The sequence below is a fragment of the Panthera onca genome, chromosome D1 (genome assembly GCF_046562875.1).
Source record: "Panthera onca isolate mPanOnc1 chromosome D1, mPanOnc1 haplotype 2, whole genome shotgun sequence".
NCBI lineage: Eukaryota > Metazoa > Chordata > Mammalia > Carnivora > Felidae > Panthera > Panthera onca.
The window spans coordinates 68779355-69067712 of record NC_138348.1 but is presented as its reverse complement, the minus strand read 5'-3'; the positions used below and the strand labels follow the sequence as shown (position 1 = coordinate 69067712).

Genomic DNA, 288358 nt, shown 5'->3' with positions numbered 1-288358 from the left:
GGTGGCTCAATTGGTTACGTGTCTGATTTTAGCTCAGGTCATCTCACAGTTTGTGAGTTTGAGCCCCATGTCTGGCTGTGTGCTAACAGGTCATAGCCTGGAACGTGTTTCAGATTTTGTGTCTCCCTCTCTCTCTTCCCCTCCCCTGCTTGCACTCTCACTCTCTCTCTCTCAAAAATAAATAAACATTAAAAAATTAAAAAATATATATCCTCCTGTCCTCCTTACCCCCAGCCAGAACTAAAAGCAAGCAAGTTGCTGACATATGCCTTATCAATTCTGAATATTTTAGGATATGATACCTTATGAATAAGGATATTCTCCCATAAAACCACAATATAATCACCAAAATCAGAAAATTAATATTGATTCATTGTTACTATATAATTAAAAGACTCAATTCAGATTTTTCCAGTTGTCCCAATGATGTCCTTCTAAGCAAAAGGATCCAAATCTATAATAATGTGTTACATTTAGTTGCCATTATCCCTTTAATATTCTTCAACCTGGAACAGTCTTCAGCATTTACTTGACTTCCATGGCTGACACCCTTGATTTCAGCCCTTCCATTTGGATTTGTCAGATTTTTCCTCATCATAAAATTCCATTAACATATTTTTTGTCAGGAATATCACAGGTGGGATGCTATGTTCCTTGCAATCCTCCTATCAGGTGGTACACAATTCAATTTGTTCCATTACTAGTCATGTTAATTTTGTTCATTTGATTAAGGGATGCCTGCCAAGTTTAGCACTCTCTTTTTTAACAAATTGGTTTTTTTGTGGTAGGTAATTTGGAATGTAAATAAGTATCCCATTCCTTATCAACTTTCACCCACTAGTTCTAGCATCTATTGATATTTCTTTGCTAAATGAATAATTATGATAATGATTGCTAAATACAGGGCTTTTTAAATTCTACCATTCCTGTTACATTATTAGTTGGTATTCTACTGTAAGGCAAAGTGTTTGCTTCTATTTAGTGTATCAGCATAGACTTAAGGGTATCTATTTTATTCAGTGCATTGATAAAAAAATCATGACCAATGGGAGCCCTTAAAACTGGCTTCTATGCTTTTACAGATCTTAGAATGGTTCTATAGAGTTCCTTGCATATTCCTAACCTAGTTCCCCCATTGTTAACATCTTCTATTTCTATGATACTTTAGTCATAACTAAGGAACCAACATTGGTACTTTACCATTAACTAAACTTCATACTTTACTCACATTGCACTGGTTTAACCCTAACGTCCTTTTTCTCTTCCAAGATCCCATCCACATTACATTTAGTTGTGATCCCATCCACGTAACATTTAGGTCTCTTTAAACTCCCTTGGTTTGTTTTCTCTGTCCTTTTGGCATATTCCTATCATTCTTTGAAAACTTTCTTGCTGTCATAACAAGGTATGTTCCAGGCAACTCTTGTATTTTTCCTGCCTTAGCTCTGAAACCAGCCATTTCTTTAAGGAGACTTGGTTCCTTTTAATGGAGAATGGTATTAAGAAACCATGATATGAGTGCTAGTTGTTCTCATTGCTAGTGGGATGTCATTGTTTCAGGCTCTCTTTGCTCTCTGTGGATGAAGCTGGGGAATTCACACACACACACACACACACACACACACACACACACACACACATCTGTATCACCATAACTCTTTCCTCTGTGTTAAGAGTTCACACAGATACAACCAATTCCAATTCAAAATCCTAGAGTTATTTCTACTTTTCTCCCTTTCTGTATTTGTAACTCCTATCTGACAGTGAGAACTGATCCCCATTATCCCCAATGTATTATTATTGGATAAATACTTATGTATATGTCCTCTCCACTCTGCTTGGGCTTTGTATGAGGCTGCTACTACCACCCCTACTGTTGCTTGAAAGCCCTTCTCCCCCAACCCCATACTCTAGTATCCTCTGCACCCCTGTACAGACAACTGCCTTGCTCCACTCCATCTAGTGAACTGAGTTATTATAGAAGAAATTAAGAAAGGAAAAAGGAAGAAAAGAGAGAAGAGGGAAGGAAGAAGAAAGAGGGAAGAAATTGAGCTTTATTATTGTTGGCCATGCATAGGCCAGGAAACAAATCCTAGACATTTTATTTTTCTTGAAGTTTGGTTGACACACAATGCTATATTGGTTTCAGGTGTACGACATAGTGATTTGACAACTGTATGCTATATAGTTCACCAAAATTGTAGCTACCATCTGTCAGTATACAATGCTATTACAATACCATTCACTATATTCCTTCTGCCGAACATTTCATCCCCATGACGTACTCATTCGATAATTGGAATGAATGGGAGTCTATACCTCTCAATCCCCTTCACCCATTTTGCCCATGCCCCCACTCCCTTCCCCTCTGAAAACCACCAGTTTGTTCTCTGTATTTATGGGTCTGTTTCTGCTTTAAAAAATTTTGAGTTTAATTAACATATATTGTTATATTGTTGCATACATTGTTATATTAGCTTCAGATGTACAACATATTGATTCAACATTTCTATACATGACTCACAAAACAGTGTTGGCACTGTTACCATACAATGTTATTATGATATTATTGACTATATTCCCTATGCTGTACTTTGCATCTTCATGACTTAATTTATTCCATAACTGGAAGTTTGTACCTCTTAATCCCCTTTATTTGTTTTACCCATTCCTTTCCCATATCCTCTCTAGAAACCACTGGTTTGTTCTTTGTATTTAAGTCTTTCTTTGTTTGTTTTGTTTTTTAGTTTCCACACGTAAGTGAAATTACATGGTAGTTGCCTTTCTCCGTCTGACTTATTTCACTTAGTATAATACCCTCTAGGTCCATCCATGTTGTTACAAATGGCAAGATCTCATTCTTTTTTATGGCTGAGTAATATTCCATTGCATATATATACCACTTCTTCTTTATCCATTCATCTATCATTGAACACTTAGATTGGTTCCATATCTTGGCTCTTGTACATAATGCTGCAATAAGCATAGGACCACATATATGTTTTTGAATTAGTGTTTGCATTTTCTTTGGATAAATACCCAAAGGAAGAATTATTGGATCATATGATATTCTTATTTTTAATTTTTTGAGGAATATCCATAATGTTTTCCATAGTGGCTGCACCAGTTTACATCCCCACCAACAGTGTTCAAGGGTTTATTTTCCTCCACATTCTTGCCAGACTTGTTATTTTTTGTCTTTTTGATACTAGCCATTCTGACAGGTGTAAGGTGATATCTCATTGTGGGTTTTATTTGCATTTCCCTGATGATTAGTGATTTGAGCATGCTTTCAGGTGTCTGTTGGCCATCTGTATGTCTTTTTTGGAAAAACACCTGTTCAGGTCCTCTGCCCATTTTAAAATTGGATTATTTGGTGTGTGTGTGGTGTGTGTGTGTGTGTGTGTGTGTGTGTGTGTGTGTGTGTGTGTTGTAGAACTTTTTTTTAATATATATTTTGGATATTAACTCCTTATAGGATATATCATTTGCAAATATCTTCTCCCATTCAGTAGGTTGTCTTTTAATTCTGTTGATGGTTTTCTTCACTGTGCAAAAGATGTTTTAAAAAAAATGTTTATTTATTTTGAGAGAGAGAGAGAGAGAGTGAACATCCCAAGCAGGCCCCGTGCTATCAGAATAGAGCCTGATGTGGGGCTTGATCTCATGAACTGTGTGATCATTACTTGAACCGAAATCAAGAGTTGGATGCTTAACCAACTGAGCAACCCAGGCACCCAAAAGCATTTTATTTCTGTATTCTCCCAATAGTTTATTTCTGCTTTTGTTTCCCTTGCTTAAGAAGACATATCTAGAAACATGTTTCTAAGATTGATGTCAAAGAGACTACTTACCTATGTTTTCTTCTAGTACTTATAGGTTTCAGGCCTCACATTTAGGCATTTAATCTATTTTGAGTTAATATTTGTGTAAAGTATAAGAAAGTGGTCTACTTTCATTCTTTTGCATGTAGCGGTCCAGTTTTCCCAGCACCATTTATTGAAGAGACTATCTTTTCCCCATTGTGTGTTTTTGCCTCTTTTGTCATAAATTACATGACCATATATGTGTGGTGTTATTTCTGGACTCTGTTTTGTTCCATTGATCTAGGTGTCTATTTTGATTATAACGGGTCTGTAGTATACCTTGAAATGTGGGATTTTGAAATCTGTAGTTTTTTTGTTCTTTCTCAAGATTGCTTTGGCTATTTGTGGTCTTCTGTTGTTCCATACAAATTTTAGTATTTGTTCTGGTTTAGTGAAAAATGCTGTTGATATTGATAAGAATTACATTGAATGTAATTGCTTTCAGTAGTATGGATATTTTAACAATGTTTGTTCTTCCAACCCATGAGTATGGAATATCTTTCCATTTGTTTGTATCATCTTCAGTTTTCTTTTTCAGTGTCTTAGGGTTTTCAGAGTATAGATCTTTTGCCTCTTTGGTCAAATTTATTCCCAGTTATTTCCTTCTATTTGGTGCAATTTTAAATGGAATTGTTTTCTGAATTTCACTTTCTGCTATTCTTTTATTGGTATATAGAAATGCAACAGATTTCTGTGTTAATTTTGTATCCTACAACTTTACTAAGTTCACTTATTCTAACAGATTTTGGTGGAATCTTCAGGATTTTCCATGTATGATATTATGTCATTGGCAAAAAGTGACAGATTAACTTCTTCCTTACTAGTCTGGATGTCTTTTCTTTCTTTTTCTTGTCTTATTACTGTGGCTAAGACTTCCAGTACTATGTTGAATAAAAGTGGTGAGAGTGGACATTCTTGTCTTATTCCTGATCTTAAAGGAAAAGTTCTCCATTTTTCAGCATTAAGGATGATGTTACCTGTGGATTTGCCATAAATGGTCTTTATTATGTTGAGTATATTCCCTCTAAATCCACTTTAAGAGTTTTTATCATGAACAGATGTTGAATTTTGACAAGTGCTCTTTCTGCATATATTGAGATGATCATATGATTTTTATCCTTTATCTTTATTAATGTAGTGTATCGTGTTGATTGATTTGCAAGTATTGAACCATTCTTGCATCCCCTGAATAAATTCTACTTTATCATAGTGAACGAGCTTTTTAATGTATTATTGAAAGTGGTTTGCTAATTACTTTGTTGAAGATTTTTACATATATGTTCATCAGGGATATTGGCCTATAGTTTTCTTTTTTGTACTGTCTGTTTTTGGTATCATGTTATGCTCAAAAAGTAGATATTTATTTATTTGTTTGTTTGTTTTTAAATGTTTATTTTTGAGAGACAGAGAATGAATGGTGGAGGGGCAGAGAGAGAGAGAGAGAGAGAGAGAGAGAGAGAGAGAAAATCCCAAGCAGACTCTGCGCTGTCAGCTTAGAGCCCTGTTGTAGGACTCTAACTCTAAAGTTCTCTTTAGGCCAGCAAAAGAGCAGGATAGAGGATGAAAAACAAGAGATGGCTAATGTCCAGGAAAAGACAAGAGCCCCGAATAAGGGTCCTTGCCCTGTTTATTAAGATCAGAAGGATTACAAACGTGATGGGCGTGTACAAAGAGACAAAGAAACTGGGAACATTAACTTGCGGATGTGAGGGAAAAGGGGGTTTTGAAGATATAAGGGGTTTGGGTTTGGGTCAATATAAAACAAAATCCTGGCGCCGAGCAGATGGGCAGATGGTTGTTAACAGCAGATAGGAGGTGCCATGTCTGTTTATCTTAGCTAGCCGAGGGGATAAGACAGATAGGGGAAATAATCTCAGGGTTAACAAGTCACCTTTTCTTTGGTTAACCATCTCCATTCTGGGCTACTTCGCCTGCAGTGCAGTGGTCTGTAGTCCAATTTATCTGTTTGCCTGACTTGGTCTTTCTCTTCTGTGAAGCAGCTTTCTGCTAAAGTACTAAATTGGGGGGCACTTCCACCCTGAATGCCTAATCTTGCTTACCTCATATACCTTTGTATTGGGTGCCTTTGTGCCCCTCTCTATTCTGGAGCCTTTGCTCCTCCCTCTCTATTCTGGGGGGTGCAGAGCCTTTGCACCTCCCTATTCTGGGGTGCTAATCTTGTTTACCCAAACTTGGGTGAGAGCATCTTATGGTTTTGTACTTCTTTATGCCTTGTTAACCCATTGGTGTAAGCGTGGGGAATTCCTAAGCTTATTTCCTACAGAGTCCAATGTGGGGCTTGATCTCATGAGATGATGACCTGAGCTGAAATCAAACGTCAGATGCTTAACTGACTGAGCCACCCAAGTACCCCATCAAACACTAGACATTTTAGAGAATTCTATGGCTATTACAGAGGAAATCTGAAACAAGGAATGTCTTCAAAGGGCTAAGAAAATACATGTCAATGTAAAATTAAATACCTATCAAAACTATTAAGAATGAAACCCAAATAAGAGAATTTTAGAAAAAAAAACTTATTAAAGCTTTTGGAAATGCTCCTGGATAAAAGATGCTCTTGGATAAAAAAAATAACCTTATAAGAGAGAGTAGAGATGCAAGGAAGGAATAGTGAATGTAGAAACTGATCACTTATATTGGGCAAATTTAAGCAAAGACTTTTTGTAAACATTGTAATTTGTGGGGTTACAAAAATGCTTGACAATATTAATATTTAAAGTTGTTGAGGGGTGCCTGGGTGGCTCACTAGGTTAAGCATCCAACTCTTGATTTTGGCTCAGGTCATGATCCCATGGCTCATGAGATTGAGCCCTGAATTGGGCTCTGAGCTGACAGCTTGGAGCCTGCTTAGGATTCTCTCCCTTCCCACCTCCCTCTACCCCTCCCCTACTCACGTGCATGTGCACTCTTTCTCTGCCAAAGAAAAAACCAATATATGTATGTGTATGTATGTATGTGTATATACATATATATATGTATATATATATATCATGTTGAATTCCTTCAAGACATGAGAAAGGATTTTGAATGTTTGACTTCTTCTAAGCTATTTAAGTAATAAAAGAATAAAAATAAAATATATGATAGGACACATATATATTAGAGAGTTAGACTCTAGAGCCAGAATTTCAGGATTCAAATATCAGCCCTGACATTTACTACTATGTAACTTAGGGGAAAAAACTTTTCTGCGCCTAGGTTTTATTTGTTTTTTAAATCAGAGATATGGAAATAAAGAATATGTAATTTATACGGTTGTTGTACCACTTGAATTTACATAAAGCCGTTTAGATTTAGAAGAGTGTCTAAACTATAATAATTGCTGAGAAGTTTGAACCACAATCACAACATTCCAACACAGTAGAGAATTAGCATATGGATTTAGAAGAGAAAAACCTTAATCCAAAAGAAATCAAGAAGGATAAAAAAGAGATAAATATGTCAAATAGCACAAAACGAGAGCAAAAACAGCAAATATAGAAATAATTAACAATGTAAAATAATACAACAACATAAATTAATTTTCTTCAGTTAAAAAACTAATATTGTCAGACTGGATTAAAGAAAAAATCTAGCAATGTGTTCCCAAAAGACAGCTAAAACATGAAACAAATGATAAAAGGTTTATCAGTCAAAGTCAATGGAATGGATGGGATTCTTCCTCCAGTACCTTCCCTTTCCTGCCCATCATAGTCCACTTCTGTGTCTCTTTTCAGCTTCTTTCAGGATTTGTTTCACGCCCACCCCCACCCATCCCCTCACACCCTCCCGTGTCCCTCCCACCTCCTTCCTAGGAAGAGGAAGGAAGCTCAGGGTCCCCCATGCCTCTCTTCCTCAACCAGCACTGGTAGTGAGGTCCGCTGTGAGGAAGGCCTCACGCTCAAAGCTTCTTGTGGCAGCTTCTTGTGCCCCTCCCCACTCCTGTGATTGGTGGAGAGGAGCACACGTCACACCAGCTGTGAAAGTGAGCTCTTGAAATGCAAGAACACCTGAATGCCTGCGGATTGGCTTCTTGGAGGCTGGCGCATAGTAGAGCCAGGTGTCCAGTCGCTGCTGCCCCAGGACAACCACTGCAGCTTCCTGCCCTGCAGTCAAGGCCACCGCTGCCCCCTGTGTCGCCTCCACGGGAACAGTTGTATAATTAAGCCACAGTCTTTAATGAGTAAACGGGTGCCTTTCTGTGGTATTCTTGGTCACACATTTATGGAGTTTCTGAAGGGCCCCAGAGATTACTGCCAGGCACAGCACAACCTTTATGAGGACGAGTGAACTGGAGAGATTCATACTACTGCACCAAGAAACCTCCATAAGAGCCCTTATCCTGGGCACAGAAGTGCACAGTTGACATCATCGGAGCATTTTACAAGAATTTTGACCTGGATGGGGTAAACCTGGGTGCACATCCTTTCCATGGACTCAGTATACCGAACTGAGGGATTATTTCCTGTTAGGTTCATTTCATTTCCTGTTACTCTCTATTACATATTTAAATCATTGAGAATTTCCAGTGGAATATATTAGAGGATACTTTGTTTGCTTTACATAATTTCTGTATTCAAAACTTTAAAACATTTTTTCGTAGCCGTATTGAATATTTTAACTAAATTAACATGGCTCCAATGAACCGGCCAGCCCTGGTGGAAGTCACATACAGGAACATGAAATTTCTTATTACACACAGTCCAACCAGTGCAACCTTCAACAAATTTATAGAAGAACTTAAGGAATATGGAGTTACTACAATAGTAAGAGTATGTGAAGCAACCTACAACACTGCTCTTGTGGAGAAAGAAGGCATCCAGGTGCTGGATTGGCCCTTTGATGATGGTTCATCACCATCTAACCAGATTGTTGAGGACTGGTTAAGTCTTGTCAACATTAAATTTCGTGAAGAACCTGGTTGTTGTATTGATGTTCACTGTGTTGCAGGTCTTGGGAGAACTCCAGTGCTTGTTGCCCTAGCACTAATTGAAGGTGGAATGAAAAATGAACATGCAGTACAGTTTATAAGACAAAAGTGGCATGGAGCTTTTAACACTAAGCAACTTCTGTATTTGGAGAAATACTGTTCTAAAATGCGGCTGTGCTACAAAGCCTCCAGTGGTCATAGAAACAATTGTTACATTCAATAAAACTTGGCTGCCTGATGCTGTTGCCTTGGAAATGGAACTTGAGACAGGACTTAATTATCGTACATATTAGCCAACATGTAGGCTTAATGAATGACAAGTCTAATGAAGCTTCCATAGGAATATTGAAAAAGGACCAAGCTTGACAGAATTGCAGCCTCTATGTTTGGCTTACTACTATTCCCATGCCAGAAATAATGTGTAAGAAATTGAGAGATTAGGTGCCAAAATATCCAGCACAATACTTGTGTATTTTTAGTATCATGCAGAATTATAATCCTAGATTATGAATAGCACTGGAAACCATATGTGGTTTATTCCTTTAGTCATTTCAAATATTGCCAATAGGACCTATGTGGTTATTCATGTTTGCCACCCTACAAGCGTACCGATATACATCAGGTTTTAGCAAAAATTCATTTTATTGGATTCTTACCAAGGCTTATGGGGATTATTTAATGTCTTTCTATAAAGCTCATTTTGTGCTGTTATGAATGCCTCCATTTTGAAAAATCACAAATGTGTGGTTAAAAGTTCATATAAAATACACGTTGTACAGAAGCACATGTGTGTAATGTCTTCAGACAAAAAAGTCTTACAGTTACTTTATGTTTACAGTTGGGGTACAACTTAGAGGAAGAGGGCCTGAAGACAGAGTGGGAGGAGGCTATGAAATATCTCCAGTAAAGTGTTGCCTTTGTCTTGTGCAGGATGTATAGAATAGGTCTTTTATTTAGTTAAAAATTAAGGCTGAGATGCTTTGTAGCTAAAATATTTCTTATTTATAATATTTCTGAAATCTTGTAATTCATATCTATTGGAAGTTGTTTATTAACTATTTTTCTTTGAAGCATATTTTTTCTTGTCTTCCAATCAAAAAAGAAGTGAGTTTCCAATAATGAAGTGATCAAGCATCTAATATTTTATATGCTTTTTGAACTCAGTAAATTCGTATTTGGATACCTGGATACTTTGTTCTATTATGTGATTGATAAAATGATGACATGTATTAATGCTAGTTTAACCATATATTCATACCATCTGGGAATATAGTTCTGGAGGAGAAATAATTTCAGTGTTCACCATTCACCAGCCAGTAGAAGAGCTTAACCATCTGAATAAATAATGAATTGCAGAAGAAAGAGGCAAGATGGTAGAGCTGTGTTGATATTAGTAAAAGTAGAAGCAAAGGCATTACTAGAGATAACAAAAATCATTAAAGTCTCAAGTTTCATTTCACCAGGAAGTCAGAACAATTCTAAACTTAATGCATCAAACAACATTGGTCCAAAATGTATAAAGCAAATATGGAGAGAACTACAAGGAAAATTGACAAGTTTATGATAGTGATGGGAGATTTTACTATTTTTCAGAAACAGTTCAAGTAGAAAAAAATCAGTAAGGATAAAGATTTGAACAAAACAATTAACAGGCTTGGTCCCATGACAATATAAGGGGCATTACATTGAACAATTACATTGAAGAATCCGTATTATTTTTAAGAGTACATGAAATATTTCATTACATTTGACAATAAAAATTTCAGCAAATTTAACAATATATAAGTAATATAAATAAGATAAATAACTTCTTGGACTACAGTTCAATATCCATACATTTGGAGTTTTGAGAATCTGTGTCTAGAGCTTTCTACTTCTGGATGGGGTGTGGTAGGTTGTGGGATTCCACCACCCACCCTGCAACAACCAGAAAAATATGGAAAAATTTAAAAAGTAGTATGTTTGAAGACATATGAGAACTGTGAAAGCAACAAGAACTAGGTGAATAGGAATTCCAGACAGGGAGGAGCTCTCCTGAGGTGAGTGGCCATCTCCTCCCCCGCCCCCCTTCCCCAATGGTAGCATTTACAGGCTCTGGACGTGGTCTAAGAATCAGGTGTGGTCCATGAGGTGGGTCTCTACCCATGTTGCAAGTTGTGGTCCTCAGAAAACATATACTAAATCTGAGGTTTGCATTTGGAGATTTATTGGGGAGTTGTCTCAACACCTTTGAGGGAGCAAAAGAACGAGGGAATGGTAGAACTTGTTGAATGGTGATACATACAGTTGCAAAACTGGCCTTAGCCAATCTTTCAGGGAGCTCTGAAGCTGTAATAGCTATTTAAAGATGTCCCCAGTTGAGGTGAAAGAGTTGAATCTTTGGATTTAAATTAACGAGTCATTGGATGCAGGTTGTCCCTGAGGATGAGGCGTAACCTTTCTTTAGTCAAGTGCAATCCCCAGAAGGGGAATACAGCTGTGAACCTTCAGCTGATAATACTTGTGGCAGCTTGGGGAATGAGTGTTTCAGACCTGCAGAGGGACCTGGGTGGTGCAGCCACAGTGTCCACTATACTAAATGATACTTGCTGAGTTCTGGGGCTATGTATGAGAGCCTGGGGAGTTAGAATGAAGACTTAAAAGAGGGGAATCTCCCTTAATCTCATAGTGCTTAAGAGACAAAGTCTTATTAGAAAAGGTTCTAATCTTCACCAACACTTAATATCTTTTTTTATTACAGCGTTTTTGGTAAGTGTGAAGTGGTATTCCTTTGGGGTTTTAATTTTCATATGACCAGTAATGTTAAGCATCTTTTCATGTGTGTGTTAGCCATTCATGTATCTTTTGTAGTAATATGTCGATTCAAACATGTCTACTTTTTCAGTTGTGTCATTTTGTCTTCTTATTGAGCTGTAAAAATTTTTCATGTATTCTGGATCCAATGCTTCTATCAGATATATAATTTGCAAGTATTTTCTCTTAGTCTGTTGCTTTTTTTCTCTCTTAATGGTATGTTTCAAAGACAAAACTTAAAAAAATGAATTATAATTTATCAATTTTTCTTTTATAAATCATGTTTTAAATTGTATCTAAGAACTCTCCTCAGCCACAGAGAGTTTTCTGCTATATTTTCTTCAGAAGTTTTATAGTTTTAGCTCTTACATTTAGGTCTATGATCTATTTTGGGTTAATTTCTGTGTATGGTGTGAGGTAAATGTCTACTTTTTTGTGGCATGTGGATATTCATTTGTCACAGCATCATTTATTCAAAGACTATCCTTTCCCCCACTGAATTATCTTTGTAGCTTTGTTGAAAATCAATTTGGCATACAAATAAGGATTTAGTTGTGAATTCTCAATTATTTTCTATTGATCTACATAACCACACAGTCTTCATCACTGTAGCTTTATAGGAAGTTTTGAAATTGGATAATGTACTTTTTTTGTGTGGCTATTTTAAATGTTTATTTATTTTTGAGGTGGGGGGAGCACAAGTGGGGAATGGGCAGAGAGGGAGACATGGAATCTGAAGCAGGCTCTAGGCTCCAACCTGCCAGCACACAGCCCAACATGGGGCTGGAACTCACGAACTGCAAGATCATGACCTGAGCCAAACTTGGGCACTCAACCGAATGAGCCACCCAGGCGCCCCTGGCTATTTTAGGTCCTTTGCATTTCCATATACATTTTAGGATTAGTCTGTCAATTAAAAAAAGCCTGAAAGGATTTTGATAGATACAATATTGAATTTATAGATAATTTGGAGAGAATTGCAGCCTTGACAATATTGTTTTCAAATCCATGAATATGGAACATCTTTCCATTTACTTAGATCTTCTTTAATTTCTATCAGCAGTATTTTGTAATTTTCAGTATACACGACTTGCACTTCTTAATTTCCTAAGTATTTTTTTTTGATGCTATTATGACTGGAATGATTCTCTTAATTTTATTCTAGATTGCTTATTGCTAATATACAAAAATACAGGCGATTTTTATATATTGACCTTGCATCCTATGATCTTTGTAAACTGATTTGTTAGGAGAGGGAGAGAACGATTGAGAGTGACATAAAGGGTTCTTTATATTCTTTGGTATTTACTACATACTGGATTATGTCATCTGTGAATAAAGGCAGTTCTACTCTTTATTTCCAACCTGGATGCCTTTAATTTCTTTTTCCTTCTTCATTGAACTGGCTAGACCCTCCACGTTGACCAGAAGTGGTGACAACATCTTTGACTTGTTCCAGGTCTTATAGAGAAACTATTCATTCTTTCACCGTTAAGTATGATGTTAACTGTTGGATCTTCATCAGGTTGAGGAGGTTCTCTTCTATTCCTAGTTTGTTGAAAGTTTTATCATAAATGGATGTTAGAGGGGTGCCTAGGTGGCTCAGTCAGTCAAGCATCCAACTTCAGCTCAGGTCATGATCTCACAGTTCATGGGTTTGAGCCATGCATCAGGCTCTGTGCTGACAGCTCAGACTCTGGAGCTTGCTTAGGATTCTGTGTCTCCCTTCCTCTCTGCCCCTCCCCGGCTCACACTCACACACACACACTCTCTCTCTCTCTCAAAAATAAATATACAGTAAAAAATTATAAGAAAATGGATGTTGGACTTTTTCAAATACTTTTCCCACATCCATTGACATGATCTTGTGGTTTTTATCCTTCACTCTATTAATATCATGTACTAAGATGAACAATTTTTAAATGTTAAAACAACTTTGCATTCCTGGGATAAATCTCCCTTCTTCATTGTGCATAATTCTTTTATATGGATGGATTTGGTTTGCTAATATTTTTCTCTTTTTTTTCTTTAAAATTTTTATTTATTCTCCGATGCTCTCCCTTTCTTTTCTTTAAATTTAAATTCAAGTTAGTTAACACATAATGTAGTTATGTCTCAGGAGTAGAATTTAGTGATTCATCTCTTACATATAACACCCAGTGCTCATCCCAACAAGTGCCCTCCTTAATGCCTATCACACATTTAGCCCACCCTCATCCATCTCCCCTTCCAGCAACCCTCAGTTTGTTCTCTGTATTTAAGAGTCTTTTATGATTTGCCTTCCTCTCTGTTTTTATGTTATTTTATTTTTCCTTCCCTTCCCCTATGTTCATCTGTTTTGTTTCTTAAATTCCACTTATGAGTGAAATCCTATGATATTTGTCTTTCTCTGACTTATTTCAGTTAGCATAATATACTCTAGTTTCACCCACATTGTTGCAAAGGGCAAGATTTTATTCTTTTTGATCACTGCTTAATATTCCATTGTGTATATATACATCTTTATCCATTCATCAGTCAATGGATATTTGGGCTCTTTGTGTAATTTGGCTATTGTTGATAGCACTGCTGTAAACATTGCCCTTTGGAATCAGAATTTTTATATCCTTTGGATAAATACCTAGTAGTGCAATTGCTGGGCCATAGGGTAGTTATATTTGTAATTTTTTCAGGAACCTCCATACTGAATGCACCAGTTTGCATTCCCAGCAACAGTGTAAAAAAGTTTCCCTTTATTCGCATCCTCACCAATATTTGTTGTTTCCTGAGTTGTTAATTTTAGCCATTCTGACAGGTGTGGGATGGTATCTCATTGTGTTTTTTTTTAATTTTTTAAAATTTTTAAAAAATTTCTATTTTTAACATTTATTCATTACTGAGAGATAGAGACTGAGCATGAGCAGGGGAGAGGCAGAGAGAGGGGAAGACACAGAATCCAAAGCACGCTCCAGGCTCTGAGCTGTCAGCACAGAGCCTGATGTGGGGCTCAAACTCACAAACCGTAAGATCATGACCTGAGCCGAAGTCAGCTGCCCAACCGACTGAGCCACCCAGGCGCCCCTCTCATTGTGGTTTTGATGTGTATTTCCCTGATGACAAGTGATATTGAGCATCCTTTCATGTGTCTGTTAGCCATCTGGATGTCTTCTTTGGAAAAATGTCTATTCATGTCTTTTGCCCATTTCTTTGCTGGATTATTTGTTTTTTTGGGTGTTGAGTTTGATAAGTTCTTTATAGATTTTGGATATTCTTTCCTGCTTTGTCAAAGATCAGTTGGCCATATGTTTGTGGATGCATTTCTGGGTTTTCTGTTCTGTTCCATTGATCTATGTGTCTGTTTTTGTGTCAGTACCATACTGTCTTGATGATTAAAGCTTTGTAATACAGTTTGAAGTCTGGAATTGTGGATGCCTCCAGTTTTGGTTTTCTTTTTTCAATATTACTTTGGCTCTTCAGGGTCTTTTCTTTTTCCATACAAATTTTAGAATTGTTCTAGCTCTGTGAAGAATGTTGGTGTTATTTTGAAAGGGATTGCATTGAATACTACTTTGGTGGATAGTATTGACATTTTAACAATATTTGTTCTTCCAATCCATGGAAGAACATGGAATGTTTTTCCACGTGTGTTTTCTTCAATTTCTTTGATAAGCATTCTATAGTTTTCAGCATACAGATCTTTTACCTCTTTGGTTAGTTTATTCCTAAATATCTTAATGTTTTTGGTGCAACTGTAAATGGGATTGATTCCTTGATTTCTCTTTCTGCTGCTTTATTATTGGTGTATAGACATGCTACTGATTTCTGTATATTGATTTTATATCCTGTATCTTTGCTGAATGCATGTATCAATTCTAGCAGTTTTTTGGTGGAGTCTGTCAGGTTTTCCATGTAGAGTGTCATGTCGTCTGTGGAGAGTGAAAGTTTGACTTCTTCCTTGCTGATTTGTATGCCTTTTATTTCTTTTTTGTTGTCTGATTGCTAAGGTTAGGGCTTCCAGTACTATCTTGAACAACAGTGGTGAGAATGGACATCCCTGTGTGTTCCTTACCTTAGGGGGAAAGCCTTCAGTTTTTCTACATTGAGGATGATATTAGTTGTGGGTCTCTTGTATATGGCCTTAATGATGTTGAGGTATGATCATTCTATCCCTACTTTCTTGAGGGTTTTTATCAAGAATGGATGCTCTATTTTGTCAAATTCTTTTTCTGCATTTGTTGAGAGGATCATGTGGTTCTTATCCTTTCTTTTATTAATGTGGTATATCATGTTGATTGATTTGAGGATATTGAACCACCCCTGCATCCCAGGAATAAATCCCACTTGATTGCAGTGAATAATTCCTTTAATATATCATTGTTAGTATCTTATTTGATTTTCTAGTATCTTGTTGAGAATTTTTGCATCCACGTTCATTAGGGAAATTGGTCTGTTCTCTTTTTTAGTGAGGTCTTTGGTTTTGGATTTGAGGTAATGCTGGGCTCATAGAATGAGTTTGGAAGTTTTCCTTCATTTTCAATTCTTTGGGAACACTTTCAAAAGAATAGGTAATAACTTCTTTAAATGTTTGATAGAAATCCCCCAGGAAGCCTTCTGACCCTGGACTCTTGTTTATTGGTACATTTTTGATTACTGATTCAATTTCCTTTTTTTTTTAACTTAATTTTTAATTTACATCCAAGTTAGTTAACATATAGTGCAACAATGATTTCAGGAGTAGATTCCTTAATGCCCCTTACCCATTTAGCCCATCCCCCTTCGCACAACGCTTCCAGTAACTCTCTGTTTGTTCTTCATATTTAAGAGCCTCTTATGTTTTTCCCCCCTCCCTATTTTTATATTCTTTTTGCTTCCCTTCCCTTATGTTCATCTATTTTGTCTCTTAAAGTCCTCATATGAGTGAAGTCATATGATATTTGTCTTTCTCTAATTTCACTTAGCATAATACCCTCTAGTTCCATCCACATAGTTGCAAATGGCAAGGTTTCATTCTTTTTGATTGCCAAGTAATACTCCATTGTATACATATACCACATCTTCTTTATCCATTCATCTGTCGATGGACATTTGGGCTCTTCCCATACTTTGGCTATTGTTGATAGTGCTGCTATAAACATTGGGGTGCATGTGCCCCTTTGAAACAGCATACCTGTATCCCTTAGAAAAATACCTAGTAGTGTAATTGCTGGGTTGTAGGGTAGCTCTATTTTTAGTTTTTTGAGAAACCTCCATACTCTTTCCCAGAGTGGCTGCACCAGCTTGCATTCCCACCAACAATGCAAAAGAGATCCTCTTTCTCCACATGCTCACCAACATCTGTTGTTGCCTGAGTTGTTAATGTTAGCCATTCTGACAGGTATGAGGTGGTATCTCATTGTGGTTTTGATGTGTATTTCCCTGATGATGAGTGATGTTGAGCATTTTTTCATGTGTCAATTGTCCATCTGTTTTCTTTGGAGAAGTGTCCATTCATGTCTTGTGCCCATTTCTTCACTGGATTATTTGTTTTTTTGGGTGTTGAGTTTGATAAGTTCTTTATAGATTTTGGATACTAACCCTTTATCTGATATGTCATTTGCAAATATCTTCTCCTATTCCGTGAGTTGCCTTTTAGTTTTGCTGGTTGTTTCCTTTGCTGTGCAGAAGCTTTTTATTTTGATGAGGTACTAATAGTTAATTTTTGCTTTTTTTCAATATATGAAATTTATTGTCAAATTGGTTTCCATACAACACCCAGTGCTCATCCCAAAAGGTGCCCTCCTCAATACCCATCACCCACCCTCCCCTCCCTCCCACCCCCCATCAACCCTCAGTTTGTTCTCAGTTTTTAAGAGTCTCTTATGCTTTGGCTCTCTCCCACTCTAACCTCTTTTTTTTTCCTTCCCCTCCCCCAGGGTTTCTGTTAAGTTTCTCAGGATCCACATAAGAGTGAAACCATATGGTATCTTTCTTTCTCTGTATGGCTTATTTCACTTAGCATAACACTCTCCAGTTCCATCCACGTTGCTACAAAGGGCCATATTTCATTCTTTCTCATTGCCACGTAGTACTCCATTGTGTATATAAACCACAATTTCTTTATCCATTCATCAGTTGATGGACATTTAGGCTCTTTCTATAATTTGGCTATTGTTGAGAGTGCTGCTATAAACATTGGGGTACAAGTGCCCCTATGCATCAGTACTCCTGTATCCCTTGGGTAAATTCCTAGCAGTGCTATTGCTGGGTCATAGGGTAGGTCTATTTTTAATTTTCTGAGGAACCTCCACACTGTTTTCCAGAGTGGCTGCACCAATTTGCATTCCCGCCAACAGTGCAAGAGGGTTCCCGTTTCTCCACATCCTCTCCAGCATCTATAGTCTCCTGATTTGTTCATTTTGGCCACTCTGACTGGCATGAGGTGATATCTGAGTGTGGTTTTGATTTGTATTTCCCTGATGAGGAGCGACATTGAGCATCTTTTCATGTGCCTGTTGGCCATCTGGATGTCTTCTTTAGAGAAGTGTCTATTCATGTTTTCTGCCCATTTCTTCACCAGGTTATTTGTTTTTCAGGTGTGGAGTTTGGTGAGCTCTTTATAGATTTTGGATACCAGCCCTTTGTCCGATACGTCATTTGCAAATATCTTTTCCCATTCCGTTGGTTGCCTTTTAGTTTTGTTGGTTGTTTCCTTTGCTGTGCAGAAGATTTTTATCTTCATAAGGTCCCAGTAGTTCATTTTTGCTTTTAATTCCCTTGCCTTTGGGGATGTGTCAGGTAAGAAATTACTATGGCTGAGGTCAGAGAGGTCTTTTCCTGCTTTCTCCTCTAGGGTTTTGATGGTTTCCTGTCTCACATTCAGGTCCTTTATCCATTTTGAGTTTATTTTTGTGAATGGTGTGAGAATGTGGTCTAGTTTCAACCTTCTGCATGTTGCTGTCCAGTTCTCCCAGCACCATTTGTTAAAGAGACTGTCTTTTTTCCATTGGATGTTCTTCCCTGCTTTGTCAAAGATTAGTTGGCCATACGTTTGTGGGTCTAGTTCTGGGGTTTCTATTCTATTCCATTGGTCTATGTGTCTGTTTTTGTGCCACATTTTTGCTTTTGTTTCCTTGTCTCTGGAGATGTGTTGAGTAAGGAGTTGCTGCAGCCAAGGTCAAAGAGGTTTTTGCCTGCTTTCTCCTTGAGGATTTTGATGGCTTCTGGTCTTACATTGAGGTCTTTCATCCATTTTGAGTTTATTTTTGTGTATGGTGTAAGAAAGCAGTCCAGGTTCATTTTTATGCATGTTGCTGTCCAGTTTTCCCAGCACCACTTGCTGAAGAGACTGTCTTTATTCCATTGGATATTCTTTCCTGGTTTCTCAAAGATTAGTTGGCCATAGGTTTGTGGGTCCATTTCTGGATTCTCTATTCTGTTCCATTGATCTGAGTGTCTGTTTTTGTGCCACGATTCAATGTGTTTACTGGCAGTGGGTTTGTTCAAATTTTGTATTTCTTCCAGTCTCACTTTTGGTAGTTTATATGTTTCTAGGAATTTAGCCATTTCTCCCAGATTGCCCAATTTGTTGGCATATAATTGCTCATAATATTCTCTTATTGTTTGTATTTCTGTGGTGTTGGTTGTGATCTCTCTTTAATTTATAATTTTATTTACATGGGTCCTTTCCTTTCTGATCAGTCCTGCTAGGGGCTTATCAATTTTGTTAATTCTTTCAAAGAATCAGTTCCTAGTTTTGTTGATCTATTCTACTGTTTTATTTTGATTTCAATATCATTGATTTTTGCTCTAATCTTTTTTATTTTCCTTATTCTGCTGTTTTGGGGTTTTATTTGCTCTTCTTTATCCAGCTCTCTCAGGTATAAGGTTAGGTTGTGTATTTGAGACATTCCCTCCTTCTTTATGAAGGCCTGGATTGTTCATAATATTCTCTTATTATTGTTTGTATTTTTGCTGTGTAGGTTGTGATCTCCCCTCTTTCATTCTTGATTTTATTTATTTGGGTCCTTTCCTTTTTCTTTTTCATCATATTGGCTAGGGGTTTATCAATTTTGTTAATTCTTTCAAAGAATCAGTTCCTGGTTTCACTGATTTTTTTCTCCCTCCAAAATGACAAGATGGGGGAATTCACCCCAAAACAAAGTATAGGAAGGAATCACAGCCAGGGAATTAATCAACACAGATATAAGTTGTCTGAACTAGAATTTAAAACCATGAGTATAAGAATACTAGATGGAGTTGAAAAAATCATAGAAGACACCAGAGAATCCCTTTCTGCAAAGATAAAAAAACTAAAATCTAATCAGACTGAAATTAAAAATACTATAACCAAGATGCAATCTCAAATGGTTGCCATGACAACAAGGATGAATGAAGCAGAGTAACAGATCAGTGATACAGAAGATAAAATTATGGAAAATAATGAAGCTGGGGAAAAAAGAGGAAACAAAGGCAAAAGATCATGATATAAGACTTAGAGAACTCAGCAACTTATCAAAGAGGAATAGCATTTGTATCATAAGAGTCCCAGAAGATGGAAAGAAAAAGGGGCAGATGGTTTATGTGAGCAAACTGTAGCTAAAAACTTATCTGGGGAGGACACAGACATAAAAATCCAAGAAGCACAGAAAACTCTCATTAGATTCAACAAATGCCAACTATCACAAAGGCGTATCATAGTCAATTTCACAAAATACATAGACATGGAAAGAATCATGAAAGCAACAAGGGAAAAATGTCCTTAATCTACAAGGGAAGACAGATCAGGTTCTTAGCATATCTGTCCACAGTAACTTGGCAGGCCAGAAAGGAGTGGCATGCAATATTCAATACACTGAATCAGAAAAATATGCAGCCAAGAATTCTTTATCCAGTAAGGCTATCATTCAGAATGAAGGAGAGATAGAGTTTCCCAGACAAACAAAAGCTAAAGGATTTCATAACCTCCTAAACCAGCCCTGCAGGGAAATTTTATGGGGGACTCTCTGAGTGGAGGAAAAAAAAAAAAAAAAAAAAAAAAAAAAAAAAAAAACACAAGACCAAAAGCAACAGACAAGAAAGGACCAAAGAACATCACCAGAAACACCAACTCTACAGGCAACACAATGGCACTAAAGTCACATCTTTCAGTAATCACTCTGAATGTAAATGGACTAAATGCTCCAATGAAAAGACATAGGGTATCAAAATGGATAAAAAAAAAAAAAAAAAAAACAAGATCCAACTATATGCTGCCTATAAGACACTTGTTTTATACCTAATGACACTTGCAGATTGAAAATGAGGGGATGGAGAAACATCTATCATGCTAATGGATGTCACAAGAAAGCCAGAGTAGCCATACTTATATCAGACAAACTAGATTTTAAAATAAAGACTGTAACAAGAGGTGAAGAAGGGCATTATATCATAATTAAGTGTTCTATCTGCCAAGAAGATGTAACAACTGTAAATATATATGCGCCCAATGTGCTATCACCCAAATATATAAATCATTTAATAACAAACATAAAGAAACTCATTGATAATAGCACAATAATAGTAGAGGACTTTAACACCCCACTTACAGCAACGGACAAATCATCTAAGCAGAAAATCAACCAAAAAATGGCTTTGAATGATACATTGGACCTGATGGACTTAAGAGATATACTCAGAACATTTCATCCTAAGGCAGAAGAATACACATTCTTCTCAAGTGCACATGGGACATTCGCCAGAATAGATCACAACTGGGTCACAAATCAGTGCTCAACAAGCACAAAAAGATCGAGATCATACCATGCATATTTTCAGACCACAACACTATTGAAACTTGAAATCAACCACAAGAAAAAATGTGGGGAAAAAAACCCAAAAACTTCAAGGTTAAAAAAACATCAAAAACATCCTACTGGGGGAGGGGCCAAGATGGCAGAACAGCATGGAAATTTTTTTGCATCTCTCATGCCTGAAATGCAGCCAGATCAACACTGAACCATCTTGCACACTTAGAAAACTGATTTAAGGATTAACACAACAATCTGCACAACGTGATCCACAGAACTCGGCAGGTACACAGTGTGGAGAGGTGAACTGGGGGAGAGTGAAGCCAGAGAGGGCAGGGAGCTGATTTTGCTTGTGCAGAGAGGACAGAGACAGGGGGAGAGTACAGGAAAAACAGCTGGAGGGAAAAAGGAAAGCAGCCGGAGGGGAAAAAGGAAAAGTGGGAACAGCTGCAAGGGTTGCAACAAAAAAGGGAGAAAAGAGAAAGGAGAGGGTTTAAATTCCATTAAGACTCTATAAACAGCGGGAGCATAGAGTCTGAAACTCCATAGCTAGGTACCTAGTGGTGCTCTAGTGGAAAGGATGAATCCCCAGGAGCAGAAAGAGAAGTCCAAGGGGTCCTCAGGCCACGTGGGGAGTAGGGGTTCCTCTGCTGGGAGCACATTTGATACAAGCTGTGTGGCCCCCAACAGGCAAAGGTCCCAGTGGACCCCAGAGAACAACCACATTCACTGGTGTTGGAACAAGGACGTTAAGGGTAAAGCCCGGTGCCAGATGTGTGTTATGATTTGCCATAGTCCCTGAAACACTGCTGCTACACAATCACACAAACATTTTTGGGGATGGGCTGGCATCCAGCCACAGTTTCTGGGCATCAGCAGCAGCAGGGTCTCATGAACGTTCCTGGGAGCGGGCTGGCACCCATCCATTGCTCACCAAGACCCTCCCCTGGAGGGTCAGAGCGGGTCAAAGCCACAGTCCCTCAGAAGTGAGGGGTTGGGAAACACAGCCCCATCTGAGATAAAACTCAGGAGGAAAGTGCCTCCTGGCAGCCTGACGGCTTGGTCATGGATAGTGTAAAAGTGAGGAGTGGACAGAAGCTAGAAACAAAGGAGGGGTGTTTGATTGCCTGTCGGGGAGAACACAGAGTTCTGACACTAGAGACTAGGTAGCTGGGTGACAGCATTGTCACCCCTCCCCTGCATGCACATACACATATATGCCTACACGTGCCATAACAATTCACCCCAGTAAGCTAAGAAGCACCATCCAGTGGAGAACAGAGCTGTTACTCTAAGCCCCACCCAACTTGGCCAACTATGCTCTTGATGAACCCAAGTCTCTCCGCCTGCTTAGTTTACAGACTATAAAGTGTTTCACAATTTGATTGGGAAACCAGATGTAATTTCAATTGTATTTCATTCTGTTTGCTGGTCATTTATTCAATTTTTTTCTCTTTCTTTTCTTATTCTTGAATATAGAAAGAGAAAAAATTTATTTTTATTAAAAAGATTTTTCTTTAAATTTTTCTACTATATTTTTTACTTTTTTGTAAATTTTTTAAATTCTATGTTACTTTCATCATTTCATTGTATTCTCTTTTATTGTATTCATTTTTGCAAATTTTCAAACATTTTCCTTTTTTCTTTTTTTTTTCTCTTATGTTTCCTTTTTTCTATAATCTATCAAGCTTCTTTCAACAACCAGACCAACACACCTAGGATCTAGCAGCTTTTATTTGATTTCTTTGTGTTGTTTTAAATTTTTTAATTTTATTTTTACTTTATTAATTCGTTTTCTTCCTTCAAAATGATGAAATGAAGGAATTCACCCTAGAATAAAGAACAGCAACAAATGACAGCCAGGGACTTAATCAACACAGATACAAGCAAGATGTGTGAACCAAAATTTAAAATCACAATAATAAGAACACTAGCTGGGGTAAAAATAGATTAGAATCCCTTTCCGCAGAGATAAAAGAAGCAAAAGCTAGTCAGGATGAAATAAAAAATGCTATAACTGAGCTGCAATCTTGAATGGATGCCACAGTGGCAAGGATGGATGAGCTAGAGCAGAGAATCAGTGATATAGGGGAAAAACTTATGGAGAATAACGAAACAGAAAAAAAAGAAAAAAAGAGGGAGACTAAGGCAAAGAGCATGAAATAGGAATTAGAGAACTCAGTGACTCATTAAAAAGGAACTTCAGAATCATAGGGGTGCCAGAAGATGAAGAGAGAGGAAAGAGGGTAGAAAAGTTATGTGAGCAAATCATAGCGGAAAACTTTCCTAACCTGGAGAAGGACACAGACATCAAAGTCCAGGAACCACAGAGAACTCCCAATAGATTCAGCAAAAACCAACCATCAACAAGGCATATCACTGTCAAATTCACAAAAAAACTCAGGCAAGGAAAGAATCATGAAAGCAGCAAGGGACAAAAAAGTCCTCAACCTACAAGGGAAGACAGATCAGGTTTGCAGCAGACCTGTCCACAGAAACTTGGCAGGCCAGAAAGGAGTGGCAGGATATATTCAGTGTGCTGAATCAGAAAAATATGCAGCCAAGAATTCTTTATCCAGCAAGGATGTCATTCAAAATAGAAGGAGAGATAAAAAGTTTCCCAGACAAGCAAAAATTAAAGGAGTTTGTGACCACTAAACCAGCCCTGCAAGAAATTTTAAGGGGGACTCTGTAAGGGGAGAAAAGACGGAAAAAAAAGAAAAATTACCAAAAACAACAAAGACTAGAAAGGATCCAGAGACCACCACCAGTAACTCCAACTCTACAGGCAACATAGTGGCAATAAACTCATATCTTTCAGTACTCACTCCAAATGTCAATGGTCTAAATTCTCCAATCAAAAGGCATAGGGTAACAGAATGAATAAGAAAACAAGATCCGTCTGTATGTTGTTTACATGAAATCCATTTATACATAAAGATACTTTCAGATTGAGAATAAGGGGATGGAGAACCATCTATCATGGTAATGGTTGCCAAAAGAAAGCCAGAGTAGCCATACTTATATCAGACAATCTAGATTTAAAAATAAAGACTGCAATGAGAGATGAAGAGGGGCATTATATCATAATTAAGGGGTTTGTCCACCAAGAAGACCAAACAATTGTAAATATTTATGCTCGAAACATGGAGGAACCCAAATATATAAATCAATTAATCACAAACATAAAGAAACTCATCGATAACAATACCATAATAGTAGGGAACTTCAACACCCCACTTATAGCAATGGATAGATTATCTAAACACAAAATCAACAAGGAAACAATGGGTTTGAATGACACACTGGACCAGATGGACTTAACAGATATAGCCAGAACATTTCATCCTAAGGCAGCAGAATATGCATTATTCTCCAGTACACATGGAATGTTCTCCAGAATAGATCACATACTGGGACACAAATCAGCCCTCAACAATTACAAAAAGATTGAGATCATACCGTGCATATTTTCAGACTACAACACTATGAAATTCAAAATCAAACTCAAGAAAAAATGTGGAAAGATAACAAATACTTGGAGACTAAAGAACATCCTACTAAAGAACAAATGGGCTAGCCAAGAAATTAAAAAGGAAATTAAAAAGTACGTGGAAGCCAATGAAAATGATAACACCACAGCCCAAAACCTCTGGGATGCAGCAAAGGCAGTCATAAGAGGGAAGTATATAGCAATCCAGGCTTTCCTAAAGAAGGAAGGAAGGTCTCAGATACACAACCTAACCTTACACCTCAAAGCAGGGAAAAGAATAGCAAAATAAACAAACAAAAAAAGTAAAACAGATCAGTGAAACCAGGAACTGATTCTTTGAAAGAATTAACAAAATTGATAAACCCCTAGCCAATATGATGAAAAAGAAAAAGGAAAGGACCCAAATAAATAAAATCAAGAATGAAAGAGGGGAGATCACAACCTACACAGCAAAAATACAAACAATAATAAGAGAATATTATGAACAATCCAGGCCTTCATAAAGAAGGAGGGAATGTCTCAAATACACAACCTAACCTTATACCTGAGAGAGCTGGATAAAGAAGAGCAAATAAAACCCCAAAACAGCAGAATAAGGAAAATAAAAAAGATTAGAGCAAAAATCAATGATATTGAAATCAAAATAAAACAGTAGAATAGATCAACAAAACTAGGAACTGATTCTTTGAAAGAATTAACAAAATTGATAAGCCCCTAGCAGGACTGATCAGAAAGGAAAGGACCCATGTAAATAAAATTATAAATTAAAGAGAGATCACAACCAACACCACAGAAATACAAACAATAAGAGAATATTATGAGCAATTATATGCCAACAAATTGGGCAATCTGGGAGAAATGGCTAAATTCCTAGAAACATATAAACTACCAAAAGTGAGACTGGAAGAAATACAAAATTTGAACAAACCCACTGCCAGTAAACACATTGAATCGTGGCACAAAAACAGACACTCAGATCAATGGAACAGAATAGAGAATCCAGAAATGGACCCACAAACCTATGGCCAACTAATCTTTGAGAAACCAGGAAAGAATATCCAATGGAATAAAGACAGTCTCTTCAGCAAGTGGTGCTGGGAAAACTGGACAGCAACATGCATAAAAATGAACCTGGACTGCTTTCTTACACCATACACAAAAATAAACTCAAAATGGATGAAAGACCTCAATGTAAGACCAGAAGCCATCAAAATCCTCAAGGAGAAAGCAGGCAAAAACCTCTTTGACCTTGGCTGCAGCAACTCCTTACTCAACACATCTCCAGAGACAAGGAAACAAAAGCAAAAATGTGGCACAAAAACAGACACATAGACCAATGGAATAGAATAGAAACCCCAGAACTAGACCCACAAACGTATGGCCAACTAATCTTTGACAAAGCAGGGAAGAACATCCAATGGAAAAAAGACAGTCTCTTTAACAAATGGTGCTGGGAGAACTGGACAGCAACATGCAGAAGGTTGAAACTAGACCACATTCTCACACCATTCACAAAAATAAACTCAAAATGGATAAAGGACCTGAATGTGAGACAGGAAACCATCAAAACCCTAGAGGAGAAAGCAGGAAAAGACCTCTCTGACCTCAGCCATAGTAATTTCTTACCTGACACATCCCCAAAGGCAAGGGAATTAAAAGCAAAAATGAACTACTGGGACCTTATGAAGATAAAAATCTTCTGCACAGCAAAGGAAACAACCAACAAAACTAAAAGGCAACCAACGGAATGGGAAAAGATATTTGCAAATGACGTATCGGACAAAGGGCTGGTATCCAAAATCTATAAAGAGCTCACCAAACTCCACACCTGAAAAACAAATAACCTGGTGAAGAAATGGGCAGAAAACATGAATAGACACTTCTCTAAAGAAGACATCCAGATGGCCAACAGGCACATGAAAAGATGCTCAATGTCGCTCCTCATCAGGGAAATACAAATCAAAACCACACTCAGATATCACCTCATGCCAGTCAGAGTGGCCAAAATGAACAAATCAGGAGACTATAGATGCTGGAGAGGATGTGGAGAAACGGGAACCCTCTTGCACTGTTGGCGGGAATGCAAATTGGTGCAGCCACTCTGGAAAACAGTGTGGAGGTTCCTCAGAAAATTAAAAATAGACCTACCCTATGACCCAGCAATAGCACTGCTAGGAATTTACCCAAGGGATACAGGAGTACTGATGCATAGGGGCACTTGTACCCCAATGTTTATAGCAGCACTCTCAACAATAGCCAAATTATAGAAAGAGCCTAAATGTCCATCAACTGATGAATGGATAAAGAAATTGTGGTTTATATACACAATGGAGTACTACGTGGCAATGAGAAAGAATGAAATATGGCCCTTTGTAGCAACGTGGATGGAACTGGAGAGTGTTATGCTAAGTGAAATAAGCCATACAGAGAAAGAAAGATACCATATGGTTTCACTCTTATGTGGATCCTGAGAAACTTAACAGAAACCCTGGGGGAGGGGAAGGAAAAAAAAAGAGGTTAGAGTGGGAGAGAGCCAAAGCATAAGAGACTCTTAAAAACTGAGAACAAACTGAGGGTTGATGGGGGGTGGGAGGGAGGGGAGGGTGGGTGATGGGTATTGAGGAGGGCACCTTTTGGGATGAGCACTGGGTGTTGTATGGAAACCAATTTGACAATAAATTTCATATATTGAAAAAAAGCAAAAATTAACTATTAGTACCTCATCAAAATAAAAAGCTTCTGCACAGCAAAGGAAACAACCAGCAAAACTAAAAGGCAACTCACGGAATAGGAGAAGATATTTGCAAATGACATATCAGATAAAGGGTTAGTATCCAAAATCTATAAAGAACTTATCAAACTCAACACCCAAAAAAACAAATAATCCAGTGAAGAAATGGGCACAAGACATGAATGGACACTTCTCCAAAGAAAACAGATGGACAATTGACACATGAAAAAATGCTCAACATCACTCATCATCAGGGAAATACACATCAAAACCACAATGAGATACCACCTCATACCTGTCAGAATGGCTAACATTAACAACTCAGGCAACAACAGATGTTGGTGAGCATGTGGAGAAAGAGGATCTCTTTTGCATTGTTGGTGGGAATGCAAGCTGGTGCAGCCACTCTGGGAAAGAGTATGGAGGTTTCTCAAAAAACTAAAAATAGAGCTACCCTACAACCCAGCAATTACACTACTAGGTATTTTTCTAAGGGATACAGGTATGCTGTTTCAAAGGGGCACATGCACCCCAATGTTTATAGCAGCACTATCAACAATAGCCAAAGTATGGGAAGAGCCCAAATGTCCATCGACAGATGAATGGATAAAGAAGATGTGGTATATGTATACAATGGAGTATTACTTGGCAATCAAAAAGAATGAAACCTTGCCATTTGCAACTATGTGGATGGAACTAGAGGGTATTATGCTAAGTGAAATTAGAGAAAGACAAATATCATATGACTTCACTCATATGAGGACTTTAAGAGACAAAATAGATGAACATAAGGGAAGGGAAGCAAAAAGAATATAAAAATAGGGAGGGGGGAAAAACATAAGAGGCTCTTAAATATGAAGAACAAACAGAGAGTTACTGGAAGCGTTGTGCGAAGGGGGATGGGCTAAATGGGTAAGGGGCATTAAGGAATCTACTCCTGAAATCATTGTTGCACTATATGTTAACTAACTTGGATGTAAATTAAAAATTAAGTTAAAAAAAAAAGGAAATTGAATCAGTAATCAAAAATGTACCAATAAACAAGAGTCCAGGGTCAGAAGGCTTCCTGGGGGATTTCTATCAAACATTTAAAGAAGTTATTACCTATTCTTTTGAAAGTGTTCCCAAAGAATTGAAAATGAAGGAAAACTTCCAAACTCATTCTATGAGCCCAGCATTACCTCAAATCCAAAACCAAAGACCTCACTAAAAAAGAGAACAGACCAATTTCCCTAATGAACGTGGATGCAAAAATTCTCAACAAGATACTAGAAAATCAAATAAGATACTAACAATGATATATTAAAGGAATTATTCACTGCAATCAAGTGGGATTTATTCCTGGGATGCAGGGGTGGTTCAATATCCTCAAATCAATCAACATGATATACCACATTAATAAAAGAAAGGATAAGAACCACATGATCCTCTCAACAAATGCAGAAAAAGAATTTGACAAAATAGAGCATCCATTCTTGATAAAAACCCTCAAGAAAGTAGGGATAGAATGATCATACCTCAACATCATTAAGGCCATATACAAGAGACCCACAACTAATATCATCCTCAATGTAGAAAAACTGAAGGCTTTCCCCCTAAGGTAAGGAACACACAGGGATGTCCATTCTCACCACTGTTGTTCAAGATAGTACTGGAAGCCCTAACCTTAGCAATCAGACAACAAAAAAGAAATAAAAGGCATACAAATCAGCAAGGAAGAAGTCAAACTTTCACTCTCCACAGACGACATGACACTCTACATGGAAAACCTGACAGACTCCACCAAAAAACTGCTAGAATTGATACATGCATTCAGCAAAGATACAGGATATAAAATCAATATACAGAAATCAGTAGCATGTCTATACACCAATAATAAAGCAGCAGAAAGAGAAATCAAGGAATCAATCCCATTTACAGTTGCACCAAAAACATTAAGATATTTAGGAATAAACTAACCAAAGAGGTAAAAGATCTGTATGCTGAAAACTATAGAATGCTTATCAAAGAAATTGAAGAAAACACACGTGGAAAAACATTCCATGTTCTTCCATGGATTGGAAGAACAAATATTGTTAAAATGTCAATACTATCCACCAAAGTAGTATTCAATGCAATCCCTTTCAAAATAACACCAACATTCTTCACAGAGCTAGAACAATTCTAAAATTTGTATGGAAAAAGAAAAGACCCTGAAGAGCCAAAGTAATATTGAAAAAAGAAAACCAAAACTGGAGGCATCCACAATTCCAGACTTCAAACTGTATTACAAAGCTTTAATCATCAAGACAGTATGGTACTGACACAAAAACAGACACATAGATCAATGGAACAGAACAGAAAACCCAGAAATGCATCCACAAACATATGGCCAACTGATCTTTGACAAAGCAGGAAAGAATATCCAAAATCTATAAAGAACTTATCAAACTCAACACCCAAAAAAACAAATAATCCAGCAAAGAAATGGGCAAAAGACATGAATAGACATTTTTCCAAAGAAGACATCCAGATGGCTAACAGACACATGAAAGGATGCTCAATATCACTTGTCATCAGGGAAATACACATCAAAACCACAATGAGAGGGGCGCCTGGGTGGCTCAGTCGGTTGGGCAGCTGACTTCGGCTCAGGTCATGATCTTACGGTTTGTGAGTTTGAGCCCCACATCAGGCTCTGTGCTGACAGCTCAGAGCCTGGAGCGTGCTTTGGATTCTGTGTCTTCCCCTCTCTCTGCCTCTCCCCTGCTCATGCTCAGTCTCTATCTCTCAGTAATGAATAAATGTTAAAAATAGAAATTTTTTAAAAATTTTAAAAAATTAAAAAAAAACACAATGAGATACCATCCCACACCTGTCAGAATGGCTAAAATTAACAACTCAGGAAACAACAAATATTGGTGAGGATGCGAATAAAGGGAAACTTTTTTACACTGTTGCTGGGAATGCAAACTGGTGCATTCAGTATGGAGGTTCCTGAAAAAATTACAAATATAACTACCCTATGGCCCAGCAATTGCACTACTAGGTATTTATCCAAAGGATATAAAAATTCTGATTCCAAAGGGCAATGTTTACAGCAGTGCTATCAACAATAGCCAAATTACACAAAGAGCCCAAATATCCATTGACTGATGAATGGATAAAGATGTATATATACACAATGGAATATTAAGCAGTGATCAAAAAGAATAAAATCTTGCCCTTTGCAACAATGTGGGTGAAACTAGAGTATATTATGCTAACTGAAATAAGTCAGAGAAAGACAAATATCATAGGATTTCACTCATAAGTGGAATTTAAGAAACAAAACAGATGAACATAGGGGAAGGGAAGGAAAAATAAAATAACATAAAAACAGAGAGGAAGGCAAATCATAAAAGACTCTTAAATACAGAGAACAAACTGAGGGTTGCTGGAAGGGGAGATGGATGAGGGTGGGCTAAATGTGTGATAGGCATTAAGGAGGGCACTTGTTGGGATGAGCACTGGGTGTTATATGTAAGAGATGAATCACTAAATTCTACTCCTGAGACATAACTACATTATGTGTTAACTAACTTGAATTTAAATTTAAAGAAAAGAAAGGGAGAGCATCGGAGAATAAATAAAAATTTTAAAGAAAAAAAAGAGAAAAATATTAGCAAACCAAATCCATCCATATAAAAGAATTATGCACAATGAAGAAGGGAGATTTATCCCAGGAATGCAAAGTTGTTTTAACATTTAAAAATTGTTCATCTTAGTACATGATATTAATAGAGTGAAGGATAAAAACCACAAGATCATGTCAATGGATGTGGGAAAAGTATTTGAAAAAGTCCAACATCCATTTTCTTATAATTTTTTACTGTATATTTATTTTTGAGAGAGAGAGAGAGTGTGTGTGTGTGAGTGTGAGCCGGGGAGGGGCAGAGAGGAAGGGAGACACAGAATCCTAAGCAAGCTCCAGAGTCTGAGCTGTCAGCACAGAGCCTGATGCATGGCTCAAACCCATGAACTGTGAGATCATGACCTGAGCTGAAGTTGGATGCTTGACTGACTGAGCCACCTAGGCACCCCTCTAACATCCATTTATGATAAAACTTTCAACAAACTAGGAATAGAAGAGAACCTCCTCAACCTGATGAAGATCCAACAGTTAACATCATACTTAACGGTGAAAGAATGAATAGTTTCTCTATAAGACCTGGAACAAGTCAAAGATGTTGTCACCACTTCTGGTCAACGTGGAGGGTCTAGCCAGTTCAATGAAGAAGGAAAAAGAAATTAAAGGCATCCAGGTTGGAAATAAAGAGTAGAACTGCCTTTATTCACAGATGACATAATCCAGTATGTAGTAAATACCAAAGAATATAAAGAACCCTTTATGTCACTCTCAATCGTTCTCTCCCTCTCCTAACAAATCAGTTTACAAAGATCATAGGATGCAAGGTCAATATATAAAAATCGCCTGTATTTTTGTATATTAGCAATAAGCAATCTAGAATAAAATTAAGAGAATCATTCCAGTCATAATAGCATCAAAAAAAAATACTTAGGAAATTAAGAAGTGCAAGTCGTGTATACTGAAAATTACAAAATACTGCTGATAGAAATTAAAGAAGATCTAAGTAAATGGAAAGATGTTCCATATTCATGGATTTGAAAACAATATTGTCAAGGCTGCAATTCTCTCCAAATTATCTATAAATTCAATATTGTATCTATCAAAATCCTTTCAGGCTTTTTTTAATTGACAGACTAATCCTAAAATGTATATGGAAATGCAAAGGACCTAAAATAGCCAGGGGCGCCTGGGTGGCTCATTCGGTTGAGTGCCCAAGTTTGGCTCAGGTCATGATCTTGCAGTTCGTGAGTTCCAGCCCCATGTTGGGCTGTGTGCTGGCAGGTTGGAGCCTAGAGCCTGCTTCAGATTCCATGTCTCCCTCTCTGCCCATTCCCCACTTGTGCTCCCCCCACCTCAAAAATAAATAAACATTTAAAATAGCCACACAAAAAAAGTACATTATCCAATTTCAAAACTTCCTATAAAGCTACAGTGATGAAGACTGTGTGGTTATGTAGATCAATAGAAAATAATTGAGAATTCACAACTAAATCCTTATTTGTATGCCAAATTGATTTTCAACAAAGCTACAAAGATAATTCAGTGGGGGAAAGGATAGTCTTTGAATAAATGATGCTGTGACAAATGAATATCCACATGCCACAAAAAAGTAGACATTTACCTCACACCATACACAGAAATTAACCCAAAATAGATCATAGACCTAAATGTAAGAGCTAAAACTATAAAACTTCTGAAGAAAATATAGCAGAAAACTCTCTGTGGCTGAGGAGAGTTCTTAGATACAATTTAAAACATGATTTATAAAAGAAAAATTGATAAATTATAATTCATTTTTTTAAGTTTTGTCTTTGAAACATACCATTAAGAGAGAAAAAAAGCAACAGACTAAGAGAAAATACTTGCAAATTATATATCTGATAGAAGCATTGGATCCAGAATACATGAAAAATTTTTACAGCTCAATAAGAAGACAAAATGACACAACTGAAAAAGTAGACATGTTTGAATCGACATATTACTACAAAAGATACATGAATGGCTAACACACACATGAAAAGATGCTTAACATTACTGGTCATATGAAAATTAAAACCCCAAAGGAATACCACTTCACACTTACCAAAAACGCTGTAATAAAAAAAGATATTAAGTGTTGGTGAAGATTAGAACCTTTTCTAATAAGACTTTGTCTCTTAAGCACTATGAGATTAAGGGAGATTCCCCTCTTTTAAGTCTTCATTCTAACTCCCCAGGCTCTCATACATAGCCCCAGAACTCAGCAAGTATCATTTAGTATAGTGGACACTGTGGCTGCACCACCCAGGTCCCTCTGCAGGTCTGAAACACTCATTCCCCAAGCTGCCACAAGTATTATCAGCTGAAGGTTCACAGCTGTATTCCCCTTCTGGGGATTGCACTTGACTAAAGAAAGGTTACGCCTCATCCTCAGGGACAACCTGCATCCAATGACTCGTTAATTTAAATCCAAAGATTCAACTCTTTCACCTCAACTGGGGACATCTTTAAATAGCTATTACAGCTTCAGAGCTCCCTGAAAGATTGGCTAAGGCCAGTTTTGCAACTGTATGTATCACCATTCAACAAGTTCTACCATTCCCTCGTTCTTTTGCTCCCTCAAAGGTGTTGAGACAACTCCCCAATAAATCTCCAAATGCAAACCTCAGATTTAGTATATGTTTTCTGAGGACCACAACTTGCAACATGGGTAGAGACCCACCTCATGGACCACACCTGATTCTTAGACCACGTCCAGAGCCTGTAAATGCTACCATTGGGGAAGGGGGGCGGGGGAGGAGATGGCCACTCACCTCAGGAGAGCTCCTCCCTGTCTGGAATTCCTATTCACCTAGTTCTTGTTGCTTTCACAGTTCTCATATGTCTTCAAACATACTACTTTTTAAATTTTTCCATATTTTTCTGGTTGTTGCAGGGTGGGTGGTGGAATCCCACAACCTACCACACCCCATCCAGAAGTAGAAAGCTCTAGACACAGATTCTCAAAACTCCAAATGTATGGATATTGAACTGTAGTCCAAGAAGTTATTTATCTTATTTATATTACTTATATATTGTTAAATTTGCTGAAATTTTTATTGTCAAATGTAATGAAATATTTCATGTACTCTTAAAAATAATACGGATTCTTCAATGTAATTGTTCAATGTAATGCCCCTTATATTGTCATGGGACCAAGCCTGTTAATTGTTTTGTTCAAATCTTTATCCTTACTGATTTTTTTCTACTTGAACTGTTTCTGAAAAATAGTAAAATCTCCCATCACTATCATAAACTTGTCAATTTTCCTTGTAGTTCTCTCCATATTTGCTTTATACATTTTGGACCAATGTTGTTTGATGCATTAAGTTTAGAATTGTTCTGACTTCCTGGTGAAATGAAACTTGAGACTTTAATGATTTTTGTTATCTCTAGTAATGCCTTTGCTTCTACTTTTACTAATATCAACACAGCTCTACCATCTTGCCTCTTTCTTCTGCAATTCATTATTTATTCAGATGGTTAAGCTCTTCTACTGGCTGGTGAATGGTGAACACTGAAATTATTTCTCCTCCAGAACTATATTCCCAGATGGTATGAATATATGGTTAAACTAGCATTAATACATGTCATCATTTTATCAATCACATAATAGAACAAAGTATCCAGGTATCCAAATACGAATTTACTGAGTTCAAAAAGCATATAAAATATTAGATGCTTGATCACTTCATTATTGGAAACTCACTTCTTTTTTGATTGGAAGACAAGAAAAAATATGCTTCAAAGAAAAATAGTTAATAAACAACTTCCAATAGATATGAATTACAAGATTTCAGAAATATTATAAATAAGAAATATTTTAGCTACAAAGCATCTCAGCCTTAATTTTTAACTAAATAAAAGACCTATTCTATACATCCTGCACAAGACAAAGGCAACACTTTACTGGAGATATTTCATAGCCTCCTCCCACTCTGTCTTCAGGCCCTCTTCCTCTAAGTTGTACCCCAACTGTAAACATAAAGTAACTGTAAGACTTTTTTGTCTGAAGACATTACACACATGTGCTTCTGTACAACGTGTATTTTATATGAACTTTTAACCACACATTTGTGATTTTTCAAAATGGAGGCATTCATAACAGCACAAAATGAGCTTTATAGAAAGACATTAAATAATCCCCATAAGCCTTGGTAAGAATCCAATAAAATGAATTTTTGCTAAAACCTGATGTATATCGGTACGCTTGTAGGGTGGCAAACATGAATAACCACATAGGTCCTATTGGCAATATTTGAAATGACTAAAGGAATAAACCACATATGGTTTCCAGTGCTATTCATAATCTAGGATTATAATTCTGCATGATACTAAAAATACACAAGTATTGTGCTGGATATTTTGGCACCTAATCTCTCAATTTCTTACACATTATTTCTGGCATGGGAATAGTAGTAAGCCAAACATAGAGGCTGCAATTCTGTCAAGCTTGGTCCTTTTTCAATATTCCTATGGAAGCTTCATTAGACTTGTCATTCATTAAGCCTACATGTTGGCTAATATGTACGATAATTAAGTCCTGTCTCAAGTTCCATTTCCAAGGCAACAGCATCAGGCAGCCAAGTTTTATTGAATGTAACAATTGTTTCTATGACCACTGGAGGCTTTGTAGCACAGCCGCATTTTAGAACAGTATTTCTCCAAATACAGAAGTTGCTTAGTGTTAAAAGCTCCATGCCACTTTTGTCTTATAAACTGTACTGCATGTTCATTTTTCATTCCACCTTCAATTAGTGCTAGGGCAACAAGCACTGGAGTTCTCCCAAGACCTGCAACACAGTGAACATCAATACAACAACCAGGTTCTTCACGAAATTTAATGTTGACAAGACTTAACCAGTCCTCAACAATCTGGTTAGATGGTGATGAACCATCATCAAAGGGCCAATCCAGCACCTGGATGCCTTCTTTCTCCACAAGAGCAGTGTTGTAGGTTGCTTCACATACTCTTACTATTGTAGTAACTCCATATTCCTTAAGTTCTTCTATAAATTTGTTGAAGGTTGCACTGGTTGGACTGTGTGTAATAAGAAATTTCATGTTCCTGTATGTGACTTCCACCAGGGCTGGCCGGTTCATTGGAGCCATGTTAATTTAGTTAAAATATTCAATACGGCTACGAAAAAATGTTTTAAAGTTTTGAATACAGAAATTATGTAAAGCAAACAAAGTATCCTCTAATATATTCCACTGGAAATTCTCAATGATTTAAATATGTAATAGAGAGTAACAGGAAATGAAATGAACCTAACAGGAAATAATCCCTCAGTTCGGTATACTGAGTCCATGGAAAGGATGTGCACCCAGGTTTACCCCATCCAGGTCAAAATTCTTGTAAAATGCTCCGATGATGTCAACTGTGCACTTCTGTGCCCAGGATAAGGGCTCTTATGGAGGTTTCTTGGTGCAGTAGTATGAATCTCTCCAGTTCACTCGTCCTCATAAAGGTTGTGCTGTGCCTGGCAGTAATCTCTGGGGCCCTTCAGAAACTCCATAAATGTGTGACCAAGAATACCACAGAAAGGCACCCGTTTACTCATTAAAGACTGTGGCTTAATTATACAACTGTTCCCGTGGAGGCGACACAGGGGGCAGCGGTGGCCTTGACTGCAGGGCAGGAAGCTGCAGTGGTTGTCCTGGGGCAGCAGCGACTGGACACCTGGCTCTACTATGCGCCAGCCTCCAAGAAGCCAATCCGCAGGCATTCAGGTGTTCTTGCATTTCAAGAGCTCACTTTCACAGCTGGTGTGACGTGTGCTCCTCTCCACCAATCACAGGAGTGGGGAGGGGCACAAGAAGCTGCCACAAGAAGCTTTGAGCGTGAGGCCTTCCTCACAGCGGACCTCACTACCAGTGCTGGTTGAGGAAGAGAGGCATGGGGGACCCTGAGCTTCCTTCCTCTTCCTAGGAAGGAGGTGGGAGGGACACGGGAGGGTGTGAGGGGATGGGTGGGGGTGGGCGTGAAACAAATCCTGAAAGAAGCTGAAAAGAGACACAGAAGTGGACTATGATGGGCAGGAAAGGGAAGGTACTGGAGGAAGAATCCCATCCATTCCATTGACTTTGACTGATAAACCTTTTATCATTTGTTTCATGTTTTAGCTGTCTTTTGGGAACACATTGCTAGATTTTTTCTTTAATCCAGTCTGACAATATTAGTTTTTTAACTGAAGAAAATTAATTTATGTTGTTGTATTATTTTACATTGTTAATTATTTCTATATTTGCTGTTTTTGCTCTCGTTTTGTGCTATTTGACATATTTATCTCTTTTTTATCCTTCTTGATTTCTTTTGGATTAAGGTTTTTCTCTTCTAAATCCATATGCTAATTCTCTACTGTGTTGGAATGTTGTGATTGTGGTTCAAACTTCTCAGCAATTATTATAGTTTAGACACTCTTCTAAATCTAAACGGCTTTATGTAAATTCAAGTGGTACAACAACCGTATAAATTACATATTCTTTATTTCCATATCTCTGATTTAAAAAACAAATAAAACCTAGGCGCAGAAAAGTTTTTTCCCCTAAGTTACATAGTAGTAAATGTCAGGGCTGATATTTGAATCCTGAAATTCTGGCTCTAGAGTCTAACTCTCTAATATATATGTGTCCTATCATATATTTTATTTTTATTCTTTTATTACTTAAATAGCTTAGAAGAAGTCAAACATTCAAAATCCTTTCTCATGTCTTGAAGGAATTCAACATGATATATATATATACATATATATATGTATATACACATACATACATACACATACATATATTGGTTTTTTCTTTGGCAGAGAAAGAGTGCACATGCACGTGAGTAGGGGAGGGGTAGAGGGAGGTGGGAAGGGAGAGAATCCTAAGCAGGCTCCAAGCTGTCAGCTCAGAGCCCAATTCAGGGCTCAATCTCATGAGCCATGGGATCATGACCTGAGCCAAAATCAAGAGTTGGATGCTTAACCTAGTGAGCCACCCAGGCACCCCTCAACAACTTTAAATATTAATATTGTCAAGCATTTTTGTAACCCCACAAATTACAATGTTTACAAAAAGTCTTTGCTTAAATTTGCCCAATATAAGTGATCAGTTTCTACATTCACTATTCCTTCCTTGCATCTCTACTCTCTCTTATAAGGTTATTTTTTTTATCCAAGAGCATCTTTTATCCAGGAGCATTTCCAAAAGCTTTAATAAGTTTTTTTTTCTAAAATTCTCTTATTTGGGTTTCATTCTTAATAGTTTTGATAGGTATTTAATTTTACATTGACATGTATTTTCTTAGCCCTTTGAAGACATTCCTTGTTTCAGATTTCCTCTGTAATAGCCATAGAATTCTCTAAAATGTCTAGTGTTTGATGGGGTACTTGGGTGGCTCAGTCAGTTAAGCATCTGACGTTTGATTTCAGCTCAGGTCATCATCTCATGAGATCAAGCCCCACATTGGACTCTGTAGGAAATAAGCTTAGGAATTCCCCACGCTTACACCAATGGGTTAACAAGGCATAAAGAAGTACAAAACCATAAGATGCTCTCACCCAAGTTTGGGTAAACAAGATTAGCACCCCAGAATAGGGAGGTGCAAAGGCTCTGCACCCCCCAGAATAGAGAGGGAGGAGCAAAGGCTCCAGAATAGAGAGGGGCACAAAGGCACCCAATACAAAGGTATATGAGGTAAGCAAGATTAGGCATTCAGGGTGGAAGTGCCCCCCAATTTAGTACTTTAGCAGAAAGCTGCTTCACAGAAGAGAAAGACCAAGTCAGGCAAACAGATAAATTGGACTACAGACCACTGCACTGCAGGCGAAGTAGCCCAGAATGGAGATGGTTAACCAAAGAAAAGGTGACTTGTTAACCCTGAGATTATTTCCCCTATCTGTCTTATCCCCTCGGCTAGCTAAGATAAACAGACATGGCACCTCCTATCTGCTGTTAACAACCATCTGCCCATCTGCTCGGCGCCAGGATTTTGTTTTATATTGACCCAAACCCAAACCCCTTATATCTTCAAAACCCCCTTTTCCCTCACATCCGCAAGTTAATGTTCCCAGTTTCTTTGTCTCTTTGTACACGCCCATCACGTTTGTAATCCTTCTGATCTTAATAAACAGGGCAAGGACCCTTATTCGGGGCTCTTGTCTTTTCCTGGACATTAGCCATCTCTTGTTTTTCATCCTCTATCCTGCTCTTTTGCTGGCCTAAAGAGAACTTTAGAGTTAGAGTCCTACAACAGGGCTCTAAGCTGACAGCGCAGAGTCTGCTTGGGATTTTCTCTCTCTCTCTCTCTCTCTCTCTCTCTCTCTCTCTGCCCCTCCACCATTCATTCTCTGTCTCTCAAAAATAAACATTTAAAAACAAACAAACAAATAAATAAATATCTACTTTTTGAGCATAACATGATACCAAAAACAGACAGTACAAAAAAGAAAACTATAGGCCAATATCCCTGATGAACATATATGTAAAAATCTTCAACAAAGTAATTAGCAAACCACTTTCAATAATACATTAAAAAGCTCGTTCACTATGATAAAGTAGAATTTATTCAGGGGATGCAAGAATGGTTCAATACTTGCAAATCAATCAACACGATACACTACATTAATAAAGATAAAGGATAAAAATCATATGATCATCTCAATATATGCAGAAAGAGCACTTGTCAAAATTCAACATCTGTTCATGATAAAAACTCTTAAAGTGGATTTAGAGGGAATATACTCAACATAATAAAGACCATTTATGGCAAATCCACAGGTAACATCATCCTTAATGCTGAAAAATGGAGAACTTTTCCTTTAAGATCAGGAATAAGACAAGAATGTCCACTCTCACCACTTTTATTCAACATAGTACTGGAAGTCTTAGCCACAGTAATAAGACAAGAAAAAGAAAGAAAAGACATCCAGACTAGTAAGGAAGAAGTTAATCTGTCACTTTTTGCCAATGACATAATATCATACATGGAAAATCCTGAAGATTCCACCAAAATCTGTTAGAATAAGTGAACTTAGTAAAGTTGTAGGATACAAAATTAACACAGAAATCTGTTGCATTTCTATATACCAATAAAAGAATAGCAGAAAGTGAAATTCAGAAAACAATTCCATTTAAAATTGCACCAAATAGAAGGAAATAACTGGGAATAAATTTGACCAAAGAGGCAAAAGATCTATACTCTGAAAACCCTAAGACACTGAAAAAGAAAACTGAAGATGATACAAACAAATGGAAAGATATTCCATACTCATGGGTTGGAAGAACAAACATTGTTAAAATATCCATACTACTGAAAGCAATTACATTCAATGTAATTCTTATCAATATCAACAGCATTTTTCACTAAACCAGAACAAATACTAAAATTTGTATGGAACAACAGAAGACCACAAATAGCCAAAGCAATCTTGAGAAAGAACAAAAAAACTACAGATTTCAAAATCCCACATTTCAAGGTATACTACAGACCCGTTATAATCAAAATAGACACCTAGATCAATGGAACAAAACAGAGTCCAGAAATAACACCACACATATATGGTCATGTAATTTATGACAAAAGAGGCAAAAACACACAATGGGGAAAAGATAGTCTCTTCAATAAATGGTGCTGGGAAAACTGGACCGCTACATGCAAAAGAATGAAAGTAGACCACTTTCTTATACTTTACACAAATATTAACTCAAAATAGATTAAATGCCTAAATGTGAGGCCTGAAACCTATAAGTACTAGAAGAAAACATAGGTAAGTAGTCTCTTTGACATCAATCTTAGAAACATGTTTCTAGATATGTCTTCTTAAGCAAGGGAAACAAAAGCAGAAATAAACTATTGGGAGAATACAGAAATAAAATGCTTTTGGGTGCCTGGGTTGCTCAGTTGGTTAAGCATCCAACTCTTGATTTCGGTTCAAGTAATGATCACACAGTTCATGAGATCAAGCCCCACATCAGGCTCTATTCTGATAGCACGGGGCCTGCTTGGGATGTTCACTCTCTCTCTCTCTCTCTCAAAATAAATAAACATTTTTTTTAAAACATCTTTTGCACAGTGAAGAAAACCATCAACAGAATTAAAAGACAACCTACTGAATGGGAGAAGATATTTGCAAATGATATATCCTATAAGGAGTTAATATCCAAAATATATATTAAAAAAAAGTTCTACAACACACACACACACACACACACACACACACACACACACACACACCACACACACACCAAATAATCCAATTTTAAAATGGGCAGAGGACCTGAACAGGTGTTTTTCCAAAAAAGACATACAGATGGCCAACAGACACCTGAAAGCATGCTCAAATCACTAATCATCAGGGAAATGCAAATAAAACCCACAATGAGATATCACCTTACACCTGTCAGAATGGCTAGTATCAAAAAGACAAAAAATAACAAGTCTGGCAAGAATGTGGAGGAAAATAAACCCTTGAACACTGTTGGTGGGGATGTAAACTGGTGCAGCCACTATGGAAAACATTATGGATATTCCTCAAAAAATTAAAAATAAGAATATCATATGATCCAATAATTCTTCCTTTGGGTATTTATCCAAAGAAAATGCAAACACTAATTCAAAAACATATATGTGGTCCTATGCTTATTGCAGCATTATGTACAAGAGCCAAGATATGGAACCAATCTAAGTGTTCAATGATAGATGAATGGATAAAGAAGAAGTGGTATATATATGCAATGGAATATTACTCAGCCATAAAAAAGAATGAGATCTTGCCATTTGTAACAACATGGATGGACCTAGAGGGTATTATACTAAGTGAAATAAGTCAGACGGAGAAAGGCAACTACCATGTAATTTCACTTACGTGTGGAAACTAAAAAACAAAACAAACAAAGAAAGACTTAAATACAAAGAACAAACCAGTGGTTTCTAGAGAGGATATGGGAAAGGAATGGGTAAAACAAATAAAGGGGATTAAGAGGTACAAACTTCCAGTTATGGAATAAATTAAGTCATGAAGATGCAAAGTACAGCATAGGGAATATAGTCAATAATATCATAATAACATTGTATGGTAACAGTGCCAACACTGTTTTGTGAGTCATGTATAGAAATGTTGAATCAATATGTTGTACATCTGAAGCTAATATAACAATGTATGCAACAATATAACAATATATGTTAATTAAACTCAAAATTTTTTAAAGCAGAAACAGACCCATAAATACAGAGAACAAACTGGTGGTTTTCAGAGGGGAAGGGAGTGGGGGCATGGGCAAAATGGGTGAAGGGGATTGAGAGGTATAGACTCCCATTCATTCCAATTATCGAATGAGTACGTCATGGGGATGAAATGTTCGGCAGAAGGAATATAGTGAATGGTATTGTAATAGCATTGTATACTGACAGATGGTAGCTACAATTTTGGTGAACTATATAGCATACAGTTGTCAAATCACTATGTCGTACACCTGAAACCAATATAGCATTGTGTGTCAACCAAACTTCAAGAAAAATAAAATGTCTAGGATTTGTTTCCTGGCCTATGCATGGCCAACAATAATAAAGCTCAATTTCTTCCCTCTTTCTTCTTCCTTCCCTCTTCTCTCTTTTCTTCCTTTTTCCTTTCTTAATTTCTTCTATAATAACTCAGTTCACTAGATGGAGTGGAGCAAGGCAGTTGTCTGTACAGGGGTGCAGAGGATACTAGAGTATGGGGTTGGGGGAGAAGGGCTTTCAAGCAACAGTAGGGGTGGTAGTAGCAGCCTCATACAAAGCCCAAGCAGAGTGGAGAGGACATATACATAAGTATTTATCCAATAATAATACATTGGGGATAATGGGGATCAGTTCTCACTGTCAGATAGGAGTTACAAATACAGAAAGGGAGAAAAGTAGAAATAACTCTAGGATTTTGAATTGGAATTGGTTGTATCTGTGTGAACTCTTAACACAGAGGAAAGAGTTATGGTGATACAGATGTGTGTGTGTGTGTGTGTGTGTGTGTGTGTGTGTGTGTGTGTGAATTCCCCAGCTTCATCCACAGAGAGCAAAGAGAGCCTGAAACAATGACATCCCACTAGCAATGAGAACAACTAGCACTCATATCATGGTTTCTTAATACCATTCTCCATTAAAAGGAACCAAGTCTCCTTAAAGAAATGGCTGGTTTCAGAGCTAAGGCAGGAAAAATACAAGAGTTGCCTGGAACATACCTTGTTATGACAGCAAGAAAGTTTTCAAAGAATGATAGGAATATGCCAAAAGGACAGAGAAAACAAACCAAGGGAGTTTAAAGAGACCTAAATGTTACGTGGATGGGATCACAACTAAATGTAATGTGGATGGGATCTTGGAAGAGAAAAAGGACGTTAGGGTTAAACCAGTGCAATGTGAGTAAAGTATGAAGTTTAGTTAATGGTAAAGTACCAATGTTGGTTCCTTAGTTATGACTAAAGTATCATAGAAATAGAAGATGTTAACAATGGGGGAACTAGGTTAGGAATATGCAAGGAACTCTATAGAACCATTCTAAGATCTGTAAAAGCATAGAAGCCAGTTTTAAGGGCTCCCATTGGTCATGATTTTTTTATCAATGCACTGAATAAAATAGATACCCTTAAGTCTATGCTGATACACTAAATAGAAGCAAACACTTTGCCTTACAGTAGAATACCAACTAATAATGTAACAGGAATGGTAGAATTTAAAAAGCCCTGTATTTAGCAATCATTATCATAATTATTCATTTAGCAAAGAAATATCAATAGATGCTAGAACTAGTGGGTGAAAGTTGATAAGGAATGGGATACTTATTTACATTCCAAATTACCTACCACAAAAAAACCAATTTGTTAAAAAAGAGAGTGCTAAACTTGGCAGGCATCCCTTAATCAAATGAACAAAATTAACATGACTAGTAATGGAACAAATTGAATTGTGTACCACCTGATAGGAGGATTGCAAGGAACATAGCATCCCACCTGTGATATTCCTGACAAAAAATATGTTAATGGAATTTTATGATGAGGAAAAATCTGACAAATCCAAATGGAAGGGCTGAAATCAAGGGTGTCAGCCATGGAAGTCAAGTAAATGCTGAAGACTGTTCCAGGTTGAAGAATATTAAAGGGATAATGGCAACTAAATGTAACACATTATTATAGATTTGGATCCTTTTGCTTAGAAGGACATCATTGGGACAACTGGAAAAATCTGAATTGAGTCTTTTAATTATATAGTAACAATGAATCAATATTAATTTTCTGATTTTGGTGATTATATTGTGGTTTTATGGGAGAATATCCTTATTCATAAGGTATCATATCCTAAAATATTCAGAATTGATAAGGCATATGTCAGCAACTTGCTTGCTTTTAGTTCTGGCTGGGGGTAAGGAGGACAGGAGGATATATATTTTTTAATTTTTTAATGTTTATTTATTTTTGAGAGAGAGAGAGTGAGAGTGCAAGCAGGGGAGGGGAAGAGAGAGAGGGAGACACAAAATCTGAAACACGTTCCAGGCTATGACCTGTTAGCACACAGCCAGACATGGGGCTCAAACTCACAAACTGTGAGATGACCTGAGCTAAAATCAGACACGTAACCAATTGAGCCACCCAGACACCCCAGGATATTTTTTAACATTCTTGAATCTTCTCTGCAAGTTTGAAATAATTTCACATAAAAAAAATATCTTAAGTATTATTTTAAAAGACTCAGATCACAGATCCTTGCTGCTTAGATTCTTGCTCTTTGTGTTTGCCTCTGGGGACTTATTTTACAGCTTTACATTTTTAAAAGGTTTTTAAAATATTTTTGCTAGCATTGTCATTTATTTTGTAGCTCCCACCCCCCAAAATTTCAGGTTATGGCAGACTGGCAGTGTGCCCTGTGTTCCATTTTCCCCATATTTAGTACTAGCATTCCCTTAGTATTTCACTAGACATCACCACCAAGTTAGAGACTTCATTTCCCAAGTTCCCTTACAGCACAGTGGGGCCATGTGATTAAATTCTGGTCAATGGACCATGGACAGAAATAATGGTGCCACTTCCAATTTATACTCCTTTAAAAAATGCACACTTGTTCCCCTGCCCCTTTCTTCCTACTTGCTAATTGGGAAATGTTAAGAAATGGAGCAGTTGCCTTGACCCAGTGGTGGAAACCACAGGAGAACCTAGTAGAGACACCTACTATCTTAAGACTACTTATCTCTAGACTGTTTCTTGAGAGAAAAATACACTTCTGTCTTGGTTAAGCCACTGTTATTTGATCTCTGCTAAAGCACTATCCTAACAAAATTTAAGTACAACCTGACTTGGTAGAAAGGCAAAAGAAGGAAGAATAAAGACTCAAAATCACAATAAAACACCTTCTGATGCTGGCCAAGATAGAGTAAGCTCACCACAGGATTTCTCTCTGATCCTAGCTGAAGAGAATACCAATATCAACTATCTGAAGACACTGAAAAGTAAGCAATAGCAGAGAGATTGTGTAAGGAAGTCAAAACTTGAAGAATGACTGGCATAGTGATGAATTTACTGGTGAATTTATTCCTCCCCTTGCTTTGACCTAAGGGCAAATCTTTCTATCCAGAGAACCAGGAAAAAGGTCCCTTGTGAGCTGGACAATATGAAGAGAATGCCCTTTGTTCCTTTTTTTGTGCCTCCCTGGCGTGCCCCAAGGCCAGCAGCAGTCATGAAGCTGTGCAGGGGTGGCAGCAGCAGCAGTAGTGGTGGTGACATTGTAAACACCTAAGACCTGGAGAGACCCTGTCCTCGTGGCCAGAGAAACCAGGAAAACAGACCCCTGTGGTCAGAAGAATGGGAATAATATGTTATTTTATTCTGTCTTGTCCCTCACTGCTTTGCTCCAAGTTCAGCCCATCATGTGGAACTTTGGGACATCACAACGAGCCAAAACTCTGGAAAAAAAAATCATGGCTTTATAGCTAGAGGACTGGGAATAGGGGACTAAAGAATGAGGGAGAAATTCTAGTAAGAGAGCTGGAGAAAGTAATCTAATTCTATGTATGAGTCAATACAAATCTCAAGTTTACTCCCCAATTGCACATGTGAAAACACAACCTTTGAGAATTGAATTGACATCATAGCTATTATCTACAGAAAGAAAGAACTTATATTCTTGGGGCACCTGGGTGGTTCAGTCAGTTAAATGTCCAACTCTTTATTTCAGCTCAGGTCATGATCTCACAGTTTATGAGATCAAGCTCTTCATTGGGCTCTGTGGTGACAGCATAGAGTCTGCTTGCAAACTCTCTCTCCCTCTTTCTGCCCCTCCCCTGCTCATGCTTGCTCTCTTTCTCAAAATAAATAAACTTAAAAAAATTTTTTTAATGTTTATTTATTTTGAGAGAGAGAGAGAGAGAGAGACAGAGCATGAGCAGGGGAGGGGCAGAGAGAGAAGGAGACACAGAATCGAAGCTGGCTCCAGGCTCTGAGCTGTCACTACAGAGCCTGACGCAGGTCTCAAACTCACAGACCAGGAGATCATGACCTGAGCCGAAGTCAGATGCTCAACCAACTGAGCCACCCAGGGGCCCCTAAATAAACTAACTTAAAAACAAAAAAGGAACTTGTATTCTGAACATCAAGATCTAGCTTGCTTTAAAAAAAAAAAAAAATCAACATTTTCCAGATGATTTTAACAGGACCCAGAGTTTCACAATATTCAAAATGCCCAAGGGAGAGGGGCCAACATGGCGGAGAAGTAAGGGGATCCATACTTCCCGTGTCTCTCAAAGAAGGGCTGAAGCCAAAGGACTTTGAACCCCAAGAGTCTGGGAGGAAAAGAGACTGAGTCTACCAGGGAGAAACTGGGACAACCTGATGGGCTATAGGTGGGTGAATGCAAAGTGGGGGAGATAAAACGGGAAGTATAGGCACAGAGGGGAGGGATCCACTTCTGTGCAGAGACAAAGAAGAGAAAGCGCCGCTGGGGAAGCATAGGACTGTATCTGGACTAGAGAAAAAACCTCAGACCGGAACGGAGAGAGATCCCATCTCTAACTCCAGGTTAGAGGATCTCTAACTGCAGATCCCATCTTCCGACTGGGGCTGGCTGCCCTGTTGGTGCATCCAGGGAGGAGGGGAGCCACCTTCAGTTCGGTGGTAGATCAGGGGCACAGTCTGAAGCAGCAGAAACAGGTCCCCTCCCCTGAAGTCCTGCAGCACAGGGCAAAACCAGCCAGGACCGTATATTGGGAGGTGCTTCCCCAGTACCGGGGAGCATGAAGTGGGAGTTTAATTCCCAGCCACGCACCGGGGCAAAGGAGTTGTCTGACCAAGACAGATAGCCTCCTCTGCATCCACGGCACAGTGAGGATGGCTCCAAAGGAGTGATTTGGGACACCCGGTTGTGGAGGAAAGAGTGGGGTGTCGCATTTTTCTTGCCGCCACCACCAAGGCAGGGCCTTAGGGATTGGTAAGCAAGGCCCACAGTGGAGGCTGGACCAGCCTACACCCCTCTGCACTGGGTAACTGCATAATCTACTGGAGCGGGATAGACACTATGGACCCAGACGCCCCCACCCCCACCCCCCACCCCCCCTCCACCCCAGACCAGCGCTGCTGCATTGCCTGGATTAATTCTAGGACAATTCTTGCTATATAGATATATTCTCCCTTCCATTTCTCTTTCCTATCTCTTCCCTCCTGTAGGCTGGTTACTCTGGTTATTGGTTTGTTTAAACAGACATATTTAATCCATTCTCTTGATACATGTTCTACACCTCCTTCTTTACATTCCTTTCTCTCTCTCTGGAATAATCAAGCCATATAGTTTCACTGTCTGGGCAACTTTATCTTCATTTCCTTTTCCCCTTTCTCTCTCTCTGGATTAAGCCTTTTAGCCTCTCTGCCTGGTCAATGTTTATTTTTTCTTTTTCCCCACCCCTGTCATTTCTCTGTTTATATGTGCTCTTCCATCAGCACTGCCTCCACCCTGTTCTTTACTTGTAGCTGGTGTTTCTGGGTTTTTTGCTTTTGGATTGTTTTTAGTTTTTCTGTTTTTGTTTGTTTGTTTGTTTGTTGTATTTGTTTGTGTGTTGGCATGTTTTTATTTCCTATTTGTCTGTCTGCTTCTTTTCTTTTCCAGGGCTACTTCAAGGAACAAATCAAAGCAAACCTGGTGGAGTGTCCAAAAAATTACTATGAGTAGGGAAATAAAATAACCAAAGTCACAACAACAGAGAGCAAGTAACACTCTCCAAAAAACACCTCCTGAAGGGCCAGGCCCTGGACAGTGTATTTTTTAATTTTTTTTTAATGTTTTTATTTATTTTTGAGACAGAGAGAGACAGAGCATGAGCAGAGGAGGGGCAGAGAGAGAGGGAGACACAGAATCTGAAGGGGGCTCCAGGCTCTGAGCTGTCAGCACAGAGCCTGACACAGGGCTCGAACTCACAGACCATGAGATCATAACCTGAGCCAAAGTCAGAAGCTCAACCGACTGAGCCACCCAGGCACCTTGACCCCTGTTTAATATAGCAGTGCTCGCAGGTGCAGAGCACATAACAAGCTTTTAAAACTCATAAGGGACAGAAAACTAGCCAAAATGATGAAACAGCAGAATTCTCCTAATAGAATTCCAGGAAAAAGTCACAACCAAAGAATTGATAAAAACAGATATAAGCAACATAAATGAACAAGAATTTAGAATAATAGTCATAAAATTAATTACTTGGCTTGAAAAAAGCATAGAAGACAGCAGAGAATCTACTGCTACAGAGATCAAGGGACTAAAAAATAGTCATGATGAATTAAAAAAATGCTATAAATGAGGTACAAAATAAAATAGAGGTGGCCATAGTGCGGATGGGAGAGGCAGAGGGAAGAATAGGTGAATTAGAGGATAAAATTATGGAAAAAGAGGAAGTTGAGAAAAAGAGATTTTAAAAAATCCAAGATCATGAGGGGAGAATTAGAGAACTAAGTGATTCAATCAAATGGAACAATATCCATATCACAGGAATTCCAGAAGAAGAAAAGAGAGAGAAAGGGGCTGAAGATGTACTTGAACTAATCATGGCTGAGAACTTCCCTGATCTGGGAAACAGGCATTGAAATCCAAGAGGCACAGAGAACTCCCTTCAGACATAACTTGAATCGATCTTCTGCATGAGATATCATAGTGAAACTGGCAAACTACAAGGATAAAAAGAGAATTCTGAAAGCAGCTAGGGATAAACGGGACTTAACATGCAAAGGTAGACACATAAGGGTAGTAGCAGACCTATCTACTGAAACTTGGCAGGCCAGAAAGGAATGGCAGGAAATCTTCAATGTGATTAACAGGAAAAATATGCAGCAAAGAATCCTTTATCCAGCAAGTCTGTCATTCAGAATAGAAGGAGAGATAAAGCTTTTCCCAAACAAAAACTGAAGGAATTCATCACCACTAAACCAGGCTTACAAGAGATCCTAAGGGGGACTCTGTGAATGAAATGTTGCAAGGACCACAAAGTACCAGAGACATCACTACAAGCATGAGACCTGCAGACATCACAATGACTCTAAACCCAGATTTTTCAATAATAACACTGAATGTAAATGAACTAAATGCTCCAATTAAAAGACATAGGGTATCAGAATGCATAAAAAAAGACCCATCTATTTTCTGTCTATAGGAGACTCATTTTAGACCTGAGGACACCTTCAGATTGAAAGTGAGGGGACAGAGAACTATCTATCATGCTACTGGAAGTCAAAAGAAAGCTGAAGTAGCCATACTTATATCAAACAAACTAGACTTTAAATTAAAGGTTGTAACAAGAGATGAAGAAAGGCATTATATAATAATTACAGGGTCTATCCATCAGGAAGAACTAACAATTATAAATGTCTATGCACCGAATTCAGATGCACTCAAATATATAAAACAATTAATCACAAACATAAACAATTTTATTGATAAGAATGTGTTAGATGCAGGGGATTTTAATACTCCACTTACAACAATAGACAGGTCATCTAGACAGAGAATCAGTAATGAAACAATGGCCCTCAACAATACATTGGACCAGATGGACTTGACAGATATATTTAGAACTCTACATCCCAAAGCAGCAGAATATACTTTCTTCTTGAGTGCACATGGAACATTCTTCAAGATAGATCACATACTGGGCCACAAAACAACCCTCAATAAACACAAAAGAATTGAGATCATACCATGCACACTTTCAGATCACAATGCTATGAAACTTGAAATCAACCACAGGAAAAAATATGGAAAACCTCGAAAAGCATGGAGGTCAAAGAACATCCTACTAAAGAATGAATGGGTCAACCAGACAATTAGAGAAGAAATTTAAAAATATGTGGAAACAAATGAAAATGAAAATACAACAATCCAAACCCTTTGGAATGCAGAAAAGACAGTCCTAAGAGGAAAATACATTGCAATCCAGGCATATCTCAAGAAACAAGAAAAATCCCAAATATAAAATCTAACAGCACACCTAAAGGAATCAGAAGCAGAACAGCAAAGAAACCCCAAACCCAGTCAAAGAGGAGAAATAATAAAGATCAGAGCAGAAATAAACAATATAAAATCCAAAAAAATAAATAAAATTTTGATAAACCTCTAGCCAGGCTTCTCAAAAAGACAGAGGACCCAAATTGATAAAATCATGAATACAAATGGATTTATTACAGTCAATCCCTCAGAAATACAAGCAATCATTAGGGAATACTATGAAAAATTATATGCCAACAAACTGAACAACCTGGAAGAAATGGACAAATTCCTAAATACCCACAAACTTCCAAAACTCAAATGGGAAGAAATATAAAATTTGAACAGACCCATAACTAGTGAAGAAATTGAATCAGTTATCAAAAATCTCCCAGCAAATGAGTCCTGGACCAGATGGCTTCCCTGGGGAATTCTACCAGACCTTTAAAGCAGAGTTAATACCTATTCTTCTCAAGCTGTTCCAAAAAATAGAAATGGAAGGAAAACGTCTGGACTCATTCTATGAAGCCAGCATTACTTTGATTCCCAAACCAGACAGAGACCCAGCAAAAAAAGAGAACTACAGACCAATATCCCTGATGAATATGGATGCAAAAATTCTCAACAAGATACTAGCAAATAGAATTCAACAGCATATAAAAAGAATTATTCACCATGATCAAGTGGGATTCATTCCTGGGATGCAGGGCTGGTTCAATATTCACAAATCAATCAATGTGATGCATCACATTCATAAAAAAAAAAAGAACCATATGATCATGTCAATAGATGCGGAAAAAGCATATGACAAAACGCAGTATCCTTTCTTTATTTTTTTTTAACGTTTATTTATTTTTGAGACAGAGAGAGACAGAGCATGAACGGTGGAGGGTCAGAGAGAGGGAGACACAGAATCTGAAACAGGCTCCAGGCTCTGAGCTGTCAGCACAGAGCCCGACGCGGGGCTTGAACTCACGGACCGTGAGATCATGACCTGAGCTGAAGTCGGACGCTTAACCGACTGAGCCACCCAGGGGCCCCCAGTATCCTTTCTTAATAAAAACCCTCAAGAAAGTCAGGACAGAAGGAACATACTTAAACATCATAAAAGCCATTTATGAAAAGCCCACAGCTAATATCATCCTCAGTGGGGAAAAACTGAGAGCTTTCCCCCTGAGATCAGGAACATGACAGGGATGTCCACTCTCCAGCTATTGTTTAGCAGTGTTGGAAATCGTAGCATCGGTAATCAGACAAATAAAATGAAACAAAAGACATCCAAATTGGCAAAGATGAAGTCAAACTTTCACTTTTTGCAGATGACATGATACTATACATGGAAAACCCAACAGACTCCACCAAAAGTCTGCTAGAACTGATACATGAAATCAGCAAAGTTGCAGGGTACAAAATCAATGTACAGAAATCGGTTGCATTTTTATACACCAATAATGAAGCAACAGAAAGAGAAATAAAGAAACTGATCCCATTCACAATTGCACCAAGAACCATAAAATAGCTAGGAATAAACCTAACCAAAGATGTAAAAGATCTATATGCTGAAAACTATAGAAAGCTTCTGAAAGAAATTGAAGAAGACACAAAAAAATGGAAAAACATCCCATGCTCATGGATTGGAAGAATATTGTTAAAATGTCAATACTACCCAAAGCAATCTACACTTTCAATGCAATCCCAATCAAAATTGCACCAGCATTCTTCTCCAAGCTAGAACAAACAATCCTAAAATTTGTATGGAACCTCAAAAGATCCTGAATAGCCAAAGTAGTATTGAAAAAGAAAGCCAAAGCGTGAGGTATCACAATCCCAGACTTTACCTTTACTACAAAACTATAATCATCAAGACAGCATGGTATTGGCACAAAAACAGACACATAGACCAATAGAATAGAATAGAGAACCCAGAATTGGACCCACAAATGTATGACCAACTAATCTTTGACAAAGCAGGAAAGAGTATCCAATGGAAAAGACTGTCTCTTTAGCAAATGGTGCTGGGAGAACTGGACAGCAACATGCAGAAGAATGAAACTAGACCACTTTCTTACGACATACACAAAAATGAAATCAAAATGGATAAAGGACCTGAATGTGAGACAGATAATGTGTGAAGATAAAAAGCTTCTGCACTGCAATGGAAACAATCAACAAAACTAAAAGGCAACTGACTGAATGGGAAAAGATATTTGCAAATGACATATAGGATAAAGGGCTAGTAACCAAAACCTATAAAGAACTCATCAAACTCAACACCTGAAAACCAAATAATCCAGTGAAGAAATGGGCAGAAGACATGAGTAGACACTTTTCTAAAGAAGACATCCAGATGGCCAACAGACACATGAAAAGATGCTCAACATCACTCCTCATCAGGGAAATACAAATCAAACTGCAATGAGATACCACCTCATGCCAGTCAGAGTGGCTAAAATGAACAAATCAGGAGACTACAGATGCTGGCGAGGATGTGGAGAAACAGGAAGCCTCTTGCACTGTTGGTGGGAATGCAAACTGGTGCAGCCACTCTGGAAAGCAGTGTGGAGTTTCCTCAAAAAATTAAAAATAGAACTACCATATGACTCAGCAATAGCACTGCTAGGAATTTACCCAAGGGATACAGGAGTTATGATGCATAGGGGAACATGTACCCCAATGTTTATAGCAAGGCTTTCAACAATTGCCAAATTATGGAAAGAGCCTAAATGTCCATCAACTGACGAATGGATAAAGAAGATGTGGTTTATATATATAATGGAATACTACTTGGCAATGAGAAAGAATGAAATCTGGCCATTTGCAGCAACATGGATGGAACTGGAGGGTATAATCCTAAGTGAAATAAGTCAGTCAGAGAAAGACAGATACCATATGTTTTCACTCATGTGGATCTTGAGAAACTTAAAAGAAGACCATGGTGGAGGGAAAGGAGAAAAAGAAAAAGTTACAGAGAGGAAGGGAGGCAATCCATAAGAGACTCTTAGATACTGAGAACAAGCTGAGGGTTGATGGGGGGTGGGGGAAAGGGTAAAGTGGGTGATGGGCATTGAGGAGGGCACTTGTTGGGATGAGCACTGGGTATTGTATGGAGACCAGTTTGAAAATAAATTATATTTTTAAAAATGTCCAAGATACAATACAAAACTATTCAACATACCAAGAAAATGTAACTTATTTTCAAGGAAAAAGACAACAAATGCCAACCCAAGATCACCTCAATATTGAAATCCTCAGATAAAGTCCTTAAAGCAGATATTATAACCATAATCCATGAGGTAAAAGTAAAGATTATGAAATAAATGAAAAGATAGAAGTTCTCAGGAGAAACAGAAAATATTTTTTAAAAAAGGAAATTTTAGAACTGAAAAAAATATAATGCAAAATTCACTGTGGATTCAACAACACAACATCGATGATGAAGAAGAGAATCTGAATTTGAAGATAAATTAACAGAAATTATCCCATCTGAAAAATAGAGAAAAAAATGGTAAAAATAATAATTAATAAAGCCTTCAAGACCTGTGGGGATATATCAAAGGTTTAAAATACATTTCATTGGACTCCCAAAGGAGAGGAGATAGGTACAGAACAAAAATGTGAATAATGGACAAACCCTTCCCAAATTTGTTAAAAGACAAACATTTAAAGATTTGAGAAATTCAGTAAACGAAGCATAATAAACCCAAACACACCAAAGATATATTATAATAAAATTCTAAAAATCAAAAATAAAGAAAAAATCTTGAAAGCAGCCAGATAAAGACTCATTACATAAAGGGAGAACAATGATTCAGAAGGCTGAATTTTTCATCAGAAATCATGGAACCAGAAACAATAGAATGAAGTCCATTCAAAATGCTATTTCCAGCAAAAATGCCCTTCAGGTACAATGGCAAAATAAAGACACTCTAGGATGAATGAAAAACAAAATATACACTGTTATACACTGAATTGTTACCCCTCCAAATTCATGTGTTCAAGTCCTAACATCCAGTGCTTCAGAATGTGACTAGACATAGGATCTTTAAAGAGGTTAAGTTAAATTAAGTTAAAATGAGGACAGTAGAGTGGGCCCTAATCCAGTGGAACTGATGTCCTTAATAAAGGAGGAAATTAGGACACAGACACAAACTCAAAGCAAGCAAAAGATAGAAAATAACAAAGAGTAGAAATCAGTCACATTGAAAAAACACAAATTGAGAGAAACTAATGGAATCAAAAGCTGGTTCTTTGAAAGACCAATATATTTTTTAAAACTTCTAGCCAGACTGACCAAGAAAAAAAAGAAGACAAAAATTACTTATACTGAGAATCAAAGAGGGAATTTCACTACAAACACCACAGACATGAATAGGGAAAACTAACAACCGTATGCCCATAAATTCAACAATAGCTGAAAGTCCTTGATATGTCTTTCCAAAATTAAATTCATCATTTTAACCCTCCCAGCAAAGAAGACTCCAGGCCTGGATGGTTTCATTACTCAATTCTCCAAGTATGTAAGAAAGGACACCAATTATATACAATATCTTCCAGAAAATAGAAGAAAAGGGAACACTTCTCAACTCATTTTATAAGGTCATCATTGCCCTGATATCAAAACTTAAGGAAAACTCTACAAAAAATAATGTTACAAAATATGATCAGAACATTACAAGAAACCCATAACAAGCCTTTAACACATGACTTGTGAAACATCCTTCCTTCTCCACATCCTATCCCGCTATAATCCTGCAAAACCAAACCTAACTAAACCCCCAAGAAAGCCTTCAGGTACATGTATGCAGCTAAGACCCAAGGGAAAAATGCCAGGAACTTCAAGTATCTTACTGTATATCCCCTGATGCAGGGCTTGATGCGTGGAGTGGAACTTGGGCTGAATTTTAGATCCCAGTCACCCTGTTGTAAGCTAAACAATGGTCCCCTCAAACACCCATATCCTAATTCCTGGAACATGTGCATGTTATCTTCTATGACAATTAGGATTCTGCAAATGTAATTAAGGATCTTGAGATGGGGAAGTTATTCTGTAGTATCAGGTGAGCCCTGAAAGTAATCACAACTGTGTTTTTTAGAGAGTCAGAGGGAGATTTGACTGGTGGAGAAGTGAAGGCAGTGTAACAGAAGCAGAAAGACATTTGCGGATGCTACACTGCTAGCTTGGAGGATGGAGGAAAGGCCATGAGTCAAGGAATGTAAAGATGGGCTCTAGAAGCTAGAAAGGGCAAAGAAAAGGATTGTTCTCTCAGAGCCTTCAAAGGAACCAGCTCTCCCAACACTTTGACTTTAGCCCAGTGAGACTGATTTCACGCTTCTGACCTCCAGAGCTGTAAAAGAATACATTTATATTGTTGTGAGCAACTAGGTTTGTGATAATCCATCACAGCAGCAATAGAAAACTGGGAACTGGGAACCTTTGTACACAGCCCAATCTGCAGACCAAGATGGCCTGTGTGTAGTCCACTTCTTCCCCTTCTACACACAAACTAGTAATTAAGACACAGGCTGCAACTGGTTAGCATTTCTTCTTTCTTTATAGTTCTAAGGCCTCCCCCAGCCTGCAGCCTAGGCAGTGGGGCATATATTTTCATTTGTTCTATCTCTGGCTTCTTTCTCTCTGATCCTCACATGTATTGGAAGTAAAGTTCTTTTGGCGGGGAGGAGGCATGAGGCAAACAGCTACCTGCTTTTCTTGGGATACCTCAGAAGAAGGACATCTGGTTATGACAAGATAGGACCTAAGGATTCCTCAGTCTCCTGGCTGAATGCTATTTTAACACCATCTTAACCAGTAATGAATTCTAGCAAACTACACATTACTATAAGAGCACAGTAGAGAGAATTATATTAAAAGTGTGTTTGTCATATAGAAAACGATTTACATTAGTGGATTTTTAAATCACTTTTGTGTAATCAGAATTTTTACTGAAATAAAAAAGAAATTATCAGAATGCATTGCAGATGGATGGGGTAAGCAGAGCTCTATAAGACTTTTGTCTCAATTATATGTGTGAGCACAGGTTCTGTGTTGCAATATGAAATATATATTTCTTTTAGTGAGTCTTGGAAGGGTTTGAAAAATAATGGAGCATGTGCTTTCTGATAGCTATCCCAACTTTCACCTCACTGTTCTTGTGAAAATCCAAAGAGAAAGACAAAAATAGACATAGTTCTCTAAAACTGAAAGGGCCTTTTCAAGAAGCAAAGTCCTTCACTTTACTCACTTCTGATAGCTTGAGCTCGTAATGATACTGAAGGAAAGCTATCCAGAGCAGGAGTGCTTAACTTGTGGTCCAGGTGGTCTAGGAAACCTCTGATTGCAAGCAAAATGTTGTATATGAAAAGGGACATATTTTTAGGAAAGGGTCCATATTTATCAAGGATACCCAAGAGAGTCTACAATTGTCCAAGACATTAAAAACCATTGAAACTGGGAAACTTTTGATAGGTTAAACCTTTTTTTTTTAATTTTTTTTTAATGTTTATTCATTCTTGAGAGACAGAGCACAAGCAGGAGAGGAGCAGAGAGAGAGGGAGTCACAGAATCTGAAGCAGGCTCCAGGCTCTGAGCTGTCAGCACAGAGCCCGATATGGGGTTCGAACCCATGAATCACAAGATCATGACTTGAGCTGAAGTCGGACGCTTAACTGACTGAGCCACCCAGGCGACCCATTGATTTAACAAGGTTAAATCTTGTCTGGCAGTGCCATAATTCTGGGAATGACAGAACTTGATGATAGTAATTCAAATTGATTTAGGAAAAGACATTCTTACTGAGTGTGGCCTAATAACAGGGTTGGACTCATATAAGAATAGCAGTTTAGGTCAATTAAGAAGATATAAAATTATGAAGAATTTTTCTTAAAAAAAACTACATTCTTTATCATATGAAGTCATCTGTGTTAATTACTGGCTGTAATAAAGTTTGAGTCTTAAAATGGCCTATACAGAAACATATTTGGTTTCATAACCTAACTCATATAACCACGTCTCCACCTTAGCCTTGATAGAACAGAAACACAGGGCCTTGACCTCTGTTGCCATGACCCCTTGTCACTCCTCACCTAGATATTTCCTATTTATCCTTACAAACTCATTTCAGGCCTCATCTTCTCCAAAAGCTTTCCCTCTCTGTGCCAGGCTAAACTGACTACAGGGGCTCCACCTTATTCTTCCATAGCCTCCAATGCACAACACTAGTAGGTATTTACCCTGTTACAGAGAGATTCTCTAGTCAAATCTCACCTCTGCACTGCATAGTAAGTGCTCTGAAGGAAGACGGGGACTGATGAGTCTTAACCTCCAGGTCATCAAAAATTAGCTGGGTGTTTGGCACACAGTAAGAGTCAGTATCACTACCAATGGCAACAAACTATAAGTTCAGATCCTACAGTAAAAAAAAACTGTCTATGAGGTTAAATCTTCTCACCTAAACCTACAAAATTGCCTGAAGTCTGTAACAAGGCAGTATATATATATATATTTTTAAAAGTATTAATACAGCGGCACCTGGGTAGCTCAATGAGTTAAATGTCCAACTTTGGCTCAGGTCATGACCTCATGGTTCCTGAGTTCAAGCCGCGCATTAGGCTTTCTGCTGTCAGCACAGAGCTGGTTTCAGATCCTCTGTCTACCTCTCTCTCTGCCCCTCCCCTGCTTGTGCATGCATGCGCTAAGATAATAAAATAAAATAAAAATAAATAAATAAATATATATATATATATATATATATATATATATATATATAATATATAATACAACACTATTATAGTAATTTGTTACATACTAGAGACAAAAAAGTACTCCAAGGGTGTTGCAGGTATGGACTTCAGGTGAGTTAGACTGTACTTTGGGAAAGCCTATCATTTTAAATATTGATTGGTGATGATTGGACGTGCATGGAGTGATCTTTTGAGAAAACGCAAGTGGCAGTGTAGGAAGCTTTGGGGGAGAGGTTCCAGACAATTCCAGTCCCTAGGAAGCATACTGGCTTCCACAGAAAAAGATAACATTAGGGCCACCTGGGTAGTTCAGTCAGTTAAGCATCCGAATCTTGGTTTCAGTTCAGGTCATAATCTCGGTTGATGAGTTCAAGCCCTGCATTGGGTTCTGTGCCGACAACACAGAGCATGCTTAAAATTCTCTCCCTCTCTCTCTTCCCCTCCCTGCTTGAGTGCTCCCTCTCTCTCAAAAATAAATTAAAAGAAAAGATAAAGATAAAATTAGCAACAAAATTTTCCTGATATTAATTTAAAAGGTACTTTCCCTTTAACCATTCAGGGCTCAAAACATTCTTATTTTGTATCTGTGGTGAAAACAATGTGTTGGATGTCTCCCCACATATACTTTTCCCCATTTTCTAAGAAAGATGAGGCAGACAGAAAGCAAATAGTCTAAGGGACTGTATTCCCAGCTTTTGTTTTTCAGATATATAGACCCCACTCTGCTTTGTTCATTGGTTTGCCTGAGGTAGTTGGACAGGGGAGGGGAAGCAAGGGTAAAGGATGAAAGTGCATGAACAAAGTTTTTGGTTTAAAAATTTTTTTTTAACGTTTATTCATTTTTTTGATAGAGAGAGACAGAATGTGAGTGGGGGAGAGGGGCAGAGAGAGAGGGAGACACAGAATCTGAAGCGGGCTCCAGGCTCTGGACTGACAGCACAGAGCCCGATGTGGGGCTCGAACTCACGAACCGTGAGATCGTGACCTGAGCCAAAGTCGGACGCTTAACCGACTGAGCCACCCAGGCGCCCCCAAAGTTTTTGGTTTAAAACACACATACCTTAACTGGAAATCAGTCCTTTAACAGAAAGATATTCCTCTTCCACAGCACATGCAGCTCAAGCACGGATGCAAGGGAAGCGAGGAGAGAAGGCGGCGGCACCTGGCAGGCCAGCCAGGCTCCTCCCACAGCACCCAAGTAGCCCAACAATAAACCTCTAACGGAATGCTTGACCAGAAGGGCACCAAGGCAATGATATCCCCGGAGGTCCCAACAAAGCTCCAGGTGTGTCTTCAGCTGGAAAGCTCAGAAAGCGTTGCTCTGATCACCTGTGGCAAATAACCTAATCTACCTCTAGAACGTTCGCGTATGCAGTTCTCCGGGGAGGGAGGTAAGATTTACCATTATGCACAGCCAGTCGCATAGAAAATATTTATTAGGACACTATTCATTATACATGGAAAAAAAGATAAAGTTTTCCTGTCTTATCTATGCTGCTGGGTCAGCAGCAACCCTGAGGCCAGAATGAGGCTGGGTCCCGGTCCCAGCCCCCATGGCGGCAGGGTGCTGTGGGGCGGGGGAGGAAGGTGGGAGAGGGAGCCCCTGCCTATGTGAATTCAACAAGGGGTTAAAAAGCAGTCTACTCCTGAAAGGACCAAAACAACACAATAACTTTTTGCCTCCAAATTAAAAATCAGTAGTTTCGCCATCATGTCTCCAACATTTAAAAGATAAAAATTTTCCAGAGGAAAACATAGATCCAAGCGGTGGGTTTTATGAAAAGAACTGCGAGCCAGGCAGGTACTTGTTGAGCGGCCACACGTTGCTCCTGCCCTTATTGTTGGTGCTCCTCTGGCACTGCTTGCAGCGCAAATATCTCTCGCACTGGTCCAGGATAAAGAGCTTGTTTGAAGACCTGAGGAGAGGCAAGGACAGGCGGTCATTATTAGGGGCTCCCTGAGTCCGTGCTGGGGCCTAGCTTAGAAGCCGGTGCCGGAGAAGTGATGCAGCAGAGAAGGCACATACCTACCATCTAGGAGCTTAATGCCTGCCTGTGAGGGCCCACCTGCCATCTCTCCCATCCACACGGCTTCCTGCAGCTCACCCCAGCTTGTCATGTTCTGCTGTTGGCATGTCTGCTATTTCCAGTAAATATAAGACTTGGTGCCTTCACAACCGTCTGACCCCAGCGCTTCTCCCCAGCCCCACCCACCTAAACCCTCAGAAAAAACATAACTTGCCCAAGACCACACAGCCAGCAAACAGGTGTCTTCAAAGCTTTGCCATGTGGATACACTTTTATCTGTCAGGCTCTCCGGGGAAAGACAGCATTGAGAGGGAGAGCAGGCCATTAAGCTGCTGGTTAAGTTAAGCCCCAGCAGACAGTTAAGAGTAGACTTATAAGGTAAGTCTAGGAGTCCAGAGCCCTCTGGATGGTTAAGGGTAGGAGAGGGGGTGGAGACAAAGAGTAGGAGGACAAAAGGGGCTCAAAGCAGAGATGAAGGGATGGCAGTAATTGATTTTGCATGTCAACAATTTTTCTTGATTATGCAGGACAGTCCCTGGTGTGTTCCCCTACCCTACCAACATTTCTACATGATTGGAATTCTGTAAAAAGGAGCATCAAGGACAGCCTTACAAGGTAAAAGAACAAATAATGTTAGCAGTGTTCAGGGGGGACCTACCTGGCTTGCTTTGGTGTTGGGATGGAGTATCATGTGCTAACTGCATTCATGGGAAGTTTGTTTTTGCTTCTGCTTTGTTTTCTTTTTAACAGCAACCAATTCCTTCTTCCTAACCTGCTCCTGCTTGAGGCCCTGCCCACAACTTGGCTTCGGTCTTCAGGTAACAGGATTGCTCTGCCATGTCCCTGCTATGTCCCTGCCATATCCTGACACTCAAGGTTGTTTCCTATGTCTCCTCTATCCTTTATCACCACGTTGGCCAAGCAGTCTTCCGAAATCCAGCAAAATCTCCCCAGCATTAATGTCACTGCCTTTTACCTGCTTTTCCCCAACATTAAGAAAATGCCTTGAGGGGCGCCTGAGTGGCTCAGTCAGGTAAGCATCCAACTTCATTCAGCTCAGGCCATGATCTCATGGTTCATGAGTTTAAGCCCCACATTAGGCTCTGCACTGGCAGTGGGTTCTCTCTTCCTCCCTCTCTGCCGCTCCCCCAGTCATGCTCTCTCACTCTCTCAAAGTAAACAAATAAATAAGCTTTAAAAAAAAAAAAAAGGAAAATGCCTTGAAACCCCAGTGCCCCTTCGTCTTCTCTAAGCCAAACAACCCCACTTCTACTTTGGAACTTCATTGCTACATCATCCCTCTTAGTCCCATTGTAACAAAATATGGGTTCTACCCATTAGAAAGACAGGTAAGAGATGCCTTAAAAGTATATCTTAGAACAGAGTTACAGACCAAGATTTATTATGACAAATTTTAACTATGGTAAAAATTAGTTGATATGTGGGAATTTAAAATATTATTTTGCTTTATTCAGGATTTAATAACATGTGACTACATAGGCTTGGTCTGTTCAAGTTTTAACATACTATGAAATCATACCTTACATTTGTAAAATTTTTTTTTTAAGTGTAATGTTTTTCCATCTCTTTATTTGATCACAAAATTCCTGTGTTAGCTATGTCAGGCTGGTGTTTACTTTCTTCATCTTACAAATAAAAGACAAAAAGATTAGCTGACTTTCCAAATTTAGTATTAATTCTCAAAGCCATGACTAGAGTCCTTGATTCTAGATTGTCAATCGGTAGCTGGGAAGAGGGGATATGGATATAATACATTTCAGGAACATGGTCTTGGGTTGGTTCTGTAACAGGCATTTCATTTTCCCAGTTGCCAATCTTACAACCCCTTGACTCTGCTCTTAAATGACCATTCTGTCAGACTTGGATGTGTCCAGATAGAAACTCCCTCTCCCTGTTTCCAGCTAGTTATTTCCAGGGAGAATTCCTACCCTCCCCCACCCCATGCTTCCCTACCCTCCACAATATGAAAATAAACTACCCTAAACAGAGGCAAAAATTAGGGCAAATATGGCAAGCATATAACACACATCACAGCATTCTCCAATCCCATATCCATAGCAGACATTTTGAATACATCACCACAGCATTTCCTACTGAACCCAGAATTCTTTTCTCCACCAGGTTCACTAGGTAGCCACTGCTAATCAATGGGAGTTGGCACTGGAAACCTGTGTGCCATCCCAGGATTCCAGGAAAGTAAACAAGGAGTGGAGGGGGTTTCTCTGCAAAAAACTTCTGGTTCCAATTGGGTATTACCTCTGGAAAGCCTTCTCCTCCATGTCCCGCTGTTTCTTCATTGCGACACTCCTTTCCCAGTCCTTCAGCAAGCTCTCGTTCATTCTCTTCACCCGCTCCATCTCAGCCTTTCTGTCTGCCAGGTGTCTGGAGACAACAGCAGAGTCTGGTTTTGTTCACAATCACAATACCAGGGAGGGCATGCACCCACCCTGGAAGCCCCATTCCTTTATGGTAGCTTACCCAGAAGACATTCTGGTTTTGTTCACTACTCCTTGAAATACACTGAAAGGAATGAACATTGAGAAAAACACTAAAAATATTATAGGTCTCAAATAGTTTACTGGTCTGGGACCTTTCATCTTCAATTCTGGTTTAAATTAGCAGGATTGAAACCTTTTTCCAATGAACAAATTCAGCCTTTAAAGCCATTAATTTCCTTTGAAGCTAATTTTAACTAATCTGAAGAATCATCTCAAATGGATTTCCTCTACTTTAGGTTTCTTTCCTTTTATTCCAGTCACTCAGCTGTCAGTAATCAGCCCGAACTGCTACAGGCATGTTACAAGGCAAAGTAGACAGGAATACAAATGAATGGCTAGAAACAGGGAAAGAAACAGAAGTGACTAGGCAAAACAAAATGAAATCAAGAAAGTATGTAACATTGTGAAGAAGGTTCAGAAAAAAAAAAAAAAAAAGAGGAATGTCTGGTGAAAGTAAAGACATCAAAGAAGTAATTACGGTGTATCTCTCTTCAAGTACCATTTCCCAGAATTCCCAATGAAAAGTGTCTCTATTACTAGTCTCCAGACACGTAGCCACTGCTGTTGTGAATCATCTTAAACCTGGTTCAAATTATTTATATGTGTCTATTTGCCAGACTGAAACTCTTACCTTCAGTTCTCATTAAAGTCTAGAAAGGACTTCACTAAATGTGCAGGTTGATTTAGCCTGCTCTGCCGGGCTTTGTGTTACAGGCAGCCACTGCCACTAGGTGTCAGGACCCTCTGATAAAAATCAGTAATGGACTGTGTGCTGGTTTGCTTTTCCTAAAATAAACATGGCCACGTTTTCCTCCAAGGAGCATTGAGCAATTCAGCTATTGTGTGGTCATTATAAAGATTAAATGAGATAATATACAGAAAGTACCAATGCCTATAACACAATGAGAGCTCAATGACTAAATGGTACCTATTATATATTTCTTTCATAACCTTTTTTTCCTTTTCATAGTGTTTTTTAATTGTAACAAAAACCACATAAAGTTGACCATCTTAAAAAATTTTAAGAGTACAGATACATAGCATTAAGTACACTTACATTGTTGTGCAACCAATATCCAGAACTCTTTTTTTTTTTTTTTTTAATTTATTGTCAAGTTAGCTAACATACAATGTAAACAGTGTGCTCTTGGTTTTGGGGGTAGATTCCCATGATTCATCGCTTACATACAACATCCAGTGCTTATCCTAACAAATGCCCTCCTCAATGTCCATCACCCATCCCCCCCATCCCGGTTCCCCCAACAACCCTCAGTTTGTTCTCCACATTCAAGAGTCTCTTATGGTTAGCCTCCCTCTCTGTTTGAAACTATTTTTTAAATAGTTCTATACTATTTTAAATAGTATAGAAACTCTATACTCATTAAACAACTTCTCATTTCTCCCTCCCCCTAGTGCCTAGAAAGCACTGTTCTACTTTTTCCATGAATTTGGCCACTCTGATAACCTTATAGAAGTGGAATCATACAATATTTTGTATTGTATTATAATGACTGGCTTATTTTAGCATAATGTCATCAACGTTCATCTGTGTTGTAGCATGTGTCATAATTTCCTTCCTTCTGAAGGCTGAGTAATATTCCATTGTATGCGCGTTAACACATTTTGTTTATTCATTCCTCTGTGGCCAGACATTTGGGTTGCTTCCCTTTCTTGGTTACTGAAGGCTGTTATGAACATGGGAGCGCAAATATCTCCTCAAGATCCTATTTTCAACTCCAGCAAAAAAACTACTAGAACTGATAAACGAATTCAGTAAGGTCACAGGATACAAAATCAATGTACAGAAATGTGTTGCATTTCTATACACTAATAACGAAGCACCAGAAAGAGCAATTAAGAAAATAAACCCATCTATAATTGCACCAAACTTAACCAAGGAGGTAGAAGATCTGTACTCTGAAAACTATAAAACACTGATGAATGAAATTGAAAATGATACAAACAGGGGCTCCTGGGTGGCTCAGTAGGTTGAGCATCTGACTTTGGCTTGGGTCATGATCTTGCGGTTTGTGAGTTCGAGCCCCGCATCGGGCTCTGTGCTGACAGCTCAGAGCCTGGAGCCTACTTTGGATTCTGTGTCCCCCTGTCTCTCTGCCCACCCCTGCTCATGCTCTCTCTCTTTCAAAAATTAATAAACAAAAAAAAATTTTTTTAAAGAAAATGATACAAACAAATGGAAAGACAGTCCATGCTCATGGACTGGAAGAACAAATATTGTTAAAATGTTCATATACCCAAATCAGTCTATAGATTTAATGAAATCCCTATCAAAATACCAAAAGCATTTTTCACAGAACTAGAACAAATAATACTAAAATTTGTATGGAAACACAAAAGGCCTCAAATAGCCAAAGCAATCTTGAAAGAAAAAAAAATCCCAAACCTGGAGGCATCACAATTCCAGACTTCAAGTCATATTACAAAGCTGTAGTGATCAAAACAGTATTGTACTGGCACAAAAAATAGACACAGAGATAGATTAATGGAATAGAATAGAATGACCAGAAATAAATCCACAAGTGTGTGGTCAATTAAACTTCAACAAAGCAGGAAAGAATATTCAGTGGGAAAAAGTCTCTTTGACAAATGGTATTGGGAAAACTGGACAGCGACATACAGAAGAATGAACCTGGACCACTTTCTTACATCATACACAAAAATAAACTCAAAGTGGATTAAAGACCTAAACGTGAGACTTGAAACCATAAAAATCCCTTAAGAGAGCACAGGCAGTAATGCTCTGACATCGGCCATGACATCTTTTTAGATATGTCTCCTGGGAAAAGGGAAACAAAAGCAAAAATAAACTATTGGGACCATATCAAAATAAAAAATATATAAAGAACTTCTACAACTCAACACCAAAAAAACAAATAATCCAAGTAAAAACTGGGCAGAGGATCTGAACAGATATTTCTCCAAAGAAGACATAAAGATGGCCAACAGATAGATAAAAAGATGCTCAACATCATTCATCAGCAGGGAAATGCAAATCAAAACCACAATGAGCCATCACCTCACACCTGTCAGAATGGCTAAAATCAAAAACACAAGAAACAAGTGTTGGTGACAATGTGGAGGAAAAGGAACCCTCATGCACAGTTGGTGGGAATGCAAATTGGTGCAGCCACTGTGGAAGACAATATGAAGGTTCCTCAAAAAATTAAAAATAAAACTACCCTACAATCCAGTAATTGCATTACTGGGTATTTACCCAAAGAATATAAAAACACTACTTTGAAGGGATATATGCACCTCTATGTTTACTGTAGTGTTATTTACAATAGCCAAATTATGGAAACAGCCCAGGCATCCATCAATAAGTGAATGGATAAAGAAGATGTGATATGTGTGTGTGTGTGTGTGTGTGTGTGTGTATACACATACACACATACAATGGATATTATTCAGCCATAAAAAAGAATGAGACCTTGCCATTTGCAACAACACAGATGCGTCTAGAGGTTATAATGCTAAGCAAAATAAGCCAGTCAGAGAAAGACAAATACCAGATGACTTCTCTCATATGTGGAATTTAAGAACCAAAACAAACCAAAAAAGGGGGGAGAAAGAGAAAACAAAAACCAGACTCTTAACTATAGAGAACAAACAGGTGGTTACCAGAGGGAGGTGGATGGGGTATGGGTGAAATAGGTAAAAGGGATTAAGAGTACACTTACCCTGATAAACAATGAGTAATGCATGGAATTATTGAATCACTATATCATACATCTAAAACGTACGATGTTATATTACACTATATGTTATGTATAACATTTCATGTTAACTATACTGGAGTGAAAATAAAATAATTTTTTAATTTTCTAAAAAGGATCCTGCTTTCAATTCTTTTACGCAGAAGTGGAATTGTTGAATCATATGGTAATTCTATTTTTAATTTTTTGAGTAACTGCCATGCTGTTTTCCATAGCGGCTGCACCATTTTACATTCTCATCAATTGTGCCCGGGGTTTCTATTTCTCCACATCCTTACCAACACCTACTATTTTCTGGGTTTTGATAGGAGCCATCCTAACGAATGTGACCCTAGTATCTTTCTCTTTTTTCTTTAGTTTTAGTTTTTGCGTTTGTTTTTGCTTGCCTTAGTTTTCTTTATCTTTCCTTTTTACATCATAATTGCACCTTAATGGTTTTGTCTACCACTGAATCGACAGTTTTCTTCCTTTCTAATCTTTTGCATAGTCTAAAAGAAGTACTTGTTAAATGTTTCATGGTGCATGTGGTATAAGAAAAATCTATAATTATTCTTGATTTGGACATTTCACAAGACAATCAAAGCACAGATTTTATAATACAAAATACATGATAGCACATTTTATCTTTGAATTTGTGAAACCTTAAGATGTTATTCTGCAAACATGTTTTCTTTGCATAAAGCCCTAGGGGGAAGAAAAGATAGCCATCTCACCTGTATACATTACAGTGATATACAGATCTTAAACAGTGTAAGATTTTTTCTTCCATCTACATAAATGAGTTGCAAGGAGAAAAATGAACAATTTGCTAACTGCTTACTTCATTCAGACTGTCCATAGACTTGGCCTCCAGGATGGATATGTGATTGGAATTAAATTATTAAATTGTGTAATACAAAACACAGCTACATTTGCAATCTCACCGTCCTACTTTGCTACCTTTATTCACTGGAGTTGATTTTGCTACCTTTATTCACTGGAGTAGAGAATCCCTGTCTCTCAGGTCTAGATAAGTAAATATTCAGTAAAACATGAAACACTTCTTAGCTTGGAGGCACACATTTAGTTAAAAGCTAAATGACATCTATTCCAAACAGTACAAACAATGACAGCTGACAGCCGAATAAGGCTGACCTGCCCACGGTTCAGAAAGTGGAAACAATGTGTTAGTAAGCAGCTATCTCACTGTGGCTTTGATTTGCATTTCCCTAATGATTAGTGATGTTGAGCAGCTTTTCAAAAGCTTTTTGGCTATAATTGTATTCTTTTTAAAAGGATAGTTTAAAAATTCAGTTTAATTTAGATGCTAAGAAAGTGAGAAAATGAAGTGGGGCTACAGGGGAGGCAAACTAGGATTCCCACAAGACTGCTGTTGGAAGCAAATTGCCATACCTTTTTAGAAAGCAAACTGTCAGTATCTGGTGATATTTAAAATGTGCCATACGCTGGCATCCAGCAATTCCACTTTTAGGATTTTATCCAATGGAAACAAAAGAACCAGTATGAAGATATATATTAAAAATGTTTAATGCAAAATTGTTGTAATAGCAAACCATCTGGAAACAGAGTGAATGTTCATCAATAATGCAAAAGTTAAATTATAGCAATCCATATTATAGATATCATGCTGTTTTTGAAGAAGAATGAATTTCGTTTCTATGTACTGATCTGAACATGAACTAATGATGTATTATTAGGTTAAAGAAAGATTGGGCTGCAGAGTAATGTATAAGATCTCACAGCTCTTATTTTCATTTACAAAAATGGAAGGAAAAAAATATGCATAAGAATAGAAAAAAATATAGAAGGCTGGGGGGAGATTATTAACCTTTTTTTAATCTCTCCACCAACTGACTTTTTTTTTAAAGTTTATTTATTTTGAGAGAGACCAAGAGAGAGCATGCGGGAAAGGGCAGAGAGAAAGGGAGATAAAGAGAATCCCAAGCAGGCTCCCTACCATCAGTACAGAGCCCAACATGCGGCTCAAACTCAGACACCACGAGATCATGACCTGAGGCAAAATCAAGAGTCAGACACGTAACTGACTGAGTCACGCAGGCGCCCCACCAATTGACTTATTTTAATAAGCATAATTTGTTATATTTTTATAAACAAAAGCAGAAAAGTTTAAAGAAAAAGAAGTAAAAATACTTTAGCAGGCCTGTTTGTTTCATAGTGACTAAATGACCCCCTCTGAAAGAAAGTGACCCTCTACTTGCCTCAGATGACATCCTGAGATGGACCAGAGACAGGGAAGTTCGAAAAGAAAAGTGAGAGAATATGGAATAACTAGTAAAGGATATAGAAACAGGAGACAAGGACCTGACCCCTACAGAAAAGGGGGTCTGTGACCAGAGCTTCAACAAGAGAGATAACCAAGTAAAGACCTCAGTTCATATTTGTTCAGAGCTTTGCGGTTACCAAAAACGTTCTCAAATACATACTCATATAATTCTCACAGTAAGGAGAGGTAGGGCAGGTATATTATCCTTATGTTTCATGTGAGGAAAAGAGGGCCCAAAGAACCCTGTGTGTGTGCGATTTGGCCCAGGTCATGAAGCTTGGAAGTGGACAGAGTTTAACATCACTCATCATCAGAGAAATGCAAATCAAAACCACAATGAGCTATCACTCTATACCAGTTAGAATGGCTAAAATCAAAATGACAACAAACAACAGGTGCTGGTGAGGATGTGGAGACAAAGGAACCCTTGTGCAGTGCACTGTTGGTGGGAATACAAACTGGTGCAGCCACTATGGAAAACAGTATGGAGCTTCCTCAAAGAGTTAAAAATAGAACTACCACAGGATCCAGTAATTCCACCTTTGGGTATTCACCCAAAGAAAATGAAAACGCTATTCAAAAATATATATGCACCCCTAAATTTATTGCAGCATCATTTATAATAACCAATATGTGGATGCATCCAAGCATCCACCAATAGATGAATGCATAAGAAAAATGTGGTGTATATATATATACACACACACATACACACACACCGTGAAATATTACACTGCCATAAAAAAGGATGAGATTGTGTCATTTGAGATGACATGAATGGACCCAAGGAGTTTTATGCTAAGTGAAATAACAAGTCAGACTGAGAAAGACAAATACCATATGATTCTACTCATGAGTGGAATCTAAAAAAAAAAAAAAAAAAATGAATAAACAAACAAAAAAGCAGAATCAGCTCTATAAATACAGAGAACAAACTGAAGGTTGCCAGAGGGAAGGGGTGGGGGGATGATCAGGCAAAATGGGTGAAGGTGAGTGGGAGACACAGCCTTCCAGTTATGGAATGGTAAGTCATGGGAATAAAAGGCAGAGCATAAGGAATACAGTCAGTGATATTGTACTAGCAATGTAACGGGACAAATGGTAGCTACACCTGTGGTCAGCATAATGTATAAACTCATCAAATCAAAAAAGAAAAGAAGGAAAGGAAAGAAGGGAAAGGGAAGGAAAAGAAAGAAACTGGGTGTTTGATGCTTGAATTTAAAGGTATTTGCATTGATAAGGCATAAAGTCCTCCTCTGCCTACGTTGCCACCTTCACCATCCCTCACCAGCCGTCATCAGTGCAGCTTACTACATGAACAGTTCTTAGGAGGAAGAGGGTTTATTGGAGAAACGACCCAAGTTTCATGTCTGTGTCTAGTTGAGAAAAATAGCTGCTTTGTGGCTCACATTGTATTTCCAACAACTGGACAACTCTTTTAAGAAGTTGTACTGTAAAGGGAAGGAAAAATATGGAAAGGTAACTGGTGAGAGGGGTGGATCGAGACTGGTTGGTTGGGTTGTTGTTTTTTTTAATCAATAACCTTTCTTCATTGAGTGAATTGTGAGGACGAAACAAGATGAAGTTTGAAGGATAATATTTGTACATAGTAACTCCTCAATGTGTTCACTATTATTATTGTTTCTGTGCTGTTGTAGGAGAAGGAGAGAAAGAGAAGGGGAATGTGGAGAGGGGAGCAGGAGAGGAGGAGGAGGAAGAAAGACCTGGGGTCCCTTACTCTTTTTGTGTCCTCTGAAGCATCTGCAAATCCTGCTTTTGGCCCACCAGGTGCTGCAGGATGGTTCTCCTTTGCTGGCTAGCAGCCATCTCCATCTGGTGCTTCATGTATTTCTGGTCTCGCTTTCGCTTTTGCACCATTATTTCACTCTCATCCTTAGCAAAGATGGGTTCACAAGACTCTGGCTCAAACGTGGACATGTACATGGATTTGTTCTTTATCTGAAACAGGGACACATATAATACAGATCAGAATGATACCAGGCAATAAACCTTACGCACAACAGTGTAGCATAGTAAAATACCAGTCCCTTAGAGGCAGGAACAAGGGCTGCAAAAACCACCAAATGGGTAACACACAAGGCTACAGTTTTTATACGTATTTTTAGAATGCTACTGCAGAACTGCATAACTTTGAAATAACAGTTGTCCCCTTACCTGTGCATCCAAAGCTCTCTTATAACACTGGGCGTCTTCCATCTTATCTCTGATGTATTTGTCTCTCTGTGCAGCAAGTCTAGCAATTAAAGATAAGAGGAGGCGGGGGCGACGTTCGTTATTGTCTTTAGTAATACAGATTAACATCACTAAAATGTATTTAATAAGTATCAATAGGAGTGAGAGCCTGGTAAATAAAAAGTGGCATTTCTTTCTAGGAGCTTCCATTTTAAGAAAGAAAGGAGTAATTCAAATGCATAGGCTAGTGGACAATGTGTTGAATAGAGGACAGACAGGACAAGTGTAAGCAGAGGAATGACCATTTTGTCCAAATTCACTACCACTAAGACAGGTCCTTCTTCACCCTCCCACCACCCCCCCCACCACCCACCCCCCAACCCCTGTGCTTTAAAAAACTGTGACAGGAAAGCAGGAAGTGTCTATTTCTTCTACAAAACGATTCACCATAAGACTCCTTTTTAAGAAAGTGATATTTCCTATTATAAATTATGATTCTGTTATATGCAACCTAGAGGGAACCCATATGATCTATAAAGCGAGTATAATGGAACATAAACATTTTGTAGAAAAATAATTTTTAAGTCCCAAAAGCTAGCTTATTATTTGTTTTAGGAGTCTCTCTCACATTACAGTAGCCTCTTTAATTTCTCTCCTGACCTCAGTAGTAGAAGTGTGACTCGCCCTTAGGCAGGTTTGAACTCTGACCCTATCCCAGACCTCAGATGATCTGAACAATACCAATCAGATTCTCTTTCCTGAATATTCAGAATTGAGACTAACATTCATCCAGGTTTGAGCTGGAATAAAGATGATGTCTACCAAGGAGCTATGGGGGTGAGCAGAGGGAAGGATTCTTTACATGACTTTTTAGTCCTTGATTCTAGTCCTCTTAGATCCCCTCTCCCCCACATTCCTGTCCCCGGGTTCCCCTGTGAGATACCGGTACTGACATTAAACCCCAGCTTTGACTTGAGATTGACTGGGAATAGCTGGGAATAGTGCTTGTTCAAGACAAGTCCCCTCTTTCATCTACCAGTATTAGTGATCACAAAACAATACAAAATGATTCTCTATAATCAGTTATAGATTGGTATCACTATAATGATAATTATAATAATGACAGCTTTTTTCATTTTTCTAATGAAATGTTATGCTGTGGTACTGGCTGCCAGCTGGGTTGGTTGGCTCAGTTGGTTATAGTTGCGCTAATGAAACTACCAATGCTGATTGAATCCCACATGGAAATAAGCTTCACGTGAAAATTCTGAACCCGTTTTTAGAGCCTGTCAACCAGACTCACTCCTCTGTGAGATGCTTTTGTTCTAGGCGGTCCATCAGCTCTCTGTTTTGTCTTTGTTTTATTTGCTTTTCCCGTCTGTTATCCATTTGTTTCAGGAGACTTTGGGAATATTCTTCTTGTTTAAAAGCATTAATCTCAGAACTGAGTGGCCGTTTATCAAATAGGAAAGATTTCTGGAATGAAGGAGAAGCAGTCATTTACTTTAAAATACCAAAAAGCAACAAAGAATAAAGGTAGTAATTGAGAAAACTAAAATCCATGATTAACTTATAGTATTTGCAGGTATTAGCAACAGAAATTTTGAAAAGACTCACACAAAATTCAGGTTTCTCCTTCTTGTGGATTCTTATAGCTTCAGCAACTCCAAGATTATAGGCAGCATTTTTTTGATTCTGTACTCTATTAGCCAGATTTCTCATCTTTGAAAACAAACAAACAAAAAATTACGTACTGAAAATACAGCCCTTAAAAATTTAATTCTAGGGGCGCCTGGGTGGCTCTGTTGATTGAGCATCCGACTCCGGCTCAGGTCGTGATCTCGCGGTCTGTGAGTTCAAACCCCACATTGGGCTCTGTGCCGACAGCTCAGAGACTGGAGTCTGTTTCAGATTCTGTGTCTCCCTCTCTCTCTGACCCTCCCCTCTTCATGCTCTGTCTCTCTCTGTCTCAAAAAAATAAATAAACGTTAAAAAAAATTAATTCTATTACATTATAATAATCCAACCGAGGTAGAAACTCGCCTTTTGGAGGCAATGGTACTTTCTATAAAGCTTCATAGGTTTATAAAAGTGGGTTGGGGAAGGTTTTTTTTCTTTTTTCCTGTTTTGTGGCTTTAGGCAGCACCTCTGTGGGGATCGTAAGAGGGAATGGAAGATTTCTTAAGTGGTTACCTGGTATCACAAATGCAGGAAAGAGCAGTATGGTCAACTATGGGAGACCACAGAAATCTGGACAGTGCAAATATGTAGGTACCATCCTCTCTTTGCTTGCTTGAGATAGGCCATAGATTTGAAGGGGAAAGCCTTGGTTATGTTGTATTAGAAATCACAAATAAAACCATATAAATCCAGGAGTTCCACCTTTAAAACTAAGTCCTTGGGGGTTGGGGAGAGGGAGAAATCAGTGGCAGGTACAAACATTCAGCTGCTTGGACATTCATCCCAGTGTTGCTCACTATTATGAAAACTTGGACACAACCCAAGTTTTAGTCCAACAATAAGGAAATGATTAAATACGTTACAGTACAGACATATGACGGGGCATTTAACATGGCCCTTTAAAATCATGTTCCTACGGTCCCATTCTTCAGTCGGAGTGTTGAACTACCTGGTGTTTCTGGAGCTCCTCTTGATCCTTCATCATTTGATACTGCCGAATGTGTTGCTCATTTTCTCTCTCCCACCTCTTCCTCTCGCTGCTGTGGTGCCGTGGCAAATTGCGCAGCGCTCGTTGAAGACACACATAACACAATTCCTACAATACCGAGTTTGAAGACAAACTGAGTTTTTTGCCTTTTACTTGTTTTCCTTCACATTCCCTTCACAAGCTTTCCAGAGACTGAGTATGTCAAGCAACATACTCTATAAACGAATGTATTGATGGCAATTAGAAACATGAGTCTTGCAAAGTGGGCTCCACAAATATCCAAGAGGATTTACTGAACTCTCATTTGATCAAAAGTATTTATAGCAGGTGGGCCTGGGTGGTTCAGTCAGTTAAGTATCTGACTTTGGCTCAGGTCATGATCTCTCATGGTTTGCAAGTTCGAGTCCTGCGTTGGGTGAGCCCCACTTCTCTCTCTCTCTCCACCCCCCCCCGCCCTTGCTCACTGCACCCTCTCTTTACCTCAAAAAAGAAATGTATTTGTAGCAAGTGAAAATTAGAAAGAGATATACCAACCCTACTTGTGTTAACCCTAGTAGATTTTAACTAATAGATATGTTTATTGGAGTCTAATTTGGGGTCCTGAGTATTTGAACCATATCCATACATTGAAAAAAAAAAAAGCAATTCCCATAACTCTTACTGAGAAACAGAAGTCAGAAACAGAAAGAGAACTTTGTTTGAAGACACTGTACCTGTCCTGCTTTAGTATGATCCTGGCAACCAGTGGCTGGAGAAATTTTATGCTTCATTTTATTGTAATCTTTCAAATAATGTGGAGATGATAAGCTATAAAAACAGTGCAACATGAATTAATGTTTAAAAGTCTGACATGAGCTATGATAATTTGGGAAGCAAGCACAAATATAAGGGAAAGAAAAATAATCTTAGCGATCTTTCTAGAGGATCTATATGTATTGAGGTTAAGAATCCATGGTTTGTGTCAAATAAACTGGGGTTTGAATCCCAGCTTTTTTGCTTACAAGTTGACTGGCATTAGGCAACCTGGGTCATCTTGCAAAAAATCTCAGTTACCAATGCTATGAAATGGGTATAAAATGTATTCATTCTACAAAATGTATTGTGCTTATTATATGCACTGTTTTAGGCATGGGAGATGCAGTAAAGAACAAAATATACAAAAAAAATAAGAAAAAGAAATCCTTGTCCTTATGGAATTAACATTCTGATAAGAACTGACAGCCAGCTGATAAACAAGTAAGTCAATTCAATAGTATATGTGATTGGGTGGCTCAGTCAGTTGAGCATCTGACTCTTGATTTCGGCTCAAGTTATAGTCTCAGGGTTGTGGGATTGAGCCCCACATCAGGCTCTGCTCTGAGTATTGGAGTCTGCTTGTGATTCTCTCCCTATCTCTCTGCCTCTCCCCCGCTCACACACACACTCTCTCTCTCAAAATAATAAACTTATTTAAAAAATAGAATGTGTGAAGGTGATAAATGCCCTACAATGCTGGAGGGATGGAGTATTGAACCATAAAACAGAACGCCCATGTAAGATGTACCAAGAAGGTGATATTTCAGTAAATAGCTGAAAGAAGGAGGGGTTAATAATAATCAAATATCTGATGCAAAAAGCATTCCAGGCAGAGTGAATGAGTACAAAGTCCTTGAGGTGGGAGTGTACCTGTGCTCAAAGTAGCCAGAGAAAGATGAGATAGCAGACAGAAAGTAGGAGAGAGATCAGAGACCAAACAGGCTCTTGGAGGCCATGGCAAGGGCTCTGGCTTTTACCCTGGGTAAGAATGGAATCCATTGGAGGGTACAATGTCCAGTATTAACAAAACTATGGAGAAGACAGCAGTCCCTCATATTTCTGCTACTGGGAAGATAATTTGATATAACCTTCCTGAGAATAATTGGTAGCATGTATCAAAGGCATGAAAAATGGGCTCATCTCTTACCTCTAAAATTTTACCTTAAAGTTTTTATTCTATAGAATATTCAGGTGCATGCAGAGAATTATGTGTAGCTATATTGTCACAGTATGGTTTATAATATTAAAAAACTAAAAATAATCTAAATATCCAAAAGGAGATGAGTTAAACAAAAGGTTTAATTAATGAAATGATGTGCAATTATTTGTTCATGTTCTGGACATTCAAAGCCATGGGAAAATGTTAACCACTTATTGTTGAGTATAACAAAGTTTCATATGATATGATCTCAGTTGTACTTAAAATGTGTGTATATGTTTCAAATATAAATATATGTATAATGGGTGATTTTTTTGTATCTATTCCTTTCCCATTTTTCAAAATTTCTGTGATACACATTACACACACACACACACACACACACACACACACACACACAAAAAACCAACCATTTTTTGGTCAACATCTATAGGAAGCCTCCACCAATAAGCCCTAACAATTAATTACTCCCTCCTCCTTGCAGCTCCTCTACTTTCTTTTGTTGTCTTTACCATGTGTACTACTTCTTTAGTGTCAGTCTCCCTAAGTGACTGTTTATATGTCTTTTATATGTCTTACAGCTCTGTATCTTTGGTGTCTAAAGTAATGCCCAGCATACTGTGGTGCTCAGTGTCTGTTGGATTGAACTAAATTCCAAAGTACAAGACATTTAATTCACAATTATCTTTCATAACCATGAGATTATTCAAAACAAGCATGCCCAGGGTTTTGAACATGACTTTAGTACCACAGAGTGCATAAATCACACATATGATAGCTGATACATTGTGACACATTAACAAATTCAAATTTGCTAGCCCAGTGCAGTGTAAATAATCAATGCTCAATAGATAACTTGAGTATGGTTGACTAATTTGAGGTTTTAAAAGGTGTCCTACTTGGGGTGCCTGGGTGGCTCAGTCTGAGCATCTGACTCTTGATTTCAGCTCAGGTCATGATCTCACAGTTCCTGAGATCAAGCCCTGCTTGGGATTCTGTCTCCCTCTCTCTCTGCCCCTACCCCACTTGCTCTCTATCTCTCAAAAATTAGTAAAAGATAAACTTTAAAAAAAAGTGTGTTAATAAAAAAGAAAAAAAAGAAAATAGAAATCTTTTGAGGTGCCTGGGTGGCTCAGTCAGTTAAGCATCTGACTCTTGATCTTGGCTCAGGTTATGATCTCATGGTTTGTGAGTTCAAGCCCCACATCAGGCTCTGCACTGACAGTGTGGAGCCTGCTTGGAATTCTCTCTCTCCTCTCTCTGACTCTCCTTTGCTTGCTCTCTCTCTCTCTCTCAAAATAAACAAGTAAACTTAAAAAAAATGAAAATAGAAATCTTTTGACATAACATTGTTAGAAGACATGACCATAATGAATTGTAATACATTCATTCATTCAAAGAATGTTTATTGAATGCCAGCCATGTTTAGCAAAACTGCTTTCCAATTTGATCCAAATAATGAAACTATGCTATATCATAATATCCAAGCACTCAGAAAACAAGGGAAATTTTCCCAAATCCATAAGAGAGTTAGATGTTCTCTCCCCTGTGCTATTTTGTTTCCACCTCTGTCATAGTGTTTATCCTACTGAGTCATAATTTATCACTCTATGTATGCCTGGCTTTCCCACTAGATTATGAGCCCTGACTGAATCTATTATCCCAATCACCTAACAGGTAGAATGTACTCAAGGATACAGAATGAAGGAATGAATAAACACTCATTTAAATTCCCTGCATCAAGATATAACTCAAAAATATATTTAGTAACAGACACCAGATAAAATACCAATGCATTACCTTTCGCGGTTCACACTCTTACCACCACTAACATTCTGCTCCACCATGTTTGGAAAGCTGATGTTTGTCACTTTGAAAGGAAAGAGAGCATGTTTTTCTCGAAGTTTCTTGTGTGTTATCATCTCTGTAAAATGAATGAAACCAATTTTCCTTTCAACTTTAAATAGGTGGTTTTGTACTTAACTAATTTTTAAAACTCATTATTTTACCCGGGAAAATTTATATATAAGATACATTTCTTATCTTAAATTATTGTCCCTTGCCCTAGTGTGATTCAAACAAATATTTTTTTGTATATTTATTACGTGCAAGACACTGGCTAGTCACTTTAGAAAATACAAGAGGCAAGTCTTTGCCCTTCAAGATCTTTCAAAAGATATACAGAAAGTTCTCAACTTAATAATGGTTTGACTTATGATTTGTGACTTTGGCTTTTGATGGTGTAAAGTGATGTGCATGCAGTACAAACTGCACTTTGAATTTTGAATTGTGATCTTTCCCTGGACTAGTGATATGTGACACAACATTCCCTTGGGGATGCTGGGCGGCCCAGCAAGCTGCAGCAGGCAGCCAGCCACAGTTAGGAGAGTAAACAAGTGATACACTTCCAGCTATTCTGTACCCATGCAACCAGTCTGTTTTTCACTTCCAGGAGTCAATAAGTTACATAAGATATTCAATACTTTATTATAAAATAGGCTTTGTGTTAGGTGATTTTGTCCAACTATAGGCTAATGTAGGCTAGATGACACATTTCAGACGGGCTAGCTATAATGTTCAGTAGGTTAGATATATTAAACACATTGTCAGCTTATGATAGTTTCAACTTATAATGGGTTAACCTGAACATAACCCCATCGTTAAATTGGGGAAGATCTATAGTTGTAGAGAAAAATAAGATATAGACAAAAACCCCAAGAGCTCTCATCGTGGAGGTCTTATTACGTGCCTACAATGCTAAGTCGCTTTGCATACATTGCATAAATAGCAACTCAGGACAATGATGAAAAACGTCTACATTCCAATTGATGGTGCTATCTTTAAGGTCTGCCATGTTTAGAGATGAAAGAAGACACTTCAGAATCCAGTGATGAGAGAAGTGTTCATGGAGTAAGTGCGATGTAAAAATGATGCTAAGAGGTAAGTAGGATTGGGCTAGACTGTAAGAAAAGGAAGGACATTCTAGGCAAGAGAAAAAGAATGAACAAAAACATGAAGTCAGGGAAGGACAAGATGTGTTAGAAGGACATAAATAGACAATTTTGCTCAGAGAAGGAATCTATAGGAAACAGTGACAGATGAGGTTACAGACACAAAAGCATGTGAATATTAGGCTAACAGTTTACATGTAACCCTGTAGGCCACATGTTGCAAAAACAATATCCACAAGCCAATGTTTACCCACTGACATGGGGTTTTTTTTGGCTCCATCAGCATTTTTTGCTTCAATGTCAATTAGTGTGTTGCCTACAAAGCAATAATCTCCTAAAGGAAGTTTCCAAAGGGTGGCATGGCAACCCCTAAGGATCCCTAGGATCCTTTCTAAAAGTCTTTGAAGTCCTGGGATTTTCTTCATATGCTTCAACCAACACAAACATATCATAACAGATTAAATGAAGACACAGATATGAAAATCCAGCCACCTTATATTAAGCCAAGTATCAAAGATGCAAAACTTCCATTCTCCATTTTTCATAAAAATTATTATTTATGCTAACATGTCACCCTATCATGTTAAATGCAACCCACTTCATGCATTTACATTATCTGACTGGACCCTGTAGGCATATGAATTTTGACCTCTTTAAGTAATGGGGAACCAGCAAAGAGATCATAGTCTAAAAGCCTGAGAGTCAAAAAGTGGTTAAGATGAGATACAAGATTCCAGGAATAGAAGATATATGTTAGAAAGAAGAATACAGTAATTATTCATGATTCTAACTTTATTTATTTTGAGCATAGAAGTCACTAAGCAATATGGCTGGGCTACCATCAATATGGTAGCAATATTGGCCTACCTCTGACGCCTTCTTTGCTTGGATGGTCTTTTAATTTGCACTCCTCTTGTCCATTCATTTCATTTTCATCTTCCTCTACAATGGTCTCCATAGGTGGTTTTTTGTCCAACTTCTTGATCTCAATCCTAGAAACAAGCCACGATGTTTACTGCACTGGGCCTGAATAGGTGAATGTGTGAACTCTCAATCCTTAGAAGCAACCCAGCTAGCTATCTGGTTCTGAAATACACCCACTTCTCTCAAGGGGGCAAGTGCTTTGATTTACTGAGGCTCTCTTTCAGGCTAAGTTTGGGAGCCAACCAAGACCTTCCCTCTCAGTACTGAGGCCTCAAAAGCAGCTCTTATCAAGATAAATTGAGGGATTTAAGCTTTGGGTTTGGTCTCAGTTTGAACCCGGCTGTCTTTTCTAGTTCTGTAACCAGATGCATAGAGGTGACAGTGAAAGGTGGCTGTTGGATGACTTAAAGGCAAAGATTCACAGCCTGGTAGGCAGAGACCGAAATATGCCCAGAAATAACCACTCCTCCCCTCCTTCTTTCTCCTCCCCACAGCTCCATCCTTTCCCCAGGCAAAAGTGAGGGACTTGCAAAAGCACAATGGGGGAATGGATGTGTTCAGCTGGTGTATGTAGTTGTAGGTTTTCTGTGGTCTCAAGTATGGAGTGCTGCATTAGAGGTGTAAGCAGGAGAGAGGGCAGTGGGGGAGGAGTGGTACTTCCAGTAAATTCAGGGACCAAACTTCACATGAATAAAACATCTACAACTATTTTGAGTATTTGAGTTCTCCGGTCCATCTCTAGGCTCTCTAGTTAACAGGAGCTTCCATCTCTGTTCTTGACCCATTGCAATTATTTCCCTCCTGGAATGCTTCAGCCAAAATATGTCCAAGGGGGCAGCCAAATTTGCCTTCCAAAATACAATCACAATAAAATTATTTTGAATCCATTGATTTATTTTTAATGAGTAAGGCAACATGGTACAATGGAAAGAATAGTGGAACAGTCAGGAGCCGTGGTTTTATTTCTAGCTTGGCCACTCAGTTGTTTGTCCATTTCATCCACAATATTAAGGGTCTAGACTAACTAATCTCTAATGTTTATTCTGACCCTCACACTGATTTTGAGGTATGTCATACAGTCCTTCCTAGAGGGGGTTGTTCCAAACCAACTAACACAGGAGGATGTCACAGATTTAAAAACCATGAGAAAATAATACTCTGGGAAGCTGGTTGTTATTCCCCCAACTTCCTCCACCTGAAAAGCGTAATAGTTAATGGCATAGCAATTAAGATTAAGAACATGATTAAGGGTACACAATGAGTGAGTGACAGCTAAACTGGGGGAAAAAAAACCAAGTCTCCTGACTCCTATTCCAGTGCTCTTTTTTAAAAAATTTTTTAAATGTTTATTTATTTTTGAGAGAGAGAGACAGACCATGAGTAGGGCAAGGGCAGAGAGAGAGGCAGACACAGAATCCAAAGCAGGCTCCAGGTTCCATGCTGTCAGCACAGAGCCCGATGCAGGGCTCAAACCCACAAACCACGAGATCATGACCTGAGCCAAAGTTGGACACTCAACTGACTGAGCCACCCAGGCGCCCCCTATTCCAGTGTTCTTAATACTGCACCATGTTGTTTCACTTATTAAAAGAAAAAAAAATTAAAATTACAATTTTGCACCTCTATAAAATGGATAAAATTAAATACACATCTAAAATAGCTAAACTGAAAATTAAGTGCAATAATATTGAGAAAGTGCTTAATAGCATCTGACATCTACAGTAGTAAGTATTCCATAGATGACAATTATTATTATTATTATTATTATTATTATCATCAGTATCATTATTATAATCATTGTCAGCAGCCACCAGTAAAACCCACTGCACTCTTGGGATAAAGTTGTTCCTTTATTCTACCTTATCTCTCTAACCACTTGAGTGGTAAGAATCAGAGCTCAGACAGGTGAGCTAGACTGCAGAAAGAGAAAGCTAGTTCAGAGGAAATGATGGAAGGTAGAGGAAAGCCCAGAAGATGAGAAGAATTGCACTAATATTGCAGGGACTAAAATTGATGGGAGGTAGTATCAGAGTTTCTAGGGAGCTAAGAGTAGTTTTAAAAATGAATAGTCTAGATGGACCTAGAGGGTATAATGTTAAATTAAATAAGCCAGACAGACAAAGATAAACACCATATCATTTCACTCATATGTGGAACTTAAGAAACAAGACAAATAACAAAAGAAAAGAAGAGTCAAACAAAAAAGCAGATTCTTAAATACAGAGAACAAACTGGTGGTTTCCAGAGGGGAGGTGGGTGAAGGGTGGGTGAAATAAAGGGGATTAAGAGTACATTTATCATGATAAGTATCAAGTAATGTATAGAGTTGTTGAATTATCATAAATAAAAATAGTCTAACTGGCCATTGCTTTCTAACTTAACTACGGAAAGTGTATGCAACAAATCCTTCTTTGCTGGAACACTGAAAGAGAGAGAACACTAAAAGGAGCATGAGCCAGAAAAGATGAGAAACACTACCCAATCACATTAATAAATCAACAAGGATTGCTGTGCCTGGAGGAACCTGTGGAGCAAAACACTGACCTTGGAAATGCACACCCACACTTGGATTGCTTCTCTGAACTCTCTCTGCTGGACAACACGGAGTCCACAGTGCCAGGCCTCTGGAGGACAGAGAAAGAGAAAGGTTATGCTTGGGGCAGTGGTCTATGACACATACAAATCAAAGCTATAGGCAGTCTCAGAGGCAAGGCTACCATGATACTCTCTATTGTTATTTCTTATTTATTTATTTATTTATTTATTTATTTATATTTTTTTAGTGCTTAAAGTCTAGAGCTTAAAATCCAAAGAGGAATTATCTCATTTATCACCCTGGATAGTCCCATACCAATTCCACTGATGCTGCCTTTTCTCAAACCATTTCCTCTTTGGAAATTACCTTCAGAGTTGATGGCTTCTTTTATACATCTTTAAAAGGAGAGCTGACTTATTTGAAACTATGAGGAAAATGAGCAAGGAAGCCAATTCCACTCTTGACCCAAATAATTCTAAGAGAAGGGTAAGAGAAGGGTAAGAGAAGGGCTTTGAAGTCACGTGGATTCATGTTCACATCCCCACACTGTTAAGTTATGTAACCTTAAACCCTGAGTATGTGGGGATAACAGGATCTAATTCATAGAATTTTTATGAGGTACTGTATGTAAGTGGCTGGCACATAATAAACACTCAACAAATAGCAGCTATTATAACTATTATCACATTTTACAGTAATGACATTATTACATTATACTAGTATAGAAATCCAAAATTATTTTTGGAATGATATGGTTTACAAAAGGCTTTGAAGGGAATTTGCAAAAAGAAGTTTTAAATATGGTTCCAGCAAAAGCAGCATCATTGAAATAAACCTACAGCTTCCCAAGAGAACTACTCTGCAGAACAACACTCAGGTTTAAGTTATGGGACATTTGGGGGAAAAGAATCACTCTCACCACTTTATAGCAATTTCCCAAAATGTGATTTTTAAAAAAATTTTTTTTTTTACATTTTATTTATTTTTGATAGAGAGAGACAGAGCACAAGTGGGGGAGGGGCAGAGAGAGAGGGAGACACAGAATCCGAAGCAGGCTCCAGGATCTCAGCTGTCAGCACAGAGCACGACGAGGGGCTCGAACTCACAAACCGCAAAATCATGACCTGAGCCCAAGTCAGACACTTAACCAACTGAGCCACCCAGGCATCCCCCCAAAATGTGATTTTTGCTGTTAACAAGCCTTGGATTAACCAAAAGTTCCACGATTCATGATTCAGGCAGTTAAAGCAGACTTCTCAGATCCTTTAACATGCCAGTGTGTTTTGTGCTTCTGTCCAGGAGGGTGATATATGCAGCAGCCCTCCATCTGCTTTGGTCTCCAGATCCTTTTTTCATAGAGTATCTCTCGGGATGACTACTTCTGGAAAATGCTCCTTCAAAGTTATGTCTTAGAGTGCAGCAGGCTGTCCTCTCTTATGACCATGTTATTAAAGCTACAAAGTTCTGTAGAATCCCTGAAGATTAGAGATGGGCCAGCACTTTGGCCTTGCTTCTGCTGTATTTTCATGGAAACGGGAGGGTGATAGCTGCGTGTTTCCACTTTACATACACAGGGTTAGTGCCTATCTTTAAAATCCTACATGAAGCCAGATTGTGCAGAAAACACCAAGAGCTTCATTATGCACAACTCTTAAATCCCCATCCCAGAGCTCCATGAAAGAGGAAATTAGAGAGTAGAGAGTAGAATTAGACCGTATTTATAGACTTTCATTTTATAGCCTTTCACTTAAAAATCAGGCTTTTGCTCTATAGGACCCAGGATTTTATAACATTCTATGATAATATAATTCATTTGTACCAATTTTCTTCATTCTTAAGGCACACTAAGCATTCAGTTAGTCCTGGTGATTAACTGTTTCACTACCTCCTTAAACTCTGCTATGTCCAAGTTAGCATGAAGGTCATACCAGCTACTGAATAGTTAATAATGATGGGGTCAATTGTGAAATTTCTTCCACAGTATGGCAAATTAAAAGCTAAAGATACATTTCCATGACTCGATTTATTGTAGTCATTAAAATAAAATACCATAAGGACACCTAGGTGGCTCAGTCGGTTAAGCATCTAACTCTTGATCTTGTCTCACAGTTAATGAGATCAAACCCTACCCCGGGCTCCATGCTGAGCATGGAGTCTGCTTGGGATTCTCTCTCTCATGGTCTCTGCCCCTCCGTTGTTTGCGCACTCTAAATAAATAAATAAATAAATAAATAAATAAATGCTACAACCAGCCAAAAAAAAAAAAAAAAAAGAGCCATTAGGAAGTCTGGTTCTACCACTTATTAGCACTCTGATTTCAGGCTTCCCACGTAATCTCTCTGAACCTCCATTTTTCTCATTTGTAAAATCAGGATGATAATAATGCCAGTTTTATAATGTTTTCCAACTCAAATGAAATAATAGATATGGAAGAATTTTTAAACACTATATGGTACTATAAAGTATTCAGAATTATGAACGCTTTTATTACTATTTATATTTTTCACTTGGCATTGACTCGAAACTTAAAGTTTCTTTGCCCTTCTAACCTTTTTGTTAAAGAGTTAACCATCTATAAAAAAGCATTTTTTTGCACTTGGGGTAAGTGCCATTTAAAATACATCAACCCAGGGCGCCTGGGTGGCTCAGTTGGTTAAGTGTCTGACTCTTGATTTCAACTCAGGTTACGATCGCATAGTTCCTGAGATTGAGCCCCACATCAGGCTGCATGCTGACAGTGTGGAGCCTACTTGGGATTTTCTCTCGCCCTCTCTCTCTGTCCCCCCAACTTGCTTGCCCACGCTCTCTCTCTCAAAATAAATAAACATTTAAAAATAATAATAAATAAAATGTCAACCTGAATTTTTCTTAATAATGACACACAGGTAATTCAAAGTTTTGATTGGGAGAGGGGTGTGGAGAAGGAAAACATTAACTTACATTTGTGAGGGCTTCAGCCAAAGCCCCAGTTCCATCCATTTTACAAAGGAAATCCTTATAAAATCTCATCTTCACTTTGCCGCCTTTAATCATGAGGATCCCGATTCCTTTGAAAGTAAACTCCACATTTGGTTTGATGGAAATGGATCGTGATAAAAAAAGCAAAGTTTCTTTCACACAGCTTTCCACTGTATCCCTGCTAAATGGACCCTGCAGGGATATTGTGACAAAATTAAGTGGAATAACTGGAATATCACCTAGAGGAGAAAGACAGGGTGGGAGAAAGGAAGTGTAAATTACAACAAGGTCATGTCATATACACTCACAAATAATTATCTGATTCTTAATACTCAAAAATAGAATTGTCCATGTTAAGTCCTTAGTTGTACCCTAACAGTAGACAGTAATCAGTACAATTTTCCTTAAAAGTATATATTTTGCTCACAATAAGAACAATTAGGTTTCTAAGCAAATTCCAGACAAGCTTTTGATTTTCCCTTGGAGACAATGTAATAACTAACTGCATTTCTTCATCAGAGGGTTTTCTGAAGTTTTCAGCCCTCTTATCTCTCAGGACATACTGTAGCAATACACTTGTCTGTCTCCTCCAATTATCACATCATTTTTAAATGTTTATAAATATCCATAAATGTCAAGTGTTTTGAAAAGATAGTTCAGTAGATGTTACCTTCAAATGAAAGTGTCTTATCGGAGGGTATCAGACTGGATAACTTGCTTTTTCTCCCTAATGAATCCCTAAATGACATTGCAAAGGAATATGGTATATCTAGCATAAAAATAAGATAGGGTCTATTCCACAAGAACAGATCACCAGTCAAAAAAGGGGATAAATAACAAAGGCGATCAAGATAATAAATCCGAAAAGAGGCAGCAACAAGATCCACTAATAGAGGAACAGGATAGAAAGAAGAACATTCTAAACATTCATTGAGCAAGCATTAATTTATAGCTTTCCAAGTGCCCAATGGTGCTGGATGATGAAGATTAATATCTGCAAAACACAAGCTTCCCTATATCAGCCATGGTCTTCTGTACAATTTGATGGTGATTCTATACCACCTCCCTCCATTTTTTTAATGAAGTTCTTAAAAGAAAATGCTATATTGCCTGCCTATGGATTGTTCCCTCCCATTTATCCAATGTCTCTCTTCAATCTGTCTTCTAGCCCACTTACTTCAGTAGGGACACTATCATCTCATAATGGACAAGCCAATGGATACATTGCAAATCTTAATCTCATGACCTCTCTGTAACCTCCATTGACCGTGCCCTCTCTATGCTCTTGTATCCATGGCACCACTCTTGGTTCTCCAATTTCCTCTTTTTTGGTCTCCTTTGCTGATTTCCTTCCTCATCTACTTCTGATAAGATGGTGTTTTGTTGTGCTGTTTTCTGTTGTTGTTGTTTTTAAACAAGACTTTGTCCTTGTCTGTCTCCTTCTCTTACTTTATATCTTCTCCTAGGTAAATTTTTCCAAATCCTGACCTCTAGTCTCCATCCCTCACCTGAGCTCTGGAACTACCTCCACCTACGTATCCCTACAGGAATTTCAAATTTAACATGTCCAAAAGCTAACTCATTACTTTATCTACCACCCCAACCTGCCTTCCCCCTTGCTTCCCTAAGGTGTTAATGACAAAAACGTACATCTATTTTCCAATAAATCGGAGTCATGCTACGTACCTTCCTTCTTCTTGCTACCCACCAGTCTCAACTGGCAGCCAAATCCCATCAGTTCTCCATAGGAAATATCTCACAAATAGATTCCTTCATCTTCCTCCTGATTGCCACTGCAATCAGGCTCCTACCATATTTCATCAAACTGCTATAATTAAAAGAACTATCCTCCTAAATTAAAAACTGGACTAGTACATACAGTTCCTTGCTCAAAAACTTTCAATGGCTCCCCACTGCCTATAGGATGAATCCCAAAGTCCTTATCATACTGCCTATAGCCCCTTACAACTTAGTTGCTTCCAACCACTTTTGTCTTAATTCCCTCCAATTGCCTCCACAATCATATGCCTTGGCCACAGAGAAATACCTTATTCTTATTCTTGAATTATTCTCATTGTTCCTGAAATATCTCCCACAGCTTCTATGCCAGCAAAGCCCTATCATTCTTTAAGACCTCCTGGTATATGTCATCTTCCTAAGCCTCCCTGAGCAAAGTTAAGCATGCTCTCCTCTGGGCTCCCCTACATTCAATCTAGTTCTGACCAATGTTGCTTTCACAGCATTTAATCAGGTTGCAATATTTGCTTATATATTTATCTCCCATGCTAAATTTTGAGCTCTTCAAAGCAAGGACCATGTCTTGATAATCTTTAAGAACCAATGTATAATGTTTAATTAATTACCTACTTAATTAATGATGAAGACCCATAACCCCAAAGCTAAACTAGAGACAGAATTGTTCTTGTGAATTAATTCAATCATATATATTTAATTCTGAAATTTCTTCAGCCTTGTAAAAAAATTAATTATAGATCTAAGCTACTTTTTTTGGACTATACTATGAGATCCAAGATGTTTTTGTTAAAAAAAACAAGTTGGCTTTATTTTCACTTTAATTGGTAGGTTTTTGATGAATTGGGGTATTCTATGCCTTCTGTCATAAAATTCTAGGTAAAGATGGCTGAAAAGTCCATCAAATCTACCATAAAGATCATATGCATAATGAATTCTAAGTATAACTTGTTGGTATTTGGTTTCCCAATATTTCATTTTTTGGTGGTAAGTTACGCTGAAAATTAACTTTCAGGGAAGTTACCATAAAGGCCAGTTTTAGCCTTTTCACCTGCTGACATTTGGGGTGGACTGCTTCTATCCACGTAGGAGTGCAATGCAAGAGGGGATGATAAGGAAGGTTAAAATGAATACAGCCCAGAAATCAGGAAGGACGTCCCCAAAGGCCTCTAAGTAACCAGGGGAGGTGTCACCAAGTCTACACACCAAAGCTGGAAGGTAAGTAAGCATCCTCTGTCAGGCACCATGTCCCTTTAGCTTATCACTATATCTCAAGTGCCTGGAACAAGGCCTAACACATAGTTGGCTCTCAGTAAATATTTGTGGAAAGAGGGAAGAAAGGAAGGGAGGCAGAAGGAAGGGAAGGGGAAGGAGGAAGGGAGAAAACAAGGGAGGAAGATTTTAGGGTGTGAGAGGTATATAAGGTATTCATTAAGTCTTTATGGAATCATTAGCCTCACTTCTAAGTTTTAATAATGTACATTATATATGATAGAACACAGTTAGTGATCTTTTTCATAGCTAATATGGACTGTAATTCTAATTACAGTCCCTAATTAACTTTTTCTCTATAACCACTTTTAATTTCTGAGAGTCTAAAAAAATGAACAAAGGCTGTATAACTCTGTAATGTGGCATGTAAATGTGCCTTGATATCACATCAAGTCTTCCCATGCCTGCCTCTTAAGCTACTGAGGTTTAAAATGTCCTGCAGGAAGACTGTCTATCATTTCCCACCTTGGCCCTTCCCTCTTCCAAAGGTACCAGGTGAAAAGTGAGCTGAAATCACAAACTGATAAAGCAGCAACTGAACAAACTTTGCCCTTCCATTTTCATTCCCAGGCCAGTAACTTTCTGAGAATGTCTTAAATATTGAAAAGATTTACCAGGAATGTATGTTTTGTTTTGTTTGAGTTCATGGATCCGTACTAACTTCTCTGCCATGATAAATATGGGTCTCTGAATCAGAATAAACTTGTTGTTTCCCACGTCAATTTTTTGTCTCGTGAAAGTAAAAGTTCCAAGCCCTGGAATCTGAACACCCTGAAAGAAAAAGGAAGGGGGAAAAAAAAGAGCAACAATCAGAAATCACTGAAGAGGTAAGGAAAAATAACCCTTAGTACCGCTATTCAAAAAAACCCATGAAAACAATTAAGCCTTAAATATTCAATGATTTCTAAACTCTCTTCCAGCTATAGTATGTCATGATTCTAAGTTCTCATGTAAGTATAAAATGTAATATATTGATCTACAATGCTTCTGACATCAGATCCTGCATCTCGATTACCATTCAAAGGCTGTGAGGACTAAGATAATTTGTATGGATGCCATTGCTACTTTTAATCTATATTTAAGATTCCTCTTATCCTAAATCGTGGGAAATTCTGAATTTTAATCATTTACCATTAGAAAGAAGGAATTTAAAAAGCTGTAAGAATCTCTGCTTTCTCATTCCTTCTTTTAGGTTTTGTCTCTCACTTAAAACCAGACAATCCAGCATCCAAGGCATCTGCTGCAGTGTAGTGATCTTGGCTGAGGGGTAGAAGCCAATGCTTTTGGCTCTCAAACTAGGCCTCTGTCTCCCTGGAAATATCACACCTCAAGGGTTACAAACTCAAATGCCTACAGGCACCACCCACGAAAGAACGCAAGGGAATGAAGGTAGCCAGCCAGAGAGTGCAGTGGCTAGAAAGTACAAACCCCATCCAAAGGGAAGAGCTCATTGTTGGCTCCAGCCAAGTGTCATCATGCAGGAATGGAAAACTGGTGTTGTTAAATCTGCTGATTTTTCAAGAAAAGAGAAACAAGTCCAAAACTTTATATAAACTCTCCAAATTTTAGGTTGGTGATGACTACTTCAAATTATCAGACCAAACAAGATAAGTTTGAAGGACGAATTCAGCCCATGGGTTGTCATAATGGGACCTGTGAGTAGGATATAAAAATTTCACAATTTCCCAGCTCCCTCCAAACTCCCCAAATCTCTGTCCAGTTCCATGGCATCCAAACTGAAGTCTGGGCAAAGTTTCTCATTTTTGGCAAGATGAGTTCAATCCCAGATTGTCTTCTTGTATTTCAGTTAAAACCCATTCCCTGCAAAGAGGCATGGCAGGAAGCATTACATCCTTCTATAGCAATGCCAGAAACTATCAGGTCACAGATCAACAGAATTCATCTAGTTCCTCTACATACATCCAGACTGGTCAGTGATCTGCTTGGTATCACTAGAGAGAACTTTTACAAATTCATTACCTAAGAATAAAATCCATGTTTGTTAAATCTACTATCTGTAAGTCATAGTGTGAGCATCATAAAATCACAGGACTGAAAGTCAAATTGAATAGCTCTAAAATCTGTTATTTTGTTCCCAGCAAAATTATACAAGACCAAGGAAGAAAGATCCTTTGGACTCTTGCATTAAACTTAAAGTATAAATCTTGCCTTTTGTAGGGATAGCTGTTGTTGCACAAATTCTGACACATTCCCCCAGATAGCAGAGACTTCTGAAATTCAAAGGAAATAAAAAATAATTGATGTAAGCACTCATGTGATAGTATCTAGTGCTAATAAATAAAAAAGTAAATGTGAACTGCAGAATCAAACAATAGTAATTCCTAATTAATTTAGAATTAACAGAAAATAAGTTCATTCCCAAAAGTTAATTTTCCTAGTAACTAAAGCTTACCATTTTACATTCCAAAAATGTGCTTAAAAATAACAATAACAATAAATTTTTAAATACAGTCTTTCTAGGATAAAGAGAACTCTGTCGCACATTTCCTTTTATTCTTTATAGAAGTGGGACAGAGTTCCTTTTATCCTATAAATAGAGTTAATCAAGTATAATCTAGTCTTTTCTTTTTTTTAGTTCTTTAGATTCTAGTTAGTTAACATAAAGTGTAATATTAGTCTCTGTTGTATAATTTAGTGACTCAACACTTCCATACAACACCTGATGCTCATTACAACTGAGCTCCTTAATCTCTATCACGTATTTAACCCTACCCCTTTTTTCTTAATGACCAATTCAAAAAGTATTTATTGAGTGTCTACTCTGTGCCCTCTGAAACATAAAACTTTATTCTTTTTTATTTTATTTTATTTAATGTTTATATATTTTTGAGAGAGAGAGAGAGAGAGACAGAGCATGAGCAGGGGAGGGGCAGAGAGAGGGGGAGACACAGAATCCAAAGCAGGCTCCAGGCTCTGAGCTGTCAGCACAGAGTCTAACATGGCACTTAAACTCTGGAACCAAACTATGAGATCATGACCTGAGCCAAAGTCAGACACTCAATCAACTGAGCCACCCAGGCCCCATATTTTATTTTAAATGTTTATTTATTTTGAGAGAGAGCACACATGTGAGTGGGGGAGGGGCAGATGAGGGGCAGTGGAGGGGGAGAGAGAGAGAGAGAGAGAGAGAGCGAGAATCCCAAGCAGGCTCCACATTCAGCATGTAGCCTGACACAGGGCTCAATCCCACAACCAGTCACAGACTGACCTGAAACCAAGAGTGGGTTGCCCAACCAACTGAGCCACCCAGACACCCCTAAACCTTCATTCTTATGACATTCTTTAACACAAAAGTAAAGCCAAGCACCATTAAGGCATAAAAGGCTGCTGTCTGGGCATTAAGTGTCTCTGTACTTCTTTCATTGCTTAATTCTTTGTTGGGGGCGGTGGGGGGGTGGTCTTTATAGAGATTGTGTGTGTGTGTGTGTGTGTGTGTGTGTGTGTGTCATCTTTCTCCACAACTCTGCCCAGATGATAACTCCATGACAGCAGAGACCTAAGTTGCTTTGTGCACTGAATCTTTGTGTACTATCAACCTTGAGTAGCATGTAGTAGTCTTTGATATTCTTTAAATGCCTTAGCCCATATAACATTATTACTAAACCCATAAAACAATATATTCTTTTTAAATTGAGATTCAGTTTGGCACATAATAATAGTGTCAGGTGTACAACATAATGATTTTATATTTGTATATATTGCAAAATGATCACCATATTTTTGCTTAAATCTTGACTTGCTTTTCATTCTCATTTGTTACTGTTAGACTACCAGCTGTCACGTCTCTCTACTGCTAGTGCTCTGCAGACCTGATCCTAATTTACTGCTTCTGATCTGCTTTGTTTTTGCTTTCAACAAATATACTAATATTATATCTAAAGTAATATTTTTAAAGTTTATTTATTTTGAAAGAGAGAGAGGCAGAGAGAGAGAATCCCAAGCAGGCTCCACACTGTCAGTGCAGAGCCCAACACAAGGCTTGATCTCACAAACTGTGAGATCATGACCTGAGCTGAGATCAAGAGTTGGTCACTTAACCAAGTGAGCCACCCAGGCGGCCCTAAAATAATAATTCTTGACAACAGACCTTTGGGTAGGGACCCAAGGGGCTTAATTTGAATCAGTGCATAGACTTCTTACTATCTGTTTTGAATGATCAGAGAGGGGTCTTCTATGTTTTTCTTGTTCTGAGCTGTTTTCCAAAAAGGAACTGTGGTAGAAAAATAAGTAGTTGCCAATAACTAGGGTTAAATACATGATATGAAGGGATACTCTAGGTATAACTAATATTTAGAAGTACTGAAAATTAAGTCTGTGTTGACATCTCCACTCCAAACCTAATTATGTGTATTAAAGATACTTTCCAATGAACTCTGTGCAAATCCAGAGTGTTATGTTTTAGTTTTCAGAATAAAAGATCAATAACAGGGTGCTTAGGTGGCTCAGTCAGTTAAGCATTCGACTCTTGATCTCAGCTCAGGTCTTGATCTCAGGGTCATGAGTTCAAGCCTCACCTTGGGCTTCCAGTGTGGAGCCTACTTTAAAAAAGAAAAAATCAAGAACAGTGACATTTACCAGGTTGCCACTTTGGGATATGGATGCAGTTGGTGGCAAAAGACTAGTTCTTTCCCCACTTTGGAAATTGCTTGATTTATTGGTATAACTTTTATTTCTAATGGTTTAAACTACTACCTAAAGCAGGGAAATTGTACTTTTAATTACAGCATGTCACGGTTATAAATATTTTTATTACTATGCCAGGGGAGGAGTAGTTTGGGCAATGAGAAGTAGCAGTGAATGATTCTCATGGGTATCTGGGAACAAGTTGGGTGATGGAAATTCACTCACCCACCAAGGAAACTAGGGCTACATGCTACAGTGAGCCAGGTGAAAAGATCCTACCCTTCACTCTAAATCACAGATACACAGTTTATTATAACCAAGTCTTTCCTCTACTCTGCTCCATCCTACTGTATTCCCCATTCCTCTCCACCACCATAGACAAAAGAATTCTACTTCTGGCTGCTAAGAACTAAGAAGGTCTTTCAACCAATACCAATTATATACTGAATTAAATTTTTCATCATGAACAAAAATGTCATTAATTTGCTAATAATACAGAATCTCCATATCCAGATTTACATGGAGACCTTTCAAAACTATGAAGTCAAAACTGTTAAGTCTTTTACCCAGGCTCACAATATGCAGCTCAAATTTCAGGAAAACAATCTATACCAAGTGGAAATGATTTAATTAGAGCCAGGAGAAACTATATAGCTTGCAACCAAACCCTAATGAAAAGACTTGACTGAGCCTAGCTGGAAATTTGAGGATCATCTTTCTTCATTTGAATGATATATTCAAGACTGCCATGTTGTTTTATTCTATAGAATCTAATGGGAAAAATTATATAAAAGCAGGGTTTATTATTCTAAACTGAGATTTGCTATTTTTTTAATGTTTATTTTTGAGAGAGACAGAGCAAAGCAGGGGAGGAGCAGAGAGAGAGGAAGACACAGGATCCAAAGCAAGTTCCAAGCTCTGAGCTGTCAGCACAGAACAGATGTGGGGCTCGAACCTATGAACTGCAAGATCATGACCTGAGCTGAAGTTGGACGCTTAATCAACTGAGCCACCCAGGCACCCTGAGAGATTTGCTGTTTCTTACTGAAGAAAAAAGAAAATATGCACATCATTCCCTTTGGGAAGTTGTAGGTTCCTGCATTTCAATTGGAATAGATTTGAAAATTTTACAAACAATGATTTTTAACTTTGATTTTTTCTGACATCCCAAAGTCAGAGAGGATATCACTGAATTGTCAAACAAGAAGAATTTTAATCCAGTCTAAAAAGCGAATTAAAGATATGCTACTTTTATGTTTTAGAGAAAACTGGAGTTATTATTTATTTTAATCAAATATTGAAATACCTAGAATCATTATTATAAAGAAATAATCCCCAGACATACCTTCTATACTCAGTTCAACCATCATTTGACTTCAAATTCTAAACATTTTATGCATTCAAACCATATTTTCAAACACAGTGCCAGGTAGCAAGAATGCTACATTTTATATATGATTATTAGAAAGAAGTGTCCATTATGTAAATTGTAGAATAATATATGCTTGAAATAAATACTAATACCAAATATAAGAGATAAGCTCCCTTGACTTTATTAGACATCTTCCTTTTAAAAACAACACACACACATTTTTTAAAATGTTTATTTATTTTTGAGAGAGAGCATGAGTAGGGAGGGGCAGAGAGAGAGGGAGGCAGAGAATCCCAAGTAGGCTCCCCGCTGCCAGCACAGAGCCCAGTGTGGGCTCAAACTCATGAACCATGAGATCATGACCTGAGCCAAAATCAAAAGTCGGACACTTAGCCAACTGAGCAACCCAGGTGCCCCATAAGACATCTTTTAAAATTAAAATACTGGCATACAAAACAAAAAATTCAAGAGTGATTTGAACAAAGAAACATATTCCCAGAGCATAGGAGCATAGTTCAGTGGAAAGATCAGTGTGTTGCACTGAAGACATGCAGACTTCCTGCCTCTGCAGATTGCTAGCTATGTGGTCTTCAATAGTTTTGCCCGGTCACATCCACAAAACGATGACGGGACCTTCTAAGTACTATAACTACATAATACTAAACTTTGGAGAAACATATGAAAGCCACAGGACTTAATACATACAATGATGAAAAGTTAATTTATGGGCTTTACTGAGATTAGAAGTTTATCCTCATCTCCTTTACAAGGGATCATTTGTGAACATTAATAAGTAGTCACTTATTAGTTAATAGTGATTTTAATAATGACTTTAATAATGATAACATTAATAATGACTTCTGTTTCTGTCATTCAACCAGTAAAGCTCTTGCTGAGGTCACAAACAATCTCATCAATAAACTCAATAGATATGTTTAGCTTTCACCTCCCTGACCCTTTAGTCATATCTAACAGTGGTGACCACTCTCTCCTCCTTTAAGCACCTCTCTTATGGGCTTTTGTGACACTCCTCTCTCCTGGATTTTCTTCCTACCTCTCTAGCCACTTCTTCTCATTTTCCTCAACTCAGCCATTAAATGTTGGGATTTCCAAAGATATAGCCCTAGGCCTTCATTTTTCACTCCATATTCTGCTGCAGCCGTTACATCTGTGCCCAGGACTTTAATGACCACCAATATGCTGATGACTCCCACGTGTTTGTTTAGATCCCAGAAACCCTCCCCATTTTAAGGTTCTTGACCTGTGTATCCAACTGCCTATTTGGATACCTCACAGAGACACTTCACTTGCTCAAAATCAGGATCTTCTTTCCCTTAAATCTTGCCCTGTATCCAGGGATTCGATCTCAATGACTGCCACCTTCATCTATTCAGTTATATAAGCCAGGAACTCAGAACTCATCCTTGCGACTTCCTTTCTCTCTCACCCTCCATGCTCAGCCCACCACCACAATCTCTAAATAGCCTTTCAGTCTGTCTACATCTCTCCATTTTTACTGCTACCAATTTAGACCAAGCTACCATTCAGTCTCATTTAAGTTACTGTTATAGGTGTTCTTGACCCTCTAATTCATTCCCCACTTTGCAACCAGAGCAATCTTTTCAAAACACAAACGTGATCATGTCATTCAACTCCTCCTTTATCTCCATGCTAGAACACTTAATGGCTTTCCACAGGCTTAAAATCAAGGCCACTATCCTTAATATGATTTACAAAGCCCTGATCACCCGACTCCTCCCTTTCTGTCCAGTCTCCTTTAGAACACTCCGGCTTCTGCACTTACAGAGCAGCCGTATTGACTCTCTTTCAATTCCTCGGTCACACCATGCTGTCTCTCATCAATGTGCTCTTGTTATTCCCTCTGCCAAGAACTCTGTCACCTCCCCTCCACTCCCTATTCCACTGATCCATTTCACCTATTTAACTGCAACTCATTCTTCACATCTCAGCTCATGTCTTCTTTTCTTCAACAAATCTTGACACACATTCCCATCCTCAACCACAGTAAAAGTTCCCAGTGTACCATGCACCTCCTCCTCGGTAGCACTTACTAATTGAAATTATTATTTATTTCTGTGATTATTTGGTTAATGTATATCTCTTCCCAACTAGACTATGTAAATTCCAAGGTTTTTGCTCATCGTCAGTTCTCTAGTGTCTAACACAGTAGGTTCTCAAAATTACTTGAATGAATAAATTATATGTAAATTTGTAAATAAGGCAAATATTTTTAACCCATAAAACCATTATACTTAATGCTTCTTTTATAATTATTTTAACAGGAAAAAGTAAGAGTGATGCAGGGGAAAGAAACGAGGCATCTACTCCTATTTATTTTGTCTTCTTAAGTCATTTGGTTAAAGTGTAGGCAACGTCCCTAGGTCACAATGACTTGATAGTAATAATAGTTTCCATTTCTGGAGCACCTTTCTTCCCAAGGGTTCCCAATGCTTACAAACAGATCTTGGTGTCACTCTAGAGTGACTCTTCTAAGAAACTACGCTTTTGATCAAGCCTAGTAAGTTTCTATGAGAAGCTGTCAGGTCTTCTTGCAAACACCCAGTTCCTTTTATGACCATCTCACTTTCTTAACACAACCCCAAAATATCAGGGGCAACAAAAGTAGCCATGTCGTTGCATGAAGTCTGAGAAGGACCCATTTGGAGTGGTTGTTTTTAGCTAACATTTAATGAGCACTTATTTTGTGCTAGTCCCCAGGCTAACACATTATCACTTTTAATCAAAATCTTCAGCTGGCCCCTTTCCCTCATTAACACGATCAATAAAGGAACTCTATGGGCATCCAATGGGAGCCTGCTGTGATTACTAGCTGGTTGCCAAGATAACCTGGCCACTCAGGGGATGGGGAAGGAGGTTTTCTGCCTGCCCCCAAGCAGGTGAAGATTCAGCCCCCAGAGCCCTCGCCTCACTTCACTTACCCTCCTGGCTCAGCGACCGAAGAGTACGAAGAGTACGCAGCCCCGGCTTGCTCTGGTCCCGCAAGGAAGGGACGATGGTGTCCAATATGTTGGTATTCATTTGGTTCGGTGCTGAGTCCTTGACCGGTCTCTTTTCTTTCTTCATTTGAAATCTGTACAAAAGTGACTTTCCTACCCTCAAAGCCCCTCTCTTCAGAGCTTTGGATGTACCTTAAAAATAAAAACTACCAAATATCGATTTGTGTTTTTCTAACACCTCCTTTCTCGCCGTCCCTTCCCACCCCGTACTGGCTCTCTCTGAGTGGCTCCCACCCCTGGAACCCCAAGAGCTGGATTGCACCAGTATGCAAAAATCCAAGCGCTCAGGGCCACCGAGTGAGAGCGTGCGCGGAGCCAAGAGCAAGAAAATGGGACTGAGGGAAGGTAGGCCAGCCGCAGGGAGGCCGTGGTGTGTTGCTAGGACGCAACAAAGGCTTGCTGCGTCGCTAGGGTGTCAAAGCATGGCCTTGGCCCCGCCTCCTATGTTGGGTAGAGCCCTACGTAGACAATGGGATTCTGGAGGGGCAAACAGCGAGGCTGGGGAGTAACTTTTTTAACTGTCTTTTCCTTCCCCTCTTACCCTGGGCAGCGAAGAGAATTGATCGCTTTTGTAACCACCTTGGACCAATTGGAGAAAATCTTTTAACCCTAGAAACGGACATTTGAGTCTCCGGATAAGTTTGACTTTGAGTCGGAATTTCTTTCTCGTCTTTGGTTTCTCCTGGACTCCCCTCCTAGAAAATGGAGAGCCGGAGGACTAAGGAGAGAAAAGAACTAGCAAGAGCTGATGTTTCTGTAATTACAGTGATTTTTTATTCCCTATACACGGCATGAGTGTCATCCTGCAGAATTGTTTTAATACCCTCCCCTCTGCTAATAATTACCCCAAAGCGAACACACATGTAAACTCCACCCAGGTCAAGAAATAGAATCTTGTATCCATCACTTACTACTCACTTAATATTAGGCAAGTTACCCTACACGCCCTGAGATTCTCTATGGAAACTGAGAGTTAATAAAACAAAAGTGACACAAAGAATTTCACCAAAGTGTGTTCTGTAGAATACTAACTACTTATGGCATAATTAACAAGTGGAAAAAAGAAGGGAGAAAGAAAGAAAGAAAGAAAGAAAGAAAGAAAGAAAGAAAGAAAAGAAAGGAAAGAAAGGGGGAAGGAGGGAGGGAGAAAGAAAGAGAAAAAGAGGAAGGAAGGAGGGAAGAAAAAAAGAAAGGGGGAAGTGGGGGGAGAGAGGGAAGGAAGGAAGGAAGGAAGGATGGAAAGAGAAAGAAAGAAGAAAGGAAAGAGAAAGAGGGGAGGGAGGGAGAGAGAAAGAGAAAAAGAGGAAGGAAGGAAGGAAAGAAAGAAAGAAAGAAAGAAAGAAAGAGAAAAGAAAGAAAAAGAAAGAAAGGAAAGAGAAAGGGGGAGGGAGGGAGAGAGAAAGAGAAAAAGAGGAAAGGAAGGAAGGAAACAAAAAAAAAGAAAAGAAGGAAGGAAGCTGAGACAGGGAAAGAGGAAGACAGGAAGGGAGGGAGGAACAAAGAAAAGGAAGGAAGGGGAAAAAGGAAGGGGGAGGGAGGGAAGAGAGAAAGAGAAAGAAAGAAAGAAAGAAAGAAAGAAAGGAAGGAGGGAAGGAGAGGAAAGGAAAGAAGGAGGGTGGGAAGGAAGAAAGGAAGGACAGGGGGACTATCAGCACTGAAATGCCTCATTCTCCCTCCAGGCATTATTCCAGAAGATACTATAAATCTGTTTTGCCTGTGTTTGAACTTTCGGAATTTATATAGTATGTGTTATTTTGTGTGTGGCTCTGTCACTCAACATTATGTTTGTGAGATTTCTCCATGGTTTCTGTACTAGCAATTTGTTCATTTTCATTGTTGCATATGTATGGATATGGCACAATTTGTTGATCCATTCTGCTGTTGAGGGAATATGTGAGTTATTTCCATTTGGGGCTATTAGGAATAATGTTGCTGCAAACATTCTTGAACAAAACTTCTGATGCACATACATATTCATTTATGATGTGTATATATAACTAAGAGTAGATTACTGGGTCATGGGAAATGCAGATTTTAACACATAATGCCAATCAGATTTCCAAAGTGACTGACTCTTGCAATGGTAGTGGGGAGGAGAAATTTTTGGCATTTACTATGAACAGAGACCAGGGGTCCCTGATGGTCCGCAGTGTATAGGACAGTCCTGTACAGTGAAGACGGTTCCACATTCTGCACTGTGTTTGAATATCTCATCAGATTTCCATGTAAGGAAAAAAAGGCTATTTATGAACCTAGAAAAAAATCCACTTTGCATGTAAATACAAAGAAGTTTCTGCTTAATTTCACTATCACTTAATTTCCTAGAAATTCAAAATCCAAGTAAACTGGGGAAAAATTACACCTTTTTTTTTCAGGATTTAAGGAGAATTCTTCACTATTTAGGAAAACTGTAATCATCACATCAATGCGGATGGTAGCTGAGTAGCCAACACATCTCAACCAGGCTGCGTTTGTAGCTGCAGCATTCATAGTGATTCTTTCTGTTGGTATAAGCATGTGGTAACTTCCTCTGCCTTCCAGCATAGTCATGCCTAGACATATATGCCAAAATACATATTATTTTACTATACATTACTTACATTATGCAAGAGTTCTGACTTCATATTCATTTTTAAATGGTTGGAGTAAATAAGCTGTGCTATCCATAAACCTCGTTTCAAGATGGTAACAAGGCATTCAGATAAAATACTTGTTATGAAAAAGAACCATTGTGTCTAATAAGACTGAGAACTTCTGTGCTAGAAAATGACAAACTCCATAACTCAGCCTTTCTCTCTCTACCTTAAGAACTAGGTTTGGGGCCTTTCATAAGCTAATTTCTTGAGGAAATAATTTCTTCCCACTCTCTCTTTTACACCTGCCTTTTGCCCTTGGTCTATGATGGTGTTTAGACTTCAAGCACTTGTCTTTGCAGAATAAGCTGTCTCAAATCCTTTGGGGAAATAAGCAGGGAATATTGTTGAATGGATCAGCAGTAAACAATGGGCAAACTTTTGTGACAGTTGTCTTGACAACTGCTGAGTCAGCTAATTTTTAGTGGTCATATCAGCATTATTATTCAATCTTAAGAAAATAATGAAAGTGTAGAAATACATTAGTTTCTTAGAATAATAGATTAGATTGAGTTAAGCATGGTGATGATGCTTTTAGTCTCTCAAAAAGTTATCTTCAGTTTCAAAAAATGAAGTGATTATGAAATGAAATCATTATGAACAATTGCTAATTATTAGTGAATTATAGATGACCAAAGGTAGATCTACAATTGATAAAGGCAAAGACCTTTCTTTCGACATCTTTTCCTTTTACCAAAGGTCTCCTGCCAAAAGAAGCTGTGGAGATACATGTGACCCAATGTTTACTAGCAACTTTCAATGAACTATAAACATTATATATCCTGAAAAAACATAACCTTTAGTTGGTAACAAAGCTCAGGCACACCATGCAATTCTACTAGTTAGGATTTGCTCTTTGGATATACCTGCATGATACAAACAAAGATTTATGTATATGTAACATTATTTGTAATGCTAATCTTAGAATTTAAGATAACTATCACAGGGAACCAGTTAAATTGTACAATGTACTTTGGAATACATTTTGAAGAATTTGCTTAAAAGAAAGCTGTAACTTTATGTGGTGATTTTTAAAAAGTTTCAAGATACATTAAGTGAAAACTTGTTGCAGAATAGTATTAATAATGATACTACTTGCTTCAAGTATGCATACACATATAAATATGTATGTATATTCATATACATGTTTATAAATTCATAGAATATTTGAGGAAAGATACATAAAAGTATTAGCAGTGATTATTTCTGGATAGTGTGAAATCCTGTGTGGAGAGGGAGGAGTTCAGAGAACTTTTATGTTCACATTTCTCCTTTATTTACTGTTTAGACATGGATTATCTTAGTAATATTTTAAAGGTAATTTGCCATAGAAAGAGAAACAGAGGACAGAGAGAGGTACTGGCAGAGTGCATGGATTTATGAAAAATACTGAAGGAAATAAACTGGGCCAATATTTTCCAAAGTACTTTAATATACACATACTTTTCTGTAAGCTTCAACTTGCCTTGTAAAACCCACACTAAATGAGCAGTTACCTTTACCCAGACCCCAAAGCATACACAATATTCAGTGGCTCATATTAAGGGCCACTTGGAAATCTGTTAAAAAAGAAAACACTTGTGGGGCGCCTGGGTGGCTCAGTCGGTTAAGCGTCTGACTTCAGCTCAGGTCACGATCTCGCAGTCCGTGGGTTCGAGCCCCGCGTCGGGCTCTGGGCTGATGGCTCGGAGCCTGGAGCCTGTTTCCGATTCTGTGTCTCCCTCTCTTTCTGCCCTTCCCCCGTTCATGCTCTGTCTCTCTCTGTCTCAAAAATAAATTAAAAAAAAAAAAAACACTTGTAATACTCTTGTTTTCATATTATACAACACAGAATAAGAATTTGCAATAAATAATTTAACCCACATCTATTAGGTATCTAATACGTGTCATGTACTTTGCTAGTTGGTAAGAGGAATACAGCAGAAGAAAATCCCCACACATGAGAAGTACACAATTCATTTGCCATTTGACAAATATTTATTGAAGAAGGTTCTGGGGCACCTGGGTGGCTCAATCAGTTAGGCGTCTGACTCTTGGTTTCAGCTCAGGTCATGATCTCAGGGTCATGGGATCGAGCCGCGCATCAGGCTCTGCACTGACAGCGCAGAGCCTGCTTGGGATTCTCTCTCTCTCCCTCTTGCTCTGTCTCTCTGCCCCTCCCCTGCTCAAGCTCTCTCTCTCTCTCTCTCTCAATGAATAAATAAACTTAAAAAATAAAGAAGGTTCTAAAATCAGGAAGAGTTCGAAAGTCAAAGTGCAAATTGAAAATTCAATCAATGGGCAAAATCACTCTAGAAATACCTTCTGAGGAAGGCCCTATGTTAGAGATCCACATAACATCTCTTGGTTTACAGACCTAATACAGCCAGTTTTTCCTCCAGCTTTAGGTCAGATCACTTTCTTATGATCATGTAATGAAGCAATTGGCTTATGATTAAAAAGCAGTCTTGTCTGAAAAATTCAACCAAATAGTGGAACTGCACTCAACACTGTCAGATGCTTACACTATGACAGATACTGGGGAACTGAGACAGACTGAAAATGCACCAGATACATATCTTCAATCCCTTGCCTACTCCAGGGCTGCTTTAAGAAGTGTACTTGTGGTCGCTTTCTACCACATTAGCTAAGATGGAACTGCATTTCCCAAAATACCCTTCTCCGTATGATTCTATGTGAGGGTTAGTAAAAAGAGACATTTGTGTGAGATCTGAAAGGCAGAAGTAAAGCAGAAGACATTTTTGTGCTCTGAAAATCATTGTAGAGCCTGGCGCTGATCTGCTGGCTCACCATATAGGCACAGGCCAGCAGCCTGGCTGCAGCTCTCTGGCTCCCATCAGATCTTCTCTGTTAGCTCTTCCACACTAAGTGCATGTTCATCAGTGTGGCCATAGGCACCACCTTATCCTACAGATGACATTTATCACTGAGGGTTAGATACAATGAGAGACAAATGCAAGTCCCAATTTGTCCTCACAGGTTCTAATTTGCCCTCATGGGTTCCAGCTTTTTCTCACCAATCCTAAGCTATTTTTATTCTCCCCCATTTCATGACCATCTTTCCTTCCTGACTGTTGTCCCTGCTGACTTCAGGCCGAACACCAGACATAGACTGCCTAACCGGACCTTACAATTATGTAAGGGCTAATGACCATAACAATCCCATATTCTTCATCATTCATGGGGCTTCTGCTTCTCTGACTAAACCCTAACTACAGGACTAGTCATTAAAACTGAAGTGTTTACATTTAAATTACAGTAAAACCTTGGTTTGTGAGCATAATTCATCCTGGAAACATGCTTCTAAACCAAAGCACTTGTATATCAAAGTGAATTTCAAGAACCATTGGCTCAGTTCTGATCATGTGATGTTCAGTGTCATGTACTACTCGTATTGCAAGACCTCACTCCTTTATCAAGTTAAAATTTTTAATTTCTATTTGTTAATGTTTATTTTTGAGAGAGAGAGAGAGAGAGAGACAGAGTATGAGCAGGCAAGGGGCAGAGAGAGAGGGAGACACAGAGTCCGAAGCAGGCTCCAGGCTCTGAGCTGTCAGCACAGAGCCCAACACAGGGCTCAAACCCACAAACCATGAGATCATGACCTGAGCCAAAGTCAGACACTTAACTGACTGAGCCACCGAAGTGCCCCTATCAAGTTAAAATTTATTAAGAATATTTGCTCGTCTTGAGGAACACTCACAGAACCAGTTACTCACAATCCAAGGTTTTATTGTATTCTCTTCAGCTTTACTTAGACTTGACATGATATAAATTAAGAGCTTGCATACTGCATCTCTATTATAAAGACACGCTAACCCTCATATTAGAGGTATGAAGACAATGTAATGGGAGTACAAGACAAGGAACATTACTTAAAACTAAGATGATTTGTCTGAATGCCAAGCAAAGAGATTTGGGATTTATTTGGAAGATGTAGATGTTTCCTGAAGGCCTGGGAATAAGATGATGGACTGATCACTCACAGAGTATTCTATTCTCCATATTTCATTACATGGCATAAGGAATCCATATGTCATATGGCAACTAAAGTCAGAAAAATTGCTGAGGGAGATGAAGGAAATCTACCAAATGATTAAACGGATAAGTGCTAGCCATGGGAAGGCTGGCCACAGGATGATTAATATCACTGACAGTGACCACTGTTTATAAACTTTGACAGATGACGTGGCAAAGATGCAACACAACTGAAAAAAAAAGGTGAGTTAGTGTGACAAATGAGAATATTTTGAGCCTAAGCTATGAAATGATAACCCAAGGAAGAAATAGAGCAAGTCTGATCAAATCAGACTATTTAAAAACAAATCAAGTAATAGCACACTATCACCATTCTGCCTGGCCTATCTACAGGATAAAAGTCACACAATAGGACTTTCTCATGTTTAATAGATGTGACAAACAAATAGATGTGTTTAATGATGACAAATACTAATAGAAGTAATTTACATATTTTTTTGAGTTTATTTATTTATTTTCAGAGAGAGAGAGCACAAGTAGAGGAAAGGCAAAGAGAGGGAGAGAGAATCCCAAGCAGGCTCTGCACTGTCAGCATGGAGCCCAATGTGGGACTCAGACCCACGAACCATAAGATCATGACTTGAGCCGAAATCAAGAGCCAAATGCATAACTGACTGAGCCACCCAGGTGCCCCAATTCCCATATTTTTTAAACTTTATTTTGAAAGAGAGAGAGAGTAGGGAAGGGGCAGAGAGAGAGGGAGCGACAGAATCCCAAGCAGGCTCCATATAGTCAGTGTAGAGCCCAATGTAGGGCATGACCTGAGCCAAAATCAAGAGTCAGATGTTAAATGACTGAGCCACCCAGGTGCCCCCAATTCCCATATTTTAAAAGAAACAATGGGAAAAAACAAAATGAGAAAGGGTTTTTGGCTTCCAAAAATTCTAAACTTACAGTTACTTGTCCAATTTTACCATTATATTATGCCATTCTACATAGGCAAAACAAAACGTATATTCTACAAAGGAATATTTCTTGATTATTTTTTTAAATGAAGACTACTGATCAATAAACAAGTTCTGAAAAGAACTGAAATGTAGATGCCTTTAGGCAATGTGAGTTAAGTTGGTTAGCCAACTCACCTCACACAGTACACAAAGATTAATTTAAAATGGATCAGAGAGCTAAATCTAGAGGTAAAAACTATAAAGCTTCCAAAATAAAACATAAGAGAGAAATTGTGTGATCTTCAGGTTAAGCAAATATTTCTTAGGACATAAAAAGCATGAATTATAAAAGCAAAAATGTAATAAATGGGACTTCATCAAAATTTGAAAGTTTTGCTCTTCAAAAAACACCATTAAGAAATGAAAAACAAAGACACAGGACAAGAAAAAATATTCACATTACAAACATCTGGCAACTGGCATACAGGATATATCTTTTTCCCTCAAGTTTTTATTTAAATTCCAGTTAGTTAACATACAGTGTAATATTAGTTTCCGATGTAGAATTCAGTGATTCAACACTTCCATACAACCCCTGGTGCACATCATTACAAGTGCCCTCTTGAATCCCCATCACCTATTTAACACATCCTCCCACCCACCTCCCCTCTAGTAACCATCAGTTCATTCTCTATAGTTGAGATTCTGTTTATTGATTTTTGTCTTTTTCTCCCCCCATGTTTGTTTGTTTTGTTTCTTAAATTCCACATATGAGTGAAATCGTGTGGTATTTGTCTTTCTCAGACTTATTTCGTTTAGCATAATACACTCCAGCTCTATCCATGTCATTGCACATGGCAAGATTTCATTCTTTTTTATGGCTGAGTAATATTGTAGTGTGTGTGTGTGTGTGTGTGTGTGTGTGTGTGTGTGTCACATCTTTATCCATTCATCAGTTGATGGACATTTGGGCTTTTTCCATAATGTAGCTACTGTTAATAATGCTATAAACAATTATAAACATAATAACGCTATAAACAAGTGCATGTATCCCTTCGAATTAGTATTTTTGTATCCTTTGGGTAAATACCTACTAGTACAATTGCTGGATTGTAGGGTAATTCTATTTTTAACTTTTTTGAGGAAACACCATACTGTTTTCCAGAGTGGCTGCACCAGTTTGCATTCCTACTAACAATGTAAGAGGCTTCCCCTTTTTCCACATCCTTACCAACACCTATCAGAATATACATATTTTAAATCTTCCTAAACTCAATAAGACAGCTCAAATTTTTAAATGGACAAAATATTTGAATATAAATTTACAAAGCCAATATACAAATAGCTAATAAGCAGATAAAAAGATTCTCAACATCACTGGTTATTAGGGAAACACACATTAAAACCACAATGAGGTAGCACTACAATATCAGAATGACCATAATTTTAAAAAGACTGATAATACCAAGCATTTGCAAAGATGTGGAGCAACTGGAACTTACATTCTACAGAAGAGAATGTAAAGTGATTCAATGTACTTTGAAAAACTAGCAGTTTATTACAATTTCAACTAAGGAAAATAAAAACACATGTTCACACAGAGTGTTATACATAAATATTCATAGCAGGTTTATTCACAAGAGACAAAAACGTGATATGACCCATGTGTCCATCAAATGGTAACTGGATAAACAACAGGTAAGTCTATCCATACAATGTAACACTATTCAGTAATAGAAAGAATGAACTACAGATACAGGCAACAACATGGATGAACCTCCAAATCACTATATTAACTGACAGAAATGAGACACAAAGAGTACACTATGTGACCCCGTTTATATAAAATTTTAGAAAAAGCAAACTAATTTAGAGTTACACAAACAAATCAGTGATTGGCTAGGGTCAGGATCAGATAGATAAAATGCAAAGGGGCATGAGAAATCTTTGGGGGTGACGGAGATATTCTGTATCTTGAGTATGGTGGCAGTTTCACAGGAATATACAACTGTCAAAAGTCATCAAAATTTACTCTTTAATGGGTGTAGTTGGTTGTATATAAAATATATCTCAATGAGAATTTTTTTTAAGAAGTAACCCAGAGTTCTGGGGGAAGCAAGCTTAAATAAATAATTCATAAGTAAACTAAAAAATAAAGAACCCACTGGGGGATTTTAACAGGAGTCTGAAAATAACACCTGGCACAATTAATGAACTTGAAGAAAGTATCCAAATTGAAACTCAAATAGAAAAATGGGTAAAAAGAACCAAAGAGAGGCTCTGCGTGGTTAAGCTTCTGACTTCAGCTCAGGTCATGATCTCATGGTTTCTGAGTTCAAGCCCTGCATTGAGCTCTCTGCTCTCAGTACAGAGCCTGCTTCAGATCCTCTGTCTCCCTCTCTGCCCCTCCCCTGCTTGTGCTCTCTCTCTCTCTATTTCTCTCTCAAAAAAAATTAAAAAAAAGGACCTAAGAGAGTAAGAGAAATGTGAGACAAATGAAGCTCTAGGAAGAGAGAGAAAAGAGAAATATATAGTCATTTGAGAAATGATGGCTGAGAAGTTATGAAACTAATGAACAATATTAACCACAGCTTCAAGATTAGTAAGCTCAAACAGGAAATATATAAAGGAAACTACCTCTATGCATGTCATAGTCAAACCAATGAAACTAAAGATAAAAGATAATCTTAAAAACATCCACAGAAAAAAACAATGAAAGAAATAACACTGACTTCACAACAAAAATATGAAAGCACAAGACAATGGGGTGATATCTTTAAAGTTATGAAATAAAAAAACTAAAGCTAGAATACTATAGTGAGGAAATATCATTCAAAACCAAAGATAAAATTTTTTAAATTTCTCAGACAAATAAAATCCAGGATAAAAGATGAGAATGTACTTCAGATTAAAGAAAAATGATCCCAAATGTAACATGAAAGTGCAAGAAAGAACGAATAGCTCTAGGGATGATATGTTAATGGATAAAAATAAAAGATTATTAACTATGAAAAGCAACAATAAGTACATCATCTGAGGCTTACAGCATGTAGAAATAAAATATATCACAAGAAAATCAAAATAAGGCATCACATAACAAAGGAATCCCTGAGAAATAGAAAAAAACTGAGGTAAGCTCAACTATTACCCCAGCCGACTGCCTGAACAAAGTTTTCAGGACACAGTGCTCAGAGAAGAGACACACACACACACATAGAAAGAGCTCCAGAGATCCTCAAGGGTCCCCTGAAAAATAATAGAATTAGTAGACAAAGACATTAAAACAGTTGTTACTTTAGTATTTCATGTGTTCAAGAAGATTGAACATGTTAAGTAGTGACAATGAAGACATTTTTTTAAAGATCCAAAGTAAACTTCTAGAAATGAAAACTATAATGCCTTAGATGAAAAATATATTGGATGGGATTAGTGACAGAGCAAAGACTGGTGAACTTGAAGACATAGAAATAAAAAAAATCCATGATGAAGTATACAGAAAAAAGACTGGAAAAAAATGGACAGAGTATCAGTGAGCTGTGGGACAACTTCAAGAAGACAAATATAATTGGAATCCCTGAATAAGAAGGGAGAAAGGTAGATACAGAAAAAAATATTTTAATAAATAATTTGCAAAATTTTTCCAATTGTAATGAATATAATACACCCATAGATCCAGGAAGTTCATTGAACATCAAGAAGAAGAAGAAGAAGAAGAAGAAGAAGAAGAAGGAGGAGGAGGAGGAGGAGGGGGGGGAGGAGGAAGGGGGAGGAGGAGGGGGAGGGGGAGAAGAAGAAGAAGGGGGAAGAGGGAGAGGAGGGGGAGGGGGAGGAAGGAGAGGAGGGGAAGAGGAGGAAGAGGGGGAGGAGGGGGGAGGAGGAGGAAGAGGAAGAGGAGGAGGAAAAGGAGGATAAGAAGAAAAAGAAGAAGAAATTTACACTAGTATATATCATATTCAAATTGCTTTAAACAAGAAAGAAAGAAAGAAAGAAAGAAAGAAAGAAAGAAAGAAAAAGAAAGAATTGCTTAAAACCAATAAAAAAGAAAAAAATTTAAGAGCAGCCAGAAAGAAAAAACTTCCTACTCACAAAGGAATCATGATAAGTATGGCAGTGAATTTCTTGTTGAAAATGGTAAATTGGAAAAGAGTGGACAACATCTTCAAAGGGCTAAAAGAAAAATCTGTCAACCTAAATTTCTTTACCCATAAAAAATATATTTCAAAAATTAAGGAAATGCAGACTTTATTCAGAGATACAAAAGTTAAGAGAATCCTCACTAACAAATCTTAAGAAAAAGGAAGTCCTTCATGTAGAAAAAATAATACCTAACAGAAATCTGAATTTTACAAAGGAATGAAGAGCAACAAAAATAGTAACACATAGGTAGGTATAAAGATTTTTTTCTTATCTTACTATTGCAATCTCTTTAAAAGGTAATCAAATGGAGGGGCGCCTGGGTGGCTCATTCACTTAAGTGTCCAACTTCAGCTCAGGTCATGATCTCATGGTTTGTGAGTTTGAGACCCGTGTCAGGCTTTGTGCTGACAGCTCAGAACCTGGAGCTTGTTTTGGATTCTGTCTCCCTCTCTCTCTGCCCCAACCCTGCTTGTGCTCTGTCTCTCTGTCTAAAATAAATAAACATTAAAAAATAATAATATAAATAAATAAATAAATAAATAAATAGTAATCAAGTGGAGAGGATTCTAGGAAGGTGGTTGAGTAGGAAGCACCAGGAATCTGTCTCTCCACCTAGACAATGCAGAATCTATATGAAGCAACTATTTTGGAATTCTGTATTCTATAGAAGGCTTGCATTTTCAGAGGAAGGCTTGGACAGTAAATTGCAGTTATTTTTCAACTTCAGCTCTTAGTAGTCACTACCCATCCTCCCACCCTCAGCCCCATGGCAGGCAGCTTTGCATATGTTCCTGTAACAGACTCCACACATCTTTTGGGAGCCAGAACAGGCAAAAAGGTCCCTGTCCTCTTAAAATTAGGGTTCTATGCTCTTATTGCTCCTTCTGATCAAGAGGTGCAAAAAGGTAGGCAATCATCATTGTTGCATCTCCCCTCAATATTACAAGCCTCTTGTCCTGCTGAAGTACCTTCCAGGAAATTAAAGGGCAAGCTACCTGTTTTCTTCCCCCTTCATTTTTCTCTTGTTCTCCTGTTGACAGCCAACATTAAAGACTAGGACATTCAAAAGCAACTGCATGTATGGAAGAAATCAGAAGGTCACTACACATGCCTACGGAAAAACAAAGGCTCAGAAAAGACCTAAGAAGACCTTAAGTTAGCTCCTTAGGTTGATCCTCAGCACAGACACAGCCTTCAACACTCCAAAAAAAGAAAGAAACACTACACACAAAAACAAAAAACAGCAAACCTTGATAAGGAGTATCTGATTTCCAGAGTTATCATGTTGTTAGAGTCAAACGTCCAATTTTCAACAACAAAACTCACATATAAAGAATATAAAGAAACAGGAAAATATGTCCCAGTGAAGGAAAAAAATAAATCAACAGAAACTGTCCATGAAAAGACCTGATGACAGATCTACTAGACAAAGACTTTAAAATAAGAGCCTTAAAGATACTCTAAAAACTAAAGAAAGACATGGAGAAAGTCAATAAAATAATACATGAACAAAATGGGAATATCAACAAAGATACAGAAAACCTAAAAAGAAATCAAAAAGAAATTCTGAAGCTGAAACATACAGTAACTGAAATGAAAAATTCACTAGAGGAATTCAACAATAGCTTTAAATAGGCAGAAGAAAGAAAAGGGAACTTGAAGATAGAACAATAGAAATTATTGAGTGTGAGAGACAGAAAGAAAAAGATGAAAGGAAAGTAAAATGAGCCTGTGACCTTTTGGACACTTTCAGGCCAACTGACATATGCATTGTGGGAGTCTAAGAATGAAATGAAAGAGAAAAAAGGGAAGAGAGAAGATTTGAAAAATAATGGCTGAGAATGTCCCAAATTTGATGAAAGACATGAATATAAACATCTTGGAAGAGACTCACACTACTACACTATGACCCAGCAATCACACTACTAAGTATATATCTAAGGGATACAGGTGTGCTGTTTCGAAGGGGCACATGCATCCCAGTATTTATAGCAGTGCTATAAACAATAGCCAAAATATGGAAAGAGCCCAAATGTCCATCGACAGATGAATGGATAAAGAAGATGTGGTATATATATATATATATATATATATATACATATATATATATATATTACTTGGAATTACTTGGAATATTACTTGGCAATCAAAAAGAATGAAATCTTGCCATTTGCAACAACATGGATGGAACTAGAGGGTATTATGCTAAGCGAAATAAGTCAGTCAGAGAAAGACAAATATCATATGACTTCACTCATATGTGGAATTTAAGATACAAAACAGATGAACATAAGGGAAGGGGAGTGAAAATAATATAAAAACAGGGAGGGGACAAAACATAAGAGACTCTTAAATACAGAGAACAAACCGAGGGTTGCTGGAAGGGCTGTGGGAGAGATAGTCCAAATGGGTAAGGGGCATTAAGGAAGACCCTTGTTGGGATGAGCACTGGGTGTTATACCTGGGAGATGAATTACTGGAATCTACTCCTGAAATCATTATTGCACTAAATGCTAACTAACTTGGATGTAAATTAAAAATTAATTAATTAATTAAAAAAAGAAGAGATTCACATTGAGACACAATATAAGTAAACTTTTGAAAGACAAAGACAAAGAATCTTGAAGGTAGCAAGAGAGAAGTGACACATCATATCCAAGGGATTCCCAATGAGATTATTAGCAAATTTCTCATCAGAAACTTAGGAGGCCAAAATGTAATGGGCCAATATATTCAAAGTGCTAAAAGAAAAAAAAAATTCAGAGCACCTGGGTGACTCAGTCAGTTGAGTGTCTAACTTCAGCTTCTGGTCGTGATCTCATGGTTCATGAGTTAGAGGCCCACATTGTGCTCTGTACGGACAGCTCGGAGCCTGGAGCCTGCTTCAGATTCTGTGTCTCCCTCTCTCTGTGCCCCTCCCCAGCTTGCACTCTGTCTCTCTGTCTCTCTCAAAAATAAATGACCCTATGATCCAGCAATTGCACTACTGAGTATTTACCCAAGGAATACAAAAACACTAATCCAAAGGGATACATGCACCCCTACAATAGCAGCATTATCAACAATAGGCAAATTATGGAAGCAGCCCAAGTGTCCATCTATAGATGAATGGGTGAAGAGGATGTGGTGTGTATATATATATATATATATATATATATATATATATATATATGTATGTATATATATATATACATACATATATATATATATGTATATATATATGTGTATATGTGTGTGTGTACATATATGTGTGTATATATACACATATATACACATATATATATACACACACACACATATATACATATATATATATATATACACTCAAACACATATATGTACACACACACACACACACACACACACTGGGATATTACTCAGCTATAAAAAAAAAATGAAATCTTGCCATTTGTAATGACATGGAAGGAGCTAGAGAGTATAATGTTAAGCAAAATAAGTTAGTCAACAAAAGACAAATACCATATGATTTCACTCATATGTATAATTTAAGAAACAAAACAAATGACCAAGGAGGGGGAAGAAGAGAGAGAGAAACCAAGAAATAGACTCTTAATTATAAAGAACAATCTGATGATTATCAGAGGGGAGATGGGTAGGGGGATGTGTGAAACTGGTGATGGAGATTAAGGAGTGCACTTGTTGTGATGAGTACCAGGTGTTATATGTAAGTGTAGAATCACTTATCTGCACACCTGAAACTAATATTTCACTGTGTATTAACTAACTGGAATTAAAATAAAAACTTAAAATGTCAAAAAAAAAATGCAGACTCTTAACTACAGAGAACAAACTGATGGTTTCCAGAGGGGAGGTTAGTGGAGAGATGGGTGAAATAAGTGATGGGGATTAAAGGTCCACTTATCATGATGAGCATTGTGTAATGTATTACTGAATCACAATATTGTATACCTGAAATTAATATAACACTGTATGCTAACTATACTGTAATTAAAAATTTTAAAGAAGAAAAGAAAATACCAGGCCCACCTGGCTTTAATGGTGAATTCTTCCAAATATTTACAGCAGAAATAATACCAAATTTACACAATCTCTTCCAGAGAACAGAAAAAAAAGAGGGAACACTTCTAAGCTCAGTTTTTAAAAGCAGCAAAACATTGATACCAAAACCTAAAAACAGAAAAAGAAAAATTACAAAAAGAACAATTATAAGCCAGCATCTCCCTTGGGAGTGGGGGGACAGTATCTCCTTTGACTATGGATGTAAAAATCCTTTATAAATATCAATAAATAGGATTCCAGGGATATAAAAAAAAAAACAAAAAACAACTCATGATACATCTTAAGCAAGAGTGGCTTATTCCAGAAATAAAAGGATAGTTTAACATTTAAAAATTCCATCAGTGTGATTAACATTAACAGAATAAAAAAATGGTGAGAAAGTACAATCATTAGAATAGGTGAAGAAAGCACATTTGATAAAACCAAATATACTTTTCATGATTTTAGAAAAAAAATCAACAAAGTAGAAATGAAGAAAACATCCTTGATCTTAAAAAGATTACCTACTAATAAACCCTATAGCTACATCATTAGCAACGGTGAAATAGGCACAGCTTTCTCCCCAGGGTCAAAGACAGGATGAGGATATCCACAACCATGTATTCACCATTGTGCTAAAGGCCCTAGACAGTGCTATAAAATCAGAAAGGGAAACAAAAGGCATAACATTCAAAACAAAAGTAAGATGTTTTTCATTTATATATTGTAAGATATATGTTTATATCATATATATGATTGCAAAGAATATTTATATTATATGTATATGATTGTAAAGGCAGAAATCCAAAAATACATCAACTACTAGAATCAATAAGTGAAGCTTATTGATAAGCTCTCTAGATATAAGGTCAACACATTTTAAAAAATCATATTTCTATATACCAGCAAAAAACAATCAGAAAATTTAAATTAAATTTAAATTAAATTTTTAAAAATATCCCTTACAGCAGAATAAAAATATCTGGGAAAAAATTTAAGAAAAATTACATAAGGCTAATATTGAAAACTATAAAATATTGCGAGTTCATACTATAGAGAGTAATTAAAAATGACCTAAATAAATGCAGAGCTATCTATCATGTTTATGAATCAAAAGCATGAATATTGTGATGTCAGTTTCTCCCAATTTGATGTGTAGATTCAGTGCAAACCCAATCAAAAGTCCAGCAGGAATATTTGGTGGATACTGACAGGCTGAATCTCAGGTTTATATGGAAATACAAAGAACCTAAAATAGCCATGACAATCTTAAAGACGAAAAAGTTGGAAGACTTATACTATCAGAATTCAAGACTTGCACAATTAAGACTGGTGTGTTGGTACAAGGATAGACAAACACCAATGTAACAAATCAGAGTCTATAAATGCACCTCTACATACAGACTCACTTGGTTTATAACAAAAGTATCAGTACAATTCGGCAGGGAAATAATAGTCTTTTTCATTAGATGGTGCTTCAAAAATTACAAATTCATACAGAAAAAACAGTAAACCCTACCTTACATCAAACCCAAAAATTAATTCAAGGTGGATCACAGACCTTAATGTAAAAATAAATCTCTAGAAGAAAACAAAGGAAAGTAATTTCACAACTTTGGGGTAGGCAAAGATTCCTTAAACATGACAAAAAAAAGTGCTAACTTTAAAAGACAAAGTTGATAAATTTGACTTCATTAAACTCAGAACTTCTATTATCAAAACACATCAGGAAATTGAATAGGCAAATTACAAACTGAGAGAATATGTTTGTAGTCTGTATGTCTGATACATCTGATAAAGGATTGTATCCATGATATACAAAAGGTAAAAAAGGAAACTAAACATACATGTACCTTATAATGCAGCAATTCCACTTCTAAGTATATCCTCCCCAAAATAACATATTGAGTGTGTGTGTCTATAAAAATTTGTTCAGGAATGTTTATAGCAGCTTTATTTCTAATAGTCAAAAACTAGCAATATTCTGAACATCATCCATCAAAAGGTAAATGGGGGGTGGGGGGGCGCGTCTGGGTGGCTCAGTTGGTTGAGCGGCTTCGGCTCAGGTCATGATCTCATGGTTCATGGGTTTGAGCCCCGCATTGGGTTCTGTGCTGACAGCTCAGAGCCTGGAGCCTGTTTCAGATTCTGTGTCTCCCTCTTTCTCTGCCCCTCCTCCACTCACGCTCTCTGTGTCTCCAAAATAAATAAATATTAAAAAAAAAAAAATTTTTTAAGGTAAATGGGGGGCAACTGGGTGGCTTAGTCGGTTAAGTGTCCAACTCTTGATTTTGGCTTAGGTCATGATTTCACACTTCATGAGATCAAGCCCCATGTTGGGCTCTGTGCTGACAGCATGGAATTTGCCTGGGATTCTCCCTCTCTCTCCTTCTTTTTCTGCCCCTCTCCCACTCACACTCACCCTCTCTCTAAAAAAATAAATAAATAAATGGATAAACAAATTGTGGTATATTCATACAATGGAACATGACACAATAATAAAAAAAGAATAAACTACTGAAATATACAACATAGATAAATCTCCAAAATATTATCCAAAAGATGATTTGCATTTATCTAAAAGATTATAAATGCAAAAGTACAACCTACAGATTACATTTATATAAAACTCAAGAACCAGCAAACTAATTTATGTGACAGTAGTCAAAAAAGTTACCTCTGGGAGATGGGATATCAACTGGGAGGTAATAAAAGAGACTTCCCTCAGGGGCTAAAGATGTTCTGTATCTTGACCTGCGTAGTGATTACACAAGCATATAACATCTGTAAAAATACACACATGCTGAAGAAGGGAGCAGGATGGTGGTGCTGGGCAGTGACAGCGAAGAGGACTTGGTCAGCTATGGGATGGACCTGGAGCCGCTACAAGGTGAAAGACCAAAGAAACCAATTCCTCTTCAGGATCAGACTGTCAGAGATGAAAAAGGAAGGTATAAACAGTTTCATGGGGCCTTTAGCGGAGGTTTCTCTGCTGGGTACTTCAACATTGTTGGCTCAAAAGAAGGATGGACGCCCTCTTCCTTCATGTCTTCATGACAGAACAGAGCAGACAAATCTGTTCTTGATCCTGAAGACTTTATAGATGAAGAGGATCTTACTGAATTTGGGATACCACCTAAAGCGATTGTCACCATGGATGATTTTGCTTCCGAAACCAAAGATAGAATATGAGAAAAGGCCAGGCAGTTAGCAACTGCTACTCCCCTATTCCTGGAGCTACTCTGCTTGATGACCTCATAACACCAACAAAATTATGTACTGGTTTTGAATTGCTAAGAAAAATGGGTTGGAAGGAAGGACAAGGAATTGGCTCTCGAGTAAAGAGAAGACCTCACTGACAAATACCTGATCCTGGAGTAAAAATCTATGGCTGTGCATTACCCCCTGGAGGTTCTGAAGGATCTGAGGATGAAGACAATGACTATGTGCCTGAAAATGTGACCTCTGCACCCAAAGACATCACACCTGTGGATTTCACACCTAAAGATAACGTGCATGGATTGGCTTACAAGGGCCTGGATCCCCACCAAGCATTGTTTGGAACCTCGGGAAAACATTTTAATCTTTTCAGTGCGGGACCTGAGGGAGCCAGCAATCTCCTTGGAGAGACTGAAGTGAATAAAGGAAGAAAACTGGGAATTTCAGGCCAGGCTTTTGGTGTTGGTGCCCTGGGAAGAGGAAGATGATGACATCTATGCCACAGAAACTTTATCCAAATATGACACCATTTTGAAAGATGAGGAGCCTGGAGATGGACTCTATGGCTGGACAGCACCCAGGCAGTATAGAAGTCAGAAAGAATCAAAGAAAGATCTTCGATACATTAGCAAAATTTTGGATGGATTTTCCCTGGCTTCTAAACCTTTATCTTCTAAAAACACTTCCCCACCACTTGAATCGCCAAGAGACTATCAACCGGTACATTATTTCAGACCTGTGGTAGCTGAAACCTTAGAGAACACCCACTTAATTCAGGTATTGTCAGAGTCAGCTGGAAAGCCAATGCTTAACCCAGGGACACACAGTAGGCATCAACTGAATGCCTCCAAGTGGGTGGAGTTGCTGGGAGAAACACCCATTCAAGGTTCATCTACTTCAGTGTTAGAGTTTCTGTCCCAAAAAGATAAAGAGAGAATCAAAGAAATGAAGCATGTAACTGACCTTAAAGCAGCTCAACTCAAGGCCAGGAGTCTGGCCCAGAAGGCCTCAAGCAACAGACCCCAGCCCTCCTCTCTGGATGTTGGGCCCTGCTCATGGCACATGGCATTGAGTGGTAGGACAGCCGCCACAAGAGCCAGCAACTTCAAACCTTTCGTGAAGATCCAGAAAAACAAAAACTATAAGAAGAGTTTTTAGTAAATAGGAAATGGGAATCTAATTTAATAAATAGGAATCTTCCAGAAAGATGCCCTGGAACGTTGTCTGAACCCCAGTATGACAGAATGGGGGCGAGGCCACGAGCGGGATAAGTTTGCTTGGGCAGCCCTGCTGTATGTGTCTTCCCATTTGACCTTGTCCTCCAGGTTCATGCATGCCAAGGAGGAGGACGATTCAGATCAAGTGGAAGTCCCTCAAGACCAAGAGAATGATGTCAATGACAAGCAGTCAGCTGTGAAGCTGAAGCCATTCGGGAAGCTTACCCGAGACACATCTGAGTGGCATCCTGACAAGCTTCTGTGTAAGAGGTTTCATGTCCCTGACCCTTATCCAGATTCAACTTTGGTTGGCTTACCAAGAGTGAAATGTGACAAATTCTCAGTCTTCAACTTTCTGACACTCCCAGAGACCACTTCCTCACCTACAACTCAAGCAGCAAGTGAAAAAGGGCCGCAACACTGAGGTCCCGACAAATCACAAAAACCATCAAGATGGGATACATCTAAACAAGAAAAGAAAAAAGATCCCATTAGTGAATTTTTAAGTTTGGCTAGATCAAAAGTTGGTCCACCTAAACAAGAGTCCAGCTCTTTAGTAATCAAAGAGGAAGAGCATGTGATGGAATCACTCTCAAATAAGAATGTAAGCAAAGGTGTGGATTCACAGACTGAAGGAGAAGGGAGCCGCCCATCCATGGACTTATTTAAGGCCATCTTTGCCAGCTCCTCCGATGAGAAGTCCTCATCCTCTTAGGATGAGCAAGGCGACAATGAGGATGATCAGGTGGGTACCAGGGAGGCTGACTTCAAAAGCTCCCAAGAGACTGACTGAATGGAAACATAATCCATGGCACATGCTAGTGAGCTGGCAGCCCTCCAGGAGCCCGCACCTTCCTTTCTGATACAAAAGATGCAGATAGATGAAAGAGAAGTGTTCAGCCCACAACTACGTCCCATCTTCTGGCCCAATGTTCATCAGAAACTTGAGGCGCCTCAGAAAGAGAAACATAAAAAAAAAAAAAAAAGAAAGAAAGAAAGAAAAACAGAAGACCAAGAAAGAGCACAGATGGAGGAAAGAGAAGAAAAAGAAACACCGGAAGCACAAATACAAAGTCAAGCAAAAGAATAAAAATTCGGAGAAGAGCAGTAGTTCTGAGAGTACCAACAGCAGTGACAGCCCGAGTGGTGAAGAAGGGACTGTAGACCTGTCACCCCACGAACTGCTGAGAAGGCTGAAAAGTCTTCCACTAAGGCGGCAGTAATTGAATTCTGCCCTGGCCTGTCCCAGTACCAGATATTCTCCATGATGGAAGCTCATTGATTGCTAAGTTAATACATTGAACAGTTTGTATTTATATGTAAATTCATGCTATAAAATAATTTTTAAAACCTTGACATTTCAAAGGCTGCTTTGGAAGGTTGCAGAAATTGATTTCTATTTTTAACCTCAGTGTCAGAGGAAATAATTCAGACTGTACAGTTTAATTAAAATGGAATTTTTCTAAAAAAATACATACATGCTTAAGATTTATCTTACTACATGCAAATTAAACTCTAATTTTAAAAAAGTATGGACCAGCAGTTTACATATTATTTGGCACGTTGCATTCACAAGCTCTGTGCACCACACTCTTTGGTATCAGGGCATTTAAAAATGAAATCTTCTTGGGGCGCCTGGGTGGCTCAGTCGGTTAGACGTCTGACTTCGGCCCAGGTCACGATCTCACGGTCCCTGAGTTCGAGCCCCGCGTCGGGCTCTGGGCTGATGGCTCAGAGCCTGGAGCCTGCTTCTGATTCTGTGTCTCCCTCTCTCTCTGCCCCTCCCCCGTTCATGCTCTGTCTCTCTCTGTCTCAAAAATAAATAAACGTTAAAAAAAAAAATTAAAAAAAAAAATGAAATCTTCTTAACCTATTAGAAACACCACATAGAATAGTGGCTGAGTTTGGGTTTGAGAGTCAATCCTTCAACAAAAATTTGCTCAGCTCCTTATTATGTGCCAGGCTGTATTATGCATAGTGTTATAATAAACAGTAAGTAATATAGCCAAGAGCTCAAACTCACAGGAATCAGAGTCTAGTGGGAGATACAAATGACAAAATTTAAATAATGTAATAGTAAGTACTACAATGAAAAATAAGCCGGGACAATTGAACACAGGGTGAGGCAGCTATTTGGAAAGTATTCTCTGAGATTACATTCGAACAGAGGCCTGCATGATATAAAGAAGCCAGACATGGTAATATTTAATGGAAAATTAAGTCTTAGGCCTTTAATTTTCTATTCTGAAAACCTTGTGCAAGACTTAATTTCTCTGAGTCTTAGTTTCATCATCAGTAAAATGGGAATCATGCAACTCCATGTTAAATGAGAGAACAGATGTAAAGTGCTAACACAGTATTTGACATACCATATGGACACAATAATAATTGCTTGAACCACTGAATAAGATACAAGCAGAATGAATGCATCAGTACTATAGGGTATAGATTTTTTCTTATTCTTCTATATATACAGTGTAGGTGTTCCATAAGCATTTGAGGTTCTGTGTATTTGAATACAACACTTGTTTTGCAATGAGTTCCTTCTAATACAGCTCTAGCACATAAAAATAAAGCATGGAAAAATGAGGAAGCTGGAGAACAAGAACTGGCTAAGGAAAGCAGTGGAAATTCCAAGGGACAGATTCAGAGTAATTATTCAAAACAGTTCATTTGCTCAAGTTCTGGTCATGGGATGCAAAATTGAGATGAGTCAGATAACAAGCTAAACAATTAAATAGCCATAGTTGAATCTAAACTTATGCACACATTTTGGACACCTTTGTTTATCCTGTTACCTTTATCTTTAATACTCTCCCTCTCGGGGCGCCTGGGTGGCTCAGTCAGTTAAGCGTCCGACTTCAGCTCAGGTCATGATCTCGCGGTCCGTGAGTTCGAGCCCCGCATCGGGCTCTGGGCTGATGGCTCAGAGCCTGGAGCCTGCTTCCGATTCTGTGTCTCCCTCTCTCTCTGCCCCTCCCCCGTTCATGCTCTGTCTCTGTCTCAAAAATAAATAAAACGTTAAAAAAAAAATACTCTCCCTCTCTACATTCCCATCCCACCACTTGTGATTCCTAGAAAGCACTGTGCTTTCTCAAGCCTCTCTACCTCTTTGGTAGTTCCATCTTAGGTTGAATTCCCCTTCTAATTTCTACAAGGTCCTTGTGCCCAAGCCAGAGATGTTATTAGGAAACCTTCCCTCCATATCTGTATGGGTTGGTTAGGTGTCTCTCATCTGGGCTTACATTTCTCATCTCCAATAGCAACTCAATATTTCTTGAGTGATTGTTACATAAAAGCACTTTGTAAACAGTGGGTGTTTGGGAATATCCCCAGAATCCACAGCATACTATTTACACAGAAAGCACCCTCTGGTGGTGAAAGAGGGTGACCATACTTCTACGTCACCAAGATGTGCTTCCCATACTCTGCGCTTTCAGAGAGCTGTAAAGATCATGTTATGGACACAAAAAAAGCCATGATGACTTATACGCTGATGTACCTATTGCCAAAAAATATTTTTTCTTGAGTGAAATGTTTCCTGCTCTTCTAACTACTCCCATTGTTTTTACCCTCTTCCCTATTTCCTCTCATCCTCACTTCTCAAGGCCTTTCTCCTACATTTCAATTAGTCCATTTGAAAACACAGTTCTAGTTGGCATTTGTTTTGTTTTGACAGCCCTGAGAGCATCCAAATTTCCTTTTGAAATGCATACATCCAGACTGTGTGTAATCTTGGTGGGAAAGTAATTCCTAGTGACCACATTCCATTACTGAAGCTGAAGGAAACAGATCCTTGCCCTCTTTAACTCAATAGGGTCAGGGGCCAGGTATGTGACCCAAACTTAGTTATCAGATGCTCTTTCTTGGGCTCAGACTGTTAAGCCAGTGTCAGAAACAACAGAAAACTCTGGAAGATGTGCACTGAAGGTATGGCATGCCCTCCTCACTATCCTGCTTTACAATAAGTGCCAGGGTTCCTAATGCCCTCCACAGCCCCTTGATTCTTGCCCATTTCCAAGTCTGAGTCTCCCAGCTCCCTTACTCCGTAAGCTTCCTAAAAGTCTTCCAATAACTCCCTTCTCCTTATCTCAAGCCATTACCTGTGGTCTTGTCTGCTTATAAGTTTGTAAAACAACCAAAAGACCAGTGTGGTGGCATAAAATGAGGCTATACATCCTCCCATTCCATCATCAGAGAATAAACTTGAGCATTAAGGAAAAACACTTAAATCCTAGCTTCAGTTAGTCAGGTAGCTTAAGCAGAGCTACGTGCAGTTAAGGTGAGGGTCCTTTTAAATGCAAATCAGAAAAAGAAAGGGGCAAATGCCAGTAGGAAAATTAGACATTTCTAATGTAGATTAGATTGGGAGTCCTAGAATAGAAATCAATCCTCATAGTAGCATACTAATTTGAGGTATTTTAGAGGAGACCAGCTGCAGCTGGGAGGCACTCAATGGACTCCCCTTGTTCTCCCCCACTTTACAGAACCTCTCTCTCTGCAGAGACAAATGGAGGAGAAAAGAAGGACCAAATGTATACTCCAATGAAGATATTATGCAAGAGAATTTATGAGACAAAAAAAGAAACTAGGGGTTAAAACGTCTTTCTTTTGTGGGTTGAAGAGTGGCTTGTCCAAAAGACAAAGAAACAAGGAGAATCTCTCCTGAGATACTCTATCACCTTGTGGCTTAGCAGTTAGGTCTAGCTCTGCTCTTGTACAGAGCAAGGGAAAGAGTTAAGTAGAACAAAAGCCAAATTCCTGCTCCCTGCCCACGGACTCTTTATCATTTTGGAACATAGGGAGAAGAATATATTTGATACAGGGAAACAGAGTCAACATGACTGCTGACAACTTATCAAGTCTTTTATGGATCATGCCTTTGATGTATCAAAAAAGTCATTGCCACACCTAAGGTCATTGAGATTCTCTCCTCTGTTGTCCTCCAGGAATTTTATAGCTTCATACTTTCTATTTGGGTCTATTATCCATTTTAGGTTAATTTTTGTGATGGGTATAATGTCTGTGTCTAGATTCTTTTCTGCGTGTGAATGACCAGTTGTTCTGGCACCATTTGTTGAAGAAACTATCTTTGCCCCATTGTATTGTTTTTGTTCCTTTGCCAAAGATGAGTTGCCTATATTTATATGGGTCTATTTCTGGACCCTCTATTCTGTGTCACTGATCTATTTGTCTAGTCTTTTGCCAATACCACACTGTCTTACTGTAGCCTTATAGTAAGTCTTGGAGCTAGACACTGTCAGTTGTCCAACTTTGTTCTTTTTCTTTCTTTATTTTAGAAAGAGAGAAAGCGTGAGCAGGGGATGGGGGAGAGGGAGACGGGGGAGGGAGGGAGAGATAGAGAGAATTGAGAGTGAGAGAGAGAGAGAGAATCTTTTTATTTTTTTTCATTTTTTTTTCAATATATGAAGTTTATTGTCAAATTGGTTTCCATACAACACCCAGTGCTCATCCCAAAAGGTGCCCTCCTCAATACCCATCACCCACCCTCCCCTCCCTCCCACCCCCCATCAACCCTCAGTTTGTTCTCAGTTTTTAACAGTCTCTTATACTTTGGCTCTCTCCCACTCTAACCTCTTTTTTTTTTTTTTCCTTCCCCTCCCCCATGGGTTTCTGTTAAGTTTCTCAGGATCCACATAAGAGTGAAACCATATGGTATTTGTCTTTCTCTGTATGGCTTATTTCACTTAGCATCACACTCTCCACTTCCATCCACGTTGCTACAAAGGGCCATATTTCATTCTTTCTCATTGCCACGTAGGATTCCATTGTGTATATAAACCACAATTTCTTTATCCATTCATCAGTTGATGGACATTTAGGCTCTTTCCATAATTTGGCTATTGTTGAGAGTGCTGCTATAAACATTGGGGTACAAGTGCCCCTATGCATCAGTACTCCTGTATCCCTCGGGTAAATTCGTAGCAGTGCTATTTCTGGGTCATAGGGTAGGTCTATTTTTAATTTTCTGGGGAACCTCCACACTGCTTTCCAGAGCGGCTGCACCAATTTGCATTCCCACCAACAGTGCAAGAGGGTTCCCGTTCCTCCACATCCTGAGAGAGAGAGAATCTTAAGCAGGCTCCATGATCAGTGTGGATCCTGATACAGGGCTTAATCCCACAAGCCTGGAATCATGACCTGAGCTGAAATCAAGAGTCAGATGCTCAACCAAGTGAGTCATCCAGGTGTTCCCAACTTTGCGCTTTTTCATTTTTTTTAACATTTTTATTTATTTTTGAGACAGAGACAGAGCATGAGCAGGGGAGGGGGAGAGAGAGGAAGACACAGAATCTGAAGCAGGCTCCAGGCTCTGAGCTGTCAGCACAGAGGCTGACACGGGGCTCGAACTCACAGACTGTGAGATCATGACCTGAGCTGAAGTTGGACGCTTAATTGACTGAGCCACCCAGGTGCCCCACTTTGCTCTTTTTCAACACTGAATGGGCTCTTATGAGTCTTTTGCCTCTTCATATGGACTTTAGAATCAGTTTGTTGATACCCACCAAATTAATTGCTGGTATTTTAATGGGATTGCATTAAATCTATATATAGATCAAGTTAAGGAGAACTGACATGATAACATTGCATCAGCCTATCCATGAACATGTAATCTCTCTGTTTATTTAGTTCTTGATTTCTTTCATCACAGTTTCGTGCTTTTCCTTATATAGATATTTTACTTATTTTGTTAGATTTATACCTAAGTACTTCATTTTGGGGGTGTTAATATAAATGGCATTGTGTTTTTTTATTTCAAATTCCATTTGCTCATTGCTAGTATATGGAAAAGTGACTGATTTTTGTATATTAATCTTGTATCTGGCAGCCTTGATATAACCACTGAGTAGTTCCAAGGGTTGTTTTGTTTTGTCAATTTGTTTGGATTTTCTACATACATGATCGTATCATCTGCAAACAAAAAGTTTTATTTCTTCCTTTCCAATCAGTATACCTTTTCTTGTATTATTGCATTAACTAGGACTGCCAGTACAACAGAAAAGAAGTGGTGAGAGGCAACATCCTTGCCTTGTTCCTAATCTTAGTAGGAAAGTGTCTAGTGTTTTACCATTAAGTATGATGTTAGCTGTAGGTGTTTTGTAGGTGTTCTTCTTCAAATTGAAGATGTTGCCCTCTATTGCCAGTTTGCTGAGAGTTATTATCATGAACGAGTATTAGATTTTGTCAATTTTTTTCCTGTATCTATTTAAATGATTATGTGATTTTCCTTCTTTAGCCTACTGATATGATGGATTACATCAATTTTTTTTTTTATTTTATTTATTTTTTAAATTCACATCCAAGTTAGTTAGCATATAGTGCAACAATGATTTCAGGAATAGATTCCTTAATGCCTCTTACCCATTTAGCCCATACCTCTTCCCACAACCCCTCCAGCAACCCTCTGTTTGTTCTCTATATTTATGAGTCTCTTCTCTTTTGTCCCCCTCCCTATTTTTATATTATTTTTACTTCCCTTCCCTTATGTTCATCTGCTTTTTATCTTAAAGTCCTCATATGAGGGAAGTCATATGATTTTTATCTTTCTCTGACTAAATTCGCTTAGCATAATACCCTCTAGTTCCACCCACGTAGTTGCAAATGGCAAGATTTCATTCTTTTTGATTGATTTCCAAGTAATACTCCATTGTATATATATACACCACATCTTCTTTATCCATTCATCCATCAATGGGCATTTGGGCTCTTTCCATACTTTGGCTATTGTTGATAGTGCTGCTATAAACATGGGGGTGCATGTGGCCCTTCAAAACAGAATTCCTGTATCCCTTCAGTAAATATCTAGCAGTGCAATTGCTGGGTCATAGGGTAGTTCTATTTTTAATTTTTTGAGGAAACTCCACACTGTTTTCCAGAGTGGCTGAACCAGCTTGCATTGCCACCAACAATGCAAAAGAGATCCTCTTTCTCTGCATCCTCGCCAACATCTGTTGTTGCCTGAGTTGTTAGTGTTAGCCATTCTGACAGGTGTGAGGTGGTATCTCATTGTGGTTTTGATTTGTATTTCCCTGATGATGAGTGATGTGGAGCATTTTTTTATGTGTTGGTTGGCTATGTGGATGTCTTCTTTGGAGAAGTGTCTATTCATGTCTTTTGCCCATTTCTTCACTAGATTATTTGTTTTTTGGGTGTTGAGTTTGATAAGTTCTTTATAGATTTTGGATACTAACCCTTTATCTGATGTCATTTGCAAATATCTTCTCCCATTCTGTCAATTGCCTTTTAGTTTTGCTGATTGTTTCCTTTGTTGTACAGAAGCTTTTTATTTTGATGAGGTACCAATAGTTCATTTTTGCTTTTGTTTCCCTTGCCTCTGGAGACGTGTTGAGTAAGAAGTTGCTGTGGCCAAGGTCAAAGAGGTTTTTTTGCCTGCTTTCTCCTCAAGGATTCTGATGGCTTCCTGTCTTACATTTAGGTCTTTCATCCATTTTGAATTTATTTTTGTGTATGGTGTAAGAAAGTGGTCCAGGTTCATTTTTCTGCATGTCACTGTCCAGTTTTTCCAGCACCACTTGCTGAAGAGACTGTCTTTATCCCATTGGATATTCTTTGGAACAGCTGTCAAAGATTAGCTGTCCATACGTTTGTGGGTCCATTTATGGGTTCTCTATCCTGTTCCATTAACCTGAGTGTCTATTTTTGTGCCAGTACCATACAGTTTTGATGATCACAACTTTGTAATACAGCTTTAAGTCCAGGATTGTGATGCCTCCAGCCTTAGTTTTCTTTTTCAAGATTGCTTTGGCTATTAAGGGCCTTTTCTGGTTCCATACAAATTTTAGGATTGTTTGTTTTAGCTCTGTGAAGAATGCTGGTGTTATTTTGATAGGTATTGTATTGAATATGTAGACTGCTTTGGGTAGTATTGACATTTTAACAATATTTGTTCTTCCTGTCCAGGAGCATGGAATATTTTCCCATTTTTTTGTGTCTTCTTCAATGTCTTTCATAAGCTTTCTATAGTTTTCAGTGTATAGGTTTTTCTATGCATTGATTTTATATCCTGCCACTTTACTGAATTCATGGATCAGTTCTAGTGTTTTCTGTAATTTTTTTTTTTTTGGTGTAATCTTCTAGGTTTTCCATACAGAGTATCATGTCATCTGCAAAGAGTGAAAGTTTGACCTCCTCCTGGCTGATCTGGATGCCTTTTATTTCTTTGTGTTGTCTGGTGCTGTGGCTAAGACTTCCAATACTATGTTGAAGAACAGTGGTGAGACTGGACATCCCTGTCTTGACCCTGACCTTAGGGGGAAAGCTCTCAGTTTTTCCCCATTGAGGATGATATTAGCGTTGGGTCTTTCAAATATGGCTTTTATGATCTCGAGGTATGATCCTTCTATCCCTAATTGCTTAAGAGTTTTTATCAAGAAAGAATGCTGTATTTTGTCAAATGCTTTCTCGGCATCTATTGAGAGGATGTGGTTCTTGACCTTTCTTTTATTGATGTGATTAATCACATTGATTGTTTTGCGGTTACTGAACCAGCCCTGTATCCCAGGTATAAATCCCACTTGGTTGTGGTGAACAGTTTTTTTAATGTATTGTTGGATCCAGTTGGCTAATACCTTGTTCCTCAACAATGCATCCATGTTCATCAGGGAAGTCGGTCTATAGTTCTCCTTTTTAGTGGGATCTTTGTCTGGTTTTAGAATCAAGGTAATGCTGGCTTCATAGAAAGAGTTTGGAAATTTTCCTTCCATTTCTATTTTTTTGGAACAGCTTCAAGAGAATAGGTGTTAACTTTTCCTTAAATGTTTGGTAGAATTCCCCTGGAAAGCCATCTCACCCTGGACTCTTGTTTTTTGGGAGATTTTTTATTACTAATTCAATTTCTTTACTGGTTATGAGTCTGTTTGAATTTTCAATTTCTTCTTGTTTCAGTTTTGGTAGTTTATGTGTTTCTAGGAATTTTTCCATTTCTTCCAGATTGCCCATTTTATTGGCGTATAATTGCTCATAATATTCTCTTATTATTGCTTGCATTTCTGCTGTGTTGGTTGTGGTCTCTCCTCTTTCATTCTTGACTTATTTGGGTCCTTTCCTTTTTCTTTTTGATCAAACTGGCTAGTGGTTTATCAATTTTGTTAATTCTTTCAAAGAACCAGCTTCTGGTTTCATTGATTTGTTCTACCGGATTTTTTTGGTTTCAATAGCATTGATTTCTGCTCTATCAATTGATTTTTAAATATTAAATTTTTTTTTTTCAACGTTTTTTATTTATTTTTGGGACAGAGAGACACAGAGCATGAACGGGGGAGGGGCAGAGAGAGAGGGAGACACAGAATCGGAAACAGGCTCCAGGCTCCGAGCCATCAGCCCAGAGCCTGACGCGGGGCTCGAACTCACGGACCGCGAGATCGTGACCTGGCTGAAGTCGGACGCTTAACCGACTGCGCCACCCAGGCGCCCCAAGATTTTTAAATATTAAACCCGCCTTGAATAACTGGGTTAAATCGAACTTGGGTCATGGCATATAATTATTTTTATGCATTGTTGAATTAATTTGCTAATACTTTATTGAGGATTTTTGCATCTCAGTTCATGAGAGATATTGATCTGTAGTTTCTTTTCTTGTAATGTCTTTAGTGTTAGGAAGATGCTGGCCTCAGAATGAGTTCAGAAGTATTCCCTCTGCTTCTATCTTCTGGGAGATACTGTAGATACTCAGTATTAATTTCTTCATTAAATGTTTTCTTGTAAAACTCACAGTTAACCCATTTGGGCTTGGCATTTTCTGCTTTGGAAGGTTATTACTAATTCACTTTCTTTAATAGATATAGACCTATACAGAGTATCTATTCTTCCTTCTGTTTTTCTCCATATTGACGCCCAAGTTTTGAAGGATTTTTACCTACCACTATCTTTTCCATTTTTTTCAAACCCCAAGAACACAGACCACATTAAGGAAATAAAATTCCAAACAAGAAATACATTTTGGGGCACCTGGGTGGCTCAGTTGGATAAGTGTCCAACTTTGGCTCAGGTCATGATCTTGCGGTTCAAGAGTACGAGCCCCACATCAGACTCTCTGCTGTCAGAGCAGAGCCCACTTTGGATCCTCTTTCCCCCTCTCTCTGCCCCTCCCCCACTTGTGCTCGCTCTCTCTCTCTCTCTCTCTCTCTCTCAAAAACAAATAAACATTAAAAAAAGAAACACATATGTTAGTTATACCATGCAGTCTCATTATTTATGTGGTTTTCCTTTAAAAATACAACACATACCCAGTATTCAAATAGTTATCAGTCATTTCAGCAGTCAAAAGAAGCCTGAAAGAGGGGCACCTGGGTGGCTCAGTCGGTTAAGCATCCAACTTCAGCCCAGATCATGATCTCAAGGTTCATGAGTTTGAGCCCCACATCAGGCTCTGTGCTGACAGCTCAGAGACTGAAGCCTGCTTCAGATTCTGTGTTTCACTCTCCTCTGCCCCACCCCCACTCACACTCTGTCTCTCTCTCAAAAATAAAAACATTAAAAAAGTTAAAAAAAAAAAAAAAAAAAAAAAGAAGCCTGAAAGATATGACAACTTGATTGCTCTTTGAAGGTGGTATGTGATGGTAGTTCAGCTCATCAATGAGTGATACTGGCTGATACCTCAACTGGTAGATCTTAATAATTTGATTTCTAGTACTTGGTGAAATCGAATTACCAGGCACTAGTCTAGACAAACAAATAGGCAATAATAATGTAGCATGATTAAATGCCATAGGATGCTATAAAAGAAAAAAAAAAAGAAAAGAAGACTATCTAGTCTTGGGAACTCAAAGAAAGCTTCTTAGAGGAAGTGAAATCAAAGCTGAGACCTATGGAGGGATTATAAGGACAGAGGGAATAGAAGAAGAGCAAACCATGCAGAAAATGTGCAAAGACCACTTCAAGCCGTACACATGGTGGAACATGAGCAAGTTGGGGTAGTGGGGAGATGAGTATTAGGAAATAAAGCTGAAGAGGTAAAGAGGATCTGTAATGATTCCTTACATCATTCTTAAATCAATGAGAAATTACTGAAGGATGATAAGCTAAGGATTGAGATGATCATATTTACATATTATAAAGATTACTCCAACTACAGTGTAGCTAATAGACTAGAGGAAGGAACGATTAAAAGTAGCAAAGCAACTCTTTAGAAGACTCTTTCAAGGAAGGACTAAACCCTTCCTATTCAAAATGATGTCAATGGAACAGCAGCAGCAATGACAGCATCACCTGGAAGCTTGCAAGTGCAGCCCCAACCCAGATCTACTGAATCAGAATCTGCATTTATAACGTCCCAGATGATGTGTGGGTAGAGTAGTTTGAGAAGTCACTGGCCTAAACTGCACTGAAGATGCAAAAATAAAGAAGTAAACACATGTGAGGCACCTGGGTGGCTCAGTCAGTTAGGCTTCCGACTTTGGCTCAGGTCAATGTCTCAGGGGTCGTGAGTTCTGTGCTGTCAGCACAGACCCTGGAGCCTGCTTTGGATTCTGCATCTCCCTCTCCTTCTGCCCCTCCCTGCTCATGCTCTGTCTCTGTCTCTCTCTCTTTCTCTCAACAATAAAAAACAAAACAAAAAAAAATTTTAAAGTAAACAAATTTAAGAACTATTTGGAGGAAGACATGACAGTACTTAGCATAACCAATGATTGCATAGCGTGGGGAAGAAAGAGAAATCCTAGGCTTATCTAGATAAAGCTGAACAAGGATAAGAGTTCAGCTAAGTTGACTGGTTAGAAAGGATGAAGTCTCTGGAGCTGCAAACATGGGGAGTCTGAACACTGTTATGAGCTTTTCTTTTTTTTTTTTTTTTAATTTTTTTTTCTTAATGTCTTTATTTATTTTTGAGACAGAGAGAGACAGAGCATGAGCAGGGAAGGGGCAGAGAGAGAGGGAGACACAGAATCGGAAGCAGGCTCCAGGCTCTGAGCCATCAGCACAGAGCCCGATGCGGGGCTCGAACTCATGGACCGTGAGGTCATGACCTGAGCCGAAGTCAGACGCTCAACCAACTGAGCCACCCAGGCGCCCCATGTTACAAGCTTTTCCACCATGAACCATACTGGGCGGTCGCATAAAAGATTTGAAGAATGCTGGGAAAGTCTCTTTATTGTGCAAAACTTGGGAGAGGGAACAGCAGCCCTTGCTATAGGGAGACAATAGCTTGCTAGGACTCTGCACTATCAGTGAGGGAACAAAAGCCTTAATTTGCAGCAGACAAAAACTGTCACTTTTAGGGTTCTTAGGAAAACCCACTGCAGCAAGAGAAGAGAACAGGAGAAAAAAAATCTATCCCAGGTACAGAGGCAGAAAACTGTCTTGGGCTCAGAACTGTGCTTGTGGAGGCAGGAGCACTAAGAAAACTACATCCCCAAGACCCAGGATCACGGTGACTGCCTAAGACTGAGCTTAATTAGAACAAAGAACATCTCCACCTCAACCACCAATCCTCACTGCCAGTTAACTAGCATCTAGCAATAAGTAAGACAAAGAGAAAATATAAATGTGAGAATGGAGAAAAATTAAAAGGAAACCTCTGGTAAACCAGTCCTACCCAAAACACAAACTATGGCTAGGGAAATTTTAAGCTTGTGTCAGTAATCTCAAAACACAGCCCAACCACTAACCCTACGCTCAAGGCCTGGTAGGATAGACATGCCTATTTCCAGGCACACAGACTTTTATCTCAGTGTCTAATCCTACAGAAGATGTCTGTCTTTCAATTTAAAAAAATGACAAAGAATGTAAAATGTCCAGAAAAAAAACACTACCTTCCTAAAAGACAAAGTAATCATCAGAACCAGAGTCAGATACGACACATATGTTGGAACTGATAGGGAATTAAAAATAAGTATGATTAATATGTTAAAGTCTCCAAGAGAAGAGATGGCCAACATGAAAGATCAGATAGATAATTTCAGCAGAGAGATGAAAACTATAAGAAAAAACTGAATGAAAATACTAGAAACTAAAAATTCAGTAATAGAAATGAAGAATGCCCTCACCAGCTTATCAGTAGATTTGACACAGTCAAGGAAAAATTTAGTGAACTTGAATATAAGTCTGTTGAAAATAACCAAACTTAAACACAAAATGTAAAAAATGTAAAAATAAACAAATAGGAGCGTGTGGGTGGCTCAGTCGATTAAGCATCCCACTCTTGATTTTGGCTCAGCTCATGATCTCACGGTTCATGGGATCGAGTCCTGCATCCACTGTCAGCACAGAGCCTGCTTGGGATTCTCTCTCTCTCTCTCTCTCTCTCTCTCTCTGCCCTTTGCCCTGCTCAAGTGTGCTCTCTCTCAGAATAAATAAACATTAGAAACAAACAGAAAAGAGCTGTGGAACAACAGCAGTGGTCTAACACACACAGAATTATAGAAAGATTTAAAAAAAAAACTAGAAAAATTGGAAGACAATAAAGACCAAGAATTTTCCAAAATTAATTATGACATCAAATCGCAGATCCAAGAAGCTAAGAAAACACTAAGCAGGATTTTAAAAAAATCAAAACCCACTTAGGCAAATCATTTCAAACTGTTGAAAACAAAAGACCAAGGGAAAATCTTAAAAGCAACTGGAGAATAAAATAATGGGTGTGGTGAATAAAATAAAAGAGTTTATCGAAAAATATAAGTTAGAGATTATGGTTACAGGGTTTTCTGATGCAACATTCACTGGCCTTTTACAAAAAAAAAAAAAAAAAAAAAAAAGGCACATATATTTGACTCATTCAGAATTCAGGTTGAGAGGTGCCAGAAGGTGATAGAAAAGCAATGGTACAAAGGGACTGAGATATGCACCACACTGTCAGCATGAAGCCCAATGCAGGGCTCGAACTCACTAACTGGGAGACCATGATCTGAGCCAAAACCAAGAATTGGAAGCTTAACTAACTGAACCACCAGGCACCCCAAATATGTTGTCTTTTTAAATGATGGGTATTTTCTTGGAGTACTGAGAACTGAAACAGAAACTTCAACTTGCAAAACAGATACATATGATTCTCAAAAGAGATAAACTGTACCAAACCTTAACATACAAAACAAACCATCTAAACTCATAGAGACCTATCTATTCTAGGACAAGACCTCAAACAAACTGGTGTAAAATTACCCATACCTGGATTCATGTGTTCTAAAGACCACTGTTTTTTCCCCAAAAAATTTTTATTTAAATTCCAGTTAGTTAACTTACAGTATAGTAGTTTCAGGTGTAGAACTTAGCGATTCATCACTTATACATAATACCCTAAAGACCACTATTTCAACGTGTCCCTGCCATGATAATACAAGATTAACTCCAGCTACCACAAGCCCTTCCTAATTCTTCCCATTTGAGAAGCCCCACTGTTCCCTTACATGTGCATTGTCCTTTGCTTCAGCACCCTAATAAACCTCACTTTGTTTGAATAAGAGTTTATTCCTACTGGTCTTTATATTGTAGACCTTAATAGGTTTAGGTCCATTGAGATGCTTGCTATTGTGGTGTGGACCCTCTACTGGATAGTAGTGTGCACATCTGAAATCCCTTTAATTTCCACTTGCTCAGAGTCAACCTTGTGCTGAAATTGAATTCCAATTTTTTCACTGAGTTCTTCAGTGTTGGGCTTTTGATTTTGTCCTTGGAAGAAATTCCCCTGGGACTCTCTGGCTATCTGATTATTTAATCATCTCCCTTAGTGAAAGTCTGACAAATCTTTCATTTACCATTAGCCATCTTGCCGGTTGCCTGTATTATCTATACTACTGCTGCATGTCCAAAAATGGAGTTCACAAAAGACAGTTAAAGACACATTAAAGGCACCTGGGCGGCTCAGTCAGTTAAGGGTCCAACTTCAGCTCAGGTCATGTTCTCGCAGTTCCTGGGTTCTAACCCTGCGTGCGGCTTTGTGCTGACAGCTCAGAGCCTAGAGCCTGCTTCGGATTCTATGTCTCCCTCTCTCTCTGCCTCTTCCCTGTTCATGTTCTCTCTCTCTCTCTCTCTCTCTCTCTCTCAAAAATAGATAAACATTAAAAAAAAAATAGACCCATTAAATCTGTCCTCCAAACTTCCCTTTCAAAGACTGATGACTTCATAAGGTCTTAATAACCTGGCAGCATTTAGGCAAACTTGTAAAAATTTGACCTTTTTAATTAAAGCCATATAAAATGTTCTTTAGTCTTGTCTGTGTGTGAAAAACTGGTTTTGGGAAAGGTATTCTCTTCATATTCCACTTGCCAGGAGGCTATTGATAAATGACCCAAGAGTCACACAGGAATACTTTCCCTTTTAATCTAAGTCAGCCTTGTTGTCTTATCGTTTATCTGCAAAACACTTGGCCTACCTCTTGGCAGAATTCTGACCTCTATTTTCTCATTTTTGCACATAACTTTCTCAATGACAAAATTACCAAAGGCCATTTGGAATTATGAGTGGCCAATCAGGGAAATTTTTGATATGAAAAAAATTGTTCATTTGAGAGGCACCCTAAGAAGATAAATGAATCAGATGGTAAGGCATTTTTTTTAATATACAGACGCTCCTGCACTAATTGGTTTATATTAAAGGAAACCCAGAGTTCAGGCAAAAAGACATCTTAACAACTTTATTATGCCTGAATTTGGGAAAGGCAAAATCACAAAGAGATGTCAGAGGAGACAAGGTATGAATAGGAGTCAAAAATATCCAAAGGTAAGAAATAATCTCATATCTGTTTTCATCATTTGCCTTTTTAAAAGCAACTCTTTGTTTCAGCTCAGGTCATGATCTCACAGTTCCTGGGTTCGAGCCCCCCTTCCATCCCCACATTGAGCCCCCGCATCGGCCGGCTGCTGGGGATTCTCCCTCTCTTTCTGTCCCTCCCCTGCTCCAGCTCTCTCTCAAAATAAATAAATAAACATTTCTTTTTTTTAAATCTCCTTAAAAAAAAAAGGAATGAAGTACTGATATACTTGAAAACATTATGCTAAGTGAAGTAAGCCAGTCACAAAAGACCATATACATTAGGACTCCATTTACAAAAAAAAAACCCCAGAAAATGCAAATCCATAGGAAAGAAAGTAGATAAGCAGCTGCTTAGGGCTGGTGAAGGGACTGGAGGCTGGAGGCTGGGATTAACTACTGATGGGTATGGAGCTTCTTCTAGGGGGGGATAAAAATGTTCTAAAATTAGATCAATGATGGTCACACAAACCTACGAACATACTATAAAACACTGAATTGTACACTTTGAGTGAATCTGATGGTATGTGAATTATATATCAATAAGCTCTTTATTTTTATTTTATTTTTTAGAATTTAGACAGTTTCTATTTTTTTACATTTTTATTTATTTATTTTTGAGAGACAGAGAGAGACAGTGTGAGCAGGGGAGGGGCAGACAGAGAGGGAGACACAGAATCAGAAGCAGGCTCCAGGCTCCAAGCTGTCAGCATAGAGCCCGAACCAGGGCTCCAACCCATGAACCGTGAGATCATGACCTGAGCCAAAGTTGGACGCTTAACTGACTGAGCCACCCAGGCGCCCCAATAAGCTCTTTTTTTATTTTTTTTATTTTGTTTTTATTGTTTATTCATTTTTGACAGAGAGAGAGAGAGAGAGAGAGAGAGAGCAAGAGAGCATGAGTGGGGGAGGGGCAGAGAGAGAGGGAGACACAGAATCCGAAGCAGGCTCCAGGCTCTGAGCTGTCAGCACAGAGCCCGATGCGGGGCTTGAACCCACAGACCGCGAGATCATGATCTGAGCTGAAGTTGGACGCTCAACCGAGCCACCCAGGCGCCCCAATAAGCTCTTTTTTTAAATAGGCAAATGAGGAAAGCAGATGTGTACACAAAAGTTATGGAAAGAAATAGAAGACACAGAATAAAAAATTATTTCACAATTCTAACAGGTAGTTATAAGTCTAAAATGAAAATGTCTTACAACCATGGAGCTAAGAAGACAGCCATTCTCTTGTCAACAAAATCATTTGCTGTCAGTTTTCAATTAATTCTTCAAGTGTGACATTTTGAGGATACCAGAACCAGAAAGTAATAACATAGAACCTATTTGAGATGTATTTGAAATCTAGAATCAGCATTTACAAGATGAACATGTTCCAGGTTCATACATGACAACTGAGTTACATTCAGAAGACAATGTCCTTATCAGGTACATGTGTCATCAAAACCATGAAAATACGAAAACTAGTTTGTTACTTTCTCCTTATTTAAAATTCTAATAAAGTTCCTTACCATTCTTTTACTTCTTGTTCAAGAAGTAACTTACTTAGAAGCATTTTAAAAAATAGATCCATGGGTCACAGATGGTAAGTGGTGTTAGTATTTTTCCTAGTATACTGAATATAGATATTGGTTAAGATTATTTCTTACCTTTGGATATTTTTGACTCCTATTCATACCTTGTCTCCTCTGACATCTCTTTATGATTTTGCCTTTCCCAAATTCAGGCATAATACAATTGTTAAGATGTCTTTTTGCCTGCACTCCAGGTTTCCTTCACTTTATAGAAGAAATGATAATAGGAAAAATTAAGATTGACATTCTTCAAATTTTAATTAATTCAAAACTATTGTTAAGAATTATTTTTTAAAAATCAAACTTAGGGGTGCCTGGGTGGCTCAGTGAAGCATTCAACTTTGGCTCAGGTCATGATCTCATGGTTCGTGGGTTCCAGCCCCACATCAGGCTCTGTGCCAACAGCTTGGAGCCTGGAGCCTGCCTCAGATCTTGTGTCTCCCTCTCTCTCTGCCCTTATCCTGCTGTCTCTCTCTCAAAACTAAACATTAAAAAAATTTTAAAAATCGAACTTAAAAAAGGCCTGAAAAATCAAGAGGTCAGCATTCCTAAAATGTGCATAAGTAAAACGTGTTAATAAAAATGTTTCAGTGTGTCTTAGTCCATTCAAGCTGCTGTAACAAAATAGTAGAGACTAGGTAGCTTATAATCAACAAAAATTTATTTCTCACAGTTCTGGAGGCTGGAAACCCAAGATCAAGTTGCCTAGTGTGGTCAGGTGAGGGCCCTCTTGCAGGTTCACACTTTTCCTTGTATCCTCATATAGTGGATGGGGCAAAGGAACTCTCTTAGGGTCCTTTTTATAAGGGCATTAATCTCATGACCTAATCACTTTTCAAAGGCCCTAATGCCATCACATTGGGCATTAGAATTTCAACATATAAATTTCATGGGAACATACACATTCACACCAAAGCAAATGACTGTATGTATTTCAGGTAAAAAGAAACATACTCATGGTTATGGAAAGACTGATACAATAACTGTGTTGAAAAAATACATGGGGGGTGGGAGGGAGGGCAGGGTGGGTGATGGGTATTGAGGAGGGCACCTTTTGGGATGAGCACTGGGTGTTGTATGGAAACCAATTTGACAGTAAATTTCATATATTAAAAAAAAAAAAAAAGAAAAAAAAAAAAAAGAAAAAATACATACTTTGTGGAATAAATTACAGGCCTAGAAAATTGTCACTGTCCATAATACCTTTGTTGTCTCATAGTAATAATTTATAATAATCTTATAATTGTGCTATACTTCAATAGTGAATTCAACTCTCCATTCTACTAAAACATCACTGTCTGTAACATCCTCAGTCTTCAGCATATTTAATATTCTGGAAGAGACATCAGAGAAAAACTGCCTTCAATGAAAAATAAGCTTATCAGATATTGTAACTAGCATGGCAGAAGTCCAAAACAATGATTCCTGGATTCATGTTTCCCAACTAAATGACATAGATCTTCTCCAGACAGCTGGACAACCACTCCACCAGACTTTAAGCCACTGATTCTCAGGGATTCTCCAGAAGCATGATCTTTGAAGGAAGACTACGAATCAAACCCTCAGGTCAAAGACATGACAACAGAAAATGAACTGCTTCTGCCCAAGGCAAAAAAACATGATTAATTTTCTGATACCTTTGTTCTTTTTCCCTCTTTTGCTTATTATATGTTGGTACCTCCTAGAGATAACCCTAAAGTTTTCTCAATATGCCCTCAGATATCTGTATCATTTTATTCTTAATCCTCTATGGTCTTTTTGGGCCACCTTAAGAAATGCAAAACTTTTTTTTGCATTCCATGTTACAGTTTTCTCAGATCACAGCTACTCTTGTTATAAAATTCCACTATAAAAGATGTAATACCTGTTCCTTTAAACTCCTGAGATCAATTTCCTCCCAAAGGTCTTTTTTGATTCTTGAGTTTTCCTCTTATCAGTAGCCCCAGCCTTCATTCTGAATAAAAACTAAAAAGTTTACTCCAAGTCAACAAAATGCTTCTGCTATAATTACATAAGAGCATTGTTGGCAGAACTAGACTTCCCAGGGAGGGGAACAAATGCTGGAGCTATTCTCATGGCACTAATCATTTCTCCAAAGATTTTCCAGACTTCTAAGCAGGAACTGAACTCCACTGACATGTGCCCACCTCTAGGAAACAATTTTTGGCTCATTTCTGTTGTGATAAAATATTATTTATATTCCTAATATTCTCTGTACCTCACCAGGGATTACTTAGGTCTACACCAGGCTTTTGCCTACCTCCTAAACCCAAACCTATCTTGTGGTACAGAATAATATTTAAGCTTTCAGATATTTAAAGCCCTTTTTTATCCAGTGTAGCATTTTCCTTGGGAAGGATAACCAGAGCCTTTAAAAATGAAGCAGGAATTGGCTACTTAGGAGATCTCTCAAAGTGCAAACTCTCTTGAATACAACTAGGAAAGGTGGTTCAAATCTTGACTCAGGCTGTGAAAGTCCAACAAACCAGTTTAAATTCACTACAGGATTGTCATGGGAAATGACATGGTCTTCTATTTCCTCTTGGCAAGGCAAGGGGCAGTTTGCACTTATTATATTATATATAAAGATCTATAAAGATCACTAGATAGGTACAATGGTCTTTGACCAAGCTAAAGAAAGAAGCTACCTGACTCTATAGAATAGACCCAGCTGGACTTAGAGATAAGTTTTTGTAGCTTGCATTTTGTAACCTAGGCTCCTTCCTGGCTTTGCATTCTAGTAGAATACTCATTTTGCTTCTGGTAATTTTGTTACAGCTGGCAGATGCTTTCTGTTCTGAGTCTTAAATGTTGTTGTGTAGCAACGTCAAGTCACATGATTCAACAACAATCAACCATTATTAACATGAAGACCTGAAACTAAGGACTACCATTAGATTCTTGATACACAATTATAACCCAGTAAAGAGAAATACTAATTTGACTTGATCACAATTCCAGAAGATAATGGCCTATCCTTCAACATAGACCAAATAAAGACCAGAAGAGAATTACAAATTGAAAGAGAAACTACAAGGGGCATTAAGGAAGACATTTGTTGGGATGATCACTGGGTGTCATACATAGGGGATGAATCACTGGAATCTACTCCTGAAATCATTATTGCACTATATGTTAACTAACTTGGATATAAATTAAAAACTAAATAAAAAATAGAAACTACAATTTGCAAAAATGTACAACTTGCAAGACGTGCAAGTCTACCAAACTTTGACAACACAAGAAATTGCCTAAGCTCAAACTTTGATTGCTAGCTCAATCAGATACACATTTCAAGATAAGACCACAAACCAATCTAATGATAACTCTGCATAGTCAAGCGTTCTAACGACACTGACTGTACTAGCAACTCTTTAGTTTCCAAATTTTCACTAATCCTTGCCAAAATGTTTAAAAACAAACTAGAGGCCCCAAACTCCTATATGTACGTACCCTTCCTTTGGAGATACCCCACAGTTCCTCTGGTGTCTGACTCCTTTGGTGCAGCTAGCTAGTAAACATAGCTTTGATTACAGGTGAGATCTTGGTAGTTTTTGGTCAATGGATGTCACCGGTATAAATGAGCCAAGGGTTCCCTTCTGGAGACACAATAGCTTTACCTTAATAGGCAAAGGAATTAAATCCTATATTCTACACACAAATGCCTCACAACATTACCAGTATTAAATATAACCTCATCAGTATTAACCATGGTAATTTTATTAAAAAAACAAACATGTATGAATTTGCAGATATAAAACTGACAACCAACCTGTGTTAATGGAAAAACTTGTAATCTTAAGAAATACTAACTGAAAATAATTTCCCCATATGTAAGAATGTGTATTTGATATGTTTTCCCATACTCTGATATAGCTGATTTTAAGTTAACTACTCTAGCAAACCAATATAAAAATAAATGAAAGATTATAAATGCAATGGCATTTGGCACACTGTTGTTGTAAATATGCCTTATTTTTAAGTAAAAAATAAATCCTAGCCAAAACAAAGTGCAAAGTTTTGCATCTGAATATTTTAAGCTTAAGGGAAAAAAACTCATTAATGAAGTCATATTTTCATTTTTCCATGTGTTTAATTTTTTATAAAGATTATAATTAAGCTGCAGTCAATAAGCAGTTTTTAAACTTAGGTTTCATGATCCTTTTGACTTCACACTTTTAAATGGAGGCATTTCTCTTCAAAACATGACAAAGTTCAGAATCCATTAAAAATTATTTTATTCAAATTATGTTTTCCAAAAGAGAGGGTTCTGTGCTAGTCGTCTTTGAAAGTTTTCATACCTACAAAAGAAAAACATATTTACAAGAAAATTAAGATCTTTCATAATCTACTAAAGGACTTGTTAAAAAGCAAATAACTTTACATGTCACTTCTAAAAAGCTGAGATAAAAAAGCTAAAATATTAATCTGAAAGTTTAATTATTCTTATAAAAGGACACTAAGCATAGTGAGTTAAGTATGACTGGCTTGTATCAGAGAGTACAAATCATAATAAATTTTATTAATTTTTTATCTTCTGCAAATCTGACAGCTAGAAGGGACCTAAGAAAAAAAACAAATCTAACTCCTCCTCCCTCATTTCATAGATGAGTAGAGAGGAAGAATTTACTCAAGGTCACATACCTACATTTTAACAAATCTCAAACCTAATACCTTTCAGGGCTATCCATGCTACACCATGCTACCACTGCTCAACAAATTCTCCTTATGCATCCCACCACTGGGATATTCAAAGTGAAAAGAATACCTATAAAACAGAAATATGGGAAAGCTGAGAAATAAATTTGATTAATCACTTAAGTATAGGATGCAGTATAAACCACCCTGATACCTTATACAATGTCTACGTTAGACCAAGACTTTCTAAACTTACGAAAAAATTTTGCTTTGTATTTCAAGATTCCTATATGGTTACTTACAAGTTAAAATATTTGAAAATTTACAATCCTTAATTGTGGTCCCTAAACACAGGCAATTGTATTTTCCTGACTGTATCAACTCAATTGGCTACTACATAACAGAATATTTAGGGTAAGAATATTCCTCAATACGAACTCCACAGTACACTTTTTCATGGCATGCCAATGTTAATGTGTGCTGATGTCCACAATAAAAGAATATGTTTAAATGTCAAAGAAGAAATACATTCACAGGCAAAAAATATATATGGTTACTAAAAGCCTTAATATTAGAGACACAAAATTTCCCATACCATTTCAGAACCACATTTGCTGGAATGAACATTTCAGATGGACTTGGGGTCATCTGGGCCTGAGACACAGCAAATGATGAAGCAAAATTGTAGAAGTTGTCCAACATCTTTTGTGTGAACTGAAAAGTTAATAATGAACAGATTAATGAATCATGCTAAATATTCCACTTAGACCTTAGTATTTTTAATTAAAAATGTTTCTGCAGTAACTTGATTTTAAGGACTTGAGTTCTAAGACAGTCTAATGCTGCAAGTTAAGGAAAGTCATAAAATGACACTGTGGCACAAAATCTTAACAACCTGCCTTTAGTACTTTCTTTGTATCTCAAAGTATTTCTGTGATTTTTAACTAGTTTAATTTCCTAACATATTCATTTTAGGGGAAAAAAATGTTTTCCTTCAAAATATCGTTTATCTCTACCTCTACATATACCGTGCCCCCTCCTCAAATCCCACCCGCCTCACATCAAACTACTTTCTCATATCTAAAATAACAACCATCTCTAAGAAGTCTTTTTCTTGCCAGAAAGATAAAGGCTTAAATGTAATGAGGAAATACCTTATTAGTTTTTTATCTTTTTGCCTAGTAATATCAAAGGTAATGTAATCCAAGAGGCTACCATTAAGTGACTTGAACTAATATCCAGAGTTCAGTAAAATCACTAACTAAAATATCAGTATCAGGGGGCGCCTGATTGGCTCAGTTGGTTAAGCGGCCGACTTCGACTCAGGACATGATCTCACATTTGTGAGTTCGAGCCCCACTTCAGGCTCTGGGCTGACAACAAACAGCTCAGAGCCTGGAGCCTGTCTCAGATTCTGTGTCTCCCTCTTGCTCTCTGCCCTTCCCTGACTCACATTCTGGCTCTCTCTCTCAAAAATAATGAAATAAACATTAAAAAAATTTTTTAAATAAAATAAAATATCAGTATCAGGAGGAAAAAAACAGCAAACCTCCACACTAGCAACAAAATTTTAAAATGTAACTTTAAAAGCTGCAATTCAGAATAGACACAGTCTGTACATATCTAGGAAAACTGCTAAGAAGCTGATTAAACTGGGGTGGAAAATACTTCAAGACTGCCTTGAGAGACAGAAAAGAAACCAAATGAAAAGATCTATACACCATGTTCAGTGGGAAGATACAACACGTGCACAGATGGGAAGACATAATATAATAACAGCAATTTTCCCCAAATCAAACCTATAAATCCAATGTCATTTCCAACAAAATCCAATAAATTTTTCATGAAACTCAATAAGCTTATACTAAAATTATTATGGAGAATATCTAAACTTATTTTGATGAGCAGGAGGAGGGGTCTGACCTAACAGATATTAAGACTTTTACTGGCAAAGGGACAAATGAACTAACTGGAATAGAAGAGAGAGGCCAGAAACCTATCTAAGCCTATGTGACAATGTGATATATAACAAAGATGCTATTAACTCAGAGTTAAACAAACAAACAAACAAACAAACAAAAAGAAGGACTAGCTTTCAATTAATGGGGTTAGGACACCTACCTTTCCTTAAGGGAAACATGAATTTAGATCCCTTCCCATACCACACACAAAAAACAATTCAAAAAGTAAAAAGTTAAACCTTTAAATACCCATAAGAGAACCTAACATCTTCACACATTAGGACAGCAAAAACTTCTCAAACACACACACACACACACACACACACACACACACACACAAAATCACAAAAGATATGATCATCAACACAAAAATATAACATCTGCATGCAAAAAATACCAAAAACAATACTAAAAGACAAGCAACATGCTAGGACAAAAACTTACAACATATAGAACAAAGGATTATTACCCAGAATACATAAAGACCACTTCCCAAAAAGGTAAAATTAAAAACTGCCAAATAATAGAAAATTGGGCAAAATATATAAACCATCATTGCTATTAAAATATATATATAGGTGCCTGGGTGGCATAGTCAGTTGAGCATCTGATTCTTGATTTCATTTCAGCTCAGGTCATGATCCCAGAATTGTGGGATTGAGCCTTGTGACAAGCTCCGTGCTGAGCAGGCAGCCTGCAGGGTACCTGGGTAGCTCAGTCAGTTAAGCACTAGACTCTTGATTTCTGCTCAGGTCATGATCTCATGGTTATAAGACGGAGCCCCACATCAAGCTCCTCGCTGGGCATGAAACCTGCTTAAGATTCCCTCTCTGCCTCTCCCCCTTCCCGGTTTGCACGCATGCACTTTCTCAAAAATAAAAACAAAACAAATGCAGGTCAAAATGAGAAAAGATGTTCAACTTCACCAGTAATCAAGAAATACAAATCCAAACAATAGTGGTATTCAAATTTCACCCATCAGTTTGGCAAAAATTTAAGGTCTTAACAAAAATATTAGTGAAAATATCTATCAATATAGAAATGAAAAAAAAAACTGTCTCATTCATACAATTGCATACTATACAACAATTGAAATAAACTAGATTTATTCCATGTGTCAACACAGATAAATCTTTAAAATGTTGAATGAACAATAGCCAAGCTGCAGAAATTTGCACAGTATACCATTTACATTCATTTAAAAAATATACAAAAGGGACACACTCTGTCTCAAAAATAAACATTAAAAAAATTTTTTTTAATAAATAAATAAAGGGGCGCCTGGATGGCTCAGTCGGTTGAGCGTCCGACTTCAGCTCAGGTCATGATCTCACAGTTTGTGGGTTCAAGCCCCACATCAGGTTCTGTGCTGACAGCTCGGAGCCTGCAGCCTGTTTCAGATTCTGTGTCTCCCTCTCTCTCTGCCCCTCCCTCGCTCACGCTCTGTCTCTGTCTCAAAAATAAATAAACATTTAAAAAAAAATTTAAAAAGATACAAAGGGGTAATCAACAAGAAAGAAAAACAGAGAAAAAAAAAAAAAAAAAGGACTACAACACAGAAGAGAAATAAAAGGAATTTCTCCAATAATGGTTAAAGAAAATAAAACCTTGACTATAGTTATGCAACAGACCCAGAGAATAATCAGTCCACAGAAGAACAAAACAGAGTTCCAAGAAGGATATTAGCAAAAAAAATTTAAAAACTGCTTTTTAAAAATATACTGAATAGGAATTTATACTTGGCAGAGTTTGGGCATAAATTAGACCTGGAAACAGAAATCCATACAAAGGAAAAATGCATTTATTAACCGAGAAAAATAAAAAGTTATACAAGAAAGAAAATGCAAATCACAGTATGTTGGCTCAGTTCTGAAAAACATTTAGTGATCATGATACTGAAAACTGATTAATTAAATGAAAATCAGTAATAAAATGGTTGGGGGGGGGGTGGTGGTGCCTGGCTGGTTCAGTCAGTAGGGCATGTGACTCCTGATCTTGGGGTTTTAAGTTTAAGCTCCACATTGGTTGTAAATCTTGGGGCGCCTTGGTGATGCAGTTAAGCATCTCACTCCTGATTTTGACTTAGGAGATCAAGCCCCACATTGGGTTCCATGCTGGGCATGGAGCCTGCTTGAGATTCTTGTTCTCCCTCACCACCCCATCTGCACACAATCTCTTGCCTAAAAATAAAATAAAATCTTAAAAAAAAAAAAAAAAAAAGGTGGGGATGGGCACCTGGGTGGCTCAGTTGGTTGAACAACCGACTTTGGCTCAGGTCATAATCTCTAGGTTGGTGAATTTGAGCTCCACATTGGGCTTTGCGCTGGCAGGGCAGAGCCTGCTTCAGATTCTCTGTCTCTGCTTCAGATTCTTTCCCTCACTCTCTCTCCCTTCCCTGATTTCACACTCTTTTTCAAAATAAGTAAAATGAACATTAAAAAAAAAAGTGGGGAGAAAAAATATCTCCATATGCTGGGGAACAGAGGAATGAGAGAGCTAAATCACATTAGGTATTGGTAAGTCGATGGAAAACACCTACAACAGACAAATTGGTTAAGAACAGATTAAGCAAGTTTTTTCTGACACATGGAAGTTAAATACAGGAAGAAATCGGTGAAAAAAAAAAATGAGAAGGAGGTTGAAGGTTGAAAGTGAGTACTTTTAAGGAGCAGAAAAAGAGAAGAATATAAGAAGTATAACCAAGGACAACTGTCTTGCATGTAAAACTGTGTGATGTTTAAGCCACGTACATGTACTATTAATAAAAAGTAAAAGAAGTAAGAGTAATCAAGAATATAAATTAAAAACATGTTTAAACGAGTAGTGCTATACATTTTTGTGGACATGTATGTTTCTTTTAAAGTACTAACACAGGATGGCAAAAATATATGAAGTTAGAAGAGTAGCTACCAGAAAAATGGAAGAGAAGCAGAAGCCACCAAGCCTTATCTGAAATACTTTTTAAAAAAAATTAGTAGCAAATATGCTACTAATTAGTGGCAAAATGTTAAATCTAGGTGGAAGACACTCTGAAGTCTTCTTATATAATCCACTATAAAGAGAGTTCTATAAGAACAACTATTATTTTGTCTACCTATTTTTATCCATTTGTGCTTAGAAAGCACCTGGTACACAGTAGGCATACAATATTTGTAGGATGTATTTTCCTATATATTTAAAATATCTCATAATAAAATATTTAATAAAAAGTACATATGTTTTGGGGCACCTGAGTGGCTCAGTCAGTTGGTTGAGCATCCAGCTCTTGATTTCAGCTCAGGTCATGATCTCACGGTTTGTGGGACTGAGCCCTGCCTTAGACTCTGCACTGACAGTGTGGATCCTGCTTGGGATTCTCTCCCTCTCGCTCCCTACCCTTCCCCCACTCTCTTGCACTCTCTCAAAATAAATAAATAAGCATTAAAAAAATACACATGCTTTATTTAAAAAGCTCAGGGGCGCCTGGGTGGCTTGGTCGGTTAAGCGTCCGACTTCGGCTCAGGTCATGATCTCACGGTCCGTGAGTTCGAGCCCCGCGTCGGGCTCTGTGCTGACAGCTCAGAGCCTGGAGCCTGCTTCCGATTCTGTATCTCCCTCTCTCTCTGACCCTCCCCCATTCATGCTCTGTCTCTCTCTGTCTCAAAAATAAATAAACGTTAAAAAATAAATAAATAAATAAAAAATAAAAAGCTCAAATAATTTATAAATACTAGAGTAAAAAGTCTTCTTAAACTCTCTCCAGGGATAATACCACTTTGGTATGTATTTTTCAGACATTTTTCTAATATTGTCTATCTGGGATACTGTAACTACTGCTTTACAACTTGCTATTCTCAGCACAGCAGTATGTTTTTTTAATTACTGGGAAAAAAAAAAAAAAAAAGACCCAGACTCTATCATTCTTTATAATTCAGCTCATTCTCAAGAGATCATGTGACAAGTCTGCCTTTAAATTCATGGCCAAACCCTAAAGAATATGCCGCCCAGAAAAGAATTCCCTAGTTCATTCACCCTCCTCCTGTCCTAGTGGACTTATTTAATAATCCTTTTCCTTTAAATATCCAATACTCCTTTCTCTTCAATCTTAGCTGATGACCTTGTTTCCTATTTCACTGAACAAAGAGAAGGAATCAAGAGAGAACGTGCACAAGTTATCATCACCACCTTTACCAACCTCTTGCATCCATCCGTATCCATATATCCATTACTATGAGAACTGTCCATTATCCTATCTAATGTACTCTCATTTCCTACTCAAGGACACCACTTCAGCAACTCTCCCCACTCTCCTGCATCATTAGTTTTTCTTTAATGCTTCATTCACATCAGTCAAACATGATGTAATATCTCCCATTAAAAAACAGTAAAAACAAAGTCCTTGTACCCATAGCCCCCCTTAAGTAACCAAACCATTTATCTGCCGTCCTCCACAACTATACTCATCAAGAGTCATCTATAGTCACTACTGTTTCCACTTCCTTCTCTCCAACTCACTCCAAACTCTTCTTCTACCACCCTGAACTCTTATCAAACTCTTCAATGACTTCTATTTTGCCGAATCCAGTGGTTACTTCTCAGCCTCATCTCAACCCATCAGCAATGATACTACTGATACTTCCTTCTTCAAAACCAGTCTCTGCTTGGCTTCCAAAACACTACTTTTGGGGTCTCCTCCTACTTTAGGCTACTCTTTTTCTCTCTTCATTTCTTAAGCTTCTCAAATTTGAAATGGCCCTGAGATCAAATTTTCTATTTATAATTACTTCTCTAGTAACCACAGTCCTACAAAACTCTAGATAAGATCTCTACACTGATGACTCCCATTTTGATCTGTGTCCTAGACCTCGCTCTTGAACTCTAGACTCATCATCTCCAGCTTGATGTCTAACAAGCATCCCAAACATAGTACAAACAAAATCCAACTCCTGATTCCACTCCCAGCCCATACTTGTGTTCAATATTCCATGTTCAGGTTCCTCAAGCCAACATCCTTGGGCCACAGTTGGTGTCTCTCCTTAATCTCAGACCTTACATGTGATCCACACCATGAAACACTACTGGCTCCATCTTCAAATTATCTCTAGAAATCAACTATAGGCATGCCTCAGACATACTGCCATTTAGTTCCAGACACTACAGTAAAGTGAGTCAAGTCAATGCTTTGGTTTTCTAGTGCATATAAAAATTTTGTTTACACTACACTATAGTATGTTAAGTATGCACTAGCATTATGTCTGAAAAAATGTACATACCTTCATTAAAAAAATACTTTATTGCTAGAAAATGCTAAACATCATCTGAGCTTTCAGCGAGTCATAATCTTTTTGTTGGTGGAGGGTCTTGCCTCAATGTTGATGGCTGCTGACTGATCAAGGGTGGTGGTTTCTGAAGGTTGGGGTGGCTGCGGCAAATTCTTAACATAAAACAACAATGAAGTTTGCCTCATAGATTGACTCTTTTTTCACTTGAACCCTTTAAAGGCCATTGTAGGGTTATTAACTGGCCTAATTTCAATATTGTTGTGTCTCAGGGAATAGGGAGGCCTGAGGAGAGAAAGATCAGGGAATAGTTGGTAAGTGGAGGAGTCAGAAAACACACAACACTTAGCAATTAAGTTCTCCATCTCATATGGGCACAGTTCATGGTGCCCCAAAACAATTATAATAGTAACATCAAAGGTTATTGATCACGGATTACCATAACAAATAAAATAACAAAAAAGTTTAAGATATTGCAAGAATTACCAACATGTTCAAAGAGACATGAAGTGAGCAAATGCTGTTGGAAAAATGCTGCTGACAGATTTGCTCCATTCAGGGTTGCCACAAACCTTCAATATATAAAAAAACAGTACCTGTGAGGTGCAATATAGTGAAGTGCAATAAAACAAGATATGCCAGTACTTTTAATTACCTTCATATGCACCTCCCAGGACTTCACTAGTTCAAGTCATTATAATCTCTCATCTAGATTTTCATAAGAGCCTCCTAATTAATCTTCCTCCTTCCCACTACAGTGTCTCTCCAAAAATGCAAAATGATCCTTTTAAAATGTAACTTAGATCCTCTTACTCTTCTCAAAACTCTCTTATGTCTTCTTTTCCAAATAGAATATAAGCTTAAGTCCTTATAAAAGCCAGTGAGGTACCATGATTTTATCCTGCGTCCACCTCCCCAATTACTCTCATCTCATCTCCCATCTCTCACCCTTGCTCGCTCTACTCCAGCCACAAAGACCTTCATATTATTTTCCAAACAACAAAATTATTTTTCTACCTCAGGGCCTTTATATTAGCTAAACCTTTGCCTACATCATTCTCCCCTTCAGCCTTTTGTCATACAGAGGTTAAAAGTCAATCATCATTGGGGTGTCTGGCTGACTCAGTTGGTTGAGCGTGCAACCTCAGCTCAGGTCACGATCTCCTGATTCATAAGTTTGAACTCTGCATCAAGCTTGCTGCTGTCAGGGAGGAGTATGCTTCAGATCCTCTGTCCCTCTCTCTCTCTGTACCTCCCCGACATGTGCTCTCTCAAAAATAAACATTTTTTGCTTAAGCCAATCATCATGGAATTATGTCAGTTTAAGCTCCTTGAGGATGAGAATCTTGCTTATAAAATTCACAACTATACACCTACAACCTAGTATACTGTGGGAGGGGAAAAAATGTTAATATTTAATCCCATTTTTAAATTGCTTTGAGCTATTTCATCACTATAAAAACAAGTCTCATCAAAACATTTACCAATTTTAGAGTACCTATAGAAGTAGATAGACAAGGTTAAATTATCCACAGAAGCCAATAACTTATGCCATACATATTTACCTTCATTTTTACAGGTTTTCTACCATGAAGCTTATTTTTAAAGTACAGAATTTGATTTTAAAATTTAGAAAATAATGAAATATGCATTGCATTACCTGAGTGAATGAGTCAACTGAGGATACAGCAGCATTGCCTACTGGAGTCTGCTGAGCCAAACTGTCCAATAATTCCACCGAAATTCCAATCTGAGCAACAGATGGAGTTCGGACAATATTCATGGCTCCAAAAGGGTGTTGGCTTCCTTCTCCTGAAAGAAATTAACATGTACCGCAAATTTCAAGTTTAACTTGTAGCCAAATTCCTTTGTAAATATGTGAAAAACCTCTGATCTACATGCACTAAAAAGTTTCGATTAAAGTTGGTCTCTTTTCACATAAATGTAAAAGGCTAGTTTTTACCAAATTAACAAAGAAAACTGGAATTTTCCCCACCAGAAAAAAGATGTTACTTCTTTAAAGCTTATTAAAACTACTGCAGCTAAAAATTAAAAGTAACAACACGATGAGAAAAATAAATGAATAAGCATGAATCACATTAAAAAATTCTCAATGCTAATTCAAAGGGAAGAATATTTTTTATGATTTTTTTAAGTTAGTTTACTGAGGGTTGATGGGAGGGTGGGAGGGAGGGGAAAGTGGGTGATGGGCATTGAGGAGGGCACCTGTTGGGATGAGCACTGGGTGTTGTATGGAAACCAATTTGACAATAAATTTCATATTAAAAAAAATATTTTGTAAGCTAGTTTTAACATTTTCTCATCACTCCACTAAATAAAGATCTTAAATTACCATTATTATTGAGAAATGACATGGTATATTTTATTAAATGTCATGTATCACTCCCACTTAACACCTGATAATGTTATCAAACAAGCAGTAAAGAAGCTTATTAATGGAAAATAACCAATAACTCTTTCCCTTTATAAATCAATGTATCATTAAGTATACTTCTGAGCCTGTAAGTGCCATCTAACTTATATGTGGAAAATATAGGCCAATTTTTTTAATCCACATATGACATAATCAGAAAAGTGAGTCTGAAGGAAAAAAAATCATACAATAGATTTTTGGATTATCTGCTGTTTTCATAGGACTATAAAATGTTTAATCAAATACTGAAGGACAAAAACCTGGGGCAACACACAGTCCTAATAACTAGAACATTCATTACAAATACCAAAACTCTCCTTAAATTTTCAAGCTTATGAATAAAAAGTTATAATGTATTTTTCTGTGATTTAAAAATACACACACACACACACACACACACACACACACACTTCTCACTAAATATGACTAGTTTAAGATAGTTTCAGTAGTTTTAAATTAACTGTTTTATCAAACTTCCATATATTTATGAATTTTCCAGATTTGTTTCTATATTTGTGGTCAGAGAACATACTTTGTATGATTTGTTTTTAAATATATCAAGATTTGTTTTGTGGCCTAATATATGGCCTATCCAAAAAACTGTTCCATGTGCACTTAAGAATGTGCATTCTGCTGTTGTTGGGAAGAATGTTCTTTGTAAGTTGGTTAGGTGTAGGAGGTTTATAGTGTTCACACTTTCTATTTCCTTGATGATCCTCTGTCTAGTCATTCTACCCATTACTGAAAGTAGGGTTAAGTTTCCAACTATAATTGTTGAACCATATTCTCCCTTCAATCCTGCCACATTTTGCTTCATGTATTTTGAAATTCTGTTGTTAGGTACAAAAAGTTTATAATTGTTATTACCTTTCCGATAGATTGACCCCTTTATCACTATATAATGTCCTTTTTTATCTCTTATAACAATTTTTTTCATACATTTATTTAGTCTGATTTTAGTCCAGCCACTCAAGCTCTTTTAGTTACTGTTTGCATGTTTAGTTACTGATGCATTTTTCATCCTTTCCTTTCAACCAATGATTGTGTCTGAATCAACAGATGGATTTTTTTTATCCATTCTGAAAACCTCTGCCTTTTAACTGAAGAATTTAATTTTGCTAGTGTACCATATTAATTCTCTTATCATTTATTTTACTATATATTTTTGCTATTTCCTTAGTCCTTGCACATCTTCATTTATAACAACCCAGTCTGGATTAAGACCAATTTAATTTCAGTAGTACACAAAAACTTTGCTCCTATATAATTTCTCTATGTGTTGTCATAAATTACACCTTTATAAATAGCATGCCCATAAACATGGGTTTATAGTTTCTTCTTTATGCAGTTGTCTTTTATATCAAATAGGGGGAAAAGGAGTTACAAACACAATATACACTACTTTTATAATTACCTACGTAGTTACATTTACCTGTGTTTTTTCTTTCATGTGAATGCAAATTACTGTCTCATGCCCTTTCTTTTCAGCCTGAAGGACTCTCTTTAGTACTTCTTGTAGGCTAAGTCTTTAAGCAATGACTCTCTGTTTTACCTGAGAATGTCATCTCTCCTTCATTTTGGATAGATAGTTTTGATAGAGAATTATTTAGTTTTTCTTTCAGTGCTTTGTCATCCCAATGCCTTTGGATTCCATTGTTTCTGATAAGAAACCAGCTGTTAATCTAAGAATCGTTGTTATTTGAGGAGCTGATTCTCTTGCCACTTTCAAAATTCTCTTTGTCTTTGACAGTTTGATTATGATAGGTTGTGGTATAGAGTTTACCCCACTTGGAGTTTATTGAACTTCTTAAGCGTGTTATGTTTTTCATCAAATTTACAAAGTTTTATCAGGGCATTATTTCTTCAAATATTCTTTCCTCCCCTCCTCTCTCCTCCTTCTCCAACTCCTATTATGCATATATTGGTATACTTGATGGCATCTCATAGGTCTCAAAGACTGTTCATTTTTCTTCTTTCAGCTCTTCAAACTAGGTATTTCAACTGACCTTTCTTTGAGTTCATTGACTCTTCCTTTGGCCTACTCAAATCTACTGAAACCATCTAGTGAACTCTTCATTTCCTACTGTTACTTTTCAGCTCCATCATTTATGTTTAGCTCCTTTTGATAACTTCTCTATTGATATTTGATGGCGCATCATTCTCCTGGTTGTTTAACTTTCAGTAAGTTCAAGGTCATAATGCTTCCTAGGGACAGTTTCTGTTCATTTCTTCTCTGAAAGGGTCTTACTTTCTTTGCATGCTTCATAAAACTTTTTATGGAAAACTGGATGTTGAATATTACAATGTTGCAAATCTAGAAATCAGATGTTTCCCCTCTTTAGGATTTACTGTTAATATATACTTTTTCGTTAATGACTTTTCTGAACCAATACTATGAAGTATTTTTTGTCGTGTGTGATCACTGACATCTCTGTTCTATTAGCTTAGTGGTCAACCAGTGATTGAACAGACATTTCCTTAAAAGCCTAGAACCCAAAAATTCTCCCAGTCTTTGAAGATGGGCTCTGTGTGTTGGGACATCCCTTTAATACTAACCAAGCAGCTTACAACTCTGCCTTAGCCCTCACTTCCAGACTACACAGAGCCCCAAAGTCAGCCAGAACAAACTTACAACCTTCTTAAGGTCCTAAGCCTGAGCTTGTGCACAGCCTGAACATGTGCACAGCCATGACTGTAAATAGTCTTTGAGATTTCCAAAAATTTCCAAGTCCAAGTCCTCAAAGCCCTTCTTCCTCAAAATATCTTATTCCCAGCCTTTCCTCTCAAGCTTTTTAGTCAGTCAATTTTTGCTCCAATTGTTGTCAGTGCCTCAGGCAGCAGTAACAAAGTATATATTTTTGACAAACACTCCCAAGGTTGTCACTTCAGTGAGATAAAGGAAAGTGTTTTCAATTAATCTTAAGGGAACCACCAGACAAACCAAAAAAATTACAGTCAACCCTTGAGCAACACAGGTTTGAACTGTGAGTCCACTTGTACATAGATTTTTTATAGTACAAATTGTAAATGCACTTTCCTTATGACTTTCTTAATATTTTCTTTTCTCTTATTTTTTCCCTAACTTATACATACAGTATATGTAACACATATAACATACAAAATACATGTTACTCAACCTTTATGAGTAAGGCTTCCAGTCAACAGTAGGCTATTAGCAGTTATATTTTTGGGGAGTCAAAAGTTATACGTGGATTTTCAACTGCACAGGAGGTACATGCCCCAACCCCCATGATGTTCAAGGGTCAACTGTAATTATAATGTGTTGTGAATGAGGTCTATTTGGCTCTCTCTGGTACCAGTACCAAGAACAAGGGCTATTATTTTCAAGGCTACCACTGAGCTGAGGAACATGGGATGGGTACAGGGTAAGTTAAAATGCCACAAAGCTTGCTGTTCTTACCTAGATGCAGTGATTTTCTTGATTAATGCTCCCCTGGTTACTACAAACTTTTGGTTACTTTCCAGAGTCCTGAAAAAGATTCTGACAGTTTTTGACAATTTTGGTTGCTGTTGCTGCTTTTATGGAGAGATGGACTTTTGAAGTTCTTTTGAAGTTTTAACTGTTTTAAACCTAGAATTATGCTAAGTTGAGAAGATGTACTGCTATTTGTCTGCATAACAGGTTCCAAAGACCTCAATCAAGGAAACCTTATACTGCCTTAGTTTTAACTACTCAGGGACGATCTGCCCAAGCAGAAAGCCTCGTCATCTCTAACCTCCTCTTTTATTGCATGCAAGCTACTGGCAAATTACTAAGTAAAACTGGCTTGAGACCCATTGTAAGAGATGGGGACTAAGGAAATATTCTGACTTCATTTTAAAGCTCTCTGGGACTAAAACAACTTAAGAGAGAAAAAACAAAACCAAAAGTCTTTGGCAATCTTTATATTTTCAAAGAGATCCACTGTGCAATGAACTCATTCTTTTATTTACTCTTATTCTCAAAATGGGCTTGACACAGTGGTTGATAACCTTTAAGTACATAGGTTCTTGTTTGTAAACCATAAAATACTGGGAAGAAACACTGAAACATAATATACAAACTTAGTGTTTAATTTTGGATCTGAATTCATGACAGCAAGAATGAAAAGAAAAACATGACCAATTATACTGAGTCTTAGTGTCAAACAGTTAAACAAAAACAGAGAAAGTAAAACATCCAACCTGGTCTTGAAGAAAAAAATTAGATAAATTCCTCAACATTCTAATAGTAAAAGCAGCAGAAAATCTTTCAAAGGTGTTTCTCAAAGTGTCCCTCTTCACTGCAAGTCAAGAGCCTAACACAAAGCACAACTCAAAAGAAGAAATTCTATGAGAAACTAGACTTTTACTGTTAGTATACAAGGAGAAGCAGTAATCATCACTTACTATCTGTGTCTAATGGAGTCTTTAAATATATATATTTTAAAAGTCATCTTACAAAAATTTCACAGGAAAATAGTGAAAAACAACTTTATTCAAATTTTTAATAAGTATTGAAATATAACAAGTCCAAATATTCATCTCCCACTAACCAGTTTTTTAAGTTTATATATAACCAAAATGAGCCACATTCTCTGAATTGTTCACTATCATGAGTAAATATGAGACATATCCATCTTATAAATCTAATAACTCCTGATTTTAAACACATCTTCTAATAGGTTCTAACTTATCATTATTTCTTCTAACAATTGCATTGTCAAAATGCAATGCTTTAAATCTTAAAATTCTGAAATATTTAATGGCTCATAATTTGTTGAAGAAAGGATGGGCATCTTCTTTGATCCACAATTTGCAAAACACTGTCATTTTTAGATTTATAAAATTATTTAGAATAATCAATCCAATTAATTTGTTTCATTTCTACACCTACTGCCTTCTAATTACCTGTATACACACCCACTTTCAGCAATGTCCACTTTTGAAGTGTCTCAATTTTAAAAGAATAACAGGAAAGAATACCAGCATACATCATTTTACTACATCTTCAAGATTTTGTCACAAAATACTGTATTTACTCCTCCTTGTTAAATAACTAAATGGGTAGGAGTACCATATTTTCTTTTGTCCTTAGAAATAAACTGCTCAATCATCAGTTTTTTAGTATGTGAAAATTCACCTAAGACAATATCATCCAAAGAATCAGTCTGAGACTTTCCTTTTATGATCAACTTCACCATCATAATTAGAGTTTAGAATGTGGCTATTTGCCTCTTTATATTCATTTTCTGATTCATACAATAATTATGAAACTTGTTCCTTGCAATTTTCTTCTCTTTGCAATTATAAACAAAATATAACAAAATATGAATTCCTAATTCTGTTCAATATAAGCAAAGAGCAGACCATAAAGATGGTGTCTCCAGTCTCCTTTTACACTTCTTAAAAGCTAAAATAATCTTTTGGATGATGCAATATGAAAACTGTAGGATAACACAATGGCAACTAAGGTACACAGGCCAAATTTGGGCCACAACCTATTCTCATATGACCTGTGAGCTAAGAATAGTTTTTACCCTTTTAAAGGGTTGTTTAAAGAAGAATATGCTACAAGGGTGCCTGGGTGGCTCAGTCAGTTAAGTATCGAACTCTTGATATCAGTTCAGAGTGTGATCTTGTAGTCATGAGATAGAGCCCCACACTGAGCATGGAGCCTGCTTGGGATTCTCTCTCCCCCTCTCTCTGCCCCACCCCTGCTCACCCACGCACACATTCTCTCAAAATAAATAAATAAACATTTTTAAAAACTAATATGCTACAAAGACCATATGTGGCCCACAAAGCTTAAAATATATACTATCTTGTTCTTTACAAAAATGTTTGCTAAAATCTGCACTAATTCCATCATCCATTTTCTTCTTCTTCTTCTTTTTTTTTTTTTTTGCATAGTTGAGAGTAACTGACAAGTAATGAATAATTCCTTGGATCAAAGAGCAAACTGTTTCATGATGGAGGAAAAATAAGGTTACTAATAACACCAAATTCATTTTAAATTTGTAAAATGGTCCAGTAGATCCATATGGTAATTGCAAGATACAATGACTTTTAAAAATATATAAGCAAATGTACTATTCTTTAGAAGACCTCTACAAAAGAATAATACTCATGAAATATCAGTCTAAGAGTTCTAAATACCCTAAAAAGGAAACTAAAAAAGTAAAAGTAGGTCCATTGGTGAAGATATGAAAGCTGTGCATGGCGACAGATGACTAAAGAAAGCACTTATGCTAAAAATAAGTACTTCATTGTAAAGTGGCATTTGAATATGACATATGCAAAAAAACTACATAAAATGGCATAATTATGCCTGCATAAAAGCCTTGTTGATATTGGATGTAAATATTTAGAAATCAGTAATCTATTTCTAAAACCTCTATGCTTCATTTCCATCGATAGCCTCACAAGCCTGAAATTACATTTTTCACTCATGCATAGTTCAAAAGCAATGTGACTATCAAAGGTTTATCAACAATAAATATTTTAACCAGATAAACATGATAATGTATCTGACATTATAATACATCTAGAATTTGCATGTCTGAAATGTAAACAAGTAATATTTACCAAGTTCATCACTTGGTAAATATTCCAGTATTTAATAAAGTCCATCATTGTGCTGTATACATTCTAAAGCACATACAGTAAAAGATACAAATGGAGCTTACAATCTAATGGGAGCAGTAACAGATACTTAATCTTTCTGAATAGGCTTCATTTTCTGGGCGATTTTTAAGATATTTCCTAGATCTTTCTATAAAAAGAAAGATTTTATAAAAAGGTAATAACCATTTCTTGAGTACCAACTATATGACAGATACTATATGCATTTGCATTTGTTATCTCTAATGCTCACAAAAACACTTGCACTATAGCTATTATGATATCCACTTTACCTGAAATCCCCTCTGAAGTTAAATAACTTGGTCAAGATTACACAGCTAGTAATTGGGTTCAAAACAGGTCTATCAAACTCTAAAGTTGATACTCATTCTAGTTCATTATCCCACCTGCTTATACCAACCCATGACATGAACTCTTCACTGATTTTTACTCATTTCTTACTTCACAATAAGCCATTCAAGAAAGCAAGTCAAGAAATGTTAGGAAGTAAAAGGTTCCCTCCCATTTTGGCTCACAAGCTCTATTTCATATCAATAGACTAATAGTATCATCTTGAACTCATGTTGTCCTTTTTAATCCCCTTGACAAGCTCAACCCAATTTTAAAACAAAAACTAGAATAAGTTTAAAAGTTTCTTTCTGGCAACTGAGCTAAATGAAATTAGAGGAGACCATATAGGTCATGTGCAGAGAAAGCCAAAGTGAGGACATTAAAATATGGCAAGCCCAAAAAGAACAGAATTATAAAGAAGAAATTCAAATGATGATTTATAATAAACTTTAAAAACATTTCTTAAAAATTCCTCTTGGGTACTAAGTCTACTAAGTCTTTCTTCACAGTTATTTTTAATGTCATGGTCATGAAAAAGAAAGACTGAGCAACTGTTCCAGTTTGAAGACTAAAGACAATTAAATGCAATGCATGATCCTAACTGGATCCTAGATGAAGGCAATAATGCCTGTTACTAAAGGCATTATTAAGAAAATTGGTAAAACTTTAATGTATACTGTATGTTACACAAGAGTATTGTATTAATCTTAAATTTTCTGAATTTGATAATTATACTATGATTACATAAGAGAATACCTTTGTATTCTGATGTATTTAGGAGTAAAGGGGCATAATATCTACAACTTATTCTCAAAAGTTTCAAGAAAAAAGAAAATACACACACACATGTATACAGATCTATATGATAAAATGTAGCAAAACTGATAAATGTTGGGAGAACAATGTAAGAAATTCTTTGTACTATTCTTGTCATTTTTCTCTAACTTTAAAATTATTTCAAAATAAAGTTGTTTTAAATCCCTAATGCAAAAAAGAATTTTTAAGTATCGGAACAGATACTTTTGGAATTTCATTTCAAACTAATACAATAAGGCCAGGGCAGAAAGACAGAAAGGTAGGTAGGTAGGTAAAATCCCACTACAAGGTGCCCAATTTACCCTGAAGTTCTAAAATATTAAAATATCACCTTTTCTCATAGTAAGAGCATTCTACAAAGCTCTACTCCATTATTTAATTCAGATAAACAAATGATCCCTCTTCTTTACACCACAGGTGATTTAAACAACTATTTCTTATTCTTCTATTAACTACAATCACATGTTAAAGTGCTACAAACAAAAAAAAAATATTTGTAAAGTTCCACGTATATTTTTACTACATCTGACCTAATGTCCTACTCCCCCACCTGCTCTTCCAATCTTGGCCTCTTCTGTTTCCCATCCTCCACATAATTCTCCACTGCAGATGTCACTGGAATTCTCCCTGACTGAGGCATTGAACCATTTCCTCATTGTCTCGTGAAACACTTTACAAATAGTTAACCTACAGAGAAAAGGAAGGTTTTAAGTTGAACTCTGTGTGTATGAAAGAGTATGTGGATGTGGTTTAAACAAACTGTTCAAATAGTATATGAACTCTACAAAGATTTACCTTTGACAGATATATGCATATTAAGTATGCATAAATGTACATAATATATATTCAGTTCTATATTTTCAGTAAGAGAAACTGCTTCCACCTTCCAAATTTAGAATCAAAATTTTAAACATTTATTTAAAAGATATTGTACTCATGCTTACAGATGATGAACCAAACCTTCTTAAAGTTAACATTACATAGCACCTCATTATTCACAGTTGTTACAGGTTTTAACAGATGTTTAAGTTATTATAAATGGGACACTTGCACTTAGTTGACCTACTATATGAATGCTGAGTTTTCTTAATCATCTTACAGTTTAATGATACTAGACAATACTTACAGAATTCAGGTAAGATAATTGAAAAAAAAAAACTCAAAAAGCACTGTGAGATCTGACAATATTAATACAAAACTAGAAAGAAATAAGTATATGTGGAAAATGGATTTCAAAGTACAGATACTTTCTATGTTAATGAAAGGATACACACATCAAAAAAAAAGAAAAAGAAAAACCACCTATCTCCCAAAAGAATTCAAAAAAATTAAAGATGCAGCCCACTGGAAAATTCCCAGTACAACCTGGACTTGATCATGAAATGCTTCTTCGACGAAAGCAAAGGTGAGTAAATAATCCTTTTGTCTCTGGTATTCAACTCTGAAAGCTATGAAAATTCTGAACTCTGAGGAATGAGGAAAATGTGCAGAGTATTTACAACAGACCTTCAGGCTTCAATTATCCAGATCTGACTCTCTCTCACATGCTATTTAAAACCTGCAATATTGGGGTGCCTGCATGGCTCAGTCAGTTGCGCATCGGACTCTTGATTTTGACACGGGTCATGATCCCAGGGTCATGGGATCAAGCCCCACATCGGGCTCCGTGCTCAGCGTGAATTCTCTCTCCCTTTTTCTCTGTCTCTCTTCCTCTGACCCTCTCCCCCATTTGCATGCTCTCTCTCTCTCAGAAAAGTATGACAAAATTAAATTAAGTTAAAATAAAATAAAACAGAGCTGCAATGTTGAATTGTGTTATGAAGAAGATAAAAATAGGAGATAAATATCTTTAATTCAAAATAAGTCACAAAATGTGATTTTTGCCACATGGTTTTTGTCATTATATTCAGAATTTCACTGAGTAGGCTGACATAGAAAGTAATACTAGAGATGAGGCCTTATAAAATGACAAGATCCAGTTTTGTAGTTGTCAAATACAGAATGTTTATTGTTAATATTAATTTATAGTACACTGTGAAAAGTTAACAGTGCATATTATAATCCCTAGAGGAAACACTAAAAATCTAATCCACCTTTGCAAAAAAAAAAACAAAAAAAACAAAAAAAAAAAAACAACAATAAAAGAAATATGGATTTAAAATAATCCAAAAGGTGGCCATAAAAACCCCAAAGAACAAGCTAAAAATTTAAACCTAGCATATCTATAATGTTAAATATTAATAGACTAAGTATTTCATTTAAAAGGCAGAGATTGAAAGAACAAGTTTTCAAAAAGCAGCACTTAACTAAATACTGTTCACAAGAAAGAGGCGCCTGGGTGGCTCAGTTGGTTGAATATCCAACTCTTGATTTCAGCTCAGTTCATGATCCCAGGGTCAGGGGATCCAGACCCAAGTCAGGCTCTGCACTGAGAATGGAGCCTGCTTAAGATTCTCTCTCCCTCTGCCCCACGCCTCCCTTCAATAAAAGAAAAAAAAAAAAAAAAAAGTAAAAATGCAGAAAAAATATAGCACATGAACACTAACCATAAGAAAGCCAAAAAAGCTATATAAATTTTAGACAAAGCCGACTTCAGACAGGAGCATTACCAGAGATAAAGGGCATTTCATATAAATGAAAGGGACAATTCATCAATCTTATACATTCATAAAACAGGAAGAGAGAACAACTGTTATGCATTTTATTTTTCTTGCCTCACTGCTCCCTTTACTACCTGTATCCAACATGGTACTCAAAGGCCTGGGCAATGCACTAAGGCAATAAAAAGAAATAAAAAGCATCCAATTTGGAAAGAAAGATGTAAAAAGACTTTTTCAAAGACATTACAATCATCTACATAAAACATCGTAGGTAGCTACTAGAATAAGGGTGTTTAACAAGATGGTCAATATATGCTACTCTTTCCTTCATTCTTTAGGGTACAAATATACAAAAATCAGTTGTGTGATAACGAAATGCTATTCAGTGAGGAGCAACAGAAACTCTCATTCCTTGCTGGTGGGAATACAAACACACACAGCCACTTTGGAAGACAGTTTGACAGATTCTTATAAAACTAAACATATTCTTACCTAAGTCCCAGCAATCACGCTTCTTGGTATTTACCCAAAGGAAACGGAAATTTCTATGCAGACAAAAACCTACACATGGATGTTTAGAGCAGCTTTATTCATAATTGATTAGGTAAATGGATAAACTGTGGTACATCCAGACAATGGAATATTTTTCAACACTAAAAAGAAATGAGCTATCGAGTGAAAAAAATCAATCTGAAAAGGCTACATACTGTATGATGTCAAATACATGACATTCTGGAAAAGGCAAAATCAGAGAGACAATAAAAAGTCAGTGGTTGCCCAGGACTCAGGGTTAGGGGAAATGTGAGATGGGCGAGATGAATAATAGGTAGATTTTTAGGACACTGAAAATACTGTGTAATATTTTAACTACAGATATACATCATTAAACATTTATCCATATACATAGAATGTACAACAAGAGTGAACCCTAAGATAAACTGGACTTTGAGTGGTTATGATGTATCAGTGGAGGTTTATCCTTGGTCAAAACAAAACAAAACAATCATTCTGGTGAATGATGTTGATAATGGGGAAGGCTATGTCTGTGTGGGGACAAGGATATATGGGAAATCTGTGTACCTTCTCTCAATTTTGTTGTAAACCTAAAACTGCTCTAAAAAGAATAAAGTCTTAAAAAAAAAAATCAGTTGTACTTCCATACATAGCAATAAAACAACTGAAATGTAAAGGATGTTCAGACTTAAGAAAAAAAAAAGCCAAAATGTCTAATAAGAAATAGGTAAATCAAACCATAATTTATCAACAAAATGTAATACTATACTATCATTTAAAACAGGTAGAAAATAAAGAACCATATCCTCTACATCAGTGTTTCTGAAAGCCTTTTAACTCATGTCATCATCTTATCCCTTTATTTCTTCTTTTTTTTTAATTTTTTTTAAGGAGGCTTCACACCAGGACAGAACCCCAGTTGGGGTTTAACTTACAACACTGAGATCAAGACCAGAGCTGAGATCAAGAGTTGACACTGAACCAGCTGAGCCACCCAGGCTCCCCTCATCCCTTTAAATAAATATTAAAAAACTCATCTTTGATGAGATCTGAGATTGAGGAGAATCAATCTTTCTAAATCTCAAGATTCTCATCAGGAAAATTAAGGAGTGGATTAAATTATTTTTAGGCCTGCCAGTCTAATATCCCATGGCTTACTCTGTTATTATACTTGGCAAGGATATGCTCTATTAGTTTTTTTTATGTAGTACCAAGTACACTGTACCTTTATCACGACTTTCTAAAAACTGCCATGAAAATCATGATCCATTATCCACATTCAGTACCCTTTCTCCGGGCTTCCTACACCATTTGTTTTAAAGGCCTTTTTAATCCAGGAATTCAGTTCCAACTTCTAGGAGTTTCTTCTACAGAAATACAGTGCTAGAAAATATGTACAAAGATATGTGTAAGAATATTTATTGTAGCATTGGTAGTAAAACAATTTAAAACAATGGAAACAACCCAAATTTCCATCAATGGGAATTGTTTAATTAAATTAGGGTATTTATTGCCATATAACATTCAACAGTTTCGAAGAGGTAGATCTATACATAATACCCCAAAATTAACAGACTCTCTTCTTTGAGCAAAATATTGTAACTTCTCTGAAATCCAGCCTCTTAAAAACCAGACACTAATAATACCTCCTTCTAGGGACTGCTGTTAAAGATTAAATAATTAATACACGTGAAAGCCTAGCTCAATGCACTATACAAACAGATATTCAATATATGTTACCTTCCTTCATCCTTCAATCATTACAAAATCTTCCTAACTGGTTTCTCTTGCTCTAATCACAACAGATTTTCCAAGCCATTTCAGACAATAACTTTCCTAAAACATCATTTAAAAAAGTATCAATCTCAGGGCACCTGGGTGCCTCAGTCAGTTAAGCATCCAACTCTTGATTTCGGCTCAGGTCATGATCTCAGGGTTGTGAGATAGAGGCCTATTGGGGTCCACACTGAGTGTGGAGCATGTTTAAAATTCTCCCTCTCTCTGCCCCTCTCCCCACTTGTGTGCATCCAGGGGGCCTGGATGGCTTAGTCGGTTAAGTGTCAAACTTCGGGTCAGGTCATGATCTCATGGTTCATGGGTTCAACCCCCACTAATAGCACAGAACCTGCTTCAGATCCTCCGTCTCCCTCCCTTTTTGCCTCTCCACTGTTCATGTTCTCGCTCGCTCTCTCTCTCAAAAATAAACATTTAAAAAAGTAAACAGTAAAAGTAAAACTAAATAAAATACAAAATATCACTTTCTTGCTAAAAACACTTGCCTAACCAGAAAAAAATTGAAACCCCATATAGCTACACCATCACACAACAGCTCCATTTTACCTTTAAAACCTTACCCCAATGACACTTCTCAGATAGGAGCCTATTATGACACGCTTCAAAGTCTGCCACCTAACTGACATTTGAATGTGCAGTGCATATTACTACCTTTCTGACTTTGATCATTTCCAAATGCAATTCTCATCCTCCTACTGCCACCCTATCCAAACCTATTCATACTTCAAATACATACTCAGTCTCATCTTCCACAAAGCCATTTTAAATTATCTCAGCTTACTAATTTGTTTCCTCTGAAAACGGTCTTGGAGTGATTTTAATATTCACACACACACATACACACACACACACACACACACACACACACACACACACACACACACTCAGATCCTAACTGAAAGCAGTCATCACTTGACGCATACATGCTAAGAATGAAGCAGATTTTCAGTTAATTAGTTGAGCAATACAACAAAGTCTAAATTACGTAAGCAGGAACTTTTTTATTTAAACAAGTATATAAACAACTATAATTGTTATAATTAATAATAAATTAATAATTTATTATTAAATGCTTAAAGTAATTCCTGGTATATTTCCCAAGCTTTCACAATGTAAATAGACAACTTGAAAATAATGGTATAGAATTAATGACTAATAGATTCCTTATGCTGTACTTTTCATCTCCATGACCTATTTTATAACTGGAAGTTTGTACCTCTTAATCCCCTTTATCCATTTTGTCCATCCCTCCACCCACCCCCCATCTTGTAACCACCAGTTTGTTCTCTATGTTTAAGAATCTGTTGGGGCACCTGGGTGGCTCAGTCGGTTAAGCATCTGACTTCAGCTCAAGTCATGATCTCACAGTTCATGAGTTCAAGCCCCATGTTGGGCTCCGTGCTGATAGCTCAGAGCCTGGAGCTGCATCAGATTCTGTGTCTCCCTCTCTCTCTGCCCCTCCCCCACTCATGCTCTGTCTGTCTGTCTCTCTCTCTCAAAAATTAATAAACATTTAAAAATTTTAAGAAAAAAAGAATCTGTTGTGTTCAGTTGTGTGGTTTTTTAAGATTCCACATATAAGTGAAATCATATGATATTTGTCTTTCTCAGCCTTATTTCTCTAAGCATAACATCCTCTAGGTCCATCCATATTATTGCAAATGGCAAGATCTCATTCTTTTTTATAGCTGAGTATTATTCTGCTGTGTGTGTGTACACTTAGACGTCTTTATACATTTATCTACTGATGGACACATGGGTTACTGCCATATGAAGCTTCCAGATGAAAAGTATAGCATAGGGAATATAGTCAGTAATGTAGCAACATTTTATGGTTAACAGATGGTAACTGCACTTATCCTGGTGAGCACTGAGTATTGTGTAGTACTCTCAAATCAATATTTATACACCTAAAATTAGTATAATATTCAATAAAAAAAAAAGAAGAATACAAGACAGTCCCTGAAAAAGGAAGTTAGAGGCACAGTGTGAAATGGGAATCAAAAAAAGCAGCAGGTATCTCAAGCCTGGACATCTACATAGCTTGAAGGGTAAAGGAGTAAATATTGAATCAACCCCTAACATGAGTGAACAGCCTAGATAAGTCAGCGTCTACTTCATTTGATGTTCTGCTTTGGTTTGATTTATAGTGTTTGGTTTCTGCTAACCAGGGGCCTTCTGTTTACAACATGAAATATTTTGTTCAATCAGAGTTGCTAATGGGGGTAAGGGGGCATAATTAAAGACACAGAAGGAGGTGCCAAAAAAGAGCAATAGAAGAAAAAACACTAGGAAATGCTTTTGAGTTTACATCACACATTATACAGCCAATAGTCACTGGAATCTCAAAGCAATATATGAAGATAGGAAAAGAAAATCATGGTATAGCCAAAGACCCATAGTACCTATGGATACTTTTAATATAAGTTCCATAAAACAAGTTTTAATTTTGTTAATATTCTTTTGTATGTGCCAATTTGAGTTGGTATACACTTCTACTAAAGAGAAGAATCTCTTTATAGAGGGAAGAATCTCTTTATATAGAACTCTCAGTATTTCAAAATTTTTACTAATTTTTTGGTTAAATATCTCTTTCACATTATAAAGACCAAGGACAGCATCTAAAGACAAAATTACAAGAGACTCATGTAAAGAAACTTCCCATATTCTCCAATTCTCTAACCACCAAATCTTATCTCCTAAGCTTGTGCTTTTTTTTTTTTTTTTTTTTTTTTTAGGATTTCTATATCCCACGTAGGTGGGGATGAAGGGAGGAAGGGAAGATTATTTTTGTTTCTTTTTTTTTTTTAATGTTTATTTATTTTTGAGACAGAGAGACAGAGCATGAATGGGGGAGGGTCAGAGGGAGGGAGACACAGAATCTGAAACAGGCTCCAGGCTCTGAGCTGTCAGCGCAGAGCCCAACGCGGGGCTCGAACTCACGGACCATGAGATCATGACCTGAGCCGAAGTCAGCTGCTTAACCGACTGAGCCACCCAGGCGCCCCTATTTTTTTTTTTTTTAATTTTTTTTTTTTTTTTTAACGTTTATTCCTTTTTCAGACAGAGAGAGACAGAGCATGAACAGGGGAGGAGCAGAGAGAGAGGGAGACACAGAATCTGAAACAGGCTCCAGGCTCTGAGCTGTCAGCACAGAGCCTGATGCGGGGCTCGAACTCATGGACCGCGAGATCATGACCTGAGCCGAAGTCGGACGCTCAACCGACCAAGCCACCCAGGCGCCCCTATTTTTGTTTCTTAACATCAAACCCTTCATTACGTATTTTCAAGTTTAGCCCTATCCTACTTGTTAACCATCACCTCCAGATTGTTCCAGAAAAATGTATTCACCATATAACTCCTTTCAGACCCCAAGAGTCACAAAGAATCTTTTCTCAATCAAAATAAAACTCACAGTAACTGGTTTCAAGACTCCCTATCAAATGCAATTCTCCCAACAGAGCTCTCTTAACCTGCCCCAACAAGGACTGTTCAGTGAAAAGTTAAGAAATCTTTCATTATCTAGCAGAAAACTGCACAGTGCCAAAGTTTCTTAAAATGAAATTTTTTGAGGGGCACCTGTGTGGATCAATCAGTTAAGCCTCCGACTCTTGATTTTGGCTCAGGTCATGATCTAACAGTTCATGAGTTTGAGCTCCACATCGGGCTCTGTGCTGACAGTGCAGAGGCTGCTTAGGATTCTCTTTCCCTCTCTCTCTGCACCCACCACCACCAACCCCCAGCTCGTGCTCTTCTCTCTCTCAAAATAAATAAACATTTTTTTTTAATGAAATTTTTTTCATACAAATTCAGCTTCATAACTTTTCAGTTCAATCACAACTGCCTGGAGGTACTTCAACACGTCTCTTTCCCACCCTGCCATGCTACTTAGCTAAGAATGCCCAATGTAATAAAACCTATACCCTTGAATATAGGGCATCTCAAAGGTTCAACAATATAGATCTATTAAAAGTCCACCTATTCTTGGGGTACTTGGGTGGCTCAATCATTTAAACGTCCAATTCCTGATTTCAGCTCAGGTCATGATCTCATGGTTTGTGGAATCAAGCCCCACATTGGGCTCTGTGCTGACAGCATGGAAGCCTGCTTGGGATTCATTCTCTCTCTCAAAATAAATAAACTTCAAAAAAAAAAGTCAACCTATTCTTTTATTTTAATAATACACCATTCCCTACTATGAATAACATCTTATTTTTATGTAAAAAGAACTCTAATACTTTAAACATCCAAAAAATGCTTTTCCAAACAACTTACTAGTAAAAAAAACCCAAAACATTTTAACAGCATTTTATCATTTGCTTAATGTTGATATGCGCTAAGTTTCTAAACATTTTAAGCTGCTTTATTTTTAATAAAATATTGTGCTTTGTCCATCATAAATACTGCTTTGAAAATTTGTTTTAATGGATAAAATTATCAATACAATTGATACAATACAATCCAATTATCATAATGGAAATAAATCCATTTTCCCTTACTGAATCAGGTTTTACTCTGGGATTAGGTTTTAGGACTATTTTACCTAACTCCACAACAGAAAACATATCTAACTTATTATTATTGTTCCAAGTATAGCAATTGAATTAACACATTTCTAATTGCTGAATATTCTCCAAATTCGATTAAATAACACAATAAGAAAATGTCTAGGTTATTATTACCCCAAAATGCTACCGGCACACCAACCTTCAACCTGTCGGGGATCACAAGAGAAAAGGGAAAAGAGAGCCAAAAGCAATGAGAAAAGGATAGACAAAAAACATTTTTCACTATTCCCCAAGGCATGTCCTGCAAGGAATAAGTGATGATCAAAAATGAAAAAGAAACACAAAATGCTGGCAAAGCTGAGGCAAAAAGAAGAGAGATAAAGGTATGCATTAAATTGACAATATAATGTGTATGTCTCCAAAAACAAACAATGGGTCCTCGTCTACTGGCTGGTGGCTAAAATTCACCTTAATGCATACAATTCTGCATATAAGCCTGCACTTTCCAACTATGCAAAAGGTTAGCAGTTAGCTGGCTACTAGCCTATTCCTATACAAAACTTACCATTTTATATTTGAGGCACTGCTATTGTGTCCCACAGGCTCCTCAAACCCAAACCAAAAACATAATCACTCTTTCCCCCAATTAGCTCTCTTCTTATACTGCTTTTTACTATAAATATTTACCAGTATCCATCTCATCTTCTAGCATGTTTAAAACTAGCAATTTTTTTTTTTTTTTAAACTCTAATTGAAGCACCTGGGTGGCTCAGTTGGCTAAGCAGCCAACTCTTGATTTTGCCTCAGGTCATGATCTCATGGGTCATGAGATTGAGCTCCGTGTCAGGCTCTGTGCTGACTGTGCAGAGCCTGCTTCCCTCTCTCTCTGTCCCTCCTCTGCTCTACATGCATGCTTTCTCTCAAAATAAATAACCATTTAAAATAAAATAAATTGAAAAACTGTAATAGTATTTAATTTCTTGTCTTTTTCTTTAGTTTTTTTAAAGTTTATTTATTTTGAGAGAGTGAGAGCATGCATGCACGAGCAGGGGAGGGGCAAAGAGAGAGAGAGAAAGAATCCCAAGCAGTCTCCACGCTGTCAGCATGTAGGCCAAAGGAGGGCTCAAACTAATGGGGCTCGAGCTCACAAACTGGGAGATCATGACCTGAGCTGAGATCAAGGGTTGGACATTTAACTGACTGAGCCACCCAGGCACCCCTCTTGTCTTTTAAAATCAATATACAAATATTTATTTATGGGGTGCCTGGGTAGCTCAGTTGTTAAGTATCTGACTTCAGCTCAGGTCATGATCTCACAATTCCTGAGTTTGAGTCCCATATTGGGTAAGCTCGAGACCCACTTTGGGAGAACTCGTGTCCCACTTCACATGAGCTCATGTCCCACTTCACGTGAGCACAAGCCACGCTTCAAGTGAGCATGAGCCCCACTTCGGGTAAAAACATGAGCCCTGGGTGAGCCCCTCTTGTCTGTCTCTCTCTCTCTGCCACATGTGGCATTCTCTCTCTCTGCTGCTCGCTCACTTGTGCCCTCCCTCTAAATAAATAAATAAATAAATAAATATTCATTTATGTATGTTTATATTTTACTTTAAAATGGAGCACTCTGGGAGTTCCCAAGTAAATACCAAAGTGAACATACTTGATAATGGATGTAGAAAAATGTGCCATTACTTTGTCTTTTTTACAAAGTGGTGCTGGAACACTTGGCTATCCATCTGAAAAAATATATACTGGACTTCAATCTATACCTTGCCCTAAACACAAAATTAATTCAAATTTGATCCCAGATATAAATATAAAATCTAAAACTAAAAAACAAGGAGAAAACCTTGGTAGCCTTGGGTTAGGAAAAAGGTTAGGAAAAGATTTCTTAGGTTCAATACTAAAAGCACAATCCATAAGAACAAACTGAAAAACTGATTTTATCAAAATTAAAAACTTCTGCTCTATGAAAGGCACTGTTAAGAGAAAAGACAAGCCAAAGACTGGGAAAAAACATTTTCAAATCACATATCTTATAAAGAACTTGCATCAAGAATACATATAGACCTCTCAAAACTCAGTAATAAAACAACCTAGTAAAATAATAGACACTTCAACAAGGAACATACAAAGACATGCAAATAAGCATATGAAAAAATGTCAGCATCATTAGTCATTAGGGAAATGCAAATTTAAAACACAATGTGGACATGATCTCATGGTCCATGAGTTCGAGCCCCATGTTGGGGTCTGTGCTGACTGACAGCTTGGAGCACAGAGCCTGCTTCAGATTCCGTGTCTCCCTGTCTCTCTCTGCCTCTCTCCTGCTTGCACTCTGTCTCTCTCTCTCAAAAATAAACCTTAAAAAAATTTTTTTTAATAAAAACAAAAAATAAAACACAATATGGGCACCAGGGTGGCTCAGTCAGTTGAGTGGCCAACTCTTGATTTTGGCTCAGGTCACGATCCCAGGGTCATGGGATTGTGTCCCACATGCTTGAGATTCTCTATCTCCCTCTGCCCTGCTCACCTTCTCTCTAAACAATCAATCAATCAATCACAATGTATACCACTCCACACAGATTAGAATAGGTGAACCGAACCAAACATTGACAAGGATGTAGAGAAACTAGAACTTTCATACACTGCTGGTTGAATGTAAAATGGAACAACCATGTTGGAAAATAGTTTGGCAGTTCAAAAAAAAATTTTTTTAATGTTTATTTATTTTTGAGAGAGAGTGAGAGTGCAAGTGGGGGAGAGGCAGAGAGAGAAGACAAAAAATCTGAAGCAGGCTCCTGGCTCTGAGCTGTCAGCGCAAAGCCTGAAGTGAGGCTCAAACCTACAAACCCTGAGATCATGACCTGAGCCAAAGTTGGATGCTTAACCAATTGAGCCACCCAGGTGCCCCAAGTTTGGCAAATTCTCAAAAAGTTAAACATATAAATACCATACAATCCAGCCATTCCTCTCCTAGATATTTACCCGAAAGAAAGGAGAGCATGTGTCCCTACAAAAACCTTGTATACAAATGTTTATATGAGTTTTATTTTTTGAGTCAAAACCCCTAAACAATCCAAATATACATCAACGGGTAAAAGGATGAACAAATAGTCATACATCCATACAATGGAATACAACCCAGAAATAAAAAGAAATGAATTGATACATACTACAACATGGATGGTTCTAAAAATAACTCAGATAAGTCAAAGAAGCCAGGCAAAAAAGCATACATATTGTATGCTTTCATTCATATAAAACTCTAGAAAATGCAAACTATTTTATAGTGAAACAAAGATCAGTAGTTGCCTAGGCTAGGAGACAAAATAAAAGGAGGGATTACAAAGGAGCACTAGGTAACTTCTGGGGGTGATATGCTTATTATCTTGAGTGTGGTGTTTCACAAGTATATATACATACTTCAAAATTTATCAAAATGCACACTTTAAAAATGTACAATTTACTGTATGTCAATTATATCTCAATAAATTATTAAAATTATTAATAAAAAGTAAGTTTTTTGTTCTTGGGAAGATTTTTTTTTTTTAATGTTTATTTTTGAGAGACAGAGAGAGACAGAGTGTGAGCAGGGGAGGGGCAGAGAGAGAGAGAGAGAGAAAGACACAGAATCTGAAGAGGCTCCAGGCTCTGAGCTGTCAGCACAGAGTCCGAGGCCAGGCTCGAAGTCACAAGCCATGAGATCATGACCTGAGCCAAAGTCGGACGCTTAAACGACTGAGCCACCCAGGCGCCCCAGAGTTTGTATTTTTTATTTCAAATGTTTATTTATTTATTTAGAGAGAGAAAGGGAGAGCGCAAGCAGGGGATGGGCAGAAAGAGAAAGAGAGAATCCCAAGCAGACTCTGCGCTATCAGCACAGAACTTGACATGGAACTCAATCTTATGAATCATGAGATCGTGACCTGAGCCAAAGAGACGCTTAACCAACTAAGCCACGCAGGTGCCCCTTTTCTTTGGAAGATTTCTTAAGAAAGGGTAAAAATCACGAAAGATCAGTAACTGCCTAAAAAAGAAAATGAAAAATTAAAATTAGTGGGTACCTAGGTGGCTCAGTCAATGGAGCATGCAATGCTTGATCTTAGGGTTTCAAATTTGAGCCCCATGTTGGGAGTAGAGATTATTTTTAAAAAATAAAATCTTTACAGAAAAATTAAAATTAGGTTCAGTGGATCCTGAGGTATGCCAATGGTTAGAACACATACAACATAAATAAATATATACCACATAACTCCATGATTTTACAATCTTTAAAAAAAAGCTTACTACTTTTGGATGTTAGGAAATCAACTCATTTTTTGAACACTAATATATGAAAAGGAAAGGCAAGCATTTATTATGCCCTTCCTATAATGACTCTACCTCTGGGTAACCAAACAGTAGATATTCAAGAGTCTCTTTATAGCTAATAAATGAAATAACAGAATTAGAATATGATGATTTTGAACCCCCACTGAATTAACAAATGTAGGCACTGCATATTTATGGATGTTAATTTTACAAAAAGAGATAACCATGTACAATAAAACCTTGGTTTGTGAACATAATTCGTTGGAAACATGCTTGTAATCCAAAGCACTTGTATATCAAAGAGAATTTCAAGAACTATTGGCTCAGTTGTGATCATGTGATGTTCGGCATCACGTACTACTCATATTCCAAAACATCGCTCCTTTATTCAGTTAAAATTTATTAGAAATGTTTGCTCATCTTGCAGAACACTCATAGAAAAAGTTACTCACAATCCAAAGTTTTACTTGCTTCCTGATCAAAGAACATACTATCACCTGTAATAATCCTACCAACAATTTTTTAAAAATAATCTCAAATGAAGTCTGATCAAACCTCTAAATCCAACTAATTTACAGGAAATAGAGAACAGAAAATACACTGAACCTGTAATTTTTATAAAAGATACTTGAGAGATCAACCAGTTGCAATATACAAGGTTGATTGAAAGTATTTACAACTTTAAAATATATGAACAAAAAACTTCTGAAATCACTGGAAATCTGAACACTAGACATTGAATTCCATATTAAGGAATTATCCTTAGTTTTTAGACATGATAGCAACATTATGGTTCTGTTTTAAAAAGCAAGAGAAAGAAAGACCTTCTCTTTTAAAGACACATACAAATATATTTATGGACTACATGTTACGATTCTGGAATCTGCTTCCAAATAATACAAGGGAGAAGTGAGTGGGAATATAAAAGAAATAACAATGTCCGTGAATTGGTCGTTTTTGAAATTAAGTGATGAGTACAGAGAGGTTCAGTGTTCCATCTGGTCTACTTTTGTATATGCTTTAATATTCTACCATGAAAAGTAAGAAAAGGTATCTTGTTGAATTCATTTTGTAACTATTTTATATACATTGATATAAAAATCTTAAATAAATAAAATTGACAGAGGCCAAATTTCCTCTTTCATACTGTCCTTGTCCTTTTTGGTATTAAGATTGTACCAGCTTAAAAATATAAGCTGGGTGGGTGCCTGGGTGGCTCAGTTAAGCATCCAACTCTTGATTTCAGCTCAGGCCATGACCTCACAGTTTGTGGGATCGAGCCCCGGGTGGGGCTATGTGCTGACAGCGTAGTCTGTTTAGGATTCTTTCTCCCTCTCTCTCTGCCCTTCCCTCACAATCGCTCTCTCCAGCTTGCTTTCTCTCAAAATAAATAAACATTAATAAAATATGTATATAACCTGGGTAACCATCTCTTTCTACTCTCTGAAAGCTTATATAAGATGAACAATTTGTTTCATAATGGTTGAACTGAACTTTGTAAAACCATCTGGGCCCGGACAGCTACGTGCAAAAGGGAAGATTTCAAAACCTAACAATGTTTTATCCTTTGATTTGTAATTACGTTGCATTATAGGCTACATACCGATTATCTGCCATTTACTGCATTTTGCTTCATGACTTGGTATGCAGTCAAATGTCATAAATGTTCTCTGTACTTAAAAATGTACATGATCTGGGGCACCTGGGTGGCTCAGTCAGTTAAGTGTCCAACTTTGGCTCAGGTCACGATCTCATGGTTCCTGAGGTCCTGAGGTCGAGCGATGGGCTGACAGTTCAGACCTGGAGCCTGCCTCAGATTCTGTGTCTCCCTCTCTCTCTGTACCCTACTCCACTTGCATTCTGTCACTGTCTCTCTCCAAAATTAATAAACACTTAAAAAAAATTTTTTTTAAGTGTATAATCTAATTATTAGGTACAGGGTTCTATAAATGTCATTTGCTCAAGCTTGTTAATCTTTTATTCAAATCCTCCATTTTACTAATATTTTATTTACTTGATGTATTAATTATCAAGAGAGGTTAGATAAATATTAATACCATTTATCATTCTAAATGTCAATTTCTTAGGGGCACCTGGTTGGCTCAGTCAGAAGAGCATGCAACTCTTTTTTCTTTTTTCTTTTTTTTTTTTTTTTTAACGTTTATTCATTTTTTGAGAGACAGAGATAGAGCACAAGTGGGGCAGGAGCAGAAAGAGAGGGAGACACAGAATCTGAAGCAGGCTCCAGGCTCTGAACTGACAGCACAGAGCCCAACGTGGGGCTCGACTCACAGACCGCAAGATCATGACCTGAGCTGAAGTCAGCCAATCAACCGACTGAGCCACCCAGGTGCCCCAAGAGCATGCAACTCTTGATCTCTGGGTGGTGAGTTGGGCCCCACATTGGGTGTAGAGATTACTAAAAATAATCGTAAACTTAAAAAATAAGTAAATAAATAAATGTCAATTTTTAAATAGATATTGAAGTTACATATACAAATACATGACTTATCTTTTCCTAAAAATATTTTGGTTTTCCTAATGAATTCTCTCATTCTTAATGAATCTTCTTCTAAATCCTGATAATGCTTTTGTCTTAGTCTAGTTTTTCTTAAAATTAATATATCTGTGACTTTTTTTTCTTTGGTTCCTTGTGTTAAGGTGTTTTAGATCCATTCCTCATAAGCAGCAACATAATTATTTGTTTGCGGCTTTTTAAAAAAAAAATCCCATCCTGGAAGCAAAAATAATATAAAAACAGGGAAGGGGACAAAACATAAGAGACTCTTAAATATGGAGAACAAACAGAGGGTTACTAGCGGTGTTGTGGGAGGGGGGATGGGCTAAATAGGTAAGGGGCATTAATGAATCTACTCCTGAAATCATTATTGCATTATATGCTAACTAACTTGGATGTATATTTAAAAAATAAATTAAAAAAAAAAAATTCCATCCTGGAGCCTCCATGTCTTCTCTGGCAAGTGTATTCTGTTTACATTTCTTTTTTTTTTTTTTTTTTTTTTTAATGTTTTATTTACTTTTGAGAGGGAGAGAGAGACAGAGTGTGAGTGGGGAAGGGCAGAGAGAGAGGGAGACACAGAATCTGAAGCAGGCTCCAGGCTCTGAGCTGTCAGCACAGAGCCCAATGCAGGGCCCAAACCCACAAACTGTGAGATCATGACCTCAGCAGAAGTCTGACACTTAACCGACAAGCCACCGAGGCGCCCCTGTTTACATTTGTTTTGATAATTGACATAATTGAAATTATTTTCATCCATCTTATTTTGTTTTTAATATAGTACGCTTTTACTTTTTAACTTTTCCTTAAATTTTAACAGGATTATCTGAAAGTAGAATACTATTATCCCTTCTAAACAGTAAGAACTCAGAAAGCTTTAACTCAGATCACTACCCTTCCTGTCTTATGCATTATTTTCTAGTACGGTATTTAATTCTTCTGCATTTAAGTTATTTATTGTGTTGTTTTATACAATCACATTGCCAGATTAGTCTACGTGTTTACCAATCTTAAACTTTGCCTCTTGCATGCTCTTCTACATTGTGGGTTCAATTTTCTCCTATAAAGTACAAGTATTCAATAGTTCTTTCAGTAATAGTCTATGAGTAGTAAACTCTCCACCTCCAACTCAATATATTTATTTCTCCATTACTTTAAAGTTTTGAGAGTTAGTTTATGTCTCCTTGGCACTTCAAAGATATTAATCTATTAGTTTTGGCCTCTATTCACTCATGATAAGTCTGCTAAACTAACTGCCATCCAGTTACAAATAACTTATCTTTTCTCTCTGATTCCTTTATTACTTTCTCTTTCCAGTAAAGGCCCAGAAATTTCATGAGGATGTACTGAATTGTCCATTCATATTCCTTCTACTTACAGATTGTTCATTTATTTTTAGGCACAGTCACATAAAAGAGAAAAAGTGATTTGAGAATGACTATTTTCTTAATTCTCCCTAAGACTATTCAGAACTGAATCCATGCTAAATGTATGAGACATTAGTGTTCTCAAACTGTAGCATACAAAACACCTGGGGAACTTATTTAACTATAAACTACTGGACTTCACCCACAGTTTCTGACACAGTAGGTCTGGGGTCCTGCCATGAATCTGCATTTCTAACAAGCTCCCAGGTGATGCTAATGCTAATGCTGATTCTGCTGGTCAGGTAATCATGCTTTAAGAACCACTGTCTTAGGATTTAGCATAATTATCTCATGGAACCCCAGTTGAGAAGGACTGTAGGGATTTTGTCCTGCTTCTTAAATCTAGAGATAAGTATTTATCATTAATTCTAAACAGAATTTAGCTTTAAATATTGTTACCTTCTGTTTCTCTCTCTTTCTCCCACTGCTTCTTGTAGAATTCCAACTACATAAAATAACAGCACTTAACTGTCCATTATCTGGCCAGAACTGCTCCAGTTCATTCTTTACACAGCCCCCAGGCTAAAAACAAAACCTGATCATATCACCTCCCGTACCCAAAATTGTTTACCGGCTCCTCTATACCTATAGGAGCAGGTCTTTTTTTTTTTTTTCCCCCATTTTACTTTAGAGAGAGATAAGAGCGAGCAGGGTGGAGGGGAAGAAGGGGGGAGGGAGGAAGAAAGAGAGAGAATATCTCAAGCAGGCTCCACTCTCAGTACGGAGCCCAACATGGGGCTCAATCCCACGACCCTGGGATCATGACCTAAGCCAAAATCAAGAGTCAGACGCTGACTGAGACACCCAGGCGTCCCTGGAGCAGTTCTTTATGGGGAGGGAAAAATGGATAGGCTTCAGAGTACATGTAAACTTTTGAGTATTTACATTATGTCACACATTTTTTTAATACTACCAAATAGGCCTGTGTTCTAAGTCCATTTAAAATTGCTAATCTATTAAATTCAAATGAGTCAGTATGATACATAAAGCTTTTCTTGATCCATGCCTGCCTATCCTACCCTTGTACCATTTTGTGCACACCACACTTTCAAAATTTCTCCATTATACACATATTATCTCCACCTAGAAGAGAATGTCCAATAGGCCTCCCACAGGCCTAACAAGCTTCTTCTCCTCCCAAGAGTCCCAATATCACCTCCTCCTGGAAACCTTACCCAATCCACTTGAGAGTTAATTGCTCCCCTGTATATTCTCTCTCAGCACCTTGTAAAAACATCCACTATTACACTGCACCCTTCTAATTACTGGTCTACAAAACTATCTTCCTTTATAAGAGTATGAGTCATCTCCACCAAGAACTTAATCATTATCTTTAAATCTTAATAGTATATACCCAAATGTTTGTTAAATATATAAATATATTGCCTAAATATAATTTTTCCTTGGACTCAATAGACAGAAGAATGTACTAAGAATTTTCATGTCTGTTTTCATCTAGATTTTCAAGGGAACCGGAGATTCAGTGGCAGTAACTAGCACCTAATCTAGTTTTGTTCTCACATTTCTCCAAAATACTTCAAAGCATCAAAGCAAGGATTATGCCCCTGTAAGTTCTGACACCTGCAATGTCAGTACAACCAAGAGAAAAACACTGGAGGGTAATCAAATCTAAAAGTTCAAAAATCTTCATTTAAAAAAAAGAGAACTCTCATTTTATTTCATAAACACGTCTACTTGCTTTGTCTGTTTATTTAAAACACAGATGCGTATCACAAATTCTGAGATGCCTTGTCATTATTTATTAAAACACCCAATAAAATCCCTTTACAAAAGTATATACCATACAAAGGTAACAACAGCGAGTTGTTCTCTCCAGGGACAGAGGATGGAAATGTGAAGAGCCAAGAAAGAGGTCCTTTGCTTTTTACTTTTCAAATGTTCTGGGTATCATCTGAATTTTTAAAAATAATATACCACTTTAGCAACCAGAAAAACATAATGAAAAAAAAAAAAAAAAGAGCCATATCCTATGTCATGCTATTAACAAAACAGCTTAATTATGAAATTATTTTAATATTATTCTTACCAGATTTAAGACCTGAAATTTTGAAGATGGCACTTGGTTTCCCATTTGTGACAAATCCTAGGAGTTGCCATACAGGCATCCCATTTGAATCAGGGTAGGAAAAGTAGACAGATCCTCCCATTCCCTCAGGAAACGGGATTGTTCCCAGCATAAAAACCACAACATGGTTGATACTTTCATAATCAGGCAAGTCAAAAACAAATTTATCCTCTGCCACTTGCTGTGCAGCTGTTTGCACCTAGAAAATAAGAAACTCATCTTAGTTCAATAGTTTGAGGAGTTTCTAGAACACTTACAGTATTGCTTGTTACCAAGTATAAGCAATTATAGACATTATACCCAGTATAACCTCAGGTTAATCTGATAGTCTATATGGAATTTCCAAATATACCAGTGTTAAATTTAAAAAGAAAATCCAAATATATACATATTCAGCCTTAAAATGATCATGTAATGAGTGTAACCTTTAAAAAACATAACTAAATTCTTTCTGAAGTGCCCTGAAAGGAATTTACTTACACAAGTAAATTACTACAGCTTCAGTATGTTACAGAAATGAAAGGCTGTTCAAAATACCACACCACCAAAGCCTTATCCTCTAGTATAAAGGTAAAGAACTTCAGGAAATTAAAATGGGTAAGCAATCCAGAAGGAATTAGTTAACCCTCATTATTTGCAGATTCCACATTTGCTAATTTGTCTACTCACTAAAATTTATTTCCAAGCACAAAATCAATATTCATCACCCTATGGTGGTCATTCATGGACATGTTAATGGGCAGAGCAGCAAAAATTCTGAGTTGCCTAATGCACATGTTCCCAGCTGAAGTGGAAAAAAGTTAGCTGTGCCTTCTTGTTTCAGCTCTCATACTGTAAACGAGTGTCCTTTTCACAATCAATTTACTGCCATGTTTGTATTTTCTGCTTTTTGTTGGTGATTCTGATATTTAAAATGGCACACTGAAATGCTGGCTGGTATTCCTAAGTCCAAAAAGGTTGTTATGTGCCTTATTTAGAAAGTATGTTACATAAGTTTCATTCAGAAATGAGTTATGGTGTTACTGGCTGTTAAGTTCAATGTTAATGAATCAACAACACATATTAAATAACATGCCTTTAAACAGAAACATACAAAAAACAAAGTTATGTAATGATAAGTTGATAAAAACTGTCATCAGATCAGAGGCTCAAAGAAACCTAACCCTGTATTTCCCCTAGGGGAAACAATTCATTATTTACCAAATCAATGTTCACACTGACTTCACAGAACCTAACTATTGTGAACAACGAAAATCAACTGTACATAAAATGCAAAAATTCTACCCAGAATGTGCTAAGTGGGAACCTATAAAAGTTTCCTCTTGACTCATTTCATAATCTAACTTTCGGTTCTAGAATTGAATGTCAGTTTCTAGAATGAGATCTTATCTTATTTTGAAGTTTGAGAAATCTACTTCCACAGAGAAAATTCTTTTATCGACTTCAAAAAAATTATTGGTAATTGCCATATCACATCCATTAGCAAAAAGTAGTAATTCTGAGGGCACTCAGGTCGATAGGCGTCAAGAGTTAACATGATACAACGTTTTTTCGTTTTCTTTTTAATTGCTATGGCCATTGACTATTGACCAAAACACCAAATCTGAATCACTACCAGTATTTTAAGATTCTTAATGGTCAATTCTTATTACCCAGAATGTAACTTCTTTTCCTTTGCTAGTATTTGCTGTTACAAAAATGCTTATTTTTTCTTTTAATTTTTTAAAATGTTAACTTATTTGGGGGGGGGGGGCTGGAGGGGCAGAGAGAGAGAGAGGAGACACAGAATCTGCAGCAGGCTCTAGGCTCTGAGCTGTCAGCACAAAGCCTGAGAGGGCTCGAACCCACAAACCACCAGATCATGACCTGAGCCAAAGTCTGACACTTAACCAACTGAGCCACTCAGGTGCCACTACTTTTTTTCTTTTATAATATCCTAGCTACTCCTACAAAGAAACTTTAAAAATTTTTAGTTACATATTATCAATAATCTAATATGAATTGCCCTAAATTTACTCCCAAGAGATGAAGGATGAATGTTCTTTTGTTGTTGTTGTTGTTTTGGTTTTATTTTGTTTTTGTTTTTTTTAAGGATGAATGTTCTTAAAATCAAGTTTCGATTTCCTCTTCTGAAGTTTTCCAACCCTATTAAAAACTGTCCAGTTTAAACACAGAGAACAAAACAAAGGAAAAACATAAATAGAAAGACAAACTGCCTGTATTAGTATTAAATTCAATTTCACCAGTTTTTGGCATGCACATAATCTTAAAAAAACATATGAAATTATGGTATTTACAAAGCATGAAATAGCCATCAGACAAAACAAGTATTTGTTAAACGTCAACTCTAACAACCACCATTCTGTAAATCTGTATTATGACACACTAATCCTTGACCTTAGGGAAAAGAGAACTCTTTTAGTGAAGAAAAAATTTTCAAGGAATGAAACTGAGTTCATAATTTTAGGTTAAGTGGGTGTTTCTGGTTAGAGAATAATGAAGTTAAGTTTTGGATGTCTCTAGGTCTATTTGCCCTTCATTGTGATTAACATGTTCTTTGATTAACTAAGAGTCACACACCTCCCAAAAAGCTTATCTTTAAGAAACCCCCTACTGGAGAGGCACCTGGGTGGCTCAGTCAGTTAAGCCTCCGACTTCAGCTCAGGTCATGACCAGGTTTATGAGTTCGAGTCCCATATCTGGCTCTGTGCTGACAGCTCAGAGGCTGGAGCCTGTTTCAGATTCTGTCTCCCTGTCTCTGCCCATCCCCCACTCTGTTTCTCTCTCTCAAAAAAAAAAATAATAATAATAACAATAATAAACGTTAAGAAAGAAAGAAAGAAACCTCTACTGTATTTCCATTACAGAGGTTAGGTGTTAGGTAAGTAGACACAGGTATTGCTATAATTAAATGTCCTTCCCAATCAGTTGACAACGTGAGAGATACATGGATCTATGTGCTTTTCTTTAAAACACACACAAACACACACACACACACACACACACACACACACACACACACGGGCACCTCCGTGGCTTAGTTGCTAAAGCATGTGACTCTTGATCTCGGGGTCATGAGGTGAAACCCACGTTGGACAGAGGTTACTTAAAAATAAATAAAAACAAAACACATACACACATTTTAAATACCATTCATTAAGGACACTCATTCATACAAGTCCCACACTCACCCCAGGCTGGTCCTTTCATTTTCCCTGCCAACAGCAGGGAGCAATCCAAAGTTATCTCACCAATATTACCAATTACCACCATCACCAAAAGTGGCCTCCCAGTCATTCAAGAGACTGACAATAAACTTTCTGAGGCTAGTCATCTCCAATTTATCTTTGTGGTTTCTTAACGCACAAAACACATTATCAAAAGTTGGTAAAAATTTTAATTCAACAAAGGGGCTGCAAAATTTAACTAAGCAGGGAGAAAAAAAGAAAGAAAAAGAACTCTGGGTGAAAGGAGTAGAGTCTGAAGTGGATTTCTGGGTGGTTTCTAAGGGAAGCAAGGTTCATTCTCTTGATTATTCTCAGATTATTCCTTAACAATTCTAGGTGATCTCATTTAACGCTAATCATCTGGCAAAGCAGGTTATTATCTCTTTGGACCAGTAAGGATTTTCGCAGCTCATACCCTTCTGGGGTACCTCAGCTATGACTCACACTTAAGTTTTAGGTGTTTCTATCAGCCAACTTCCAATTACCATAAGCATATTTTTACTGGGGTCCTTCCAAAAGGCCCGAAAAGGTATATACACTGCCCCGGTACCTTAATCTTTTAGAAACAGTATGTTACAGACTAGATTCAAACGCCAGGTTTATCTCTAACTTATTTTATGAGCTCAGGCGTGTAAACTGCCGATTGAGGGGTGCTTGGGTGGCTCAGTCGGTTAGGCATCCGACTTCAGCTCAGGTCATGATCTCTCGGTCGGTGAGTTCGAGCCCCGCGTCGGGCTCTGTGCTGACAGCTCAGAGCCTGGAGCCTGTTTCAGATTCTGTGTCTCCCTCTCTCTGGCCATCCCCCATTCATGCTCTGTCTCTCTCTGTTAAACGTTTAAAAAAATTTTTTTAAAATAAACTGCCGATTGAGCTTAAGTTCCTCAACTGCAAAACAGAAATTATAATAACTATCTCACGAGTTACGAGGGTTAAATGTGAAGTGCCAAATTAGCGCTACCTAGAAGGCTGAAATTATGAGAAATGGACAAAAGGCGTGCATTGCCAAGCATATAGATAATCCACACTCGATAAATGGTAGCTAACGTGGCTACTATTTAAATGACTGAACAGAGCTGAGGGCAAAGGAGAACGAACACCCCAACACCCACTCTCCACCCTAATATGTAGCTGGAAAGAACACTTAAGGGGTTTCCCCGCATCTCTTGCACCGGAGCACCCTCCCCTTCCCGGGGCTTCGCCCTCGGGTGTCCTGCCCCCTTCCTGATACCACCCGGCCCCATCCTCACCAGCCTCCCTGCCACCAAGCAGCCAAACATGGCGGCGACTCCGCTCAGCCGGCAGGGACCCGAAGCCGGCAACTAGAAGTCCTGGGGCTCCTGCCCTAGTCGAGCCCAAGAACGTTCCAGAACATGCGGGACGACGCCTGCCCCTCCACTACATAGCAACTAGGCCAGTGGCAGGAACGCCTTCTGCCCCGCTCGGCCTCTGACCCCACTTCCTAGCCAGCACGCCCCTCGGGCGACGAGTACTTCCGGGGCTTACAACGAGCCTCCCCAACTAAGGGAGAAAATCATGCCAGAGCCTGTTCAAGACTACAAATCCCAGAGGGCCCTGCGTCGATTTCCGGTTTCCGGGAGGAGCGTCAATAGGGCTTGTTTTTCAGGATTGTCCAGATCCCAAATTTCCGAACTGTGGGCCGGTAGTTGTTTCTCACGGTTGTGTGACATTTAGGGATTACACTGCGCTTTACAATAATCACTTCACTAGATCCTGGCAAAAACCTTATGAAGTAGGTATTACTGTCTCCCTTTTGGTATGCCAGGAAATTGCCCAGGGTGACCAGCTAGCCCCTAATCTTTACACAGCACTAAATGTTGGAGCTTGAATCCAAGTCCTCATCCAAATCAGCTCTTTCTGCTACACGGTATCTCAAAAATACTAATTTTTAATCAGCTGTTTAGTACTTATTGGCAGCTTTATTGTTCGTTTCAGCTTCACTTAGCTCCCCCATTTATTTTCTGTAAGACTGTAAGCAAGATACTATATAACTTTGTAACTTAGCGCTTTTATGTCCTCATTTGTAAAATAAGAATAATAATTGTACCTGTCTTATAGGATTGCTGAGAGGATTAAATGAGTTAGTATGTATAAAAACAATAGGTGGCAGCGCTTAATTTATGGGGGTTTTAAATGTCTTACTTTTTTCTATGTGCATTTGCAGAAAAGATTCATAGGAAGTGAAAAACAATAGCCAAAAGAACTGGCATCAAGTACTGATTGACACCAATACTCATTCTCCTTTCACAGCTTAATTATCTTTCTTCTTATATAGGAAGGTAGGGTATCCCCTCGCAAGGGTCTCTACCCTACTTGAAATACCAGTCATCAACAGGTCTGTCCTCCCAAACCCAGGTTACATATGGAGGATCAGAGAGTTTGTAACAATCCTCTGGCCTCCGCTTTGGTTCCAAAAACTGCAACCACTTGTCTTATTTCAGGTATTCCTTTTAGATAGCCAGGCCAAAGGTGAAGAGAGAGAAGAGGATGTTTCTATCAATGTCTCCAACTTCCTACCTAAAAAGTCCTAGAACCTTCAAAATAGAAAGACCATTTGTGATAAGATCACTTCTTGAGGGGTAGGTACACTGCCTGGGTTCGAAGTCCTTCTTTATCATTTATTAACTATATAACCTTAGGTTAGTTAACCTAACACTCTCATTCCTCCTTTTCTGCATCTGTAAAATGGGATAATAATAGTATCTGCATCATAAGATTGTTATGAAGGTTCTTGCATTAAAAGTACTAAATATAGCCAGAATATAGCTTAATAAAATGTTAGTGTTTAACATTATTACCTTTCCTGACAGATTTTCTATGTCTTCATAACCACCATGTACTCTGTGAAATAATAAAAAATAAATATGTTGGTCTCCACCCCTAGTTTCTGACATAGGGCACTAAAATGCTTGTAAATTCCTAAGTGCCTAAGTGATAAGAGCACTACAGAGCATCTTTTATTCGAATGAGGTGATTCTGGGTAGACTCCTGAATGGGGGCGGGTCACCAGAAAGACCAAGCCATGATTAGAAGCCTGGAATTTTCAGCCCCATGCCCCATTCTCCAGAGAAGGAAGAAGGATTGGAAATGGAGTTATTAATTGATCTTGCCTATGTGAGGAAACCTCCATAAAACCCCAATAGTGTGGAGGGTGACACACCACACCCCATTTCCAAGAGAATAGAATCTCCTACACTTGGGACCCTCCCAGACCTTGTCCTATGTATCTCTTCATCTGGCTGTTTATTCTTTATCATATCTTTTAACAAACAGGTAAACATAAGTGTTTCCCCAACTTCTGTGAGCTCTTCTAGTAAATAGTAGAATCCAAGAGGGAGGAAATCATGGGAACCTCCAATTTGTGGCCATGTTGGACAAAAGTTGTGGGTAACCCAGACCTATTACTTGTAATTGGCATCTAAAGTGGGGGACAGTTAGGGTGCTTGGGTGGCTCAGCTGGTTAAGCATCTTACTGAGGCTCAGGTCATGATCTCAGGGTTCATGGGTTCGAGCCCCACATCAAGCTCTGTGCTGTCAGCTCAAAGAATGGAGCCTGCTTTGGATTCTGTGTCTCTCTCTCTGCCCCTCCCCCACTCATGCTTTATCATTCTCTCTCTCAAAAATAAACATAAAAAAATTTTTTTAAGTGAGGGACAGTCTTGTGGGATTGAGTTCTTAACCTGTGTGATCTGATGCTATCTCCAAGTAGTGTCAGGATTGAGTTAAATTGTAGGACACCCAGCTGGTGTCACAGAATTATTTGGTGTGGGGGAAAAAAAAAATCCACACCTTTGGTGTCCGAAGTGTTGTGAGTATGGTAGTAGTATGAGAGTGAAGAGAAACCCAGAGGAAAGACCAGATTTTTTCCTTTCTATACCCTTACCATACATTTGATTCTCTGAGCAATTCACACTTTCCAATCTTTCTGTGCTTACACAACTTATGTTATGTACCTATAATACTTACTTGGCAATTTCATATACAACCTCCCACTTGACTCAAATATTTTCTTCAGGAATCTTATCCCTTGATAATTAGTCATTCATTTTGTTACACAGAAGTTTTATTTAATGGTTTGAGAGCTAGCTAACTTAGAAATTATTTTTATAAACTAAAGTTGCTGTTGATTAATTATCCCAATCTTTGTTATGTGGAATTTCAGGCTTTTCTCCATTTTGCTGGTGAATAATCCAGATCTAACATTGGGCAAAGAATTAGAAGCAGTGATTTTAGTATCCTTTCTCCAAATTATAACAACCAGCCTTTTATTCACCAAGCTATATTATTATTTTTACATATAATAGCTCTTTGTAACTAAAGACAGCAGAATAGGATAATGGAAATGAAGAAAAACATTTTAGGGGAAAATTTTTTTCTAATAATCAGAGCTTTCTGAAATAAGAATAGACAGACATGGGACAGTGAATTCTCCTATTCACACCAACATTTGAACAAATGCTGAAATCCATTTATGTTATATTATTAAGGAGTTTCATGGAAAACTTCATGAAATTGCCCTAGGACCTCAAAGTTACCTATCAGCGCTCACTTGTATGCTTCTATGGATAAACAATAAATTCATTGTTAAGTTTGGGCTAGGGAATCAGGAATTCTGAATTCTAGTTTTAGCTCTTTCATTAACTAGCCTAGGAATGAGGTGATTTGTTTCATTTTGGGGGGGCATTAGGTTTACACACTTCCAGAATGAGAGCATTGAATTCTGACTTAAAGAGAGCAAAAATATTTTTTCTCTTTAAGAAAAATTTTCTTTTCCACAACAAGGAGAATAAGAAATAGAAGCACAAACTCCATCTTCTTTGAACTAGAAGATATCTGTAACTCCAAGTCAAAAAGATACCAGCAGAAAGAAAGAAAGAAAGAAAGAAAGAAAGAAAGAAAGAAAAAGAAAGAAAAAAGATACCTATCAAAAGTGGGTGAAGAAAGACAAATGACTTAGCAGAACAGAGGAAGGTCAAATTCAGGTACCTACAGAGAAAGATAATAAATTCCAGAGAAGCTCAGGAATTGGAGTTGCTAGGGACCACAGAAGGCAGAGGTAAGTCAGTAGACTGAAACAGGTACACTACTTAAAACTGATGCAAGATTTTATATCTGGTTCTCATCTATACATCTTCCATTGGCATAAACTCTATTTTATTTTATTTTTTTTAAATGTTTTTAATTTATTTTTGAGACAGAGAGAAACAGAGCATGGGTAGGGGAGGGGCAGAGAGAGAGGGAAACACAGAATCCAAAGCAGGCTCCAGGCTCCGAGCTGTCAGCACAGAGACTGACGCGGGGCTTGAACTCGCGAACCACGAGATCATGACCTGAGCTGAAAGTCGGACGCTTAACTGACTGAGCCACCCAGGAACCCCGGCATAAACTCTCTTTAAAAAAAAAAAAAAGAATCAAAGAGGCCCTAGACATTAGGAAAGTAGATACTGAAGAAAGTGATTATGGGGTGAGTCCACCATATATAGATTAGTTCTTGAATAAGGACACCCAGGTAAGAGATGAGCATTTGGCTCACCAAGTCAAACACACCAGTGTGAGACTAAGTCCACCCAAAGGGACAATGGCTTTTTCTAAAACATCCACTTGGAGGATGGGGGATGACTTTTTCTATATCATTCAGGCAGGGAGGGATATCTTTTACTAATTCATCCATAGGGGAGAAGGAGCATGTTTTAAGAATTCATGTAAAAATCCAACACCCTTTCATGATTAAAAAAAAAAAAAAAAATTCAACAAACAAGGAATAGAAGGGAATTTCCTCAACCTGATAAACAGAATCTACAAAAATCCCACAGCTAAATCATAATGGTGGGAGACTAGATGTTTTCTCCTGAGATCAGGAACAAGACAAAGATATTTGCTCTAGCCACTTCCATTCAACATTGTACTGCAGGTTCCAGCCAAAGCAAATAGGCAAGATAGATAGATCAATAGATAAATAAATAAATGGCATCAGATTGGAAATCAAAAAGTAAAACTATCTCTATTATGACATAACTTGGTATATAGAAAGTCCTAAGGAATACACACACACACACACACACACACACACACACACACACACACATACAATTAGAACTAATAAATTCAGCAAGGTTACAGGATATGAGATCAACATACAAAATCCAGCTGTATTTCTAAACACTTGCAATGATCAATCAAAAAATGAAATTCTGATGACAATTTCATTTACAATAGCATCAAAAAGGATAAAATACCTAGGAACAAATTTGACTAAAAATCGTAATACTTGTATTCTGAAAACTACAAAACATTATTGTAAGAAATTAAAGATCTACATAAATAAAAAAGCATCCCATGTTTACGGGTCAGCAGACTTAATATAGTTAAAATGGCAATATTCCCCAAATTGGTCTAAAGATTCAATGCAATCTCAATCACAATCCTGGTTGACTTTTTGTAGAAATTGATATCTTGGTTCTAAAATTTATTTTATTTTTTTAAGTTTATTTACTTTGAGAGAGAGGGAGCACAGGTGAGCCAGGGAGGGACAGAGAGAGAGAGACAGAGAGAGAGAGAGAGAGAGAGAGAGAGAGAGAGAGAGGGAGAGAGAGAATCCCAAGCAGGCTCTGCATTGTCAGCACAGAACCAGATGTGGGGCTCAAACCCATCAACTGTGAGATCATAACCTGAGCTGAAGCCAAGGGTCGGACATTTAACTGACTGAGACACCCAGGCACCCCTTGATTCTAAAATTTATAACGGTACAGTATATGTTAACTAACTAGAATTTAAACAAAAATTTGAAAAAAATTAAAAATGAAATAAAATGTATAATGAATTACAAGAGACCCAGAATAGCCAAAACATCTTGGAAAAAAAGAACTAGGAGGATTAACACTTCCCACTTCCAAAACTTACTGCAAAGCAATGACAATCAAGACAGTGTGGTTTTGGCACAAGGATAGACATGTAGATCAATGGAATAGAATTCAGAGTCCAGAAATAAACTATATATTTATGGTCAACTGATTTTTTTTTTTTTTTATGGTCAACTGATTTTTGACAAGGGCACCAAGACCATTCAATGGGGGAAAGAAATGTCTTTTCAACAAAGATGCTGGGACAACTTTATAGCCATATGCAAAAGAATAAAGTTGGACTTTTACCTCATGCTGTATACAAAAATTAATTCAAAATGGATCTAAATGTAAGAACCAAAACTTATAAAACCCTTTGAGGAAAACTCTTTCCTGACCTTGGATTTGGCAAAGGAGTCTTAGATATGACACTAAAAGCATGAGCAAAAACAAAAAAATAAAATAAAACAAAAAAAGGATCAACTGAACTTCATGAAAATTAGAAACTTTACTGTTTCAAAAGAAACCATTAAACAAAATTAAAGGACAACTGACAGAATGGGAGAAAATATTTGCAAATTATGTATCTGTTAAGGGAGCCATAGCCAAAGTACATAAAGGATTCTTACACCTCAAAAATTTAAAAAGAAATTTTTTATTGGGCAAAGGATCTTTATTAGTTTCCTGGAGCTGCCATAACAAATTGCCAACAACTGAGTGGCTTAAAGCAACAGAAATGTTCATACAAAAAATGTTTATAGCAGCAGTATTCATTATAGCCAAAATGTAGAAACAGTGAAATGTCCATTAATGGATGAATGGAGAAACAAATGTGGTATATGCATACAATAAAATACTATTCGGCCATAAAAAAGTGAAGTACTGATATATGCTACAATATGGATATACCTTGAAAGCATTATATGAAGTGAAAAAAGCCACAACAGACCATGTATTATATGATCCATTCATATGAAATATTTGGGATAGAGAAATATATAGAGACTCAAAGTAGATTAGTAATTTTTTAGAACTGGGGTATGTTGGGATGTGGACATAGAGATGATAGATAGCTAAAGGATACAGTGTTTCTTTTTTTTTCCATCCTAACCATTTTTTAAGTATACATGACAGTAGCATTATCTATATGCACCTTGTTGTAATGGATCTCTAGAATTTTTTTTTTATCTTGCAAAACTGAAACTCTATGGCTGTTAAAATTTTCCTATTCCCCTCCCCTTAGACTTCCTGAGGTGATGGAGATGATCTAAAATTGATTGTAATGGTTGCTACTATATATTGAAAATGCTAAAAATCATTGAATTATACATTTTGAGTAGGTAAATTGTATGGTACGTGAATTATATTTCAACAAAACTGTTTTTTAAAATCAGTACCATTTAAAATAGCATCAAAAAAATTATGCAAAAGTGTCTATGAGCAAATGGGCCATCCTGGATTGGGACAGAGGAATTATATGGAAGTTTTCCTGCTCCTAGCTCCACAATACTGCCTTCATGGCTCACATTCCCCAGGCAGGAGACTGGAAAATCCTTCTCAGGAGAAAACAAACAGGCCAGAGATACAGTTAGTGGTCTTGAAATCTTTGGTGACAAAACTGATTATCTGCCTAATCCTAGTATAGTGAAACATTCCAGTTAACAGGTCTCCCCATATTTTTTGCTTATAAATAGAATATGCCACTAAGGATCACCAGACATTTGAGTAAAGCCACTATCATGAAAGAGAGTGACCAAAGTAAATGAATGAGGGTGGGGTGGGGAAATTCAGTAGAAACAAAAACAATAGAGAACAGGAAAAAAAAAAATTAATAAAATCCTATGGTATTATCCAGAGAGAGAGAGATTGTAGAATTAAAATAAAAATAGAATTCTATAAAAGTGGAATATCAAAGAACAAGAAAGAACCCATGAAACTTAAAAGTGTAAGAAATCAAGAGACACTTTCTGGTTTGGTTGTAAGATAAAGTCAAAGAACTATCCCAGAAAGAGAGCAAAGAAAGAAGTGGAAATCAGGAGAGAATAAAATTAGAAGATCAGTCCAGGAGGGTCAGTATGGGAATTTCTAGGAAAATTAAGAAAACACTGGACAGTAAATTATCAAAAAAGTACTACTTAAAAAAAAAATTCCTGGGGCGCCTGGCTGGCTCAGTCAGAAGAGCATGTGACACTTGATCTCGGGGTCCTGAGTTTGAGCCCTAGGTTGGGTGTTTTGATCACTAAATAAATCAATAAACAAACAAACAAACAAACTATATATATATATATATATATATATATATATATATATATAGTACATAAATATATATATATATAGTACAAAAATATATATATATATTGTACATAAAACTGTACAATAAAGTGACTTAGCACAAAACAATACGTAGATGAATGTTTTGTTCCTTATGGCTGCTGTAAGAAGTTGCCACAAATTTGGTGGCTTCAATGAACAGACATCCTTTTACTGTTCTAGAGGTCAGAAGTCTGACATCAGGGACCCTGAGCCTCCCAGGTGCCCCTAAAGTCTCTTTTTCCATATAATGAAAGTAACATTCATCATAGGTCCCAGAGATTAGGATCTGACTATTTTGGGAGGGCATTATTCAGCCTACTATACTATCTTAATAAAGCTCCAAATGTGGATTAAATAAAAATTGTTATTAACTACATTAAGAAGATGAGAGAAGAGGAAGAGCAGGTATGACAGCTAAAACCCTCTTCAAACGTAGTCAATATATATATATATATATATATATATATATATATATATATATATATATGTGTATCAAAACAAATGAATCAAAAGAGAACAACTGCATATTAGAATTATAAGGTAAATAAAGAAGAAATAGCTAAAAATGTAGTGCTTGCTTCTGTGGAACAGAACATGAGCATAAAACTACTGTTTTTTCTTAAAAGCCTTTGTACCCAGTTTGACTTTTTAAACGATGTGCCTATATTAATAATAAAATCTAATTTTACAAAAGTGAAAAAATAACAAATTGGATTACTCTCTAAAATTCCTTGCATTGAATAGTCCATGATTTTATGTCACTTTAACATTACTGTTTTGAATCACCAGCATCACATCTTCTGAACTTTTTGATGCTTAAAACAAACACTATCAGGAAATCATCAATAACAATCATACTGGTATAAGAACTTCAGCTCAGAACAAGACATATTGGTGATTTGAAACTTTCCAAGTGATAGTTCTCTTTTGAAGGGAGAACTGAGTGACTCTCCCATTATTTATCACCTATAGCACATTGCAAAAATATCACAAATTCTTCCTCTCCCTGTGTCCACGATCTTGCATGACTCTGCAGCTTCTCACACTGAGATGGAGTCTATTTCTTCTCCCGCCTGGCCTTTTTACCTGATTTGATGGAAAGAAGGCAGTAGTGATATGCCAGTTCCGAGCATTAGCCTCAAAAATACTTAAAAGGGTCTGTTCTAGTTCTTAGAACTTTGCCAATCTACCATAGGAACAAGCCAAGGCTAGCTTCTTACTGGATAAAGAAAGACACCTGGCCCTCCTAGCTCAAGCTAACAAGTCAAACCCTAGGAACAGAGCTACCAAGCTGATTTGCAACTGAGCAGACACATGAGTGAACACAGTCAAAACCAGAACCATCAGCCGAGCTCAGCCAAAATAGAATCCTGAGTTAAATAAATTTGAAATGTTCTGTTATGCAGCAAAAGCTAACTTCTATGTAGTTCCTTCAAAATTTGTGATTACTTTTTATTTATTAATTTTCCTTCCCTGTAACGATCACTAGTAGTTATCTATTTAACATCCATTTTCCTCCCTTCAGCCTTGCTAACAGAAGCTATTTTTGTTAGGAAGCCATCCCTCCTCCATGAGGCTCAGAGCCCCAGACGAAGACCCTGCTTAATCTAACCAACAATTTTCCTATCCCTTTGCAATGATTGGTTTAGGGCCAGTCCTATACACCAATTCTGGTCAATGAAACCTGAAAAGAGTCGCTGGGGGTACTGGGATAGGTTTCTTGGTTTTAAGAAAGTTACATGAAGAGATGATCACTTTTTCCCTCTGTACATTAACATAACTAAAAGTGACACCTGAAGTTGTGGCAACCATTTTGAAACTTCAAAGAGAACAACCGGACCAAAAAAAGGTTCTATACAAAACTTTAGCAGTTCAAATGTTCCATCAAATAAAAAATCAAATAATGGCCAATATTCACAATCAATGACTTTCTCAACCTGCAATGTAATGGTATTAAACACAAATACACACTCCCTCAACTCACTGCATGAAATGTAACAGAAATCACCCAACTTAGTAAATTTCACATCAGCCTGGGGTAACTGAAGCAAGGAAAGTGAAATGAGTCTGCTTTAATTCAACTAAAGTCTTGTTCTGCAGCAGAAAATAACCACAAAATAGCAAGAAATCTTTTTAGAAATCCACTAGTTCAATACCAAAATGATAGTCATTTTCTACACAACAGGGGAAACCCACAGGTGATAAATGAATGTAGGGGAAGTTAGAAATTTTATAGCGTTAGAGCTATATTTTATGGTTAAAGAGACCATCTAGCACTTTTCCTTTTAAAGTAAGCTCTACATTCAATGCGAGCTTGAACTCACCACCCTGAGATCAAGAGTTCATGCTCTACCGACTGAGCCAGTCAGAAGCCCCTGATGTGGGTCTTGCTCCCAATTTCCTTGGTAAAAGCCATCTAGGCTCATTTCCCCTAGATCAGTGTGTGTCAGACTGTAGGTTGAGATGATTATTAAGTTGTGCAATCAACTTAGTGCGTCACAATCACATTACCAAAAGAAAAAAAAAGGCATAGAAAACATCAGAATACATCATACATGGTAAGTGTATTGTTTTATGAAACTTTCAAAAATGTTTATTTTCGAGAGAGAGAGAGAGAGAGAGAGATTAAGTGGGGGAGGGGCAGAGAGAGGGGGACAGGAAATCCCAAGAGCAGCTCTGCGCTGACAGCTGCTAGCCCAACAATGCAGGGCTTGAACTCACAAACAGTGAGATCATTACCTGAGCCAAAGTCAGATGCTAAACTGACTGAGCCACCTTGACGCCCTGGAACTTTTTTTTTTTCCTTAAATTTATTTATTTTGAGAGACAGATGTGGGGAGGGGCAGAGAGTGGGAGAGAATCCCAAGTAGGCTCCACACTGTCAGCACAGAGCCCAATGCGGGGCTCCGTCCCAAGAACCATGAGATCGTGATCTGAGGTGAAATCGAGTCGGAGGCTCAATTGACTGAGCCACCCAGCCACCCCTTGAAAAGAGACTTTAAAACCATTTAATTTAAATCCAGCCCTTTTCCAGTATCCTGTGGGATGATAAACCTAAGTTATATCCCAATCCTTTCTTAGCCAATTTTTTTGCCTCCTAAATGCCCCAAGACTTCATCATACTTGTCATGTCTGCAATAGCAACCATCTTTTCTTTAACATTCATTTATTTATTTTGAGGGAGAGCGTGTGTGTGAGCAGAGGAGGGGCAGAGAGAGAGAGAGAGAGAGAGAGAGAGAAAGAGAATATCCCAAGCAGGCTCTGTGCTGTCAACGTGGAGCCCAACACGGGGTTCAATCTCACAAACTGTGAGATCATGACCTGAGCTGAAATTGAGAGTCACCATTGAGCCACCCAGGTGCCCCAGCAACCATCTACCCTTCTTCATAGATTTCTTCTGACTCAAGTCCCTCCCCACAGAGGACAACATGGCTCCCAGCCTCTGCCTTATTTCCTATTGCTGAAAGGTATTTTTCTTTTGGGGGCAAATGTGGAGAGAAGGGGAGAAGGGGGAAAAATCATTCTATTCATTATTCAAATGGACCAAAGAAAACCAAGATAGAGCCAGAGACTGATAACAAGACTAAATAGTTTAGAAACGAAATGAGAACCTATCAACAGAGTTGTCAGTGCCAGGAGTTTCTGAGAAAAAGGAGGCACAGGACCTCAGGTCGGCTCCAGGAAGAATCAGCTTCACGGTATTCAGTAGTAACGTATTCAGTAGTACTGGACACTAAGCTCAGAGAGAACCCATGCTTAGTTTAATGACTCTGCTGTTCCCATCTTGACATTCTTAGTAACTTTCTTTGAACTGAAATTTTGTAAGTAAAGTCCACTGGGACTGGGCAGCATGTATGTGAAGAGGGGATATGTGCAAAAGTATGTTTACTGTCCCTTGCCTCTCTATTCATATGTAGCATTTGCGATTCCCGTGGGCAAAGAATTCCATTGGAACCATGTGTAGAACTCAGCAAGACAACATGAGTGCAGGGTAAGCATGTTTCATCTACAACAGAGTAGGCAGGGGTACTGACAACCCCAAGAGGCCTTGCTTTCAATGTGAACCAGAACTTGGTTTGAACAAAGAAGACAAGGTATTTAAAGAAACTTGAACAACTAAGCAAAGCTATTCTTGCTTATGTTACTTCCTTGTATTAGTCAACCATTTACACTAAAGATGACACACAAAAAAGGGAAAGATAGGATAATGGATGGTTGTTTTCCTTTGTCCTAAAATCACTAAGTCAAATGCAGAGAATGTTGGTAGAATGTGTGGTATCAAGAAATGAAATGTTAATTTGTCCTGCATTTTCACTGTACTGGCAAGAACTGAACACACGTGAAAGTACAAGCTAAGAAATACCAACTGCATAATTTTAATAGGAGTTACATGCTTTTATGCTTGCATTGAAAACTGCCATCATACAATATGAAGATTAATGGTAAAATTCATGCTAATGCAAAATCTTAACTCAGAATGGCATTTTTACTTAGAATGGCATTAAAAGCAAATTTTAAAATACCGTTAAGAAGTTACAGAAGGAAAAAGCTTTTGCATTTTTAGTACTATATTGGTGCCTTTTTCCTGCTTTTTAAACAAGAGGCTTGCAATTTCATTTTGCAACAGGCCCTCAAGTGACCAAAAGTGTCCTGTTTCTCTGGAATTATTCTGTATTACCCACGTAAAGAGAATTATTCTACATTTCTTTCCCAAAATGCTGTGGGGTCCACTGAAGCACAAGAGTCCAGAGACTTCTTTCTGAAATCCATACACAAAAATTGTTTTACTCACCCACTCTGGAAAGTATCATGACTTCGGCTCCTTTGGAGGCAATGAACATGATCTTGGCCTAAATGGACAATGTTACAGTGCTTAATACCTCCATGTTAACACATCTGAACAGAATTTATTCCCCACTTTTCAGCTAGAGATCCAGGTGAGCTAAGTGTGCACTTTCAAGTGTCCTCACTGTCCAAAACGCATTTTGTAATCCAGAAAGAAAACAGGTTCCATGATGTGAAGTTACATGAAGAAATTTGTGGCTCATTACAGCACTAGAATGAATACTCAGCGAATAACTGGAAAAGAATTTAGATCAAGCATCAGGCTCTGGGTAGACCCAGATGGATGCTAATTCCTGGTTCCCATTATTCAGGAAACAAAACTACACAAGGCCTTCACATTGTGGTACAGAGAGGCTTGAAAAAATCTGCTGTCCTGGTGAGCTCCTTGCCTCACCACAGAAGACTACAATAGGGATATGGTATCAGTCCCTCATCCAGCTTGAAATCAATTAGGGGGGATTTTTCTCAGGACATACTAGTTTGGGGCAAAGTTCTGGCTTGGTGGCAACTGAAGCAGACTGGCACATTAGTGGCTAGGATTGCAACAGAAATGGGAGACATTCTGGAAATGCCAGAACCACCATCTCTCTCCCTGTCCACATGACACTCTTGGGTATTATGGTAGCAATGAAAATACTTTTTCATGGCCAGCCTTGGCAGTCTTTTACTGCTTGCTCTTTTTTCTGTTTGCATCTTTTCATTCTTTTCCACAGATATTTATTGAGCACCTTTGTGCAAGGCACTGTTCTATGTGCCGGGATTGTACCAGCAAAATAAATCTACCCTCATTCATAAAGCCTATATCCCAGTGGGAGGAGAAATGTAACCCAAGTAAGTTACGTTGTATGCTAGATCATTGAATGTTGAATAAGAAAGCAAGTCAAGGGTCGAGTACCCGGCAAGAGATGCAATTTTAAATGTGGCTTTTACATTTTCTGATTCCAGTTACCTAAGGTCTTTAGTGGTCTAGGTTACAGGTTACTGTTCCAATTATCACTCATAGCACTTGTTTCATTGCCTATTTGGTGATCTTTGTGAGCTATCTGACCTAAATTTTCAGCAATCTCAGGAGCCTCAAGATTTAGTTTTAACAGTATCCACAGCAAGGGCAAGCAAACTATAGGTCTGGGAACTGAATATGGCCTACTGCCTGTTTTTATTAATTTCATTGGAACACAGCCAGGCCCATTTGTCTACAGATTGTGTATAGTTGCTTTCACACTATAGCAGCAGAGTTGAGTGAATGTGACAGAGACTGTATGGGCCACAAAGCCTAAAAAATTTACTCCCTAGCTGTTTACAAAAAAGTTTACCAACTGCTTATCTATAGACACACACATAGGAACTAGTAACAAAAGTGAAATGGGTACCAACATATATAGTTGGAGCAAGTGAATTTGGTACATTAATAGAAATACCCTTTCATTAATTCTGACAGATGAGCATGGAAATAATTGTGTACTGAGCTATTAGCCAAAATGCTGTTTATAGCAATAGGAAGAAAAAAAAAAAAAAAAAACAGAAGCAATGAGCACATCCAAAAAGGTATTAAATACAGGTATATTCGTGGATATGCAGGGTTTTTGTAAAAAAACAAGGCTCATCATCTCAAAATTTGACAAAATTCAGTTTTGTACTTTATGCTGGGTCCCCTCATTTTACTTCCTACCTTACGATTACTCAGGTTTTCTTCATTCCCTCTGCTTCAGGTTAATTCCTCCACATGTCATGTTGGTCCTAACTGGGGGATTTTCTCATTCTTGTTATTTCTTCTTGTTCATAAGTGTATACAAAGCACCTTATGTTTGGAACAAAACAATCAACTACTCTCAAGTCTGATTCCCTCAATCTATTTCTCTTAAGCAATACCTTTCTGGAAAAACAGACAGTAACACTGTACATAATCCATGTCTTTCATTTTTCAACCCCCTGCATTCAAACTTCTATGTCCTCTTCTCACTTGCTCTAATGGCAAAATATCCACTCAGATTACTTATGGTCTAGCTGCAAACCAAACAGCAGTATATTTTTTAATAGTGCAGATAGCTTAATTAAATCATATGTGCCAACTCTAAATTTTAAATTTAATCACTATGATATTATTACAGAAGAAATACGAAGACATAGGAAATACGATTTCCAGTAAAAATAAATAATGTAATTTAGGGTTTCATGTATATCAAGTACTATTCTGGCTGCTTCCCACGTGTCTAATCATTTGATCCTTAATAACTCTATGAGTATCTTATCCCTGTTTCACACAAGAGGAAACTGAGGTAGATGTTAAGTTACTTAGCCCAGCTTATAGTTGCACAGTAAAACTTAAAATTCAGTTTAGTTCTAGAACTTACACTTAATCACTACATTATATAGCTTTCTTTTTTTTGTTTTAATTTTTTTAATGTTTTATTTATAAGACAGAGAGACAGAGCACGAGTGGGGAGGGGCAGAGAGAGAGGGAGACACAGAATCTGAAGCAGGCTCCGGGCTCTGAGCTGTCAGCACAGAGCCCGACGCGGGGCTCGAACTCACGAACTGTGAGATCATGACCTGAGCTGAAGTTGGACGCTTAACCAACTGAGCCATCCAGGTGCCCCTATAATAGCTTTCTTCAGGTAAAAGAACTACAAAAATGATCACTACAAAAAAGGGCATACTTTTATTACTTTCAACATTTCTCTTTATCACAATGAAAATAAACTAACACACAGCTTTACAAAAATAAATTTTTATTAAAAGCAGTAGAGTCTGAGCAGGAGACAGTACAAAGAATGTAAACAATGTAAACATCACTACATTCAGCTCAGCCTGATTGAATGCTGAAAGACAACTCTAAATGCTCTATGTGCCCTTACTAGCAAGATACATTAATCTATTATACACAGAAAACACGCTCTAATTTTGATTAGGAAAAAGTATTTTATCGAAGTCGGTCCCAGCGCCAAATACTGGCATCATCACAAACAGCTATAAGAATACTGCTATCCCTGCTAAAACTGGTTTGTCGAATAGCAGCACCACATTTATGATGAGTCAGTGTTGTACATCTAGGGGAAAACAAGACAACAGGTTAAATGCCATTCACAGAAAATGTTGTCAGTATCTAACTTAAGCCAGTAAATTAGAAAACAAATAGATGTTTCAAGTCCTATAGAATGCATTGAAAACATCACTAAGAGCTCAACCTCAATTTTCATAAAATTTGGGTACATTTTAAATTAAAAAAGTAACTTGTCACCAAGATACTTATAACCAGTCACTGTGATAAAAGATAAATGCTTTAAAATAACTGAGCCATTTAAATGTTAAAAATGATTTGAGGATGGTACCTTAAGTATCAATTACTTCCTCTGTACTGACATAACATTTAAGAAAAAGGCAGTAATTATCAATAAAATTTCTGAATACTTACTTGGCTTTATGAGGATCTTCTACTTCTAAATCCCAAACATAAAGTTTGCCAACCTGATTGCCCAATGCAAGCATCTGTATAAACACATTTTTTTAAACATCCAATTATTAAAATAGGCTATAAAGTATTCAAGCATTCCTAAGACATACTCATATTCCAGAAAAACCTCAGCTCCAGCTTATGGCCATGCTTATAATTATTTCTTTGCCATCTTAAATTTCGGATTTGTAAATGGGGATAAGAGCAACTAATACCTCACAGAAGTACTTTGAGTAAATCAGAAGGCATTCTGCAAACTGATGAAGAACTTTACAAGTTACATTGTTAGCATGTACTCTTTATTCTGCCTTAAAGAACTGTAGCAAAAACTACACACAGCTCCTCCAAAGCTTTCTTACGAAGTAAATACCCAAGTAATTTGTTACTACAAAATCCTAACACCAATCTCCTTAAAATTTTAGATAACGGTGGGGCGCCGGGGTGGCTCAGTCAGTTAAGCGTCTGACTTCAGCTCAGGTCATGATCTCACCATTCGTGGGTTAGAGCCCCATGTCAGGCTCTGTGCTGACAACCTGGAGCCTGCTTCAGATTCCATCTCCCCCTCTCTCTGCCCCTCCCCTACTCGTGCTCTGTCTCTCTCTCTCTCTCAAAAATAAATGCACACACCAAAAAAAAATTAAAAAAAAAACAAACAAACTTTTAGATAACTAGTACTTTGCCCCATGTTTATTTTTCTTTAGGTTTTTCTACCAAAAATCTACTTACAAAGGTTAACTCTAATCACCAAAACATTAAATCTTAGTAACATGTTACAGAAAGTAAATACCTCACTGCCATGATTGACACCTGCAATTGCATTTATAATAAGCACTGCAGATGGTGTCCAGAGCCACAAAGGTAGAATAAATAACACCAAAAGCCAAAGTAATCAATATAAAATACTGAGGTAGAGATTCTTAGAAGGAACCGAACATGGATACACAAAAGAAAAGTGAAATTATAATGGTCTAAGTCAAGTAATTTGAAAATGTAAAAATATGTTGCTACCTTTTGCCAGAAATCCATAGAAAACCTCATGTACCAAATGTCACACTGGCTGTAATCGAATCGCCCGAGAATAGTCACATTAGACTCACTGGGTTTAATTTTGTCTATATCATCTTCCATTTTACCAGGTTTCCAGCACACAATGGCATTTTCACAAGACTTTGAAAGAGAAAAATGAGAAAAAAAAAAAGATATGTTATGTAAAGAACTGAATTTAAAAATTTTTTTTAAAAAAGCCTTTTTTTCCTCTATTATCTTTTTAGAATTGACAGTCTTAAAACCTGGTTATCCATCTACTAAATACAGTGATATACATTTATTTATATTTGGAGTCAATGCCCCACACTTGACGACAAGAAGTTATATTATCAACAGAATTTAACAATACCCAAAAGCATTATATTATCTGGAATATTCATTTTGAAGTCACAATTTCTCTTCCAAACCAAATTCAGCTCTAGATACTCTGGCATCCAGAGACTTGAGTGTTTTATAACAAAGGTAAAATTATATAAACTGTATACAAATAGATGGCTCTTCAATGTGTCCCCTGCTTAGAGATAAGATTATAATAGAAGGCAATTAAACGCGTGGTTTAACATCAAGACATTGATATGAGGATAGGACGGAAATAGACTAAGTTACACCTTTCTCTATCCTGTAACATCATATCTTTCTTTGCACACATCTAAGTTAAGCACCAAGTAGTAAAGAATACGATGGAAGAAAAATTACAACACAGTGGGCACTATTCACATTATAGGTCAGTGGTGTGCCAATTAAGGGACCTTTGGCAATGTCCCTGGCCTTTAGTAGGTAGAGGCCAGAGATGTTGTTGAACATCGTACAATGTACAGGATGGCCTCTCCCATAAAAAAAAATTATCTAGCCCAATGTCTCAACAGAACCTAGACTGAGAAATTCTTGTGTAGGTAGAGTGCCTCCTGGAGTTTTACAGAACACAGCCTACACAGTCACATACGGCAGCTCTGTCAGGTTCACTGACCTATAAAATAGTTTAACAGCAGAGGCACAGGAAGATTAGGGAGGAAACAACACCCCTTTTTTTTCTTCCTCTCTGCCTTTTTAGATCATTTGAAATCACAGGGCTATATATCTGATATACAAATTCTTTACTGTAAAGTACCTTGGACATTACCTACTCTGATAACTCTTAACTAAGTGCACGATTGGACTGAAAGCCTGTCTACTTCTCTCAAAAGACTCATCTTGGTCCCAACCTTACTGAATGAGAACCTCTACAAGGGAAGGCCAAAACAGAAGAATTGTAACACAGCTCTTCAAGTGCTTGTCACTGACTGCACTGGTAAAGGACCCTTAGTTAGTAGAGTGCCCTCATGGAGAACTAAAACTTAAGGAGCTAAAAAGAATTTGACAAGCCTAACAGATGACTACACTTAAAAATCATCTAGAAAGCTTTTTAAAACTAAAATTCCCAGGTCCTTGTGCCAAATTTAGAATCTCCAGGAGTGAGGCCTAGGAATCTATTTTTACAATGTTCTCCCAGTGATTCTGATGCAGAAATAGATTTGAGACCACCAATATAGTTCATTCAGGTCAGCTTCCTGAAACCTAAAATGCAGAAATTCTTTCCTATCATCTGATTAAGTTCTAAGAAAAGAAATTTTAGAGCTGATGGCTTTTTACTTTTACTTCCAAAATGATGGAGTAGATATACTTTCTCCTATTATCTTCATTGTAGCTTGAAAAACTAAATATCAAATATAAAGCAAACATAAGACTCTGAAAGGTACAGAGAATGCAGTCTGGTTAGGAACCTTGGGACGTGAAGCACATTGAGTTCCTTGGTTTTCTTCTGCCTCATTTACAGACTGGATACTAGAGAAGGCAGCAACTCCCCCATACTAACAGGTAAAGGCCAAAAAAATCCCAACAAAAGCCTGTTCTCTCTGGCCAAAGAACCAGGAAGATAGCAACATAGCAAGAGAGAACATTTTCAAACACTCTATTCTAGCCAAACACAACAGGAAAAAAAAAAAACAAACAAAAAAACTGTGGGCCCACCCTCATGTGAACCAGCCAAGGCCCAGTGGGGAGCACTTCTCAGATGGTTAACTATGCACCTCAAGTGCATCCTCAACTCACCCTATCCCTCATCATAATGAGGTAACTCTCCTCCTTTCCAGCTGGGGTGGTATCAGAGACGGCCCAGCAGAAAGTTAGCATGTTTACCACCAGCCACAACCCCCAGGGTCAGTGGAGACCACTTGGGAAACAGTAATAAGACACTATCATCTGACTTGCCCCACCACCTGCCAATCATGAAGTTGCACTCCCTTTCCCCAGCTGAAAATTTATCAGAGGAAGCCTGCTGCAAAAGATTTAAATAAAATAAGACCCAGAGTCTTGTATAATACTCAAAATATCCAGATCTCAATCAAAAATTCACTTGTCATACCAAGAATCTTAAAATTCTCAATTTTAATGCTAAAAGACAATAAATGCCAACATTGAGATGACATAGATGTTGGAACTACCTAACACGGATTTAGCCACCATAAAAATGCTTCAATGAGCAATTATAAACACACTTAAAACAATTAAAAGTCTCAGCCAAAAAAAAAATAAAAACAATCAAATGGAAATTTTAGAACCGAAAAATTACTATAACCAAAATAAGAAAATCAATGGAAAGGTTCAACAGATGAATAGAGTCAATAAATTTAAAGTTAGAACAGAAACTATCCAATCTAAACAAAAGAAAACAAATGTACACAACAAAGGCCCAGGGGTCCAAATAAAAGATGTAACATTCATATCATTAGAGTTCCAAAAGAAGGGCAGGAAGAGAGCAGGCCTAAAAAAGAATTTGAATAATGGCTGAAAAGTTTCCAAATCTGGGACAAACTATGTCCCCAAAAGACATAAATCTACTACAAATTCAAGGTGAATAAACCCCAAAAGATAAATTCAAAGAAATCTGTATCAAGGCACATCACATTCAAACTTCTGAAAACTAAAAACACATAAGAAAAAAATCATGAAAGCAGTTAAGACAGAACACCTATGTTTAGGAAAAAAACAATTCCAATGATGTCAGGTGTCTCATCAGAAACCACAGACCGCGGAAGGAAGGAGTACAACATTTTTCAAATGTTTCAAGAAAAGAATTGTCAACAGAAAAATCCTATAAAGAGGGAATGTACCTTTCAGGAATGAAGGAAAAATGAGGCCATTATCAAATGAAGAAAAATTAAGAATTTGTCACTGGCAGACCTGCCCTAAAGGAATGATTACAGGCACCTTTATAAACATAAAGGAAATAATATAAGGAATCTTGGAATATCAGGATGAAAGAAAAATGGAAAAAGCAAAATGAGCAAATACAATACCCTCCTTTCCCTCTGGAGTTTTTAAGTTATGTTTGATAGTTGAAGTAAAAATGGTTAATACTTTTTGATGTTCTCAAGTATAAAGGGAATATTTAAGACAATTATACTATAAATGGAGGACAAAGTAATAATATAGAGGAAATAAGATTTCTACACTTCGTATGAAGTGGTAAAATGTTGATACACAGTAGACAGACAAGTTATATAAATATATATTTATACTTATGTTTGCATGGTAGTATATTTTTAGATAATTTTTTACTTTTAATCTATACATATTTTATACCTAGTGAACTTTCTTATAGATAGCATAACAAAAATACATAATATATATAAGATATGGTAACAAAATAGGTAATATGCATATATAATGTAACCGCTAGAGGAAACACCAAAAAAGCTACATAAAGAAATGTACTCAACACTATACATAAATCAAAATGGAATTCTAAAAAATGTTCGCATAGGGGTGCCTGGCTGGTTTAGTTAGCATGTAGTTAACATAGTTAACATAGTAGTTAGGTGTTGAGCCTACTAAAAAAAAAAAAAAAAAAAAAAAAAAAAAAGATGTTCATATAACCTATATGAAATTAGGGGAAAAGCCCAGATAAAAGAAAATAAGAAGAAAAAAAAAAAAAAATTAAAGGATCCAGTCATTAAGACATAGCAATAACAAGCAACCCACAGAGCAGCTAAACATCCTACAACTGAAAGCAGTATGGGAAAAATCCACAATTACAGCTGGAAACTTCCCCATCTCTCACTAGTTGATAAAATAAGTAGACAGAAAAAGCAGTGCAGATATGGAATTCAACCACGCCATCAACAAGAGCAGCTAACTCACATTTACAGAACTTACACACAAACAGAACTGCACATCCATTTCAAGCTCCTATGGAACATATACCTCAGATAGGGTCATACAATAAATCTCAAAAAGTTTAAAAGAGCCAAGATCATCAAGAGTATGCTGTGACCACAATGGAATCAAACTGAAATCAATAAGAGAAAGATAACAAGAAAATCTCCAGCACCTAGAAACTAAACAACACACTTCGTATCAAAATTAGTGAAATGCAGCTAAAGCAGTGCTGACAGGAAAATTTACAGCATCTAATACTTACTTTAGAAAAGCCTCAACTCAATAATCTAAGCTCTCTTGGAGCACCTGGGTGGCTCAGTCAGTTAAGCGTCCTGACTTCAGCCCCAGTCACAATCTCACCGTTCATAGGTTCGAGCCCCACATCAGGCTCTGTGCTGACAGCTCAGAGCCTGGAGCCTGCTTTGGATTCTGTGTCTCCCTCTCTCTCTCTCAAAAATAAATAAGCATTAAAATTTTTTTTTTAACATTTATTCAATTTTGAAAGGCAGAGAGAGACAGCGCGAATGGGGGAGGGGTAGAGAGAGAGGGAGACACAAACAGAAGCAGGCTCCAGGCTCTGAGCTATCAGCACAGAGCCTGATGAGGGACTCAAACTCAGGGACCGCGAGATGATGACCTGAGCCGAAGTCGGCCACTTACCCGACTGAGCCACCCAGGCACCCCCAAAATTTTTTTTTTAATAATCTAAGCTCCCACACCTTAAGAAATTGGCAAAAGAGCAAAATACATCCATGGGAAATAAGAGATAAAAAATTGATGAGTCCTTACCAAGACTGACAAAAAAAAGAAGACAATAAATTACCAATTTCAGGAATGAAACAGGGCCATCAGTAGAGACCTTGCAGTTATCAAAGGGCAGTAAGAATACTACAGACAACTCTACACACAATTTTTACTTTAGATACAATGGACCAATTCCTCAAACAGCACAAATTACCACAACTCACACAATATAAAATAGTTAATTTGAACAGTCAGTTCTTTTAACTATCAGGGAAACTGAATCTGTTATCCTTAAAACTCTCCCTCAAAAATTTCTAGGCCCAGCTGATTTAACTGGAGAATTCTAACAACCATTTATGAAGAATTAACATCAATTCTATAAACACCAATTCTATCAATTCCAGAAAATAGGAGGGAAAACTTCCCAATTCATTTTATAAAGCCAGTATTATCAATAGGAAAACCAGACAAAGACATTACAAAAAACTTCAGACTAATATCAGTCTCATGAACAAAAATACAGAAATATTTAACAAAATACCAACTATTAGCAACATATATAAAAATTACACACTATGACCAAATAAACTTATTCCAGGGACTGGAATCAATATTAAAAAAAACAATTACAGGGTGCCTGGGTGGCTCAGAGCAGAGCGTGCTTGGGATTCTCTGTCCTCCACTCTCTGTCCCTTCCCCCAATCACACACACTTTCTCTTTCTCAAAGTAAATAAACTTAAAAAAAAAAAGAAATACACTGCATTAACAGGCTAAGGAAGAAAAACCACATGACCATACCAACTGATAGAGAAAAAGCATTTAACAAAATTCAACAAGGATTTCATGATAAAACTCTCAAAAAACTAGTAAGGGAGACAGTTCTCAACTGGATAGAGAACATCTACAAAAAACAGCTAATTGCCAAACACTGAATTCTTTCCCCTTTAACATCAGAAACAAGTCAAGAACGTCTGATCTTAACATCACTATTCAACATAGAACTGTAAGTCTGCCAGTGCAATAAGGCAAGATCAGAAAGGAAACTATACAACTGCCCCTATTTGCAGATGACATGATAATCTATGTAAAAAAATCCCAAGTCCTCGAAAAAAAACCCTCCTAGAATTAGGTCACAGGATTAAAGGTCAATATGTAAAAATCAACTGCATTCCTATATACTAGCAATAAACACATAGAAATAAGGAATATCATTTGTAACCACAAAAAAGAGAAGTACTTAAGTATAAATCTAACAAAGTATGTACACGACTTCTACGCTAAAAAGCTACATAATGCTGATAATAAAAATCAAAGATCTAAATAAATGGACAGACAAGCTATGTTCATGAACTGGAGAGCAGAGCAAAGATATTAGTCCCCCACCAAACTGATATATAGGTTTAACATAATAGCAATCAAAATCTCCCCTGCCCATAAAACTCCTGGCAAGATTTTTTATAAAATGTAGACAAGATTATTCTAAAATTTAAATGGGAAGTCAAAGGAATCAAAATAACTAAAACAATTTTGAAAAAGAATAAAATGGAAGAAATCACTTAACCAATTCCAAGACTTACTATAGAGCCACAGTAACCAAGACTGCATATAGCAGTGGTAGAGGGAAATAGAACAGAAAAACCAGAAAAGGCCTCATACAAGTAGGCCAAACAACTTTGACCAAAATGCAAAAGCAGTTCAAAGGAGAAAGAATAGTTTTTCAACAAATGGTGCTGAATAATTGGCTATCCACATGCAAAAAAATGAACTACTACCTAAACCTCATACAAAAATTGACTCAAAATAGATGATACGTTAATATAAAATGTAACACGACAAAATGCAGGAAAAATTCCTTAGGATCCAGAGTGTGAAGAGCTTTTAAATGTAACATCAAAAGCACAATCCATAAAATAATTTTCTTCAAACAAAATTCAATAAATTGAAATTCGTCAAAATTAAAACCATTTGCTCTACAAAAGACCCTGTTAAGAGGATGAAAAGACAAGCTACAGATTGGAAGAAATTTTTGCAAACTACATATCTGACACAGGATTCATATTCAGAATATATTAAGAACTCTCAAGACTCAACAATAAAAAAAAAAAAACACACAAAACCAATCCAATTAGAAAATGAGCAAAAGATATGAAGAGACATCATCGAAAAGGATATATGGATGGTAAATAAGCACATGAAAAAGATGTTCAACATCACTAGCCATCAGGGAAATGCAAATTAAGACCACGATGAGGTATCACTACACACCTATCAGAACAGCTAAAATAAAAAATAGTGACAGTACCAAATGCCGGCGAAGATTCGGAGACACTGGATCTTTCATACATTGCTGGTGGGAATGTAAAATGGCACGGCCACTCTGGAAAATAGTTTGGCAGTTTCTTAAAAAACTAAACAAACTTAACCATGACCCAGCAATTGCCATTCTAGGCATTTATCCCAGAGAAATGAAAACTTAAGTCCACACAAAAACCTGAACACGATTGTTCATTAGAAGCTTTATTTGTAATAGCCCCAAACTGCAAAGGACCAAAATGTCCTACAATAGATGAATAGTTAAATAAACTGTGGTACAGCCATACCATGGAATACTACTCAGCAATAAAAAGGGGAAACTATTGATACACACAACAACTTGGATGGCATTATACTGAGTGAAAAAAAACCAATCTTAAAAGGTCCCATACTGTTAACATTCCTGAACTGACAAAATTCACATGTGATAAAATGATGACATAGAACTATACGCACACATTGTACAATGTCAATTTCCTAAATTTGATATTGTATTATAGTTATGTGAGATGTATGTGGGAGAAATCGGGTGAAGGGCAATATGGGACTTCTCTGCTTTGAAACTTACTGTCAATCTAATTATTTCAAGGTCAAAACTTTAAAAAAAGGAAAAACTATACCTGGAAGGCCAAGAAAAAAGTCAGGCTCTGCCCAAGAAAATATGCAATACCCTGAAATCCACATCAAGAAAGGAGACTGGACAGCAATTTTTCCAAATATGACAATCCTAAATGTTCAGATAACATCACCAACAACTACTCTAAATTATCAGCAAAAAATATGTAAATATACATCAACACTTTAGAGATCAGGGGTTGGCAAACTACAGCCCATAGCCAACCCCAGCTGTTTTTGTAAATACAAATTTACCAAAATGGACACAAACATACCAAAAAACCCACCACTGGCTTTAGAAATTGGGTTGTTTTATAGCATCAGATATCAGAGAAGAATATCATCTCACAAGTTAACATTTTTCCTATTATTACAGCACAAGTTATAACAATTCATCAGGATGTTTTATGCCTAAAACAAGCTTCCAAATCTATAAGACTTCAAGGAAGAAAAAAAAAGGAATTTCTGCCATCTGCCATCCAATTTACCAAACTATATGAAAAAACTGTGCTCCCTGAAAAGTTCCAACTCACACAAACACAAATAACAGAAGTACAGCTTAACAACAGTTAGCATACCTTGGAAAGTATCAAATCACCTAACCATCGCACACAATCGACATAATTCCTATGTATGTCTCTGGTGGAAAAGTCAGGAAAGTGAATTTTCTGAGAAATAAATGGCCTGAAATGGAAATGTCAAAAGTTAAAAGAAAAAAGGATAGTAGAATCACACTAATTTTCACTTAAAAGATTTATAAAACTTTAAAAAATACAATAAGCTATCTAAAGTTAAGCATTAACAGTCTATGAAAGTCAATATATCTAGATTATTTCAAAAGATCGTCATCTTTCTAGAACAATGACATATCATTCCAAAGACTGCTAAAGAGAAAGCTAGATGAGAGTCCTGCCTTGAGCAACAATTTCTGGAAATGGTATCTGACAAGAATCTGGCATTTAATAAGACTTTTCCTATATTTGGGTAAGTAAAACATACTGCTATACATACATACATACATACATACATACATACATATATATACATATATTTTGCTTAAACATGTCTGTGAGAAGACCACCAACTACCAGTTCTTCCCATTCTACAGATAATTAAAAGTATACCTAACATTTCTAATCTAGTGATTCAGTTTTAGACTGAAATTAATTATAAAAGAATGATATGCCATGAATTAGCTGTGTCTCTTGGACAATTCAACACATCCTTTTTACTTCTCCTTCATATGTAAAAAGAATGCTGGGTTGAATCCTCTCATACATTCCTCCCAATTCCAATTCTAGGAGCTTTTCTTTATTAAAACATTAAAATGTTATTCATAATCTGTTATAAATTCTCAATTCTGCTGTAATTATGTTAACTGCTTTTTAGCCAAATAAATATTATAATCTATGGTTAAACCTCTCAAGACCAGCATAACTCAATGTTACTTTCTGTAAACTGTAAAATATAATTTCTATTTATTCCAAAGCTCTAGAAAATATGAAAACAAATATTATACTAACCCCTTGGGTTCTAAAAGAGAAATCTGGAAGTTGTACTAATTCTCAGAGGCCACTGAGGTCTCATAAATGTTAATGCATTGAAATATTTGTTGATGGTTATAAATTTAACTGATAATCTATTAATAATCTGGTTTGATAAAGAGAAAATAAATGCTAGCTCTTTGTTAAAAAAGAATTGTAAACTAAGTTAATAAATGGAGATTTATGACAGTTACAGTGAAAGTGCTAACAGCCTGATCAGATACTGAAAAGACAGTTACTGAATTAAAGAATTGAAACATTTCAGGGGTGCCTGGGTGGCTCAAGTCTGTTAAGCATCTGTCTTCAGTGATTCATGGGTTTGAGCCCTACATTGGGCTCTGTGCTGACAGCTCAGAGCCTGGAGTCTGCTCTGGATTCTGTGTCTCCCTCTCTCCCTGCCCCTCCCCTACTCGGCACTCTGTCTCTCTCTCAAAAATAAGTAAACAATAAAAAAAAAATAAGCATTTCAAAAACAGATTTCAATTGGAACTTTTCAAAAATAAAAAAAAAAGAAGATTGCCTGGCTGGCTCAAAGGGTGGAGTGTATGTCTCTTGATCTTGGGGTTGTAGGTTCAAGCCCCACATTGGGTGGAAAGATTACTTAAAAAATGAAAATCTTTATATATATTAAGAAAACTTCCCACTCAAAATCTTTTGAAGGAGGTTCCAGCTTTTGAATTTTCTCCATCTAAAAAAGGGATCATCATTTAAAGGAAAGAATTACATTATCATGAATCAAAGCCAAGAAACCCATTTAAAAAATCAGGATTTACTGACGTGACTAAAAAAAGTGCTGACAAATAATGCTAGCAACATTATTCAGAAGGACCCTTTACTCTATCCCACAGCAATTTTAAGCAGCTTAACATTGTTATAATGTAAAAAGCCAAGCATATACATACCTAAATAAGTAAAACATGCTACTAAATTAAGATGAAAACGCAATTTAAAGGGGATTTTGAAAAATGAGCCACAAACATTAGACTAAAAGCAAAGGGCTTCTATTTAAAATCAGTAAATTTTATGGTATGTAAATTGTAGGGGATTATGTAAAAATTTTGGATAAAGTAAAACACATCATCAATCCAACATCAAGAAATAACTGTTTTAAATAGCACAATTTTTACCTGTTAGTTTTATTTGGGTTATAATCATAAGATTCTTTAATTGCATTCATCATTCTCTTTGAATTGATCCTCCAAAGTTTAAGAGAGTGATCCATACCACAGGACATTATTTTTTCACCCAAAAGATCATAATCCTGTACGTAAAACAAAAAAGCTTAGACATACAAAACTGCCCAAATTAGACTATCCAATTTTCATCTGAGGTACAGTGTAGTGAAAATTGTATTTTAAGTCACAAACACTTTGAGTTTCATCTATGTAGCCCATAAATCAGAGCTGTTACTGATTTCAAGATTTAATTTTATCTGATTTGTCACCATAGCATATATGAGCTTATATAAGTCAAGAAAGTAAATTGTTTGAATTTAGTTTCATCTGTTCAATTATTTTTAAATATTACCTTTGCTTGATTTTGAAGGTAAATAGAATGCTGAAGTAATTATTCTATGATGCAAAGACCTAAGTTAGTTTTCTTTGTCTATTAAACAATGAAATTGACAGCTGTATGTGAAACTATACAATGAGTCTTTAAACAACTGAAATTTTGCTTTATGTGTATATTTAAGTCAAAATACTTCAGTTACATTAGGTAAGTTCACTTTTAAAAAGAAAAAAGGTCTAAAAAAAGGAAATAATGTATTTTAACTTTTTCATTTGCTATATACCAATTGTTAAGACTGCTAACAGATCATCCGTTGTAGCAACCTTAATGTACCTATTTCATAAAGCAATGAGGCACAGAGATGCTCTTTAATTTAGCATGTGATTCATGTGTTAATGAAAATCTCACACATCAGTCCTTCTAGTGGAACTCCTCCTGTATTATAGAGAAGAGGAAATAGACTGTGTACTGCTCTCATTTTAAGAAATAACAATAGGGGTGGGGCGCCTGGTTGGCTCAGTCGGTTGGGCGTCCAACTTCGGCTCAGGTCATGATCTCGCGGTCCGTGAGTTCGAGCCCCGCGTCGGGCTCTGGGCTGATGGCTCAGAGCCTGGAGCCTGCTTCCGATTCTGTGTCTCCCTCTCTCTCTGCCCCTCCCCCGTTCATGCTCTGTCTCTCTCTGTCTCAAAAATAAATAAAACGTTAAAAAAAAAATTTTTAAGAAATAACAATAGGGGCACCTGGGTGGCTCAGTCGGTTAAAAGTCTGACTTCGGCTCAGGTCACGATCTCACAGTTTGTGTGTTTGAGCCCCGGGTTGGGCTCTGTGCTGACAGTTCAGAGCCTAGAGCCTGCCTTGGATTCTGTGTCTCCCTCTCTCTGCTCCTCCCTCATTAATGCTCTGCCTCTATCTCTCAAAAATAAATAAAAGTTAAAAAAAATTTAAAAAAACAAAGAAAGAAAGAAATAACAATAGAAGGGCACCTGGCTGGCTCAGTCAGTAGAGCATGCAACTCTTGATCTTGGGGTTATGAACTTGAGCCACACACTCGGTGCAGAGATTACCTAAAAATAAAATCTTAAATAAAAAGAAAAAGAAAGAAAGAAAGAAAGAAAGAAAGAGCGAACGAACGAACAGTAAAGAGTTCTATCTATGGAGGAGAGTATCTTCCTTATTAATCTAGGTATTTGTGTTAAACCAACCTTCGAACTGATCACTGTTTTCCAAGAGCCTAAGGGCTTTAGATTCGTGTTTACTGAATTCAGAAGTCTGGTTGCTGCTACTTCTAATTACCTCAATGTCAACAGCAACATGACACCCTTAGAGCCAGTAGCTCTAATTTATAATTCTTAAAAAAAGGATGGTAGTCATGGGTCTTAAGACACAGAAGACAGGAGAGTGCTGCTGCAACTTTTAGAAAATCCAAGGTGACAAAGTAGGTGAAATCAGGTATGATTCTCACAAAAGCATACAAACCCCAACTTCCAATTATTTAGTACTTCCAATTAAAATGCTACCTGCTTCAAAACATGGTGCCCCTTTACATAGTTTAAGAAAATACTGAAGAGTTGTAAAACCACTAAGTAAGTTATAAATGGAACATAAGTAAAGCTAAAATAATGTAAAAATGTCAAGGGGGGCCTGGGTGGCTCAGTCAGTTGAGCTTCTGACTCTGGCTCAGGTCATCATCTCCTGGTCTGTGAGTTTGAGCCCCGCGTGGGGCTGACAGCTCAGAGCCTGGAGCCTGCTTCAGATTCTGTGTCTCCTTCTCTCTACCCTTCTCCCACTTGTGCTCTGTCTCTCAAAAATAAATGTAAAAAAAAAAAAAAAAAAAATTGAAAGATGAAAGTTGATCAATTGCTAACTGGCTTAACCTTTTTCTTTAATGACTGAGAAACAGCAAAACAAAAGTTAGCTTGGTGAGTTTTGATTGAACAAGTTCAAGGTATTCTTTCATGAGAATCCAGGTGTTGGTATAAAGTGCAAGAGTACAGATAAAACACAGAGCCTTACTCGCTTTATTCCTTCATCTGTAAGCTAATAACCTTGTTATATCACAAGTAAACGAAATGAGTGCCTGACAGGCTGTATGAAACAAACCACATGCTTTCTTATAAGAGTTCCATGGGGATCGTTCAGAGCTCTGTACACCTGAAGATCACCGCCCTGCAGCTTTCAACTTACAGCACTTAGAACTTCATCTCTGTGCCCTTCTACGCCTCCAAATATTGCCACCAGAGTGTCTGTTTGGATATTCCATAATCGTAAAGCATGATCTAGTATAGACATAAAAAAAATTAAAATGAACTTTAGTCATTCATTTACTCTGGACTTGCAAAACCTCTTTAAAGAAGTAAAAACTACTGAAGTTTGGAATTAAGTTATGCACAGTGGGGACTAAGCAGAATCCAATTATATAGCAATTTAAAATATTTACATCAACATGTAGACTTAAGTATGAGCTCAAACTTTCAAGATCAAAAAGAAGTATTTATGTGGTCTTAAAATATGTTTAGCTTATTTACCTCAAACAATTTCTTTTAAATAACATCTGATTTAATGGAGTCATGCTCATGACATAACACTTAGGGATTTGACATAAATAAAGTTTATGTTATGTCATAGAACAAGATACTACAGTTTTTCCCTCCATAGAATCCACATTTAGTAGTTGAAGGGGACTGAGCAGATTTACGAGATCTTTACAGTAAACCCAAAATAGGATTAAAAACTATACATATCACAACATACTTTTATAGTATTAAAGACCTCTTAGAAATATTAACTATAACTTGAGCAATCTCATCCACTAAGCATTAGCAACAAAATATACCGCATTAATATAAACATGAATGTACAGCTTGGTATCTGGCAATGCCCAAACTGTACATGACTATTAATCTATTCCATAGGGAACACTAAAAGACAGTAATAAATTATGTTTAGTAGTGGAAATTAACATTGCCATAAAAATTATTTCTTAAAAAAATTATTTCTTGATTCCAATTGTGTACAAGTTTTTGTGTGGACATTTACTTTCATTTCTCTTGACTACATATACACACACACGGAAGTGGTATTTCTATGTTTAACTTTTTGAGGAAATTCTAGACTTTTTTTAAGGTGGGTACATTTTACATTCCCACCAGCAATGTATAGGGGGTTCAAACTTCTCTACATTCTAATCAACAGGTTATTGTCTGTATGATTATAGTCATCCTACTAGGTATGAAATGGTCTCATTGTGGTTTTGATTTCTATTTCCCTAATGATAAATGATGCTGAGCACCTTTTCAAGTGCTCACTGGACAACTGTGTGTATTCTTTAGAGGAGGTCTATTCAAAACGTTTGACGCTTTTTTTAAAGGGTTGTCTTTATTGTTGAGTTGTAAGAGCTCTTTATACAAATCCCTTATTAGATATACAACTTGGAAAATATTTTATCATATTCTGTAGATTATTTTGCACAATGGGGGAAGAGCTGAGTTAAAAAGTTGTGATAGTTAGAACAAGTGCGGCATTATGACCCAGATCACCTGTAAAGAAATACCTGGGTCCAGCTACTATTATCAGAGGAAAGTTGTCAGCTCTTCCTAGGTGTCAATTTCTATACTTAAGCCTTGATAGTTAAAGAAAAATCACACTGAAGTATTTTCATGTAAGAATTTTGACTTGAGGACATCTTTTAATATAAACAGATTGAGGGGGAGATTACAGGTTTGATAAGCCTTTATTTTTTGACAAGCCTTTAAAAAGAATAAACTTGACTAGAATAATGTAGAAGTAAAAGGGAAAAAGGCAATCAAGAACAGAATGTAGAAATAAGAACAAGCCAGCTCATTTCAGAGAGCTCAGAAATGATTAAGAGGCCTGAATGAGCCCTGAATAAACTTATAATGCCAATATAGGCATACGGAAGGCTTTCTCTTTCTAAGTATGGGAAACATTTCAAAGAGCTTATACTAGAGAACTTAGCATTTTAAGGAAGTCTATTAGGGGATCCTTTACAAAACAAAAACTTTCTATATACATAGAGAAAAACAATTTTCAGATGCATTATTTCTTACTACATGACTGGTTAGTCATAAGATGATTTGCAAAACTTTTGAAAATTCTTAAAAATGTCCTAACTTTGATGTTCTGCCACTAAAATTAATAAAGTTTAATAAAATAATTCAAATGAGGATGAATGGTCATAACACACTACTGCACATAAGAAGGGTAACACATACTTAATCTTCAGTACCTATTATCTCATTTATATCTGATGTTAACAGTGTATTTTTCATGGTCTTTCAACTAATTCTTGGTCTGGGAATGCTAATAAGGTCTAAATAAATTCTTTTTAAATTTGGTCTTTTTTTTTTTAACCTAAGAACTCTCTGTCCCTTAAAAAAAAAAAAAAAATCATTTCCAAATAAATAGGACTAAAGAAACATTTGCTTCTCTTACCTTTACTTACTGACAGGAGAAGATTTGGATCTCTTGGGTGGAATTTCAGCTCATTGATAGCATTTCCATGGCCAACATAATGCTACAATAAATTTATAACATTCAACTTTCATATTAAATCAATAAATTCTCTCGTTAATCTTAAGAGAATGGAAAAATAGTTTCACTTAAAGTACTGGTTCTCAACCCTGGCTGCACATTAAAATCACCCAACAAAGTAAGGTTGAAAAAAAAAGAAAAAAAAGAAAAAAGACATTGAAGTCTCAACTGCAGGTATTTTGATTTGACTGGATTAGCTGAGGCCCAGCTAAGGATTTAAAAGACCCTCAGGTGATTCTAATGTGCCCTAGGGTTAAAAAACTTCTGATTTAAAGAGGTTTGTAAAACTTCTCTCAGTATCAAATTCCTAGGCTTCACCTTTTGGTTCTTTACAAGGTGCCCTTGACTCTAAATCCCTAATTAAAAGATTTGGAAAAGACTTACTCTTCCGCTATAGTTCATTCCAGACTCTCTGAATAAGGCAAGGCAGGAGGTAAATTATTCTATTTTTTAAAAATTTCGAATAAAAACTTCCTGCTTATTCCTTAATTTGTATTATCTAAATGTGACAAAGGTCTCAAAAGACTTGTCTAAAGGAAGCAAAAAGCAAAGTACAAATCAAGTTAGAAAGTATACAGATACTGATTCCACTAGTTTTAAATTAAAAAATGGTAAGTTTTCACAAGTGTGCATTCAAAACAGGGCAGATCTACAATGTAACCAAAAAACCCACCTTTATGCACTGCATTGTTATGGGATTAATTATCCTAATTATGCCTCTAGATCCGGCCACAGCCAGCAAAGGATGGCTTGTATTGCTATCATATGTCCATGCACAAGTATAGAAGTTTTCATCAGCCTAAGAAATGCCAGTTAAGAAATATAATTTGTTTTTGAAAAGTAAACACGTCAATGATTATAGTACAGTATAAGGAAAGCCCAAAGAAACGCTCAAGTTTTTACAAACCAGTCCTTCCACTCAATTTGATTACTATTCAGAGATGCTTTCACTCAACTGTCATTTGAAAGCAGCCATGAACAATATGTAAATGAATGGGTATGGTTGTGTACCAGTAAAAGTTTATTTACACAAACAGGTAGCTAGCCCCACAAGCTGTAATTTGCTGACCCCTGTTTTAGCCCAATACTTCTGAATATGCATCTCTAGAAAAAGATCAGCAACTATTCAGTTATCCACTTTTTCCTGTGAGACTTTCCCAGTAAGGCTACAGAGCACTTCTTTCCACATAAATGATGAAAGACTGAATATCCTCGCTTTTTCTTTTTCGCTAGCTTTTTCAAATGGATCTTAAAAGAAACAGCTTTGACTGTCTAACCTTTTGGCTTTTTAAACCTTTCTTTTTCTTTATGTACTCATGTTTTGCAATATTTTATTTCCTAAACAAACTGCATGTTTATTTTTTCCCTATAGGCTTTGTTGTTCAAATACTTGGGATGAATGCCAGTCACAGCTTCTGATCAACCCAAATTCATCAAATTAACTACCCTGACATGATAAAACTCTACGCAAGGTCAAAGAAACAGGTTTTAGCTACTCTCTTGCTATCATTCTCTACTACTGGATTTCCAATGCTCATCTCCAGACATCCTTCCTCCCTCCCTCATATCCACCTTAAAATACATTTCTAGGGATCAGGAAAATTAAACTAAATACAAGGAGTCTCTTATGACAGTAAAGGAATAGCACTGGGTAAAGAAAGGACAAAGTAATTAATTTAGAAAAGTTTTGGTGTACTTATTGAAATTTCTTTAGCCAAAGATATTAAAAACCCAGGAAAGGATACATCAGCATCCACATAAGATTGCAACAACCGGATTTCTCCTTGTGAGTGACATTCATATAAGGTAACCTAATAAGAACAAAAATACGGTAAAATTTCATTTCAAATACAAAAACATACTCTCTTCACCTGTGAAACATCTTAGTCACAAATGTGTCTTAGAGACACTATAGAAACTATTGCTTTAAAATAGCTTCTTTAGGGGCGCCTGTGCGACTGTTTGTTAAGTGTCTTACTTTGGGTTCAGGTCACGATCTCACGGTTCACAAGTTCGAGCCCCACACCAGGCTCTGTGCTGACAGCTCAGAGCGTGGAGCCTGCTTGATTCTGTGTCTCCCTCTCTCTCTTCCCCTCCCCCACTCATGCTGTCTTTCTCTCTGTCAAAAATAAGTAAACATTAAAAAAAAAAGTTAAAAATATCTTTTACTTATTTTTGAGAGAGAGAGAAAGTGAGAGCACAAGTAGGGAGGGGTAGACAGAAGATCCAAGGTGGGCTCCGTGCTGACAGCTGGGAGTCTGATACGAGGCTCGGATCCCCCACTGTTGAGATCATGACCTGAGCCCAAGTCAGACACTTAACCAACTGAGCCATCCAGGGGCCCCTAACTTTCTGATGTATGGGAGTCCTTTTTATTTGCCACATATTCTAAAATTAATACTATCTGTATAATATACAATTTAACTGTAATAAATTTCTTTCCATTTTTTATAGTTTATAGTTGTGTTAGCAGTAACTTAATAATTTCAATAGAAATAAGAACTAGCGGCGCCTTGGTGGGTCAGTCAGTCAAGCGTCCAGCTTCAGCTCAGGTCATGATCTTGTGGTCCCTGCGTTGGGCTCTGTGCTGACAGCTCAGAGCCTGGAGCCTGCTTTCAATTCTGCGTCTCTCTCTCTCTGCCCCTCTCCAGTGTGCACACACGTGCGCACTCTCCCAAAAATAAATAAACGTTAAAAAATTTTTTTAAAATATAGTAACTCTATAAATCACCTATCACTACTAAGTTAATAAAAGCTCTACATTAATAGTCTAAAAAAAATTCCTTATATGACTGCTAAACTAGGTTATATCCCAGAAGATAATTTTTTTTTAAAAGAAGTCCAAACAGAACTTTTTATAATTCAATATACTATGTAATGGCCTTCAATGTCATTTTTTTAAGTGTTTATTTTGAGTGAGAGAGAGATTAATTGTGAGTGGGAGAGGGGCTGAAAGAGAGGGAGAGACAAAATCCCAAGCAGGCTCCCATGCTGTCAGTGCAGAGCTCAAGAAACTGAGCCACCCAGGTGCACTCCCTTCAATGTCATTTTAAATGATAACAGGGATACTTTTTGTTAGAATGCATGGAATATTTAAAATAGCATACTGGAGCACAAATTATACTAATTCTCATATTATCATGGCCAAGTTAGTGAAGTATAATCTTAGGTTTACAGTGATGTCTTACTTAAAGTAGATTCAAACTAATCAATGCAGTATGCTCCCAACTAGGAAAAATAACCTTAATCTTTTCTTGAAACCACATCACTTTCCCCACAAATTTTTTTTTTTTCAAAGAACTTAGGAACCAGACAACTATAGGCAGGCTACATATCACAAACTACATTTGGCTAAACACCAAAAAAACCCCTGCTGTCCCATGTTATCAACTGTAGTAGCCGAGTTTCAAATTTTCAGAATTTCAACAACCTAGTAAAGCACCAGAGCCTTAAATGTAATTAGACCTTCCTTAAAGGAAGTTTTCCAGGAAATACCTAAAGTCAAATTTTACTTTTTAGAAAATAGGTATCTAGAAAAAAATGATCTAGCCCAGAATAGATGCATATGTGTTCCTGTGATTTGGAAATATGCTGACATTTGAAAAATATGGAGATGACAGTCCCTGGTTATAAAGTTAACTTTGAGAACAGAATACCAACGCTAACAAAAAACAAATACAGAAAACAGTGTGCATTAAATCATGTTCTTTTATTGCCTAAGAAGCTTAGCACAATTACTAAAGAACCATAACATTTTTTTTACTCAAAGTAACAAAGTATAAAACATCTCTCTGATTCACTCCTCTTCACCTCTTGGGCTAAAGGCAGAGGAAGTGACTTATATTTGTTATCAACCTATATCCAATTCGTCTATTTCCTCCATTTTTCTTTTTCCAAACACAACAATAAATTTCTACATTATTCCTCATAACTGCTAGTACAGTATTAATGGATACCCAGAATGTTAGCTAATACAAAGTTAAGAGGACAATTTTTCCTTGAGGTGATTTCAATTTAATAAATAACTCCAGAGACTCCCTGGAAAGCACTAAGGAATCTTCCTGTTCTCCATTTATTTAGAGTTAAATAGAATAATAAATTGCTATCCACCAGTTGAATCCCTGGTCTAACTGAAAAGTTAAATAATGGTTTCTGTTAAAATGTGCCAGCATGCTTCTTCCATACACTTCTTTTAGTTCAAGATACTTTTGGCTTCCTCAAATAAAAACAAATCTAACACAGATGTTTATTGAAAATCCTTAAAATACTTTGAATAACTATTATACAAATCTACTGGATATATGCTTTGTGTTTACAGAGAGCCACTAATTAAGTTTATTTTTAAGAAACTACAGACCATGGGGGCATCTGGGTGGCTCAGTCAGTTAAGCCTCCAGCCTGCAACTTCAGCTCAGGTTATGATCTCATGGTTCGTCAGTTCGAACCCCTGTTGAGCTCTGTGCTGACAGCTCAAAGCCTGGAGCCTGCTTCAGGTTCTGTCTCCCTCTCTCTCTGCCCCTCTCCCGCTTGCACTGTCTGTCTCTCTCTCTCTCTCTCTCTCTCTCTCAAAAATAAGTAAACATTAAAAAAAATATTAAAAAAAGGAAACTACAGACTTTGTATCTTAAATGATAAACTAGTTAAATCACTTCCAAAAACAGAAGTCAATTCTTTCAGCCATGCAAAACAAAATATTTATGAAGACAAAATATAAACAGAAACCTGTTTCATGAACAATTGGGAATACATGAAATAAAGATGGATTTTCAGTCATGAATACTAGTTTTAACAATTTTAGCTAGTTTTGACAATCACTAAAACGCTTTGCTTTTACATAAATACCATCAAACCAGCTATGCCAAATTTACTTCAAAATCATCACACTTTAATATTATAATAACACCAGAGTCTAATAATCAAGTCAAATGCCAAGCAGACCCCTGAACACTCACTCTGTTGCTTCCTACAGTTGCAAACACTAACGGATCTCCTTCTTTACTGTGCCAGTTAAATTGTACTCCAAACAATGGTTGATTATGATCTTCCTGTAAAATAATCATAAGAAAAATTACTATAATTTAGAAACAAAAGAATGGTGAACTGACCGTTTTCCCTTATAACCCCTCCCCCCTCCAAAAATGTAGGCTACTATTTAAGTCAGAGGTCAGGTAACAAGCATTCAACTATGAATTAATACGATTTGCCTTCTATTTACTTAAACTCAATCATATTCTTCTGAATCAAAATTAAACTGGTTTAATTATTGTAGATGCATTTAATCTCTTAGGAGGTAATTTATGTTTCTGAAATAGGAGATGAACAAATACACTAAGAGTTAATATAGCTTCTCTAACACTCACTAAACTTTATTAGGTTTAATTTTTCCCTTGTAAAGCAAAGCATATCAAACTCCATTCAAATCATTACTTTCTATTATTCCTATAGAAACAACTTTAAATAATCTTGATTTTGGGTCCTAAAAGAAAAATATCCCATGGAGTTTTATCATGAACAAGAATACTGGAACACTGGGGACCAGGGGTGACAATAGACTGTAACTTCAGTTACTAGGAAGCTATAAGGAGGTGCACAAAAAACATACGGTTAACCCTTGAACAACACAGGTCCACTTAAACACGGATTTTTTGGATAATTACAGTACTGTAAACGTATTTTCTCTTCCTTGTGATTTTCTTTTTTTTTAAGATTTTATTTTTATTTTATGTATTTTTAATGTTTTAATTTATTTTTGAGAGAGAGAGAGACAAAGCACAAGACAGGGAGGGGCAGAGAGGGAGAGACAAAATCAGAAGTAGGCTCCAGGCTCTGTGCTGACAGCTCAGACTCGTGAACTGTCTGGGGCTCGTCAAGTGGGGCTTGAGCTCATGAACAGCGAGATCTTGACCTGAGCCGAAGTCGGACGCTTAACCAACTGAGCCACCCAGGTGCCCCCCCTTGTGATTTTCTTAGTAACATTTTCTTTTCTCTAGCTTATTTTACTGTAAGAATGCAGCATGTAACATACAAAATACATGTTAATCGACTTTATGTTATTGGTAAGATTAACCAATAACCAATGTTATTGGTGAAGTATGTTATTGGCTTCTGGTCAGCAAGGGATTATTAGTGGTTAGGTTTTTGGGGAGTCAAAAGTTAAACTTGGATTCTCAACTGCACGGGGGCAGGGGTGACAGCATCCCAATCTCTAAGTTGTTCAAGGGTCAACAGTATTCACTTTTGTTCACAAAAATTATTTTTCAGCCTTAGAATTTTACTGGCAATCTCCTGGCACTGAACGTTAACTTTCACACTCGCTTTTAAAGTGTTAACAACTTTCATTTCTCATCCTTTGAAAAGCCACAGCTTTAGGCTTCTGAAATATTTAATCAAATTATTTAAACAGTCAAAACCAACATCTTCCAGATATATTATCTAAAAATGGGTTAAGATAATTAAATATTAACACAAAACTATTAATGGACACTTTGCTTTTTTAAAAAGTATATTAATTTCTCTCCTTCTAAGAGAATATAATTTGACGCACTGAGCCATGTATATTGCTACACTGACAAGAAAATAATTTCCCTAGAGACATAACTTCTTATGCTTTCCCAATACTTTACCTAAAAATATATTCTTATATTTAGAAAGATTCTAACTTACATACGTAAAAGATAATACAATGTATATTTTTGTCAGCGTAGGAAAAATACTCCCAAATTTAAAAAAGAGAAAAAGAATAATATGTAAAGGAAAACATTTTAAATAAATATCAATCCTTTTTATAACTAAAAATGCTTTTGAGGAAGCAGCAATTTAAATAACTCCAAAACCTTGTTTTCCCCAAATACTGAATGTTCAAAAAAGTTAATTTACACATTTTCCTTTGAAAACAATTTCAAATAAGACAAATGATAAGAATTAAATATTTAAAACCTGCAGAAAAACATGTTTCAATTTGTGCTGAAAGTTAATGGGTCACATTCAGTTCTTTTTAGTAACAGGTATCAGGAAATGGCTTTATGTTTTTAAAGTTTTAACAAAATGTGAAGAATAACATATCCCAAAATCTTTTATCTTAATACAAACAATAAAGAAAACCCTGTATGCAGTACTAGGTATTACCCATTTAAATTAAAACAAAACAAAAAAAGTTAAACAAATGGACTGTAATAACTATGTGGTCTATGCTAAAAAAAAAAACAACACCCTTCACAGCACTCTAATTTTAAACTTGACAAAGTACCTTGAGCATAAAATGTTTATCACTGAGAAATAATTCTGAAGCCTAGCATTCAGTCCACAGGATCTGTCTTTCAGCACATACCTTGAGACTATTTACACACTTGAAAGAATATTTGCATTTCTTTGACTTCCATTTTCCCTTCCCCCAACTTTTCCTTCCAGGAGCATTTGGTGTATTTGTAGGTGTATCAGGGCGTTCAGTGTTTGTACCACTTTCTATACTGACAGCATCATCCTGTAAGCAGTAAATTGGGAAAAATTACGTGAAACAGCAATACTGCAGCAGCAAATCACAGGGTAGCTGCTCAATGACCTAAAAGCAGTGATTAATAAATTCTGTAAGAAATGCAAAAATTTATTCCTGTCTCCAAATAAGGATATAAAGGAAACTAGCTACACTTTAGGATTTGTGGATTTCAGCAACAATCTAAACAAAAAAGCTAATCAGAATAATGAGAATAATACTGCCTTTAAATAACAAAGCATTGGTCTGTGCCAGCCACCTTAATACACTGGCTCATTTCATCTTTACAGCTCTTCACAGAAGGTACTGTTAGATAAGAAAGTGTTGTTTAGAGATCCTAAGAGGTCTCTTGCTACTAGGGTTGCTGGGATTCAAAACAAGCTGTGACTCCTAAATCTGACTGAACTACATGTTACATGTCTTCATAATTTATTTGACCGCTGCTCTGTTTGCAGCACGGGGGTTGGTAGCCCTTTGAGGATGATGGAGTATTGATGCCTCTTATCTTAGATGTAGTTTTTGAAAATCCTGTTATTCAAATTCCGCTTAATTATAACACAAACCATTTAGAATCTTTATAAAATCCTACATATTCTGTGCTATTTACAAGTGACATTTGCCTCACAGCGCTTATGTAATAATGATACTTTTATAGAACTCCAGAAACTCTATAATTAAAGTAAAATCATTCCGAATGTAGAAATGACTGCAGGAAACCATGAAAATTCACTTAATTTATACCCTATCTCCAGTGCACAAAATACATTCATGGCCCTCTAATCTAAGATTTAACTACCTCCTTTGATTACATATTCCAGTATGTTCTTTGGAATAAAGAGATTTATTTAAACCTATTGCCTTAGGGCAACAGCTCCTAAATTCATTCCATAGAAAGGCTGTTTTTGCAGAATGCCTGTTAACATCTATTAGAACAAGTCTAGGAAACACTGCCTTAGGGGCTATTTCTAAATGATTGCTTCCTAAACCTGGTGTTACATTTACAAAAGGGTAAAAATTAACTGGAGTGTCAAAAAGCATATAAAAAATTAATACCATACAAACTCACCTAAAAACAGTATGGTTTTATACAATTGTTCTTGGGGGTAGTCTTCAAAACTTCAAATGGTTCCTACCTTTTTAAAAAATACACTAATTATTCTGGAATATACTGAATTGGATGAAAAGACTAGATAGATGGTACATAATAGGTGCTCAATATTTGGAATTTTAATTTTAATGTAAATATAATCAGATAAAAAATGTAAACTTTTAAGTTCAGTTCCCAGGCTGAAATCATGGTTTATATCTCTATTTCTCCCCCTCTTCACAGTTTCAGAGTTAACATCTAGTGCAGAAAGTAACCGTCTTTCAGTGGAAAACTATGCATTATCTATAGCACCTTTCCAGGTTATCATATTCTAGCCCTCTTCATTGCCTTTAAACCTCACAACTCATTTTATATTGTGGGTAACTAACTTACACTCCTGTAAATTCTGTCTCCAAAGGTAAAGGCTCAAAATATCTTCCCTTCTACTCTGGAAAAAAACTTTTGTCTCCATTTCCAATTTCACCTCTACATTCCTTTAATGTATACTGTCTGACTTACACTTGCCCAGTTCTCTCACATGAGTAAAATGAAAATTATGTTTCACTTACCGTTTTTATGGAAATTGTCTTTTAACACTGGAGAAATGAAATAATAAAACTGACATTTATTCACCAGCTTCTTTACATTCTGGCCCGAATTTCAACCGCTAATCAAGAAACCACACAAAACCCTGTTTTGTTTTTTTTAACTGACCACTTAACTTACCCACCTCCTTCCAAAGGAAAATCACAAAGGAATCAAATGGAAATGCAAGTCGCAATGCTTTAATTTTATCTTTAAATTAAAATCAAACCTTTGCTGAGTATCTGTGTATAGGGTGATTTCCACTTTGGCCCCTCCTCAAAGTACAGAATGATGATATGGCACTACCATCTTCATTTGCCCAACAAGAAAACAGGGATAGTAATTTGTCCCTTAATCTTGCCACAGGTTGCTTAAGCAAAGGATAAGTCTCCAGATTTAGCCCTCTGCTAGGCAACCATTAGTACTCTTCTAAAAGTTACATACTCTGCAGTCCTAAGACCTTTAAAAATTCAATAAAATGGCATATACATATATATTTAAACTTAAAATATGTCCTTTCAATTCTCTGATTCACATTCACAGTAGTATTTGCTCAGGTTACCTTAACTCCAACTCAAAAACACCACATTCTTTCCTCACTTCCTTTTGGCCTTCTCTTCGCTATTTGGTTTCCAAAGAGTTAAGACCACTGCCCCGTTAGCTTTTTCTGAACTAATTTTTCTACAGAGTTCTCTACTGCTTTTCCTTATTGCTTCGTCCTAACTTATGTCCTACATCTGAGGTCCTTGGGTGGAATTCAGAGGGTGTCTGAACCTAAATGGCAAAACAAACCCGCTTAATGTTCACCATCTTTAACTGAAATTTAGCACTTTCTTCTATTAAATGAAGGTAACATACTGCTGTAGCTGTGACTTTCTCATCAGTGGAAATCAAGTATTTTTATATCATATGCTAGTAGTTGCAGATATCAAAAAATTGCCTATGCCCATCATTACTACCAGACACCTTTCCAGATTTAGTTACTTAATGTGCTGCTAATAAAGAAGCACTTTCTTTAAACACTTTATATTAAAGGACTTAATTTATGAAAAAAATCTTAAATTTGTTTTGAAAATATTTTTAAGGTATTTCATAATTTTATTATTTTGTTCATAATCTTATATATTGTATTTTATACATTTAAAATGTTGTTCTGAGAAGACCACCCAGGATTCATTGAAGTGTTCCAACGCACAAAAAAGGTTTAAAGTCCCTACCCAAATCAGGGAACCAAAACAAAGGCTTACTCCATTGTTTGGTTCTAAGCAGCTTTAGAATGCAAAGAATATATCCTCCTTAAGGGTCTACCAAAAACAAAACAAAAACAAAAACAAAAACATGCAATTTATTTTGTTCCCTGAAGTTTTCCTCAGTCTAGATTATTGGCATTTTCATTACAGTTCTGCTTGATTAGTATGCGCAAGGGCCAGAAGCATTAAGTCTTCACAGTAACTAACACTTGTATAGTACTTCTGGGGCAGGCACTCTTTTCATCACTTTACCTGTATTATCTCTTTTAGCCCTCACAAATACTCGAGGTAAAGGCCATTATTTCTAAGAAACTGATGAAACCAGACCAAGTACCTTGCTCAGGGTCAAGCACCCAGTAAGGAGTAGATTTGGAAATTTTAACTTAACATGTGGATCCAATCTGTACTCCTAACCTAATCTGCCCAGAAAACACTTTTTAAAAAGCAGAAATAAAACAGGTTCCAAGGACTAGAATGAAGAAGGTCAACAATGTTAGAAAGTAATATATAAGACTGAGAAGCACAAACAGGAAAAAGATTTGAGGTAACATTCAACACCTAAAATTTCTAGAAACTTTAAGTTGGAACTAACAATTCCCCAAACATCTTTCTTCTATCTGCAAAAATATTCTTTCCCATCTCGAGTGAAACTTTCGGTAATGACCCCATGCCATACATATCCTTCAGTCGGTGATGTAATGATGTAGAATTTAGGAACGGGGTGTGTATCATAGCGTTTATTCCTAAAACTAGCCAAAAGGACGAGAAAATGAAGAATTTACATCACGCTCCTATAACACTTTAAAGATTTAAAAAACATATTCAGATTCTATTGCCATATATTATGAAAAGAAGGTTCACACTGTGCAGTAATACCTTTGAACTGTCAAGACATTTTGCTGATCGTATTGGATATAAACTTAAAATTAATGTCACTTTAGTTATTACTGGCGACTTACCTAACACTAGATGATTATGGAGATCCATTTCAGAGCTTAAAAAAAAAGTCTGATTCCAAAATACCTTACACTTGCGAAGCCACTGGCCCACACCTAAAAACATCTGCCTTTACCACTGTTACCTAAAATCTTCCAGGTCATCCCCTTTATTTTAGTAAAAATTTTCAGAACAGTAATCGACTCTTAGTACTTCAACGGTGATTTCCCTCTCCGACTCAGAAGACGACCCTCTCAATTCCGCTCCTCCGGAAGAAAAGCCGCCTGTCAGGCACACCCCATTCCCATCCAAAAGACAGAAGTAGACATAAAACCCCACCTTTAGAAGAGTCACCCATATCCCTTAAAACGAAGATCTATCTACTCTTCCCATCCTGAACAGCATGTAAAGGTCAAAAAAGTGACACAATCCCCAAACTCCTCTTAAAAAGTCACTAACACACTCTGGCTCCTCCTTCCAACTTTCTCAGAAAAAACTCTAACTTGCCTTTTAAACTACTGGAATCTCAGATCTGCACTCTCCCCAAATCTCCCAAAGGCCCAAACACTGCCCAACAACCACGCAAAAGGATCTCAGAGCAGACCCCTTCAGACCCTCCTCCCACCACGCTCTCTTAAACCACTCTCCTTCGCCAAGTTTCTGTTTGCTCTCGGCCCCTGCTCAAAATCCCCATAGAGACAAGTTCGATTTTCTCCTCCACGCCCGCGTTTTCCTGCGGGTGACACCTCTCCCTCCCCCCCCCCCGCCAAAGCAGCCCGCCCGCCCCCGCACCGACAGTTTAAAAAGAATTTAAAACTTTCATTCCAGAGTTCCGTCCACACTGCTCTGGGCTGCACTCACATTCTCGTCTCCAGAGAGGTCGGGGTTGCTGTTCTCGTCGCTGCTCAGCTTCTGCTTCTTGGCCGCAGGCATGTCTGTTCCCGCCGGCGCTGTCGACACTTCCCTCTCGGACATATTCCTCCGCCTCCCTCCAGGTTCCTGCCGCCTAGGGCGGGGCCTCCGCCACACCGCCGTCAAGCAAGCCCGGCCGGAGCCTGCCGCAAAGTTGCCACTGCCGCCGCCACCTCCACCGCTCCCCCCACTGTCGCAAACCGCGCCCAGCCGCCGAGGCGGGCGTGCGTGCGACCCCGCCACACTGCTGAAAAAGGGGCGCGCGTGCGCGCCCTCCCGCGCAGCTTCCTGGCTCTTTCCCTTTCCCTGCTCCCGTCTTGCCCTTTTCCCGCCGCCCTCCCGGCAGTTTGCACGGAGAGGTGAAGATCCGTTAGCTTTCGAGAGCAGTATTTCGTACGTCCTTTCCCTACTGCCGCCTCGAAAAAGGAGGAGCGGAACTCAAAGGGATGCCCCCTCACCCCCTTCCTCCTTCCAAAGACGTTTCAGCCGCAATCGGCCCAATCCTTCGATCCCCGACCCGCTGCAAGGACTCGAAAGTCTGTGGAATGGACTAGACCACCAATGTTCCAGGGGATGGGGGAAGATACGAGAAGTCACCTCTTGCTTTAGCGGCATATGCCAAGCGTCCTTAATCTTGAGTTCGGAGGACAACTCTTTCACGTTATTCATGGAACTGTTGAAGCTCTAGCTTTTGGTTGTCATTAGGAGTTGGAAAACTGTAGAGTGCCTCTCACTTGTCTCCCCCATCTAACAAATGGAAGTTACCCGGTAAGAGGTGCGCATGCGCTGGGGCGTATTCTCGCGCTGGGTTGTCCAGACCCGCCTACTCGGGCCCCTCCTCTTCGAAAGCTTGTTTGCTGAACCAGGTAGTCTTCCACCGGGTTGCTATAGTCCGGGATGGATTTCGAAGAACGACGAAGTCATAGTATCTGGATGCGTCCTAAAGTCTTGATGAATATTTAATATGATGAATATTTATTTCAATCAGTGATTCTTCTCACCCAATTGGTGCCAACATTGGGTATCGTTTAATTTAGGAATATCCTGTAATTATGATTTTAGACTCCAATGAGTTATAGCCTAAAGGGCTCTTTTTAACTGTTAAAAAAATTGTCAAGGTCTGAAAATAAGTAGTTATCTCCAACTATGTATAAGGCTGTGATACTTAACAGACAAAATTTGGAGACATACCAGATAAAATTTTAGGGAAAGGCAACATAACTGGTATACTTGACCAAAATGTTTGTTTCCAACAAGTGTTAGTATATCTGGGCTCTTGACATGTGTCATATACATTGGCGAAACTTGTGGATTTGTTAGATGGTTCATTAAGTCACGTAATCAAATCAGGAAAAGGAGGGCCAGGTCAAGAAATAAAAGCCAGACCCTCAGCCCCCTTTTTGGTAGCTCTTAGTTGTGACTACTTCTCTTTCTGGGCCTCATTGCCCTCATCCATAAAACTGAGGAAATTGGAAGGGACCTGACACTTCTTGAGCACCTACTTAATAATACATATTTTTTCTCTCTTATAACTCATTACATCATCCAGTGGATAACCTGAATAGAGTGCCCCATACATAAAATTCTTGTGTACTTGAATTATTTTTGCATGATTCCTTAAGAGAGAATATCAGTTTCATTATCTGCAGCTTGCAAAGTCACTTTTCCTTTTGGGAACGGAGTTAAGAATGATAAAAAGGAAGGTAAGGTAAGGCAAAGGGCAGAATAAGGTTTTTGCAGTGAAGATTTAGGAAAAATAAGCTGAAAAAAATTAAAGTTCAGGTCTTAATAATAATAGTAATTGCAGTCATTTGCTGAATTCTTCTAATGTTCCAGGCACTACTAATTACTTCTCAATTGGTGAGAAAGAGATGTGACTTGTATGGAGTCAGCCACTGAGAAAGTAAGATGTGCTTTGGTATGACATTTTCATGGGCAGAGACAAACTTCCCCTGTCTGTTGAAAAGATTGTGAAACTTTGCTCTACAATTAAAGACTAATCAACTAAAACATTTCCAATCCAAATTACTCTATGTGTCTGGGATCAGTAGGAGCTGGGAAGTGGGAGTCAAATTCTGATCATAAAATGAAGAAAGTTGCTGAACATTTGAAAAAGGACATAGATGGAAGGAAAATGCCTCTAAGCATGCATGTTATCTGTAACAAAGCAAAAATACTTTTAAAGAGTTTTGTTACAACTTGCAAGGATATTTTAATTATTTTAATTTTTTATGGGTCAGGGATAATAAATGGAAATTAGTTAAAGCTCATTACTGATGTTAAAAAATCATTTTGACACTTGTTAAAATAGTAGTGAACTTTATTCAGGATTATTGTAATAGGTGTCAAGACTGTTGCAATAGGAAAGAGATAGGGCTCAACTCTGAAACACAGCAAGGACAAGTGAGGACTTATAATCAAGGAGCAGAGTTGGAGTTGAAGGAGTTTAGGACTTGCCATCCACAATATGCTGCTTTGGTATATTGGTGATTTTGAGCTAAATGCACTTGAAAAAAAAAAGGCTTCCTCTAAACTCTTCTTATCTGCCTGAAGACAGATCCTCCAAAAGGAGCTCAACTGTTACAAATCCCCTCCCCAGGAGTTTCATCAACCAGAGAAGACTGACTTATCACAGAAAAGACTAGAAGTCACACCACACCCAGACAGACTTTGTCACAAACTATCAGAGCTCCCATATATTCTAATGACCTATTCATCTTTCCAAAAAATCATTTACTTTTCCCTGTGTGACATACATCTCCCAACTCCTTCCCCTATGGAGATGGTATAAACTCAAATCTCACTGCTTTTTGGGGTATTCACTTTTTTCCCCCTGTGATGCCCTGTGCGTGTTGTATTAAAAGTTAATAAACATGTATACCTTTTCTCCTGTTAATCTGTCTGTTGTCAGTTTATTTCCTAGACTCAGCTATCCAACCCAGGAGGGTAGAGGGAACGTTTCCTCCCCTGTGGGTGGGGGATGGACAGAAACTTAGAGGAAACATCCAGGGTAGGAGGATTCTTTGTAAACTGACTTGCCAGGATGATCAGATATCCAGAGTGGGGAATAAGAATTTGATCAGCTATCAAGGGTGGGGATTCTCTCTAAACTGATTTAGGATTCTTGCTACAACTGGACTAGGGAGACCAAAGACAGGACCCAAGGATAAGGCCTATTGAGAAGAGGGCCCAGAGGAGCCACACTACAATTTGGTCAAGAGGAGAGTCTTTGTCACTAATCTAACACATATAAAATATCATAGGTGTCTCATTTGGAGTGCTATCTCTATGGCATTAATTTAATAAACACAAAAGACTAATTACCTATTTAATAAATTTTCAACACCAAATTACTGTGAGGGATTTCAGAAACCATTACAGTTTAAGTCTTACCACCCACAGTTTTACAAATGTGGAAACTATGATTTAGTGTAATTAAACAATTTGCCCAAAGACACACAGCTCTTCAACATGGCAAAGCTGGGGTGCCCCAGTGGCTCAATTGGTTAAGCATCCGACTAAGGCTCAGGTCATGATCTTGAGGTCTGTGATTTCAGGCCCAGTGTTGGGCTCTGTGCTGACAGCTCAGACCCTGGAGCCTGCTTCAAATTCTGTGTGTGTGTGTGTGTGTGTGTGTGTGTGTGTGTGTGTGTGTGTTTCTCTCTCTCTGCCCTTTCCCCACTTGGGCTCTTTCTCTCTCAAAAATAAATAAATATTAAAAAAAAATTTTTTTTAAACAAAATGGCAAAGCTAAGGATCATATTTAGGTCTGATTGGTTGGAAAGCCAAAGCACTTTTGCCTCAAGGTGATAAACCCAGGCAGCTCTAGATTTATGTAATTCTACTCAGGTGCTTGGTCTTTAGACCACATAATCTTCTATACACTATCAAAGAAAGCTACCTAACTTGAGACAGAAAGAAAACATAACTGGAGAAACAAGGGAATCCAAATGAAGTCTGGAGTTTAGTTAATGGTTACAGACATATTTTAGTTTTTTAAATTTTGACAAATGTGCCATGGTAATATAAATGTTAAAAATGAGGGAAACCGAGTGAAGGGTATACAGGAAGTCTCAATACTATCTTTGTAACTTTTCTTTAAAATTATCCCCTATACACCAAAAACCCTACTTAAAAAAAATCTATTTCATATTAGACTTTGGGGAACACTAGACAGAAATACCCGTTAGACTTCAAATAAGTGGTTGACCCATCTTGAAAAACTTATAAAGATCATTTATTTATAAAGAAAAGAAACTTTACAGCCTCCCTTCCTATTGTTTTATAGTATCATGTAAGCTTCAACTCAGGAAATGAATTTCAAAAGCTAAATTAAATCCTTCCCATTTCAATTGAAGTCTATTTCTCATTCATTCAACATTTTTTTGTCTCTTCTGCTTCATAAATAGCAGCTGTTCATCATCACTCATGCACTCTGTAATCATAGCCTTGCAGATCCAGTTTTCTATGAACAGAACATCATATGGCTTCTTTGAACATTTTAAAATCAATCAGGAGGAATTTACTGAATGCCATTTATGTGCAAAGCATTAAGGTAATTATATGGGGGGGGGGGGGGGCGGCTAAAAAGGGAAAATAAGACACAGTCCCTGCCTTCAAAAAGCCGAATATGCTTCCAGCATTAAAAAATATCTCATGCAGGGGCTCCTGGGGTGGTTCAGTCAGTAAAGCAACTGACTTTAGCTCAGGTCACGATCTTACAGTTCGTGGGTTTGAGCCCCGTGTCGGGCTCTGTGCTGACAGCTCAGATCCTGAAGCCTGCTTTGGATTCTGTCTCCCTCTCTCTCTGCCCCTCTCCCACTCATTCTCTCTCTCTCTCTCAAAAATAAATAAATATTTTAAAAAAATTTTTTTAAAAGTCTCATGCAGGGGCACCTGGGTGGCTCAGTTGGTTGAGCATCCGACTTTGGCTCAGGTCATGATCAAGCAGTTCATGAGTTCAAGCCCCACATTGGGCTCACTGCTGTCAGCCTGTCAGAGCACAGCCTACTTTGGTTCCTCTGTCCCTCACTCTCTGCCTCTCCCCCGCTTGTGCTCTCTCAAAAATAAATACTGAAAAAAAAATATAGATGTCTCATGCAGACTTTCTGCCTGCATTTTGAGAGTGGTTCTTCCCAAGAAGGTGCTGGTGCTGCATCAGTCATGGATTCTTGTCAGCCCTGCCACTCTAATCCTTGGAATCTTGACTCAGTATAATTCTGTTCCCAGCCTGCCTCTTTTGAAGCTCTCCAGCTGAGGGAGGGGACCCCACTTCTCTCTTGGGGGGTGTTTGCTAACACCTCTGCATACCTTTGCCCAACAGCACACAGCAGGGCTCTCCTCCCATATCCAGAAGGTAGATGGCGTTTTGTTTCCTCATCATCCCAGCTTCGCAGGTGAACAAAGGAAGTAGGAAGTTGGAATGAGGAGCACAGAGCATGTCCCCAGATGTGAGATATTCCTAGACTGCAATTCAACTTCTCATCAACAGCTTACCTGGCATTCTCCAAAATGTATGTGATCTTAATATCTTTGCTTCAATTAAAGTTTTCTGAAAGGAGATGCCTTATCCTTACCAATGAGAGCTGTCAACTTCTCTTGTTTCCTGGTTTGGATAAGCTGCCCATTGCGTCAGTTGGCTAACTGAAGCCAAATGTAGCTGCCTGGTTATATTAATATCATTTTTCTTCCTCATACACTTTTTGATTCTCCTAATGTTTTCTTTCCCTCAGTCTGATTGATCCTCTTTTCTGGTTGTTATGGATCTGTAAAATATTTCCCTTTCATCTGTTACTAATACTGAGCAACTACAATATAAGGCAAAACATCCTCTGATTTTTCTGCACTTGCCCAAGATTTTAGATTAATCGTTGAAGGGTTGTGTTCCTATGCCACTGAAGAAAAACAGGTCAACCCCTCAGAAATGAGCTCATGCTCTAAAACTTAAGTGATTTGCATGTAAATTATAATCTGTCCAATATTTAAATCTAGGTGTTTTTAGGGCAGACTTAAACCCTAAAAGCAGAGGTTGGAAAAGTACAGCCTGTAGAGGCTGCTTTTAGACAACCGACTTGAGCAATGGAAACCTGAGTATGGTAGAAGGGCCCATAGTAACCACCAGCCTGAATACAAACAGGCCCATTAGGTGACCTACCTCAAAATATCCATAAGCCCTAGCTGACCAAAGAGTTAGTTACATCCAGGCACAGGTGTCAAAAAAGGAAAAATTCTGGGGCACCTTGGGTGGGTCAGTTGGCCGAGCACCTAATTCTTGATTTCTGCTCAGGTCATGATTCCAAGGGTCCTGGGATCAAGCCCTGTGTTGGGCTCCGTGCTGAGCGTGAAGCCTGCCTAAGATTCTCTCTCTCTCTCCTTCTCCTTCTGCCCTCTACCTGGCTTGTGCATGCTCTCTCTCTAAAATAAAAACTTTGTTAAAAAGGAAAATTCCATACATTCCCATATCTCCTCACCTTGCCCCCTTAACTAGAGCCCCCCACCACTGCCCCCTGCCAGACAGTCTCTCCTTTGCTGTCCTGCCCGCTGCTCCCTTGCAGTGTATTCAATAAACTTCCATCTCCTTTGTTCTGCCTTGGGTGAATTCTTTCACATTCTACACCACTGGCCTCCACCCAACCGGGTCGCCCCACATTTGGTGGACCCTGCATTTGTTGGGGAGATTTTGCTGGCTCTCCCCGGATTCTCCAGGAATTTCTCCAGACCTTCCCTTGGTGGACCAATTGTGGTATTCCCTGGAGAACTGATGTCCTCCAGCCAAGGTTACTCCTCGGTGAGGATCTGAAGCCCCAGAGAGAACCAGCTGGACCACCCTTGCCCCAAAGGGTGAGGGATTTCCCCACTTGCCCTCTGAAGGGATCCTTCCCTCCCTCTCCTTTCTCTTTTTGGCCCTTCCACGTTCTTAAAAAAATTTTTTTTTTGTTAATGTTTATTCATTTTTGAGAGACAGAGAGACAGAGCATGAGTGGGAAGGGGCAGAGAGAGAGGGAGACACAGAATCTGAAGCAGGCTCCAGCCTCTGAGCTGTCAGCACAGAGCCCAATGCAGGGCTTGAACTCAAGAACTGTGAGATCATGACCTGAGCCAAAGTCAGACGCTCAACCAACTGAGCCACCCAGGTGCCTCTGGCCCTTCTGCGTTCTTAACCCTACTTGCAGACCAAATGTTTGTAAATAAACATTTTTTTTTGTAAATAAAATTTTATTGGAACACAGCCATGCTTGTTGCATATTATCTATGGCTTCTATTGTGTTACAACAGCAGAGCTGACAGAACCTATATGGACCTCAAAGCCTGAAATACTTGACAACTGGTCTTTCACTAAAAAAGTCTGCTGACCTCTGACTTAGACAGAGGTCAGAGTTTTTCCACTTTTTTTTTTTTCAATGTTCATTTATTTTTGAGAGAGAGAGAGAGAGAGAGAGAGAGAAACAAAGCAGGAGCAGGGGAGGGGCAGAGAGAGGAGACAACACAGAATCTGAAGCAGGCTCCAAACTGTCAGGACAGAACCCGACATGGGGCTGGAACTCATGGACCTTGAGATCATGTCCTGAGCTGAAACCAATAGTTGGACGCTTAACCAACTGAACCACCCAGGCACCCCCAGAGTTTTCCACTTCTGAATAACTACCCAAGGGTGAGGTGGCCATCTTTAAATCTCTGTGACATACCCAGAGGCTAGGTGAAATGAATTGCCTTAGCTGTGGCCTGGGCCCCAGCCCATGACAGAGGGATCCCAGTACCTAGAAGTTTGTTGAGGCAGTGGTAAATGCATCTCCTGCTGAGCTGCTGCAGGATTTGAGGCAAATTTTTTAGCTTTCATGGGTCTGTGTCTTATGCAGAGAACTGCATGAAATGCTGTGAGCTTCTTAGTAGAAAAGGATTATTCGATACAGGCATGAAACTAGGATAATTCACCCTCAGACTAGTTTTCTCATCTCTGGTGTCTTGTGCAGTCCTCACTCATTGGCTCTTCCAGCAGAATGTGGCTCCTTTGTCTCTAGCACCTGCATTTCAGGGATGCTACCTGAAGGGGGCAGTAAAGGCCTCTGGTAAACAAAGCAGAGCAAAGCAGAGCTAGGAGTGTTGGTTAAAGAAGGCTGTAGAAGAGAGTGGATGGGAGCAAGAGCCCAAGAGGCAGGTTGCCTTGTGGGGCCTGCAGGACCATGGGACCTGGAGTCAAAACTGAACATCTCTGGGGTGCCTGGTTGGCTCAGTCAGTTAAGTGACCGACTCTTGGTTTTGGCTCAGGTCATGATCTCACAGTTTCATGAGTTCAAGCTCCATGTCAGGCTCTGCACTGGCAGCTTGGAGCCTGGTTGGGATTCTCTCTCTCTCCCTCTATTTCTGCCCCTCCCCGACTTGCGCTGTCTCTGTCTCTCAAAATAAATAAATAAACTTAAAAAACAAACAAATACTGAACATCTCCAAGACTTGGTTATTTCATCTCTGCAGTGAGGTAATAGTAATACCTACTTCATAACATATGTTATGCCCCTAGTACAAAATGTGGAGTAATACATGGGATTGTTTAATATTATTTATGTCATCATTTAAAAAGCACACTGCAAACAAATAAAGAACAAACAGGAAAATGGCTTCCTAGAAAAATGAAAGAAGCATATTACAACACTGTATAGACTTGGGCCCTAATCCTGTTAACAATATGTACACAACCACATAGACAACAGAAGAGATACATGAAGATACTCAGGAGCCATCTTACGATAATGGGGTTATGAGTCATTGACATTTTTTTGGTACCTTCCTGCCATTTTACAGTTTTCTACATAATGTGTGGGTTTTATTTTCAGAAAAGAAAAGCCAAAAGGATAATCATGACTGAATGTTTCAAAGAAGTTCTTAGAGGACAGGGAGCCTGTGGAAGCAGCCCCAAGCCCCAAGTCACCACCTCAGGGTATGCTGTTTGGTACAGTTACTGGGACAGCTTTGAATATTGTGCAGTGATCTGCCAGAGTAAGGGATTCTACTTTCTCACTCAGTTTCCTTAAAGTTCTCTCCGTAGGAAAAAAGTAGCTCTTCTAAGCCAGGCACAGCTCTGCTCTGGGTCCCTGGGGCATGGGTCTCCCCAGCCAGACATGTTGTCTTGCCTTGCAGGACAGACACAGTGACAGATTTGTTATTTGGCTTCTTTCCAGGACTCAGGGGCAAGGATACTGGTCCGTCCCTTCCTGCAGTGTTCTGATGAGGCTCCAGAAGCATTTCTGACCCCCCTCAGAGGACCTTCTCCATGAATATGACAATCGAAAGAACCAGAGGAGGAAAAAAAAGGGGAACTTGGGTGCTTTTCATGAGGGATTGTAGCAAGCCAAGGGGAAGGGTGGTTGGTGGCATGCATCAGGCAGCCTCCCAAATAGCAGTGGGGTAACCTTCCTTGGCCTTGTCCTGCTTGACCCCATGGAAGCTGCCCTCTGGGCCACTGTCCCAGCACAGGGAAGTCATCTCTCGGGGGACAGCCTGCAGCCCAGTGTCTGGGCCTTCTTAGCCCAGGCTGAGCTCTAGCAGTCCTTCTTTGGGTTTGAGGATTTAGGGAGTACAGGACACATCAATTTCCTGAGGTGACTGGGCATGTCTGGGTCCTCAACTGTATTGGCCATTATGGTGACCTACACATAGGAAGTTGCTATCCTGTGTGTCTCTTCACTGGGCCATTCAGATCACACATGCATTTTGTTCTCTCCTGAATGATGCATTTTTATTCGCCCAAACAAAAATAACTTTACTGTTTTTCCAGTTTAAAAAATGATGTTAAAAAAAATCCAACTATTCCTGAAGATGTGAAAAAAGCAAGTCACAGAACAATGAGTAGAGTGTGGTTGCATTTTCACTTAAAACATAAGGAAAAAAAAGAATGAATTTGATTATATATGCTTAGAAGAAAATCTAAAGAAGGCATGTCAAATATTAACAGTGGTTGTATCTGAAAAATGGAACTGATGGGGAAAGAGTTTAATTTTTTCTTTTTTTAAAAAAAATTCTTTTTAGAGAGAGAGAGCTCAAATGGGGGATAAGGGCAGAGGGAGAGAGAGGATCTCAAGCAGGCTCCACACTCAGTGTGGAGCCCAAAATGGCTCAATCCAGGACCCTGAGATCATGACCTGAAATCAAGATTTGGATGCTCAACTGACCGAGCCACCCAGGTGCCCCATTTTTTTCTTTATACACTTCTCTGTTGTTTGAATTTCTTATAATAAGCCTGTATTACTTTGTAATTTAAATAAGTATATAATGAAAAATGAAAAATAAACATTATCTAAACCCCCTGCCCCCAAAATGTCTCATGCATTTAATAGACATTTACTAATTACCCACTACGTGTCAGTCACTATTCTAGGTATTGGGAATACTTGATAATAAGTAAAACCAGACACTTTCCTACTGTCATAGAGTTTACTGTCTAGTGGGGGAAACAAAAATTAACCAAATAATCACACAAAAAATTGTAAAATGACAACTGTGGTAAGTACTATGAAGAGGAAGTACAGGGTGAGGGGTGTTGCTAACTCATATAGTATCTGTGTGCTATTTTTTAAAAGGTGTACCCCTAGATGGAAACAGCCCAGAGTAGGCATAGCTTAGCAAGCAACTATGCCTTTAATGAATTAGAAAAAGGCAGACCTTTTTCCAGGTTGAAATAGCCCTGCTCCATGTGCAAGTCTTTGTGAGTGGAGCACAAATTTCATCTACTACCATCTCAGCTGAGAACCCTTGTTTAGATGAACAACCTGCACGAGTGTACACAGCAGCCTTACAAAAGGTTCCATGGACACATATAATATAGTGACATTTGAGAAGGTTTCTCTGAGTAACAGACAGAAGAATGAGAACTGAAAGAAGAACGGGAGTTAAACAGGTGAAAGGGAAGAAAGAGACACATTCTAGGGAGTGGTAGCAGCATGTGCAAAGGCCCTAGGGCAGGATAGGACTATATGACTTTGAGGAACTAAAAGGTCATTGCTGGTGAAAGACTGAAAAAGTGACAGGAGCAGAGTTAACAGTAAAGTCTAGAAATGTAGGTAGGAGATCAGATCACACAAGACCTTGTAGACCATCTTAAGATTGCTATGCAAAAAAAGTCTCCTCCTGATAAGACTTATACAGAAGGAATTAAAATGGCAATACTTTATTTTATTTAATTTTTTGTTGGTATTTCACTTATATACAGTGCACTGTATGAGTTTGATGAGTTTTAGTAAATAGCTTGAGTATATAGTTTGATGAATTTTGACCTAGGCATACACTCCTATAATCCATATCCAATTAAGACATAGATAGAACTTCACTATACCTCAGAAAGTTCCCTTATGCCTCTTTCTATTCAAACCTCCCAGAACCTCAGGCAACCACTATTCTGGTTTTTTCACCTTAGAGTAGTTTTGCCTATTCTAGAACTTCATATAAATGGAATGATTCAGTTTGTGCTCTCTTGTCTCCGGTTTCTTGTGCTCAGCATGTTTTTGAGATTTATAAAATGGTGTTAACTTTTAAAGAAAAATACTGTGTAGATCAGCACTTCTCAAAGTGTAACAGACACAAGTATCATCTGGATAGTTTGTTAAATCACAATGGAGTCCCATCCCCAGAGACTCTGATACATAAGGTTGGGTTGGGGTCTCTCCCTGTGCATTTCTAACAAACTCAAGGTGATGCCCACGCTGCCAATTCAGGAACCACAGTTTGAGAACCACTGGTCTAGATGATAAAAGCAGAAATGTCTTATAAATAGTTTCTAGAAATTTATCTATTCATTTCATTCAGTAAACATTTCTTTATTTAAAAAAAAAAAATTTTTTTTTAAAGAAAGAGCAGGAGCAGGGGGAGGGACAGAGAGAGGGGACAGAGGATCCGAAGCAGGACCCAGGCTAACAGCAGTGACCCTGGTGGGGGGCTCAAACTCCCTCAGAGCTCAAACTCCCATGGGGCTTCAACTCACACGGGGCTCCAACTCGAAACTTGACATCATAACCTGAGCCGATGTTGGAGGCTCAACCGACTGAGCCACTCAGGCGCCCCTCAGTAAACATTTTCTTTAAGCACCTGCTGTGTGCCAGGCCTTTTCTAGGTGCTGGAGAGTCAGAAGTAATTAAAACATCATGCCTCTCCTCTGGTAACTTATAGTCTGGTAAGGGAAGACAGAGGTAAGCCAAATGAATATTTCTAACTGCCTTAAAAGGTCTGCTCACTAAATGATGGACAAAACATTTTAAAAGAGAAAATATTCCTGTTTTCCAAAGTAGAGAAGCCACAAGAATAAAAGCAAGGCTGTGTAAGGAATGGATCCTGTCCTATACATAGGATTCCTCACTGCCACACTGAATGAATGCCAAGGTGATCAGTAACATCTACTTTATTGAGTGTTTTCCATGTGTCCAGTACTATGCAAAGTGCTTTCCATGTAGCTTGACATATACCCCTCTCAATAATTCTATGAAGGTAGGACCATACTGTCTACATTTTATGGATAAGGCAACTATAGCTCAGAGAGGTTAAGGGACTAGAAAAGGCTACTCAAGTAGTAAGTGAAAGAATCAGAATTCAAACCCAGATCTGGTTGACCCAAGGGCTGGTCCCTTTAATCACTAACTCTTGCAGATTTCTAGAAGAGAGCAATCTTCTTAAATCATTTTAGTGCTAACAATACTAACAAGTCCTGTAGTAGAAATATTCAACGCAGAATACAGTACTATGATAGGAAAGGTAGGGCAGTAACTAATTTTAACTGGATGGAAATATGAGAAGCCTTCATGAAGAGGTGGGAATTAGCCTGGAAAACAAGTTTTTGTCAGTGTTTCCCTAATAAAGCCTGAGAGGCAGAAATAATCCAGTGGATGCAAATGCTGTGTTCCAAACACTAGAAAGGTACACTCTCCTGTGGATAAGGGGAAATTTATTGGAATCAATTATTGCCTGCATGAAATTTCCCTTGTGATTGTACAGTGCTTTTGCTTACTACATACTACCTTATGATTGCTACTTCAACTTTCTGGTTTTCTTGATAACAGGAAAAAAGTGCCCGGAAGAGTGGACATTTGTATTTTAGTCGCTAGAGAGGAATATTCCACAGCATCACTTTCATACTTGGGTATACGGTTTATAAATAGGCATCCTGTTCGTTTGGAAGTGGCCAGATAGTGAAAAGCCTTATGCCATTGGTCTGTAAATAATGAGTGGCCAAAGAGTTTTCTCTTTGGCAGATATCAGGGAGTAAGACTGGAGGCTGGGAGGTAAGCTCCAAGGCTATTGCAACACTGCAGACCGGAACTAAGGCAGTGCCGATGAAGATCGATGGAAAGTAAGCAGTTGTTTCTGGAGATATTTAAGAAATATAACTGACAGGACTCAGTAATTCATGGAATGTGAGGGGTGGAGAGACAGGCATAGCATGACTCAGGTTTATAGTCTGGCTGACTTCCTGGATGGTGGTATCTCTAAGATAGGGGGCTTAGGAGGAGAAGCAGGCAGAGTTTTTAGCTTTTAGCATTGAGCAGACAGACACGTAATTTTATTTTTCCACCAATCTAAATAGAGTCTTCAAGGGCAAATGCAAATGACAGTGGTCTATTATTAATCTAAGGGAAGAGTTAGCTTAAAAAATGGAGATAGGGGCGCCTGGGTGGCTCAGTCGGTTAAGCGTCCGACTTCGGCTCAGGTCACGATCTCGCGGTCCGTGAGTTCGAGCCCTGCGTCAGGCTCTGTGCTGACTGCTCAGAGCCTGGAGCCCATTTCAGATTCTGTGTCTTCCTCTCTCTCTGACCCTCCCCCGTTCATGCTCTGTCTCTCTCTGTCTCAAAAATAAATAAATGTTAAAAAAAAAAAAATTAAAAAAAAAATGGAGATAATTCCAATGACTTGTTCTTTCAGAAGAGTTGTGTGTGTTAAATAAGACAATATGTGTGGAAGAGCTTGAAACATTGCATTACATTATTTATCATTGTTAAATGATAAATTAATTTTGATTTTTGAAATAAAAGATTGCTCTTGCTTTATTTTTTTTTTATGTTTATTTATTTTTGAGACAGAGAGAGACAGAGCATGAATGGGGGAGGGGCAGAGAGAGAAGGAGACACAGAATCGGAAGCAGGCTCCAGGCTCTGAGCCATCAGCCCAGAGCCCGACGCAGGGCTCGAACTCACGGACCGTGAGATCCTGACCTGAGCTGAAGCTGGACGCTCAACCAACTGAGCCACCCAGGCGCCCCTTGCTCTTGCTTTAAAAATTACCAACCTTGATTTTAAAAATAATATCATTTTACATGCAATTTCCCCCTTATACAATTAAAAAAAAAAACATTTTTAGGGAGAGAGTGTGTGTGTGCAAGCAGGGCAGAGGGGCAGAGGGAGAGAGAGAGAATCTTAACCAAGCTCCATGCTCAGCACGGAGCCCAATGTGGGACAGGATCCCATGGCCCTGGGATCAAGACCTGGACTGGAATCAAGAATGGGATGCTCAACCGACTGAGCCACCCAGGTGCCCCACCACTTACACAATTAAAAAAAAAAAAAAGTACAAAGAGAAAGATAATTGTGATTCTGAGTGACTATCTTCTGAGACTTCCAGTGCCCTTTTCAAATGTAAATCAAAACCAGCAGCGTCCCTATGCGAACACACTAAGACAAAGAGAATCTAGAAAGTTGAACTAATGATTAACATTCATCAAAGGCTTGCTATATACAAGGCACATCGCAGGATTTATTTCACTTAATCTTCGTAACACCCTCGATCCTCTATTTTACAGTTGAGGAAGATGAGGTGGAGAAATTAAGCTACTAGCTCAACACAGAGGTGGCAAGTGGTGGAGTTAAGTTTGAATGTACACAGCCCAGCTGTGGGAATGGAGTTCTTCAACTCTGTACCATATGGCCTCCCACTGTGTCATCAACGTATTTATCTCTAGGTGGATGGACATGAGTATATCCTTTCTTTCTTTCTCTCTGCTTCTCTGTATTTATAGTAATAAGCATATATTACTTTGAGGTTAAGAAAAAAGGTTATTTTAATTTAAAAAGCAATCAGATAAATGAATTTATTTTAAATAGCCCAATTCTCATTCATTCCCTGAAAGAACACCTCTGTATCTAATTTTCATTTCAAGCATTAAGTGCACTGCTGTTTGAAGACCAAGTTTTGTCTGGTGCATGATATAGTGTGTGCTTAATTCCCTGAAAAATAGACTACAATTACTGCCAGGTTAATTAACTGTCATTATCTCAGTGTCTGGAATATTACAGATAAATGTGCAATTCTGAAATAAAACTTTAGCTGTCAAAGCCAGAGAAAGAGGAGTGTTTTTTTTTTAAACATTTGTGACCTTTAAATTGTCTGAAAAATTGTTAATCAAGCTTAAGAAATTCACTACCATCTACAACAGTCCTGAGATCTGATGTTTAAAAGAAATGTGAGGTTAGCCTCTCAGAAGTGCAAAACTGTATGTCTAATTTTCTTTGTGAGTATTTGGCTTTCCTTTTCCCCTTGTTCATATTGGTTTGTTATTGTATGATGTCTCAGGAGCATTAGTTTGTTGGATCAGATAGTACTGTTTTTGTTGGCATAAGGCAACACCAGGGACGTTTTTCTGTTGAAAGGATAATTAGATAAATTACATAGACTTCGCAAAACAACATGAGACATTTAAAGGGAAACAAAAAAACAAACAACAACAAAAAAACCAACCTCTAAAACAGGTTACACTTGGATTCACTGAACTTGACACGAATCCACCATTGGTCCATATAACCATGGCAAGAAAAGAAACGTACTTAATGCAAATACACTTTATACAAAATTACTTGCTGCTTTTTGGTTTGAAGATATGTATGTATTTAAAAATGTGTCTGAGAAAAATGGGCCTAATCTTTAAAATTTTTTTTTTTTAATGTTTATTTATTTTTGAGACAGAGAGAGACAGAGCATGAATGGGGGAGGGGCAGAGAGAGAGGGAGACACAGAATCAGAAGCAGGTTCCAGGCTCTGAGCCATCAGCCCAGAGCCCGACGCGGGGCTCGAACTCACGGACCGCAAGATCGTGACCTGAGTTGAAGTTGGACACTTAACCGACTGAGCCACCCAGGCGCCCCTGGGCCTAATCTTAAACCTTGATTGGATTTAAGGTACACGGCAGTTTTTTTCCAAATGAACATGAGTAAAAATAAATGTGCTTTAAAAAAGGGAATAGGAACTAAATTAGAAATTGTACACTCTGAATTTACTCCAATTTGGGTTCTTTATTTTATCTCTTTGATAGAACAAAAGGTGACTTCTGGTTCTTAGAACAAAGACTGACGGAGCTAAGTTCAAGCATTTGGAAGGCTTGGAGTGATACCTGTGAGAAGAGATTTTGATGAGTTAAGTGTAAATGAATCCAAAACATAGGGATTATGTGCACATGAATTTAAGTGTGCAGAGGAAAGATGCTCGTTAAAATGCTTAGGGGCATTCTAAATCTCAAATACTTGAAATACTTAGGATTTGTGGTGTGCATTCATGAAACTATGGCTATCCATCTTCAGGGTAAATGTGATAATCTGGTAAATGTGACAATGTGGATAACTTTGTTTTTCCATTTCACATTTTCTAAATTTTATGCCCAAGAATAAGGATGCTGTCTGTATTAGTCAAAGTGCTCTAGAGAAATGAAACCAATATGATGTGTGTATAGAGAGAGAGATAGAAAGAGACAGAGAAGGAGAGATTTATTTTAAGGAATTGTTTCACTCAGTTATGGAGACTGGAAAGTTCAAAGTCTGCAATTCAAGTTCAAAGTCTGCAATTCAAGTTCAAAGGCCATCTTTAGCAGAATTCCTTCTCACTTGGGGGGGGGCGGGGAATCTTTTGTTCTATTCAGGCTGTCAAGTGATTAGTTGAGGCCCACCCACATTACAGGAGGGCAATCTCCTCTACTCAAAGTCCACTGATTTAAATATTAATGTCATCCAAAACACCCTTACACAAGCATCCAGAGTATTGTTTGACCATATATCTAAGCACTGTGGCTTAGCCAGATTGATACATAAAATTAATCATTACAGATGCCTAGTTGGATGATACTTTTTTTTTAAGTTTTTTATTTTGAAAGAGAGAGAGAGACAGAGAGAGAGAGACAGAGAGAGAGAGAGAGAGAGAATGAGAGCATGAACAGGGGAGGGGCAGAGAGGGAGATAGATAATCCTAAAAAGGCAGTGCTGTCAGTGCAGAGCCTGATCCCAGGAACTGTGAGATCATGAGCTGAGCCAAAATCAAGAGTCTGACACTTACCCAACAGCCACCCAGGCGCTCTGTGATATTGTCTTCTTGTTAAAGCAGTGCCATTTCAGATGAATGAATAGAATCCACTAATAAACTTTTAGAACCAGAAAGGCCATTGGAGACCTTCTAATGGTATTTCTCAATGGGGATATTATTGGCATTGGGGGCAGAGTAATTTTCATATATGGGGGGTTATCCTGAGCATTGAAAAGCATTTAGCACCCCTGACCCTAATCTCTGATTGCAAATAGCTCTCTCAATCATTGTGCCAACCGCAAAACCATCCCAAAGGTTTCCAAACACTCTAAGGTGGGCGTAACACTCTTCATTAAGAATTACCCTCTACCCTCTTTTAAAGTAGGTAATAGATTTGACAAGGTTGCTTTTTGCTATATCTTATATATAGACTATTACTTTCTCTTTTTTTCTGATTTGATGGAGTAATTTATCATGCCAGATTATTTTGCAGTAAATAATGTGTGAATCTATAATTATACTACCTAAAATAAGGTTTAAAATGTAAACTCTGATTAGTATAACAAGTTAAACTATACAAAATTGGGTAAGGATTTCAGTCATAAAACTACCAGGGGTTTGGTTAACACACTTCTATGTTTTTGATATTAAACTAAAAGCATGGATACATTACTCCCTATTTTGAAAAACTTTTGGAAAGATTGTTTAGTTGGAGAAGCATTAATTCAAAACTTGTATGCATGAACATATTGAATGTCCCTGTCCATTCGGGAAGGGAGCATTTCTGGGGTGACAATTAGCTTGATTTTGGTTAACTAAACGTCACACACTTAGATAGGAACTTAGATGTTACTTGCTACAGGAAGTGGTCACCAAGCGAACGTACTTCATTGGCATCCCATATCCTCCTGCTCACAGAAGTCATCCTCATAACGTACAGTTGGTCCTATCATCTCCCTGACTATACTGTAGGCTCTGTAAGGTCAGTAACCTTGTGAAGATTGTTTACCTACCTTAGGATTCTTAATATTGAGTCAAATGGCTGGCACAGAGGAGAAGCTCAATAAACATGTGCTAGGTGAATTAGGAGAGGGCAGCATACGGAAAATAAACTTTTATCTCTATTGAAGATTATGCACATCATTTTCAATTGTGAAGCCTAGGGAACAGTAATATTTTATCATCTGTGTGTTCCATCATTCCTTAACATTGCACCTGGCCTGACTAGTGTCTCTCATGCTTTATTGAGGTATAATTCATATACAATAAACTGCACTCATTTAAGTATACAGTTCAGGGGTACATGGATGGCTCAGCTGGTTGAGCATCCAACTTTTGATTTTGGCTCAGATCAGGATCTTGCGGTTCATAGGTTCGAGCCCTGTGTTGGGCTCAGTGCTGACAGTGAGGAGCCTGCTTGGGATTCTCTCTCTCACCTTCTCTCTCTGCCCCTCCCCCGCTCATGTTCTCTCTCTCTCTCTCTCTCTCTCTCTCAAAATAAATAAATACCATTAAAAATATTAAAAAAAATAAAATATACAGTTCAATGAGTTTTGATGCCATGTAACCCCTGCCACCAAGATACAGAACATTTCCATCATCCTAAAAGTTCCCTAGTGCCCCTCTGCAAGCATCTTCTCCTCTCTCTTCCAACCCAGGAAAACACTGATTTGCTTCCTGCCAATATGGATTAGTTGGCATTTTCTAGAATGTTATATAAATGGAATCACACAGTATGCACTCTTGGACATATATATATATCCTTCTTGAGATTCATCCATGTTTTTGCCTGCATATGTTCTTTACTCTTTTTTATTTCTGAGCATGTATTTTATTGAATGAATGTGTAATAATTTGTTTACCTATTTCCTGTTGATGGACAAGTGGGTTGTTTATTTGGGGACTACTATGAATAAAGCTGCTGTGAACATTCATGGACAAGACTGTATGGACATATTTTTAAATTTCTTATGGGAAAATTGCCTATGAATGGAATTCTGGATTATATGGCAAGTATATGTCTAACTTTGTAAGAAACTATGAAACCATTTTCTTTTCTTTTTTTAAAATTTCCTTTAATGTTTAGTTTTGAGAGACACAGAGACAAAGCATGCACAGGGGAGGAGCAGAGAGAGAGGGAGACACAGAATCTGAAGCAGGCTCCAGGCTCTGAGCTGTCAGCACAGAGCCAGATTCAGGGCTCGAACTCACGGATCATGAGATCATAACCTGAGCTGAAGTCAGATGCATAACCGACTGAGGCACCCAGGCACCCCTAAAACCATTTCCAAAGTGGTTGTATCCTATTTTTATCATCACCATCCATGTATGAGAGTGCTATTTGCTTTACATCCTTTCCAGAACTTGGTATTGTCAGTCTTTTTAATTTGAGCCATTTTGGTGGGTATGTAGTGGTATCTTACTATGGTGTTAATGTGCATTTTCCTGAAGACTAATGATGTTGAACACTTACTGATCCATAGATCTTCTCTGATGAAGAGTCTGTCCAAATCTTCAGTCCATTTTTTTAAAAACTTGTTTGCCTTTTTTTCAGTGAGTTGCAATGAAAGTTCTTCTATATATTCTAGATACAAGAGTTCCTTATATATTCTAGATACAAATCCTTTGGTTACTAAACATAAAATGTTTTCTCCAGTCTATGTCTTTTCACTTACTTTAAAAAAAAATTTTTTTTAATGTTTATTTGTTTTTGAGACAGAGAGAGACAGAACATGAACGGGGGAGGGTCAGAGAGAGAGGGAGACACAGAATCTGAAGCAGGCTTCAGGCTCTGAGCTGTCAGCATAGAGCCAGACGCGGGGCTCGAACTCACGGACCGCAAGATCGTGACCTGAGCTGAAGTCGGACGCTTAACTGACTGAGCCACCCAGGCGCCCCAACAAATAACAAATTTTAGTGTTAAGATTCTGACTAAGGTCTGACTACAGAGTCTGTGCTCCTAACCAATATGCTGTTTTATTCCAAACAGTGCCTACCCTCTGGGTACTACTGAACTCTGGGATACTACTGAAGGCCATCAATAGTCCTATTTGCACATGGCCAACTAGCGTACAGGAAGAGATGGTGAAGACTGTAGCATTGCTTGTGAGGCCCCAGGGATATCATAATTAAAAAAAAAAACCTTCCGGGTGCCTGGGTGGCTCAGTGGGCTGAGCGTCTGACTTCAGCTCAGGTCATGATCTCGCAGTTTGTGGGTTCAAGCCCCGCGTCGGGCTCTGTGCTGACAGCTCGGAGCCTGGAGCCTGCTTCAGATTCTGTGTCTCCCTCTCTCTCTGCCTTTTCCTGCTCGCACTCTCTCTGTCTCAAAAATAAATAAACATTAAAAATAAAAAACCCTCAAACATAAAAAGATGTAGTAAGACTCCCTGCAGTTCCTGGTGAGTGTGCCCCAGATGGGGATGGGAAGTGAAGCTTTTCTTTGCCTCTTGATACAAGTTCTGTGAGTAAAGATTTGAGTGGGCACAGTTGGTGTCACTAAAATAGTCTTCTGTTTCAGACCTTGGGGAATTTGGTAAAACTTCTTTGTCAAAAAAACCTACATAATAGGAAGAGCTAGACTACTTTTTGGTCTTTCTTTTCAAAAATATAATTTGTTTTGAATAATGAAAGTAACACATGTACATTTCGTATAATTTGGAAAATACAAGAAAACCACAAAGAAGAAAACTCTTCTATAATCCTACCGCCCAGAGGTAACCACTATTAACATTTGAGTCTTCCTATTCTTCTAGTCTCTTCCTGTGAACTCACAACATGAATAGACACATATTCGGAAAATGTAAAGGTACCATGGTATGGTTTTGTAAGCAATTTTTGCAACAGCATATGGTGAATATTTTCCTTTGTTTTCCTAAGACATCATTTTAATGGCTCCGTAGCACTACATCAAGAAGGATACCCAGAATTTAATTAACCACATCTCAGTTGTGTGGCATTTAAATTGTTTCTGATTTTTTTCGTACTTATGCACATATATGTTGATAGCCATCTGTGATTGTTTCCTGAAGCGGGAGGTAAGCTAAATCATTCATGCAAAGTTACATTTCACTCTGGTAAAGTTGTACAAGTTAACACACAGCGGAGTTGGTTTACTGTTTGATGACTAAAAGATTTGTAATCCCTTAGCGGCCAGATTCCTGAAACACTGCCAGAATTGCAGAGAAGAGCAGGCACTCCAAGCAACAATGAGAAATACCAACCAAGCTTTTCGACTTTCCTACCAGAACGCTAACGTTGCCATATGCCACCTGTTTATTGGTGTATACCTCAAAGTCCACGGATCAACAACATAAAATACATACACTTTAAGTTCTCAACAGAGATGTTAGCCTTAGCCCAGCTACTTAGCTGTGCCATACCCCCACCCCAGGAAGGATTATTTGTGGGCAGAATCCATTTCTCATTCATCTTGATATCCATGGTGACTTCACACTCAGTAAATGTTTTCTGAATGAATGAAATCACTATCTCTGTTTACTACCATAATTTAATTGACTTATTTAGAAGCATTAAAGAAGGTAAGCTCCTGGAGTTGTTATCATATAGCTTGAGACTTCACCTTTGGTGAGAAGAGAAATGGAGCAACTAAAACCATTTTGACAGGTTGGAGCTTCTGGGCAGAGATCTCTTGCGCAGGCTCACTAATGCACCGAAGTAAAGAGATCTTGAAATAATCATGTTCAAACCTGCATCTGGAATCTATCCAAATGCAACACACTTGTATGACTTGGTTTTATATACACCTATCAAAAATTTTTTTTAAATCCCTATTCATATCAGCAGGAGAAACATACTCTTTCAACAAGCTTTGTGTTGAAACCTGGTGACCAAGTTCTATTCTTACGGATCAAATATCAGTAAAAGTTTTCACTATCACGAGATGGATCACAGTAAAAAGTTTCTAAGCTTTTGCAGACCCATAATAATAATATTTTGACAATATCTATTATAAGGAATGTTTTGCCAATTTCTACTTATCTCTAACATTCATTCATGTCACACTCCTGAAAACCACATGGAATATCTCTCACAGCTAGTACATTTGCATACAATAAAGAACATTATGTGGGCTTGAGCAAGGACTTAAGAAACTTTGTAGTTCTCTCTAATGATTACAGTACAGAAAAGATACTATTTAGCTTCTGATGCCTTTAGTATAAAAGTCCTAAATACATGTACCCTTATGCAAACAAAGAGTTAATGTCTCTTTGCCTGTGAATGCTAAAGGACAGGTCTGTGGTTTTAGGGAAGTTTTAATAAGGACTGGAGTTTTAAGGTAATGAGTTTTTTTAAAACCTCTCTGAACCTTAGTTTCCTACTGTGTAAAAAGCATGGGAAGAGGGATAGTTGTGGGAGGCCTGATTGTGCTAGTATAACTTCTTTCCTTCTTCCGCGTTCCTGGCTTTGCTAGTCTGCGAATCATAAGAAATTTGGAGCCAGCATGGTGGAACCAAGCTCTGTGGAACTGGGAGAAGACTTGCGTTAAAGTCCTAGCTCTGCTATTTAAAAACTGTGAAATCTTGGGTTAGTCACCTAAATGAGCTTAAGTTACCTATAATGTGGAACTCTGATTAGATCTGCCTAAAATAGCTTGAGTTTCAAATAAGGTAAAAGCACTTGATTCCTTGTTGTGCCAGCTTATTTAATTTTTGACTGTTCATGAAAGGCCTTTGCTTCTTTGCTTGGTTCCATTTCCTCCACCTATAGCCTCCTTTGCCTCCCCTTATTGGCTCCTTTTCTCAGGGTTCTGCCATGTCTTTTGTTGCATTAATGAATATGTAACTCTCATGTGACCCATTCTATTCTGACAGCTTCGAGTGTTAAATATATGTTGTTCAACTCTTCAACTGTTAACTATATGTCTGCTATTGGTGTGTTGTTGAGCTTTAGACCTACATATTGTACTACCTGGACATAATCACCTGTATGCCCCAGAAGGTCAAGGTCAAATGTTCAAAACTCAACTATTATCTTTCTCCTTATGCTTGCTCCTTCCTGAGTCTTGGTGATTAATACCGCTATCCACCAAGTGGACCTACCCAGAAGCCTGGTGTTCATCTTAGATTTTGCCCATTCAATCATACCCCTGTCCAATCAGTTCAAGGTACTGTAGATTTTACTCCTGTAATAGCTCTCAGAAATTACTTCCTGGATAACTTGAATTGTCTCTCTTCTTCTCTTTCTACTTCTTTTCTGGTTCCCTCCAATCTATTCTCATTGTTGTTGCAGTAAGTTTTCTAAAACATAAGTAGAGTTATGTCATCATTCTGCTTGAAACGAGTCAGTTGTTCTGGCTATCTTTGCAGGGAAGATCAAATTCCTTAGGTTATCCCATGGGGCCTTAATGATCTCACTAATTTTGAATTCAATCTCATCGCTAGTCATCCTGCCACATTTACCTTCTTTCCAGACACAGATTCTTCTATACGTATGCACAAGTTCATTTCCAAGTGGCTGTTCTTAGGTTCACTTGTTCCCAAGCCCAACAGGACTAAGAGGTGTTTAGGCTTGCAGGCCTAGGATGTAGTTGACCAAATAGATTCTTTGAAATTTTCAAACCAGACAGATTTATTGTTTTAAGTGAATTTTTTGTTTGTTTGTTTTGTTTTGTTTTTCATTCTCAAGTTAGTTAACATACAATGTAGTCTCGGCTTCAGGAGTAGAACCCCCATGATTCATCTCTTACACATCTTACACTCATCCCAAAAAGTGCTCTTCTTAATGTCAGTCACCCATTTTAACCCACCCCCCTCATGTGTCCCCCCATCAACCTTCAGTTTGGTCTCTATATTTAAGCGTCTCTTATGGTTTGCCTCTCTCTGTGTTTTTTTCTCAGTCTTCTTGTTTATAATAGCAGAAGACTACAATATAAATCCATCAATGGAGTATTGATTATATAAGTTACACTGTATCTTTATATGTAGCTTTTAAAATGAATAAAGTGTATCTACATGAATTAATATAGAACAATCTCCAAAATACATTAAATAATTACATAGGAAAAAAGTTGCAGAAATAAGTGTATAATATGCATTTATTTGTATGAAAAGAAATATAGGAAACTCTTTTTTTTAACTTCAAAAATAATTTTTAAGTAAACTTTATCCCCAATGTGGGGCTCAAGCTTACAACTCCAAGGTCAAGAGTTGCATGCTCTACTGTCTGATAGAACCAGGTGCCCCCATAAGAAATTCCTTTTTTTTTTTTTTTAATTAACTTGTTTTATTTTTTATTTTATTTTTTAAATTTACATCCAAGTTAGTTAGCATATAGTGCAACAATGATTTCAGGAGTAGATTCCTTAGTGCCTCTTACCCATTTGGACCATACCCCCTCCCACAACCCCTCCAGTAACCCTCAGTTTGTTCTCCATATTTATGAGTCTCTTCTGTTTTGTCCCCCTCCCTGTTTTTATATTATTTTTGCTTCCCTTCCCTTATGTTCATCTGTTTTGTCTCTTAAAGTCCTCATATGAGGGAAGTCATAATTTTTGTCTTTCTCTGACTGACTAATTTCACTTAGCATAATACCTTCCAGTTCCATCCATGTAGGTGCAAATGGCAAGATTTCATTCTTTTTGATTGCCAAGTAATACTCCATTGTATATATGTACCACATCTTCTTTATCCATTCATCCGTCGATGGACATTTGGGCTCTTTCCATACTTTCGCTATTGTTGATAGTGCTGCTATAAACATGGGGGTGCACATGTCCCTTGAAACAGCACACCTGTATCCCGTGGATAAATACCTAGTAGTGCAATTGCTGGGTCATAGGGTAGTTCTATTTCTAGTTTTTTAAGGAACCTCCATACTGTTTTCCAGAGTGGCTGCACCAGCTTGCATTCCCACCCCATAAGAAATTCTTAAGGGGCACCTGGGTGGCTCAGTTGCTTAAGCATCCGACTCCTGATTTCAGCTCCGGTCATGATCTCACAGTTCGTGGGTTCAAGCCCTGCATCGGGCTCTGCACTGACAATGCAGAGCTTGCTTGGAATTCTCTCCCTTCCTTTCTGTCTGCCCCTCACCTGCTCATGCTCTGTCTCTCTCTCTCTCAAAATAAATAAATAAACATGAAAAAAAATTTAAAAACATGTTTGAAGTGGTTAAGAATGAAATTAGATGGACCGGACAAACATTAAAAAAAAAAGAATAATTAATAGCAGTTACTTCTAGGCAGAAGAACTAGGGGTCTAGGGAGGAAGAAAGACTTGTTTTCTACTGTATATCTTTTTACACTACTTGAATTTTTAAACATTTACAACTATTGCTTAAAAAAACAATTAGTTTGTTTTTAAAATCACAAATCAGACATGCTCTTTTCTCCTATCGTATGTGCAGTCTATCGACTTTCTCTTCTACCATTTTGACCATATGTTGAGGCAGGTGGTCCCCCTCCTTGGGGATGGCTGCAAGTGTAGAAAACTCCTTGGCAGCTCTAACATCCTTAATGGAATTTCACTGTGACTGTGTCCAAAGTTTCAGGAGCAGCAATTTTACCATGTCCAGCAGAGTTCCTGAACAAATGCTTGCGTTTGTCCAGAATTAACTTTTTTTTAAAATGTTTATTGATTTTTGAGAGAGAGAGAGTGTGTGAGAGAGAAAGCAAGTGGGGGGAGGGGCAGAGAGAGAGGGAGACACAGAATCCAAAGCAGGCTCCAGCCTCCAATCTGTCAGCACAGAGCCCGACGTGTGGCTCCATCTCGGGAACTGTGAGATCATGACCTGAGCCAAAATGAAAAGTCAGGAGCTTAACCTTTGAGCCACCCAGGTGCCCCTAGAAATTACTTTATTTAGACAACTGACATTGATTTCCCTCCCCCACCTGCACTTTTTTTTTTTTTTAAATTTTTATTTTTTAACGTTTATTTATTTTTGAGAGACAGAGTGAGAGCAGGGTTGGGGCAGAGAAGAGATGGGGACCCAGAATCCAAAGCAGACTCCAGGGTCTGAGCTGTCAGCACAGAGCCTGACATGGTGCTCGAACTCACCAACTGTGAGATTATGACCTGAGCTGAAGACAGATGCTTAACCGACCAGGCCACCCAGGCACCTCTCCAGCTGCACATTCTTAAAGCCTTTCATTTTGACAATTACTCTTCATCTTGTTCATTATTTTTGATGGCATAGGTACATGGACATGATTGAATGATTGGATCTTTGTTCTTCAGAATTGTTACTATCAGTGAAACAATTTATCCCTTAAGTATACACATTTATTATTTTTAATTGTTTACTACATCTATTGTTGTTTCTATACTAACTCCATGTCTCTTCCTACCACTTCCTACCAACACTATTAATATTCTAGTTGGATCTGTTCCTTCTTCTGAAAAACGTTTGTAATTTTTGTAAAACATTGAAAATTAAAGCAAACACACCAAACATACAAATATCAAAGGTCACAAAGTGATGGTCAGCAGACTGAAGTTAGCCTGCATACATTTTTTGCTTGGCCTGCACACAATTTTAAAAACTTGAATTAGTTGTCAACAATTCAAAATTGAACAACAATTCAAAATTGAAGGAGGTCTCTAGTTTGCCTTGAGAGAGCAATGGCATCACTGAGGCTACATTCTGGCAGGGTAAAATCCGCTAGCGCCTGGGGCCACTCTTCCCCATAGCTGGACACAGTTCACCTCACACCTCACGCTCCAGTTCACCTCAGGCCCCACCCTGCCAGCTGTACTCCTGGTAGGTATTTGAGTTTGCAAGTTAAGGAATTAATTCAATGGATTAAAGAATAGCCCAGTGGAATAATTAAATGGATTAAGGAATAACCCAATGATCACGTGATTAGGACTGACATGACCTCACATGACCACTAACTCCTTCTGGCATGTCTGAAAGAGTTGATGCACCTTTGCTTGGAAGCTGAGCTTTGGTTTTTTTTTTTTAAATTTTTTTAAGGTTTACTTATTTTTGAGAGATAGACAAAGCACAAGCAGGGCAGGGGCAGAGAGAGAGAGACACACAGAATCTGAAGCAGGTTCCAGGCTCTGAGCTGTCAGCATAGAGCCCGATGTGGGGCTTAAACTCACAAACTGTGAGATCATGACCTGAGCCAAAGCCGGACACTTAACCGACTGAGCCACCCAGGTGCCCCAAGCTTTGTATTTTTGAATGTTTGTAAGTTGAAAGTATTTGAGTAAAGACCTGTAGTGAATTACTGGTAGTTTACTGATTAGGCTGTGATCTTTTTCACATATGTTTCCTTTTGCTTAAAATACTTTCTTCTTCCAAATTCATCCTTTTCAAAATTTAGCTTCCCAGGAAACCTTCCCTGATTCCCTAATCTGATTTGGTTGCCCTTTTCCCCACACGTCTATAGAATGCTGTTCCATCTTAGTATCTAATTATAGATTTTGTTCTAAAATTTGTTCTATCATCTTTTGTTCTAACAAGATTGGGAACTTCTTTCGGGCAGGTTACGTGTTGAGTTTTGTGTATATCCAATAGACCTCTTTTCACTTGATCATAGAGGTCTCCTATAAACCTAGTATCAGGAATATAGAAGGCTTTCAACAAATACTCAAGGGAATGAATGAATGTCTCAATCAACAGATTATACATGATTTGCTTTCTGTTACCCTATCGGCAACAATTTTGAGCAGCCATATATAGATTGACAGGGTCTCATTTATTACCTTAAATTATCAACTTATAGTTTGTGCTGGAAAGTGGTTTTTTTTTGATATGTTAAGTGTTGGAGAATAGGAGAAACAAAGAAAGTTCAGATCTAAATTCATAGGTCTTATGTGGGGCTCAAGGTTGTTAAAAGGCACTCATTTCTCTCTTCCCAGAAAACAGTGTCAGAATATTTAATTTAGCCACCCATTCTCATGAGTGTCTGTAATATCTGATTATCAAATAAATGACTCTGAGTAAGATGTTATTTTATTACATAAAATGGGGAGTGCTATAATTACTGAGTGGAGACATATGATGTCACTAATTTCTACAGAAGAAGTTAGTGGAAAATAAATTGTGATGAAATGCAAGTGTAACCTAATGACTTATTATCCTTTGAAACCTCAGTACATTGTTGGCATCTTCATTACAATTAACTTATTGACTGTATATACCCTTACATTTACATCCTTAAATTCATTCCCACCCTGCGGTATCACAGAAACATATTTGGTTTTGTTCCTGGTTCTGGCGCAGAACTCCTAAAATCCTTGGAATTTCCTGGGATAAGGGTGATAGGAGCCTCTTTCAAGGAGGCCAACCTTGGCGAGCCTTTAGATAGCTTTAGCAAGGGGGCTGGAGGCCAGAAAGATCAAGCCTAGATTAGAAGCTTGGAAATTTCAGCCCCACCTCCTGATAGGGGGAAAGGGACTGAAGATTAAGGTTGATCACCAACAACCAATGATTTAATCAATCGTGCCTATGTAAGGAAACCTCCATAAAAGCCTGTAAATAATGAGGCCCAGAGAGTTCCCAGGCTGGTGAACACTTCAAAGTGCTGGGAGCATGACATACCCCAATTCCACAGGGACAGAAGCTCCTGTGCTTGGGACCCTTCCAGACCTTATTCTATGTACCTCTACATCTGGCTGTTCATTTGTATCCTTCATAATAAAGCAGTAAATGTAAGTAATATGCTGTCTTAGGTTCTGTGAGCCATTTTAGCAAAACATCAAACCTGAGGAAAGGGTCATAGGAATCCTCAGTTTGTATCTGGTGGATCCAAGGTACAGGTGGCCAGAGACTTGCAACAGGCATCTGAAAGTGGAGGCAGTTTCATGGGGCTGAGTCCTTTAACTTATGGGGTCTGATGCCAACTCCAAGTAAATTATGCCAGAACTGAATTGAATTGCTGGTCACCCAGCTGGTGTCGGAGAATTGGGGAGGTAGTGTTGAAAAAGACATCAGATATATGATGTCAGTAGGAAAAAACCTCTCACACCCTTGATCATTATATTGATCACACCATGTTGATCATCAGCAATACTGCTGAGTTAATTTAAATGGTCCCTTTAAATCTGTATTTCAATTCCCTTTCCCTTATTGCCTTTCATGCAACATTATTCATTGACTCTACAAATATTGAAATCCCATTATGTGCCAGGCCTATCCTAGGACTTAGGGAATAGTGGTGATTAAAAACCTGATGTGAGTCCCTATTCTCATGAGCCTAGTGATAAAAACAGACATCCGTCAAAGAATCACATCTACATATAGATTTACAACTGTGGTAAATGCTGGAAGTGAGAGGTATAAGATGTGATGATTGTTCTCATCAGAAAAAGCATGACACACTTTCCTGAGGAAGCTAAAATGTAAAGACCTGTAGGAGGATAACTAAGTGAAGGTGTGGGAGTGGGTAAACTTAGACCTCACTTCTTTCAAAGTCTTCTGAGACTGAGGATTCTTTTTTTTTCCCCCTCCTATTTTAGCACCCTCCTCCTCTTAGATACCCCTGCACTCCCCAACCCCCCACACAATTTGGCTTCTATTAAGAGCCTCTCAGAATATACTCAGGACAGCATTAAAAGAAAACATTTCATAAGGTTTCTTTCTTTCTTTTTTTTTCTTTTAACACAGAACATAGCAGTAGATGCTCAGTAAAGAAAGGCCCCTAACTTCTCATAATTGAGCACAGCACTGCTCTCCTAATCAGTATCCTCCTCACTTCCCAGGCTGATCTTCAACTGGGTGCACCTGGCATTCACCCAGCCAGGGCCAAGGTGATTGTGAAAATAATAGAGCTACGGGTCAAGACTATTGGACAGCAGTGAGAGCAACTTACTTTGCTGAGTGGAGTCAGGCTTGTCTTCACAGAGATTTAAAATAGGTTTTGAAGGATGAGGAGGAGAGGGGAAAGGCAGGAGGAGGAAACAGCACCCACAAAGGCACAGAGGAGTGAAAGAACACAGCGTATCTGCAGGGACTGAGGGGAGTTTGGAATTCTCTTAAGTCAGGAAAACATCAAAATAAAATAGTCAAATTAAATCAGCTTTCTAAAAATGCAAAGAATTAAACTTCAGTGAATTCTAAAAGTCCCACAGGTAGAAGTCCTCATTTCTCTAAAATCCTTGGTAAGTGGGTTGTTGTTATACATATTAATCTCAACATCTGCAACTGTCCTAGGCTCAAGAATCCTTTGTTTAATTCCTTGGAGTTTGTTTATTTTCCTGGTATACTTTATTTAAACTCTTTGACATTTTTTATTGCCTTCCAAATGTTACCCTTCTTTGTTGCTTACCATGTAGAACAATCTTTGTCAAATAATTTCCACATCTTCCCAGACAGTGTGATGTAGTTGACTAAGAATTTGTATTGGCATAACTTTTTTTCAGTTTCCTTTCAGTTGCTGGAATGGAAGCTTGTACCTAAAATGGCACATGGTGAGAGCTAGAAGAAAAAATGATAAGAAAACATATTCAGCCTAATGGAGAGAACCAGGCACCAAAAAATTCTTCCATAAAGTACACATCTAGAGAAGAAAACAAATGTTTCTGCAGTATTTTTGTTTAAACAAGTTGTATAGTTCTCTATTGCCATATTATCAGGCAAATATTCCTGTGTGGGTCTGTCCTCAGTGGATAAAGAAGGCAAACTTTTGCTAAAGTTGAGAATGTTGCATAATGTTCCCATTATGTGTGAAGAAAAGAGAAACTAACATTTATTAGCACACATATTACATTAGGCTCTGAGGAGGTGCAGTCTGAACACTATCTTGTTTGGTCAGCTATCAGGAGCCTAAATGGGGTGATGGTCATACAATTTCATCGTGATGATAAACTTGGAAATTCATATAACCCACTGCCTTGATTTTCTAGAGAGCAGCTCTGTGGTCGTTTAGGTCATTAACAGCCACGTGGGACTTGAGCCCAGGTTCCTGATCCTTATATCCTGATCCCAGTGTTCTCTCTATAGCACCCCGAGATCCTCAGATCCTCAGGCCCTTTGTCTTCCAGTTCCTTTTCTCTTCTTCCTGTCTCCTGCTTTCCTTCATTTTTCAACAGTGCAGTTATCTGTTCTTTGAAAATGGGTTGTTTGAAATCATCCTTCAACAATTTAATTCAACATTTATCTAATGATTATCTATGGCACACTAGACCTTGACACTATGCTAGACATTTGGTTGGATAGAGTAAGATAAACTATGTAGAGATAACTAAAATACAAAGCAGCATACATAAATGCTTTGTAAACAAGTTCTACAGGATTTCAGAGGGGGGTGTGGGGAAGCTGGGACTTGGGCTTTTGATGAGTGGAAAAGATTTTCACAAGGAGACAAGGGCTGAGGATAGGAAAAAAATTCTAGGTAAGATGAAGAGCAATAACAAGGATAAAGAGGAAGGGAACATGTTGGAGAGATGACAAGAGGAATCAAATGACTAACAAAGCACTTGCATTAAAGGAGAAAAATCTGAGACAAGATGGACACATAGACAATACTGTTTATGCAGCTAGGCAAGGAGTACTTTCTACTTTAAGATTAGAGTAGCTAAGGGGCACCTGGGTGGCTCAGTTGGTTAAGCATTGGACTCTTGGTTTTGGCTAAGGTCATGATCTCACAGTTCTTGGGATCGAGCCCCTTTTTGGCTCTGTGCTGACAACAAAGAGTCTGCTTGAGATTCTCTCTCTCTCTCTCTCTCTCTCTCTGCCCCTCCCCCACTTATGAAAGCACACAAACACATATGTGTTTGTGCACACCCTCTCTGTCTTTCAAAATAAATAAATAAACTTAAAAAAAAAAAGGATTAGAATAGCTAAAATACAAAGAGGATAGAAGTCCCAGTCAGATGTTATGGAGATTGCAGACAGGTCACCAGAAGCTGACCGGAAATGGGTGAAAGTAAGCAAGTTAACTAGGTTTGTGTTAAGATGAACTGGGTAGAGGGGCGTCTGGGTGGCACAGTCGGTTAAGCATCTGATTTCGGCTCAGGTCATGATCTCACAGTTTGTGAGTTTGAGCCCCGCATCGGGCTTTGTGCTGACAGTGCACAGTGCCTGGAGCCTGCTTCAGATTCTGTCTCCCTCTCTCTCTGCCCCTCCCCTACTCACGCTCTGTGTCTGTCTCTCTCTCTAAAATAAATAAACATTAAAAAAAAAATGAACTGGGTAGGAAGAGTCAAGAGCAAGTCCAAGGAGACTCTTACTAGCACACTCCTACCTCCAGGGGGAGCTCAGGGTTTCTGTCCCTCATTCCAAAGAAAAAGGAACTCTGAAGTGAATCTAAAACAAATTGGAGATTTTATAGCAACATTGATTCTGCAGATTCTGTTGGAGGAAGAAAGTCATTATAAACAGAAGTGGGCTGAGAAGATATTTTCCCGTCAATCATCTCTGGGGACTCTTAGCTTTGTTTACATCTTGTAATGCTCATATCTTTTCACCTCTTCTTTGCCTTGGGATTGGTGTCTGGGACATTTTGAGTTAGAAGGGCAAAAATATTGAGGAGTCCACATTGTCCAGCCTGATAGGATTTGGAACCAGCATGAGCTGGCAATAAAGATAATGGTACATGTGTCTGGTGAGAAGCTTGTCATAGCTACATGTGTGATTCAGGATCCTGGTCAGATTGTTCTACCTAACTACAAGATTTGTATCTGGTGTGGTCACACAGGGCACTAGGATTTAGGGGGCAGTATTATCATGGGCAGAATTCTTGCTGAGAGAGATCTTGCTCGAAGCTTCAGCTACTGATTGCCAACAGGCAGAGTCAGAGGACTATTTCTGACACCAGAGAAGGTATCCTTGAAAGGCTGTGAATACAAAAGCACTCAGCTTCACAGTGGTGCAGCTCCATCCCTCATGGTGGAGGAGAGGACCTAGTCTTGGCCAGGATTCACTTCTGGGACCAAAACAGTCTCATCAGCAGAAGCCTGGAATTTGAAGAAATGCAAGGCCAACTGTGAGGCACGTACCTTCTCTAAAATGAAGGCTATCTTCTTGGAAAGACCTGGCCCTCAATTTAGGAGTGAGGAGCTGGAAATACCAAGATCAATGGCATGAATCTAGGACCCTGGAAAGGTGTTTAACCACAGAAATAAAGGAGACCTGTGAATGACTTACGGAAGAGAGATGACAATACTGTAAACTCACTGTATACCTAGTCACAGTGGTGTTTAGGTGCAAATCTCTGGGAAAGCAGGCAGCCTATGCAGGTATTGGACTTACCCTAGTCTGTGGGTGACAGAAAGGCACAATTTTAACCTTATTTTTGTATCATACATTCAGAAAGCATTTTTAAAAACTGTCTTCCATGATCCAGTTATAAGAGTTGCGGGTTTTGTTTTTTTTTAAATTTTTTAAAGATTTATTCAGGGGCGCCTGGGTGGCTCAGTCGGTTAAGCGTCCGACTTTGGCTCAGGTCATGATCTCATGGTCTGTGAGTTCGAGCCCCATGTCGGGCTCTGTGCTGACAGCTCGGAGCCTGGAGCCTGCTTCCGAGTCTGTGTCTCACTCTCTCTGACCCTCCGCTGTTCATGCTCTGTCTCTCTCTGTCTCAAAAATAAATAAACATTAAAAAAAAATTAAAAAAAAAAGATTTATTCATTTTTCAGAGATAGAGTGTGAGTGGGGGAGGGACAGAGAGAGAGGGAGACACAGAATCTGAAGCAGTGTCAGGCTCTGAGCTGTCAGCACAGAGCCTGACACGGGGCTCGATCTCACACTGCAAGATCATGACCTGAGCTGAAGTTGGAAATCCAACTGACTGAGCCACCCAGGCGCCCCTATAGGAGCTACATTATTATACTAACATGCCATCTGATATTCTTCCATGAAGGTCTATGTGTTCTAACCCAAGTCAACCTTTATTCTATCATTTATGTGCTTTTAACTTGTCTTATTTAATAAGAATTTTATCTCATTACAAAATTCATAATTAACACAGAATATTTGAAGATGCCAAAAACATAATGTAAAACAAAAATTAGACATGATTGTACCAAAGATAAGCATTATTAACATTTTGATGTATGCACTTTTACTGTCTGGCTGTATATGTGCATATTTTAAAGTAAAAATTACCATGATATTTACATTGTTTTGTAGCTTCCCCCCCTCCCCCACTTACTAATGTATTTGTGGGACTTTTTCAGTGTCAGTAAATGATCTATGTCAAAATTTTTTCTTTACAATTTTTAATTATGTAAGTATTAGCATTACATTGTTGTGAGCTTAGAAAATAGAGAAAAATTTTACAGAAGAATAAGTCATTTAGAACCCTACCATCCAGGGATTAGTTACTTTTGATATTTTAGTCTATATACTGGCAGTCTGTTTTTAAAAGTTCCATAAGTAATAACTAAATGTATTCTCACCATAAACTTTCAAGTAATACAGAAGTATTTTACTCTTTTTTCTTTGCATGTAATAAAAATCATTTCATTGTTTCTTTGAGTACAATTTTAATATGTTTATAAATATATTTATTTAATATTTTATTTTTTAAAAATTTATATATTTATTTTTGAGAGAGAGCATGTGCCTGTAAGTAGGGGAGGGGCAGAGGGAGAGAGAATCTTAAGTAGACTCCACACTCAGCAAGGAGCCTGATGCTCAGGCTTGGTCTCAGGAACCATGAGATCATGACCTGAGCTGAAACCAAGAGTTGGACACTTAGCCAACTGAGTTACCCAGGGGACCCTGTATGTATCTTTTTATTTATTTATTTATTTAGTAAAGATGTTGGGTTTTTTTTTTAATTTTATTTTTTATTTTTTAAAATTTACATCCAAATTAGCATATAGTGCAACAATGATTTCAGGAGTAGATTCCTTAGTGCCCCTTACCCATTTAGCCCATGCCCCCTCCCACTACCCCTCCAGCAACCCTCAGTTTGTTCTCCATATTTATGAGTCTCTTCTGTTTTGTCCCCCTCCCTGTTTTTATATTATTTTTGCTTCCCTTCCCTTATGTTCATCTGTTTTGTCTCTTAAAGTCCTCATATGAGGGAAGTCATATGATTTTTGTCTTTCTCTGACTAATTTCACTTAGCATAATACCTTCCAGTTCCATCCATGTAGGTGTAAATGGCAAGATTTCATTCTTTTTGATTGCCAAGTAATACTCCATTGTATATATGTACCACATCTTCTTTATCCATTCATCCATCGATGGACATTTGGGCTCTTTCCATACTTTGGCTATTGTTGATAGTGCTGCTATAAACATGGGGGTGCACGTGTCCCTTCGAAACAGCACACCTGTATCCCGTGGATAAATGCCTAGTAGTGCAATTGCTGGGTTGTAGGGTAGTTCTATTTTTAGTTTTTTGAGGTACATCCACACTGTTTTCCAGAGTGGCTGCACCAGCTTGCATTGCCACCAACAATGCAAAAGAGATCCTTTTTCTCCGCATCCTCGCCAACATCTGTTGTTGCCTGAGTTGTTAATGTTAGCCATTCTGACAGGTGTGAGGTGGTATCTCATTGTGGTTTTGATTTGTATTTCCCTGATGATGAGTGATGTTGAGCATTTTTTCATGTGTTGGTTGGCCATCTGGATGTCTTCCTTGGAGAAGTGTCTATTCATGTCTTTTGCCCATTTCTTCACTGGATTATTTGTTTTTTGGGTGTTGAGTTTGATAAGTTCTTTATAGATTTTGGATACTAACTCTTTATCTGATATGTCATTTGCAAATATCTTCTCACATTCTGTCGGTTGCCTTTTAGTTTTGCTGATTGTTTCCTTCACTGTGCAATAGTTCATTTTTGCTTTTGTTTCCCTTGCCTCCGGAGATGTGTTGAGTAAGAAGTTGCTGAGTCCAAGATCAAAGAGGTTTTTGCCTGCTTTCTCCTCAAGGATTTTGATGGTTATCTGTCTTACATTGAGGTCTTTCATCCATTTTGAGTTTATTTTTGTGTATGGTGTAAGAAAGTGGTCCAGGTTCATTCTTTTGAATGTTGCTGTCCAGTTTTCCCAGCACCACTTGCTGAAAAGACTTTTTTTTTTTTTAGTGTTTTATTTATTTTTGAGACAGAGAGAGAGACAGAGTATGAGCAGGGGAGGGGAAGAGAGAGAGGGAGACACAGAATCCGAAACAGGCTCCAGGCTCCCAGCTGTCAGCACAGAGCCCGACGCGGGGCTCGAACTCATGAGTTGTGAGATCATGACCTGAGCCGAAGTCGGACGCTCAACCGACTGAGCCACCCAGGTGCCCCTGAAGAGACTGTCTTTATTCCATTGGATATTCTTTCCTGCTTTGTCAAAGATTAGTTGGCCATACGTTTGTGGGTCCATTTTTGAGTTCTCTATTCTGTTCCATTGATCTGAGTGTCTGTTCTTGTGCCAGGCTTTTTTTTTTTTAATGTTTATTTTTGAGAGAGAGAGAGAGACAGAGACAGAGACAGAGAGAGAGACAGAGTGTGAGCCAGGAAGGGGCAGAGAGAGAGGGAGACACAGAATCTGAAGCAGGCTCCAGGTTCTGAGCTGTCAGCACAGAGCCCAACTTGGGGCTTGAACCCACAAACTGTGAGATCATGACCTGAACTGAAGTCGAATACTCAACCGACTGAGTCACCCAGGTGCCTCCCTGTGTATATCTTTAAATTAAATACAGAAAAGTATAAAAGACATAAATCGCTGGGCTGAAATCAAGGTGTGAGCAGGATCACCCTCCTTCTGGGAGAGGGCTCTATGGTAGAATCTGTCCCTTGTCTCTTCCAGCTTTTGAATAACTTTTCAACATTTCTGGTTGTATGGCTGTGTCACTCCAATCTTTAAGGTCAGCACCTTCAAATCTCTGTGTTCCATTTCACAGCACCTTCTTTCTGTGTCAAATCTCTCCCTGACTCTCTCTTAGGAGTACACTTGTGATTGCATTTAGAGCCCACCCAAACAATCCAGGATAATCTTCTCATCTCAATACCCTTAATTTAATCATGTCCACAAAGACTCTTTTCAAATAAGCCAACATTTTCAGGGATATCTTGGGGTGTCACTATTCAGCCTATTAGAGCTGTCATCATTGGGTAGGGATGGAGCTCTGTGAGTCAATAGGAAGAAGGGATTGGGGAGAATCTTCTAAGGGTACCAATCCCAAAGTCAAGTCCACTTCTGGGGGAAAAAAAAAAAAACAACAACCCCAAACCATGTGATAGACGGAGTCACTGGATCAAAGAGAAGAAAAGACAACTGCACCAAGGGAACTTAAGTACAGATTTTGCACTTCCTGTCAGTTAAGAGTTTGAGTATTCTGCATGTAAGATGTGGGTTTCAAATATTTTAAGTTGCTGAGTGCTCAACTGAAAATGTGACTGAGATGGCAGAACTAGAAGTGGAGCCCACAGCTGAGGTCCAAGACCAGAGCCAGAGGCACAAGTGGATCAGAGAACACTGGAGGAGGGTATAAACAGAAGCCGGTGCAGAAAGATTCCTAATCTCAAAAACAACCATGACCGAGGTGGGGAGCATTCAAAAGATGGGACTTTGGCGCCACAGGGAATTTTCAGCTTTCACAATCCATCTGTTGATTTAATACTAGCTATTTATTTTAAGGTTTATTTTTGAGAGAGGGAGAGACAGAGCACAAGTGGGGTATGGGCAGCAAGAGTGGGATACACAGAATCCAAAGCAGGCTCCAGGCTCTGAGCTGTCAGCACATGAGATCATGACCTGACCCAAAGTCAGACACTTAACTGATTCAGCCACCCAGGAACTCCTTAATACTAGTTATTGATTATATTCTTCAAATTAAGCTTTTTGATAAATGTTTTAAATGACCTGGTAAGAGGATGGGCCAGATCTGCCTGTCTCCTCATGAATACTCAGGAGTGTGGGAGGAGAAGTGGGTGTTAGTCTTTTTTTTTCTTTTGAGAGAGAGAGAGAGCATGAGCAGGGGAAAGGGGGAGAGGGAAGGAGGGAGGGAAGGAGGGAGGGAGAGAGAGAGAGAGAAAGAGGGGGGGAGGGAATCTTAATCAGGCTCCATTCTCAGTATGGAGTCTGACATAGGGCTCAATCCCACGACCTGGGATCATGACCTGAGCTGAAATCAAGAGTTGGATGCTCAACCGACTGAGCCACCCAGATGCCCTGGGGTGATAATCTTTAATAGGTGACTGGTGACTAGCCAGGGGACCTTATGGAAAGAGTTTGCCAGACATAAGTGTTGCATGTAAACACGCTTCTGAAGTCTGAGTTTGTCATTTTGACTAATTTAGAGGCTTACAGGGATGGTATATTTTTTTCTGAGAGGACAGATCATTTTGCAGGGTTTAAGTAGATAAGTGCATGAGTATTAGTTGTGGGCGGGGACAGATGCTTCAGCCAACTCTCCTCACCAAAAGCAACTTTAGTGGAAGATCAAGCTTTTAATTCAAAAGTTTTCAGAGATGACTGGTCTGGATTTCCCCAGCCACATACAGGAGAAGCCTCAAGGAAGAGGAAAGGGAGAAACACTGTGGGTGACACTGAGGCTTTCACCCAGTTCTCGCCCCTGCACTGGGCATTTCCTCCATTATGTGCTGTGCTCTTGCTGCCCTCAAAGGGGCTCAGCTATTTTCTGAGTAAGATGGAGAAAGTGTTTGATGATTAAGTGGAGAAGGGGGTTGAGCTAGAACAGTGACAGGCCCCATGTTGTTGGGACATTCCAACCATGAGTTAAGAGGAAGGGAGATGAAAGCAGGTGGGAGGGGAGAGAAGGAGAGCACACAAGACCCAGAGTAAGGGTATTTTCCCCAGAAATTGATAGTTCATGCACAGATGGTATTCATAAATGAGTCTTCTAACCCTCTTCCATGAGGGTATTAGTGAAAATGATACTGATAAATTCATATGGCTTAGGCTCAGGCATTATGCTTTTCCTTTTCCTGGAGTTCTCTTTGCCTAGAAAACTACTCATCCCTCAGCATACAATTTAAACCTCCAATATGAAGTCCACCCAACACTTGTAGATTCCTATCATCTTTCCATTTTCAACACATCCTGTGGTTCTACTTTACTGTGGCTATTCAGTAAAATCCTTGAGGAGGGCTTACAAATTTTATGTATCTGAGTCCCACCCAGATTTACTAAATTAGGTGGGACATAAGCATTTTTTGTTTTTAAAACTTCAAACAGTTGGTTCTAATTCTGAGGTTGAGAATCATTGAATGTATCAAAGAAGAAGCAGAATATTAATTACTGGAGTATAAAGACTGTACTGCTTTCATTTTGTTTCCTCAGCTAGTGGCATGTTGTAAGCACTCAGTAAAAGTTTGTTGAGTTTATTGAAAGAATTAGTAAGCAGACAGAGCTGGAGAGGATACGATGTGGCAGAGCAAGTTTTAATGAAGGACTTGTTTTAGGAGGGCAGGTAAGGAGTGGTGAGTCGGTGGCATTGAATGAGGTATGAGCCTGGAAGGGGCCGCCTAGAGTGAAAGGGGTCTCAGGGGAACTAAAAGAAGTGGGTATCAGAGACCATCCCGTCCTAGTCTACATTCCTTTGACATTAGTTTGCTGCACAGTGGGAATGCGGTGACATTTGAATAACCTTCTAGTCAGGATTGGGGGATGGACATTGTATCCAGTGCCCTTAGTGGGAAATAAGAGAGATGCTGACAAGAAAGGGTTTAAAAATCTAGCTAAGACCCAAATGAAAAACATTCATATGACTCACATGACAACATGACAATTAAACTTAATCATTGCCATTTGTGAGGGCATAATATGTGCCAATCTTTACATTAAGCACTTCATAAACATGACTTAGTTGAAAACCATTACGATAGCCCTTGATGAAGAAATGCAGGCTGGGACAGCATAAGTAACTTGTTTAAGGTTGTACAGCCAATAAGTATTAGAAGCTAGATTTGGACTCAGGTTTGGCTGACTCCAAAACTGTGCTTTTGTGCAAGATACCTCTAGCCTCCTTCCTCAAATCTCTCTTCTGTGTAGCCTCTGGTCTAAGTGATTACCTAAAATCACATGGTAAATCCTACCATGTCTTCAAGGATTAAAACAATTCCTGATCTTCACTGCCTTACAGAATGTGTTAGAAAATAGAGTATCTGTAGAACCAAGTAGAGAGGTAACTGAATAGGGTGAGGTTGATAGCGGCTTCCAAAAGCAGTGAATTAACTTGAAGTTTACTTGAAAGAAGTAAGGAATACAGAGGAGAAATAACAGAGCAATATTAAATCTAGACCTGAAATGTTTGAGGGACAAAAAACCCAGATTCACTTCTACACCTACCCAAATCATTATTCCAAACCTCACATGATAGCATGCTTGCATATGTGTGTGTGCATATACACACTCAGAGAACCTATGAGATTTTGCTAAATACTAATTTTTCTACAAGTAGATAAAATAGTAAGACTAGAAAGAAATATTTAACCAGGAGTAAGCTGGTTTGACTCACAAGATGTCTGCCACCAAATGTATGGGTTTGGGGTTTTTTTTTTTTTTCTTCCTCACACCAATTCTCTGATTCTTTGGACACCAACTGGGTGTCCCACAATTGAGTTCTATTCTAACACTAACTACCTGAAGTTAGTTACACTTCACAGGGTTAAGGGCTCAGTCTTACAAGACTGCTCTCACTTTCAGGGGTGCCTGGGTGGCTCAGTTGGTTAAGTGTCTGACTTCAGCTCAGGTCATGATTTCGTTGTTCATGAGTTCAAGCCCCACATTGGGCTCTGTGCTGACAGCTCAGAGCCTGGAACCTGCTTCAGATTCAGTGTTTCCTTCTCTCTGCCCCTCCTCCACTCACGCTCTGTCTCTCTCTCAAAAATAAACAAACATTAAAACAATATTTTTAATTAAAAAAAAAAAGACTGCTTTCATTTTTGGATGCCAATTGCAAGTCTTAAACCACCCATGGTTGTGCTTCTGAACAACCAGGTATAAATTGGGGATACCCACTATTCTCTTCTCAGGTTCAGTAATTTGCTAGAATGGCTTACAGAACTCAGGCAGTCACTTCATTTGTGTTTACTAGATTATTATAAAGGATACAAATGAATAGCCAGTTGAACAGATACATAGAGCAAAGTCTGAAAGCATCCTGAATGCAGGAGCTTCTGTCCTTGTGGAGTTGGGAGTGTACCACCCTCCCAGCACTTCGATGTGTTCACCAACTTGAAAGCTATCCAAACTTCATATTTTATGGGTTTTTATGGAGGCTTCATTCCATAGGCATGACTGATGAAATCATTGGCCATTCATAATTGAACTCAATCTTCAGCTCCTCTCCCCAGCCTGGAGGATGGGGGTCGGGACTGAAAGTTCCAAGTTTCTAATCAAGGCTTGGTCATTCTAGCCACCACCCACCCCCATTCCCCTCTTGAAGCTTCTACATCTCCGGCCACCTCATTAGCATATAAAAGACACTCCTATCACTCCTAGGGCTTAGAAGCTGTGTATTAGGAAGTAGGGACAAGGCCAAATATTTATTACACCCCAAGGGATATCTTTGTAGGGAAAGAATTCTGCTTTCTGTTCTCTGTTGATGTTAAGTATGAGGGAATCATCCTGAAATTGGAGACAGAAGTTCATATAAATAATTGAAATCATAGTACAGGTTTAAATGCCTGTTGATTTAACTTATGATACATACCCTTTCAGATGTTAAATACGCACATTCACAAGGTATATTTGATGATTGTGCTGTGGGAAAAGGGTAATCCTCTGCAGCTCTTGCCAGTTTTATCTTCACTTGGAGTATTTCCTCCCTTGATTTTTATGTTACATGGACTTGTCTCATGATGGCACCATTGTGACATGTGTATAGGCTGGTCACACCCTGTTCAACTGTTATTTATTTAAAGTCTTCTCTCCTGATGGACTGGGCCCAAAACTTATGTTTCCCCCCAAGTTTAGAATGGCAGGCAAATAGTGAGGCTTCTCCCCAGGAGAGTCTAGCTTTTGCTATTGGCACCCATAGCAATAGCCATTAATATTACGTTACTTCTGGCCACCCATCCTCAGTTATGATTGGCAACTCACACATATATACATACAAGATTTATGAGCAGCATTGTATTGTTTAAACTTATGCTTAAAAATAAGTTTATCTCAGCCACTGTTTCTGGAAGACTGTTATTATGGAGATTTATACCACACTACTGCTAAACTACTTGTCATATTGTTCTTAGTTGGTTCTCCTTTTGGGGGTTTCTTTTCTATTGTTTTATTTCTTAATGCATAGGCTTTAAATTTGCATACCTGAGACACTGTGGAAGAAAAGGCTAGTTTTACATTTGAATGGCTTGTAAATAATATGATTTTAGTTGGCATTTATTAAAATAAATAAAAGAACTTTTGTGGGTTTGTGTGAAATCAGTTTTCTTGTGGCATGATACTCATACAACATGCAAATAGACTAAACAAAAGCATTCCCATGCTTAACAATCAGCAGCAAGTCCATATTACTCACTAAATGTTTACTGAGGACTTACTCTGGGCCAGATACATACAGGGGAGAGCTCACAGGACACGACAAGATGCTGTGTACTCCATTAAGAAAACAGTGGCAGTCCCTATCATTCTTTTTCTTAAAATCCTTGGAGAGCTTTGGGTCCAAATAGGTTTAGAATATTCCTTTCCTGCCCAGAGAACTGAAAGTCTGAAAGAGCCCAGAAAGGGGAGAGGAAGCTTTAAGAATCCACAGTAGGCTGTGCCTCTGGCCCTCTTCTTTGACGTCTTTGCTCTGTCCTATTACCTTCAGTTCATGTTTCACCTTAATTATTGCTAGTTTTTCTTCTCAACTTTGAGTAAATCCTGGATTTGTCCCTGGACCTCTACTTTAGATCTTCTCATTCCATGCTCTGTACCTTATGAAGAAGTCTCACCCTACTCACAACCAGACGCAGCTTCTGGAACTACAATCCCAGAGTGGCATCCTAGATGCTGCTTGCCTGGGAGAGGACCTCAGACATGATCCATAGCTTTCAAGTTATAATTCCTTAGGTAGAGGTGCCTAGGTGGCTCAGTTGTTTGAGTGTCCAACTCTGGATTTTGGCTCAGGTCATGATCCCAGGGTCATGGGATCAAGCCCTGTGTGGAGCCCTACGTGGAACCCCGAGTAGGGCCACATGCTGAGCATGGAGCCTGCTTAAGGTTCTCTCTCTTGCTTGGCCCTCTTCCCCACCCACGTGCTCTCACTCTCTCTCAAAAAAAAAAAAAAAAATCCTCCCGTATGGCAGGAGATGAAGCTTGAAAGATGAGCAGGTGTCAGATCTAAAGGGGGTTTGTGTGTTAAGCTAAGGAACTTTTTTTTCCTGTTAGGTTTCAGCTCTATTGAACTTCTTGAACACTTTCTGGAACAAGTAATTTTATTTCCCATCTCAGTGGGTTTTTTTTTTTATTTGTTTGTTTATTTTTTTGATATGAGCAAGAGTCTAATAAGCACCAAATGCTGAATCAAGATATACCCAAATGTTACCAAAACCAATGGTCAATTTAGTCATATATAGGATTCATCAATAAGTCTTCAATTGTCAAGTATTATTGCATGCAAATTATAGCTTAATCCATAAGGATGTCATGATTTAGGGACAGAGCGTATACAACCCTGAGACAAGACAGACTGTGATAATCATATTAGAGGTTCAAACAACATTCTATGGGACTCTGATGGAAAAAAATATTAATTCTTATTAGAATAATCAAGTCAACAATTTATGGGATATACATAGGGTGTGCACATCAGGGCAACCAGCTAATTAATGTTGGGCAGAATAGATAGTGGATTGAGTAATAAGTATTACTTGTCAGCTTGTTATTTTGCCCTTCAATGGCCTTAAACTCTGAGTGATAAGGAAGTGAGAAAGTAGAAGAAGGAAGTGTGGCAGGACCCAGAGGGAAGGAATTTATTCTTGTGAGGGAAGGAATTTATTCTTGTAAAAGAAGGAGGAGAAGTGGAACCAAAGACAGGAGAGACACGGGTAAAGATTGTTTTAATCATGGGTGTAGCCTTTTCTTGAGTCTGTTTAGTTCCAAGAATTGGGAAAGAAAAGAAGAGAGCCAACCATAGAACCAAAGGAAGGCTTAACATCAAAACAAGCAGAAAACAAAAGAAACAGAAAAAACTTGTTCGTATAGGAATTTTACTATGGTACTACTACTTATAAAATTTGATACCAGGAACATTTTATGGATGATACAGATAAAAGTGTGGACAGGCATGGTTATAGAAAGATGTGTAAGGGAAAATGTTATTACAGTTATTGTTAGAACTATTCACAAATATTCCCACTCTCCATTAACACACAGGAAAGTACTGAACTATCCACCTCTTTAAAGATTGATGTGGCTATGTGGCTTTCTTTGGCCAATAAAATGTGAGTAGGAGTGACTAACATGTAGAATGGGTGAGAATTACTTTTTAGCCACTGAGATTTGGCATTTAGGTATAAGCTAAACTATCTTTCCTAATACAATTATCCATAAATGAAAAGATTGCTAATATTTATGCAAAGAAAGAGATTTGTGGGATAGGTTGAAGGAGTACTATCAGATATGGAAATAATATAATACAAGGCTTATGATTCCCTTTTTATCTTGCAGTAATTTACCTATATGTTTTTGTCTTTGTAATATTCTCCATTTTTATGGTTTCAACTACTGCCTTGCAATGAATAATTAAGAACTCTATGTATCTGGTCCTGAGAATCATATTCTCATTTCTAGCTGCCTACAAAGACATGCTCATCTTAGAGGATACACAGACTATTCAGACATGAATAGTCTAAAAATGAAGCCATGAAACTCCCCAGCAGACCAACCGCCCCCCAGAGAAAATCCCTTCCACCCTCAGTGATGAAATTAGCTTGCTTCCCCTTCTTTTTCCTCTTTATTCAATCTCTTCTTCAAAATGCGCCTCACATTTACCACTTCCTCTTCACTCACACCTCAGCCACCTTGGTCCAAACTTATTTAACTCACACCTGGACCATGGTCACAGCCTCACTTCTATTCCATCATATCCTCCCACCTATGTAGCCCAGACACTTTCCGAGGATCTTCTTCAACCCTTTGGTCTTATGTCCAACATTCTCTGCAGTGTACCCATCCAGTCCTCTCCATTGTTTCCCAGCTGTTGTGCTCAGGCTGGGTTGTTTGCTGTGCTGTGTAAACCATTCTGCTCGGTTTTACCTCACTGCTTGACTAACTATTTTATTTCCAACTGGGCAAGTGTTCTCACTAGCATCTTCCCAATCAAAAATCCCACCCATCCTTAAGCCTCATATGAAATTCCTTTTTTTTTTTTTTTTTTTCTGGAAGGCTCACCCAACAAATGTCATCCAAACAGATCTCTCCCTTTCTCCACCCACATAGCACTTAGTCACAAAGTTCTAAGTTCTCTTAGAAATCATATAGAACAATCCCCCAATTTTACGGTTGAGGTTCAGAGACTTGGCTAGTCCTGCAGCCAGTGAGTGGCAGCTAGAACTAGAAGCTAGATGTCCTGACTTTAGTTTCCTTCCTGCTATACTTTTCTGCCCTTTCTTTACCAACAGATGTGTTTTAGAATTTAATTCTATCCAATCTTCATTTTGCTTAATGTTTATTAATCATGCATCCCTGATTAGATTATAAACAGCTTAGGAACAATGAGCTCAATCCATATTAGGTACAAGCCCTTATTTTTGGCTTCTGAGGCTGAGGTTCAGAGTAAGACTGAAATGCAGAGCCAAGCCATTAAACCAATAAGTTTTGGAACAACTGGATATCAGCCAGGAATATAAATAGAACATTGGAGACAAAAGGAAGATAGTAATTTAAGGTCAGGACTTTAGATGACCAGAGTCAGGAGAATTTATGGAGATTTGAAAGTACAAACTCATTGATTGAATTATGGATGATCAGAAAGAGTTAAATCAAGTGACAGGTCCTTCATGCAACACCTAGAATAGAGAAGTAAGGAGAAGGAAAGAAAGGAGACTCGCCAAGATCCCCACAAATCTCTCATGTCTGGCTAGAGAAGTTGACTCTATTTTCTCTCTCTCTTTTTTTAATGTTTATTTATTTTTGAGAGAGAGAGAGGGAGAGAGAGAAAGAGAGACACCATGAGTGGGTGAGGGACAGAGAGAGAGAGGGAGACGCAGAATCTGAAACAGGCTCCAGGCTCTGAGCTGTCAGCACAGAGCCCGATGTGGGGCTCAAACTCTGAACCGCAAGACTGTGATCTAAGCCAAAGTCGGACGCTTAATTAACTGAGCCACCCAGGCGCCCCTAGAGAATTTGACTCTAAAAAAGAACACCAAGCATGAGAAAGCTTGTATATGAAGGAGAATATTACAAAGAAAAAAAAACATACAGGTAAATTACTGGAAGATAAAAAAGGAATCATAAGTCTTGTATTATATTATTTCCATCTCTGATAGTACTCCTTCAAACTATCCCACAAATCTCTTTCTTTGCATAAATATTATATCTTTATTTTGTTAAGGTATAATTGACATACAACATTTTATTAGTTTCAGGTATACAACATAATGATTTGATATTCATATATATAATGAAATGATCACCCAATAAGTCTAGTTAACATTGATCACCATACATAGTTACAGAATTTTTTTTCTCATGAGAACTTTTAAGATCCATTCTCTTAGCAACTTCCAAATATGCACTACAATAATAACTACAGTTGCTGTGTGTGTGTACTTATTTACCCATGACTTATTTATTTTATAACTGGAGATTTGTAACTTTTGACCCTCTCCACCTATTTCACCTGCTCCCCATCCCCAAGCCTGATTTTTAATTATGTATGGTCTGGCCAGCCAGAGATGGTCTGAGCAGGGAGGGCAGAGCTGCTCTGAGCCAAAAGGCAGTAGATGTTCTGACCTGGCTGTTGGCACAACCCCAGCCATGTTCTCTCTTGGGAAGTCTTGCCAGATCCCATCCTTCCTGAATACTGGCCCAGACCCTTGGACTGAGGCCTATGCCTCTTTACTTCTGTCCTGGCTATTTGGACAATGGATCCCATCTACCAGTGATTGAGTTTGCCAACCCGTGCAGACTCACTGTGTCTTATTAACATAAAACACTTAGCATGGAGTATACAAGATACTGTACACTTTTTTGTGTGAGAGTGTGGGCGCACACATACAAGTGGGGGAGGGGCAGAGAGAGTGGGAGAGAGAGAGAATCCCAAGCTGACACAGGGCTCAGTCTCACAACTGTGAGATTATGACTTGGGTCTGAATCAAGAGTCAGACACTTAACCAATGAAGCCACCCAGGTGCCCCAAGATACTGTACTTTTTTATCTCACCATTCCTTCCCAATTTTATTGCCCACTGTATCTCTTTACATAATTGTACTAGGCAGCCACACTGGCAGCCACCATTCCTCACAAACAATATCCATTGTTTCATGCCTCCATGTATTTGCTTGTGTTATTCCCTCTGCTTAGAGTGCTTTTCCTATTCCCTTTGCAATACTAGATCTGACTGACAAGACCTTATTTGTGTTTTGAAGACCCAACTCATACGTTCTCCCTTTAGTCAAATATTCTAAGATTCTCTCCAAATGGAAAGAGCAAGTCATTCTTTTCCTTGGACTCCCATCATCATTCTTTGTGTCTTTATTATAGAACTTTACAAATTCTGCTTTATAGTATAGTATAGTTCTACGGCTTTACCCTATTATATTTAGGCTTCTTGAGAATGGGAACTATGTTTTAACTATTGCTTACCCTCACAATACCTAGACCATTGTGTTGTGCATAATAAACATTGAATAAACACGTTGGGCTAAGTCTCGATTTGGTGTTCTTTTATCCTGTATATTTTAAATAGAATTTTTTTTAGGGCAGTTTTAGGTTCACAGCAAAATTAGGTGGAAAGTACAGAGAATTCCCATCTCACCCAACCCTGAGATGAGCACAGCCCCCCTCACTATGAACATCCCCTATCACAATGTTACATTTGCTATAATTGATGAATCTACATCGACACATCATTTTCACCCCAAGTCCATAGTTTACACTAGAGTTCATTCCTGGTGTTATACATTATGTGAATTTTGACAAATGTACAAAGGCATGTATCCACCATCATAGTTTCACTCTCCTAAAAATCCTCTGTGCTCCAACCATTCATCCTTCCCTTCCTGCTAACTCCTGGCAACTACTGATCTTTTCATCATCTCTGTAGTTTTGCCTTTTCCAGAATGTTATGTGGTTGGAATCATACAGTATGTAGCCTTTTCAGATTGGCTTCTTTCATTTAGTAATATGTATTTAAGTTTCTTTTCACAGTTTGATAGCTTATTTCATTTTAGTGCTGAATAATGTTCCATTGTTTGGATGTACCACAGTTTAGTTATCTGATCATCTACTGAAGGACATCTTGCCAAATTTGCGCAATTTTGAATACAGTTGCTAGAAACATCTGTGTGCAGGTTTTGTGTGGACAGGAGTTTCAATTCACTTGGGTAAATACCAGGGGGCACTCACTATTGCTGGATTATATGTTAAGAGGATGTTTAGTTTTGTAAGGAACTGTCAAACTATCTTCCAAGCTGAGCCACTTTGCATTCTACCAGGAATGAATGAATGAATGAATATTTATTTATTTTTGGGAGAGCGCAAGTGGGGGGAGGGGCAGAGAGAGAGGGAGGGGATCTGAAGCAGGCTCTGCGCTGATAGGCTGACAGCAGCGAGCCTAATGTGGGGCTTGAACTCACAAACCACGAGATCATGACCTGAGCCGAAGTCAGATGCTCCACCGACTGAGTCACCCGGGTACCCTGAGTGAGAGAGTTCTTAATCCTCCACGTCCTTGCCAACATTTGGTGGTGTCAGTATTTTGGTTTTTTCAATTCTAATATATAGTGGTATCTCGTTTTATTTGCAATTCCTGAATGACAGACAATGTTGAGCATCTTTTCATAAGCTTACTTGCCATCTGTATCTTCTTTGGTCAGGTGTTATTCTCTATTTTACCATAGTAAGAATAAATATCTCCCGATTATTCAAACAATATACAAGTTTACAAAGGAAAAAGTCAAACTTCTCTTTCCCTCAGTCTCATTACTGAAAAGTAAGCACTGTTAATATTTTCTTGGCCTTCCTTCAAGGCATTTCTGTATGCATTTGCATATCTACATATGTATATTTTTACGCAACTCTGTAGTTTTTCTTTCAATAGTATTTTGTGAGTTTCTTTAAAAATGTATGTTAAAGACATATTACTTTAATATATCTTGAAAACCTTTCAAATCAGTAATGGCTGCAGAATATAGCAGAGTATGAATGTGCTATAAAGTAATTAATTAATCCTTTAGTGGACTTTTAAGTTCTTACTGTTTTTTTGTTTTTGTTTTTTTTACCTTCAAGCAATTCTATAATAAACCACCCTATACATATATATGTCTTTGACAGAAATGCCAGTATTTCTGTAGAATAGAGTCTTAGAAATGGAGTTGCTGAGTCAAAAATTGCATAATTTAAGAACATGATAGAAAGTCCCTTCAAACTGCCATATCATGCACAAAAAAAGAGGCTGTTCCAATCCACACTGTGTTAGAGAGTGTAGTGAGTATTCAGAGAAGGCTTCAGGGTTCCAAATAGGTGTCTTAGGGGTCATCTGGGGAAAAGAAGGAGCAAGAAAAGGGCTGGGAGTCCATGCTGCAGTCTCGTACTCCCTTTAATCAGACTATATCTGCTTTGATCAATATCGATTGGGTTTGGTATAAAAGTCCTCTTGAGGAGAGGTTTCTGGTGCTGAACCAATCGTTTAAAAATCATTGAAATAAGGAATCACTTCTTTTGGTTAACAAACATTAGTAATTCATCAGTTAGGAATGCTTTCAGCTGCAAGTAACAGATAATCTATCAATAGTGATTGAATTAGTTGGGGTTTATTTTTCTCACATAACAAAAATCTAGACAGATGCACTGATCCTTTGGGGCTTTCCCTTATGGTTGCAAGATGGTCATCCCAGCCCCAGCATTATGTTTGCATTCAAGGCAGGATGCAGAGGAGATAGTTTGCACCAGTCACTCTGGCCCTTTTACAAGAATGCAAACGTTCTCCCAGAAGCTCTTCATTCCTTCCCAAGACCTTTGCTTATATCTCACTGGCTTATATCTCATTATCTTCTCTGGTTTTCTACACAGTCCCTACTAGCTGTAAGGGAGGCTGGAAAAAGAGAACTTAGTTTTTCCAGCCTTTATAGAGGAGGCAGGCAAAAGATAAACAGGTTGGGAGTAGATGTTGGGTGGTCTGCAGAGTAGATCAGGCTCTGCCCCTAGAAGCTCACCGTACTAAATACAATTACAATTACACACAATTACAAATGAGATAGTCCTTACACTTAAGGTGTTAACAGTTGATGACAGACAGGTAAAAAAACAGTCTTACTGCATAAATGGCATCAATAAAAATGTTCTATGTTCCAATGCAAAATTATGTAGAGGAGATATTAGAGACCCAAAGGAGAGAAGGTTGATATCTAAAGTGGGGAAGGGCGGGGGACACCAGGTAAGACTTCATTCAGGCACTGACCTTTAAGCAGTCTTAGAAAGTGAGTACCGCTGGGTACTCAGGGGGTGAAGTAGTGTATTCCAAGCAAAGGGCATGGGGGCATAGAGGCACAAATCCATAGGGTGCATTTTGGGAACTGCAAGTCGTTACTATGACTGAAGAGAAAATTTGGGGTGTATGTGGTGGCAGGGGAGGCCTGATAAGAGATGACACTGGAGATTTGTGACAGGGCCGAGTCACAGCCTCCTGTGTTCCACAACAAGGGATCTGGAAACTCTTCTGACCTGACAGTGTCACCGAGATTGTGTCATCTAAGCTGTCTAGTGCAACCACAAAGAGGAAAACATGTGAAAATAGTCCTAAATACCTGTTACCTTTGCTGGATTTCCCTCTTTCAGCTGGATGCAGCCACACCTTAATTCCTGAGTGGCCTGCACACCTACTTGCCCCACTGAGTACTTGCTGGATGAAAACTTGCCACCAGCTCCCAAGGGAAGTTATTGCACTTCTCTGGGCCTCAGTTTCTTCATCTGTAAACTAATAATTTCTCTCTGTAGTGCAGGACTTTGCTTTTCCTGTTAAAATGTTTTCAGATTGCATGTTTCATGAGTGTCAGTCTGGTATAATTAAAGAAGAAAAACAACAAGAACAACATAGTCAGAAATACTTGGGTTTAAGGGGCATCTGGGTGGCTCAGTTGGTTGAGCATCTGATTCCTGATTTTGGCTCAGGTCATGATCCCAGGGTTGTGGGATGGAGCTCCTCACTGGGCTCCAGGCTGGATATGGAATCTGCTTGAGATTCTCTCTCACTCTCCCTCTACCCCTGCCCTCTGCATGCTCTCTCTTTCTCTCAAACTAAAACACAAACAAAACAAAGCAAAACAAAACAAAAACACCTGGGTTTGAATCCTGATTCTCCATGTGTTAGCAGAGTGACTCTGTGACAGGTTCCTGAACCTGTATAAACCATGTATAAAATAGGAGAAACGTACCTACCTGTTCTTGGTGCCTAGTTAATGCCCAATAAGAAGCAGTATTTTTACATGCTTTAAAAAAACTTACATCTACCCTATAAGGTAAGTGGAAGAGGGCTAATGTTATTCTAAAGTTGAAGATCCAGAGGCTTACAGATATTAGTGGTTTGTCAAAAGAGCAGCCAGCCAGGTAAGTGGGCTCAAAGCCAAGTCCTGACTCTAAAGTTAGCAGTTTCCACTAAGCCATGCCGCTTCTCTAAGTGAAAGGATAGGATTCAGATCTCTGTGATGCCTGTCAGGTAAATGATTTCCTGAATATATTAGAGATCCCCACACCTTCCTCAAGCCTGAGCTCAAGGGGCACACCAGCCCGAGTAACTTCATACTCCATAATCATTCCCGAGGGTGTAACTGGGATACTCTAGCCCTGTGTGTAGCTTCAGCGTGACCGTGACTGCAAACCTGCAGGGACATTGCACATGGCCACTAAGGTTCCAGACAGCCTGGTGACTGAAAGGGCTCAGTACAATTGGCAAAAGGAAGGGCAGGACTTCCCTTGTTACGGGTAACAGTACACAGCTTTCTGGGAAGCTTGCAATAACGCAAGTTTTAGGAAGAAGACTGTCACTATTTAAAAAAAAAAATTAAAGATGGGATCGTGACACAGAAAGAGATGACTTTTATGAGGAGGAAGAAGAAAGAAAAAAGAGGCAGTGGCTAGAACAGAGGAAGACAAAAGGAAATTTCGCACAAGAGTCCATTTTTTTTAATGGTTCAGTGTCCCTGGAGTGTTCGATGCATGTGGGGGAGTAGAAAGAGTTGAAACTAGAAAGATCACAATGGGCTGGCCATGTCTGGCAACTGTTTGATTATTATTTTTCGAATGCCTGTTTATTTATTTGGGGGGGGGGGAGAGAGAGTATAGCACAGTAATAAATTAGTAAATGCCTTGAGTCACATGGTAGATTCTGCTACTTATCTTAGGACAAGTTTATTAAATTTTTCAGAATCTCAGTGTCCTCTTTTGCACAGTAATTATAATATTCACCTTACAGAGCTGTCACAAGGGGTAGAAATAATATATATTAAGTGCCTACACCGTGTTGGCAAAGAATAGGGACTCAAATAGATAGATGATGGTTATTATTGCCCAAAGTCTCAGACTTAGCAAGAGCCGAATGCGGATTTCATGTCCTTACTTTCCCCACTACCTCTCTTTTCTCTTGGGCTTGTATTTTGGAAGATTACTCTAGCAGAAGGAGACTGGTGGAGGGTAAGACTAGAGGCATGGTGATCAGTTCAGAAATTGTGGCAATATAGTAAATAACTTCTGGAAAGACTATCTCATGCCCTTTCTTTTTCTCTGATAATTGCCTCTAATACATGAAAGCCATTTTCCAGCAGTTGTGTTTCCATCACATGACTCAGCCTCTCCATCTTTTTGATCTTTGTTGGTCTCCAGACTCCCCAGAAATGTACTAGCTTGCACTGAGAGATTCAGAAGCTGAGGATTGTTGCAACCAAGTCACATCTATAGCAGACCCTCCAGAGAAGCTCTGTGGGCTACCTGCTTGCTCCCGGGTCCCTAGAACCTCCCTAGAGCCTGCCTTTCCACAGTGATTGCCCAGTCCCTTCTTTCATTACATACATGTAGCCATTCAATAAATATTTTAATTTTCCTTCCTAAAGTGACACAATTACAACCAACAGAACCCTAACTAATACATGTAACAATGCTACAATTATTTGGAGAAATAAAAACATGAATCAAGTTAGTGTAATAGGTTTGGACAAAAGAAGAGGTACTTGAGTGATATTTAGAAATATGTAGGCTAGAGAAGGAGTTTGGAGTGGCTTCCAGGTTTCTGACTTGGGCGACTGGGTTGCTGTCATGATAGACAGAGATATGGGAAAAAAACAAGTGGCTGGAGGCAGAAATACTGTGCTTGAGATGCCTAGGGGCCATTCAAATAGAGATGTACGGTTGGAAGTTAGATAAGCACATGGAAAATTCAATTTGAAATGGGAGATAAAGATTTGGGAGTTTCCAGCATTTACACAGTCATTATTGCCCTGGGAGTAGATGAGATTGCCCAGAGTGTTAAATAAAAAAAAGAAGAATCCTGAGAATGAAATCCTGGGGAATACCAATCTCTAAGAGGCAGACAAAAGAAAATAAACTCTCAACTGAGATTGAGAAGGAATGGTCAGAGAGGGAAGGGCAGAACCATGAGAGGGGCTGAATGAGGGGAAAATTCAGTTGTCTAAATCAGCTGACCATTTAGGCAGCATTCTCTTCTATGGCTGAGGCTACAACCACCCTATCAAACATGACTGAACCCATGTCCCAAAACCCAGAGAATCCTTTTACTCTCCATCTGCTACCCCTTGCTTCCACCCCTAAATTTTCCTATACTACCTGGCCTCTTTGGATCAATGACTCAGTTACAGTGACTATGTGATGGCCCTTCATATACTGTAAGTTTACTAACAGCAAAAGAAATGCCACTCAAAACAACCTCAAAGCTCTATCATATACCTATATTATTAATGCACAGTGATAAAGCAATAAAGCCCTGTGTTGGCAGAGTCTATGGGGAAGTAGGCAGGAATGAGCTTGGCAAGTGGCATTTTATACACAGTCAACCTCTGCAGGGTAACCCGGGAAGCAGCAATAGTGCTGTGTGAGCCCTTTGTTCCACTCCGGAATGTACCTCGAGGAAATAAAGTAAGGGAAAAAAGAAGTAAGTGGCACAGATCCTAGTTCTACTACTTACAATAGCATAAAACCGAAAACAATATAAATCCTCAACTTTAAAGTAATCCTTTAACAACATCAAAGTAACTGCTTTGGAACACTGCGGATACCCATTAAAAATGACAACCATGTGGATATGGAAATGTAACTAAGAAATAATGTTATGTGAAAAAAGCAAAGCATGCCAACTTTGGTGAGGGTGTGGAGAAGAACTGGAATCTCATAGTGTTGGTCAGAATGTAAAATTATTCCTAGATAGACAGGAGTGAAATTTGACCCAGCAATTTTACTCCTAGAGAAATGAAAACATATGCCCACACAAAAACTTGTACACAAATATTCATAGCAGCATTATTCACACTAGCCCAAAGGGAGAAACAGCCCAAATGTCCATCGACGGATGAATGGATAAACAAAACGTTGTGTATCTAATGGAATACTATTTGGCCACAAAAAGGAATGAATTACTGTTGCATGCTTCAGCATGGATGAACCTTGAAAACATTATGTTAAGTGAAAGAAGCTAGTCACAAAAGACCACATATTATAGGATGCCTTTTATGTGTAATGTCCAAAAATACAAATCCATAGAGACAGAAACTAGATTAATGGTTGTTTAGGGCAGGGTGGTGGAGAGAATCTGAGGATTGGTGGGTTACTGATAGAGGATTTGAGATAAAAATGAGGGTTTGAGATAAAAATGTCCTGAAATTGATTGTGGTATATGAATATACTAAAAACCATTGACTTTTATACTGTAAATGGATAGAACATGTGATATGTGAGTTATATCTTAATAAAACTGTTGCAAAAAAATTTTTTTTAAATCATTGAACTGGGTCACCTGGGTGGCTCAGTCGGTTAAGTATCCGACTTTGATCTCGGCTCAGATCATGATCTCACTCTGTGCTGACAGTGCAGAGCCTTCTTGGGATTCTCTCTCTCCCTTTCTCTCTCTGCCCCTCCCCTGCTCACACACATGTGCTCTCTTTCTCTTAAAATAAATAAACATTAAAAAAAAAACCCACTGGCATATTTAGGGGAAAAATCATTGAACTGTATGTTCACAACGATTGAATGCTATGAAATATACAGAATACTTCAATAAAGTTTTTTTTTAAAGCAAAGCATAAACTGGTTGCTATTTTATATACATCTGTATTTTTATAAAGTAACAAAGGCTGAAAGAGATTGGGAGTCAGTTGAGGTATAACAGAAAGACATTGGATTTGGGATCTAAAGTCCTTGCTGCATTCCTCATCCTGCCATTTCTAATAATGTGACCTTGGGCACATTATGGAAAGTCTGAGTTTTAGTTCTTCTGTTTGTACAATGGGGATACCAGTCCCTACCTCACATGGTTATTTTAAAGCATAAATGTTTAGTGGGTTCATTTTCTTGTCCTTTTGGACTGCGTAAGGTTAAAAAAATGTGGCAATAAAAATCGAGATAACATGCTTGAAAGGGATTTGAAAGTGAAATCTTCCAAAAAAAAACAAGAGAGTCTGCATCTTGGATCTATACTGTGGCTTCAGAAACAGCATGAGCAGAGCCTCAGCCTTAAAAAGAAAGCACCCTCCCTTTGCCTAGTGCCTTGGAAAATGCTTTCATCACTGGCTGTGTGGAAATTAAGAAAAGCTTTCCATGCTCTGAAACACTAGTTATAAAGGTAATTTGGGGGCGACACAAAGGAGCTAAAGGTGTGCTGATGCCAAGTTACCATAGCAACATGCTCTGCTGCTCGATCCCTCCCATTCCTGAGCCTACCCCCAGATGAGATGCACACAGGAACTAAGCCATTCTACATGAAATTATTTCCTCCATATGCAGATAGGGGAGACATTTACACTTCTCCACAAATAATGTTTGAAGGGAGAAGCACTCTGAATTTTTATAAAACAATCCCCTCTCCTTTCTTCAGAATCAAATTCAAGATCTTATACACACCTCACAATGCCTGGCATGTGGCAAGTACTCAATATACAGCTGTGTAATGAATGAATGATCAGAATTTACCTAGAAGTCCAAGGTTGGAACAGAACACTATTGTTTATTAGTAAGATGAGACTAATGAAATATACACCAGGAATTTCAGAAAGGAGATCTAAATTCATACTTCACATAATTGGGTGTCTGTTCCAAGCCACATAGCATTTCCACATCTGGATCTGCCCCATTTATTAAACTGCTTCAGCCAGTAGCAAATTCCCCTCAAGTATCATGCTTATTATTCTGAAAGGACACAGTGTGACTCCATCAGTGTTATTCAACCTGTTATATTGTCCCCATTTCCAAATGCTGTGCAAGAACAGTATGTAAACATGGTCAGTTAATAGATGTGCTGTTCTCCACACTTCTGAGTTCTGTGGCCTGATCTTGAGAGAGAAGGGAGCCTGATCAAACCCACATCTGGGTAAATCGTTTACTTCTCCTATTGGGCACAGGCAAATATCCCTAGTGCCAGAAGGGCTGTTTTCAAAATCATTCTTCAGGGGTTGGAAAACCTTCCTCAAGTCCAATAACCACCAGCCTCTCAGACCCACCATGGAGTCAGGCATTGGAAAGGGCTGAGAGCTCAAGAGGAACTTCGTATCTGTTCCTTCCTCACACCAATATTCTCACATTTTTGACCCAACTCGTGGGCCATCTCCCTCCCAGAAGATATTTCCTTCTTGTGATCTATTTGGCTGCATTGTGAAACTACTTAGGTCAAAGAGGAAGAACAGAGAGGAATGCTTGTCATCACCAGACTTGCAGAGAACTTCCTTGAACCAGCAATCTACTAACTGCTGAGTGATGGCACTTTACAAACATCATCTCAGTTAATCCCCCAAACAGTCCTGGAAGGCAAGTAGTTTTGATTCATTTTACCTGTGAGGAAACTGAGGCTCAGAGAGGTATTATAATTAGAAAATGGCTGTGCCATTATTTAAACCCAGGTCTGATGAGTATATGGTTGGTTGCATCTAAAATAGTTAAAAACAGCAGAAGCAGCAATAAGCTTGTGCCAATACTACTATGCACCAGATATTTAGGGGAGAGCAAAGGAAGAAAAACTTGGCTCTGACAATACCCTAATAACACTTAGACCTTACTAAGTTTAGACCTTAACTGTAGTAGCATATGTGTTGTGGTTGATGGCAGTAGGAAAGGAGTAAGCAGGAAATACCAGAACCAGATTCTGGCTAATCAAGAAGATTAACCCACACCAAAGATGGCTCTGCCTCTAATGCTCTTTCTTCCACTCCCTTTCTACCCTTTTAGACTCATCTTTTCTGTAAAAGCTTTCCTGACCACCCACATGATCCCCAGCATTAATCCTTTGTTCTATGTTCTCTTTCTACTTTGTTGTACTCAGTTATAGCCTTTCCTTACATTTTATTTATCTTTCCTCCCTACCTGCATAGAACACCTTGAGGCCAGCACCTGTGTCTTAGTCATCTTTTTATTTTTAATTTTATTTTTTTAAAGTAAGCTCTATGTCCAGCTCAGGGCTTGACCTCACAATCCCAAGATCAAGAGTCGCATGCTCTACCAACTGAGCCAGTCAGGCGCCCCTGTCTTAGTCATCTTTGTACCCTGTACCTCGAACTGATTTTAGTAAATAAAAAGTCTCATGACCTAATCTTAGCTTTCCAGTTTTAAACCAGTATCCTTACTTTCTCTGTATCCTAACTTGAATGGGACTTTTGAGTACCTTAGACAGGATATTTGTCAAGGATCACATTTTTTATGGCTGCCCAGCACCCGAGCCCCCTTCCTACATTTGAGGGAATGGCCATCACATGAAACATGGGTCTTAGGGAAGGCAGAGTGTGTCTTCCCCTTATGGAATTTGGGAAAGAGGTCAGACAGTTGCCCTTCTAGATTCCTGGCAGCTGGAATGCAAGCATATGACCTAAGCTCGATCCCGCTGATGCTCCTGCCCAAGAAACAGGGACAGTTTAGAATTTGTGCTGGTGGTTGCATTGGTGCCCACTGCTCAGTGGGAGTGGCAGCAGCATCTTAATGGAGATGTTTCTGTGATATAGTCTTTCTGTCTCCTGAGATGGTCTCCTTTGGTTCATGTCCATTTTCCAAGCTTGATGTTCTAGCCCTCCTGCCAATTCTGTGATTTTCCTGATATCTCTCAAATTCTTGTTCTGATTAAAATAGCCAGAGTTGGGTCCTGTTATTTGCCTCCAAGAGCTCTGATATAGCTGATGGACCCATCGTAGGTGGTCCTGGATCCTGGGAAGCCAAAAGGCCAACAAGTAACTTCGCCCTGATCCAATCCAAAGACTGAGATACAGGATTACTTCTCAGTCTGCTGTAGTCTGTTTTTCATAGCCATGATCAGCTCACAACCGTTCTATGTACAGACAGGTGGGCAAGTAGTAAAACAAGATTTCAAAATGAGAAAAGTAAAGCTTAATGAGACTAACTGGCTTCCTTGAGGTCCCCAAACTAGTGGCAGAACCCAGACTACAATCCACACTTCTTGATTTCTAGCCAGAGGCTTTCACCTGGATAACACTGAATGACTAACTTGCATTGAATTTTAAAGAATTCATTCACAAATATCCATCAAAGATCTGTTATATGCCAGTCATTGACTAGGACAATGGGCTCCCTCTCGTCTAGCCACAATATTATGTTTTCTGAAAAGTACTGTATTACTATGAATATAGACATAGATATAGATAGATATAGATATAGATATAGATACAGATACAGTTACAGATATAGATATAGATATAGATATATAGATATATAGATATATAGATATAGATATAACTTGCATTTGGGCAGCAGTATAATATTGTTACTAAAACCTGAGCCAGACTTCATGGGGCAAGACCCTGGCTTCCCCACTTAGATCTTGTGATAGGACACTTTCAGCATCCTACCCATAATCTCTTGATCTCACTTCTACACTCCAAAGTCTGTTTACTGAGAGTACCTACAACTCATTGCATAAAGAATGCACTTGGCCCTTGTGCAGAGGAGCTAGGAAAGCCAGAGTTAACATCCTGAGCAACAGTCCTCAAACAATGATGGAGACTGGTGAGATACCCTAGCTTCCTCACCTCTCGGTGGAAATAACTTTTTTTTTTAATTTTTTAATGTTTATTTACTTTTGAGAGAGAGAGACGGTGTGTGTTAGAGCATGAGCAAGCAGGAGAGGGGCAGAGAGAGGGAGACACAGAATCTGAAGCAGGCTCCAGGCTTTGAGCTATCAGCACAGAGCCGGATGTGGGGCTCAAACTCGACAAACCACAGGATCATGACCTGAGCCGAAGTTGGATGCATAACCAACTGAACCAACTGGTGCCCCTTGGTGGGAGTAACTCTTTTTGTTTTTTAATAGATTGTTCGAGTATTTATTTTAATTATCATTTAATATCTTTCAAGATACACTTTTGTCACATTTCAACATTTCTGAAGTTAGAATACATCTTATAATTAATAGTCTGTGAGAGTATTAGAATGGAAAAGTTTTTCTTTCTTAGTGGTATATTAAATTTGGTGTATTACAATCAATAACATCTCATTTTAATGAGATACATTAATAAGTTTTCCTTTTTTTGTTTTTTAATTTTTAACATTTATTTATTTATTTTTATAATTTTATTTTTTATTTTTGAAAATTTACATCCAAATTAGTTAGCATATAGTGAAACAATGATTTCAGGACTAGATTCCTTAATGCCCCTTATCCATTTAGCCCATCCCCCCTCCCACAATCCCTCCCATAACCCTTAGTTTGTTCTCCATATTTATGAGTCTCTTCTGTTTTGTCCCCTCCCTGTTTTTATATTATTTTTGTTTCCCTTCCCTTATGTTCATCTTTTTTTTCTCTTAAAGTCCTCATATGAGTGAAGTCATATGATTTTTGTCTCTCTCTGACTGACTAATTTCACTTAGCATAATACCCTCCAGTTCTATCCACGTAGTTGCAAATGGCAAGATTTCATTCTTTTTGATTGCCGAGTAATACTCCATTGTATATATATGCCACACCTTCTTTATCCATTCATCCATCGATGGACATTTGGGCTCTTTCCATACTTTGGCTATTGTGGATAGTGCTGCTATAAACATGGGGGTGCATGTGTCCCTTCGAAACAGCACACCTGTATCCCATGGATAAATGCCTAGTAGTGCAATTGCTGGGTCGCAGGATAGTTCTATTTTTAGTTTTTTGAGGAACCTCCATACTGTTTTCCAGAGTGGCTGCACCAGTTTGCATTCCCAGGTGAGAATAACTCTTAAGAGTATTCCTCACTGTCTTCCAAAATTCCCCAATGAGACTGAACTCCAGTTGTCCTTGGTGGTAACCTGCTTGATAGCACACATCTTCCCGGATTCTTGTCACTCATTTCCCTTCTCCCCATCTTGTGTTTTGTGGGGTCAGCCCCACTTTCCCAAAAGTTGCTTGTACTTGAATCCTTTTCTCAAGGTTGGCTTCTGGTGGAACCTAAACTAAGACATCGTGTGAGCCTGGGAAAATTACTCAAATAATAACCTGCAAAATGAAGATAACATTATTTGACTCATAGGGGTAAATTCATGAAAGAACTTAGCCTGCATTATGGCACTACGAGTGTTTGCCACTGTTACTGCATGCAGCACTCTTGGCTCTCAGAGAGCTTAACCACACAATCTTTCATTTCTTTCTCCACAATCAGAGTGTCGCTTTCCTCTCCAGCTTCACTCCTAGCCACCACACCGGAGTTCCTTCCTCGCTCATTGACAGATGCTGTTTTTTACTTCAGCCCTGCTCTTCCATGAGCAAAATGACCAGTCTCTTTCATATATTTGTGATTCAACATGTGCTGTCTTTCTTACCTGGGCATACTTCCCCTCCCCACCTTTATTTCCCAGTAATGCCTACCTGTCTATCAAGCTGCCACCCAGCTTTCCCTCTGGAAGTGTTCCCAACTGTCCTTCCTCTTCTGTTTGGTCCATACCACATGCACACCAAACACATCACACACACACACACACACACACACACACACAC

At 38.0% G+C, this 288358-nt stretch overlaps 3 protein-coding genes, 1 long non-coding RNA gene and 3 pseudogenes across 6 annotated transcripts; 2 read left to right on the top strand and 5 right to left on the bottom strand.

The window, feature by feature from the left end:
• Positions 1 to 8320: 8320 nt before the first annotated feature.
• On the top strand, positions 8321 to 17347 carry LOC145712471 (protein tyrosine phosphatase type IVA 1 pseudogene; annotated as a pseudogene).
• A 10099-nt stretch (positions 17348 to 27446) lies between these two features.
• On the bottom strand, positions 27447 to 36361 carry LOC145712470 (protein tyrosine phosphatase type IVA 1 pseudogene; annotated as a pseudogene).
• Positions 36362 to 59810: 23449 nt separating this feature from the next.
• Positions 59811 to 97576, bottom strand: LOC145712469 (coiled-coil domain-containing protein 81-like). The gene is made up of 15 exons (XM_081790341.1): positions 97144 to 97576; positions 90337 to 90398; positions 88782 to 88938; positions 85126 to 85382; positions 82194 to 82273; positions 79593 to 79717; positions 77575 to 77698; positions 74534 to 74627; positions 73782 to 73928; positions 72770 to 72874; positions 72456 to 72628; positions 71135 to 71213; positions 70698 to 70918; positions 62697 to 62822; positions 59811 to 60308 (listed from the first exon to the last, which is right to left on the bottom strand). Exons 1-15 carry the CDS (start codon positions 97286 to 97288, stop codon positions 60167 to 60169), a joined length of 2037 nt encoding a protein of 678 aa, XP_081646467.1. The 5' UTR covers positions 97289 to 97576; the 3' UTR covers positions 59811 to 60166.
• An 18180-nt stretch (positions 97577 to 115756) lies between these two features.
• On the top strand, positions 115757 to 118805 carry LOC132661184 (G patch domain-containing protein 1 pseudogene; annotated as a pseudogene).
• Positions 118806 to 139889: 21084 nt separating this feature from the next.
• HIKESHI (heat shock protein nuclear import factor hikeshi) lies at positions 139890 to 182194 on the bottom strand. Of its 2 annotated transcripts, XM_060605423.3 has the most exons (5): positions 181964 to 182190; positions 177451 to 177688; positions 149186 to 149337; positions 140902 to 141020; positions 139890 to 139969 (listed from the first exon to the last, which is right to left on the bottom strand). In XM_060605423.3, exons 1-5 carry the CDS (start codon positions 181991 to 181993, stop codon positions 139915 to 139917), a joined length of 594 nt encoding a protein of 197 aa, XP_060461406.1. In that variant the 5' UTR covers positions 181994 to 182190; the 3' UTR covers positions 139890 to 139914. The 2 variants fall into 2 exon arrangements, with proteins under 2 accessions (XP_060461406.1, XP_078289149.1); XM_078433023.2 differs by lacking the exons at positions 139890 to 139969; positions 140902 to 141020 and adding an exon at positions 148002 to 148097 and having other exon boundaries at positions 181964 to 182194.
• A 15249-nt stretch (positions 182195 to 197443) lies between these two features.
• On the bottom strand, positions 197444 to 227637 carry EED (embryonic ectoderm development). Of its 2 annotated transcripts, XM_060605424.3 has the most exons (13): positions 226912 to 227637; positions 222031 to 222183; positions 219656 to 219748; positions 216449 to 216514; positions 215377 to 215502; positions 214605 to 214686; positions 212337 to 212428; positions 209771 to 209904; positions 207678 to 207783; positions 206474 to 206548; positions 199191 to 199349; positions 198144 to 198217; positions 197444 to 197778 (listed from the first exon to the last, which is right to left on the bottom strand). In XM_060605424.3, exons 1-13 carry the CDS (start codon positions 227023 to 227025, stop codon positions 197652 to 197654), a joined length of 1401 nt encoding a protein of 466 aa, XP_060461407.1. In that variant the 5' UTR covers positions 227026 to 227637; the 3' UTR covers positions 197444 to 197651. The 2 variants fall into 2 exon arrangements, with proteins under 2 accessions (XP_060461407.1, XP_060461408.1); XM_060605425.3 differs by lacking the exon at positions 206474 to 206548 and having other exon boundaries at positions 226912 to 227627.
• A 16448-nt stretch (positions 227638 to 244085) lies between these two features.
• LOC132661191 (uncharacterized) lies at positions 244086 to 273173 on the bottom strand. The gene is made up of 2 exons (XR_014135313.1): positions 268736 to 273173; positions 244086 to 257595 (listed from the first exon to the last, which is right to left on the bottom strand). It is a non-coding gene; the product is annotated as an uncharacterized LOC132661191 (long non-coding RNA).
• Between the last annotated feature and the right edge of the window lie 15185 nt (positions 273174 to 288358).

What these genes read in the sequence shown, in the direction of transcription:
- LOC145712469 (XM_081790341.1), bottom strand. Translation starts at nt 97,288, where the DNA reads ATGAAGAAAGAAAAGAGACCGGTCAAGGACTCAGCACCGAACCAAATG. An exon ending in AAGCAAAGAAGGCGTCAGAG is followed by an intron (nt 77,699 to 79,592) that starts GTAGGCCAATAT and finishes TTCATTTTACAG; the next exon opens with AGATGATAACACACAAGAAA. An exon ending in ATCATACTAAAGCAGGACAG is followed by an intron (nt 73,929 to 74,533) that starts GTACAGTGTCTT and finishes TCGGTATTGTAG; the next exon opens with GAATTGTGTTATGTGTGTCT.
- HIKESHI (XM_060605423.3), bottom strand. Translation starts at nt 181,993, where the DNA reads ATGTTTGGCTGCTTGGTGGCAGGGAGGCTG. An exon ending in CAGTTGACTCATTCACTCAG is followed by an intron (nt 141,021 to 149,185) that starts GTAATGCAATGC and finishes TTAACTTTTCAG; the next exon opens with TTCACACAAAAGATGTTGGA. An exon ending in GCAAATGTGGTTCTGAAATG is followed by an intron (nt 139,970 to 140,901) that starts GTATGGGAAATT and finishes TTTCTTTTGTAG; the next exon opens with GTATGAAAACTTTCAAAGAC.
- EED (XM_060605424.3), bottom strand. Translation starts at nt 227,025, where the DNA reads ATGTCCGAGAGGGAAGTGTCGACAGCGCCGGCGGGAACAGACATGCCT. An exon ending in ACCTCTCTGGAGACGAGAAT is followed by an intron (nt 222,184 to 226,911) that starts GTGAGTGCAGCC and finishes TACTGCTTACAG; the next exon opens with GATGATGCTGTCAGTATAGA. An exon ending in GAAGATCCTCATAAAGCCAA is followed by an intron (nt 197,779 to 198,143) that starts GTAAGTATTCAG and finishes GTTTTCCCCTAG; the next exon opens with ATGTACAACACTGACTCATC.